Source organism: Astatotilapia calliptera, chromosome 17 (genome assembly GCF_964374335.1).
Source record: "Astatotilapia calliptera chromosome 17, fAstCal68.1, whole genome shotgun sequence".
NCBI lineage: Eukaryota > Metazoa > Chordata > Actinopteri > Cichliformes > Cichlidae > Astatotilapia > Astatotilapia calliptera.
The window spans coordinates 30870783-31129250 of NC_137438.1; the positions used below are offsets into that span (position 1 = coordinate 30870783).

Sequence of the window (258468 nt, forward strand, 5' to 3'; positions counted from 1 at the left end):
GTATCACAGAGTTCTGACACAGCAGTGATGTGACAAGTCTTCCCTCTGCAATTATCCCACTAGACAGGAAAGCCGGGCTTGAGAATGTAACATCAGAAAGAAAAGAATTAGAATAGACTAAATCCAGGGATGTGTAGGCACAGCACTGGTTTATCCCTGGAGTTCGGTTTATTTTTTATGCTTGAGTTACTCGTATGTCAGTGTTAGCTTAACAAAGAAAAACAAAACACACAAAACACACACACACACACACACACACACACACAAAACCCTTCAACACAAGGACTGGACTGAAAAACATTTTAAAACTATTGCTCAAGACCACTTTTAAAAAATTCCTAAGAAAGTCTGTCTCTTTAGAAGTAAAATATAAAGAAATTAGGGGTTGTTATGCAAAAATAAATAAATAAACAATTTTCTTTAAAAAAAAACAACAACCCTATTTCCTTCGGAGACTGCGCATTAACTGATGGATGATGAAATGGGAAATGAAACTGCACGCCTAATGTGAAAAAGCTGCATTTTGTTTTAAACCTCAACGCTACATTTGGGCAGGTAAGCTTTGACATTTTTTTTATCTTGTGTAATTTCTTTTAAAACACTCCGCAAAGATAGTTGAAACGCCGACGTGATACGGTCAAAACTGGGCGAGGTACGACGGCAGAAATGTGAACCCATCCCCGGACTTTGACGTTGTTTCCGCGTAGAGCTGAGCTCTTAGACGGTCTCTGATAAAGTTAGAAATATAGATTTCTTTTATGCTCTTCTTCTTTCTTTTTTTGGCAACTAGTATAGTTAGGTCATGGTTGTGAACAAACGTCCACACAACGTCGTCTTTTCGACGTACACAGCCTCGTGTTAGCGATGTGCCAAACGCTAATCCGCAAAGTCAGTCAACTTCAACAAATCTCAGGGTTTTGTGGTTGTGCTTTATGAATGTGTGTGTGTGTGCAGTAAGTCACAAGCAGAACACTTTGCTAAAGCTAGTACGATAGGCAAAGAGCAGCAAACTTATTTTTTAAAAACTGTCTTTTAATAACATGTAACTTTGACTTTCCGGATCTCCACCATGGGATAAATTCCGTATTTTGCCAGCATAGACTAGAATAGGTTGCTACTTGCCTTGATTTTGTTCTTAAAGTTTCAGTGGAGAAATAATGAATGTGCATATAAGCATATCTTACAACTTCCAACATCTTTGTTTACTGGTTTTGACCCTATTGCTATTTATGTCTTACACATCAAGCTCTTTTTTCTTCCATGAATAACCTGTTTTAAGCAGAGATAATTCTCAAATGAAATATCAAAACAAAACAAACCACATTTACAATCTGATAATACCAGAAGTATCACTTATACATGCACTGGCCAATACATTAGTTACACATTACTGGGCTGGGTTAGCAGCAATGCTCAGGTAGGCTGTGGCGTTTAAATGATGCTCAGTTGGCATTAAGGTGCCCGAAGTGTGACAAGAAAATATCCCCCACACCATTATCCAGCCATCATCAGCCTGAGCTTGATGCAAGACAGCATGGATCCATGCCTTCATGTTGTATATACCAAGACACATCTTCCAATCTTCTGTTGTTCAATTTTGATGAGCATATGTGAATGGCAGCCCAGTTTCCCATTCTTTGTAAATGGGAGTAACGCCTAGTATGGTCTTCTGCTGCTGTAGCCCATCTGCTACAGGGTTCAAGATGCTCTTCCAAGTGCCTTGGCTGTGTAGCCACTGTATAGCATCAACAAGGAATTATCACCCAGAAAACTGGCTTCCTCAGGATATTTCGTCTTTTTCAGACCATTCTCTGTAAACCCTAGAGATGGTCGTGCAGGAAAATCTCAGCAAATCAGCTGTTTGTAAAATACTCAAACCAACCCTTCTGGTACAAACAACCATACCACATTCAAAGTCACTTAAATCACCTTTAATTTTCATTCTGATGCTCAGTTTGAACTTCAGCAGCTCATCTTGACCATGTTGATATGCTTAAATGCACTGAGCTTCCTCCATGTGATTGTCTGATCAGATATTTGCATTAATAAGCAGTTTGAATGGGTGTCCCTAATGAAGTGGCTGGTGAGTGTATGTACCATATTGTAGTAATTCAGTAAATGTCTTAATTAAATTTTTTGGTTTTGGTTTTATATAAGACGGTGCTATAATGTTTAAAGTTACTACTAAAGTGTAGAAGAGCTGACCTGTTGATTTTTGTTTTTACAAATAAGGAATTTAACAAAAAAACCCAAATAATTATATGATATCCAGAATGTTGTTTTCAGTTGTGTTTTCACTAAAGTAAAATATTAGGTCAAACAGATTAATCTCAGCGTTGCTAGCCATATATATGTATAAGTTTTACCTTGAAAGACACTTTTTTATATACAATTTAATGTTTTGTCTATTTGAAATTCTAAGTCGTCTTCATTCTTTGTTCGTTTGTTTTTTAGTCATGGCCTCAGCCAGCAGCTTGCTGTGTGAGGAACAGTTCCTCTGTTCAATCTGCCTTAACACATTTACTGATCCTGTCACTACTCCATGTGGACACAACTACTGCAAGACTTGTATCACAGAGTACTGGGACAGCAGTGATGTAACGCAATGTCCCCTCTGCAAGAAGAGGTTCCGCCGCAGACCTCAGCTTCAGGTCAACACAGAGTTCAGAGATATGATGGAGTGCTTCAACAGCATGAGAGTAAAGGATGGAGAGGTTCTTGCTAAACCGGGGGAGGTGCCCTGTGATGTCTGTATCGGACCAAAGCGAAAGGCCCACAAGACGTGCCTGGTGTGTTTGACCTCATATTGCCAGGCCGACCTGGAGCCTCATCAGAGAGTTGCAAGCCTAAAGAAGCACAAGCTGATCGACCCCGTATCAAACCTGAAGGGCAGGGTGTGTCAGAAGCATGACAAGATGTTGGAGCTCTTCTGCTGCACAGATCAGGTGTGTATTTGTTTCATGTGCTTGAAAGACGACCACGTGACACACGTAACCATCCCCTCCGAACGTGCTTTCAGAGAGGGGAAAGCCTGGCTTGAGAGCTTAACATCAGAAATGAAAGCAATGGAAAAGACCAAATCCAGTCATGTGAAGGAAGCCAAACGCTCGGCTCGGCAAAACAAGGACGAATCAGAACGAGAGGTAGCAGATATTGCTGTGGTTTTAGGAGCTCTGGTGGCCTCTCTGCTAAAAAACCAGGACGAGCTAATTAAGCTAATCCAAGAGAAGCACAAAGCAGTAGAAACACAAGCTGAAACCCACATAGCTCTGCTGGAAGAAGAAGTAGATGAGTTAAGAAGGGGGATAGCTGAACTGGAAGAGTTTTTACAGACAGAAGACCATCTCCATTTCCTGCACAGCTGCTCGTCCCTCCACTACGTTGCATTCAATAAGGACGTATTTAAACCTCTGTCCCACGGTGTGCCTCCTTTTACAGACAGCCTTTCTAAAATGAGTCAACAGATATATTTGGGGATGGTGAAGAAGTACAGTGCTCAGATAGAAAAGATACTCAGTAAAGAAGTGGGCATGCTTGTTTATGAGCTCAATTCGTCTGATGGCTGTGATGCTGCTGAACAGGCTGCTACAGCAGAACCACTAATGAGAGACAATTTTATTGAAGGAGAAGGGATATCAAGAGAATATGATTTTGAAGAGGAGTGGAGACCACCTCGGGACAAGCTAATGATGATCCAGCTGTGTAATTCGATGACTCTAACTTTTGATCCCCATGTAGCCCATCCAATACTCAAGGTGTACGAGGGTGGCAAAAAACTAACACTTAATATACGTTTACGGCCTTACTCTCCTCTTTTTGAGCGACCATTTTTAAATCAACCCTATGTCCTTGCGACTGAAGGATTCTCCTCAGGCAGATTCTACTATGAGGTTTGTGTCAGCAAGAGTAAAGTCTGGACTTTAGGAGTGGTCAAAGAGTCTGTGAACAAGCACATGGGTTTTCCTCCCACCCCCAAAGATGGAGCCTGGACATTAAGCGCACGGTACACTGGATGGGATGTGCAATATTTTGCCTGTGATTCCGAGATTCTTCTTTTGCATGTGAGACAGACACCCAAAACAGTTGGTGTGTTTGTCGATTACGAGAAAGGAGAGGTCTCGTTCTATGACGTGGATACCAGAACCCTGATGTACTCCTTCACAGGATGTACCTTCACTGAGAAACCATCAACATTAAAAGCTCTTCTGTATTATCTGCTTGGCTTTCCTTTAAGTAACAGGTGCAAGCTGTATCCTATTTTTGGAATCTTTCCGATAGGTAATAATTTTGCCAACCAAATATCCATCACAACTTAACTGTGGACCTCACAACTTAAAGTGCCACGTGTCATTAAGTTGTTATCACTGAGGAAGAGGCTACGTGCTTTTGAATACATAGTGCTAAACATGTTCTGCAGCCAAGACCTCATAACAATTTAGAAGCAGCAGACGTAGTAGTATGACATAATACAGGAGGACAGATTCATGTACAAAGTAGTTATAAACATAAATGGTTGCATTACCTGTATTTAGCCAGTAGGTAGCACCATTGTTTAGCCATTGTGCTGATGTGCTGCCTTACAAATAAAGGGCCTTGAGGGTGGCATCATGGGAAATTAACTGCATTTATAGTCAAAAATGCTTATATACATATTTTATGCACATGCTAGTTTTGGACTCATTGTCTACAATTTTGCTTTTGACATCACTGACTGTCAACATTTTTACTGTCTTGTGTAATTCAGTCAACAATTTTACTTTTCTTTCAACTTATCATCAGTGCATCCAAAGCAGAGCTGAAGGTTCTGAGTTTTCTGTACAGAGTTTACATGTTCTTCCAGTGAGTGTGTGGGTTTCCCGATGGACTGACGACCTCTCTGAAGTATAACCTCTCCCTTTACAGCTGAGAGCATTTATGAAAATGACTAGATGGATTTACAAAATGCCAAAAACCATCATCTGACGACAAGCTGGGTTTTTGGGGGGGTTTTTGTATGTTGTATTATACTGCTATTAAAAATCTATTTCTTAGAAATTTCTTCTGGACCTTTTTTTTCTGTAACTTCAGATTATATTCACCTATGCCTTGTTTATGAATGCCCAACACATGGAGAATGTTAAAAAAAAAACTTTAAAAATGCTCACAGTTGAAGTTTGCAAACACAGTTTACAAAACCGTGTTGGTCCACCTCTCTCAGGGGGAACTTTAGCCAGCAGACTATTTATACCTTAGTTGTCTGACTGACTGGCGCCGAGGGAACTGGGACACTGTAAATGTGTGTCTGTGTGCATGCGTACTTACTTAGCATCTAGTTGGAAATATTTCTTTAGGATCAGGTGTTAATAGTGCATTAGAGAGACAGATAATGCAATACACTGACTGGTCACCTTTTGCCTGCAGAACTGACTTAATTCTTGGTGGCATACATTCAAAACGGCGCTGGAAACTTTAATCGGAGGTTTTGGTCCATATTCTGACCCTAACATGTGAGTGTCAGAGCAGAAATCAAGATGCCGAGCTGACAGTAGTGGCAAACAGTGTGGCCTTCTGCTGCCTTAGCCCATCTTCTTCAAGCATTCGGAGATGCTCTTCTGCACACCTTTTTTGTAATGTTAGCCTGAAGCAATCTGGCCATTGTCATTTGACCTCCAGCATTTACAAGGCATTTTTACCTAAATGACTTCTGCTCTCTTGATATTTTCTCCTTTTTGAACCAATCTCTGAAAACCTTAAAGATTGTTGTGTTTAAAAATTTCTAGTAGATCAACAGTTTGTGAAATACTTCCACAACCATGCCACATTCAAAGTCGCTTAAATCACTTGTCTTCCTGATTCTTAGTTTGAACTTTGTCTAAAAGCCTCAATGATTTGCTGCCAATGTGATTGACTGATTAGATATTTGAATTAGCAAGCAGTTGAACTGGTGCATCTAACGAAGTGGCCAGTGAATGTAGAGCAAGAAGATGAGGATAACCTTATGGGAAATCTGCAAACATACTGTATGCATGCTGTATTCCAGTCATTTACTCATCAAGCAGCTAGCTCCAGGAGTGCCATAAATCTGAAGTATAACTTACGAGCATCACACTAAAAAGCTGACAGGCCCATTCAGTAAAAGCACAGAAATAAATTAGTAAAATTGATCTTACTACAAATCAAATGTGCTGACTGTCATATGGTATGGAATAAAGAATAACGCAAGACCGACGTAGCTACATTTTTTTGTTGAGAATTTTTGTCACGGCGTGGTGCGCCGGTGTGTTTTTTGAAACAGGACCCAAAAGCAGATGTGGACGAGGTGTTGCAGGTTTAAACAGAAAGCGATCCTTTATTTGGATGATTGCAGGGGTTAAACAAGGAACCCTAAGCAAACTAAATAACACTAAGAAACAAATACTATGAAGCTCTATGACTATGGTGGGGATAACAGACGCCCCGACAATGACATTCAGAAAACAGAGGACTTAAATACACACATGAGGTGATCAGGGGAAGTGGAGACACATGAGGAAACAGCTGACTAGGATAAACATAATGATGCACAGGCAAGAGTAAAACTAACCACATGAACACAGAACACAAGACCCTTTTCAAAATAAAACAGGAAACATGCAGACTTAGACACGACAACACAACTTAACAGGCCTAACACACATAACAGACTAGACAAGGAACCAAACATAACCACACATGACGCATGAACCAGGGAAACTTAGTACAGGGGAGATGACATAACTAAGAAACAGGACTACACAGTAATCTAGAAATTAACTAGGTGAACTAAGCTAAGGCACAAATAAATACAAAAGATACATAAACTCAAACACTGGGTCGCTCGACCCAGGACCATGACAATTTTGTTAAAACATAAAAATACTGTAGACTTTTATGATGAATCTGGCTATTACTGATCTAAAGGAACTAAGGTTTTCATCCAAATGGCCTTCTCACATTCAAGTTAAAATAGTACTCATCCTCAAATCCATCATCTGATAAAATCAATAAAGATCCATTAGTGTGGAGGAAGAAAATCACATAGCCAAAGGTTTACTTTATAAATCCTCTGTGACTGATAGGATAAAGGTTAACTTTACTGGTATTGCCTTCCTTCAGATAAATCCTTGTGCCGTCCTTTTAATGGCCGAGCTTTTTTTCTCATCTTAATATAGATTATTTATGTTTTGGGATGTTTTTTTACCTGCAGAAAAGAACATCAATACAGGGCAGCATCTAATAACATTAGTTACATTTGTGTTTTACAAGTCAGAGGGGCTATTTGTTCTGTCAACAAAAGAACAGGTGATCACCTTGAGTCAGTGTATTAGGTAGTTAACTAATCATACCACATTTATTTTTAAGTCACATTAAACACCTGTACGGACAAATAACATATACAATTTTGCTTTACTGTTTTTTAAGAGTAAGTAAGTTCACATGGACAGAAGATAAATTAAAGGACAAGCCTGAACCCTTGACCACTACAACAACAGGATCTGGTGGCTCTGTTGGCATGGTTTGCTGCCATCGAGAGAAGAGTGAGTGTAAATTAACACTGCTGATTTGTTGAGGATGATTATGATATGACTCATGCGCTACGGCCTTCACAGTCACCAGATCTCACTCCAGTTGAACACTTATATGAGATTCTGGACTAACGTGTTAGACCGCACTTTCCACCAGCATCATGAAAACATGAATCGGGGGAATATTTTTGGGAGAAACACATTTCCAAAAGGTTTGGACAGGGACATGTTTACCACTATGCAGCATCCCCCCTTTATTTTACAACAGTCTTTAAACATCTGGGAAAATCTGAGAGATCAGCTGCTGGACTGTTGGGAGAGCACCGTTGTCCCATTGTTGTCTGATATATGATTCTAAATGCTCAGCAGTCCTTCTTTGTCATATTTTTTTAATGTTTTGTTTCATGATATGTCAAATGTGTCCTACAGGCAGGCCAGCTCAGCACCCAAACTCTTCTAGCGTGAACTATTCAACCATCTATCACAAAATAGATGCAGTATGTGGTTTAGGTTTCATCACTGATGGTGTCTTTCCAAAAGTGCAAGCTGACAGTTCACCCTCCTACCATCATCCTTTTAAACGAGCTTTGGCCCGGGGAGATCCACACCACCGCTGGCTGAAAAGTGTCCCAGTCCATGATAGTAGGTCGTTTACAGGTTGCTGTAGACACTCACTGTTGCACTTCTCTCGTTACCTCCTCTGTATTTGTTGATTACAATTTGAACCAAAAAATTTAAGTTTGGATTCATCATCCCGTAATTTTCAGTCCATTTCTTGTGTATTTTGGCATACCTCATCCTTTTCTCCTTGTTTTTCCCTTTTTTAATATTTCTTAAGGAGAAATCTGCTGTAGAATTTTTATTAGGCCTGAAACTTCTTTTGTCTGCCACACAGTTTGCTTGATTTTTTTAAGGATCTCAAATTTTTGGGTAATAGCTTTTTGGGACTAGCCTTGTTGGCACAAAAATAAATAAATAAATTTTATGCAAGCTAAACAAGTGGTAGACATACCACTGGTTCGTCCCTTGAGTTAGGTGGCTTTTTTATGTTTTTATGCTTACCACTGACCTTATTAGGTCTAAAAAAGAAAGGAAAAGAAAAGAAAATTCCTGTGACTATGATTAGGTAAAGGGATTGGACTAAAAATGAGTGAAAATGGAGCCAATGTCCAAAGAAAAACTTTGACCTTCAGAAGCCTGGAGTACTATTGCTCAAGGCCACTCTTTAAGAAATAATAAAAACAATAAGTCTGGCTCCTTGGAAACAGAATATATAGAAATGAGGGGTGGCTCAAGACTTTTGCACAGCAGTGTATGGATGACAGAACTAAAGGAAACCACAATAGGTTCATAGGATCAAACCCAATTTCTATTTGTCGGCAAATTCGGGAAATATAGTATTCTCAGGTATATTTAAATGAAAAAGCAGCGATTTAAAAAAAAAAAGTGACACATCACCACGTGATAAATGGATAATAATCATGAGGTGTTTTGTCATTGCGACTTTTAATGAGGATGGTTTGACGTGCACGAGGGAGAGGGAGGGAGAGCGGGATGGAGAGGTGGAAAGGGGAGGGGGCGGGGTACGTGTCGGAGGCGCGCGCTCCACCGTCGTGACGTCACGGGAGCGCCCGAGCAGAGCGGTGGGGAAGCCACCAGTGGTAGAGCTGGCAAAGACGGAAAAGAGGGAAAGATAGAGGAGATAGACAAGAGACGGAGAGGAAACGGGAACACAGCCCGAGACAGAGCGTTTCACCGTCCGCCACCACACGCCACTTTAACCCCTGACAGCAGCAGAATAACTGAAGAGTGTATGTGACTGGCCTTTTTTTCCCCCTTCTCTTTTCTTATTTCACAACCGAGGGCAGGGACGTTAACACAGCCGCAGTGAGTACTGGAAGTTCCTTGCCACTCTTGAGTGTGTGCGTATGTACACACATGCATGCTTTATAACACAGGCCTTTGTGTATCTCTGTGTTTATTTGTTGTGTGTGTGTGTGTTGTAGTCATATTGGCCACTTATTGGGTCAACCCCACATGTGTGGTGTCTCTCTGCGTGTGTGTGTTTGTTTGGATTTGAGAAATAACAGGAACACGGGCACTAACATAATTAAATAATTAATATTTGATGGTCTCCTTTAAGCGAAGCAGCAGCAGAGGCGGCAGCAGTTTTGGGTCAGCTGTGATGGGGCTCTCCGTGCGTGCTTGACTGTCATTGTGGTACAACGACAGTGTGAGCTCCCCCCCCCGCCGCTTTTTTATTGTTCAGTAAAGCAGTTGTAGCTGTGCAGCCTGTAGACTTACAACACTACGTCTTGTATTGTACCTCCAAATGCGATTATCAGTCTGCTCGGCGTGTTGCAGGCGGCAGATGAAGCTGACAGCCCTTCTCAAATCCACGCTATGTGGCTATAATATTTCTGTAACATCACAGCGCCCATTTACTGACATTACTGTCTCGGGTTTATCTCATGTGGTATCGCTGATACGCCCTGGGGCACTTGAAGTGTAGGAAGTCGATCGCTTGAGTTAGTGTTTCGTCTCTTCCCCATAATAATCCCGTGGAGACTTTTTTTTTAGTTGTGTTGCAATATTTCCAACAGGATGCTTCAGCTCTTTGTCAGCTGACAGATTGCACGCACTGATTTTGCAAAACCAGTGACAACAGCGTCTTTGCAAACTTTAGCAAAAACATAGATTTGATATGATCGTGTTGATAAAGACAGGACGGTGGGTGGTGGTGGGGAGTGGGGGACGCTCACAGCTCCATTTCTTTGCACCGCCCCTCCTCCGGGAACATCCACTCAGGGAACTGAGCTGCTTCCTTCCATTGAGTTTATTGTAAACACTGGACATTTTTAAAAGCCCAGGCTCCACACACCTTAGTCTGACGAGGCCTTGATGTCATTCTAGCACTCCCTTCTTAGAGTTAGGTTTAGTAGCAATACTAATATGTTTTCTTTTAGCTTAGCATGGCCTGGCTGCAAACTTTTGACACCGACTGAACAATTTCCACACCCCTTAACAGTGTCTCGGTCTCCCTACATCAAAGGTAAAAAAAAAGGGTTTGTCTTGAGGGCCTGAGGCTTTGCAGCAACACCAGCATGTGACACAGAAAGCAGCTCTTCTTATCACAGACTTTGCTTTTACCTTAAGACCGTATAATCTTTGGTGGTTTGTTTGTTTTTTTAATCACTCTGGCAGGGTGAGGCTGTTCCTAGATGGGAAGATGGGTCACCCTCTCCTCTCGCTTTTACTCTTGTTTAGCCTGGCAAGCTGATGATCACATTCTTCTTTAAAGGAGAGCCTGGGGGAGTTGCACGCTCACTTTCTCTTCCATTACACACTCCCAAATTAGTTTTGTTCTTCCCTGGCTTGCGTTAATTGTCTCAACGGTACATTTTCCATATTTGTTATGTAGGCAGAAGCCAAGATTAGATAAGCGCGGTGTGTTGCTGCGTCCGTATGACATCAGTGTATATTTTTTGTGCACGATGTGGATGTGTGTGCTTGTGTACGAGTTATAGTGCATGTATGCATGTATGTTTGCCCAGCCCGCATCTTAGATTAATTTCCTGTGGTACACAATAGCCTGGAGCTGATTGTATCTGTCCCTTATCAGTTTTGGGCTTTCCAGTGACTAAGCCATATTATATGTGTTACAAATAGGACCAGTGGCACGGACCAAAGTTGCAAATTTTATATCTGTATCATGCCAAGATATCTACTGCCTAACACTGAATTCACTGTTTACATAAAGGCCTCTTTCAAGGCATTTCAGAAAATAATCTATAGCTGATCCTAAATAGACTGTCTGAAGTGATAAAGGTGGGCTTTTTTTTTTTTTACTAAAATCACACAGAAAAGTGTTACAGGTGTTAAAAATATGTTTAAATGCATTAATCAGTATGGATGATGGTTTCTTTTTGTGGCATCAAGTCAGATATCCCTAATAATGCATTGCTTAAATACAAACAGCATCATGGGATTAGCTATGAAGTGCACAGTTGTCATAAATGAACCCCAGTAATCTTAAATACATTGTGATGTAGTGAGCAACAATACTGGGAGTGACCTTTGGCCTAAATCTATCAAGCTGCTCAAATAGAAAATGGACTTGTGTGAAAGATAAAAGCTATTATCCTTCACCTGGGTTAGGGTTAGGGTTAACCCTTACCTGCAAACCATTTAAAAAAAGCTTTTAGTCTGACTTGCGTGAGTCCTAGGTGCCTTCTTGGTAAGGTGTTTCAAGTTTGTTCAACTGTGATGCACACCAGAGGGAAGACCCTCTGGTGTGCATAGACTGGCACTGTCATAACCTGGATGGACCCAGATAAGCAGCAGAAAATGTATGTATGGATGGATAAATTAGAGCTATAGTGTCATTACAGCACTTGTAGCTTAAAAATGAGAGTAACCACTAAGCCACAAAGGTTGGATAAATGTTGGATAAATCAAAATGTGAGTCAAAATGTGCGCAAACGTAACTACTCTTGAAAAAGAGCAGTCGGCTTTTCAAAGGAGTAATCCTGTTGCAGGTTTAAAAAAACCCTAGTGAACAGCCGGCATCTCTTTAAATCTTGCGTTCGGAAACGAGTACGTCTCTCCCCTTCAGCGGGGCTGTCGAGATGACTTTCAGTGTGATGTGTAACCCCGGACAGCACCAGTGAGTCCTTTCCAGCCACATCAAATCACAACGAGCCTGACAGGAACAGAGAGTAATGGAGAAATAGTAATATTCAACATGAACATAATGTGTTTTTATGAGCCCCAGTCCTCAGGCGGGAGTCGAACTTTGTCAAAATTGTCTCCCACACTGAAATACCAGCCGGCTAAGTATAGGTTGAGTGGTGTGTGTGTTTTTGTGTCGCACTGTGCGGTGTGACGGACGGATGTGTGGTTGCCACATAAATAGAACATGCTGAACACCTTCAGGAATGCTGATGGTAAAAGAGAGAGGCAGTGAGAGGAAGCGAAAGCATCAGGGAGACAAGGGAGAGTCAGAGAGGGAAAGGAGGCATTATAGGAATGAGTGTGATGAGAGAAAACAAGACATTCAAGTCTAGGTATTCTAACCAAGCACCATCTGCCGCTCATATTAGGTAACAAAATCAAACAAGCCTTCTTTCTCGACCAGATTTTCTGTTTGAGCCATCTAGGATGTCTGCCTGGTCCTATCACAAACTCTGCATTTGTATCTGCATCATTAGAGCTAATTAAAACTACTATAATCAATAGTCTTTTTTTTATCTTGGCTGAAGATTACATGACTGCTTCTATGTGTTTAAGATAATCAGCTGAGCTGCAGAGCTTTGTATCACATTATAGGTAGTTTTGATTTTACAGCATACATTTTTATCCACTCATAGCACTGTTTTCAGCTGCAGCAGGGAGCTGTTTATTAGCATAAAATCTCTAAAAACCCAGCTCAACACTACTTACCAGTCACTAACTGCTAGACAGCAATGCTAGTAATTATATGGTAAATACCCTGGAGCCTTTAGCATCTAAAAACCCTTCTGTTTCCATCAGAAACTGGTGTAAAACAGCCAGAAATAGTGAGGATTGGATATGTATTTATTAGCTAGGGAAAAGTAAAATTTTGATATGAAGTATAACATTGTTCTGTAGGTCCTACATATCTTGTTGTCTCCTAACAAGTTAACTTTAGTGAAGTGTAGTTATACTGTTATTGTATAGAAAGCTTCTTTTTTTTTTTTTTTTTACTGAAAATGCCCAAAAGTTATTTATTTGTCTGGGATTAGATTTTGACTTACACATTGATCTGTGGTTATTTTGTAATACAAAAATAACTGGGGTTTTTCCACTCTCAATGTACATAATGGATGTCTACACTCAAAATTTAAGTGCTTGCCGTTCAACCATAAATACTTCTATGATTGTTATAGTTTCAGCATCTAAGGGTGCACGAAATTGTTACCGGATTATCAGGTCAGAGCAAATCTTTGGGGAGCCTTTCCATTTTTGTTAAAGGCCTGAAAATCTCTCAGTGAGCTCCTGACAACCAAGGTCACTGGTTGGCAAGTGGTCACCGGGAGCTGCTTTGGTTGCTATCAAATTGCCATACTCATTCGTAGTATCGTGTATGGAAGACATCTTTTTTGGATGTACAATTTTGGTCCACTGAAGGGGTTGTTTTGTTTCTTTTTTTCTACGTCTAATGAACGTCTAGTGTTGATGTCCGTAGGAACTCTAAGTACGGGTTATTTATAATCCAAATGCGCTCATTGTGGACGTCTTTTCAATGTCAAACCTAGACTCATTTTAGATGTAGTTTTTATGATGCTTCTATAGGCTCTGTTGTCCAATATTTCCAGAAGGTGGAGGACACATTTTCTTTACAGAAACAGATATCTCAGTGGCGGCGCAGGCTCTTGACGCTAAAACAAAAGTGAGCAGCTGCACGGTGGATTTTGAGCAGAAATGTCCCCAGCTTCTCGTAGGTAGTTTGCATAATGTGCGTATCAACAAAGACCGTCGAGCAGATAGTCCCGTTCATACACACACACTTGCACAAACTTCTTGTACTTTCTGTCGCAACTTCTCTACGTCCTGCTGAAACACTGTTGAACCATGTGTGAAATAAATAAAGAAATGAAATGAATCACAACCACATTTACAACCGCATTAGCTGGGGAATACACAGATTGCTAGGAAGTCGCTAACTGGTGTTTAGACCTGCGTGACTGAAGCCTTAATCCCATTGTACTCAGATTGTCTATAATTCACTTAAAGGGCACTCACATAACAGCTAAATTGTCAAAATAGTTTTTTTTTAGACCTGTTATAGACAAAATGATCAGTTTTAATAGTCACAAAAACATTACTGATGATATGTATGGAATAATAATAACCTTTTCTCACAAAGAAGCTTGCCCATAAGACATCCTGGTAATCCATGTTGATTGGACAGTTGAAAATTTATGACATGGCATGCTCCAAACAATAGATGAAAGGTGCATAGTTACATCAAACTTCTATCAGAAAAAGAAAAAAGAAAAGGGAAACTGGAAGTTCCAAGAGTGGGAGACTGTCTCTTCTTGCACCTTCTGATTCGTTGCTATTATGTTACCAATCCTTGGTAGTTTAGTTGGGTATTTTAGAGGTTCAAGAAAACATTAACAAAGCAAGTGTTGCAACTTGCAGCCATCTTTGATGCCCGTATCTAATGAACAGACAGAATCAGTCACCTTATTTCAGTGATCACTGGTAAAGGTATAGTATAGTCAGATCCAGTAAAAGTTTCTAAAAGGTTTATCATTTTTTCCCAAAAAAATAATGTTCAGAAAGCTTCCCCCCCCACGAGCCTTACTTCTATTACACTTGAGCACAGTGCACAACATTAGCGATCAGTGTGTCAAAGTTCCAACTTGAACAGCAGCTCCAGTTGAAATGGCCGTGAACCTCAGTTATATGGATGTGTCAGTAGAACAGCATAATAAGCTAAAATGTTTCCCGTGTTGCGTGTCATTGTTCTAGAATTCTCTGGATTTTCAAAAGACATTGTGGCTTTAGCAGAGCACCACAGAGAGCTACATCAGCACCAATACTGAAAACTGCTCAAACAATATTTCTAATCGAATAAGGCAAAAAAATAAAAATAAATTTACTGTTTAATCGTTCACACTGATTTTCCCAGTGTCTTCAAGTGCAGCAAACTCCAGCTGCTGATGAATACTGAAAGACGGAAAAGCTCTGATCTGATTTAAGCCAGTGAATAGACCTTAGGTGTAGTTTTACTGTTTCCAAGGTCAAGAATGACCTCATTGAACTTTCAGTGTAGCATTGTTTAATAGATGTTTCTTAAGGCTGAGCAATATTGCCCTTTTTACATTTGTGAGAAATGGCGTGAGGAAGGGCAAGCCTCTTGACAGATGGGTCTTTGAGAGTCATATGCTAGTGCTCATTTGATCTCATGATACCAGCTGCATCATAGGTGGGTTTGTGTGAGTTGTTGTTGGTGTTTTTGTTGTGTATTTTTGGACCTCTGGCTCTGGCTATCAAACCAACACAAGCCTCAACCTGTGAGATACACTGGTGGTTTATTCATGTGACCCCCAGACTTGAACATCAGAAAACACAACACAGGCAGTGCTGTGTTTTCCATGAGGTCCTCAAGGAAATAAAAGTAAAGAGAGTCTGTGTGTGTGATAGATTCTGACTGTACGTTGTGTACCCTGCCTCTTGTCCAATATCTTATTGCCACAACCACTCAGTGCCCAATGTAGTTTGTCAGTCATAGCAATTTGAAAATCAGCCTTGTATGTGCCCACAAATGCTTAAATAAAACCTAAAAAAGACTTTGACTCTGTAGATTTTTCTATTAAAGCAAGAATTGGGACGTGAACACTTGGATTATCTACAGGTCATCAGATCTTTAGGGAAGGAGGAAGAAAGCCCCCAATCCACCCTTTCTGTCTCCATCTCCACAGACTCATGTTCAAATCAAGCGTTAGATGTATCTGTGTTTTTAATGACACGATCACTCACTGCGGAAACTTGAAATGTTTCTATTTGGATTTTTTTCTGTATGGATGGATTCAGCTCTCCGTATATATTCATTTTACTCAGTTTTGATCTGTGTGAATGTGCATGTCCATACTGTATGCCAGTGTGTGCATGTGTGGGTGTGTGCCTGTGCTAGAGGGAGGTCTTTGGCCTGTTTCTATCCAGGTGTGTGTTTTTGGCCCGTGGGGGGATAGAGCAGATGGTCCCTGTTTTTGTTTCAGAGTGTATGAGTGTGTGTGGCTGTAACTGACTGGCTGTCAGTAACGTTTCCCTGGCCAAAGATCTGTGCCTAGCAGAGCATCACTGGGGAGTATACGCCTGTTTAAAGCCAGGCTCGGGTGAAGGGAAATTCAGATTGTTTGACTGAGGGGCTGCACAACTCACATACTCAGGGAAACTAATTAAATAATAAAACTAAGGAATGGACTTTTTTTTGTTTACATCTAACTTTTATTGCTAATATTATTCTTTTTATTTTGAATTGATGCCCCAAAGTAAATGCAACAATTTAGATATGACCTTGCAGATAAACATCAGCTTCAAGATAAAACAGCTATATGTAAGTAGAGGGTAAATATTTCTGCATTTTCTGTAAGTATTATTGTTTAATAGTGAAAAGGCAAGGCGCAAGAAAAACAAGTTTCCATTCTTGTGTGCGCTGACTGTATCTGAAGCTGCACTTCTTGTAAGAGATATGGATCGGATGACCAGTGTGGGTGTCCATTGGGTCCACTGACCTGAAGATAACATCACTGGCTTAAAGAGTAGCCAAACAATGAGAAATTCTGAAATTCTATACCGACGAGTATACAGACCAAATTGTTTTAGAGTTTGAAATATACTCTGTATACTAAAGATGGGTGTCAGCACAGGAAAATAACTAAGTCGCTCTAAATAAAAGACTAATAAGATATGGAAACATCCTCCAGACTGAAGCACTGATTTGTTGGATGGTGTGAAAGAGAAAGTTTTCACAGGTCTCTGCAGAGTCCTGTGAAAAATCCACTCCATGATTCAGTAGCTTGTGGAATAACCTTTAGGAACAGTAACTTGAAGTAATCGTTTTCTGCATGACTTCATCATTCTCTGTTGTGGAGGAATTTCGGCCCGTTCTTTACACCAGAAACAGCGTTTCAGTTGCTTTTTGGGCGATTGCAACACCTTAATTCTTTTCTTTTTTTCATCTTCGGATCTCACATTTTTTTCTCTTTTCATCAGCCACAGTGTTGTAGATTCGCAGCTGTTTCTAGGATCGTCACCAACATCGCCAAAAAACATATTCGAGGGCTCTTTTGTAGTGAAAAAAACTTATAGAAGCTGTGAACATGCTGTTAAGTTGGGAATTTTAACACAAGAGTCTGCATTTACTCACTTTTACCATTTTCCACCCCTAGACATTGGTGCTCAGTCTGTAACTTAGTCCACTCGATTCATAATTAGTGGGTTTCACATACTACATACAGTTTTGAAACCCTGGAAGCTTATAGCCTTCATGAAAGGAAGTTTGAAATTTCAGAAACCTGAAAGACATTTATCACAAACATGTGAGCCCAGGCTCATAAATCATGTTCAAAATATTTGGGATTACTCCTTTAAATTGATTACACAGGCGAGCGCAGCCGGGATGGCGTGTTTCATTTTTAGCACCACAATAAAAAAATTTAAAAGAACTGTTTGATGTGACTGACTGATCAATTTTAGTAAGTTATTTTTTATCCAACACACACTCGCACGCACAATTACCACTGTAACTGATCTCTTTATTGAGGCTTTAATAGAAATACAGACTGCTGGAAATTTATTCATCATCTTTTTTAAACACGATTTTTTTCTTGGCATCTTATTGCATAATTAAATTGAATTAAATGAAACAAACAAGCAAACAAACAAAAAAAATGTAACTGACTGAAATGAACAGAGGCAAAGCAAAGCTTGTTCCAAATATGAAGTCAGCTGATTGAATGTTATCTGATGCTGCACAGCTCTAGGACACAGTGTTTGATATGGTGCACGGTGTGATTAAGAACAAGGCATAACGGGTGGTGGAGAGACAAAGCAGCCTTTGTAGAAAAAGAAATCAGCCTTAATTTTTTTTGCTGTGAGTGTGCATATACTGTAGCTCAGTGTAATACTCTTGCCAGTAAGGTCGTCCTTTAACCTGCTGTTAATTTATGCTGACATCTGTGGCAGCTTTACGCCTGGCTGCTAAGTGTGCCTTAAGTGTCTTTGTGGACACAGTTTTGTGGCCACTGCTGCAGTGCAAATGCTGCAGCAATGACTGTCTGAAATAGTCAAGCTTCCATCTAGAAACTCAAGAGGCATTTTCAGTCACATTTTGTCTTGTTAGCAGATTAACATAAAAAAAAGTCATTCAAAATAAAAACAAGTAACGAAACCTTTGCTATGACCGGCAAATGTTGTGCAATTTATTTCACATCAGATTGCTTTTGTATTTGCTAGCTACACTCAGAGATGTGATTACCCAGCTACTGTGCTGAACCAAACCACAGCCTAGTAAAAATCGTATTCCTTTGTGCCTTAAGTGCAGCTTGTCTTTGTCCAGTAATCAAGTCTCTTCATCTCTTTTCTTTTTAGGTGATCCCATCATCCAAGCCCTTGTTGACTGCCTCGCTTGCTTTATCCAGAGGGATGCCCTATTGATTCCTACTTTCTAACAAAGCCCATGGATTACAGCAAGGGTGTTGAAAAGGCCTTGATCACAGCTGCATCACCACTATGACATATTTCAAGTCAAAAAGAGCCCAAGTTGAAGACTGACTGATTTTCTTTTTGTGGGGGACATCCATCTAACTTTTTTTTTTTTTTTTTAAATTTTGAGCATGTTTTTCTTTGATTAAGTTGATTTACTTGTTCGATCACACACATCTCTGTAGTGCACGCCACTCTTCCTGTCACCATGTACGGCAGTTCCCGTTCCGTCTCAAAGCTGGATGTTGTTGGATCCAATGGGAACGGGTCAGCATCTGGGAGTCCCGGTCGCTCCCCACGCCTGTCTCGCTCCCCACGTTTAGGACACCGGCGAAACAGCAGCAGCAGCTCCACTGGAGGACTTACAGGCACTGGTAAAACCTTATCCATGGAGAATATTCAGTCTATTAATGCTGCCTATGCAACTGGTGCCATGTACTTCACTGACACAGCTGAAGACCCGGTCGGCGTTGGGAGTCTGAGCAGTGGGTTGAATCCCTCGCTGCCCAAAAGCACCATGACCCTGGGGAGGGCTGGGGCCAGGGTCCCCTATGGGGTTAGAGCGGCTGTAATGGGGAGTAGTCCTAATATAAACTCTGGAGGAGGAGGAGGAGGAGGTGGAAGTGGAGCGCTTGTACCCAGTGATGCAATAGCGTTTGGTGGGGAAATGCAAAACCAGTCTCCACAGGCGGCTACTGTGCCTCACTCTATGAGACAGGTAAAGTGCTGAATTTTCTTATTTTCAGGACAGAATTTTGTATATAGCATATATGACATACCTAAAGTGTGGTAGAAGGGAAAACATTTTCAAAAGGTGCTGTATTATGTAAATACCCAATGGTGATTTTTCTAGTTCAGCTTTTTGGTTTTGAGATGTCAAAATTCACTTTTCTCTCAATTTAAGCAAAATACAGAAATCTGAAACAAGCATTAAAAAAGAGAGAAGTGTCGGTGATAAATCTCAAACTCATTTTACATCATGAGCCACATGGGACCACTTTGGTCTTAACTGACCAGTTAGACTCCTTTTTCTGTCAGAGTAAAGAAGTATAGAAAAATTTTAATATCAAAAAGAAATTTCAGCAATAAATGTCAGTTTTTCTGCATAGAAAAGAAACGCTGCTTTGAGCTTAAATTGTAAAATTATAGAAAAAGTTGTGCTAACTCACTGTGCTGACTGTCCTGCAATTATAAAATGGATAATTTTTGTTAATTGATAGAATGCCCTCTTTTTTTTTTGCGATCCTACTGCAGTAATCATGGATTTCATTAGTAAATAGTGAATAAACAGGACCCTCCTGTCATTTAATTGTTTATCTGTTACTTATTTACTTTGGTGTAGTATGAAGTGCCATGAGGAAGGTCCGTATCAGTAAGAAAAGCTGTAAAACTAATGAAAATACAGTTAAAAAGTCTAAAATTTATGCGCTTCTTCAAAAGCATTTTCCAAAGCAATCCAGTTGGGCACTTTGGAGTTTTAGGCTGATCAATTATGGCCCTGTGCCTCATGTTTAACACCCGTGGTCTAGATGCAGCATGTGGGATTTTTGAGTTGAATGGTTAATTTTTCCTCTTAAGTCCGCCCTACACCAAATGAAACAACAAAAGTGTGGGCATTCACACAGTGTGTTTAAATAGACTAAGGTCTGCCGTCCTACTCCCTCTGCACTATTAGTCATAACCTGCTAGCTCATCTCTGAAGAGTTAGCTCGCCTCCTCCACTTGTTTCTTATTTCTTTAAAAAAGCAGCAAAAATAAAATTTATCTCTTCAGCTGTAATTACTGTTACAGGGTTTTCTATTCTGCATTTCACACGCATGTTTTCCTTAACCTGGTCTACTTTTGCACTTGCAAAACTGGCTCTGCGCACAGCCTAGAAACCTCAAATAAGTTTTTCAAAGCCAAAGCAGAGTCTGTTTGTTAAAAATGAATCTGAGTTCTGTTTAATTCTTAATAGAGTCGTTCTGGTGGTATCATGAATGAAACATTGATATTTTAAACATTTTCTCATTCCTGGTGAAATGTTTTATGTAGTATATGAAGGGAATTTAAGCAGTTATTCATGACCTGCTAAAATACACTCAGTGGCCTCTGTATTAGGTACACCTCGCCAGCACTAGGTATTTCCTTCATAATTGCCTTAACTCTTCATGGCATAGATTCAACAAAGTGCTAAAACTATTCTTCAGAAATTTTGGTCTATACTGATGTGATGGCATCACACAGTTGCTGCAGATCGATCAGGTGTACATCCACGATGCACCTGTTCTACCAGACTGTGCTATATTGAATTGAAATCTGGTGACTGTGGAAGCCATCTGAGTGCAGTGAACTAATTGTCATGTTCAAGAATCTGTTTGAAGTGATTTTAGCTTTGTAACATGGTGTGATATCCTGCTGGAAACAGTGTCCTCATCAGGAGATGGGTACACTTTGGTCATAAAGGGATGGATATCGTCAGCAACAGTGCTCAAATCGGCTGTGCACATTGTGAACTATGGGGCCCAACCCCTGGCAAGGAAATATGTTCCATACTATTACACCATCACCATCATCCTGAACCATTGATACAAAGCATGTCCACATACCTAAATGCAAAGTCGCTGCCATATGATTGGCTGATTAGATATACAAGCAGTTAAACACATGCACCTAATGAAGGGGCTGATGGGTGTATATCTCGAATACCCTGTTCTGATCTTCTAGCGATTAATTATTTGCCTTGTTAGACTTTAAAGGCAGTAACTCTCCCAAATGGCTGCGCATGTTTGTTTTTTCAGATTTGTGTGGAATTTCAGCGTCAGCTGTTGCTTTTGCACAGAGTGCTTCATGTTCAGTGTTGTCGTCCAAGATCACTTCACAAACTGCGAGCAGTGGCAGCTTCAAACAGAAAAAATGAAAATGATGCGGATGAGCAGAAACTTTTAACATTAATGGTGAAAAACATAGTGGACTAATACTGTTTGTGTGTGTGTGTGTTCTCAGGTGAGAGAAGGTGCAATGTCAGACCTTCAGACTCAGTTGAGAGAAGTGCTGAGGGAGAACGAACTGCTGCGCAGAGACGTAAGAACACTTGTACTCGTACACCCACGGCTATGAAGATAAATTCATTTATAATGCAACATATGATATCTTCTGTTTGTTTCATTGTGACCTCCTGTGGGAATTGCTGTTGTAAGATTATAGCTATAAGGAGAATTTACTTATGCAAACAAATAAACACATTTATTAACATGAAGTCACTGTGCTTGATTTTGTATTCCAACAGCTAGAGGCCAAAGAGTCCAAGTTGAGTTCTTCTATGAACTCCATTAAGACGTTCTGGAGTCCAGAGCTGAAGAAAGAGAGAGCGCTGAGGAAGGATGAGGCCACAAAGATGGCTGTCTGGAAGGAACAGTACAGAGTCGTACAGGAAGAGACACAGGTAGGGAAATGATGTGTGCGTCTGTGTGTGCTTGTTTATGTCTCTGTGTGTTTCTGTGTTGCAAAATCTAATACAGTGATTCATTGTTTATATCCCTGGACTGTCTTAGCTCACTGCTCAGCTGAAGAACAAATTAAGACATGGACAGAGCAGTATGTCAACTTTAATATCCTGTTTAGACTTCAGTTATTTCCCCCATCATTTCAGCTCATCCTGGATTTGTAGAAAGTCTTTATAGCTGTTGCTTTAGACAGCTTTTAGCCTCAACTAGCTCTGGCATAGCTCTTCCTCTCAATTTAGCCCCATTTTTTAAATGCAAAAATGCTAAAGAAATGATATCCTGATAATTTTTCTGGACTGTTCTGGTGGATTTGTCTTGCTGCTGCAAGGCATCAGCAAAGATGAGTAAACAGATGAAATAGGCTGCTTGGTTGGGGACTCCCAGCTGTCTGTTGTTGCTGAAGCCATCTGGATAAGAAAGCGATGCAGCAGGCTGAAATATTACACAAGTGATGACACGCAGACATGTGCACTTGCAGTCACTCACACTAAGTAACACAGCATGGAAGATGCTAGCAGCAAAGGGCCAGCAGTTTAGAGGTACTTCACAACGTGACTAACTGAGAAGATACGAAGACGCAGTTTCCCCTGTTGCCTTCTCCCTTTCTCGCTCTCTCACTTTCTTAAGCTTTGGAAGCGTTTGTTGCACTTAAGGGAACACAATGTGTTGTTGTCAACTCACTTAATATTTTTACTTTACCTATCTCTGTCGGCTTTACTCCACAGGAAGAGGAGGTGAACTCAAAGGGAAAGGAGAAACTAGCACAAGCATAAATGACAACGCTAAGCAATGACTCTAAACTGAACTGAAAACAGAGTAGTGAAAATAAATAGGACAAATAATGCAAAATTGATTTTTTTTTCTTTTGTTGTTTATTTATCTTGATACTCTTGTCCAATTCAGTGCATTTATAGACTTGCATGTCCAAGCCCAGTGTAAAAAAAATAAAAATATGTAAATAAAAAATAAAAACAGAATGGAATGATTTTCAAATCTTATAACAGAAGCTGTCAGCTGATTTTAATTCGATGGGAGCAACATGTGTCAAAGATATGAGAGATGGAACAAAAAAAAATATGGCAAAAGAAGCAGCGGTAAGAACATTTTGAAACTAATTATGTTAAATGGCAATAGATAGAATGCAATTATCTGGAATAAAATGCATCTGTAATTTCAGAATAATGTTCCTCATCTTAGAATTGCCACGACTATGAATAATTGAAAATCTAGAGAAATCTCTGTGCGCAGGGACGGAGGACAATACTTAATTTTGTATGCCTGTGGCATTCAGGCCCTCAGATAGCACTGGATGAAATAACAGCCATGATTCTGATGGGGAGACCACTGCACAGGGTCAGGAAGACTTTTAGAAATCACCGTAAGTGAACATAGTTCACCGTGCCATCTACAAATATAGGTCATGCAAACAAAGTAGCAGCCAAGTGTGGATGTGACGGAAACACTGCTCTCTGGGTCAAAGCTCATTTAAAATGGACTGAGGCAAAGTGGTCAGACAAATCAAAATGTGAAATACATTTAGGAAAAAATGGACATTGCATCCTATGAGGTAAAAAGGAGCGACACCATCTGGCTTCTTATACGATACAATTTTATTTATATATCACGTTTAAAGCCAGGGGGTACACCAAAGTGCTTCACAGTAAAAATAACAGTAAATGATTACACTAAACAGTAAGTCATTAAAACAAGGTAAAATAGAGAAAGTAGAGAACACAAACAAACAGCATTAGTAAGTAGAGATAGGGAGAGATCATGATTATCCAGAGAAATGAGTAGCGATACAGCAATTAATGAGCGGTGAGAATTAGTTGGAAAAGCCAAGTTTTCAAGCTTTTCAAGGATTGAATGGAGTCAGAGGCACAAATGGTAGCAGGAAGACTATTCCAGAGGTTTGGTGCTATAGAGGCAAAAGCACGATCACTCCTAGTCTTCAGGCAGTGCCTGGGCTGGGCCAGAAGTAACTGACCGGAAGATCGTAAAGAACGGCTGGGAGTATAGAGACTGAGGAGGTCGGTGAGATAGTCAGAGGCAAGGTTGTTTAGGCATTTGAAAGTAAGCAACAGAACTTTAAAATCAATACGAAATGTAATAGGCAGCCAATGTAAGTCAGAGAGCACTGGAGTAATAGAGACAAACTTTCTAGTTCCGGTTAGGAGACGAGCTGCAGTATTCTGAACGAGCTGTAATCTTTGGAGGTGAGCAAGTTGGAGTCCAGAGTAGAGCGAGTTACAATAATCGAATCTGGAATTCACAAAGGCCTGTATCACTTTTTCAAGATCAGATATTAAGTGTTTGACCTTTGAAATTTGGCGCAATTGGAAGAAGCCAGATTTAACCACTGAGGAAACCTGTTTATCCAGCTTAAATGAACTATCCAGACAAACACTTAGATTACTTACAGTATCTGTAAGAAAGCCAGCAAAGGGACCAAATCGGGCAGCTAGCTGGTCTCGTGGAGTGTGACTATCAAACACCATAATCTCAGTTTTCTTCTCATTTAAAATGAGAGAAAGGGCTGACAGCCGCTCTGTAACCTCTTTCAAGCAGTCAGACAAACGATTCAATGAAGCTGGCAGGTCATTAGACAATTGGAAATAGATTTGAATGTTGTCAGCGTTATAGCACTCGTTTCTCTAATGGTATGGGGGGCTATGGGTGCTGAAGAGAATATACACATTTTAGAGCAACATGTGCCATCCAGATGATGTCTTTTAACTGAAATCCTTGCAAATTTCAGTAAGACAACGCTAAACTGCGTACTGTATCCAATACAACGATATGGCTTTGTAGTAGAAGAGTCCGAGTGCTGAACTGGCCTGCCTTCATCCCAGACCTTTCACCAGATGAAAACATTTGGCCTATCATGAAACGAAACACAGGTTAAAGAAGACGAAGGACTGTTGAGCAGCTAGAATCAAGAATAGGACAACATTCCCAAATGTCCAGCAACTCTGTCCAGCACCTGGAGCCCATTCTTCGTACGTCGCTTACTACATCCAAGATCAAATGACACATCCAAGACCAAATCATCGCGCTAACCGTGAGCTCGCTAATCCGGTTCTCCGAACACACCTGCTGTTGACGATTAGTACAGCTGGATGAAGTAATGTGAGATCACTGGGTGTCGTAACAGGGGCTACGCATCGATAGTAGAAACATTGATCGGCAACCCTTTGATTGGTCGGCGAAAATGTCGAAGGAGCGCGTTCGGTATTTTTCGGCAGCAGAGCAAGAACTCTTGAGTGAGGGATTTCAGGAGTTTCAGAGTTTAATCAGAACGCAAGGGAACACTGCAAAGGCTGCAAAAGCAAGGAGAGAGGGCTGGCAGAAAGTTGCTGACAAATTAAACTCGTAAGTAATTTCATATCACACTATATTATCCAATATTATATTACATTATATTATATTATAATATGTTATATTATATCCCCTTTCACATTAGAGCCCCAACAGGACCCACTAGAACATGGGAACAAGTAAAAGTGCAATATAAGAATATTCTACAGAATGGTAATATTTATCACTTATATTGCTTTTCGTCTCTTGGAAAGAGACCCTGGAATACTCTGTTTGTTTGTTCATAACAGCAACCAAGAAAAGGGCAGAGCAGAAGAAGACAGGTGGTGGTCCTGCACCCCCTCGTCAACAAGTTGGTTAAGTAAATAATACCCTCACGGGAAAATCAATATCTCTCAATGAGCACACTGTCGCGCTGAGCTAAAGGATCCTGTCTATCCCGCAATATACGCTGAATTCTGAGGACTCTCCTTATCAATCTTGCACCTTCCGCAATGGGCTGCTCGCGTAAACGGACAGGACATGACTGCGACAGACTTCCCAAATCCACCTTCGCTTTTATAGCCGTGGTCTCCCATCTTGATTACACGAAGTAATTTACAATTACTACTCTGAAATATGAATTACATCTGTAATAATCACATACATGTAATAGAATGTTAATAGTACATTTCCCTTTTTTAGGAAATGACCTGTATGTATCTGTGTGACATCAATAAAAGGATCAAGTGCTGCATTATCTTTAGTTACATTGATGTTATTTATTTATGGTGAAACAGTGGTGGAATATCGCTGTTGCTTTCGTATAAATGAAGCGGACATACCTGCGTGGCCGCGATCTAATCCTGTTTACATAAAGTAAACCTGCTCCCGAGCAGGTTTACGCTTACGGCTCTGTTGCTACGACAGCAAGTCCCGGATGAGCTTCGGGGAACCGAACGATCCAGGATCACGCGAAATCGTCAACAATCAAATCCAGCTAACTTACTTAGCGAGGTACGAAGAACAGGCCCCTGGTCTCCTCAGTTTTCAGATGTTTGCAGACTGTTACAAACTTTTTGAGATGTGCTGCTTCAATAACGTTGCTTCAAGATGATCTTATTTGTTCCTTATAATGGTACATTTTCCAGGTTATATATGTTTTTGTGTTCAATTATTAACAGATTAAGGGGTTATGAGATTTATAAATTGTTGCATTCTGTTGTTTGTTTACATTTTATGTAGAATCCAATGTTTTGGAATTGGGGTTGTATTTGTTGGAAGAAGGTGATGGTATGTCTAGGTGGAGTTAAACGGTGTCTTATGATGTTTTTAAGTGTAAATGAGTCATTCCAGGATTTGGTGGTGGCAGCAGACACCTAAAGCTTCTAAAGATCGTTGCAGCCGTACTTAATGTGAAGACAAGGCTTTATGCTTGATTGGCGAGCTAACAGATGATGTCACATTTCTGTCAGAGTGGTGTCACCAGTTCCTATAACATTTTACACATAAACCTGAACTGATCGTGTCATCCACTTTTGCTGATACAACCATGTCACTGGCCCATGTACTAGTTTGTCACATTGGCAATTTAACACCTGCTCTGATCTCTGCATGCGTGTGTGTTTGTGTGTGTGTGTGTGACAGGCTTTGATGTTTAAATGCGGAAAAAAAGTGGGAAAGGATTTCAGGTTGTGAAATTACATCACCAAATATTAAATCAGTGTAAGAGAAATTGCAGCCAGTTTCACAGGTGTTGGAACATGCGCGGTGTCTGCGTGGCTCCTGATATGCTGAGTTCAGATGTGTGTTTTGCGTGTCCGCATTAATTCAAAGTGGTTCAGTGTGTGAGAATAGATCAAACAAAGGAGCACATGATAAGTTGATTAATCTATCATGTACCTGGCCAGCTGCCAGCCATACACTAATCCTCAGCTGCCTTCACACACACACACACATGCACACACTGCTTTGTGCGTGTGCATGTGTGTGACTGTGCTGTGCCATAACAGTGAGTGAATGCACATGCCAAGGCATGATCTCTCTTATTGGAAAATATGTTCTGTACGCTCACCCCCCCTCTCCTTTCACTTTCATTCCCATTCTTTCCTCCAGATAAATCACACCCATTTAACACAATCCGTTTCACTGCCTGCTCTCGCCGTCCTGCCACTTTCTCTTTTTCTGTCTAATTCTTTCAGTGTTTTCTGGCTTTTTGTTTTCCTCCCACTCCCATTTTTCTCCCCTCTTAGTCATTCTCCTTCTCTTCTATGTCTGTCATCACATGCTAAGTCAGCTTTCACATTCTCTTTCCACCCTCCCTCCTGCCGCTCTCTGTCTTCGCCATCATCTTCGTGTTAGAAATCAAATTAAGTTACCTCCCAGTAATTTTGGGATATGTGAGTTCGGAGACGCACGCACACACATGCACAGTGGCTCACGCCCCTGCTGAGGAATGCTCATCTCTTCTCCACCCTCTGTCTTTCCTTTCCCTCCTTTCCTCCTTACTTATTCACCTCCTCCTACATGCTCAGCCTACTATCTTTACCTCTGTTCCACCAGTTTCTTTCTTTATCTTTTCCTCTTTTTTTCTCTCCGGACTTCCTTGTGTCTTTCCTTTCCTCACAAGTACATTCAGTGTCTCATTGTAAAAGCCAGGAAGACAGGCAGCCTTGATCTCATATGTATAGAGGCAAGATCCAATTAATAATATAGCTTGAACATATATATTTTGAACATGTGTACTTTATTTAGTCTTAAATCATGCAAAACTTCACATCTCATTTAATTCGATGAGTGTTTTTACTGCTTTCTTAAATTAAATTGACTTATGATTGGAAAAAAATAGAGCAAAAATACAAAAAAATAAGCAAAAATCTTTTTAATAGTCTTCACTGAGGCTTTTTGTGTGATGATGGACTTAAAGGGGTTCGTTTAGTGTGGCATTCTTAAAGATTGTTGAAGTTAGGATTTTATTAGTATAATATGAATACCGATGCTCTTGGTACTAGGGCTGTCGAGATGCCAATAACAGTAGAAATACACGATTCTTGGTAGTCAGTTCAATACCAGAACAAAATGCTTATCCTGTGTTCTTAAGCATAAACCCTGCTATTATGCCTAGCACCTGTGGCTAAGCTAGCAATGGCTACTCAGCAAAAAGTGCTTAAACCAGCATGACTCTCCTGTAATGAGGTAAATCTTTCAAAGACTGTTTTCCTGTCTAGCGATTGAGAAACACACAGCAATGTTAAACAAACTCGCCTAAAACCGGAAGTCAACGATGTTATAGGAGGGATAAAACTTTGTTTGTCCTGGCTTCTATCTGTACCTTGGTTCTGGTACAGGTACCAATTTAGTACGGGTTCTCAACACCAATCCCTAGTCGCTCCAGAGCTCTGACAAACTCACAGAGGTTTTATGTGTCTTTCAGATGAAAACAAAAACAAATAATTTGGGCAAATACAGGAAATTTGCCAGGTTCTCAGTTGAATCAAATGAGAGGCTTTTGTAAATGGCCTGTATTTATATAGCGCTTTACTAGTCCCTAAGGACCCCAAAGCGCTTTACATATCCAGTCATCCACCCATTCACACACACATTCACACACTGACATGACACATTTTGTGTCATGTCCATGCTGAGGTTTAGATTATTATTCTCCTGCTGTACTCTCATTTGCTTTATATTGTTTAATTTTCTTCTACTTGTTATCAAGTTATTCCTCCGCCTGCTTATTGCCGACTCCCTCTCCATCTCTTCTTTGATAGCCTCACCATTTCACTCCTAGTATGGGACTCCTCTTCTCACTCTTCACCCGTGGAAAAGAATAGACACACCATAGTCTCACAAATCTATTGATCTGCATACACACGTCCACTCTGTTCAGTGTTGTCTGTCTTACTTCTCACGTTTAGTGCACGGCCTTGCTTCACTTTCTAAAATGTGTTTGAGTGTGCGTGTTTGAGTGCGCTCACCCGATTTGTTCCACCCCTTTGATCACAGTAGGTAAGTACAATGTTTCGTGCAGGAGGAGGGGAGGGTGGGGGAAAAAAAATGATGAAGGAATGTTTGGAACGCACAAGGGAAGCATCACTTTCCCTACTTTCTCCCCATCCTTTCCCTCTCTTTGTTAATTTGTTTCATAAACAAAGCAGTTTTATCTTTTTGTATCTCCTCTCTCCGTCACGCTTCCTTCAGTTTCCTTTAAAAAATATGTGACTTCACACACTCACAATAGCAGTTAGTATTTATGGCGTCCAGCAACTCAGCATCATAGTTTCCATTTGTTGGTGTTCTCTCCCAAAAATAAATCCGTGCACGACAGAAGAAGTAAAAAAAAACAGAGCATGCTGCTATTTGGTCTGCAATCCAACCTAAATAATCAGATTAAAGTGTAATGCGATATGCAGGTTGTGCTACACGTTGTAATTGTTAACAGGTTTTCCTCATTTTAAGTATAGGAGTCTTACTGCCTGTTCTACGCAGTTTGTCCCAGCGTTGAATCACCCCGTCTGAACAATGACCGCTCTGTCTGCCCATTTCTGGAGCTGCTAGATGCAATCTGTCATGTACTGTACTCGCGGCGAGTCATGTGACGTCAGAAGCAACATGTGTGAGAATGTGTGTGAAAGACACTCAGAGAGAGAGAGCGACAGTGTGTCTGTATGAAATAGGAGTTTTCGACCTGCTTGTTTTCTGATAGCAGCCTCATGCATGTGTCAGGAGTGGTTGTGATTATGTAAATGTGTGCGTGCATGTATGTGCTGTGCTCTCTATATTTATGCGGGGTGTGTTTGTGTGCATTGTCATTTGAATGTATGCATCTTTTGTTGTGTTTGTTTGCTGGATGTGAAAGAGAGTACCATGAGGGAATCTGTGTCCTTGTTGGCAGGCTTATGTGCACGCCAGTACAATTGGGCTTTTGTGTGCACATGTGTGTGTGTGTCTGTATTTGTGTGTCTGCGGGGGCACAAAATGTGTATTGTTGTGTATTTGTATTTGCATATGGGTTAAGCGTGTATACAAATCACGCACATAGACACAGACTTGCAGGTGCATATCTTGCAGAGAACGTCTACGTACTCTGTACTTACTATTTTTATTTTGTGCATATGTCTCTACTTGCATGCAAAAATTTGTGGATTTTAAAGAATTGGAAGGCACATGTCAGTGTTGTGATGTTTGTGGGATTGTGGGAGTGTGCATGCACGCTCACCCATGCGTGTCCTTTTGTTTTGGCTGCCAATCGCTTTTGTACTGCTGCACTGTTTTCATTCTTTTCAGTTATTTAGCTTCATAGTTAAGGTGCTGATGGGAAATAAAACTCTGTGTGTGTGTGTGTGTGTGTGTGTGTGTGTGTGTGTGTGTGTGTGTGTGTGTGTGTGTGTGTGAGTGTCACTGTAGAGAGGCAGAAAGTGTTTTTCTCCCATCATAATATATGAATTTGTTGGCATTCCTCTTCTTACAATTCATTTAAAGTTGTCTACGCATTGCATGTATTGCATATTGGTCTAACTTGAAGCCATAGGTGCTGTTTTCTGTTTATTTTTGGAGAAATGAATCTGTGAAAGTGTGAATGAGGCTGGATAAGTAAGAGGGTAATTCAAACAGGCAGTTGTGCACAGTTCCCGACACACCTGGGTGACATTTTCCCTTCAGGTGGAGGAATAGAGGAGATAAACACAGAGGAGAAACAGAGAAGATAGTCTTTCTTTCGTGTTTCTTCTGTCATTTTTCCTTTTCTCTTTTGCCCTGAGCAGCAAAGTTGGATAGATAGAAACACAAACTGGCACTTGAGTGTATTTTCCACTTCATGAACATGGCAGTAAATCAGGCCTTCAGGTTAATGTGTAAATGGATGGTGCCACCAGAGCCGAGGTCTCTTCCCTCACTGCGGTGGAAATGTTTTTCTGAATCATCAATAAAATACATTTATGAATTGAGAGATCACTAAATAGAGAACAAAGCACAGTTTGAATTAAAGGTAAAACATCAAACTAAGAGAAATCCTTTGGACTTTAGCTTCTGTGCTGACTGATTCAAAACTTATGTTGTAATCATTCCTCAGCACTTAATGTTATTACACCTAGATTTAAGTTTTAATTTCATTACGCCGAGCTGGCACTAAGATTGTCCTCATAAGCTCAAATGAGTTCAAATCCAATAGAATCTGACGTCGTCAATTGTTTCCTGTGTTAGATTTCCATTCACTGCACAGAAAAGAAAAATGTTTCCAGTAAGAGTTTCTGTGCCAGCTGGCTGTGAAAATGCTTCGCCTGGCAATCTGTATGCTGCCGTAGATTTAAAAAAAGACGGGGGTGGATAGTGAAGAATAGATCAGGAAGAGTGGATTGAGTAAAGATGTATAAAATGTAGCGAGTCAGAGGGAGGAAATCACGAGAATGGAGGATAGATCAGCGTGGAAGCAGGGGGGTGAGTGGTGAAAGGAGAGATGAATAGCACAGACAAATTGGGCTTAAGATTGCAGATGAAATGTAGAGAAAGACTGATGGGTGTCGATGTGACAGGAGAGAAAGAAAGACCGGACTTAAAAGTAGGTGATGAAAAAGAACGTCGGGATGTGGAAAAATGAAGGGAAATACATGTGCATGAATAAAAAGTAAAATAAGATGCTATAGAAATAGTTGCACTGTACTACATTCCTGTCATTACTGGCCCTTGATAAATATTTCTCAATAAACTAGACACCTGAGTCTTAACCACATGTAGCTCTCTGAGATGGGGGGGCAGATAAAACAGAAGAAGAGGAGAAATTACGGAATTATGGAAAGAGTCAAAGAGAAAAAGCAGAGCTTGAAGACAGATTTACTCTGTAAAGATTTTGTCCAGGAGTCCCACCTGCAGCCCTTCAGCCCTGTAATCTCCGGTGTCTCTTTTTCTGTTCGCTGATTCAGTCAGTCAGCTGAGTACAATGGGTAATTCTGTTTGGTTAGAAATAAAAACAGAATTACTTGTTGATAAGCCGATGAAATTTCTTCCTCCTATAATTAGCTTATGGGGCGATTGTGGCTCAAGAGTTGGCAGTTTATCTTGTAATCGGAAGGTTGCCGGTTCGAGCCCCGGCTCCGACAATTTTTGTCGTTGTATCCTTGGGCAAGACACTTCACCCATTGTCTACTGGTGGTGGTGAGAGGGTCTGGTGGCGCCAGTGTCCGGCAGCCTCGCCTCTGTCAGTGCGTCCCAGGGCAGCTGTGGCTACAATGTAGCTTGCTATTACCAGTGTGTGAATGTGTGTGTGAACGGGTAAATGACTGAATGTAGTGTAAAACTTTGGGGTCCATAGGGACTAAGTAAAGCGCTATACAAATACAGGCCATTTATTATTTGGTTACTTTTGGTTTCAGCTCTATTTGTTATGGTAACATTGAACTATAAAGGCAATTTCTGTGATCTGGAAATATCAATACAGCAAAATCGGATGATTGAAGAGGTTATAATGAAGCCAGGGCTTTAACCAGATTAAATCGAGCGTAGCGTTTGTTCAAGCATGACATCAGGTCAAGCTCAGTTGCAATCCCAGAAGATCATCTCAACTCAGTGCTAGCTGATTTCAGCGGATGGCTCAGCTGCTACCCTTCTACACATGCTATTGGTAAACCTCACATAAATCATGGTTTTGGTCATGTTGTGCCCAAATAATAATGTCACCCACGACTCACGCGCATTTATACTCGTATTCGCCTGCATAGTAGGTTTTGCCACTCGTCCAAAATCTCTGCAGTAGTGCTGGTAACGAAATTGAACCGTGATCTGGGAATCTTTGAGCTTCTGCACTGATATGTCATTGAAAAGCCAGTAAAAGCTGCCGGAGTCATATACCCCTGTCTTCAGCCATGCCACCCACATGAGGTTATAAAAATTTATAGGGACACAATCGGCCAAAATTACACCAAAGCATGATTTGTGCCTCTTCTGAGGACATAGTATAAATGTCTCTTTAGCCTGCCAACAGATGTTGTGCATCTGTGAGCTGCTTTGCAACCCACCTCTAGCCCCACTTTTCCTTCCCTGCTGTCTCACAGTCAGTGGCATATCTGATTGGATCCAAAATGCCACAGGGAGAGTGCTACCATGAACTACAAAGAGAGATTATATTTCTACAGTATTAACTACTCTTCACTGGCAATCTATTAAATCCAGAATTAAATTTATAATCCTTCTCCTCACATACAAAGACTTGAATGATCAGACCCATCGTATCTTAAAGACCTTTTAGTACAGTCTTACTTGCAGTCCCTAGAGTTTCTAAAAGCACATTGTGTGGCAGAGCCTTGAGCTGTCAGGCCCGATCAGGCAACCCTGAACCATCCCATAATTATTCTGTTATTGGCTCACGCTGCGGGGGAGACTTCACATGATGCACTAAATTTTTCTTCTCCACTCCTCACTCCCCCATGTGTTTATTTGCCACTACTGCATGTCATTAACTTTTGTGTTCTCTCATCTATAGTTTGTGTTTTGTCCTCGTCTCTCTGCAATCTCCTTTTTTTTCTCTCTTCCCCCTCACCTCCCAACCGGTCATGGCAGAGGGCTGCCCCTCCTTGAGCCTTTTTCCTTTGTTTGGAGGGCTTTTCCTGTTAAAAGGGAATTCTTCCTTTTCATAATCTCCAGGAGAATGCTCAGAGTAGATTGTTGAACTTTTTTTTCTAACATTGCAAAATAAAGCTCCATAACTGTTGTTTTGATTTGGTGCTTTATGAATAAAACTGAATTGAACTGATCATCTGTTCTGCTCCGTTCTCACTGCCTTACGCTTGCCATTTATAGACATAGAAGGGGACATGTGTTGCAGATGGAAATATCAATCTCTTTTTCACTATAGTGGTTGATATTGAAAGCTGTTCATTTGGAAATAAGCACAGCTAGTGTAAATGCAGTAGAATTTCATAATAAAAGCAGTATGTTAAATTGGGTTTCATAGCTGATCTCATAGTTTTCCTTTGGTTTATATTCCAAATAGTTTTGTGCAGTTTAAGGGACTGCATTTAACCACATGTCTGATTTTTTGGGGCGATCGTGGCTCAAGAGTTGGGTGTTCGTCTTGTAATCGGAAGGTTGCCAGTTCGAGCTCCGACACTCTCGGTCGTTGTGTCCTTGGGCAAGATACTTCACCTGTTGCCCACTGGTGGTGGTCAGAGGGCCCGGTGGCGCCAGTGTCCGGCAGCCTCGTCTCTGTCAGTGCGCCCCAGGGTGGCTGTGGCTACACTGTAGCTTGCCATCACCAGTGTGTGGATGATTGTGTATAGTGTAAAGCGCTTTGGGGTCCTTAGGACCAAGTAAAGCGCTATACAAATACAGACCATTTACTATTTTTTGTGTCTTTAATTTAACAAGTACAATATACATTTTGCAGTTTCAAGAACATTATTACAGATGGTCAAAAACTAAGACGTTGCTTCTGGAAGATTTTCTTTAAACACAGTGGGGAGATTGATGCTTGACTGAGACTGAGAGGATCTGTGATACAGGGTCCTTGTGGAGAAGATAGCAGGCAGGGCCAGTAAAGTTTTAAAAAGTCACTTCTCCACATGCAGTGATGATGATATCTTTGTTCTCTATCCTCTCTCCTTCTGTTGTTTGCAGTCTGTGCCTTTTTCCATCCTCTGCATGTGGACTCATGACTCATTATTACTGTTTTTTTTTCTATGTGTGTGTGTGTCTGTGTATGCATGCTGTCATTTTGCATGTGCAGGTTTATGTACTTGTGTCAGACGGTCGCACCTTCTACCTTTTGAAGTCAAATAAATAAAACACTATTGCTGCAGTTATCCCAGCATTTGTGTGTCCTCCAATTATTGTGGTGGGAGAATTTTGTGTGTGTGTGTTTTCACACACAAATGCTCATCAGTAACAGATGGTCCCCAAACCTGTGTGTTTATTTAGTGAGGATGGAGAGATAGGTGAGAGAGAGGGATGAAAGGAAGAGGGAATAAAGTAAATACAGAGAGTGATAGCAGGGCACCAAAAAACAGATGGACAGAGAAGAGGACGACAAAGGTGACAAAGTGTGGGCTAGAAAGCACAAGAAGGGTTTATATGCATGTAGAGAGTAAACTGTAACTGAAAAGAGAGCAAGACAAGCGAGAGAGAAAAGGGAGGAGACTTGTACACGCAGGAGTGTTATAAAACTTTAACTTCAACGCAGAGACATGGTGAAACAGCACTCTTTCCCCATGGTTTTCTTTTCAGAAAGACCCAGTGTTCGTTTTACAGTGGAAAGACAGAACGATCTGAAACTGAAAAGAAGCACAGGGTCAGTTTTCGCTGCTTTCACACAAGGCTGTTATTTTGCGAATTTTCCCTCTCACTTACTCTCTCTGCGTTTTTGTGTATGTGTGTCCCTGCGGTAGCCATGGCTTTCCTTATAAGGAGTGAGTTTGGGAGAAGTTGATGGGGGAATGGACAGAATTACAGTACAGTCACTCCCCCCCATGTTTTCTTCTGCTGCTTGTCTTTTTTCCCTTCAGTCTGCCTCTAAAGTCCTATATGATTGAGCTTCTCTTCTCTTCTCTTCTCTTCTCTTCTCTTCTCTTCTCTTCTCTTCTCTTCTCTTCTCTTCTCTTCTCTTCTCTTCTCTTCTCTTCTCTTCTCTTCTCTTCTCAGAAGCTACTGATTAGGGTCAACATATAACACATATATATACTCCTGCCTTTTCTGTCTTTTCTGTCACATACACTTATTTCCGTCCTCATTTTTTCCTTTTTCTTTTTTTAATAGATGCATGTAATAATGCTGTTTTTGCATTCTCGTGTGTCTTCCAGCCATTCTTCTTCTTTGCATTTTATTTCATCCTCTTCATTATGTTCCACCACCTTTATCCTCAGAGAAAGAAGAGAGGGAGTGTGTTAATCTGCCTGTTGTCTAATGCCTGAGTGGGCGATTCTTTCAAACTGCTCACGGTCATTACACACACACGCATGCACACAAACACACACACATACACACAGCATGACCGCTGCCTCCAACATTATGTTGTCTCCTGCATATGTGTGTATCTCTGCGTGTGGGCATTATCATGCGTCCATCCTAATGTGTGTGTGTGTGTGTCGTGTATACATGTTTCTGTCACAGTGTGTCTTTTTGTTAAGGGGGAAGCATGACTCACCCAATGAGTGCAAAATAAGCGAGGGATGAGACGGAGGAGTAATAACGAAGGGATGGTTAATATTGAACGACAGATGAGCGGTGGCCGGAGGGAGGGATGACGTTGGATGGAAAAATTGTGACTATGCGCACAAATGGATTTTCTTTTCTCCTCTAACCATGAATAGGAATTATGTAGACTGCTCATTAGATTACAAGACATCGTTAATTTATTTGTCTATGATTTTTTTTAATCGACTCATTCATGTTCTGTTTTAAGCAATAAATGATATTTCAGTATGCAAACATACAGCAGCAGTGTATCCTACTAAATTTTACTTTCTTTTGCAAAAATTTGGTTCCAGTAATTTTTCTAGTGTTTGGAAATTTGGTCTCTACCTTGCTACAAGTGCCCTCTGTCATTTGTGTCATGGGAGGGGTCACCCTCACCAGTTATGCTAGTGGTCCCATGCAATCTTGAAGACCTCATATTACCATATCCCCCTCATAGAGTATTTGAAAGTAAAATGGGAAGCAGAGTCTTCAGCTTTCAGGACCAGCTCCCAGTTTGGATTCAGGAGACAGAAATCCTCTGCTTTTAAAATTGGGTTAAAACTTCCTTTTTCGACAAATCTTATAATTTGGGCTGGATCAGGTGACCCTGAACCACTCTAGCAGGCCTAGGTTGCTGGGGGCTTTGGACGATGAACTGAGTGTTTCTTCTTCACTTACCTCTTTTCAGTTCTCTATGCCTTTACACACCACTTTGGATTTAATCATTTTTCCTGTCTCTTTCTCCTCAACCCCAACTGGTCGCAGCAGATGGGTGGCACTCACCTAGTCTGGTGCTTTCTTCCTGTTAAAATGAATTTTTCTTTCCCACTGTTACCAAGTGCTTGCTCATAGGGGGGCTTGTCTGATATATGTTATTTTATGGTCTTTACCTTACAATATAAGGCACCTTGAGGCGACTGTTGTGATTTGGTGTTATACAAATAAATTCAAATAGAATAGAATTGAACATTTTGATATTTTTGCAAAAAAAAATACATAATCTGACATCCTTGGATCTGGTAAAAGAGCAAATGAAAATCACAGGTGATAGTCTATGTTCTGCTTAGAACATACCCTGTGTGTTTAATCTATGCCGTTATATTTTTTAGAGGTTGTGATTTTATGTAAATTTGGCTTTTTGAGTAACAGGTGCTGATGTGCATGTAAATGCAGTCATGACAGCCTCTATAGATAATATTTACAGTAATCATGACATTTAAGGAGTTGACTACTCTCACACTAAACATTTCAAACCACTGTCCTCCAATGTAGGGCTGTGCGATATGACCAAAATCTCATATCCCGATATAAGAATTCTATCGTAGATAACGATATAAATCACAAAAACGTAACATTTCCTGTAAAGTCTGTGAATCTCGGGCAGCTCGTCTTGCGGGAAGTGTTTCCAGCTGCGTCATGTAGCTGGAGTCGAGTGTTTTAACCGATGCATGAAACGATACATTTTTAGACACAAGTTGTAACGGCCGCCGTTTTCTTTGTATTTATTACACGGCGAGCTGCGGGGAAAAGCCTGTTCTAACGTTTGACTCTAAGGTTTATTTTTTAGCACCTGGCGGCTCTTTTTTACTTCTCCGTAAATAATCTGCTCTTTCACGTGATTCTGTTTATTTTGAAAAGTCTCAACAGGATCTTGAGCTTTATTGTGAAAGGTTTATGTGGAACATAAACAAGCGGACACGCGATGCTGTTACCGTCATTGTTGCTAACGACAACGCATAAAAACAGGCGCTTGTCCGTCCATAGTGTGGTTATATTAAATATAAGAGAAAGAGAGAACTTTAAGAAATGAATATAGCCACTACAGTGACCATCAAAACGATGAAAAAATATTGTCGTAAACAGTTTACTTTGCGACACCACGAAACAAACGATAGCATAAAATGAAACGATAGACGTTTTTATATCGTCATCCGAGATATATCGTTATATCGAACAGCCCTACTCCAATGTGTTCACATAAGTGGATTCTATCTGATTCATACATTTCATATGCAGCTTCAGCTCCTCTGAGGTAGAGATTTATCATCTTGATTTGTCATCTCATGTTTTTTGTCCCCGTTTAGATTTTCTTCTTTTCTTCGCTCTTAGGTGAGGTGTTTTTGCAAAGAAGAAAGAAAGAAAACTGATGCAAAGTGAAAGTAAAAAATTTCCTTATTTTCAGTAGCCATGCCGTGTTGCTTTGAGTAAAGTTTCTTTTACTTCGTGATTCTGACCATACGCTCAAACCGAGTCGGTGTACATGTATGCATGTTTGGTGCATACGCCCCCATTCCCATGAGAAATCAGGAAATATTTGACAGGGTCAAAGGTGATAGCCACAGATGACTCAGCAGAAACTGAGAAGAAAAACAGAACTTTCTCTCTCTCCTCCTTCTGTTTCTAACACAGACAGTTAACACTGTTTTCTCCCTTTTCCCTTTCTCCTTATCTCCCACTCTGCTTGCTTTATTTTCTTCTTGCTTCCTATAATATTTTCCTCCTTTCTCCCTTTTTTCCTGTTCTGGCATTTCTCAGCACTACATTCCAGCTGTGTGTGCGTTAGGGGGAAGGCAGTAACACAAACTCTGCGCGCATGTGTGTGAGTGTGTGCGCGCTCTGTTTCTGAATTGTTTGTGTGTAAACTTTGTGCTTCTGTATGTTCATGCTGCATATGGTTGACTTTGATGGAGAGGCACATGGATTCGCATTTGCGTGAGGATGACTGTTTCCATGACTCTGACATGCTTCTGGGTGCTTGATGTGAGTGTGTGTATGTGTGTGTACGTGTGTGTGAATGTGATGCATGGGTTCGTTTTATTAATGCGTGAATAGCACATGAAACACAGTACATACTATTCAGTATTATAATAATGAGCATAGTTATTTGTGTTTCTCTCTTTTATTCCTTTTGGCATGCCAGCTTTCCCCTGTATTCTTAATGTTGCCCCCAAGTAGTTATCCTGTCATAAGATACACTCAAATGGATTTATTAGGAACACTGTGGCCCTTTTTCCTTCTGAACTGCCATAATTCTGAATGACATAGATTTTTCTCTGTATTGATACAGTAGCATCACACAGTTGCTGCAGATTTGTTGGTTGCATATCTATAATGCAAGTCAGCTGTTCCACCACATCCCAGAGGCACTCTCTGGGTCTGAGACCTGGTGACAGTGGGGGCCATTTGAGTACAGTGAACTCAATGATATGAGTTTGGAGGCGTGGGACATTATCCTGCTGGAAGCAATCATCAGAAGATGGGTACACTGTGGTGATAAAGGAGTGGACATGGTTAACAACGATATTGCAGCCTGACTTGCTGATGCAAGGCAGGATGGTGGTGTAGATGTTTACTCTAAATTCTGACCTTACCATCTGAATCTCGCAAGAGTAATCAAGACTCATCACACCAGGCAGTGTTCCTCCAGTCTCCAGCATGTGCAAAAAGCCACCGTTTCCTGTTCTTAGCTGATAGAAATGGCACTCAGTGTGGTCTTCTGCAGCTGTAGCCATGCTTCAAGGTTGTGTTGCATACCTTGGCTGCATTTAGTAGTTATTTAAGTTACTGTTAACTTCCTATTAGCTGGAAGCAGTCTGGCCATTCTCCTCTTACCTCTGACGTCAACAAGGTATTTTTACCCAGAGGACCACCGCTCACCGCTCTTTTTCTGATCCCCGTAAACCCTAAAGATGGCTGTATGGAAATTTGTGTTAACATGCAGCTGAACAGGTGTACCTAATGAAGTGACCAGTGAGTGTATATATCAGTTAATTTGTAGGTTACCATCAGTGTTGGGAAGGTTACTTTTAAAATGTATTCCATTACAGAATACAGAATACATGCCCCAAAATGTATTCTGTAAAGTATTCCGTTACGTTACTCAATGACAGTAACGTATTCTGAATACTTTGGATTACTTAATATATTATCATGCTTTTTACAACAACGTGAATGTACTATTGCTGTGTGATTTATTACTATTACTGAAGGTCCGCGACTCCGAACTGTAGTAAAGGGACCTCTGACTAATACGGCGGGGTCCCTGTCGGCTCATAGCCGAAAACTAGCTCTACTTTGTTGTGTGGGTCAACTTTTCTTGCGAGAGACAGAGAGAGGCGTTGAAAGGCTGCTCCAACGGAACTTATTGTTTCGGAGGAAAACACGAACACGGTGTACAGTCGAGTCTTAATAGCTTACTTACAACTGGGCTCGTCAGGCACTCTTCTTGGCTGAAGTGGTTATTATTATATTTACATGCTTCCAGCTCCCGTTTTTCCTTGATGACAACACGTACCTTTCCACTCCCCTTTTTCTCCCTCCTCGCGTCCATTCTCCCTGCAACACGGACTACACTGCCCATGATGCTACATTCTTTAGAGCTATGCTTGTAGCATTCTGCCTGTTAGCTTAGCACAACAACAACAACGAAAAGGCGCTCTCTCACCCAGGAAACACACAGTCGCAGAGAGAGAGAGAGAGCGTCGCCCTGTAACCATGGCAACCGTAACGCTGCCGCCTGGAACAACAGATCGTAGCTGTCAAACAAAACCCAAACAGTCCTGACCCGCGACAAAATGAAACAGGAAAGTACCGCAGTGTAATCCATTTATTTCAACAAAGTAACTGTATTCTGAATACCACCTTTTTAAACGGTAACTGTAACGGAATACAGTTACTCATATTTTGTATTTTAAATACGTAACGGCGGTACATGTATTCCGTTACTCCCCAACACTGGTTACCATTATTTGCCAAAGCAATTTATATGGCAGAATTAAATCACTAAGGTGTTTAAGATATGATAATTAAAAATTGTTATGTGTCTTTTGAGCAACTAATCAATCAGTTAACTTAGTGTGAACCCTTTATTTAAAGCAGTTGAAGCTACGGTGCATTTTTATTGGATATGGGTGGGTCATTGTTTGCATGTCAGAGGTAGGAATTAGAGTTGGGTTGGAGGAAGGAGGATTAAACCAGAGAAAGAATATTTGAGTGAGGAAAGGGATGCTTTCTGTCACTCTCTGTCTGGCTCTAAATCTTCAGGGGAGTCCTAGAAATGTCAGCCTCAGCCGTCAGATTTGTGTGCATGTGAGGAGCTTTTGTATGAGTCAGCAAACCGACCCACACATGGCGATACAATAAAGATGTTCACCATCTTTAATTTGGTTCAATACAAATGCATAAATTTGAAACAAACCAGAAGAGATGCTGCGCTGGCTCTCGTGTGACATAAAGCAGAGTACAGACAGTTGCTACAGTATTATCTCATTACCTTTTATCCAATTTTTTGTGTCTGTTTATACGAGCATACACTATGTTTGTGATCACTATCAGCTCCTATTTCCTTTTCCTTTCTTCTTTCTCATCTTTTATATCTAAGGATTGTTTCTTTTTGTCTCCTCACTAATCATTTTTTCCTTTTTGCTTGAATCGTTTCCCTTTTCTTCGTCAGTGTTCAGCAATCATAGCTGCAGGGGAGCGATAGCATCTCATCTTTTCTTCTTTTTTAATAACCTCTCCTGTTTACTTCTGCTCTCACTCATGTGCATCTCTCTCAGCGCTTTGATACCTGTATTATTTTTATCTCTGGAAATACTCCATGACTAGTGTTGCGATGACCTGGCCGCTGTTCAGGTTGTTTGTGACGCATTTTAAAACAGCCTGGGGACATCAGTGTGACATCACACACACACACACACGCGTACACACACACACACACACACACACACACACACACACACACACACACACACACACACACACACTTTTATAATGTGCTGCTTTTGTGTGACTAAGAGGTAGCCATGTCACATCATCTCCTGTCATGATGGCTGTGATACTTACCTGACGGGAAACTTTTAGAACACATTACAGAGATGACACACATATGCTACCTCAGTTGGTCTGTCAGCTACTCACATGTTGGATAAGCTCGATCTTGACCTATTTTGTGCATGATTTTGAATAAAATCTAATGATTTACTTTGGGATTTCTTCATTTGACTCTCTGCAGTTTATTAATTACAGATACATTTTTGAAGATGTTAAAGGTCCACCCACACTTTTAGCATGAAGAACTTATTATTTCATTGATGCATTTCAGCCCATGGCCTCCATCAGAGACACTAATAAAGTCGATCCTTACACTACAAGTGCTGCTGACGCTTTAAGCTCGTCAGACTTTATGCTCTTCTCTTTGAAGAAGGTGAAGTGTTGCTAGAAGCCTCTTCTCTGTTTCTAAGATACACTTTTTCAAACCTTCTATGCTCCTCCGAAAACTGTAAACACACAATTTTCAGAGTACATCTGCAAAACATTGGACTCTTTTGGTAAAACTTAACAATCAAATTATAACTTGGTTGATTTATCCTCAAAGGATCACACACAGCCTGTAAAAGCAATAAACTACTGAGCATTCATTACACAAAATACCAGAAAAATGTAAAAACAGCACCACAGAAAAAACGCTCACACACACACATATCCATCCATCCATCCACCTATCCCTCTTGTTCTCCTTATCAGTTGGGTTGCTGTGACAGCAGGCTTAGCAGGTTATTCTACCTGCCCTTCTACCCAGCCACACTTTCCAGTTTCTCCTAGGGGATCCTGAATTATTTCCAGAGATAATCAGTATAATCTGCAGGTTGTGTCTTCTCCCAGCTAAGTGCACCTGGAAGACTACCAAAGGAAGGTGACCAGTAAACGTCCTTGTCAAGAGACCTGAATCACCTCAAATGCTCATTTTGACATGTAGGAGCAGTGGGCATTCAGACATCTCTCTGGATGTCCGAGCTCCACCTCATCGCATCTCTAAGGCTGAGCACAGCCATCCTACAGAGGAAGCTCTGCTGATATTCACAACCTGATTTTTTGCAGTCATTTTTAGATTTAATAACCACAAGACAGGCTTGGGACACATATGAACTGGTAAATTGAAAGCTTTCCCTCTCAGCTCAGTGCTCCCTTAGACGCGACAATCTTGCAATCTAATCTTGCAATTCTACAAAAATAACATACACATGCACGCAGGATACACAAAATATTCAAGACTGTGGTAAATCTGCTGAGACTGGGTCTTATTATTTGTCCTGCTTTACTCATACTCATGGAAAAATATAAAATGAAATAGTCCATATTCAGGTTTCACATGCATTTTAGGGCTCATAAGACCCATCCATGTCTATTATTGTGAATGAATGAATGTGTTTGTTTTGACATTTTTCTCACACAGCATAATTTTGCATAAAGAATTCAATGAATGCTGTAAACATTACAGAATGTTGCATGAGAAAGATGTGAAAGTAGCTTCTGCTATGAGTAAGAAGAAGCTACTTTCAGCTGCTCCTTTATTCACGAGGGGTTTTCACAGCCAGTAGCTCTGCATCTTTTATTTGGCAGATTTTTAAACCAGATGCCCTTCCTGACACAACCCCAAAGGGATTCATGTCTCCTCTCAGGGCTGTAAACCACTACACTGTGGAGCCACACCACAATCACAATATGTCATCCATCGCCATTCCAAGAACAGGAACACAGCCTGTCACCGCGGCTCAAATGTTAGCTCCTCTGCTTCTCAGATTATTTCCAGCCATTCTTGTTATAGATTCTTATCTCACCTTGCTGACTGTGCACAGGCACATAATTGGTAAGTGACATCACAAGTAAGAAGGAATAGTGTGAGGTAGTTGTGTTTAAGAAATGAAATCACTGTGCAAAATCTTTTTAACTGAGTTTAGAGTTTTGCAGTAAGTGTGAAAATGATGTGATTATTTAATATATTTATTAAGTTATTTAACTGCACAAGGAATGGTGCATTTCAGTTCCAGTTCAGAGAATTATACTTTTGGGTTGTTTTATTAACAGTTTAGAAAACTTGTAATATGCCTTTAAAAATGAGCAATCCCATTAGGGATTCATTAATTCAGCTTTTCTTTACCTTTTAATTCCTAATCCCTCACTGATTACATTGAGTTAAACAAAACACGAAGCAACATTTTACTATAGGACTACTGCTTGTGCATTTCTGATTGGTGTATTCCTGCTGACGATCTTGACGCAAACAACTAAAAACTTTAGCAAACAGCAAAGGTCCACAGTCTGGTTAAAACTGCCTGCTCTGTTGCATTTTTTTTATCCTTATCAGACTTGCAATGACAACAGGATGAGCACAGCAGGCCAAAGGTCTTTGCTTTGCACTGGTGAGCCCCAAGAGCTCCTGGGTCACCCTGGAGATACTGTATAATCCCTTCCAGCATGTTTAAGGCATGAGGTCAGACTTCTTAAAAAGGAGGTGGAAAAACAACACTGAGCTGCTGATAAAAAAATCAGTGTTACAGCAGCAGATGTCCCACACTGAAAAAAATATGTTGTTGGATTTACTTAATTCAATGGTGGACATTTGTTGCACACAGATGTTTTGCTTTGGCAGCAACTTAAACAATTGAGTTAAATTAACACAATTTATTCATGTTCAATAAACCTGTGCAATTTGTGTTGATAAAATGTGACTTAAACATGTTTTGATGAAGTAATTTGAGCTCTTGGAATATTTTAATCCTTCACAATTTTCTCACGTTATCCCAACACGATTCAATAACTTTTACCCAATACTACTTGGTCACTTAAATACTACATGTTATCTTCAAATTACATTTTGCTATTATATTCTAGTATCAAATACACAATTTTCAAATGGAGGCCTTATAACAGATTGTATTGTTCTCTTCCAAGATGGTTGCTGGCATCCACCAGTAACCTTTCAAAACAAAATGTCTAATTTCACTGCATTGACAGTAGGTAAAGAATTAAACTGACATTACTCCTCTACTGAATCTATATAAATCAACAGTTAAATAATGTCAGTTCTTCCGTGTTCTCTGGAATCAATCACAGCAAAGAAATTGGACTGTTTCTTTTGAAAAATGTTGGGAAAGAACAATACAAAACATTCTATTTAAGGCCTCTAACGTCAAGATTCAGTTAAACAACAATTATGACTAAACAATTTGAGGTAATGTTAGTTTCCATTAACATTAAATTAGGTTACTGAATTGGCAAACACCTTCCTATTAACACTACCCATTTTACCCCAATAACTAAAGAAATTAGCACTTGCAGGTCAAAACCTTTATTCAAGAGACGCAAAAATAACATTGATACAGTGACTGTCAAAAATTACAGCACTGATCATACTGTGACATCTTGGTTCAAAACAGCACACTTAAAAATATTCAACGTTCTTTACTTCAACTGAATGAAACTGAAAATACCATTTCACACGACCCATATGGGATATTTAGACTGTATAACTGTTCACGCTACATCTCTTCACTAGTAAAAGAAAGAAAAAATACAAAGAGAAATTTAAAAATGCTGCCAAACAGACAAACAGAACTTGTACAGAGCAAAAGGAAAAACAAACAACAAAAAACGGCTCGTCCTCATGGCAGTTGCAGTGTATATAAAAATGAACCCTGCGATCCGTTCCTGGAATTGAGCTTCAAAAATGCAGCAGAACAAGTGTGAGATTTAAATGTCCTCTCACCTAGAGCTGGTCACCTCACATGCATAACAGTGAGCTTCGTTGCAGGAGCAGTTTTGTCTTAGTTGTGAGCTTTTCTTGAGAGCTGAGTTGCATCCAACTCCATTACCACCCATTGAATCACCTCAAAAGTGTAGCAGAGTTGTGATGGGTAGCTCATGTTGAAGGAATAAAAAAGGTCCAAACAGCATGGCTACTGCAAAGGTCACGTTATCCAGATCTTGAAGAACAACATCAGAAAAGTCATTGCCTGCCGCATCCTCTGGAGACAGATGTTCATTGTGGTTTTCTCAATCTGTGCAGTGGCCTCAGTCAAGTCCTGGTTAAACACAAAACATTTCTTTAAGATTCCTTTTTAAACTCATCTCTTTTGAATCTACCAGTTCTAATGTTAGAGTAATTTAAACCAATGCAAGCAACATAGTAAATAGCTATAGCCAAAGAGTGGCCTGCCATGCTGCCATTCATGGTCTAACAGAGTTTCTAAGAGAGGGTGAAAAACATAATAATTAGTGTGAATGCTTGAAAAGCATTCACAGTATTGTTATTCGAATCTTTATTATTATTAGTGTGAATGCTTGAAAAGCATTCACAGTATTGTTATTCGAATCTTTATTATTAGTGTGAATGCTTGAAAAGCATTCACAGTATTGTTATTCGAATCTTTATTATTAGTGTGAATGCTTGAAAAGCATTCACAGTATTGTTATTCTAATCTTTATTATTATTATTATATTTTATTATTTTTCCGTACGTTTTTTGAAAGCCTACTCCTTCAAAACCGTTCAACTTAGAAAAACCATTCAAACATCGTTAGATTCCTATTCTTTTGGACAACACTGCTTCTATTTTTCATATTTTTAACATTTATATTTTTAATTTTATTCAACTTTATTCAACAAAAATTCAACAAAAATTTCCCATGTATTTCAATGGGGAGACCCTTCAAATCCTCATTCAACTTACTCATTTTTAAACTCTTACTACTTCCACATACATTGACATAGAGCCACCATTCAAACTTTAAAACGAAGACAAGACATTCAACTATTCAACTTGTATTTATCTTTTCAATATCTATTATACTTTTTCTTCAGTTCCAGTTTAAGTTTCATGATGTTTTTTCACCCGTTTCAGAGTTTATAATGGGTGTGTATGGGACGGAATGTTGGGGCTAGAGTGAGGCAGCTCAACTGCTAGAGTGAGAGGAGCAAAAAAATTAATCTTAAAATCTTTTTTAAAACTGCTGCTGTGTCCACAGCGTTTGCTCTACAGGTATGATTTTACCCTCAAAACGTAGCCATGGCTGTCCTCTTTCATCCAATGTGTTTACTATTGTACTAGGTGTTATGGTTCTTTCATAAATGTCACCAATGCACAGCCTCCTCCCTCCAACTCTTCCATAGACTCTAATGTTAAAATGGCTCAGAAGGTTCGTTTGAAAATCAGAAGAGCATGGTGTCTTTCCACTGTCACCACGTCCATATAATAAACTCCACAGACATGAAAACTGAGAATTTGGTAGACTAGAAGCTGCTGTCGCTCACGGTGAAAGAATTTCGTCAATACGACTTTTACTTTTCATTTGGGAACGATTTGTTTCGGCCTGACTTTTCTGTTCATTTTAAGGAGCAAAAGTGAGGTGCATGTCTGTGTCGTGTGTATGGAGCCATTGGGTGCAGTCACTATAGCAACCAGGCTCACACCTGCCTGCTTAACGAGCTCTGCCTGCCACTGTGCCAAGATTCATCTTAAGCACTTCTCTTTCAACTGCTGCTGTGTCCACAGTGTTACAGCCATCATTTTACCCTCAAATTGTCGCCATTATTGTTCTCTTTCCAACACCGTGTCTTTCAAAGCTCAGGCATTTAAACTTTTTAAACTGTGTGGATCAAAGTGGAGGGATCACATTTGAGTCATTCAGTGATTCAAAGAATATGACCTTTTAATATTCATTCAGATGTTTTCTGACTCTAAATGTTCTTTTCTCATTTCTTAGGGTTTTCTAATTTACATTTAAAACATTTTCAGTTTTTTTCCAACTCCTTCTTCTGTGTAACCTTCAGCTTTTAGCAGTTCAGCACCTTTGTTTTCAGGTTAAATTCGTTTTTTTTTTTTGTTTTTTTTTAATCTCATTCAATATTTTTAACTCAAAATTCAGCAATTAATTCATTTCAGTGCATACATTCAGATTCAAGCATTCACACTGCAGTTTCTTCAGAAAATGCACTTTCTAGTCTTTATTAGTGTGAATGCTTGAAAAGCATTCACAGTATTGTTATTCGAATCTTTATTATTATTATTATATTTTATTATTCTTCCGTACGTTTTTTGTAAGCCTACTCCTTCAAAACCGTTCAACTTAGAAAAACCATTCAAACACCGTTAGATTCCTATTCTTTTGGACAACACTGCTTCTATTTTTCATATTTTTAACATTTATATTTTTAATTTTATTCAACTTTATTCAAGAAAAATTTATAATGTATTTCAATGGGGAGACCCTTCAAATCCTCATTCAACTTACTCATTTTTAAACTCTTACTACTTCCACATACATTGACATAGAGCCACCATTCAAACTTTAAAACGAAGACAAGACATTCAACTATTCAACTTGTATTTATCTTTTCAATATCTATTATACTTTTTCTTCAGTTCCAGTTTAAGTTTCATGATGTTTTTTCACCCGTTTCAGAGTTTATAATGGGTGTGTATGGGACGGAATGTTGGGGCTAGAGTGAGGCAGCTCAACTGCTAGAGTGAGAGGAGCAAAAAAATTAATCTTAAAATATTTTTTAAAACTGCTGCTGTGTCCACAGCGTTTGCTCTACAGGTATGATTTTACCCTCAAAACGTAGCCATGGCTGTCCTCTTTCATCCAATGTGTTTACTATTGTACTAGGTGTTATGGTTCTTTCATAAATGTCACCAATGCACAGCCTCCTCCCTCCAACTCTTCCATAGACTCTAATGTTAAAATGGCTCAGAAGGTTCGTTTGAAAATCAGAAGAGCATGGTGTCTTTCCACTGTCACCACGTCCATATAATAAGCTCCACAGGCATGAAAACTGAGAATTAGGTAGACTAGACATTGCTGTCGCTCACGGTGAAAGAATTTTGTCAATACGACTTTTACTTTTCATTTGGGAGCGATTTGTTTCGGCCTGACTTTTCTGTTCATTTTAAGCAGCAAAAGTGAGGCGCATGTCTGTGTACGTGTGTATGGAGCCATTGGGTGCGGTCACTATAGCAACCAGGCTCACACCTGCCTGCTTAACGAGCTCTGCCTGCCACTGTACCAAGATTCATCTTAAGCACTTCTCTTTCAACTGCTGCTGTGTCCACAGTGTTACAGCCATCATTTTACCCTCAAATTGTCGCCATTATTGTTCTCTTTCCAACACCGTATCTTTGAAAGCTCAGGCATTTAAACTTTTTAAACTGTGTGGATCAAAGTGGAGGGATCACATTTTAGTCATTCAGTGATTCAAAGAATATGACCTTTTAATATTCATTCAGATGTTTTCTGACTCTAAATGTTCTTTTCTCATTTCTTAGGGTTTTCTAATTTACATTTAAAACATTTTCAGTTTTTTTCCAACTTCTTCTTCTGTGTAACCTTCAGCTTTTAGCAGTTCAGCACCTTTGTTTTCAGGTTAAATTCGGTTTTTTTTTTGTTTTGTTTTTTATCTCATTCAATATTTTTAACTCAAAATTCAGCAATTAATTCATTTCAGTGCATACATTCAGATTCAAGCATTCACACTGCAGTTTCTTCAGAAAATGCACTTTCTAGTTATTATTATATTTTATTATTTTTCCGTACGTTTTTTGAAAGCCTACTCCTTCAAAACCGTTCAACTTAGAAAAACCATTCAAACACCGTTAGATTCCTATTCTTTTGGACAACACTGCTTCTATTTTTCATATTTTTAACATTTATATTTTTAATTTTATTCAACTTTATTCAACAAAAATTTATAATGTATTTCAATGGGGAGACCCTTCAAATCCTCATTCAACTTACTCATTTTTAAACTCTTACTACTTCCACATACATTGACATAGAGCCACCATTCAAACTTTAAAACGAAGACAAGACATTCAACTATTCAACTTGTATTTATCTTTTCAATATCTATTATACTTTTTCTTCAGTTCCAGTTTAAGTTTCATGATGTTTTTTCACCCGTTTCAGAGTTTATAATGGGTGTGTATGGGACGGAATGTTGGGGCTAGAGTGAGACAGCTCAACTGCTAGAGTGAGAGGAGCAAAAAAATTAATCTTAAAATCTTTTTTAAAACTGCTGCTGTGTCCACAGCGTTTGCTCTACAGGTATGATTTTACCCTCAAAACGTAGCCATGGCTGTCCTCTTTCATCCAATGTGTTTACTATTGTCCTAGGTGTTATGGTTCTTTCATAAATGTCACCAATGCACAGCCTCCTCCCTCCAACTCTTCCATAGACTCTAATGTTAAAATGGCTCAGAAGGTTCGTTTGAAAATCAGAAGAGCATGGTGTCTTTCCACTGTCACCACGTCCATATAATAAGCTCCACAGGCATGAAAACTGAGAATTAGGTAGACTAGACATTGCTGTCGCTCACGGTGAAAGAATTTTGTCAATACGACTTTTACTTTTCATTTGGGAACGATTTGTTTCGGCCAGACTTTTCTGTTCATTTTAAGCAGCAAAAGTGAGGCGCATGTCTGTGTACGTGTGTATGGAGCCATTGGGTGCGGTCACTATAGCAACCAGGCTCACACCTGCCTGCTTAACGAGCTCTGCCTGCCACTGTACCAAGATTCATCTTAAACACTTCTCTTTCAACTGCTGCTGTGTCCACAGTGTTAAAGCCATCATTTTACCCTCAAAACGTCGCCATCGTTGTTCTTTTTCCAACATCTTGTCTTTCAAAGCTCAGAGATGTAAACTTTTTAAACTGTGTGGATCCAAGTGGAGGGATCACATTTTAGTCATTCAGTGATTCAAAGAATATGACCTTTTAATATTCTTTCAGATGTTTTCTGACTCTAAATGTTCTTTTCTCATTTCTTAGGTTTTTCTAATTTACAATTAAAACATTTTCAGCTTTTTTCCAACTTCTTCTTCTGTGTAACCTTCAGCTTTTAGCAGTTCAGCACTTTTGTTTTCAGGTTAAATTCGGGGTTTTTTTTTTTTTATCTCATTCAAGATTTTTAACTTAAATTCAGTAATTAATTCATTTCAGTGCATACATTCAGATTCAAGCATTCACACTGCAGTTTCTTCAGAAAATGCACTTTCTAGTTATTATTATTATTATATTTTATCTATTCCGTACGTTTTTTGTAATCCTATAACTTCAAAACCGTTCAACTTAGAAAAACCATTCAAACACCGTTAGATTCCTATTCTTTTGGACAACACTGCTTCTATTTTTCATATTTTTAACATTTATATTTTTAATTTTATTCAACTTTATTCAACAAAAATTTATAATGTATTTCAATGGGGAGACCCTTCAAATCCTCATTCAACTTACTCATTTTTAAACTCTTACTACTTCCACATACATTGACATAGAGCCACCATTCAAACTTTAAAACGAAGACAAGACATTCAACTATTCAACTTGTATTTATCTTTTCAATATCTATTATACTTTTTCTTCAGTTCCAGTTTAAGTTTCATGATGTTTTTTCACCCGTTTCAGAGTTTATAATGGGTGTGTATGGGACGGAATGTTGGGGCTAGAGTGAGACAGCTCAACTGCTAGAGTGAGAGGAGCAAAAAAATTAATCTTAAAATCTTTTTTAAAACTGCTGCTGTGTCCGCAGCGTTTGCTCTACAGGTATGATTTTACCCTCAAAACGTAGCCATCGCTGTCCTCTTTCATCCAATGTGTTTACTATTGTCCTAGGTGTTATGGTTCTTTCGTAAATGTCACCAATGCACAGCCTCCTCCCTCCAACTCTTCCATAGACTCTAATGTTAAAATGGCTCAGAAGGTTCGTTTGAAAATCAGAAGAGCATGGTGTCTTTCCACTGTCACCACGTCTATATAATAAACTCCACAGGCATGAAAACTGAGAATTCAGTAGACTAGACATTGCTGTCACTCACGGTGAAAGAATTTTGTCAATACGACCTATACTTTTCATTTGGGAACGATTTGTTTCGGCCTGACTTTTCTGTTCATTTTAAGCAGCAAAAGTGAGGCGCATGTCTGTGTACGTGTGTATGGAGCCATTGGGTGCGGTCACTATAGCAACCAGGCTCACACATGCCTGCTTAACGAGCTCTCTCTCTGCCACTGTACCAAGATTCATCTTAAGCACTTCTCTTTCAACTGCTGCTGTGTCCACAGTGTTACAGCCATCATTTTACCCTCAAATTGTCGCCATTATTGTTCTCTTTCCAACACCGTATCTTTCAAAGCTCAGGCATTTAAACTTTTTAAACTGTGTGGATCAAAGTGGAGGGATCACATTTGAGTCATTCAGTGATTCAAAGAATATGACCTTTTAATATTCATTCAGATGTTTTCTGACTCTAAATGTTCTTTTCTCATTTCTTAGGGTTTTCTAATTTACATTTAAAACATTTTCAGTTTTTTTCCAACTCCTTCTTCTGTGTAACCTTCAGCTTTTAGCAGTTCAGCACCTTTGTTTTCAGGTTAAATTTGTTTTTTTTTTTTGTTTTTTTTTAATCTCATTCAATATTTTTAACTCAAAATTCAGCAATTAATTCATTTCAGTGCATACATTCAGATTCAAGCATTCACACTGCAGTTTCTTCAGAAAATGCACTTTCTAGTTATTATATTTTATTCTGTATTCCGTACGTTTTTTGTAAGCCTACTCCTTCAAAACCGTTCAACTTAGAAAAACCATTCAAACACCGTTAGATTCCTATTCTTTTGGACAACACTGCTTCTATTTTTCATATTTTTAACATTTATATTTTTAATTTTATTCAACTTTATTCAACAAAAATTTATAATGTATTTCAATGGGGAGACCCTTCAAATCCTCATTCAACTTACTCATTTTTAAACTCTTACTACTTCCACATACATTGACATAGAGCCACCATTCAAACTTTAAAACGAAGACAAGACATTCAACTATTCAACTTGTATTTATCTTTTCAATATCTATTATACTTTTTCTTCAGTTCCAGTTTAAGTTTCATGATGTTTTTTCACCCGTTTCAGAGTTTATAATGGGTGTGTATGGGACGGAATGTTGGGGCTAGAGTGAGGCAGCTCAACTGCTAGAGTGAGAGGAGCAAAAAAATTAATCTTAAAATATTTTTTAAAACTGCTGCTGTGTCCACAGCGTTTGCTCTACAGGTATGATTTTACCCTCAAAACGTAGCCATGGCTGTCCTCTTTCATCCAATGTGTTTACTATTGTACTAGGTGTTATGGTTCTTTCATAAATGTCACCAATGCACAGCCTCCTCCCTCCAACTCTTCCATAGACTCTAATGTTAAAATGGCTCAGAAGGTTCGTTTGAAAATTAGAAGAGCATGGTGTCTTTACACTGTCACCACGTCCATATAATAAACTCCACAGGCATGAAAACTGAGAATTAGGTAGACTAGACATGGCTGTCGCTCACGGTGAAAGAATTTTGTCAATACGACTTTTACTTTTCATTTGGGAACGATTTGTTTCGGCCTGACTTTTCTGTTCATTTTAAGCAGCAAAAGTGAGGCGCATGTCTGTGTACGTGTGTATGGAGCCATTGGGTGCGGTCACTATAGCAACCAGGCTCACACCTGCCTGCTTAACGAGCTCTCTCTGCCACTCTGCCAAGATTCATCTTAAACACTTCTCTTTCAACTGCTGCTGTGTCCACAGTGTTAAAGCCATCATTTTACCCTCAAAACGTCGCCATCGTTGTTCTCTTTCCAACATCTTGTCTTTCAAAGCTCAGACATTTAAACTTTTTAAACTGTGTGGATCCAAGTGGAGGGATCACATTTTAGTCATTCAGTGATTCAAAGAATATGACCTTTTAATATTCTTTCAGATGTTTTCTGACTCTAAATGTTCTTTTCTCATTTCTTAGGTTTTTCTAATTTGCAATTAAAACATTTTCAGCTTTTTTCCAACTTCTTCTTCTGTGTAACCTTCAGCTTTTAGCAGTTCAGCACTTTTGTTTTCAGGTTAAATTCGGGTTTTTTTTTTAAATCTCATTCAAAATTTTTAACTTAAATTCAGTAATTATTTCATTTCAATGCATACATTCAGATTCAAGCATTCACACTGCAGTTTCTTCAGAAAATGCACTTTCTAGTTATTATTATATATTCCGTACGTTTTTTGGCATCTCACTCCTTCAAAACCATTCAACTTAGAAAAACCATTCAAACACCGTTAGATTCCTATTCTTTTGGACAACACTGCTTCTATTTTTCATATTTTTAACATTTAAATTTTTAATTTTATTCAACTTTATTCAACAAAAATTTATAATGTATTTCAATGGGGAGACCCTTCAAATCCTCATTCAACTTACTCATTTTTAAACTCTTACTACTTCCACATACATTGACATAGAGCCACCATTCAAACTTTAAAACGAAGACAAGACATTCAACTATTCAACTTGTATTTATCTTTTCAATATCTATTATACTTTTTCTTCAGTTCCAGTTTAAGTTTCATGATGTTTTTTCACCCGTTTCAGAGTTTATAATGGGTGTGTATGGGACGGAATGTTGGGGCTAGAGTGAGACAGCTCAACTGCTAGAGTGAGAGGAGCAAAAAAATTAATCTTAAAATCTTTTTCTAAAACTGCTGCTGTGTCCGCAGCGTTTGCTCTACAGGTATGATTTTACCCTCAAAACGTAGCCATGGCTGTCCTCTTTCATCCAATGTGTTTACTATTGTCCTAGGTGTTATGGTTCTTTCGTAAATGTCACCAATGCACAGCCTCCTCCCTCCAACTCTTCCATAGACTCTAATGTTAAAATGGCTCAGAAGGTTCGTTTGAAAATCAGAAGAGCATGGTGTCTTTCCACTGTCACCACGTCCATATAATAAGCTCCACAGGCATGAAAACTGAGAATTAGGTAGACTAGACATTGCTGTCGCTCACGGTGAAAGAATTTTGTCAATACGACTTTTACTTTTCATTTGGGAACGATTTGTTTGGGCCTGACTTTTCTGTTCATTTTAAGCAGCAAAAGTGAGGCGCATGTCTGTGTACGTGTGTATGGAGCCATTGGGTGCGGTCACTATAGCAACCAGGCTCACACCTGCCTGCTTAACGAGCTCTGCCTGCCACTGTACCAAGATTCATCTTAAACACTTCTCTTTCAACTGCTGCTGTGTCCACAGTGTTACAGCCATCATTTTACCCTCAAATTGTCGCCATTATTGTTCTCTTTCCAACACCGTATCTTTCAAAGCTCAGGCATTTAAACTTTTTAAACTGTGTGGATCCAAGTGGAGGGATCACATTTTAGTCATTCAGTGATTCAAAGAATATGAACTTTTAATATTCATTCAGATGTTTTCTGACTCTAAATTTTCTTTTCTCATTTCTTAGGTTTTTCTAATTTACAATTAAAACATTTTCAGCTTTTTTCCAACTTCTTCTTCTGTGTAACCTTCAGCTTTTAGCAGTTCAGCACTTTTGTTTTCAGGTTAAATTCAGGTTGTTTTTTTTTTTTTATCTCATTCAAAATTTTTAACTCAAAATTCAGCAATTAATTCATTTCAGTCCATACATTCAGATTCAAGCATTCACACTGCAGTTTCTTCAGAAAATGCACTTTCTAGTTAGTGTGAATGCTTGAAAAGCATTCACAGTATTGTTATTCGAATCTTTATTATTAGTGTGAATGCTTGAAAAGCATTCACAGTATTGTTCTTCTAATCTTTATTCTATTTTATTCTGTATTCCGTACGTTTTTTGTACTCCTACTCCTTCAAAACCGTTCAACTTAGAAAAACCATTCAAACACCATTAGATTCCTCTTCTTTTGGACATGACTGCTTCTATTTTTCTCATTTTTAACATTTATATTTTTAATTTTATTCAACTTTATTCAACAAAAATTTCCCAAAATTTCCCATGTATTTCAATGGGGAGACCCTTCAAATCCTCATTCAACTTACTCATTTTTAAACTCTTACTACTTCCACAAACATTGACATAGAGCCACCATTCAAACTTTAAAACGAAGACAAGACATTCAACTATTCAACTTGTATTTATCTTTTCAATATCTATTATACTTTTTCTTCAGTTCCAGTTTAAGTTTCATGATGTTTTTTCACCCGTTTCAGAGTTTATAATGGGTGTGTATGGGACGGAATGTTGGGGCTAGAGTGAGACAGCTCAACTGCTAGAGTGAGAGGAGCAAAAAAATTAATCTTAAAATCTTTTTTAAAACTGCTGCTGTGTCCACAGCGTTTGCTCTACAGGTATGATTTTACCCTCAAAACGTAGCCATGGCTGTCCTCTTTCATCCAATGTGTTTACTATTATCCTAGGTGTTACGGTTCTTTCATAAATGTCACCAATGCACAGCCTCCTCCTTCCAACTCTTCCATAGACTCTAATGTTAAAATGGCTCAGAAGGTTCGTTTGAAAATCAGAAGAGCATGGTGTCTTTCCACTGTCACCACGTCCATATAATAAGCTCCACAGGCATGAAAACTGAGAATTAGGTAGACTAGACATTGCTGTCGCTCACGGTGAAAGAATTTTGTCAATACGACTTTTACTTTTCATTTGGGAGCGATTTGTTTCGGCCTGACTTTTCTGTTCATTTTAAGCAGCAAAAGTGAGGCGCATGTCTGTGTACGTGTGTATGGAGCCATTGGGTGCGGTCACTATAGCAACCAGGCTCACACCTGCCTGCTTAACGAGCTCTGCCTGCCACTGTACCAAGATTCATCTTAAGCACTTCTCTTTCAACTGCTGCTGTGTCCACAGTGTTACAGCCATCATTTTACCCTCAAATTGTCGCCATTATTGTTCTCTTTCCAACACCGTATCTTTGAAAGCTCAGGCATTTAAACTTTTTAAACTGTGTGGATCAAAGTGGAGGGATCACATTTTAGTCATTCAGTGATTCAAAGAATATGACCTTTTAATATTCATTCAGATGTTTTCTGACTCTAAATGTTCTTTTCTCATTTCTTAGGGTTTTCTAATTTACATTTAAAACATTTTCAGTTTTTTTCCAACTTCTTCTTCTGTGTAACCTTCAGCTTTTAGCAGTTCAGCACCTTTGTTTTCAGGTTAAATTCGGTTTTTTTTTTTTGTTTTGTTTTTTATCTCATTCAATATTTTTAACTCAAAATTCAGCAATTAATTCATTTCAGTGCATACATTCAGATTCAAGCATTCACACTGCAGTTTCTTCAGAAAATGCACTTTCTAGTTATTAGTGTGAATGCTTGAAAAGCATTCACAGTATTGTTCTTCTAATTGTGTGGATGCTTTAAGCATCCACACTATTGAGTTCCTGTTTCTCTTTATTCTTTATACTTTATTATTATTATTATTCCAGTTGCTTCCGTACACTTTTTGGCACTTAACTACTTCCACAATTTTCAGCCGATTTTCACCGTTCAAATTTTAAACTATTCTGCTATTTTTGCTCTTTCTAGCTATGATTTTTGCTATTTTTAACTATTATACTTTTTAAAATATTCCACTTTTTTCCTTTAATTTGTCCCATTGAAATGAATGGGAAACTTCTGCAATTCTGCTAAAATTTGCTTGTTTTTGAAACTTAACTACTTCCTCATATTTTCACCTAGAACAACCATTCAAACTTTAAAATGTTCATAAATTATTGGGCTATTCAGGTATGATTCAGCTTTTTGAAATCTTTTACTGTTTTACTTTTATGCCTCTTAAAGTTTTGAGTTGCAAAATTGTGATTTTTCACAAAATACATGCGTTGTTATGGTTGCTATGCTCTTGGCTTCCAGTGTGTCACTGAAGGTTTTGCAATTTTCACTTCATGTCCGAACAACTTCTTGCTACTTGCTCAATTTTCACTCAACTTCCACAAATTATACATCAAAACGTAGGTATTTTTGCTGGCTTTCAGAAAATGTCACCATCATTGTTGTGGGATTTATAGAATTTTTGCAAATCTCCTCAGACTAACACAATGTCAGAAAACTCTCCATATAAAGTGAATGGAGAGCTTGTTCAAAATCATCGCTGCATTTCTGTAATGAGAGGCATATTCGAATCGTCATATCTCCTTAACGAAGCAAAGTTAAGACATGAGGCTTGTCCCGGTATATCTTCAGACACTCCTGACGCTCACAATTCAAGAATTTCTTTCTCACCTATTACCGTTCTGAAATGAGTTGGACTTGTTTGAGGGTAGGAAATTTGTCCTTCGCTCAGATTTCTTCAGATTTCAAACTGTGGAAATGAACCACTTTTTTCTCTCGTCATAACTTTTTGTTGGATTTCCACAGAGACCTGAAAATTTCTCTGACTGTTCACCAAAGCCTGCTGTCTCTTACGGTGAAAGAATGATATCGATACTCCAAATAGATTTAGAGTTAGAAAGCGTTGTTTGAGGGCAAGTCAAGGCAGTTTTTGCTTCGCTCTGCTCAGTTATGGTGCATTAGAAGTCTAATATCTTTAATAATTCATATTTTAATGATAAATTGTTAACACTGGAAGATTCCCCCATCTCTTCTGAACAAAACGGTGTAAGAATGACCGCTCTAGCCCCTACGGTTAGGAAATTATGGTCATTTGTTTGAGGGAAGTCCTCACTATGAGAAATAGGCTGCAATAATCCTGTGCCTCTCTGTCCTGCGTGTGTAAAAAGATGCACCTGTTTTGGCGGGAAAACGTAAACAGCCACTCTGATTGGTGGATTTAAATTCGGCAGCTCTCTCCCTCTGTGTCTGTCTGTGTGTGTGTGTGTGTGTGTGTGTGTGTGTGTGTGTGTGTGTGTGTGTGTGTGTGTTTAGTGGGAGAGAGAGGACCCTGCCCTTATTTGGCAGCATGTCATTGTAGGATTTAAATTGAATATAGTTAGACTGGTTGACTGGATTAGAGCCTGTGTTTGTGTGTCCCTCTGTGCATTTGTGTTTCAATATGCCTTCATATTTGTAATTTTGTAAGTTATTACTATTCTGCTAAATGATACTATTTCTGCTTTTCATAAGATTTGTGCCTAATATAGTATTTCTGCTAAATTATAGTATTTATTATTTTTATAGGATTTGTGCCAAATATAGTATTTCTGTTAAATTATAGTATTTCTGCTTTTTATACTATTTGTGCCTAATATAGTATTTCTGCTTTTTATAGGATTTGTACCTAATATAGTATTTCTGCTTTTTATAGGATTTGTGCTTAATATAGTATTTCTGCTAAATTATAGTATTTCTGCTTTTTATAGTATTTGTGCTAAAACATAGTATTTCTACTAAATGTAGTATTTATGCTTAATCATAGTATTTCTATATATTTCTGCCAGGTCCCCAGGCAGCCAATCCTCTGTGAGGACTTAGACATTCAAATTTTCAAATCAGGGCCTGCACGGTTTCCCAGCCAATCATATATGTGTCCTGAGGCATTCAAATTTGCATATTGGGGCCTTCATGGCTTCTAAGCCAGCCAATCATATCTGAGGGCTGAGGAATTCAAATCCACAAATCAGGGCCTGCACAGCTTCCCAGCCAGCCAATCATGTATGTGGGCTCCAGGTATTCAAATTTGCATATTGGGGAATTCGTGGCTTCTAAGTCAACAAGTCATCCATGTCATATATCTCTAAAAATTCATATTTTAATGATAAATTGTCAACACTTGAAGATTCCCCCATCTCTTCTGAACAAAACGGTGTAAGAATGACCGCTCTAGCCCCTATGGTTAGGAAATTATGGTCATTTGTTTGAGGGGAGTCCTCACTATGAGAAATAGGCTGCAATAATCCTGTGCCTCTCTGTGCTGCGTGTGCAAAAAGAGGCACATGTTTTGGCGGGAAAAAGTACACAGGCTCTCTGATTGGTGGATTCAAATTCGGCAGCTCCCAGGCTGACCTAGAAACTCACTTCTCTCTCCCTGTGCATTTTTTTGCTGATTTTTTCATTTAACAAGTATATTTGAGGGACCCTCAGCATGTTCAGCATTTTTTCAGCTGTCCATTTTGCTTTTCCAATTTTTCTGTTTAACTTATTACTATTGTGCTAAATCATACTGTTTCTGCTATTTTATAAGATTTGTGCTTAATATAGTATTTCTGCTTTTAATAGGATTTGTGCTTAATATAGTATTTCTGCTTTTTATAGAATTTGTGCTTAATATAGTATTTCTGCTTTTTATAGAATTTGTGCTTAATATAGTATTTCTGCTTTTTATAGGATTTGTGCTTAATATAGTATTTCTGCTTTTTATATGATTTGTGCTTAATATAGTATTTCTGCTAAATTATAGTATTTCTGCTTTTTATAGGATTTGTGCTAAAACATAGTATTTCTACTAAATGTAGTATTTATGCTTAATCATAGTATTTCTATATATTTCTGCCAGGTCCCCAGGCAGCCAATCCTCTGTGAGGACTTAGACATTCAAATTTTCAAATCAGGTCCTGCACGGTTTCCCAGCCAATCATATATGTGTCCTGAGGCATTCAAATTTGCATATTGGGGACTTCATGGCTTCTAAGCCAGCCAATCATATCTGAGGGCTGAGGAATTCAAATCCACAAATCAGGGCCTGCACGGCTTCCCAGCCAGCCAATCACATATGTGGTCTCAGGCATTCAAATTTGCATATTGGGGAATTCGTGGCTTCTAAGTCAACAAGTCATCCATGTCATATATCTCTAAAAATTCATATTTTAATATTAAATTGTCAACACTTGAAGATTCCCCCACCTCTTCTGAACAAAACGGTGTAAGAATGACCGTTCTAGCCCCTACGGTTAGGAAATTACGGTCATTTGTTTGAGGGAGTCGTCACTATGAGAAATAGACTGCAAAAATCCTGTGTCTCTCTGTGCTGCTGCGTGTGTAAACAGATGCACCTGTTTTGGTGGGGAAAAGTGCACAGGCTCTCTGATTGGTGGATTCAAATTCAGCAGTTCCCAGGCTGACCTAGAAACTTAGTCCTCTCTCCCTGTGTGTGTGTGTGTGTGTGTGTGTGTGTGTGTGTGTGTGTGTCTGTGACAGAGAGAGAGAGAGAGAGAGAGAGAGAGAGAGAGAGAGAGAGGCTTTTAATGGGATGATCTCATTCTAAGATTTAAATTCAATATATTTAGACTGGTTGACTGAATTGGATCTTGTGTGTGGGTCTCTATGTGCATGTGTGTTTCCTCATGTGTACATATTTGTGATTGTGTGGCTGTAATAAATTTTTTTGCAGATTTTTGTCATTTAACAAGTATATTTGAGGGACCCTCAGCATGTTCAGCATTTTTTCAGCTGTCCATTTTGCTTTTCCAATTTTTCTGTTTAACTTATTACTATTGTGCTAAATCATAGCATTTCTGCTATTTTATAAGATTTGTGCTTAATATACTATTTCTGCTTTTCATAGTATTTGTGCTTAATATAGTATTTCTGCTAAATTTAGCATTTCTGATTAATTATAGTTTTTCTACTAAATCATAGTACAGTATTTCTGCTTTTTATGGGATTTGTGCTAAAACAAAGTATTTCTACTAAATGTAGTATTTGTGCTTAATCATGCCATTTCTGCTTTTTATAGGATTTGTGCTTAATATAGTATTTCTGCTAAATTATAGTATTTCTGCCAAATTATAATATTTGTGCTAAAACATAGTCTCAATTTAAAATTACAATATTCATAGTTCATCACAGTGTCTCTGGTAAATCACAATATTTCTGCTCTGTTGTACTATTTTTCTAAATCATAGTGTTTCTGTAATGTTTAAGTATTTTTGGCTAAATATATTCTTTCTGTTATCTTATACTATTTCTCCTAAATTCTTGTATTTTTGAGAAGTTATCATGTTTCTGGTAAGTTACAATATTTCTGCTAAATTCTGCTATGCTATTGTATTTCTGCCAAGTATTATGTTTCCTCTAAGATATTGCAGTTCTGCTAAGTTATTCCATTTTAGCAAACTTCTTTTGCTTCTGCAAAGTTTTTACAATTTCTGCAACTTTTCAGCTTTTTCAGCTACTTTTTGCATACAGCTTCAGCTTTAAGCATCCACACTGCATTTTCGCAGGAAATGCAAATTTTTCTAGTCTTTATTATTATATCATCTTCCGTACGTTTTTTGGCATCTAACTCCTTCAAAACCGTTCAACTTAGAAAAACCATTCAAACACCGTTAGATTCCTATTCTTTTGGACATGACTGCTTCTATTTTTCTCATTTTTAACATTTATATTTTTAATTTTATTCAACTTTATTCAACAAAAATTTATAATGTATTTCAATGGGGAGACCCTTCAAATCCTCATTCAACTTACTCATTTTTAAACTCTTACTACTTCCACATACGTTGACATAGAGCCACCATTCAAACTTTAAAACGAAGACAAGACATTCAACTATTCAACTTGTATTTATCTTTTCAATATCTATTATACTTTTTCTTCAGTTCCAGTTTAAGTTTCATGATGTTTTTTCAGCCGTTTCAGAGTTTATAATGGGTGTGTATGGGACGGAATGTTGGGGCTAGAGTGAGGCAGCTCAACTGCTAGAGTGAGAGGAGCAAAAAAATTAATCTTAAAATATTTTTTAAAACTGCTGCTGTGTCCACAGCGTTTGCTCTACAGCCACCATTTTACCCTCAAAACGTAGCCATCGCTGTCCTCTTTCATCCAATGTGTTTACTATTGTCCTAGGTGTTATGGTTCTTTCATAAATGTCACCAATGCACAGCCTCCTCCCTCCAACTCTTCCATAGACTCTAATGTTAAAATGGCTCAGAAGGTTCTTTTGAAAATCAGAAGAGCATGGTGTCTTTCCAATGTCACCACGTCCATATAATAAACTCCACAGGCATGAAAACTGAGAATTCAGTAGACTAGACATTGCTGTCGCTCACGGTGAAAGAATTTTGTCAATACGACTTGTACTTTTCATATGGGAACGATTTGTTTCGGCCTGACTTTTCTGTTCATTTTAAGCAGCAAAAGTGAGGCGCATGTCTGTGTACGTGTGTATGGAGCCCTTGGGTGCGGTCACTATAGCAACCAGGCTCACACCTGCCTGCTTAACGAGCTCTCTCTCTCTCTCTGCCAAGATTCATCTTAAACACTTCTCTTTCAACTGCTGCTGTGTCCACAGTGTTAAAGCCATCATTTTACCCTCAAAACGTCGCCATCGTTGTTCTTTTTCCAACTTCTTGTCTTTCAAAGCTCAGAGATGTAAACTTTTTAAACTGTGTGGGTCCAAGCGGAGGGATCACATTTTAGTCATTCAGTGATTCAAAGAATATGACCTTTTAATATTCTTTCAGATGTTTTCTGACTCTAAATGTTCTTTTCTCATTTCTTAGGTTTTTCTAATTTACAATTAAAACATTTTCAGCTTTTTTCCAACTTCTTCTTCAGCTTTTAGCACTTCAGCACTTTTGTTTTCAGGTTAAAAATTCTTTTTTTCCAGCTCATTCAACATTTTTAACTTAGAATTCAGCAATTAATTCATTTCAGTGCATACATTCAGATTCAAGCATTCACACTGCAGTTTCTTCAGAAAATGCACTTTCTAGTTATTATATTTTATTCTGTATTCCGTACGTTTTTTGTACTCCTACTCCTTCAAAACCGTTCAACTTAGAAAAACCATTCAAACACCATTAGATTCCTCTTCTTTTGGACATGACTGCTTCTATTTTTCATATTTTTAACATTTATATTTTTAATTTTATTCAACTTTATTCAAAAAAAATTTCCCAAAATTTCCCATGTATTTCAATGGGGAGACCCTTCAAATTCTCATTCAACTTATTCATTTTTAAACTCTTACTACTTCCACATACATTGACATAGAGCCACCATTCAAACTTTAAAACGAAGACAAGACATTCAACTATTCAACTTGTATTTATCTTTTCAATATCTATTATACTTTTTCTTCAGTTCCAGTTTAAGTTTCATGATGTTTTTTCACCCGTTTCAGAGTTTATAATGGGTGTGTATGGGACGGAATGTTGGGGCTAGAGTGAGAGAGCTCAACTGCTAGAGTGAGAGGAGCAAAAAAATTAATCTTAAAATCTTTTTTAAAACTGCTGCTGTGTCCACAGCGTTTGCTCTACAGCCACCATTTTACCCTCAAAACGTAGCCATCGCTGTCCTCTTTCATCCAATGTGTTTACTATTGTCCTAGGTGTTATGGTTCTTTCATAAATGTCACCAATGCACAGCCTCCTCCCTCCAACTCTTCCATAGACTCTAATGTTAAAATGGCTCAGAAGGTTCGTTTGAAAATCAGAAGAGCATGGTGTCTTTCCACTGTCACCACGTCCATATAATAAACTCCACAGGCATGAAAACTGAGAATTCAGTAGACTAGACATTGCTGTCGCTCACGGTGAAAGAATTTTGTCAATACGACTTGTACTTTTCATATGGGAACGATTTGTTTCGGCCTGACTTTTCTGTTCATTTTAAGCAGCAAAAGTGAGGTGCATGTCTGTGTCCGTGTGTATGGAGCCATTGGGTGCGGTCACTATAGCAACCAGGCTCACACCTGCCTGCTTAACGAGCTCTCTCTCTCACTCTGCCAAGATTCATCTGAAACACTTCTCTTTCAACTGCTGCTGTCTCCACAGTGTTACAGCCATCATTTTATCCTCAAAACGTCGCCATCGTTGTTCTCTTTCCAACATCTTGTCTTTCAAAGCTCAGAGATGTAAACTTTTTAAACTGTGTGGATCCAAGTGGAGGGATCACATTTTAGTCATTCAGTGATTCAAAGAATATGACCTTTTAATATTCTTTCAGATGTTTTCTGACTCTAAATGTTCTTTTCTCATTTCTTAGGGTTTTCTAATTTACAATTAAAACATTTTCAGCTTTTTTCCAACTTCTTCTTCTGTGTAACCTTCAGCAGTTCAGCACTTTTGTTTTCAGGTTAAATTCAGGTTGTTTTTTTTTTATCTCATTCAAAATTTTTAACTCAAAATTCAGCAATTAATTCATTTCAGTCCATACATTCAGATTCAAGCATTCACACTGCAGTTTCTTCAGAAAATGCACTTTCTAGTTCTATTTTATTATTATTATCTATTCCGTACGTTTTTTGAAAGCCTACTCCTTCAAAACCGTTCAACTTAGAAAAACCATTCAAACACCGTTAGATTCCTATTCTTTTGGACAACACTGCTTCTATTTTTCATATTTTTAACATTTATATTTTTAATTTTATTCAACTTTATTCAACAAAAATTTATAATGTATTTCAATGGGGAGACCCTTCAAATCCTCATTCAACTTACTCATTTTTAAACTCTTACTACTTCCACATACATTGACATAGAGCCACCATTCAAACTTTAAAACGAAGACAAGACATTCAACTATTCAACTTGTATTTATCTTTTCAATATCTATTATACTTTTTCTTCAGTTCCAGTTTAAGTTTCATGATGTTTTTTCACCCGTTTCAGAGTTTATAATGGGTGTGTATGGGACGGAATGTTGGGGCTAGAGTGAGGCAGCTCAACTGCTAGAGTGAGAGGAGCAAAAAAATTAATCTTAAAATATTTTTTAAAACTGCTGCTGTGTCCACAGCGTTTGCTCTACAGGTATGATTTTACCCTCAAAACGTAGCCATCGCTGTCCTCTTTCATCCAATGTGTTTACTATTGTACTAGGTGTTATGGTTCTTTCATAAATGTCACCAATGCACAGCCTCCTCCCTCCAACTCTTCCATAGACTCTAATGTTAAAATGGCTCAGAAGGTTCGTTTGAAAATCAGAAGAGCATGGTGTCTTTCCACTGTCACCACGTCCATATAATAAGCTCCACAGGCATGAAAACTGAGAATTAGGTAGACTAGACATTGCTGTCGCTCACGGTGAAAGAATTTTGTCAATACGACTTTTACTTTTCATTTGGGAGCGATTTGTTTCGGCCTGACTTTTCTGTTCATTTTAAGCAGCAAAAGTGAGGCGCATGTCTGTGTGCGTGTGTATGGAGCCATTGGGTGCGGTCACTATAGCAACCAGGCTCACACCTGCCTGCTTAACGAGCTCTGCCTGCCACTGTACCAAGATTCATCTTAAGCACTTCTCTTTCAACTGCTGCTGTGTCCACAGTGTTACAGCCATCATTTTACCCTCAAATTGTCGCCATTATTGTTCTCTTTCCAACACCGTATCTTTCAAAGCTCAGGCATTTAAACTTTTTAAACTGTGTGGATCAAAGTGGAGGGATCACATTTGAGTCATTCAGTGATTCAAAGAATATGACCTTTTAATATTCATTCAGATGTTTTCTGACTCTAAATGTTCTTTTCTCATTTCTTAGGGTTTTCTAATTTACATTTAAAACATTTTCAGTTTTTTTCCAACTCCTTCTTCTGTGTAACCTTCAGCTTTTAGCAGTTCAGCACCTTTGTTTTCAGGTTAAATTCGTTTTTTTTTTTTGTTTTTTTTTAATCTCATTCAATATTTTTAACTCAAAATTCAGCAATTAATTCATTTCAGTGCATACATTCAGATTCAAGCATTCACACTGCAGTTTCTTCAGAAAATGCACTTTCTAGTTATTATATTTTATCTATTCCGTACGTTTTTTGTAATCCTATAACTTCAAAACCGTTCAACTTAGAAAAACCATTCAAACACCGTTAGATTCCTATTCTTTTGGACAACACTGCTTCTATTTTTCATATTTTTAACATTTATATTTTTAATTTTATTCAACTTTATTCAACAAAAATTTATAATGTATTTCAATGGGGAGACCCTTCAAATCCTCATTCAACTTACTCATTTTTAAACTCTTACTACTTCCACATACATTGACATAGAGCCACCATTCAAACTTTAAAACGAAGACAAGACATTCAACTATTCAACTTGTATTTATCTTTTCAATATCTATTATACTTTTTCTTCAGTTCCAGTTTAAGTTTCATGATGTTTTTTCACCCGTTTCAGAGTTTATAATGGGTGTGTATGGGACGGAATGTTGGGGCTAGAGTGAGACAGCTCAACTGCTAGAGTGAGAGGAGCAAAAAAATTAATCTTAAAATCTTTTTTAAAACTGCTGCTGTGTCCGCAGCGTTTGCTCTACAGGTATGATTTTACCCTCAAAACGTAGCCATCGCTGTCCTCTTTCATCCAATGTGTTTACTATTGTCCTAGGTGTTATGGTTCTTTCGTAAATGTCACCAATGCACAGCCTCCTCCCTCCAACTCTTCCATAGACTCTAATGTTAAAATGGCTCAGAAGGTTCGTTTGAAAATCAGAAGAGCATGGTGTCTTTCCACTGTCACCACGTCTATATAATAAACTCCACAGGCATGAAAACTGAGAATTCAGTAGACTAGACATTGCTGTCACTCACGGTGAAAGAATTTTGTCAATACGACCTATACTTTTCATTTGGGAACGATTTGTTTCGGCCTGACTTTTCTGTTCATTTTAAGCAGCAAAAGTGAGGCGCATGTCTGTGTACGTGTGTATGGAGCCATTGGGTGCGGTCACTATAGCAACCAGGCTCACACATGCCTGCTTAACGAGCTCTCTCTCTGCCACTGTACCAAGATTCATCTTAAGCACTTCTCTTTCAACTGCTGCTGTGTCCACAGTGTTACAGCCATCATTTTACCCTCAAATTGTCGCCATTATTGTTCTCTTTCCAACACCGTATCTTTCAAAGCTCAGGCATTTAAACTTTTTAAACTGTGTGGATCAAAGTGGAGGGATCACATTTGAGTCATTCAGTGATTCAAAGAATATGACCTTTTAATATTCATTCAGATGTTTTCTGACTCTAAATGTTCTTTTCTCATTTCTTAGGGTTTTCTAATTTACATTTAAAACATTTTCAGTTTTTTTCCAACTCCTTCTTCTGTGTAACCTTCAGCTTTTAGCAGTTCAGCACCTTTGTTTTCAGGTTAAATTTGTTTTTTTTTTTTGTTTTTTTTTAATCTCATTCAATATTTTTAACTCAAAATTCAGCAATTAATTCATTTCAGTGCATACATTCAGATTCAAGCATTCACACTGCAGTTTCTTCAGAAAATGCACTTTCTAGTTATTATATTTTATTCTGTATTCCGTACGTTTTTTGTAAGCCTACTCCTTCAAAACCGTTCAACTTAGAAAAACCATTCAAACACCGTTAGATTCCTATTCTTTTGGACAACACTGCTTCTATTTTTCATATTTTTAACATTTATATTTTTAATTTTATTCAACTTTATTCAACAAAAATTTATAATGTATTTCAATGGGGAGACCCTTCAAATCCTCATTCAACTTACTCATTTTTAAACTCTTACTACTTCCACATACATTGACATAGAGCCACCATTCAAACTTTAAAACGAAGACAAGACATTCAACTATTCAACTTGTATTTATCTTTTCAATATCTATTATACTTTTTCTTCAGTTCCAGTTTAAGTTTCATGATGTTTTTTCACCCGTTTCAGAGTTTATAATGGGTGTGTATGGGACGGAATGTTGGGGCTAGAGTGAGACAGCTCAACTGCTAGAGTGAGAGGAGCAAAAAAATTAATCTTAAAATCTTTTTTAAAACTGCTGCTGTGTCCACAGCGTTTGCTCTACAGGTATGATTTTACCCTCAAAACGTAGCCATGGCTGTCCTCTTTCATCCAATGTGTTTACTATTGTACTAGGTGTTATGGTTCTTTCATAAATGTCACCAATGCACAGCCTCCTCCCTCCAACTCTTCCATAGACTCTAATGTTAAAATGGCTCAGAAGGTTCGTTTGAAAATTAGAAGAGCATGGTGTCTTTACACTGTCACCACGTCCATATAATAAACTCCACAGGCATGAAAACTGAGAATTAGGTAGACTAGACATGGCTGTCGCTCACGGTGAAAGAATTTTGTCAATACGACTTTTACTTTTCATTTGGGAACGATTTGTTTCGGCCTGACTTTTCTGTTCATTTTAAGCAGCAAAAGTGAGGCGCATGTCTGTGTACGTGTGTATGGAGCCATTGGGTGCGGTCACTATAGCAACCAGGCTCACACCTGCCTGCTTAACGAGCTCTCTCTGCCACTCTGCCAAGATTCATCTTAAACACTTCTCTTTCAACTGCTGCTGTGTCCACAGTGTTAAAGCCATCATTTTACCCTCAAAACGTCGCCATCGTTGTTCTCTTTCCAACATCTTGTCTTTCAAAGCTCAGACATTTAAACTTTTTAAACTGTGTGGATCCAAGTGGAGGGATCACATTTTAGTCATTCAGTGATTCAAAGAATATGACCTTTTAATATTCTTTCAGATGTTTTCTGACTCTAAATGTTCTTTTCTCATTTCTTAGGTTTTTCTAATTTGCAATTAAAACATTTTCAGCTTTTTTCCAACTTCTTCTTCTGTGTAACCTTCAGCTTTTAGCAGTTCAGCACTTTTGTTTTCAGGTTAAATTCGGGTTTTTTTTTTAAATCTCATTCAAAATTTTTAACTTAAATTCAGTAATTATTTCATTTCAATGCATACATTCAGATTCAAGCATTCACACTGCAGTTTCTTCAGAAAATGCACTTTCTAGTTATTATTATATATTCCGTACGTTTTTTGGCATCTCACTCCTTCAAAACCATTCAACTTAGAAAAACCATTCAAACACCGTTAGATTCCTATTCTTTTGGACAACACTGCTTCTATTTTTCATATTTTTAACATTTAAATTTTTAATTTTATTCAACTTTATTCAACAAAAATTTATAATGTATTTCAATGGGGAGACCCTTCAAATCCTCATTCAACTTACTCATTTTTAAACTCTTACTACTTCCACATACATTGACATAGAGCCACCATTCAAACTTTAAAACGAAGACAAGACATTCAACTATTCAACTTGTATTTATCTTTTCAATATCTATTATACTTTTTCTTCAGTTCCAGTTTAAGTTTCATGATGTTTTTTCACCCGTTTCAGAGTTTATAATGGGTGTGTATGGGACGGAATGTTGGGGCTAGAGTGAGACAGCTCAACTGCTAGAGTGAGAGGAGCAAAAAAATTAATCTTAAAATCTTTTTCTAAAACTGCTGCTGTGTCCGCAGCGTTTGCTCTACAGGTATGATTTTACCCTCAAAACGTAGCCATGGCTGTCCTCTTTCATCCAATGTGTTTACTATTGTCCTAGGTGTTATGGTTCTTTCGTAAATGTCACCAATGCACAGCCTCCTCCCTCCAACTCTTCCATAGACTCTAATGTTAAAATGGCTCAGAAGGTTCGTTTGAAAATCAGAAGAGCATGGTGTCTTTCCACTGTCACCACGTCCATATAATAAGCTCCACAGGCATGAAAACTGAGAATTAGGTAGACTAGACATTGCTGTCGCTCACGGTGAAAGAATTTTGTCAATACGACTTTTACTTTTCATTTGGGAACGATTTGTTTGGGCCTGACTTTTCTGTTCATTTTAAGCAGCAAAAGTGAGGCGCATGTCTGTGTACGTGTGTATGGAGCCATTGGGTGCGGTCACTATAGCAACCAGGCTCACACCTGCCTGCTTAACGAGCTCTGCCTGCCACTGTACCAAGATTCATCTTAAACACTTCTCTTTCAACTGCTGCTGTGTCCACAGTGTTACAGCCATCATTTTACCCTCAAATTGTCGCCATTATTGTTCTCTTTCCAACACCGTATCTTTCAAAGCTCAGGCATTTAAACTTTTTAAACTGTGTGGATCCAAGTGGAGGGATCACATTTTAGTCATTCAGTGATTCAAAGAATATGAACTTTTAATATTCATTCAGATGTTTTCTGACTCTAAATTTTCTTTTCTCATTTCTTAGGTTTTTCTAATTTACAATTAAAACATTTTCAGCTTTTTTCCAACTTCTTCTTCTGTGTAACCTTCAGCTTTTAGCAGTTCAGCACTTTTGTTTTCAGGTTAAATTCAGGTTGTTTTTTTTTTTTATCTCATTCAAAATTTTTAACTCAAAATTCAGCAATTAATTCATTTCAGTCCATACATTCAGATTCAAGCATTCACACTGCAGTTTCTTCAGAAAATGCACTTTCTAGTTAGTGTGAATGCTTGAAAAGCATTCACAGTATTGTTATTCGAATCTTTATTATTAGTGTGAATGCTTGAAAAGCATTCACAGTATTGTTCTTCTAATCTTTATTCTATTTTATTCTGTATTCCGTACGTTTTTTGTACTCCTACTCCTTCAAAACCGTTCAACTTAGAAAAACCATTCAAACACCATTAGATTCCTCTTCTTTTGGACATGACTGCTTCTATTTTTCTCATTTTTAACATTTATATTTTTAATTTTATTCAACTTTATTCAACAAAAATTTCCCAAAATTTCCCATGTATTTCAATGGGGAGACCCTTCAAATCCTCATTCAACTTACTCATTTTTAAACTCTTACTACTTCCACAAACATTGACATAGAGCCACCATTCAAACTTTAAAACGAAGACAAGACATTCAACTATTCAACTTGTATTTATCTTTTCAATATCTATTATACTTTTTCTTCAGTTCCAGTTTAAGTTTCATGATGTTTTTTCACCCGTTTCAGAGTTTATAATGGGTGTGTATGGGACGGAATGTTGGGGCTAGAGTGAGACAGCTCAACTGCTAGAGTGAGAGGAGCAAAAAAATTAATCTTAAAATCTTTTTTAAAACTGCTGCTGTGTCCACAGCGTTTGCTCTACAGGTATGATTTTACCCTCAAAACGTAGCCATGGCTGTCCTCTTTCATCCAATGTGTTTACTATTATCCTAGGTGTTACGGTTCTTTCATAAATGTCACCAATGCACAGCCTCCTCCTTCCAACTCTTCCATAGACTCTAATGTTAAAATGGCTCAGAAGGTTCGTTTGAAAATCAGAAGAGCATGGTGTCTTTCCACTGTCACCACGTCCATATAATAAGCTCCACAGGCATGAAAACTGAGAATTAGGTAGACTAGACATTGCTGTCGCTCACGGTGAAAGAATTTTGTCAATACGACTTTTACTTTTCATTTGGGAGCGATTTGTTTCGGCCTGACTTTTCTGTTCATTTTAAGCAGCAAAAGTGAGGCGCATGTCTGTGTACGTGTGTATGGAGCCATTGGGTGCGGTCACTATAGCAACCAGGCTCACACCTGCCTGCTTAACGAGCTCTGCCTGCCACTGTACCAAGATTCATCTTAAGCACTTCTCTTTCAACTGCTGCTGTGTCCACAGTGTTACAGCCATCATTTTACCCTCAAATTGTCGCCATTATTGTTCTCTTTCCAACACCGTATCTTTGAAAGCTCAGGCATTTAAACTTTTTAAACTGTGTGGATCAAAGTGGAGGGATCACATTTTAGTCATTCAGTGATTCAAAGAATATGACCTTTTAATATTCATTCAGATGTTTTCTGACTCTAAATGTTCTTTTCTCATTTCTTAGGGTTTTCTAATTTACATTTAAAACATTTTCAGTTTTTTTCCAACTTCTTCTTCTGTGTAACCTTCAGCTTTTAGCAGTTCAGCACCTTTGTTTTCAGGTTAAATTCGGTTTTTTTTTTTTGTTTTGTTTTTTATCTCATTCAATATTTTTAACTCAAAATTCAGCAATTAATTCATTTCAGTGCATACATTCAGATTCAAGCATTCACACTGCAGTTTCTTCAGAAAATGCACTTTCTAGTTATTAGTGTGAATGCTTGAAAAGCATTCACAGTATTGTTCTTCTAATCTTTATTATTATATCATCTTCCGTACGTTTTTTGGCATCTAACTCCTTCAAAACCGTTCAACTTAGAAAAACCATTCAAACACCGTTAGATTCCTATTCTTTTGGACATGACTGCTTCTATTTTTCTCATTTTTAACATTTATATTTTTAATTTTATTCAACTTTATTCAACAAAAATTTATAATGTATTTCAATGGGGAGACCCTTCAAATCCTCATTCAACTTACTCATTTTTAAACTCTTACTACTTCCACATACGTTGACATAGAGCCACCATTCAAACTTTAAAACGAAGACAAGACATTCAACTATTCAACTTGTATTTATCTTTTCAATATCTATTATACTTTTTCTTCAGTTCCAGTTTAAGTTTCATGATGTTTTTTCAGCCGTTTCAGAGTTTATAATGGGTGTGTATGGGACGGAATGTTGGGGCTAGAGTGAGGCAGCTCAACTGCTAGAGTGAGAGGAGCAAAAAAATTAATCTTAAAATATTTTTTAAAACTGCTGCTGTGTCCACAGCGTTTGCTCTACAGCCACCATTTTACCCTCAAAACGTAGCCATCGCTGTCCTCTTTCATCCAATGTGTTTACTATTGTCCTAGGTGTTATGGTTCTTTCATAAATGTCACCAATGCACAGCCTCCTCCCTCCAACTCTTCCATAGACTCTAATGTTAAAATGGCTCAGAAGGTTCTTTTGAAAATCAGAAGAGCATGGTGTCTTTCCAATGTCACCACGTCCATATAATAAACTCCACAGGCATGAAAACTGAGAATTCAGTAGACTAGACATTGCTGTCGCTCACGGTGAAAGAATTTTGTCAATACGACTTGTACTTTTCATATGGGAACGATTTGTTTCGGCCTGACTTTTCTGTTCATTTTAAGCAGCAAAAGTGAGGCGCATGTCTGTGTACGTGTGTATGGAGCCCTTGGGTGCGGTCACTATAGCAACCAGGCTCACACCTGCCTGCTTAACGAGCTCTCTCTCTCTCTCTGCCAAGATTCATCTTAAACACTTCTCTTTCAACTGCTGCTGTGTCCACAGTGTTAAAGCCATCATTTTACCCTCAAAACGTCGCCATCGTTGTTCTTTTTCCAACTTCTTGTCTTTCAAAGCTCAGAGATGTAAACTTTTTAAACTGTGTGGGTCCAAGCGGAGGGATCACATTTTAGTCATTCAGTGATTCAAAGAATATGACCTTTTAATATTCTTTCAGATGTTTTCTGACTCTAAATGTTCTTTTCTCATTTCTTAGGTTTTTCTAATTTACAATTAAAACATTTTCAGCTTTTTTCCAACTTCTTCTTCAGCTTTTAGCACTTCAGCACTTTTGTTTTCAGGTTAAAAATTCTTTTTTTCCAGCTCATTCAACATTTTTAACTTAGAATTCAGCAATTAATTCATTTCAGTGCATACATTCAGATTCAAGCATTCACACTGCAGTTTCTTCAGAAAATGCACTTTCTAGTTATTGTGTGGATGCTTTAAGCATCCACACTATTGAGTTCCTGTTTCTCTTTATTCTTTATACTTTATTATTATTGTGTGGATGCTTTAAGCATCCACACTATTGAGTTCCTGTTTCTCTTTATTCTTTATACTTTATTATTATTCCAGTTGCTTCCGTACACTTTTTGGCACTTAACTACTTCCACAATTTTTAGCCGATTTTCACCGTTCAAATTTTAAACTATTCTGCTATTTTTGCTCTTTCTTGCTATGATTTTTGCTATTTTTAACTATTATACTTTTTAAAATATTCCACTTTTTTCCTTTAATTTGTCCCATTGAAATGAATGGGAAACTTCTGCAATTCTGCTAAAATTTGCTTGTTTTTGAAACTTAACTACTTCCTCATATTTTCACCTAGAACAACCATTCAAACTTTAAAATGTTCATAAATTATTGGGCTATTCAGGTATGATTCAGCTTTTTCAAATCTTTTACTGTTTTACTTTTATGCCTCTTAAAGTTTTGAGTTGCAAAATTGTGATTTTTCACAAAATACATGCGTTGTTATGGTTGCTATGCTCTTGGCTTCCAGTGTGTCACTGAAGGTTTTGCAGTCTTCTCTTCATGTCCGAACAACTGTTTGCTACTTGCTCAATTTTCACTCAACTTCCACAAATTATACATCAAAACGTAGGTATTTTTGCTGGCTTTCAGGAAATGTCACTATCATTGTTGTGGGATTTATAGAATTTTCGCAAATCTCCTCAGACCAACACAATGTCAGAAAACTCTCCATATAAAGTCAATGGAGAGCTTGTTCAAAATCACCGCTGGATTTCTGTAATGAGAGGCATATTCGAATCGTCATATCTCCTTAACGAAGCAAAGTTAAGACATGAGGCTTGTCCCCGTATATCTTCAGACACTCCTGACGCTCACAATTCAAGAATTTCTTTCTCACCTATTACCGTTCTGAAATGAGTTGGACTTGTTTGAGGGTAGGAAATTTGTCCTTCGCTCAGATTTCTTCAGATTTCAAACTGTGGAAATGAACCACTTTTTTCTCTCGTCATAACTTTTTGTTGGATTTCCACAGAGACCTGAAAATTTCTCTGACTGTTCACCAAAGCCTGCTGTCTCTTACGGTGAAAGAATGATATCGATACTCCAAATAGATTTAGAGTTAGAAAGCGTTGTTTGAGGGCAAGTCAAGGCAGTTTTTGCTTCGCTCTGCTCAGTTATGGTGCATTAGAAGTCTAATATCTTTAATAATTCATATTTTAATGATAAATTGTTAACACTGGAAGATTCCCCCATCTCTTCTGAACAAAACGGTGTAAGAATGACCGCTCTAGCCCCTACGGTTAGGAAATTATGGTCATTTGTTTGAGGGGAGTCCTCACTATGAGAAATAGGCTGCAATAATCCTGTGCCTCTCTGTCCTGCGTGTGTAAAAAGATGCACCTGTTTTGGCGGGAAAACGTAAACAGCCACTCTGATTGGTGGATTTAAATTCGGCAGCTCTCTCCCTCTGTGTCTGTCTGTGTGTGTGTGTGTGTGTGTGTGTGTGTGTGTGTGTGTGTGTGTGTGTGTGTGTGTGTGTGTGTGTGTGTGTGTTTAGTGGGAGAGAGAGGACCCTGCCCTTATTTGGCAGCATGTCATTGTAGGATTTAAATTGAATATAGTTAGACTGGTTGACTGGATTAGAGCCTGTGTTTGTGTGTCCCTCTGTGCATTTGTGTTTCAATATGCCTCCATATTTGTAATTTTGTAAGTTATTACTATTCTGCTAAATGATACTATTTCTGCTTTTCATAAGATTTGTTCCTAATATAGTATTTCTGCTAAATTATAGTATTTATTATTTTTATAGGATTTGTGCCAAACATAGTATTTCTGCTAAATTATAGTATTTCTGCTTTTTATACTATTTGTGCCTAATATAGTATTTCTGCTTTTTATAGGATTTGTGCCTAATATAGTATTTCTGCTTTTTATAGGATTTGTGCTTAATATAGTATTTCTGCTAAATTATAGTATTTCTGCTTTTTATAGTATTTGTGCTAAAACATAGTATTTCTACTAAATGTAGTATTTATGCTTAATCATAGTATTTCTATATATTTCTGCCAGGTCCCCAGGCAGCCAATCCTCTGTGAGGACTTAGACATTCAAATTTTCAAATCAGGGCCTGCACGGTTTCCCAGCCAATCATATATGTGTCCTGAGGCATTCAAATTTGCATATTGGGGCCTTCATGGCTTCTAAGCCAGCCAATCATATCTGAGGGCTGAGGAATTCAAATCCACAAATCAGGGCCTGCACAGCTTCCCAGCCAGCCAATCATGTATGTGGGCTCCAGGTATTCAAATTTGCATATTGGGGAATTCGTGGCTTCTAAGTCAACAAGTCATCCATGTCATATATCTCTAAAAATTCATATTTTAATGATAAATTGTCAACACTTGAAGATTCCCCCATCTCTTCTGAACAAAACGGTGTAAGAATGACCGCTCTAGCCCCTATGGTTAGGAAATTATGGTCATTTGTTTGAGGGGAATCCTCACTATGTGAAATAAACTGAAAGAAGCAGGTCTAAGTCTCTGTGCTGCGTGTGTAAAAAGATGCACCTGTTTTGGCGGGAAAACGTAAACAGCCTCTCTGATTGGTGGATTTAAATTCGGCAGCTCCCAGGCTGACCTAGAAACTTAGTCCTCTCTCCCTGTGTGTGTGTGTGTGTGTGTGTGTGTGTGTGTGTGTGTGTGTGTGTGTGTGTGTGTGTGTGTGTGTGTGTGTGTGTGTGTTTAGTGGGAGAGAGAGGACCCTGCCCTTATTTGGCAGCATGTCATTGTAGGATTTAAATTGAACATAGTTAGACTGGTTGACTGGATTAGAGCCTGTGTTTGTGTGTCCCTCTGTGCATTTGTGTTTCAATAAGTTATTACTATTCTGCTAAATCATAGTATTTCTGGTACTTTTCGGTACTTGTGCTAAATACAGTATTTCTGCTAAATCATACTATTTCTGCTTTTCATAGGATTTATGCCTAATATAGTATTTCTGCTAAATTATAGTATTTCTGCTTTTTATAGGATTTGTGCCTAACATAGTATTTCTGCTAAATTATAGTATTTCTGCTTTTTATACTATTTGTTCTAAATTATAGTATTCCTGCTTTTTATAGGATTTGTGCTTAATATAGTATTTCTGCTAAATTATAGTTTTTCTTCTTTTTATAGTATTTGTGCTAAAACATAGTATTTCTACTAAATGTAGTATTTATGCTTAATAATAGTATTTCTATATATTTCTGCCAGGTCCCCAGGCAGCCAATCCTCTGTGAGGACTGAGACATTCAAATTTTCAAATCAGGGCCTGCACAGTTTCCCAGCCAATCAAATAAGTGTCCTGAGGCATTCAAATTTGCATATTGGGGCCTTCGTGGCTTCTAAGCCAGCCAATCATATCTGAGGGCTGAGGAATTCAAATCCACAAATCAGGGCCTGCACGGCTTCCCAGCCAGCCAATCACATATGTGGTCTCAGGCATTCAAATTTGCATATTGGGGAATTCGTGGCTTCTAAGTCAACAAGTCATCCATGTCATATATCTCTAAAAATTCATATTTTAATATTAAATTGTCAACACTTGAAGATTCCCCCATCTCTTCTGAACAAAACGGTGTAAGAATGACCGTTCTAGCCCCTACGGTTAGGAAATTACGGTCATTTGTTTGAGGGGAGTCCTAACTATGAGAAATAGGCTGCAATAATCCTGTGCCTCTCTCTGCTGGTGTGTAAAAAGATGCACCTGTTTTGGCGGGAAAAAGTACACAGGCTCTCTGATTGGTGGATTCAAATTCACCAGCTCCCAGGCTGACCTAGAAACTTACTTCTCTCTCCCTGTGTGTGTGTGTGTGTGTGTGTGTGTGTGTGTGTGTGTGTGTGTGTGTGTGTGTGTGTGTGTGTGTGTGTGTGTGTGACAGAGAGAGAGAGAGAGAGAGAGAGAGAGAGAGAAAGGCTTTTAATGGGATGATCTCATTCTAAGATTTAAATTCAATATATTTAGACTGGTTGACTGAATTGGATCTTGTGTGTGGGTCTCTCTGTGCATGTGTGTTTCCTCATGTGTACATATTTGTGATTGTGTGGCTGTAATAAATTTTTTTGCAGATTTTTGTCATTTAACAAGTATATTTGAGGGACCCTCAGCATGTTCAGCATTTTTTCAGCTGTCCATTTTGCTTTTCCAATTTTTCTGTTTAACTTATTACTATTGTGCTAAATCATAGCATTTCTGCTATTTTATAAGATTTGTGCTTAATATACTATTTCTGCTTTTCATAGTATTTGTGCTTAATATAGTATTTCTGCTAAATTTAGTATTTCTGATTAATTATAGTTTTTCTACTAAATCATAGTACAGTATTTCTGCTTTTTATGGGATTTGTGCTAAAACAAAGTATTTCTACTAAATGTAGTATTTGTGCTTAATCATACCATTTCTGCTTTTTATAGGATTTGTGCTTAATATAGTATTTCTGCTAAATTATAGTATTTCTGCCAAATTATAATATTTGTGCTAAAACATAGTCTCAATTTAAAATTACAATATTCATAGTTCATCACAGTGTCTCTGGTAAATCACAATATTTCTGCTCTGTTGTACTATTTTTCTAAATCATAGTGTTTCTGTAATGTTTAAGTATTTTTGGCTAAATATATTCTTTCTGTTATCTTATACTATTTCTCCTAAATTCTTGTATTTTTGAGAAGTTATCATGTTTCTGGTAAGTTACAATATTTCTGCTAAATTCTGCTATGCTATTGTATTTCTGCCAAGTATTATGTTTCCTCTAAGATATTGCAGTTCTGCTAAGTTATTCCATTTTAGCAAACTTCTTTTGCTTCTGCAAAGTTTTTACAATTTCTGCAACTTTTCAGCTTTTTCAGCTAGTTTTTGCATACAGCTTCAGCTTTAAGCATCCACACTGCATTTTCGCAGGAAATGCAAATTTTTCTAGTTATTATTATTATTCTAGTTGCTTCCGTACACTTTTCGCCGTTTAACTACTTCCACAATTTTCAGCCGATTTTCACCGTTCAAATTTTAAACTATTCAGCTATTTTTGCTCTTTCCTGCTATGATTTTTGCTATTTTTAACTATTATACTTTTTAAAATATTAAGCTTTTTTCCTTTAATTTGTCCCATTGAAATGAATGGGAAACTTCAGCAATTCTGCTAAAATTTGCTTGTTTTTGAAACTTAACTACTTCCTCATATTTTCACCTAGAACAACCATTCAAATTTTAAAATGTTCACAAATTATTGGGCTATTCAGGTATGATTCAGCTTTTTCAAATCTTCTACTGTTTTACTTTTATGCCTCTTAAAGTTTTGAGTTGCAAAATTGTGATTTTTCACAAAATACATGCGTTGTTATGGTTGCTATGCTCTTGGCTTCCAGTGTGCCACTGAAGGTTTTGCAATTTTCACTTCATGTCCGAACAACTTCCTGCTACTTGCTCAATTTTCACTCAACTTCCACAAATTATACATCAAAACGTAGGTATTTTTGCTGGCTTTCAGAAAATGTCACCATCATTGTTGTGGGATTTATAGAATTTTTGCAAATCTCCTCAGACTAACACAAGGTCAGAAAACTCTCCATATAAAGTGAATGGAGAGCTTGTTCAAAATCACCGCTGGATTTCTGTAATGAGAGGCATATTCGAATCGTCATATCTCCTTAACGAAGCAAAGTTAAGACATGAGGCTTGTCCCCGAATATCTTCAGACACCCCTGACGCTCACAATTCAAGAATTTCTTTCTCACCTATTACCGTTCTGAAATGAGTTGGACTTGTTTGAGGGTAGGAAATTCGTCCTTCGCTCAGATTTCTTCAGATTTCAAACTGTGGAAATGAACCACTTTTTTCTCTCGTCATAACTTTTTGTTGGATTTCCACAGAGACCTGAAAATTTCCATGATTGTTCACCAAAGCCTGCTGTCTCTTACGGTGAAAGAATGATATCGATACTCCAAATAGATTTCGAGTTACAAAGCGTTGTTTGAGGGCAAGTCAAGGCAGTTTTTGCTTCGCTCTACTCAGTTATGGTGCATTAGAAGTCAAATATCTTTAATAATTCATATTTTAATGATAAATTGTAAACACTGGAAGATTCCCCCATCTCTTCTGAACAAAACGGTGTAAGAATGACCGCTCTAGCCCCTACGGTTAGGAAATTATGGTCATTTGTTTGAGGGGAGTCCTCACTATGAGAAATAGGCTGCAATAATCCTGTGCCTCTCTGTGCTGCGTGTGTAAAAAGAGGCACATGTTTTGGCGGGAAAAAGTACACAGGCTCTCTGATTGGTGGATTCAAATTCAGCAGCTCCCAGGCTGACCTAGAAACTTACTTCTCTCTCCCTGTGCATTTTTTTGCTGATTTTTTCATTTAACAAGTATATTTGAGGGACCCTCAGCATGTTCAGCATTTTTTCAGCTGTCCATTTTGCTTTTGCAATTTTTCTGTTTAACTTATTACTATTGTGCTAAATAATACTATTTCTGCTATTTTATAAGATTTGTGCCTAATATAGTATTTCTGCTAAATTACAATATTTCTGCTTTTTATACTATTTGTGCTAAAACATAGTATTTCTACTAAATGTAGTATTTATGCTTAATCATACTATTTCTGCTTTTTATGGGATTTGTGCCTAATATAGTATTTCTGCTTTTTATAGGATTTTTGCTCAAACATAGTATTTCTACTAAATGTAGTGTTTATGCTTAATCATGCTATTTCTGCTTTTTATAGGATTTGTGCTTAATATAGTATTTCTGCTAAATTATAGTATTTCTTCTTTTCATAGTATTTGTGCTAAAACATAGTATTTCTACTAAATGTAGTATTTATGCTTAATCATAGTATTTCTATATATATATCTGCCAGGTCCCCAGGCAGCCAATCCTCTGTGAGGACTGAGAAATTCAAATTTTCAAATCAGGGCCTGCACGGCTTCCCAGCCAATCATATATGTGTCCTGAGGCATTCAAATTTGCATATTGGGGCCTTCATGGCTTCTAAGCCAGCCAATCATATCTGAGGGCTGAGGAATTCAAATCCACAAATCAGGGCCTGCACAGCTTCCCAGCCAGCCAATCATGTATGTGGGCTCCAGGTATTCAAATTTGCATATTGGGGAATTCGTGGCTTCTAAGTCAACAAGTCATCCATGTCATATATCTCTAAAAATTCATATTTTAATGATAAATTGTCAACACTTGAAGATTCCCCCATCTCTTCTGAACAAAACGGTGTAAGAATGACCGCTCTAGCCCCTATGGTTAGGAAATTATGGTCATTTGTTTGAGGGGAATCCTCACTATGTGAAATAAACTGAAAGAAGCAGGTCTATGTCTCTGTGCTGCGTGTGTAAAAAGATGCACCTGTTTTGGCGGGAAAACGTAAACAGCCTCTCTGATTGGTGGATTCAAATTCAGCAGCTCCCAGGCTGACCTAGAAACTTACTTCTCTCTCCCTGTGTGTGTGTGTGTGTGTGTGTGTGTGTGTGTGTGTGTGTGTGTGTGTGTGTGTGTGTGTGTGTGTGTGTGTTTAGTGGGAGAGAGAGGACCCTGCCCTTATTTGACAGCATGTCATTGTAGGATTTAAATTGAACATAGTTAGACTGGTTGACTGGATTAGAGCCTGTGTTTGTGTGTCCCTCTGTGCATTTGTGTTTCAATAAGTTATTACTATTCTGCTAAATCATAGTATTTCTGGTACTTTTCGGTACTTGTGCTAAATACAGTATTTCTGCTAAATCATACTATTTCTGCTTTTCATAGGATTTATGCCTAATATAGTATTTCTGCTAAATTATAGTATTTCTGCTTTTAATAGGATTTGTGCCTAACATAGTATTTCTGCTAAATTATAGTATTTCTGCTTTTTATACTATTTGTTCTAAATTATAGTATTTCTGCTTTTTATAGGATTTGTGCTTAATATAGTATTTCTGCTAAATTATAGTATTTCTGCTTTTTATACTATTTGTTCTAAATTATAGTATTTCTGCTTTTTATAGGATTTGTGCTTAATATAGTATTTCTGCTAAATTATAGTATTTCTGCTTTTTATACTATTTGTTCTAAATTATAGTATTTCTGCTTTTTATAGGATTTGTGCTTAATATAGTATTTCTGCTAAATTATAGTTTTTCTTCTTTTTATAATATTTGTGCTAAAACATAGTATTTCTACTAAATGTAGTATTTATGCTTAATAATAGTATTTCTATATATTTCTGCCAGGTCCCCAGGCAGCCAATCCTCTGTGAGGACTGAGACATTCAAATTTTCAAATCAGGGCCTGCACAGTTTCCCAGCCAATCAAATAAGTGTCCTGAGGCATTCAAATTTGCATATTGGGGCCTTCGTGGCTTCTAAGCCAGCCAATCATATCTGAGGGCTGAGGAATTCAAATCCACAAATCAGGGCCTGCACGGCTTCCCAGCCAGCCAATCACATATGTGGTCTCAGGCATTCAAATTTGCATATTGGGGAATTCGTGGCTTCTAAGTCAACAAGTCATCCATGTCATATATCTCTAAAAATTCATATTTTAATATTAAATTGTCAACACTTGAAGATTCCCCCATCTCTTCTGAACAAAACGGTGTAAGAATGACCGTTCTAGCCCCTACGGTTAGGAAATTACGGTCATTTGTTTGAGGGGAGTCGTCACTATGAGAAATAGACTGCAAAAATCCTGTGTCTCTCTGTGCTGCTGCGTGTGTAAACAGATGCACCTGTTTTGGTGGGGAAAAGTGCACAGCCTCTCTGATTGGTGGATTCAAATTCACCAGCTCCCAGGCTGACCTAGAAACTTACTTCTCTCTCCCTGTGTGTGTGTGTGTGTGTGTGTGTGTGTGTGTGTGTGTGTGTGTGTGTGTGTGTGTGTGTGTGTGTGTGTGTGTGTGACAGAGAGAGAGAGAGAGAGAGAAAGGCTTTTAATGGGATGATCTCATTCTAAGATTTAAATTCAATATATTTAGACTGGTTGACTGAATTGGATCTTGTGTGTGGGTCTCTCTGTGCATGTGTGTTTCCTCATGTGTACATATTTGTGATTGTGTGGCTGTAATAAATTTTTTTGCAGATTTTTGTCATTTAACAAGTATATTTGAGGGACCCTCAGCATGTTCAGCATTTTTTCAGCTGTCCATTTTGCTTTTCCAATTTTTCTGTTTAACTTATTACTATTGTGCTAAATCATACTATTTCTGCTATTTTATAAGATTTGTGCTTAATATACTATTTCTGCTTTTATAGGATTTGTGCTTAATATAGTATTTCTGCTAAATGTAGTATTTATGCTTAATTAGTTTTTCTACTAAATCATAGTACAGTATTTCTGCTTTTTATGGGATTTGTGCTAAAACAAAGTATTTCTACTAAATGTAGTATTTGTGCTTAATCATACCATTTCTGCTTTTTATAGGATTTGTGCTTAATATAGTATTTCTGCTAAATTATAGTATTTCTGCCAAATTATAATATTTGTGCTAAAACATGGTCTCAATTTAAAATTACAATATTCATAGTTCATCACAGTGTCTCTGGTAAATCACAATATTTCTGCTCTGTTGTACTATTTTTCTAAATCATAGTGTTTCTGTAATGTTTAAGTATTTTTGGCTAAATATATTCTTTCTGTTATCTTATACTATTTCTCCTAAATTCTTGTATTTTTGAGAAGTTATCATGTTTCTGGTAAGTTACAATATTTCTGCTAAATTCTGCTATGCTATTGTATTTCTGCCAAGTATTATGTTTCCTCTAAGATATTGCAGTTCTGCTAAGTTATTCCATTTTAGCAAACTTCTTTTGCTTCTGCAAAGTTTTTACAATTTCTGCAACTTTTCAGCTTTTTCAGCTACTTTTTGCATACAGCTTCAGCTTTACGCATCCACACTGCATTTTCGCAGGAAATGCAAATTTTTCTAGTTGTGTGGATGCTTTAAGCATCCACACTATTGAGTTCCTGTTTCTCTTTATTCTTTATTCTACTTTATTCTAGTTGCCACTTTTTGTGCTTTTTTGGCACTTAACTACTTCCACAATTTTCAGCCGATTTTCACCGTTCAAATTTTAAACTATTCTGCTATTTCTGCTAATGTGCGCTATGACTTTTGGTATTTTTTGCTATTATACTTTTTAAAATATTAAGCTTTTTTCCTTTAATTTGTCCCATTGAAATGAATGGGAAACTTCTGCAATTCTGCTAAAATTTGCTTGTTTTTGAAACTTAACTACTTCCTCATACTTTCACCTAGAACAACCATTCAAATTTTAAAATGTTCACAAATTATTGGGCTATTCAGGTATGATTCAGCTTTTTCAAATCTTCTACTGTTTTACTTTTATGCCTCTTAAAGTTTTGAGTTGCAAAATTGTGATTTTTCACAAAATACATGCGTTGTTATGGTTGCTATGCTCTTGGCTTCCAGTGTGTCACTGAAGGTTTTGCAGTCTTCTCTTCATGTCCGAACAACTGTTTGCTACTTGCTCAATTTTCACTCAACTTCCACAAATTATACATCAAAACGTAGGTATTTTTGCTGGCTTTCAGGAAATGTCACTATCATTGTTGTGGGATTTATAGAATTTTCGCAAATCTCCTCAGACCAACACAATGTCAGAAAACTCTCCATATAAAGTCAATGGAGAGCTTGTTCAAAATCACCGCTGGATTTCTGTAATGAGAGGCATATTCGAATCGTCATATCTCCTTAATGAAGCAAAGTTAAGACATGAGGCTTGTCCCCGAATATCTTCAGACACCCCTGACGCTCACAATTCAAGAATTTCTTTCTCACCTATTACCGTTCTGAAATGAGTTGGACTTGTTTGAGGGTAGGAAATTCGTCCTTCGCTCAGATTTCTTCAGATTTCAAACTGTGGAAATGAACCGCTTTTTTCTCTCGTCATAACTTTTTGTTGGATTTCCACAGAGACCTGAAAATTTCCATGATTGTTCACCAAAGCCTGCTGTCTCTTACGGTGAAAGAATGATATCGATACTCCAAATAGATTTCAAGTCACAAAGCGTTGTTTGAGGGCAAGTCAAGGCAGTTTTTGCTTCGCTCTACTCAGTTATGGTGCATTAGAAGTCAAATATCTTTAATAATTCATATTTTAATGATAAATTGTAAACACTGGAAGATTCCCCCATCTCTTCTGAACAAAACGGTGTAAGAATGACCGCTCTAGCCCCTACGGTTTGGAAATTATGGTCATTTGTTTGAGGGGAGTCCTCACTATGAGAAATAGGCTGCAATAATCCTGTGCCTCTCTGTGCTGCGTGTGTAAAAAGAGGCACATGTTTTGGCGGGAAAAAGTACACAGGCTCTCTGATTGGTGGATTCAAATTCAGCAGCTCCCAGGCTGACCTAGAAACTTACTTCTCTCTCCCTGTGCATTTTTTTGCTGATTTTTTCATTTAACAAGTATATTTGAGGGACCCTCAGCATGTTCAGCATTTTTTCAGCTGTCCATTTTGCTTTTCCAATTTTTCTGTTTAACTTATTACTATTGTGCTAAATAATACTATTTCTGCTATTTTATAAGATTTGTGCCTAATATAGTATTTCTGCTAAATTACAATATTTCTGCTTTTTATACTATTTGTGCTAAAACATAGTATTTCTACTAAATGTAGTATTTATGCTTAATCATACTATTTCTGCTTTTTATGGGATTTGTGCCTAATATAGTATTTCTGCTTTTTATAGGATTTTTGCTCAAACATAGTATTTCTGCTAAATGTAGTGTTTATGCTTAATCATCCTATTTCTGCTTTTTATAAGATTTGTGCTTAATATAGTATTTCTGCTAAATTATAGTATTTCTGCTTTTTATAGTATTTGTGCTAAAACATAGTATTTCTACTAAATGTAGTATTTATGCTTAATCATAGTATTTCTATATATTTCTGCCAGGTCCCCAGGCAGCCAATCCTCTGTGAGGACTGAGACATTCAAATTTTCAAATCAGGGCCTGCACGGCTTCCCAGCCAATCATATATGTGTCCTGAGGCATTCAAATTTGCATATTGGGGCCTTCATGGCTTCTAAGCCAGCCAATCATATCTGAGGGCTGAGGAATTCAAATCCACAAATCAGGGCCTGCACAGCTTCCCAGCCAGCCAATCATGTATGTGGGCTCCAGGTATTCAAATTTGCATATTGGGGAATTCGTGGCTTCTAAGTCAACAAGTCATCCATGTCATATATCTCTAAAAATTCATATTTTAATGATAAATTGTCAACACTTGAAGATTCCCCCATCTCTTCTGAACAAAACGGTGTAAGAATGACCGCTCTAGCCCCTATGGTTAGGAAATTATGGTCATTTGTTTGAGGGGAATCCTCACTATGTGAAATAAACTGAAAGAAGCAGGTCTATGTCTCTGTGCTGCGTGTGTAAAAAGATGCACCTTTTTTGGCGGGAAAACGTAAACAGCCTCTCTGATTGGTGGATTCAAATTCAGCAGCTCCCAGGCTGACCTAGAAACTTAGTCCTCTCTCCCTGTGTGTGTGTGTGTGTGTGTGTGTGTGTGTGTGTGTGTGTGTGTGTGTGTGTGTGTGTGTGTGTGTGTGTGTGTGTGTGTGTGTTTAGTGGGAGAGAGAGGACCCTGCCCTTATTTGACAGCATGTCATTGTAGGATTTAAATTGAACATAGTTAGACTGGTTGACTGGATTAGAGCCTGTGTTTGTGTGTCCCTCTGTGCATTTGTGTTTCAATAAGTTATTACTATTCTGCTAAATCATAGTATTTCTGGTACTTTTCGGTAATTGTGCTAAATACAGTATTTCTGCTAAATCATACTATTTCTGCTTTTCATAGGATTTATGCCTAATATAGTATTTCTGCTAAATTATAGTATTTCTGCTTTTTATAGGATTTGTGCCTAACATAGTATTTCTGCTAAATTATAGTATTTCTGCTTTTTATAGGATTTGTGCTTAACATAGTATTTCTGCTAAATTATAGTATTTCTGCTTTTTATACTATTTGTTCTAAATTATAGTATTTCTGCTTTTTATAGGATTTGTGCTTAATATAGTATTTCTGCTAAATTATAGTTTTTCTTCTTTTTATAATATTTGTGCTAAAACATAGTATTTGTACTAAATGTAGTATTTATGCTTAATCATACTATTTCTATATATTTCTGCCAGGTCCCCAGGCAGCCAATCCTCTGTGAGGACTGAGACATTCAAATTTTCAAATCAGGGCCTGCACAGTTTCCCAGCCAATCAAATAAGTGTCCTGAGGCATTCAAATTTGCATATTGGGGCCTTCGTGGCTTCTAAGCCAGCCAATCATATCTGAGGGCTGAGGAATTCAAACCCACAAATCAGGGCCTGCACGGCTTCCCAGCCAGCCAATCATGTATGTGGGCTCCAGGTATTCAAATTTGCATATTGGGGAATTCGTGGCTTCTAAGTCAACAAGTCATCCATGTCATATATCTCTAAAAATTCATATTTTAATGATAAATTGTCAACACTTGAAGATTCCCCCATCTCTTCTGAACAAAACGGTGTAAGAATGACCGCTCTAGCCCCTATGGTTAGGAAATTATGGTCATTTGTTTGAGGGGAATCCTCACTATGTGAAATAAACTGAAAGAAGCAGGTCTATGTCTCTGTGCTGCGTGTGTAAAAAGATGCACCTTTTTTGGCGGGAAAACGTGAACAGCCTCTCTGATTGGTGGATTCAAATTCAGCAGCTCCCAGGCTGACCTAGAAACTTAGTCCTCTCTCCCTGTGTGTGTGTGTGTGTGTGTGTGTGTGTGTGTGTGTGTGTGTGTGTGTGTGTGTGTGTGTGTGTGTGTGTGTGTGTGTGTGTGTTTAGTGGGAGAGAGAGGACCCTGCCCTTATTTGACAGCATGTCATTGTAGGATTTAAATTGAACATAGTTAGACTGGTTGACTGGATTAGAGCCTGTGTTTGTGTGTCCCTCTGTGCATTTGTGTTTCAATATGCCTCCATATTTGTAATTTTGTAAGTTATTACTATTCTGCTAAATCATAGTATTTCTGGTACTTTTCGGTACTTGTGCTAAATACAGTATTTCTGCTAAATCATACTATTTCTGCTTTTCATAAGATTTGTGCCTAATATAGTATTTCTGCTAAATTATAGTATTTCTGCTTTTTATACTATTTGTGCCTAATATAGTATTTCTGCTTTTTATAGGATTTGTGCCTTTATTCTTTCTGTTATCTTATACTATTTCTCCTAAATTCTTGTATTTTTGAGAAGTTATGTTTCTGGTAAGTTACAATATTTCTGCTAAGTTCTGCTATGCTATTATATTTTTGCCAAGTATTATGTTTCCTCTAAGATATTGCAGTTCTGCTAAATTATTACATTTTAGCAATGTTCCTTTGCTTCTGCAAAGTTTTTACAATTTCTGCAACTTTTCAGCTTTTTCAGCTACTTTTTGCATACAGCTTCAGCTTTAAGCATCCACACTGCATTTTCGCAGGAAATGCAAATTTTTCTAGTTATTATTCCAGTTGCTTCCGTACACTTTTTGGCACTTAACTACTTCCACAATTTTCAGCCGATTTTCACCGTTCAAATTTTAAACTATTCTGCTATTTTTGCTCTTTCTTGCTATGATTTTTGCTATTTTTAACTATTATACTTTTTAAAATATTAAGCTTTTTTCCTTTAATTTGTCCCATTGAAATGAATGGGAAACTTCTGCAATTCTGCTAAAATTTGCTTGTTTTTGAAACTTAACTACTTCCTCATATTTTCACCTAGAACAACCATTCAAACTTTAAAATGTTCATAAATTATTGGGCTATTCAGGTATGATTCAGCTTTTTGAAATCTTTTACTGTTTTACTTTTATGCCTCTTAAAGTTTTGAGTTGCAAAATTGTGATTTTTCACAAAATACATGCGTTGTTATGGTTGCTATGCTCTTGGCTTCCAGTGTGCCACTGAAGCTTTTGCAGTCTTCTCTTCATGTCAGAACAACTGTTTGCTACTTGCTCAATTTTCACTCAACTTCCACAAATTATACATCAAAACGTAGGTATTTTTGCTGGCTTTCAGAAAATGTCACCATCATTGTTGTGGGATTTATAGAATTTTGGCAAATCTCCTCAGACTAACACAAGGTCAGAAAACTCTCCATATAAAGTCAATGGAGAGTTTGTTCAAAATCACCGCTGCATTTCTGTAATGAGAGGCATATTCGAATTGTCATATCTCCTTAACGAAGCAAAGTTAAGACATGAGGCTTGTCCCGGTATATCTTCAGACACTCGTGACGCTCACAATTCAAGAATTTCTTTCTCACCTATTACCGTTCTGAAATGAGTTGGACTTGTTTGAGGGTAGGAAATTTGTCCTTCGCTCAGATTTCTTCAGATTTCAAACCCTGGAAATGAACCACTTTTTTCTCTCGTCATAACTTTTTGTTGGATTTCCACAGAGACCTGAAAATTTCCATGATTGTTCACCAAAGCCTGCTGTCTCTTACGGTGAAAGAATGATATCGATACTCCAAATAGATTTAGAGTTACAAAGCGTTGTTTGAGGGCAAGTCAAGGCAGTTTTTGCTTCGCTCTGCTCAGTTATGGTGCATTAGAAGTCAAATATCTTTAATAATTCATATTTTAATGATAAATTGTTAACACTGGAAGATTCCCCCATCTCTTCTGAACAAAACAGTGTAAGAATGACCGCTCTAGCCCCTACGGTTAGGAAATTATGGTCATTTGTTTGAGGGGAGTCCTCACTATGAGAAATAGGCTGCAATAATCCTGTGCCTCTCTGTCCTGCGTGTGTAAAAAGATGCACCTGTTTTGGCGGGAAAACGTAAACAGCCACTCTGATTGGTGGATTTAAATTCGGCAGCTCTCTCCCTCTGTGTGTGTGTGTGTGTGTGTGTGTGTGTTTGTTTAGTGAGAGAGAGAGGACCCTGCCCTTATTTGGCAGCATGTCATTGTAGGATTTAAATTGAATATAGTTAGACTGGTTGACTGGATTAGAGCCTGTGTTTGTGTTTCAATATGCCTCCATATTTGTAATTTTGTAAGTTATTACTATTCTGCTAAATCATACTATTTCTGCTTTTCATAAGATTTGTGCCTAATATAGTATTTCTGCTAAATTATAGTATTTATTCTTTTTATAGGATTTGTGCCTAACATAGTATTTCTGCTAAATTATAGTATTTCTGCTTTTTATACTATTTGTGCCTAATATAGTATTTCTGCTTTTTATAAGATTTGTGCCTAATATAGTATTTCTGCTTTTTATAGGATTTGTGCCTAATATAGTATTTCTGCTTTTTATAGGATTTGTGCTTAATATAGTATTTCTGCTAAATTACAGTATTTCTGCTTTTTATACTATTTGTGCTAAAACATAGTATTTCTACTAAATGTAGTATTTATGCTTAATCATACTAGTTCTGCTTTTTATGGATTTTGTGCCTAATATAGTATTTCTGCTTTTTATAGTATTTTTGCTCAAACATAGTATTTATACTAAATGTAGTGTTTATGCTTAATCATCCTATTTCTGCTTTTTATAGGATTTGTGCTTTATATAGTATTTCTGCTAAATTATAGTATTTCTGCTTTTTATAGTATTTGTGCTAAAACATAGTATTTCTACTAAATGTAGTATTTATGCTTAATCATAGTATTTCTATATATTTCTGCCAGGTCCCCAGGCAGCCAATCCTCTGTGAGGACTTAGACATTCAAATTTTCAAATCAGGGCCTGCACGGTTTCCCAGCCAATCATATATGTGTCCTGAGGCATTCAAATTTGCATATTGGGGCCTTCATGGCTTCCAAGCCAGCCAATCATATCTGAGGGCTGAGGAATTCAAATCCACAAATCAGGGCCTGCACGGCTTCCCAGGCAGCCAATCATATATGTGGCCTCAGGCATTCAAATTTGCATATTGGGGGAATTCGTGGCTTCTAAGTCAACAAGTCATCCATGTCGTATATCTCTAAAAATTCATATTTTAATGATAAATTGTCAACACTTGAAGATTCCCCCATCTCTTCTGAACAAAACGGTGTAAGAATGACCGCTCTAGCCCCTATGGTTAGGAAATTATGGTCATTTGTTTGAGGGGAATCCTCACTATGTGAAATAAACTGAAAGAAGCAGGTCTATGTCTCTGTGCTGCGTGTGTAAAAAGATGCACCTGTTTTGGCGGGAAAACGTAAACAGCCTCTCTGATTGGTGGATTCAAATTCAGCAGCTCCCAGGCTGACCTAGAAACTTAGTCCTCTCTCCCTGTGTGTGTGTGTGTGTGTGTGTGTGTGTGTGTGTGTGTGTGTGTGTGTGTGTGTGTGTGTGTGTTTAGTGGGAGAGAGAGGACCCTGCCCTTATTTGGCAGCATGTCATTGCAGGATTTAAATTGAACATAGTTAGACTGGTTGACTGGATTAGAGCCTGTGTTTGTGTGTCCCTCTGTGCATTTGTGTTTCAATAAGTTATTACTATTCTGCTAAATCATAGTATTTCTGGTACTTTTCGGTACTTGTGCTAAATACAGTATTTCTGCTAAATCATACTATTTCTGCTTTTCATAGGATTTATGCCTAACATAGTATTTCTGCTAAATTATAGTATTTCTGCTTTTTATAGGATTTGTGCCTAACATAGTATTTCTGCTAAACTATAGTATTTCTGCTTTTTATAGGATTTGTGCCTAACATAGTATTTCTGCTAAATTATAGTATTTCTGCTTTTTATACTATTTGTTCTAAATTATAGTATTTCTGCTTTTTATAGGATTTGTGCTTAATATAGTATTTCTGCTAAATTATAGTTTTTCTTCTTTTTATAGTATTTGTGCTAAAACATAGTGTTTCTACTAAATGTAGTATTTATGCTTAATAATAGTATTTCTATATATTTCTGCCAGGTCCCCAGGCAGCCAATCCTCTGTGAGGACTGAGACATTCAAATTTTCAAATCAGGGCCTGCACAGTTTCCCAGCCAATCAAATAAGTGTCCTGAGGCATTCAAATTTGCATATTGGGGCCTTCGTGGCTTCTAAGCCAGCCAATCATATCTGAGGGCTGAGGAATTCAAATCCACAAATCAGGGCCTGCACGGCTTCCCAGCCAGCCAATCACATATGTGGTCTCAGGCATTCAAATTTGCATATTGGGGAATTCGTGGCTTCTAAGTCAACAAGTCATCCATGTCATATATCTCTAAAAATTCATATTTTAATATTAAATTGTCAACACTTGAAGATTCCCCCATCTCTTCTGAACAAAACGGTGTAAGAATGACCGTTCTAGCCCCTACGGTTAGGAAATTACGGTCATTTGTTTGAGGGGAGTCGTCACTATGAGAAATAGACTGCAAAAATCCTGTGTCTCTCTGTGCTGCTGCGTGTGTAAACAGATGCACCTGTTTTGGTGGGGAAAAGTGCACAGCCTCTCTGATTGGTGGATTCAAATTCACCAGCTCCCAGGCTGACCTAGAAACTTACTTCTCTCTCCCTGTGTGTGTGTGTGTGTGTATGTGTGTGTGTGTGTGTGTGTGTGACAGAGAGAGAGAGAGAGAGAAAGCCTTTTAATGGGATGATCCCATTGTAAGATTCAAATTCAATATATTTAGACTGGTTGACTGAATTGGATCTTGTGTGTGTGTCTCTCTGTGCATGTGTGTTTCCTCATGTGTACATATTTGTAATTGTGCGGCAGTCATAAATTTTTTTGCTGATTTTTGTCATTTAACAAGTATATTTGAGGGAACCTCAGCATGTTCAGCATTTTTTCAGCTGTCCATTTTGCTTTTCCAATTTTTCTGTTTAACTTATTACCATTGTGCTAAATCACACTATTTCTGCTATTTTATAAGATTTGTGCTTAATATACTATTTCTGCTTTTATAGGATTTGTGCTTAATATAGTATTTCTGCTTTTTATAAGATTTGTGCTTAATATAGTATTTCTGCTAAATGTAGTATTTCTGCTTAATCATACTATTTCTGCTTTTCATAGGATTTGTGCTTAATATAGTATTTCTGCTAAATTTAGTATTTCTGATTAATTATAGTCTTTCTACTAAATCATAGTACAGTATTTCTGCTTTTTATGGGATTTGTGCTAAAACAAAGTATTTCCACTAAATGTAGTATTTATGCTTAATCATACCATTTCTGCTTTTTATAGGATTTGTGCTTAATATAGTATTTCTGCTAAATTATAGTATTTCTGCCAAATTATAATATTTGTGCTAAAACATAGTCTTAATTTAAAATTACAATATTCATAGTTCATCACAGTGTCTCTGGTAAATCACAATATTTCTGCTCTGTTGTACTATTTTTCTAAATCATAGTGTTTCTGTAATGTTTAAGTATTTTTGGCTAAATATATTCTTTCTGTTATCTTATACTATTTCTCCTAAATTCTTGTATTTTTGAGACGTTATCATGTTTCTGGTAAGTTACAATATTTCTGCTAAATTCTGCTATGCTATTGTATTTCTGCCAAGTATTATGTTTCCTCTAAGATATTGCAGTTCTGCTAAGTTATTCCATTTTAGCAAACTTCTTTTGCTTCTGCAAAGTTTTTACAATTTCTGCAACTTTTCAGCTTTTTCAGCTACTTTTTGCATACAGCTTCAGCTTTAAGCATCCACACTGCATTTTCGCAGGAAATGCAAATTTTTCTAGTTATATTTTATTCTGTATTCCGTACGTTTTTTGTACTCCTACTCCTTCAAAACCGTTCAACTTAGAAAAACCATTCAAACACCATTAGATTCCTCTTCTTTTGGACATGACTGCTTCTATTTTTCATATTTTTAACATTTATATTTTTAATTTTATTCAACTTTATTCAAAAAAAATTTCCCAAAATTTCCCATGTATTTCAATGGGGAGACCCTTCAAATTCTCATTCAACTTATTCATTTTTAAACTCTTACTACTTCCACATACATTGACATAGAGCCACCATTCAAACTTTAAAACGAAGACAAGACATTCAACTATTCAACTTGTATTTATCTTTTCAATATCTATTATACTTTTTCTTCAGTTCCAGTTTAAGTTTCATGATGTTTTTTCACCCGTTTCAGAGTTTATAATGGGTGTGTATGGGACGGAATGTTGGGGCTAGAGTGAGAGAGCTCAACTGCTAGAGTGAGAGGAGCAAAAAAATTAATCTTAAAATCTTTTTTAAAACTGCTGCTGTGTCCACAGCGTTTGCTCTACAGCCACCATTTTACCCTCAAAACGTAGCCATCGCTGTCCTCTTTCATCCAATGTGTTTACTATTGTCCTAGGTGTTATGGTTCTTTCATAAATGTCACCAATGCACAGCCTCCTCCCTCCAACTCTTCCATAGACTCTAATGTTAAAATGGCTCAGAAGGTTCGTTTGAAAATCAGAAGAGCATGGTGTCTTTCCACTGTCACCACGTCCATATAATAAACTCCACAGGCATGAAAACTGAGAATTCAGTAGACTAGACATTGCTGTCGCTCACGGTGAAAGAATTTTGTCAATACGACTTGTACTTTTCATATGGGAACGATTTGTTTCGGCCTGACTTTTCTGTTCATTTTAAGCAGCAAAAGTGAGGTGCATGTCTGTGTCCGTGTGTATGGAGCCATTGGGTGCGGTCACTATAGCAACCAGGCTCACACCTGCCTGCTTAACGAGCTCTCTCTCTCACTCTGCCAAGATTCATCTGAAACACTTCTCTTTCAACTGCTGCTGTCTCCACAGTGTTACAGCCATCATTTTATCCTCAAAACGTCGCCATCGTTGTTCTCTTTCCAACATCTTGTCTTTCAAAGCTCAGAGATGTAAACTTTTTAAACTGTGTGGATCCAAGTGGAGGGATCACATTTTAGTCATTCAGTGATTCAAAGAATATGACCTTTTAATATTCTTTCAGATGTTTTCTGACTCTAAATGTTCTTTTCTCATTTCTTAGGGTTTTCTAATTTACAATTAAAACATTTTCAGCTTTTTTCCAACTTCTTCTTCTGTGTAACCTTCAGCAGTTCAGCACTTTTGTTTTCAGGTTAAATTCAGGTTGTTTTTTTTTTATCTCATTCAAAATTTTTAACTCAAAATTCAGCAATTAATTCATTTCAGTCCATACATTCAGATTCAAGCATTCACACTGCAGTTTCTTCAGAAAATGCACTTTCTAGTTCTATTTTATTAGTGTGAATGCTTGAAAAGCATTCACAGTATTGTTCTTCTAATCTTTATTATTATATTTTATCTATTCCGTACGTTTTTTGAAAGCCTACTCCTTCAAAACCGTTCAACTTAGAAAAACCATTCAAACACCATTAGATTCCTATTCTTTTGGACACTGTTGCTTGTATTTTTCTCATTTTTAACATTTATATTTTTAATTTTATTCAACTTTATTCAACAAAAATTTCCCATGTATTTCAATGGGGAGACCCTTCAAATTCTCATTCAACTTACTCATTTTTAAACTCTTACTACTTCAACATACGTTCACATAGAGCCACCATTCAAACTTTAAAACGAAGACAAGACATTCAACTATTCAACTTGTATTTATCTTTTCAATATCTATTATACTTTTTCTTCAGTTCCAGTTTAAGTTTCATGATGTTTTTTCACCCGTTTCAGAGTTTATAATGGGTGTGTATGGGACGGAATGTTGGGGCTAGAGTGAGGCAGCTCAACTGCTAGAGTGAGAGGAGCAAAAAAAATAATCTTAAAATCTTTTTTAAAACTGCTGCTGTGTCCGCAGCGTTTGCTCTACAGGTATGATTTTACCCTCAAAACGTAGCCATGGCTGTCCTCTTTCATCCAATGTGTTTACTATTGTACTAGGTGTTATGGTTCTTTCATAAATGTCACCAATGCACAGCCTCCTCCCTCAAACTCTTCCATAGACTCTAATGTTAAAATGGCTCAGAAGGTTCGTTTGAAAATCAGAAGAGCATGGTGTCTTTCCACTGTCACCACGTGCATATAATAAACTCCACAGACATGAAAACTGAGAATTTGGTAGACTAGACATTGCTGTCGCTCACAGTGAAAGAATTTTGTCAATACGACTTTTACTTTTCATTTGGGAACGATTTGTTTCGGCCTGACTTTTCTGTTCATTTTAAGCAGCAAAAGTGAGGTGCATGTCTGTGTGCGTGTGTATGGAGCCATTGGGTGCGGTCACTATAGCAACCAGGCTCACACCTGCCTGCTTAACGAGCTCTCTCTCTCACTCTGCCAAAATTCATCTTAAACACTTCTCTTTCAACTGCTGCTGTGTCCACAGTGTTAAAGCCATCATTTTACCCTCAAAACGTCGCCATTGTTGTTCTCTTTCCAACATCTTGTCTTTCAAAGCTCAGAGATGTAAACTTTTTAAACTGTGTGGGTCCAAGTGGAGGGATCACATTTTAGTCATTCAGTGATTCAAAGAATATGACCTTTTAATATTCTTTCAGATGTTTTCTGACTCTAAATGTTCTTTTCTCATTTCTTAGGTTTTTCTAATTTACAATTAAAACATTTTCAGCTTTTTTCCAACTTCTTCTTCTGTGTAACCTTCAGCTTTTAGCAGTTCCGCACTTTTGTTTTCAGGTTAAATTCGTTTTTTTTTTTTAATCTCATTCAAAATTTTTAACTCAAAATTCAGCAATTAATTCATTTCAGTGCATACATTCAGATTCAAGCATTCACACTGCAGTTTCTTCAGAAAATGCACTTTCTAGTTATTATTATCTATTCCGTACGTTTTTTGAAAGCCTACTCCTTCAAAACCGTTCAACTTAGAAAAACCATTCAAACACCGTTAGATTCCTATTCTTTTGGACAACACTGCTTCTATTTTTCATATTTTTAACATTTATATTTTTAATTTTATTCAACTTTATTCAACAAAAATTTATAATGTATTTCAATGGGGAGACCCTTCAAATCCTCATTCAACTTACTCATTTTTAAACTCTTACTACTTCCACATACATTGACATAGAGCCACCATTCAAACTTTAAAACGAAGACAAGACATTCAACTATTCAACTTGTATTTATCTTTTCAATATCTATTATACTTTTTCTTCAGTTCCAGTTTAAGTTTCATGATGTTTTTTCACCCGTTTCAGAGTTTATAATGGGTGTGTATGGGACGGAATGTTGGGGCTAGAGTGAGGCAGCTCAACTGCTAGAGTGAGAGGAGCAAAAAAATTAATCTTAAAATATTTTTTAAAACTGCTGCTGTGTCCACAGCGTTTGCTCTACAGGTATGATTTTACCCTCAAAACGTAGCCATGGCTGTCCTCTTTCATCCAATGTGTTTACTATTGTCCTAGGTGTTATGGTTCTTTCATAAATGTCACCAATGCACAGCCTCCTCCCTCCAACTCTTCCATAGACTCTAATGTTAAAACGGCTCAGAAGGTTGGTTTGAAAATCAGAAGAGCATGGTGTTTTTACACTGTCACCACGTCCATATAATAAACTCCACAGGCATGAAAACTGAGAATTCAGTAGACTAGAAGCTGCTGTCGCTCACGGTGAAAGAATTTCGTCAATACGACTTTTACTTTTCATATGGGAACGATTTGTTTCGGCCTGACTTTTCTGTTCATTTTAAGCAGCAAAAGTGAGGTGCATGTCTGTGTCGTGTGTATGGAGCCATTGGGTGCGGTCACTATAGCAACCAGGCTCACACCTGCCTGCTTAACGAGCTCTGCCTGCCACTCTGCCAAGATTCATCTTAAGCACTTCTCTTTCAACTGCTGCTGTGTCCACAGTGTTAAAGCCATCATTTTACCCTCAAAACGTCGCCATCGTTGTTCTTTTTCCAACATCTTGTCTTTCAAAGCTCAGAGATGTAAACTTTTTAAACTGTGTGGGTCCAAGTGGAGGGATCACATTTTAGTCATTCAGTGATTCAAAGAATATAACCTTTTAATATTCTTTCAGATGTTTTCTGACTCTAAATGTTCTTTTCTCATTTCTTAGGTTTTTCTAATTTACAATTAAAACATTTTCAGCTTTTTTCCAACTTCTTCTTCTGTGTAACCTTCAGCTTTTAGCAGTTCAGCACTTTTGTTTTCAGGTTAAATTCGGGTTTTTTTTTTTTTTATCTCATTCAAGATTTTTAACTTAAATTCAGTAATTAATTCATTTCAGTGCATACATTCAGATTCAAGCATTCACACTGCAGTTTCTTCAGAAAATGCACTTTCTAGTTTCAAATGCTTTACATTAGTTTTTGTTAGAAAGACACCGGCCCATCAGAAATCCAGGTTATGTCACTCAGAAGATGTTAGAATTTAGACTTTCAGCCCCACAATTTGGTTAGCTGTTGGTCAGTTGGTCATTTTTTCAAACAAAAGCTAATATAAATATTGGTGGGATTTTCCTTTGTTCATTAGAATGACAAATTTAAAGTTTTTTCACACTGATGTGACCCCTAATACAGGGGTGGGGATGGGGCCTCAAGGGCCGGCGGCCGAGTTCACTACTAGGCCTCATGTGAACTTCAAATTATTAAAGAGGACTACTGGTCCTAACCAGTCCAATGAGGATCAAGTGGATAACTAAATGCATTTTTAAATGTTGCAAAGCCACAATCTACTCATAAAACACTCACCATGAACTCCTGCACCAAGATGTTGCAATTGTCTTTCACACAGATGCGGAGCACTTTGATGAGGGACTCCGAGCATTAATGTCATCCTTGACTATTATAACAAAGAAAACAGAGATTTGTGAACTTTTCAGTAGCACAGAAGAAAATGATCCCAGACAAAAACTCTTGACTTTTTAAACCAGTCAACATGCAACACCAGCATCTACAAAGCAATATCAAAAGTTCCTGTTTGACATCAACTTTATGGATATATAGTTTCCAGAACATTTATTTTTAAAAAAAGATAATTTTTTCTCAGTGGGCCAGTAAATGCATGACGAAAATTATGGCATCCTTTTAGTGGAATCATTACTCACAGGTAATAGTTGACTGTTTCAATGGATGTAGCATAAAAATCTTTTACTGACCTAATGCAATACATATACACTTTGTAGTTAAAGAATTTTAAAGTTCTTACTGTCATTATGGCAGCTACATCCTTTAGCTTTGTGCCCTGTTCCCCCGATCACTTTGCAAACACTTTCAGCAGACTGTCAGAGAAAAACTCAGCTCCGTCAGAAACCTTGACTGTAAAGGCATGGTTGGGATGCACTGGAATGCTGCATTTTATCTGAAATGACATAAAATTATTTTGAAATAACAGCAGGCACTGTGCTTGGTTAATCAGTAATGTTTTGTTGAATAAAAACTGTGTTTCCAGATCTTATGGGATTAAAAAAAATCCAAAGATGTTTGTTTCTGATTTGCAACCCAACAACCCACAAGTTACAACCTCATTTCAGTTCAAGTGTGCATTAATGTGAGTCCAGTAATCATCTTTCTGGCAATACATACAGGTATAAGTTAAACCTATGGCAGATTTTGGATCTCTCAGTTGTATTAATAGGGTGAGTATGCATGCACCTAATAATTATAAAAAACCTATTATAATTAAGTTACAGAAACGAAAATAGAATATACTTTCTTACCATAACACCTTGAACCCACAATCCATCAGCTGACTCCTGGTGAAATGCAGAATAGAGGTCATCTCTCAATGTGCAGCAAAAAAAACAAAAACAAAAGGACAGCAGGTGAGGGCAGGAGGGGTAGGGATGTAAGCTAGCATAATGCCGCTGATGATATTAGCTCAAGCTGTTCAATGTCCAAAATCTCACTAACACCACGGTGCAGTAAATACACAATGTAACTGAAGAGTCAGTTGACAAATCTATTCACACAGAAAACCAAATTATGTTATGAGTGCCTCGTAATTAGGTTTAATGTGATATTACGGCTCTTGTGCCAAAGACAAATTCAAATGAAAAAGCGCCAATTCTTTGACAACAGATAAAACAGCAAATAAGCTAACGGCTCTTTTTTAGCATGTTACATGGCGACACTCTAGACGTTTAACTACATTTGGCTGAATTATGGTAAAAATGAATTCAAAAAATCAAGACATACCAAAAACGTAGAGTTGGCTGCTCGACTTGACTGAGATGGATGCCTTTTTTAAACCACGATCCAAAGCCCGCGAGATGAAATCACGCGTGGTTTCACGAGATTTAACGTTGCTATCTTATTGACTTACGTCACCTGAACATGATATGAACAATTTAATACACCCTTTCTGCATATCATGTAGTTTTTACACTATATAGTTACATTTAACTTTAAAACATGAGGCAATTGTGTTAAATGCATGCAAGATGCTTACATAAATCCAAGAGATGGCCAGTCCCTTTTTTTCAGTGCAGTAACCTCAAATTACCACACACACCATTTGGCACACAGTGAACCAAGAGCCATTGGGAGATCTGGAGGAAAAGGACCTGCGTTGTTGTGGATTGTTTTACACTGTGTGGTGTTAAAGAAATCCCTGTTCCAAAGGTTACTGTATAGATGTGCTTATTGGTATTCTGGTGTACAGTGAGATTATAGAGACAGAGTGAGTTGGTGAAGTAAGCTGACCAAGACGTGTGACACTTACATACAAAGATGCACAAAAGGAAGGGACGGTATAGAAAATTTAGCAACTTGTAGCAATGACTTATAAAATTACCATTAGTGAAGCTAAGAAAGCAGGTACCAAGTTAAACTTATCTCAACTTTGGACTGAGCAAGCGAAGTGACTAGCAATAGGTGTAAAGGATTATAGGTGACATTAGACAGTTGCTATGATGGACATTGCACGGTCTGGAATATCCATTATAGTAATCGCTCACTCTTTCATTCGTAAGCTGAACATCCCTGTTTCCCTCCCACCAGCATCTTCAATGCACCATCCAGGCTTTGCAAGATGAGCTCAGAATCCAGCGCGATCTCAACCAGCTCTTCCAATCCGATTACTCCGGCCTCGGAAGCCAGCCCATTTCCCCTCAAGAAATGACAGAGGAGAACTTCTTGCGCCTCCATGCCGAGTATGAGAGGCAAGCCAAAGAGCTCTTCCTCCTGAGGAAGACTGTTGAAGAAATGGAGTTGAGGATAGACACACAGAAACACACACTAACTGCCAGGTAAAGATTAAAAAAAGACAGTTTAAATGTAATTTGTTAAGGTATGATTTCAGTGACCTTGTCTAAAGCATGCTATTAACTTCCTTGTTTTCTTGTTTACAGGGACGAGTCAATCAAGAAGTTACTGGAAATGTTGCAGAGTAAAGGCCTGTCATCTCGGGCAACCGAGGAGGATCATGAGCGAACGAGGCGACTCGCCGATGCTGAGATGACCATCCACCAATTGGAGGGTCTGCTTGAGCAAAAAGACAAGGAGATGCTACAACTCAGAGAGGTGCGTGTGTGTGTTTGTGTATGTGTATGTGTGTCACTGGCAAAGAAGAAACAATATGCAATCAAGTATTACCATGTGTGCAGGGGAGAGTCTTTGTGCATATCCAGATGTGAATGTGTTCACATCAGAGTGTATCATATCCAGGCAAAGCCCTTGGCTTCTTCCAGTCTTAAGTGTACACTTTATCCCAGTTTCTCCACTCACGTTTCTTTTTTCTCTCCTTCTGCTGGTTTAATGTTACATTCACTTTCTTAATACAAAAGCCCCCCCTAGTGGCAAAATGCTGTCAGTGTACTACATCCATCCTTCCAGCACATACTGCCAATTTCAGTGTGGCAAATAGTCAAAATATACTCTTGTGCATCTTTTAAGCTGCATTTTCAGGAATAATTCACAAATATTTTGACTGACCTATATGTCTTCTTGAAGATTAAGAGATCTGTGATCCACAAAATTCTGCTTTTTCTGACATTACAGATTTGCACTTGTTCATATCTGACAATAGTAATAATAATAGTTATATCAACTTGATTTATGTAGCACCTTTAAAGACAGAGATTGCACATGCTTCAACGGGTGAACAAAGGCAGAATGCTCATAAGGTAAATTAAAACAAAAAAACAGGAGAAACTTGCAAAAATGCAAACCACCAATTGTCAGTATAAATGATAACAATAAATAACAATAAAATTCTGTTTAGGTGATTCTAAATTGCACATAGGTGTGTGACTGTGAATGGCTGTCTGTCTCTCTGTTAGTCCTGCAACACAGAGGACTCAGATTGGTGACCCATCCAGGGTGTAACCTCCCTCTTGCCCTATGGTAGTTGGGATAGGCCATTCTCCCATGACTCTGATAAGGATTAGCTGAAGACAATGGTTGGATGGATAGAACAATAAAAGAAAATATAAACAGTAAAACAATAAAAAAAACAACATATGAAAGGCAACATATAAGCAAACAGGTGGTAAAAACATGGAAACATACAAATAATCAAAATATAGAAGTCAGCTAAAACATGAACAAAAAAATGCACAACAAAAACATATCAGTATACTAATGCATTAGCCAGGGTGACAAATGCACAAATGCAGCATAATGTTAGAGGGGTGATATAAAGTCATACTTCAGTAAATGAATCACAGCAAATGATAAGACCATAAGAAAGAACAACTGGGAGTCTCTGCATATTTTCTGGCTGATTTTTCATCTCACTGCATCAGTACACTGGACAGAGTTTTTGTTTCGAAGATGTTAAATACAAAGCTGGAACCAACCGAGAGAATGAGAAAAACATTTTGCAGTATCTGAAGTAAAGATTCATTATAGAGTTTAGTGAATGTTACAGTGCTAAATAATGCAAATTTCTATTGAGCAAGTCTTGCTAACTTCCTGATTCTGTGCTGACACTTCCTTTCGGGATATTGTTCATTTTGCTAATTAACAAACTAGACTGTAATGTCCTGCAGCACAATTTTCATACCCTTCAACAATGTCCCTCATGGGGATGCTGCTGTGCAGTTATTAAATAATCCTCTGCTTAAAGTACATGCAGCCTTTTAATCTAACCTCCTGGATTCTTGATTGTAAAATGCCACTTAATCACATAAAGTAATTAATCAGCAAAATCACCAAATATAGAACCTAAAAATGTTCCTCCCTTCCTTCCTTTTGTTCAGACTTTTGAAAACATGAACTAATTTTAAAGTGCTCTTTTTAGGACACAGAAAGATCTTCCCTTCATGGTTACTGAATGTCAAAGGGTTTAGGAATTTTTCTCAAAATTTGTTTATGCCATTTGCATATATCCATATTAAATGTGACGTAGTGTGCACTAGATTTTTGTTTATTGGCTCAACAGGTGTAGTGTTGGACTAGAACTGCTGGGGTCCAAGTCTGAGACACAAAAGTTGACCATTTTGTGCAAAATTTTCAGTGACTTTTTTCAGCAAACTAATGGCCATGGCTGTTTTACCAGGCTGGTTTTTTGAGTAAAAGGAAAAGGGAAAGAGATATCCATGTCTGGTACTTGGGGGGATATAACTGTGCAAAAGATAATGTGTTGTCATTATATATGCCATTTATTTATCTGTTTTTTGTTTTTAAATTAGTTTTAGCTATTGATAAAAATTACTGCTGTAGCCAGCACACTTTAAAAAGTGTAGCTTTAATGTAACCCTGGCAATTATTTCATGGTTCAGGCTTTAAGATGAGAAAAGATGGCATATAATTCAATAATTAGCTGATTGTTTGGTGTGATAAATTTAAGTTTCAGTTCAGTTCAGTTTCAGTTTTATTTGTCATATGCAGAGATGGGCAGTAACTGTAATGTGATTACTTTTTTCAGGTAACGAGTAAAGTAAGGGATTACTGTTGCAAAAACGGTAATTAGATTACCGTTACTTTCCCGTAGGAACGCTGCGTTACTGCGTTACTAAAACCGTGATTTTTTTTGCAAGAATGTCTCATGACAGTGACGTAAGCGAGTGCGACGTTGGTGACAACAGCTGTGTGCAGATCAACAGTGCATCATATATCGAGTGCGGGAGAGAGTATGAGCGTGCAGCGTTTAAAGCGTGGAAGTACTAACCTTACTTTGAGTTTGATTCCATAAAAAGTGACAAAAACATTAGTGTCCGTTGTGCGTGGGAAGAAAACTTCTTTTTAAAGCGAAACCCCCCTAAACACACCGAGTGCGCTATGACGTAATGGGAAACTCACAGAGAAACTCGCGGATTCTTCCACTGACCGCTGCGGCACACCTGCACCAAGGTAAACCTCCGCCTATGCCACTCCTGGTTTACAGGTGAAAATAGAGCAACAGAACCGCTAGTCTTTGATTTTATTTATTTTCTTCTGTGTTTTACTTGCATCTATTTGAAAGAGTGAGTGTAAACACACACAAAAAATATATTTTATGTGCTGGAATGTGCAGAAAATAGGTTTAAATGTTAAACAAATTTCTTCCAGTCAGAGAATGTTGCATATAATAAAATTTTTGCTTGATGCATAAAGTTAAAACTAATAAAACAAGTTTTAAAAAGAGACTTTTCCATTTGATTACATTTTGTATGATGGATTATGCAGAAAAGTAGAATTGGGCTGAAAGATCTATCGCTTTATCACCTATTCAGGTTGTAAATCGTGTTTTTAAAATGTAACTAGGTAACTAAGTAACTAAGTAATTAATTACTTTTGAAAATAAGTAATTAGTAAAGTAACGGGATTACTTTTTGGGGGGAGTAATCGGTAATTAGTTACTGATTACTTTTTTCAAGTAACTTGACCAACACTGGTCATATGCAAGTTACCATAGGGTCAACATTGCAATGAAATGTGTTTGACGAGCAGCAGTCACTCAGCAGCATGGTACAGTAGAAGAAAATATAATAAAATATAATAAAATAAAATAAAATAATAAAGAAATAGAAAAATAGTAAAGAGCAAAATATTAGAGAGACGTGGTAAAAGAGAAAAGATGACTAAATATATATGTATCTATAAATATAAATATATGTACACTAGTGATTAAATAAGAAAATCTTGAAAAGAAATATGACGGGAGGGCAGATGGGATATTGCACAGGAATGAGCAGCAGAAAATTTAATTGCAATGCCGTAATATGACAGGCAGTATTTAGGCAGCATTGGCTATTAAGAAACGAGTCCTCGTGTGCCAATGTACTTTTATATAATTAAAGCAACAAAAAATACCTTCGAAATGGAAAAAATAATTATATAACACGAGTGATGTCAGGTGACTTGTGCATGCAAAGACCTCGGACACAGGTTTGACAGTCAGTTAAGCTACAACTCCTCTAAATGACCCAGAAAAGAGGTGTTAGGTTAAGATGAGGGTGCTGTAATCTCTAAAGTAAATAACGATGGAGGCAATTTTTCAGCAGTGGTTACATTTTACAGTTATGTTTTCTGACATTTCATAATTAAAGCTGTAATTACGTTCTTGTTTTTGCAATTGCTGTATCAGTACTTTTTCAGTGAATACCACAGTGTGTGTGTGTGAGTGTGTGTGTGTGTGGGCATCTGTACCATCCTTGTCATCGCCTCTAGCAATGGCCTCCTACTATCCCTTTCACTCACATGTTTTTATGCTTTCTGGCTTATGCATTAGCTCTCTTTGTGTGTGTCCTTCAAAGAAAAGCAGTGATGCATACACAGCCGTGTCCTCCCCTTTGCTTTCACTCCCTCCTTTGCTCTTTCTTTCTCTATTTGTGCCCTTCCAACTGCACTCCCCCTACTTTCGTCTCACTTCATTTGACTAGAAGACTAGTGATGAAGTAACAGCTGCTAGACATTTTACTGCATTTTTCTTAGTAAATTGGAGTAGTGAGATAGCATGTTTTTGAGAATTTTGATGATTTTAGAGAAAAAACACTCTGGACTTTGGGTTAATTTGGACTTTTAAACCATTTTATATTTTTCTTAATCCATGGATACTGAAGCTTGGGAACTAATTCATTGAATTAACACAATTCCAGGCTGTCAGATTTGATCATTAAAATCTAAACACAGGCTAAACACAGTTAGCGTCGTTAGTGCTGTTTCAAGTAGTTCAAATGATGTGGGATGGCCGGATTGATCCAAGGAGGCTAAAAGCCAGTGCTTCTCCTAGAGGGAAACCTCTAGCTGAATCTCTCTCCTTTCCTGTTTCTCCCTCGATCCCTATTCCCCCTCCTTTCCATGTGTCACCCCCTTTCCAGCCCTCTCCTGCTTTCTCCCCATCACGGCATCACCTTTTGCGTTCGTCTCCCTCCTTCCCTGTCCCTTCCCCTCCTTCTCACCGGCACTACAACCATCCGGTTGCCACCCCCTCCTCTTGTCCTCCCCACTTTCCCTCTTTCTTTGTTGCCTCTTCTGTCCACCCTTCCGCTCATCCGTCCCTCCAGCACTCGCCATCCTTTCCTGCACCTGCTCCTCGTCCTACACCAACGGTTCAGCCTTCACTCCATCCCTTCCCATCAGTTGCTCTCGTCTCGCCTCCTGGCCCTCGACCTTCTCCTCTCTTGCCCCATCCCTCGCTCCATCCCGCTGTGTCTCCCTCTCTGTCATCTGCTGATCGTGCTGTTTGTGCCTCTCAGGAGCTGCACAGGAGATACGAAGCAGCTCCAGAATCAACAAAGACCAAGGCCCTGCAGACAGTCATCGAAATGAAGGTAAACAAATGCTAATGTAATTTAGAAATGTGTTTGTATATATCTATATACAGGGATTTAAATTTATGTCTACATTTATAGAGGATTATTTTGACCCCAACAATACAAATTGTTAAAAAAAATGATCTGAAATGCTGCTAATTCTGTAGTGCTGTATTTAATGTGCATATTATGTGGATATTATAGCTATTAATGACATAGGATTGCTAGAGCATGAATGAATTACACAGTCCAAATACTTGGGACTATCACTGGTCTTCATCAATGTCTAAATGCACTGAGTTGCTGCTGTATTATTTGCTGATTATTAACAGTGTTAATGAAAAGTTTAATGAGTGTACATGTGGTTGCTGGGTAAATATGATGGAAAATAAGGTAAAGAATAGACACAAATACACCATGAAGTGCAGTTTCACTAAACAAGACTTTAAATATCCCATATTAATATATTTGTTGCATTGGATAACATTTTAGACTCAAAAGAAGAAAACAAATAATTTTTCAGACTCTCAGTCGGAGGTTTATCCAACACACAGCATGAACTGGACATTAGTGTTTCTGACCTCTAAATGCGTTCTACTACCTGCTGGAAAAACATACCTAAAGCATCTTTTTTGTTACGTTCTGTTGAAAGTCTTTCTGTCTTTGCAGTTAATATTGACAAGATAAAGTTGGCCAACTGCTATGTCTGTTGGGCTTCACTGATTATTATTGAGATACAGATTCAAGTATTTTAAAAACATAATGGATTATTAGATAAAGTCTTTAAGCATTCAACAATAGTTACATTTACATTATTTTCACGTAGACTTCCTTTAATTGCATTTCCACCTGTGCTCCTATTTCACCCCATTTTATTATCACCGTATATTTGTTTATGGTCTGATTAGTTAGATGTGTTTGTCTCCTGTCAGGATGCAAAAATCAGCTCGTTGGAGCGTGGCATGAGAGAGCTGGAAGAGGAGGTGATGATGCTGAAATCCAATGGCGCTCTGAGCAGTGAAGAGAGGGAGGAGGAGATCAAACAGATGGAGGTCTACAGATCCCACTCCAAGTTCATGAAGAACAAGGTGATACATGTACAAACACATACAGTCCAGACAGTAACTGAAACATAATAATAGATACAGCATTAAACTGATTAAGAGTTGAGAATAGTTGTTAAGTTTGAGGACAAATTGCCTGTAAATAGAGTAATGAGGCCACCGTGCAAGTCTGAAAGGTAGCAGTGGGGCTCAAACAGCTGATAAAGTCTCACAACACAGGAATTCCCTGGAAGTCATAGGAACTAAAAGAGCTTCACAAAGATTTATATAGACTGATATCTCAAACTAACAGCCAAACCTCGTACAGACATTCATTCAGTTCTTTACTGCCTCAAGTGAGATTAAATTACATTTAAATTGACACACTTTTCAAACGTAAGTCAGAAATATTCAAACTTTAAAATCTTTAAAAAATGATACAAACCTTATAATAATTTAGGGAAATACGAAACCGTTTCATCTCTCAAACATGGCAGTGGTTCTGTCAGCAACAAGGTTGCAGCAGTGAAGGCAAAGCATCAAATAAACATATAAACAATAATAAGAATATATCCTTATATCTATCAAAGGACTCTAAATAGAATAGTTAGCATGTAGGATTTGTTTGACCTTGTGTATTTACTTCCTTTTAAGTCCCAGTATGATTTAAAAGGGCTACACTGCTCTATCTTGTCAAATTTTAGTCAATGTGCTGGAGACTATAAAAAAAAGTGTTTTTGCTCCATTATTGCCTGTCTGGCTGTATTTGCTTGTCTCACCATTTTTTCCCTTTGTGTTTTGAACAATATCTGGATTTTCTTGCTTAGCTGAGAATAAATTTGCTTTTTCACACTCACTACCTTGACGGATACAACTTCACTGTCAGGAATAAAAAGTGTCTGGGAGCCGTGCTCATTAAAACGGAAACTCCGTATACGTCTGTCGTGTGGGGAGGCGATCCAGTTTGGAAATTCAGCAGACTTTTTGTGTGCGCGAGCTGATATATTCTTGTTTTTCTCTGTAGTGGATTTGTGTCTCAAAACTGGAAGGAAGTAATTTACATGGTGTACCTTTTTATAGTCGGATTTCATTGCTGTTGGCATGCATATCTGTGGTAATACACTAGATGCATTCTTGTTTTGGACATTATTAGCTTTAACGTGTATTTAATCGAAGGTGTAAAGCTCTCCTCAATCAGAGCTTTTAATAATAGCAACAAAGAGCCATTTCATTTGTTAATCAAAATAAAGATAATGCACGCTTCTTCACATGTTCAGAAATGCTCCAGTAAGAAGTCTTCAAAGGACACAGTACTGTAAAACAATGTAGGGGTTATATACATTATTTAAGCATGCCAGATGCAACTGTGGCAACATACTTGTTATGGCCCGGTGTGCTCTCCATTTTGCTAATTAGATGTTTGCCCTTCTTCAAAGCTCTGCCACTCACTCCAAAATTGATTCAAGAAACACCATTATCTGGAGTTTTTAATCCTTTTAATGCATTTTTTGGAATCTAAGCTGGAAGAGCAGATGCTCCCAGCAAAAGCTTTCGGTCAACATGTGCTTATCTAGTGGTCAGCTGATCTGATGGGGCAGTAAAAGGAGCAGGCAGGCTGTTGTGGAAACAGTTCAGTATAACACGGTATTATTTATAATACTGTAGGCAAAACGCACACAACAGGAACGGAGGTACCTGCAGAGGCTGTAAAGTTACTTATGTTAATACTAGTAATGATAAGATAAACTGCAGGCTGTTGCTGCCCTCACACCTCTGACTTATTGGAAGCAGGTTAGAGGCAAGGAAGAAACACAAGTAAGGGAAGCAAGAAGCAAAGCTTGGCTAATGGGAAGCACCCATGTTGATGCCCTCCTCTCCTGCCAGGTTGAGCAGCTGAAGGAAGAGCTAACTCACAGCGAGTCAGAGAAGGAGGAACTAAGGCAACGAGCCAATGAGCTTCAGCAGGAGGTGTCGGCAGTAAGAGACACACCTCTGTGTCTGTTTGCGCATCCTTTCTTTCTTTCTTTCTTTCTTTCTTTCTTTCTTTCTTTCTTTCTTTCTTTCTTTGACTGGCTAACGTAGTTCTAGTAGATTTCCAATAGATTCCCGGTAGCATGCTGTGTGTTCAGACAGCAGTAAGCAACTATAACATTCAAATGTCAAAACTATGCACACCAACTGCATCGTGGACCGTTCACTCAATATCCACTCATGAGGTGTACTTATTTTTCTCATGTAGTTATTGCATCATATTGCCATTAACATGGTCCATTTTGCATATATCTGCATCCTATAACTGTTTTGAACCAGTTCAAGACATGAGGAATTACAGAGGTTAAGTTTAAAGCCAGTCTAAAATGAATTGAGCCATTCTTCAAAACCTGGGTTAGCAAATGTGTTTTCTACACTTTGCTAAATACACCAGGAGAAAGCATTTTCTATTCTTTTGGTGAGCTGACAAAGTTAGTCTCTATAAACAGCTCAGGAATTTCAGTTCTCTTTGTGTGTGAGATCAGTGGCTTTTGATAGTAATAGTCGTACGCAGCAGTCTGATCGATACGGCTACAGAATTCCAGCAGAGTCCAGTTGTGCTGTGCTGCAGTGTCTGTATCACTAACACACTTCTCTTTGTCCTTGCATGAGGTTTCAGTCCATTTGTAGTTTAGACCACTTTGCTCCTGGGTTTGCTTTGCTTTTATATGACTGATTTACTGTATGGTTTGGGTCCATTCTTGTACTGTGTCATGTTAAATTCACCCCTAATCACAACACCTGCAAACTGAATTTCATGTTAAAAGGAGTGAAATTGTAATACGCAACTTCTCCAAATGTGGCAGTTTACTGTATTTGATTCCTGAGCTTTGGCCAGGTGAAAGAATTGACCCTGACCCATTAGTTGAAGTGTATAGCTAAGAGCAAAATAGATTAATACTGCACTGACTTCCATGTATGTCTAACTTTTGTTTACTTTTCAGGAGAAGAACTAAAATAAATGGCCGTTCTTTTCTTCTAAGGTCCTCATTGTGTCAAGATATATTTGATCATAGTCACAGCTTTAGGAGATAAACTGACACACTAACCTTTGTAAGAGGGATGAGTTTAAAACCACGGTCTGTTCTTGTTTTTCACTTTTTATGTGGATGAGGTAGCAGTCTTGTACCTCTCTCCATCACCGCAACCATCATCTCTTTTTACTCGTAAAGGGTAGACGTGTCTGCAGGCCTTAATAAAATATCTGCAATCTTCCGTAACAAGTTCTTTCCCCTCTGAATAAAGCAGTAAAGTTGTGCATTTAAAAAAAGATTTGTATCTTAAAAGCATTATCAGTCAGCTGCGAGCACTTCTTATTATTGTACCTGTTTCTTCTTTTACAGTTGGTCTTCTGCAGAGTAATGGCTAAAACTAACATTAGGACTGAGTGCTTACTTTGCAAAGCTTGTAGTACATTTTAATGCTTATATATGATATTAGAAAGCATATCGTCCTCTCCAGTACACACCTTTACACGCTCTTTTTTATCTGTCTGTCCCTTTTATATTTTGTGTTATTCAGATGGAACAGGCCAAGCAAGAGCTGAGCCGTAAGGACAGCGAGCTGCTGGCTCTCAGGACCAAACTGGACACTCTGAACAATCAGTTTTCTGACAGCAAACAACATGTGGATGTACTCAAAGAGTCACTAACCGCCAAGGAACAGAGAGCTGCCATACTACAGACTGAGGTTTAGCTACACCCTCATTACAACCTTTCTGCTTCTTCACCGTTGATATTTGGTGTGTGAATGTTTATTTGCACTTTTGCGTACCTACTTGTGGGTTCACAGGTGGATGCCTTGCGTCTCCGACTGGAGGAAAAGGAGTCGCTCCTCTCTAAAAAGAGTCAGCAGATCTCAGAGCTGACGGAGGAGAAAAGCACTCAGCAAGGAGAGATCACTGACCTCAAAGACATGATGGACGTCAAGGAACGCAAAGTTAATGTTCTACAGAAGAAGGTGAGAACACACAAAATGCACTCCATTAATATAGACACATAAAGCAAAGTTGAAGTCCTTGTGATCCCTGTTTTAGGTCTGAGCTAACCAGTAATTGTAGAGTCCTGGGTTAATGCACTGCATCTGTTATGGTTTAAAATGTTACAGGGTGAGCATTTATGGAGTGTTATCCTTAATTTAGTACACATTTAAAGTACACTGCCTCAATAGGCAGTGTACTTTTTTTCTTTTAGCTGATTCTGGTCATGTTGCCCTCATAGTACTAGCTTACTTCCAAATAAACCAGCATCACCATTACCTCTAATATCGTCAGTTTCATCTCTTTGTGTCCAGAGGAAAACTGCGATATTCAGACTTTTTGGATAATGGATAACATGCATTAGAGCTGAAGCAGACACACCTTTACTCCTTTTCATGCTGATAGAAATTGATGTTCTGAGAATATGCCAACATTTAATACTATGACCACTAGATGGGGCTCTAACACAGCATGTAGCATGCAAGCAGACGTTGACAGACAAACAGTCAGACAGACAGGTGAGCAGAAAGACACAGCTGCACACAGACAGGCCGTTTAGGCAAAACTGAAGTCTCTGGTGTTTTCTGCATACTTTTTCCTGGTCTTCACTATGTAGTTTTTGTGAGTATCTCTGCGGTAATGCTGTCAGTTAGATGGATGGGCCAGAGTGACCCCTTGTCTTGGCTGTCTACACACACACATATACAGACACACACATTCACCCTGCTATCCTAAAAACTCTTGTGCTTGTCAGATATGTTGGTGGAACTTTTGGAATAAGACAATTTAAGCAAACTACCATAACAGCTATTGTAGTGGTTTTGAATGGGGATATCTAAAGGAGGATTCTTGCAGTCATCTAGGCCACTGCATCTAACACAGTAAGTGCAAAGCTTACAGAGAAGCCAGTGTGAGGTTGCATTCCTCCATCATCAGTCTTTTGTGTCTTTTCTGCGTCTTAATTTTCTCCCTCACCCAGTCGCAGCATTTGTGTCCTGTAGAAAAAAATGCAGAAATGGAGACTGTGTGCAGATAATTGATACAGACAATCAAGCAGACAGACATAAAGCAAGACAGGGAGGGGGAGGAGAGAGACAGAGTGTGTTTAAAATCATTAGATGCATACTAATGAGTTCCTCTTGATTAATAAATGATGACCTCTGCCATCTTCAAATGGAAAACAGTTCAGAGCCTGATAGGGAGGCAGAGATGCTGCTGATTCCTTCTTGATATCATCTGAAAAAAGTATGAATTTGGTCTCCTTTTTTCATGTGAAAACACAAAAAATACCTTCTTTCCGTTTTGTGGCCCTCCGCCTCGTGTTTTAATAGTACATAGATGATTTCTGCTGCGAGGAACATTGTGACATAGCTGATCATTGTTTTTGTATTGGGTCATTATCACAGATGACTTGGGAACTAAAATAGGACAAGAGAGAAGCAGTGAGTGAGTGTGTGTGTGTATGTCAGGTTCAGGAAATGCAGATCAAAGGCTCTCACTGCCTCTCAATGTCAAGTGTGTGTTCACATATGTGTGTATGTGCATGTGTGAGACAGGAGACAGAGAGGAGGAGGAGGTGGAGAACGTGTCAGTCAACCTGTCAGGTCAACAGTTGATTAATGAGGTGCTGGAAATGTTTTACTGTATGAACACACAAGCACACACACACATGCTCGCAATTTTTGTAGTGCTGCGTGTGTGTGTGTGTGTGTGTGTGTGTGTGTCTCACCTGCAGTGATGTCAATCTGACTCCAGTCTTTTTTTGTGAGAGTTTGCCAATCATTTGATTAACTTTCTCTCTAGCAAGGGGAAGGCAAGAGAAGCATAAAGAGGGGGAGATTGAAATTGTTCAATAATCCCACCCAAGTTCACTCATATGAAGACATTACATAAGCTTTCAAGCTCTATTTTCCTTCTGATTCTGTTATTTCTGTATGGTTCAACCTTTTGTTCCATCCATTTCTTAATGAAGACCACAAAGTTGACATAACTTCTTATCTTTGTCTGTGATCACTCTCTGTCCCGCCTTCCTTTTTCTCACACAGAGAGCTTCACATGTGCTGGCACTTCTAGCTTTGCGAGGACCCTCATTTACATAATGGTTTCCCTGTGTAGTCACATCTAAACTATCCCTAACCCCAGCCTACAGTAATTCTAACCTTCACCCTGCAGTTTAACCTGAACCCTCAAAGAGCCTCAGACTTGCCTGAAGCTCAAGTTGTTGCTTATGTAGATTGATACATGTGCACACACACATACACACACTTTGTCCACATGTTTAAGATGTGCTGCTATATTTGCATTTCTTCTGCAGAAGTTCAGTTTCCTGTGGACTTAAAAGCACCTGCTACAGTACTTCACTTTGGCTGAGTCTTAGAGCCAATAGAGCTGCCAACAAAATCTCACTGAGTGGTCAATGCGCAAATTATTCTTGAAAACCCCACAGAATTATTCTCTCCTTTTCTTTCTGCAGATAGAGAACCTCCAGGATCAACTGAGGGACAAAGAAAAACAGCTGAGTGGCTTGAAAGACAGAGTCAAGTCTCTGCAGACAGACACCTCAAACACAGACACTGCACTGGGAACGCTGGAGGAGGCTCTGGCTGAGAAGGTATACACACATGCACGTACACGCTCACCCGACCGTTTAACTCTTGAGCAAGGTTGCATTAATAAAATCTTGATGAGCAAAACTGCAGACCACCCACAGGATGACCAGATGGCTCTGGATAAATGGAAATCGACCAATAATCACACTGGCTGTTTCATTATTAAATCATCCAAAGCTTGTGTTCATAAAAGATTAGGAACTGTCCAATATGCAGCCACATGGCTCAAAGTAGTTCATTGGTCACTCTTTGGGTTTGGACATTCAGGTACTTTAGCCACAGAGCCGACTGTTTTATGACTCTGCTCTCAGTGGGGATTTAACCCTGATTCTGGGAATCTAACCAGCGACATTTAGAGCGGCAGAACACTTTAAAGTGTTTGATGAGAATATATTTTTGCGGTGTTATGCACGATTATGTTACCAACTCAATCTTCTTTGCATTTGCACGCGCACAGGAAACAGGCCTATTAATTGTCCAGTGACTAATATTGAGGGTGTCAGTTAGACGTGTGAGTGTTGGCAGGATGATGTGGCCGACGACTCCTGCTTCACTTGCACGGCTTTCACAAGCTTTTTTCCTCTCATTTTCATTCTGCTGGCGCCTTTCATTTTTAGCTTTCTTCCTTTCTGCATCCATTTTTATCTCCTTGCCCTGCTTTCGTTTCTTCTTCTGCTTCTGAGATGAATTATGTTGCATTTTAACTTTCCAGTGCTTGAGTTTTATGCACAATATTACTCATGTTTGATGGTGTTTGCAGCTATATTCTGTATTTTTTGTCTCTGTAAACGGTAGAAACAACCATGACTGAAATATTTTCATCCCTCATTCTGTTATCATAATTATTTTGAAGAATGTTGATGTTACAGTGGTATTCTTCACGAAAACCAATAAACCCAGAATTAATTAATTAATTAAAGTCTTGACTAAGGAAGACCCTCATTGGTTTGTCTTTACAAACTATTGAGTTTAACCATTAAAGTGCAAGGTGCAAAATATGAAAAAATAGAGGTGGTAGAGAATTAGATGGAAGAGAAATATAAGCGTGATGATATAGTAACTATTTAATTTTTTAATTGCTTAATTCTTCATAGCATTGCTACAATATGGCGAAAATAATATTCCAGGATCACAGAGATTTGTCAGCTGGATGTCCGTGATGTGACTCTGAAGGCTATTTGAGTACAGCGAACTCATTGTCATGTTCAGGAAACCATACGAATGTCGTGGCAGAAATTGCGACTCATCAGACCAGGCACTGTTTTTCCAATCTTCTTTTTTCTATGCAAACTATAGCCTCAGTTGCCCGTTAGCTGACAGGAGAGGCACCCCCTGTGGTCTGCTGGTGCTGTAGCTTATCTGCTTCAAGGGTCGACGTGTTGCACATTTAGACATGCTGTTCTGCATACCTTGGTTGTAACAAGTGGTTTTATAAGTATCTGTTCCCTTCCCATAAGCTTGGGGTTTTCTGGCCATTCTCCTCTGACCTCCAGGCATCAAAACGGCATTTTTATCCAGAGAAATGTCACTCTCTGGATATTTTCTCTTTTTCATACTATTTTCTATAATGATTGTGTGGCAAAATCCCAATAGATTAACAAGTGTTGAAACACACACTAGCCTGTCTGGCACCTACAACCATGCCACATTCAAAGTCACTTAGATCACATGTCTTCCCCATTCTAATGCTTGGCTTGAATTTCAACAGGTAATTGTGACCATGTCTGTATATCTAAATATATTGTGTTGCTGCCATGTGATTATCTGATTAAGTTTTTGTGTTAATGAGCAGTTGAGCAGGTGTATCTAAGATCCAAGTGGCTGCTTAGAAACCATGATAATATTCAAGCTTTGAGGATTTCAATGAGATGCTGTTGTTGTGAAATTATAAAAATGCAATGCTTTTATAGTGTTACAGATGCATAAATGATAAAAAGGGTCATGTTATCTCATTCAACAGGTCAATGTTAGGCAATATGGTGAGATCATAGTATCTGATGTACGTAAGAACATTCAAGATGTATCTGTGTGCCAGGTTTGATAGCTCAACTCCTGATAATATAGGATGAGAGTTAGAGATTGAATTTATTGCAGTAAGATTTAACACTACTTCTAAAGTCAACCCTAAACTAACCTTTAGCCAAAGTGCCACCGCTTTTATTTTGTACAAGTCAAATGAGGACCCATAATAATAATATTTTAATAAAACACACTGCAGACCCAGTATACACTTTTTGCACTGCTTTTGCACGTGTGAACTTTTGTACTTTGACTTGAACGGGCCGCTATGTTCTTCTCAAGCTATAGAGATCGGTTATTGTATTTTAGTGGTTGTGAATTTTACATCTTCTGCCAAAACATATTATGGGCCTAAAATCGCTGTTGGCTGTTAGATCCTGTCAAAGCTGCCATGTACATAAAGTTTAATATGACTGTTATTAGTATAGAAACTTGATATTGAGTGACTGTGAATGACTGTTGGAGGGTATGAGGTGATTTTTTTTCCTCTCTTATTTTCCATCACTTCTTCTACCTCGACTACCTTCTTTCACTCCAATCTCCTTCCTTCTCTCTCCCTTTCTCTCTTTTCACTCCAGGAGCGAATCATCGAGCGGTTGAAGGAGCAGCGGGAAAGGGAGGAGCGGGAAAAGGGGGAGGAAGTGGAGATCATCAAGAAGGAGCTGAAAGAGCTGAGGGAGAAAGTCTCCCAGCTGCAGGCTGAACTGGCTGACCGTGAGGTAGAAGACACACTCAGGAATTTAAAAACACACGTCCATATTTGTGCTAAAAGTCAAAAAAACACATTCTCTCTCCTTCCTCACTGTGTTCCTGTCAAGAAAATGTGATTGATCTATCACTGTAGAGCAGACCTTGAATCCTCCCAGAGTTCTTTCGCTGAAGGACAACGATGAAACAGTCATGTTTCCCTGACAACAAAATCCAAGGCCCACAACCAAAAGAAACAATGATCAGAGCTGAATTTTTCTGCCTGTGACCTTTGTGATTTGTACAAAACACCTCAGCAGAGGCAAAGACAGAGAGATGCAGAGAATGACAAAGCATTCTCAGACTCTGTTTTCTCTTTATTCACCCTGCAGCACAACAGAATAAAAGTTACTATTAGCCAATTCATGAAGTTGAGATTAGAAGGGGACCTGTTATGCCGATTTTGAGCTCTATAAACCCACCTAGATCATTTAAGCAAAACTATTCCAAGGTGATGTCAGCTTGACATGAGTCTGAAGCATAACATTTATACATATTTTATATTAAGCTTATACATCAGACATGCAAGATCTACTTTAAGGAAAATAAATATTTTAACATAGATTTTCTGTTATGAAAGCCTATCGCAGTGTAACTGACGGTCCTGCTTTAAAGCCAAAAGGCAAGAAAGCAAATTAAGAAGTAACACAACTATCAGAAGGGACACCGTCAAAACTAAACTATTGTTTACTGCAGGATTTGCAGTAAGAGCAAATTTAACTATGTGCCTTAGTTATTTCACTAAGGCATATAAGGCTCTAATCCAGTGAGCGACTGGGGCCTTTCTGGGTAGACTTTGCATGTTCTCCCTGTAACTTTCTGGGTTTTCTCTCGGTACTTCGGCTTCCTCCCACAGTCCAGAGAAATGAATGTCAAGTTAATTGTTGATTCTGAATTGAAATTTAGAGAGCAATACATGTAGAAATGCAGTTTTCTGTTGTAAAGGATTTTCTTCAATTTCAGTTCTGTTTTATTTAATGCAGAATCACAACAGGAGTCCCCTGAAGGCACTGTGTATTGTAACATAGCTACAATAATACAGAGAAAACCCCAACAATCAAATGACCCACTTTAAGCAAGCACTTGGCGACAGTAGGAAGGAAAAAAACCTTTAAAGGGAAGAAACCAATAGCAAAACAAGACTCAGGGAGGAGCAGCCATCTGCAATGATGGGTTGATGAGATTTCCTTATGCATACATGGAAAACACAAGGTGGGAATATTCCAGTACAAAAACAGTGAAGGGATCAGACATGGCATTGATAAAGTTAGATGCAGCATGAAAATGAGGAGCTGGGGTTGAGGTGGGTTGCAAAGCTGCTTGCAGAGGGAGCAAGAATTGTAAGCAGGGTAAAGCAATCACATTTGGATGTGTAGAATGATATCGGCTGTGTCACAATTAGGCTGTGTGCAGGCAGGAATTGGACCCAAACGCAAACTCACGGGAAACAGGACTGAACTCAAAATACTTTATTGCTGACAGAAGTTAAAGGCGATACAAAATAATATAAAACTAAACTGGGAGATTCTAAAGGAACTGACTCACGAGGAAACACACGGCAGGACACACAGTCATGTGGGACAACACAACACAGAACTGAGGGAGACGCGGACATAAATACGCAGATGGTTAATGAGGGAAGTGGGAGCACACGGGGAACACAGGTGACACTGATAATCGTAACGAGACACGGCAGGAGTAAACACAACAATGGCGTCCACAGACGGGAGACTATCAAAGTAAAACAGGAAGTACACAGAGACGCAGGCCAGAGAGGAAGAGAACACAGACATAGCGGACCAGGGAAAGCGTGAAATAAAACACAAGGAGGAGAAACAAGGCATGGGGACTCAGACACGTGGAGGGGGACCCTGGGGGTAAAGACACGACGGCAAATCTAGTAAACTAAACTGAACAACCTAGGAACCATGGAATGAATAAAGAACAAAATACAAAAACATAAGAAACCTAAGAACACTGGGTCAAAATGACCCAGGACCATGACAGGCTGGCTAGCATAGAGGTACTGTATTCTTGATATGAAGACTCCTATTGATCTTTTTCAACAAGAAATTGATTAGGTAAAGTTACCAAACTCGGGCTGTTCCTTTAAAAGGGCAGTTTTCTACTTGTTACTGTAAAAAGTTCTCTGTACCCTGTCTGACTGTACTGTATTCCTTAAACTAATTTTAGTGATTGTGGGGTCATAAAACCTGTCACAGTCCTATAATATAATTTCAGAAATACATGGGAAACTCTCAGAGAAAACAAGCATTCCTCTCTCTGCTGCTGAAGGCAGATGTGGGGTTTGTCTGACAACAGGAGTATATATGCGTACCTAAATATAATCAGAGTAAGGTTTCTTTGACCAAAGCCCAGTCAAACATGATGATCCGGAGTCTAGAGTTGTTATTGTCAGTCATGGGTAAAATTACATGTCTGACAGTCTCTCCTTCTGGTCTCATTGGTTTCTGTTTCACTGCGCCTACCAAAAGAGGAAATCCCAAGAAAAGAAAGAAAAAGAGAGACTTCACAGACAGACGGATTGAGCCTGAGAGTGCGAAAAGAGACAGGTCACAGGAAATGCAATGACAAACAGAGTGCATGACCGAAGGGTTTAAGAAGGGCTTGCAGATTATTATCACTTTAAATCTGTTTGTCTAATATCACATATTATGAATAAGAATTTCTTTCTGTAATATAATCAGAAGCACACAAATGTTTTTTTCCCTACCTCATAATAATTATTTTTGCTAAATATAACATTATTGTTATAGGTTGGAAAAAATAAAAAAATTTAATTAATCCATTGTTGTTTTCTAATGGGTGTGAAGAATAAGCTAAATAAGTAATAACTATTAAGGAGCTGTCTCCAATGTTTTTTCCTCCACCCAGACATCAGTGTTGGATCTCAAGGAGAAGGCTTCCTCTTTGGCCTCCTCGACTCTCAAGAAGGACAACAGGCTGAAAAGTTTGGAAATAAACCTGGAGCAGAAGAAAGAGGAGTGCATCAAGCTGGAGAACCAACTAAAGAAGGTTAGCTGAAAAGGCTGTAAATATAAAGTAAATGGCAAATTATTCATAGAGCTATGAAAGCAAAAACGCTGATGCCTTCAAAGAGAGAACGAGGGATTTTATGTCACCTGTTGTAGGCCGCATTTAGACAAAAGCAGGTGGAATTTTCTTGGCTCATTCCTGACGACTACAAAATTATCTACTGCATGAAACTCAGAGGTGAAAAGCTGTTTAGAGTAGCTACAGTTAAAGCATGGAAAACAGCAGAAAACTAAACCTAACCTCTCATTTCTTTTTGCGCCTTCCTAGGAAGGCAGAGAGTGTGTACGTGCACGTGTGTGTGTGCATATCACATACGTATTCTCTCCCACACAGCAGCCCAGAAAATGTTGTGTGTGTGACAGCTTGCTGACAGCCTTACAGTCACTTTCACAGACTGGTGAAGACAGCACACCATCACATGCCGAATGTGTATCCAGAGCTGTGTGTGTTTCTGGATGCATGTGTGTTGTTATATGTGTGTGAGAGAAAAGGGGGAATGTGTGGTGTTTTACTCATCAGACTTGATTTCAGTCTCTTCCTTTTACTGTAACGCGGATGGAAAAATTGTGAATGTGACATTGTGTGCGTGATGTTTCTTTCTTCCTTTATTTGTCTTTCTCTGTCTCTGCTCCACCCAGATCTTCTCAAACATTTCCTCTCCACATAAAGACTTATGAAAACTGTTGTACACTTCCAAAACTAATAGGGTTTATGTATTGTAGGAGCAAGGCATTCGCACATACACACACACATACTAAGTCCATCCCAAGAGCAACATTTACTTCTGGGAAATATACACAGCTGTTCTAACCTCTAAGCTGGTTATAACTTGTTGTATTTGTCTTTGTTTTTTTTCTTTCTTCTTCTCACATTTTCTGTGTCTTAAGTTTAGATGAACAGAGCAGAAGAAAGAAGAGAGCCACTAAAACTTAGATGCTTTTTAAATTTATTCACCTTTTCTCATCGTTCATACTAATAATTACCAGAAACTTAGCTTGTGGTTTTGTCTTTTTTTGTTAATGTTATATGTGTGCCAATTTGCGAGTGTGTGAAACACATATGCCTAATACTTTCATTTATATTATATTCTCCTCATCATCTCTTTCTCCTTACCATGGGGAAACAGATATTTCAGAGCAGTTAGGGCAGAGGGTGGTTTAAAAGTATCGTCTGACATGGGGGTAAAAATGAAGACACAATTCACCAAATCTAAGAAAGATGTCATCTAATAAACATCTGTTTATTAGATGACATCTTTCTTAGATTTGGTGAATTGTGTCAAACGTGGCATTCTTAAAAGTCATTACTTTAAATATTAATTTGATACAAATATAAGCTTTTAGCATCGGAACCACACCTGTCTAGTCTTGAAAATCTTACAATTGAAAATCTAAAATCTATAAAAGTTTATAAGAGGCGATCATAGATTTGTTAGAGACATGTGGACCAAAAAAAAGAAAAAATACAGTAAGCTGACTGAGAAATTAAAGTCCCCCAAACAATCAGCTAAAACTAGAATGAAGCCATTGCAATACAAATGGTTAATGAAAATTTATATTATGCCACAAAACCTGTGTTGTTTGTCCCCTGGCATCCCAGACGCCTGTTGGAAATGTTCAGAAGAAAACAGTATTGTGTTTCGCTGAGTATGAGACTGCTCAGAACTGAAGAAATACTGTTGTTCAGACTTTATCTGCTAAATTAAGGTGAAGGATGTGCACATACATTCAGCACAGGTCTTCACATTTCTCGCTAGTAATAAACAGAATTTTTTTTTTTGAGTTTTTTGGAGTGGAAAACATGGAAAAAAACACTAGGAATATTTGGAAACAATTAGAGCCCTTTAAAAAAATGTGTAACATGCTTTGTACATAATTTCTACAATACTGGGGTGTCTATTTCAACAGTTTGCTTTATATGCTACTGTAAATGCAGTATCTAAAACCTGACATATACAAATCTTGTATCTTACCGCTAAAGCCTGATGTTTAGAGCTAAATGTCATTTTATTTAAGAGGAACACTTCCACTAAAAATTTTCTAAAAGCATGCATCTTTTTGAAATCCATCCAGCTCACCCTCCACACATGTTGTTACTGGCACGTCCTTTTTTGGTTTGAGCTTATCGTTTCAATCGCGTGATGGTCACCTCATTTTGAAAGCTAACACTTGGTTTATTTTTAATAATTAAATCCTGTTCCAGGCTCAGAGTGCAGCGGCAGAGTCTCAGGCCAACGCTGAACTCTCTGAGCGGATCTCCAGCCTTGAGCAGGAAGTGACCCGGTGCAAAGAGGAGGCTGGGAAGGCCCAATCTGAGGTGGAACGACTTCTCGAGATCCTCAGGGAGATGGAGAATGAAAAGAATGACAAGGAAAAAAAGATTCATGAACTAGAGAGGTAAGAAAGGATGATAAATATGGTAGATTAAACAATTATCGACACTGAGCAGTTTTCTTTTAATACTTGTGTATCTCTTTCCTTTAACCTAAATCAATGGATAAATTGTGTTTATTGGTGAAATGATTGTTTATCTAAGGCTCAGTCACACAGGCCTAGAGATCGGTCCTGATGGAAAAATTTGTATTCCTCCACTGGCTGTAAGGGGCTACTGGAGTTTGCTGGCTGTGACTGTGAAATCAGTTGCTAAAGCCTCATTCATTCATTCAGGGTGTCACTGACCTGTCTCTAGGTTGTGTGAAAGACTGCGTCTCAGATTCCACTTTACCACCCATTATTTTTATTTTCTGACTGAATCTGAAGCCGATTAGAGTCATTGGTGATCTTTCCTGTAAGACGAACTCATTAGTTGTTGCAGGCTCATTCCTCTCCCTCTTTTTCTTCCCATTTCCTCCTACCATTTTCTCCTTTATTTCTTGCACCCTAATTCATCTCTCCATCCATTCCCCTTCTTATTCCCATGTTTATACACAAATATGTGTATATTCACATTGGTTCGCATTGGTGTGAGTGCATTTATGGTTTTTTTTGTGTGTGTTTGCGCTCATAACATCCCGTAACATCCCAGAAATCCTGCTGCCTCTCATCTGTGGCGTTCTCAGCAGTCGCGAAAACAGGCCCCTGCCCCGGCTGCCTCTCAGCAGCCAATGGGGGGGCTAGTATGGGACTACCTGGGCACGTGAGTGGCTGACAGCTCTGTCAGTCAGTTATTTGTCTGACCACTGCACGAAAGAAACTCACTTTGCTTGTCAGAAGAGCACTGTGATAATAACCCCCACCCATGTGGAAAAGGCTATGAAGCATTAGCCACAGGGTAAGAAGTTTGGATTTTAGATGAAAAACATGCAAAACAAATTCATAAATCTGGATTATTAGATAAAAAATAATGACCGACAGCATCTTACACATATACTTCATTCATCATAGGTTGTGTATAACACTGAAAAAGATCTTCTCTCGTCAGGTTTTCTTGTATTTGCCAGCCCTTTCCACATGGGACAGAGCTGAGTATGTTCACTAATAATCACCATCAAAGAGTTGCGGCATTGGATCACTACTTGCTGAGTTTCTCTGTTATGGTGTACTTGTACTGTTCTCTCTCCCACGTCCAGAAATTGGAGCTAGTTGTACTCTTACATATCTAGGCATGAGCACAAAGTCTTAGTCGCCTGTTACTGCAGTATGACAAGCCAAACAGCTCCCCAAAGTTTGTAAAATGAGGGCACAGTTTGGCACCGAAGTTGCTGTACAGCACCGAAACTCTTTGAGCCTCTGTTCCTGTCAATGATGCAACTCTTTCATTTAGTGGCTCTGTTTTCTCGCTTCACTTTTGCTTCACTTTCAGCAGAGGATGCTTGACTTGCAGAGTTTACCACAATCGTTTTCTTTTTCAGACTCTTTTTCAGATGTTTCTATCCACTTTTCCACCTTGCTGTGCAATTTTGGATTAACCTTTCTCTCAACCTTTCTTGCCTGTGTACACCATGTCTACCTCATTAGCTATTCTTATTCTGCCTTTCCTTTCTGCTTATATCTGCTTATTTCTCTGCCTGTAGCTTCTGTCTGCCTGCATGCCTCCCTAACTCTGTGTTTACCTGAATACCTGTTTGATGTTGTGCCTCTGTGTCTGTTTAGCCCCAGTACGTAAAGAAATTATATTACGGACAGCAGTTCGATATTAGTGGTTTGAGTTTTTTAAGGGTGTGTTTGGTGCATTTTTAGTTGGTGCTGTTGAATAATGGAGAATGCATTGCTCTTGTGAAATTAGAGTTCATCTTCATTGGTTAAATGGGCCAGATGGTGTCTATAGCCCGCCTGTCTTCCTCTCTCTGTATGGCTTTTTATGCCTTTGATTTCTGAACTTTCTTATGCCATCTGTCAGCGCCTACTCGCTTGCTGTCTCTTGAATCTTTTACTTCAGTTTCTTTCTTGGACAGAATCTCCACCCATCCTAACTCTAGATTCGCCTCCTTTTCTCTGTCTGTGCATTTAGCAACGTGACTGCGAGATTTATGGTTGTTAATGATTTCAGGGAGATTCACTGCATCTCTCTTTGGCCAGTAGAAATACAGGACTATTAATAATTCAGCACCGAATAACTTCAAACATGTGTGTTTTAAGTGTGTCTGTGTGATGTTTAGTCTGCCAGTAGCCACAGATGCAGATTTACAGCAGTACTAAGTTTACAGACAACATTATACAGTAACTTTATAAGCAATTAAAATTGCAGATTGGTTTTATATGGAAAGATGTTTCATTATCCCAGTAGGGTACAATAAAATAAAAGCATCTTAAAAGTGAAATTTAATATCTGGAGTTTGAAAGCTGCTCTTTGGTAAGTGGAAAAGTGTTACATTTAGACTTAGAAAAGTGTCCTTTAATACAAAATTTTAGATTAAGTATGAGTAAATTTAACTTGCTCTTAAAGTAATTGCTGTGAAGTGAAGTGTTGTACAGCAGTCATATCAGAGGATATGCAGTTCTTTGTACATCTTATCATGTAGCAGATTCATTTAGCTGTTAGGGGTGTGATGAGGGAAACTATCCATGGCTAATTTCAGTGATTATGCCATACAATCTCTTTGATAAGATGGTGCAACAGGCTTAGAGGTACATTTTCTGTAGGTTGGAGTGCACTGCTCCTTTACTGTGGCAGTGTTGTATATACAGGTTTCCGCAAATTACTAGACATAGCTCAAAAAGGTATGTCAGGATATCCTTTTTATTACTTTTGTTTCGATTAAATATCATGTGGATTGCAGTGATAGTGGTAGCGGATTTGCCTCTTAAAACGTTAATCCTTCGATTTCATATAAAATAGTTCCACTTGTCAATTCTAAAGTTGATTTTTTTCCGTCTTGGGACAGAGCTGCTTATGCTACCCTGCTCTGACGTCATCAAGTCAGATGGTGAATGCACCAACTGACTTGTTGCAGCGGTGCCATCCTATTATTGTACCACGCTCTAATTCAGCCAGCACTTTAGAATAACCAGTTCTTTTACAAATGTTTGTAAAAAGGAGACTGCATGGCTGAAAGAATAACATTTTTGTCTTCATAGTCTACTTTTCAAAATTTGACTGGAGAAGTCTGATAACTGCCATGTTAAGGATTATTATGATGTTTCTGGTTATGGCTGCTTATATCTGATAGGACATAAATCATTGAAGTTGAAGGATAGTATTGACCATATAGGTCAAGATACCAGTGAGCTGTTTTAGCATAGCTGCTGGTCTAAACAGATAGATGGTTAAAGTTAGCTTGCAGTCCCTGCTTGAGATAGCAACCTTATATTCTGTAACAAGGCTTTTGTGAAACCTTATATGTACAAATGCTGATTTTATCCTCAAGCTGCCTAAGCCTGCTGTGAATTATAAGACTTTGTCTGGAGCTAACAGGTATGTCAGAGGAGAATACATTTGCCACAGGCCAACTCTTAGCTTGGCACCGGGGCTAACCTTGGGCTACAAGTGAGCAGCGGGAGCATTACTAATGAAAAGATCAGATGTGGGTTAAACAAGGGTAAGAATCAAGCCTCTCTGTTTCCCCTGTAGTGTAAATCCAGCTGCAATGGCACCAGGTTATTTATTTCAGTAACAAGGACAGTAATTGGAGCAGACTGAGTGACTTCACACTGAGGGGAAATGGGGCTGAAAATCTGCCCTGATGGCCAAAATAAAGGATTTGGATGGAAGAGTGGAAAACGTAGAGAGGACAGAAAAAGGAAAGGGAAAGAAACGTGGTGGAAGAAGAAAAACAGCGAGAAAGAACAGAATAACGAGAGGAGACGTACAGAGAAGGGAAAGAACGGGCTGCGTCGCAGGGAGAGGGAAACAGAAAACAGAACTCACGGAAAAGACAGAAATGGGAAAAGGATAAGAGAAATATGAGAAAACGGGAGGAGGTTTGGCGAGAAGCAGAGTGTAGACCTGAGTAGTGAGAAATTAGAGAAGTTTATTGTTATATTCCTCAGTAATGGACAATTTGTCTCTGGCATGCTCAGTCAAAGTTCAGTTATGAGGAGTTATTGCATGGAAAACGTTTTGGGTATGCCAGTTTAGGAAATGAATTTTCTTTAAGATTTCATGTCTTAATGATTGCATGCTGGTTACCCTTTGCTTGAGATTTTGCAAATCCACAACCGGTGAACTGTTTAAGTGGCCCCAGTGGGAAGCAAAAGAAGTCATCCACAAAATCTGAACCATTGAAGAAATATTTCATAGAGAGCTTGCCCTCAGCTTCTGCTTTGATTGGCTAATTGCTCACTTTCCATGGTTTGTCATTGTGCCCTTAAATGTTTGTAGGGGTCATTTGAGTTGAGCGGGCCTCTCATAGCCCTCAGTGTTGTACTGAAAGGAGAAAAGCCTGAGTCTAACCTGTTTTTATGAGACTGTCTGCCTGCCTAACTGTTTGCTTGGTCATGCCTGTCTTCTTGTCTTAGTGTCCGCCTGCTGTCTCTCTTTGGGTAATTATGTCTCTCGGTCTGTTCTTTTGTCTCTTACGTCTTTCCTGTGCTTTGAAGATTGATCAAGCTGGCTAACCTAGCTCTCAACTCCTGTTTCCCCTCTCACCTTTCCCTCTCCTTCTCTCTCTTTCCCTTTCTTTTAACTTTCCAATGGAACTTTGTCTCCCGCTCTACTCAGTCTTGCCTCAAGGTTAGTACAGCATGCCTATTTTTCTTCCTTCGTCATTCTCCCTGTATTTCTCTCATCTCTCTCCTTTATTGTCATACTGCGTGTCCTTGCATCAAGACACTTACTTCACTCTGTCATAAACTCTGATTTTAATAATTCTCATCATATCTGTCTGTCTTTGAAGGAGGCACCTTGACTTTCACTTCACTCTTGCTGTCACATTGGTGCCGCTTTGAAGAGGAAACATTGTTTCTTCCTTTCACTTTCCATTATAACACCCTGCCAGAGTCTTCACCACACTAGCAGTTAAACTTTGATACCAGAGCTTCATTTAATAACTTCAGATTTGAGGCTACCACAGCAAACGAGCAAAATGTATCTCCATAATTAACTTGGACAGCTGTGAACTTTTGCTCAGAGGTCTTTTTATCTCTGTTGGATTTCTGTCTGTGTGGCTCTTCTAAACAAATTACTCCACTTTTCACATGTTCTTGACACCACTACTGAAAGTCTTAAAACTTGCCTCTAATAAGTATCACACATATAATGATAAAGAACTTAAACACTGAAACGTATAAATGTTTAACTGAAACTAAAGATTTTAAACCGTAAAAAGTAAATGGAAGTAAGCAAGTGAAACACCTTGACTCTTTTTTTTAATCCATTCTGCTGGCGTGCTTGGGATCATTGTGCTTTTGCATGATCGAGTTTCAGCAAAGCTTTAGATAGATGTCCTCAAATTAGCCTCAAAACACTTTGGCATACAGAGGAGTTTATGTCTGGACTGGACAATGACTGGACAGTGTCATGAAATGCTTACCCTCTTAATTCCTATGCACACACTAAGGATGTACTTAGCTATTTACAGGAGAACAGAGGCCTTTGAAAACTTTCTTTTTTACGTGACTATTCATGGGGATTGTTTATCCAGCACTGGCATTAACTGGGTCAGAGAAATAGAGATTTCCACATTGGTGCTTTTTTCTCCAGAATCAAGCATAGACCATACAATAGTAGCTCTCCTAAATGCTACATTTGCTACTAGGACTGTGCGATATGACCAAAATCTCATATCCCAATATAAGAATTCTATCGTCCGATAACGATATAAATCACAAAAATGTAACATTTTCTGTAAATTCTGTGAATCTCGGGCAGCTCGTCTTGCGGGAAGTGTTTCCAGCTGCGCGTCATGTACCTGGAGTCGAGTGTTTTAACCGATGCATGAAACGATACATTTTTAGACATAAGTTGTAACAGCCGCCGTTTTCTCTGTGAGTATTTATTACACGGCGTGCTGAGGGGAAAAGCCTGTTCTAACGTTTGAGTCCAAGGTTGTTGTTTTTTTTAGCTCTTTTTTACTTCTCATCCGTAAATAATCTGCTCTTTCACGTGATTCAGTTTATTTTGAAAAGTCTCAACAGGATCTTGAGCTTTATTTTGAAAGGTTTATGTGGAACATAAACAAGCGGACACGCGATGCTGTTACCGTCGTTGTTGCAAACGACAACGCATAAAAACAGGCGCTTGTCCGTCAGTAGTGTGGTTATATTAAATATAAGAGAAAGAGAGAACTTTAAGAAATGAATATAGCCACTACAGTGACCATCAAAACGATGAAAAAATATTGCCATAAACAGTTTATTTTGCGACACCACGAAACAAACGATAGCGTAAAATGAAACGATAGGCGTTTTTATGTCGTCATCCGATATATATCGTTATATCGAACTATTTGCTACCCATACATGATAAGAATGGTAATTGGACCACTATTTATATTGTGCTTTCCTGCTGTTACTTCACCTATTCGCACTCACATGCTTGAATTCGGTGTTTTAATCTATTCACTTTTAGTACATTTTTAACTGTTAAGAAAGCACTTCAATAGGATGCATTGTGAGCAGTTTAAGGAAACGTCAGGTGAACTGGAGGAGCAGAGACTGAACGACCTTTAAATGACAGAGAACCTGCTCTACCTTCCTTCCTCAGTCTCTGTGTACAACTCTCAATTCTCGTTCAACACAACAAAAAGAAGGAAGGCACCACCTTCTGGCACTATAACCGACTGAACTTTACGGAGGAGAGTCATCAAAGAGACAGTCCTTTGAAAAAGCAAAACAATAAAAAAAAGTAATGCAAAAATTGGCCAATTAAAATCAACTGCTGAGGGATTTGACTGGCATATGCATCCAGTCCTACAAGCAATACTGGGGTTTGGCAGGTGACTGGCTTAAACAAATACATGGAAAATGACCCGGTCTAACACGCATCTTTTTGATTTTCCAAAACATTTAACTATCCAATTTAGAGTTTCATTGTCCAAACTTTCCAAACTTGTTTAACTTTTAAATATTCCTGTCCCCACTCAAGACGTCATAATGTAATGAGATTCCAGCATGCAGAAACCAAAATCCTGAATTCGCCTTTTTTTTTGTAAACCGACATATCAAAGTCATATTGAGATTTGTCCGACATACGCATTGTGATCAACCACATAATAACCACTTCTTCCTTCTGTTTCCTGCATAAATCTGGTGGTCTGTTTTGTGTGCTCAGCTCTGCTGTTAAGGTCTCCCCAGTACCAGCACTTTCTTTGCTCTTTCTTTCTTTTTCAACTTCTAGAGCCACTGTTCCCCCTGCCGACTTGTCAGCTTTTTCATTGCTGTTATTTTGTTTTTTTGTGATCCAACTCTTCAGGGGGAGAAAAAAAACAAAAGAAAAGACAGTACTGCCTTGGTGTCTGGTAGACGACAGAAGACATCTTTTCGTCTTCTGTCCTTTTTTGTGCTTTTTTGTTTTGTTTTTTTCCACATATTGCCTTTTTTATTTTTTTTTCACGGGTTGTTTTCATGTGGAGCTAAGGAACTCCTCATCCACTGCCAAATGTCTGACATCAAGGTTTGTGGAGCTTAAAAAGGAATTTCTTTGGTCTGTGTGTTTGTGTGTGTATCTGTTTGAGGTCCTGAGCATTGAGGTGGTGCAGGGATTTGTCAGCTAATGGCTGACAACGCGCAGACACACACACGCACACTATCACAGACCATGCACATTTTCTTCTTTTGTTGCTGTTGTTGTTTTCTCTTTCACACACTTGCACATACGCATACACACACAAGTAGGAATTTGCCTGCTAATAGGTGACAGCGATACTGTAGGGATTGCTGCTGAGAGTTATCTAATTAAAAACCCTGCAGTCACATTGAAGCCCAATCTATAACAAAATCTGTGAATTAAAAAAAAACAAGAATTCACAGATCTGATTTTTAACTACCACTTAAATAATCCGAACTGGTCTAAGTGGCTAAAAAATATTTATTTTAATAGAATATATGGGGAGAGTAGCACATTCAGTAGCACATTGTGTTGCAAGTTTAGCCGTTTAGGAGGCAGATCTTTAAAAAAACCCTCTTCTTCAAAAATCCCCCATCTTAAAATTGCTATTCTGATTAAAATAGTAAAGAAAAAACGAGAATAGCTAAAATAGCCAAAAAGACAAAAAACTGTATAATGCAATGTGTCTACATGTCTCTCCACAGAACAGAGCAAACTGTGAAATCCTAGTAGAGAAGTAGGAGAACTCAGTGTGCAACTGTAAATACATCCTAGTGTCTAGTTTAAAAAAATACAGGTACTTGATCACATTACACCTTACCAGGAGCTGCTCAGTTATGGAAGTCCATGCCATGAAGTTCCCAGGGTGCAGTTTTCGTGCAGATGTTAATCCCCGAGGTGGTTTATTGTGTCAGCAGACCACTGGCAACTTTTAGACATGGTGCGCCTCACCAACCGTGCTCTGTGACTTTACGTGGTCTGCCACTTTGTGGCTGAGTTACTAAATGCTTCCACTTTTCAATAATACCGCTTACGGTTCAAACAGTTGGAATATCTAGGAGGAAAGACATTTTCCAGTCAGAATTTCCCATCCACTCATTCCGTCAGAAATGTTTGTAAAGGCAGACTGCTGTGGCCCGATATCTTTGTCCTATAGTGTAGCTCCTCTGGTGGATGTGAGGATAGTACCTGTCATTATAAGGTACTCATAAGATAAAGATTGTCCTACGTCATTCACAAGTATGTATAGTATAGTATGAAATCTTGCATTTTGGCTTTTTCTAAATGGAGGCACCATCACTCAACCCAAACCAAATCCTTCTCTAATCAACACAAAGGCTTTCGGCTGTGTTTTTCAGCTGGATCAATGAGCTTTTTCAATCACTTAGCTTATCAACACAACATTTAACAACAGAACAAATTTAGCTAAAAATGGCCGCTTTCATTGATGTTCCGCTTGTAATCAATCAATATTTATGAATAATTACATTGTTCAATTAATTGTTTATTGTCATTTAAATTTTGTTTAAGAGCTTGTTTGTTTAAGACTCACAAGCCTATAGTACAGTTAACAGTAGATACTCAGGTAGCACTTTATAATAATGTCATACTTTTAAGCAATAGTAATGTAAAACATTGTCAACTATTTTATTCATCATTTATATATCATTACTCCTCCTTAGTATGCCATTTATAAATACTGATGTTTATCCACCCATCCATTACACCATGTACAGCTAACACTGCTACTACATCACAACTAATAGTAATTATAATCGTAGTCATAGTAAAATATCTCTATTTATAAATGGCATACTGAGGAGGCTTAATGTGACATAAATGATGAATTTGTCACTAGTGTGACATTATCATAAAGTGCTACCGATACTCAGTGTAATGTATGTTTTTCCTCATACTGTGCTTTGTAAGGTTGTTTTAGAAAAGGAATGCAACTCTATTTCCCTTCCCTGTATGGTTATGTTTTATGCACCGAGTTAAAAGCACCGTTAAGATACAGAGCTAAATGCGAGTCGACTCATCTATAATAAAATCTCAGTTTGGATCAGTTAAGTTCATCAAAAGATGAATATGAGACTTAGAAACAGAGCGTCAGTATTTAATTCCGGGACCTCACGGTTCACCATGTTAAACAAAGACACTGCCAAGATCAACTCTGGCTCTCTGTCACATGCTTACACTGTTACTATTACCAAAACATTTTGGTTTAGATATACCCTTTAAATATGATTTATCTTCATAAGGACAGATGCGATTTCTTTCTGTTTGTATCACAGTGTTTTTACAGTTAGTTTCCAGTAACTCACACTGTGAAGGTTTGTAGACACATGCACACGGGTCTTAGCTGCCTTTACTCCTTATTTACTTCACAAATTTACTTACCTGAGGGATTTTCTAGAGTTGTTTCTCAAGTCATAAAATAACTACCTCCTTCTTTATTCCTCCAAAATGTTTTTCTACCACATCGACAGCAGGAAAGACTCAACTATTATGTTTTTGCTGTTTTTTTTTCTTCTTTTCTGTATTTTATAGTTTTTATGGGCTCAGTGAAGCAGACCAATGTTTCCTGTATTTTCAAAGGAAATACTGAATTCCAAATACTTAAAAGGAAATCCTTGATGTTAATGTTGGGCGAACTATGTGCAGTAAACATACATGAGGCCCGCGAGCATTTCTGATCAAATATTTATACAGGACTCCAAATGTAATATTAATACTACCTTAATGTGGGTCCCTGAATATCAGCAACATGCTAATGAGGGAGGTTGAAAAGTTTTTCTTTTTTTTAAGGGTTTGAGGTTTACTGAAGTTTGTGAGATTGTCTGTGTGCATGTGTGTTTTCCTTTTTCCTGCTAATTATCACCAATATTCAGTATATGATTTTTGTACAACTCTAAGGTTTAATGAAGGCTTGACTGCGTTGTACATTTGTGTTTATATGATTAGATGTGTGTGCGTGTGTATGGTCAGTGCTTGGGGATATTTTGGGTGGGGGTTGGAAGAATTAGGGAAGTTCAAAATCCTGTCAACAAGTATATCAGTGTGTGTGTATGAATGTTAACACATAATATCTATTTACCTTGTGTGTCATCGTGTTTGTTTACGTGCATTTATGTGGGAATGTTGTAAAATGGGTGCTTGTTGTTGTGTTACGCGATGCTGCGCTCACAGCTCTGTATGTACACAACTGCTTGTGGGTGCTTCAAATATTTGTGTGTGGTCCGAGCCGGAGATTTGATCTAATACAAAGCAGGTTGTGTTTGGAACACGACCCCGTGTATAACTGCGTATGTGCGTATTTTGTGTGTGTGCGGACGTGGTTTCACTGCACATTTGTATGTCGTGTTTACAGCGCTGTGGGTAGTGAGCTCTCCTGTGATTCCGCCTCCTCCTCCTTCAGCGGTTTGCAGCAGTTGTTGAAAATGATTTCAGAGGGAGGGAAAAGGAAGTATTTTACATATTAAAACAACTTGGAATGGCACTGAGCCTCCGCTGAGCCGAGGCAGAAAGTTCACCGAGCAACGAGTGAAGTGTTCTGCTTTTTACTTAAACGTGTGAAATGCAAACTACAGTTTTTTAAACAGTACATTCATATTACCCCCGGTTTGTTATTCAATACAGAGAGAGGAGAAATATAAAGAAAGAAATGAACTGACACATTTTTGTTAGATATATATACACTGGCCACTTCATTAGATACACCTTGTTTGAACTGCCTTTTGCCGTCCTTGATTTTTCATGGCATAGATTCAATAAACTGCTGACAACATTCCCCAGAGATTTTGTTTTATACTAACGTGACAGCATCACACAGTTGCTGCACATTTGTCAGCAGCACATACATGATGGTAATCTCCCAATCCACCATATCCTAAAGGTCTTCTGTTAGATTGAGATCTGATGACGGTGGAAGCCATTTGATTCTATCAACTGTATTCCCGTTTATGGTGCCTTTACCTTTAACTAACCTACCAGATAAAAGATCTACTGTACTGTGTCTGTTTTGTTTTGTTTTGTTTTGTTTTAATGAACTGCAGATTATTCAGTCAAGATTGACAGTAACTATTAGTTCCAGGCATAACTTATTTTGTTACTTTGTCTTGTCTGATAAAGAGGTTTTCAGCTGTTCTCTTATTCACAAAGGGGTCACCACAGCAGGTAGCTCCACATGGTTGATTTGGCAGATTTTTATGCTCCTGACACAACCCCAAAGACATTTGATCTTTATAAATTACATCTAAAACCATTTAGAGGGACTATAACATACAGGTGCAGCATACTTGTGAGGATGAATTTCATATTAAGTATGATTTATATTCACATGATAATCATTATAGCATAAAAGCTTGTTTTGGCTCCTTCAAGGAGTTTGGAAAGAAAGGAAAGCACTAGATATGGAAATGACAAAAGAGGGAGATTCAAGAGCTAGGGAGAGGAAGAGAATATAGAAATGGTCTATGGTCTGATGAAAGCATTTTATCCAAAGGAAAAAGTTATGTTGCATTTGGAAAGGAACCCCGAAAGGAAAGAGAAGCGGTATATTTGTTCTCCAACATTGGCTCAGTGCAAATAAATAATTGCTTTGCATGCATGTAATTATAATGCGACATGCAAAATATTGGCATGTAAGTGGGAGGAAATGGATTTTGCAAGCAAGAAAATTTCAATGAGAGAGGAGAAGAGGAGGAGGAGGATGAAGTTGGTACGGTTTGATGTGAATGTGTGATAGTTACAAATGCAAATGACCTACATGCTAAAAAGCAAGCAAAGCAAATGTTTAGCATTAGAAAAAGTGAAAAGACAGGGGACCGAGTGTTGAGTCATTAGGAAACGCCAAAAAATAAAAGTCTATTTCCACATGCGCGTACTCTCACATATGTACAGTAAATGCAGCATGAAGGTCAGAAACCTCAGAAAGCTTCCTGGAAATCCTCCAATAGGAACATTCCTGCCTGTTTATGACCTGTTACACACACATGGGCGTATAGCACAAAAAAATCATTCCCAAACATATTCATACAACTTTATCTCCCAATCATGGTGCAAAGTTAAAGGAAAAACATAGATAATGCATGCTTACTACATCTGCCTTCTGTTTAATATTTGAACCCCTAAACGCACATGAGGCACACATGCATGCTCTTTAACATACACGCACATCTTAGCACACTAATGGTTATTCAGTGAGTGCTAAACAGCCAGGTGCAGCAGCATAATGTTGGCTCTATCATTAGATTTAGTCTTTTTTATTACAACTTTACAAATTTCTCTGGACAGTTTGGAATCAGGCCTCCTGGACCTTTTAGCAAACACATAGAGGATTTTATAATACCTTCTACTGCCAATAACATTTCTCAGCCTTTCTGGCAATGATATTTGATGGATTACTCTCATTATTTTTAGCTAGTTTAAATTAGAATAGCAGCTAATTTGTAGCTTAAAGAGACATGAAAGATGAGAACGATGAAGGAAAGGTTGCAATTGAATGCAGACTATAATGTGTGTACTACTCTATATGTAAACAAATAAACCTGAACTCATTAATTCAGACAGATGTTTCTAACTAAAGTAAACTGTGGGATCGCAGCAGTGCAGATGTGCAGAGTTAAGCTTGGAGATTTGTGGTGCACAGACTAAGGTCAAAGGTCATGTGAACCTGTTTACACCTTCGGAAACAAAGTATGCAGTTTATGGCTGGTAAAAAGGATTTACAATGAGAGCAAACGCTCTGGATTCCCCTCACTGGAGGTCTTTTTTACTGGCAGCTGCAGCCACAGATATGACGATTTATCTACAAGCCTGTAAAAACTTAGAACAGGAACACACACATATGCATAAACATTTGTACAGTGAAGGCACGCCTACTGTGCAAAATGTAAACATAAAAATGAGTCAAGGACATATATAGTATGAGAACAATGACTTTTATTGAGTTTGATCACCTTCTTTTGTGCTGGTCAGCGCTTTAGTTTTGTCTTTGTTGGACGTGTGCTGGTTTCATGGAAATGTCAGTGTGTATGCGCTGGCAAATCTATGCTTACACATTCACCCTTCTTGTTTGACTTATCTTTCATCTATGTCATGATTCAGTAGACCTTGTTAAACCTTACTGGCATTAGCTTGAGTTACTCCACATCTGTGTATGTCTGCAGCATGAAAGGTATGAAAGGTCCAGATCAAGTCAAGCTGGTGTGATAGCCGATAGTTCTGTGACACAGTCACAAAGGCTTGCAGAAAGCTTAAACAGGGATTAAACTCTTCGAACCATTCTTCTCCCAGGAGGAATTACTCTCTGCTGTTTCTCCGTCTTTCACTATCGCTCTGTCTCCTTTCATTTCCCAGATGATGATTTAGACTCTGCTTCCCGACACACGGTAATCCCTCTGTGAAAAGACCCCCGTGCTTCCCACCGTGCAGAAATCAAAAATGTCATCTTGTCATTGATTCATAGCTTTTCATTGAATTTCTTTACTGATCTGATCTGTTATAGAAGCCCAAGGGAATTTTATTACTACATTGTACTGCAAAGAATCGCACAGTCTTACTGTATCACCCAGACTTCTTGCCTTTAACTGTAAACACCGGCATATTCAGGCTGTCTGTATACATGTGGGTATGATCTGGCTGAGAGAGTTTTTAAGATCTGTTAAAGTACAAAGCTGGAATTTCGTACTTTCGCCTATTTGCACCTGTTTTGAAATTACATAATTCTAAACAGCAATTTCTCAGTGTGATGCCATGAAGCTTTTCTAATTTGGGCTTTGGGTTTGTAACGACGTATGGTCAGTAATGCTACCCTTTTCAGCAAAGTATATTTTAGGTAGTCTTTATTTTAGGGGAATTAGTGCAAAAGGATGGTCTTGAACTTGTGGATCTTCAACTTACATTATCAGGATCTTAGAGACAGGTAAAGAAGTTCTTATGATTTACTACAGCCAAGCCACATTTCTGATTTTTTGTAATATCACTTAGATTTTACATTTTATTTGGACATGCTCTGGAAACTAAAGAAGCAAGCTAGCAGAACTACAGTTACACACTTGCATAAGGTTAGCTAGCTGCTATTACTAACTTTGATATGGGTGAGCACTCACTGTAGTGATCAACTGAAGCTAAGGTGGCAATAATCCTCTCTGCCTTAAGTCTTGTGACTCCCGTGTTCAGACATGTTTTTCTTAACCATGGAAATAATTGTGTCATCTCCCTCCACGGAGGAGGTTATTTGTTTTGGCAGTGTTTGCGTGCGCGTCATTTTGTCTAAAAATACGATCGTTTGCAAAGTTTTGAATGAATTCTGAGAGGACTGCGTTAAAATTCCATCTGCCTTTCTTTCAAATTGACCCCACAATGTCAATCTTTAAAGAAAGAGAGAGAAATGGCTGCCTACTGTAGTCAGTTAGAGAACTGTTGTTGATAATATGATATAATAAGCTCAAGTTATTAATTACAAATAGATACTTATTATTCATTATCTATTTCTACATAATATTCCTGTAATCAAAATAAACTTGTCATGCAGCCCTTTGCCGGTTGTTACTACACTGCAAACATCTTAAAGGACATTTAAAAAGAATAAAGAAAACAAAGTGATATACAAATATACAAAATACAATACTACTCACTTAAAAGTAAATATGGAGTTTTGCGCTCTTGAAGAGCTTCTTGTTGATTTGTCATGAAATACCAAGAACAGGCCTCATCTGACCATGAAAAGCTTGTCAGTCAATTGTCCAATTATTTTAGAGCCTCTGAAAATGGGGCACTATGAATAAAAATGCCTCTATCCATCCATCCATCCATCCATTCGCTTCCGCTTATCCTTTTCAGGGTCGTGGGGGGCGCTGGAGCCTATCCCAGCTGTCATAGGGCGAGAGGCGGGGTACACCCTGGACAGGTCGCCAGTCTGTCGCAGGGCCAACACACAGGGACAGACAACCATTCACAGTCACATTCATACCTAGTGACAATTTGGATTATCCAATTAATCTATCCCCACAAGCTGCATGTCTTTGGACGGTGGGAGGAAGCCGGAGTAGCCGGAGGGAACCCACGCAAACACGGGGAGAACATGCAAACTCCACACAGAAAGACCTCGGCCTGATGTTGGAATTGAACTCAGGACCTTCTTGCTGTGCGGCAACAGTGCTAACCACCGTGCCACCGAGCTGCAATAATGCCTCTAATTTCTAAAAATTTAATGCAGAACTTTTATAAAACCCCTTGAATTAAAGCTGAAGTTCTGTGCTTTCTGCATATTGATTGGTTGATTTAAAATCAACTGAGGTATTGTACAGAGCCCAAATTACAAATCTCATTTCTATTTTTAGCCTATTTTTTTTAGAGTGGTGACTGTGGGTTTATTTTGTATTTTTCTGTGTCTATACAGACAGATGAAGGACCAATCAAAGAAGGTGGCCAACCTGAAGCACAAGGAGCAGCTGGAAAAGAGCAGGAATGCCCAGATGATGGAAGAGGCCAAGAAGAGAGAGGACAATCTGAACGAAAGCTCGCTGCAGATAAAGGTATGCAGGGGGAGGATGAGGAAGCAGGAAGGAGGAGAAAGAGAGCTGTAGAAAGTTGGAGGGGTGAAATGAGAGGGTGAAAAAGTTTTCCCCCTTCTCGGTGTCCTTTGAATATTTTGTGCTATAACAACACTGTATCATCATAATGTGACAAGGAGCAGCCTAAGGCAATGTCAAACTTTTTCTCAAACACACACACACATGATGCAGCTTTCAGTCGGGAGTGTGTGAGAGGGATAACTGAAGAGGATAATTGACAGGGAGAGCAGATAGAAGATGGAGAGAGAAGAGGTGAGGAGATAACAAATGTGGGAAGAGGGGAAAAAGTTTGATAAAATAGGTGGAGAGGTGATTAGAGGAGGAAGAAGAGAGCTGCCAAATGAGTGCTGTGGGCTTTTAAAATGGTTCCCGGGATCTGGAAGCTACCCCACCCCCCAACTGTGCTGGGCGTGTCAGATGAACATATGTGGGGTGATTACTCTAACTTTGGTTTTCTTCATATATCTGCAGAATGTAATTTTTCTTTCAATTCACTTTTCTCTCTTTATAATTTCATCCTTTCTTCCTACCATTCCCACACTTCTCCCCCCCCCCCTCTCCTGTCCATCTTCCTCCTCCTCCTCCACTTCCAGTAATTGTTTACCTCAGTGGCCTCTCTGATTATAGGCAGATGAAAATACTCAATGCATATGCGTATGCACCCTCTAGCTATGATTGATCTTTGGTTAAAGGAGTTCAAAAGTTGTCATTCATGTGTATGCGTGTGGTTAGGAGATGAGCTGATGGTTATGTGAGTCATTCAGACATATGAGACCGCAGTGGTTACAACCATAACTGGTGTGTGTCAGTGCTAAGTCATTATGCACAGCTCAAACAGCACTGCAGACTGTAAATGGAATCTGAGAGTAATTCAGACAATAAATTTCATTTAATACAAATAAGAAGTTTTGAATTAAAGTCCATCTCAGTCTGCATAGTTAGACACCAAGTAATGTTGGAACACTGACGACTAAGATTTTCAGCACATGTGTTGGAGATGTTCTGGAGGTTTGTTCATGGCCACTGTAATGTCCCCTCCCTCTCACCCCGTTCCCACTAGTTATTCATTCAGCTTTAATTTAACCAGCAAAGTCAGTTGGCTGGCAAGAAGAAAAATAAATCTTATTTTTGGGGAATTGGTGGGAAGTTCATGTTGTCATTTTATAAGAAACAGCTTCATGTGTGATCACAATCGTCTGAGGGAGATGGAAATCAGACTTTCTTGTTTCTGAGTCTTTTATTCTGGTTCTGCAAACGTGAATGGGAGGGGGTGTCCAGGGTGTTTTAATCTAGGGGCATGCTAAGCAGCTGCTTTTACAGAAAATTCAGAGCACGTTGTAATTATATGATGGATGTCAAACAAAACCAGATGAGTTAGCCATGTCATTTACTCACACATACAAAATTACTAAAAGACATTTGTAGGTACGTTGTGATGCGAAGAAACTTCTGAGTTAAGAAAAGTTATGATGTATATTAATCGACAACCTGCCTAAAAGTGTGGTGCCCATGCAGCTCTGACCCACTGGAGAATGGATCTTTGGGTCCTGCTTGTTGTGGGGTCAGACCTCCACGGGTTCTGCTTGTTCCAATTATCCTAGGCCACATGAGCACTTCAGAGGCTTTTTTAAACCTCGCTCAAGCAATTTCTGAGCAGTTTTTGCATCATCTTTAGCCTCAGCCTCATCCCATGGGGACATGGCATTTTGACTTTTCTTGCACATCATTTAGTACGTAACAACTGCATGTTCAAAGATGAAGCTTAGCTTTTATACTTATTAGATCCAACTACTCCAAAATAGCTTGGAGAAATTAAAAACACAATCACACAGGCATCTTTGTGAGCCACAGAGATTGCTCTAAACACTCCATTTAATTTCTTTTTAATATGATTCAGTTGTTACTCTTGGCTCTGTGTGAAAGTGAGACTTTTATATGGTCATCTCGAGGCACAGTCAGAGCACTGATGCCTCATCTGCCTGCCTCTCAAATCTTGTGTTAGTGAGAAACAGCCGGTCAGAATGAAAATTAGCTTAAGGGACAGTGAAGTAGAAACAGCTTGATTTAGGCATAGGATGGCTAAAGGGTTGCACTAATTCCCAATATAAGACAAATACGATGTATTGTGAACTAATAATAATAACAAATGCAGAACATAGGTATGTGAAAATTGTGAAAATCTTAATTTTAAAGCACATATATCTGGTTTTATATATGCCCATCACTCACACATAGAATAGATTTCTATATATATATATATTCTGCATTTAACATTAAGGGTCCCCAGATGATGAATCCCACTAAGTTTAGTGACTTTATTCTCTATTCCCATCATAGCTACATTTGCAGTTTTGACTGAAAAGTTGCTGTAACTTTTTAATGGATTTGCACAAATTTGGTTCAGACGTTCACGTCTGAGGCAAGATTATTTGTTCTAACTTTTGGGATCCCTTTTTTCATCTACTAATACTCTTTTCTTCCATACGTTTGCTTTGTAGGACTCTCTCCGTCAGAAGGAGGAGCGCATTGAGGAGCTGGAGGAAGCGCTGAGAGAAAGCGTTCAGATCACAGCCGAGAGGGAGGTGGTGCTCGCCCAGGAGGAGCAGGCACGCACACAGGCCGAGAAGCAAGTACGGTCTCTCTCAGTTGCTCACGCACGCATGAAACTGCATGTATAAGGACCCAAACCTTTCCTTAAACTCAACCCCTATCAGTTATTTTCTCAAACAGACACAGATGTCCTCACTTCTGAGGGTTTTCCTCATTCATTCCTTTGCTTTGCGGCACATTTGGACATATGATGAAAAAACATATGGGCAAACATATTTAAAGCTACATAAAAACTCTTTTTGACATAGATAAACATCGCAGTGCCAAAAGTAGCTAATGGCAGTAGCTGTACACTTGCCAACTGAGCTCATTCAGGTGTGGCTCTGTGTGTGTGTGTGTGTGTGTGTGTGCGCGTTTGTCCAGTCACTCTTCATTTGCAGGGGAGGTAAATACATCTCTATTTAAAGAACAGCTTGCATTTTGTCCACTTTAGCCTGCAACACACAAACAGCTTTTTCAAATGAAGCGCAAGCTGACCACTCCAATTTGTAATGTGTTTTATCTATATTGAGGCACTAAGGAAAGCTCGTACCGGTGTTAAGGGAGGCTCAGAACGGAAGGGTTTTTGGTGAATTCAACCTCAGACCACAGGGAGTGTGCATATGTGTTGTTCCCCTGGGTACCAGTGACTTAACGAGGCCATAGAGATGGGAAATGTTCCTCAGTGCCTGGATGCGTTTTGACAAGTGGGAGAAAAAAAACTGTGTGGGCTGTACGGATGAAAACTGCCCTGAGAAAACACGGTCGGCTGTAGCTGTTGGCAATACGGCTGGACTCCATTGTTATTACTCCTGCTAAATGTTGGCTGCCTGTTCTGGCTTTTACTTACCGGACTACTTCTGGACCGACATGTAAAGACGGGCATGCAAACAGATGTTTTACTTTTGAGGTATTTTGCTGACATCCTTGCCCACAGTCAATGTTAATGAGCACCAGAGCCAAACAAGTAGCAGGCAGAGAGATGGAACAGAGCAAAGACAGATCATGGGCAAAGTCAAGCACACGATAGGTTATTATCCGGAATAGTAATTACAGGTGAAATAAGACTTAGCTCTTTCAGATCCATGTGCAAACAAGAAGTGTTGTTTTTATGTTTCAGATTCTAGTCAGGATCGGGAAGTTTTCAAAGGTGCTTAGTGCAACAGGAAAATATGTTTAAGATGATCTGCACGACAGGTTGAATTTGCCTTTTGATGTAATGATGCAACCAAGAAGAAATAGCATTCTGCATTTAGATATTTAACTCTCTGGGATTTTGTTGCAAGAAACGAACATGTGTGAATATCTGATATTCTAATTAGGAAATGTAGTTTATTGAGTTTTATTCTAAAACCATTAGCTGGAGCATGGCTCAGGTAGTTGACATTTATTTGCTTTCCCAGCAGTGTAGATGCCTTTTGTGGTGTTTGAACATTAATAAATCTTCATTTTGTATTTTACCATCATGTTATCATACTTGCCAGTCAAATACTGGCTCTTCTGTGTGTTATCCGTAAGGTCTTTTCCATTCTTTGACACACTGGCCATGGCAACATTGAATGGTAATCAACTCATCACACAAAGTAAAGAAATCTGTATTTTGTGGAACACCAGCGTGAAGTTGCCCTATGCCACGGCCCCATCCGGATCACCCGCTGTAGCAGGGTGCTAGCAGCTGCTGCTAATCAGGTGCCAATCAGCCACCTGATTAGCAGCACCAGGGGTACCAGAAGCTCAAAACAAGAGTCAATAGCAGAATAAGATGTTTGGTTTGTTTGATGGAGAAGTTTTGGGAAGTTTTCCATGACCACAACCCACAAATACATTTCCCCCCGTAGATATGGCACCAGTTAAGGGGAAATAAACAGGCTTTCCAATGGTATAAGACTTACTGCCAAGAAAATTGTTACAACAAATAAATAATCGACCAAAAACATTTCCTTAGTTTTCGTGATAAGTTTAGATACCAGCCTGCTTTTAAGGAATGTAAATGTCCACATTCAGGGGTTGGTTGGATGAATGGCGATGGGTTGAATCATCATATGTTAAAGTTTCATTGACTGCACTGATTTATTGATGTTTCTTCATTTTGGACTTGCTTTTTAGTTTTGCTTTCATTCCTTTAATCAAGATTTAAGCACTAAAAGCTGCATGGTTAGATTTAGCAAAAGATTGTGGGTTTATTATTATTATTATTATTGTTATTATTATTTTCAGGAGAGACCTAGCCTAGAGGGCGGTAGAAGTTACAGCACAAACAAAAATTAACTCTGCATGTTTAAAAAAAACTTATATGCTGTGTTTGAGTGCGTGACAGGCGGGTCTCACTGGTGAGGAAAGCTTTTTAAAATGCCAAAACAGCAATATTTAATGGCTGTTTTTAACTGTAGGAATTTTTAAAGCCCTCAGGAACCTTACATTAGTTTTAAACAAAGCTAAGAAATTTTTTTAATTTAGCTCTTTTCAGTGCAGTCTTTTCACGAACCACAAGAAAAGCCCAAAGCAAAGTTCCTTGGCTAGATTTTGCAAAGCTAATCATCACTCATTGGTCAAACACAATCCTCGCTGCTGTTATTAGTTGGCTGGACTTCGTTCACACAGTGAGGAAGCACCGAAAGCCACAAGTATTAATATTCGGTCAATGGTTTGACGTTTCATCTAAGCAGAGAGCTACAGAGAGAGATGAAGATGGTGAACAAGAAAAGCAAACACATTTTTTCTTTTTTTACAGCAGCAGCATTGCTACGTGGGAGACAGGAGTTCTTTCTTTTTAATCTTGATGTGTTTCTTTTATGATTTAATAATTCTTTTATTTAAATTTGTCTTAAAATTGAGCCCCAAAGAAAGTCCCAGAGTCCTGAGTTTAATGGTTGCCTATTTCCTGGAGCAAAAAAAAAATTTGAAAAAAAATTGCTGCTTAATGTCTTTACTGTAATTTTGCTAAGCTATCACAGTTCATTTGGCTGGAAAAACTTCAAAATGCTACAAGTGACAGCTTTAATTAGATAGAACAGAGGCCATTTAGGCCAGGACAGGGTCCTGGAGAGTGTCCTCGTGTTAAAATGCTTCAGTCGAGAAGGAAGGAGCAAAAAGCGTCAGCGTGTGGTGAATGAGTGGAGATGGCAGCCAAACACTCCTGGCAGCCCTCTCCCAACAGCACTAACTCAACCTTTCAGCACAGACATACATGCACATGTGGATGTGGCACTCGCAGACAGTGCAAGTAATATGCAAGACGCCGGACCACATACATGCATACTTATTTCTTTAAATGCACACGCACAAACACGGCAGAAAGAAGTGCTAACTGCTATTTAAACAGTACGCCGGCGCTGCACAACGTTGCATTCAGCAGGAGCCAGATGGACCCAAGTTTGGTTTTGGAACTGGAAACTCGCCTCTGTCCCCACAAGTAAATTGTAAATAAATATTTTGGTGTTTCTGTTTTTTACAACTGCGTCACTGCAATTAACCTTTCACATAATAAATTATAAAATGATGACAGAGGCAGACAATTTCCTCCCTTAATGAGGCCGGCCTGTTCAAAGGCACACACACATCACTTATTATGGGGTTGGCACAAATGCGTACACACGCATATGCAAATGCAGCCAAACCAGGGACATTTATACTCGCATCTTGACTCCATATTGGGAGCCATACACACAACTTTTATGTCCAGCTATAGAGACAACACGTGTTTGCATAGTTGTAGGTGTGTGTGTGTGTGTGTGTGTGTGTGTGTGTGTGTGTGTGTGTGTGTGTGTGTGTGTGTGTGTGTGTGTGTGTGTGTGATGAACAGGGTTTTTCCGGCATAAGCACCACATAAAAATATTGTTAACTTTTTCTGCAAGACATTAGTCACTACTGTATTTATGATCGCTGAAGGAAGCTGCGTTTTTGTGTGTGTGTTGTGTGTGTGTGTGGGTGACAGAGAAATGAGTCAACAGAATGACACACCATGTCCGTCTCTTCCGAAACCAAAGACAGACGTCCTCTTCTCCTGCTTCCCGTCTTTTATTAACCACACAATTTCAATTCTTGAACTCAGTGCACCTTCTTCTTTCATTCATACTTTCCTATGCTTAAAATAAAGGCTGAAATCACCCTTATTCACACACGGAAACACTCTCAGAACACTGAAGGGGTTGCTGTCCATTCCCAGCCAGACCTTGTCTCTCCTCGCCCCCTCCCACCATCCCCCCATCCACTAATCGTTTTTTAATGATGATCACGCTTCTCTCTCTTCCTCTCTCTTAACTCCAGGTTGGTATCATGTCCCATCTTTTCCTTCTTACCCCCAACAAACAACCCTCTTCTATTGTCCACTATCTTTCTGTCTTGTCTGAACTAGGGCTGTGCGATATGACCAAAATCTCATATCCCGATATAAGAATTCTATCGTCCTGATAACGATATAAATCACAAAAATGTAACATTTTCTGTAAATTCTTTGAGTTTGAGTCTAAGGTTTATTTTTTAGCACCTGGCGGCTCTTTTTTACTTCTCATCCGTAAATAATCTGCTCTTTCACGTGATTCAGATTATTTTAAAAACTCTCAACAGGATCTTGAGCTTTATTGTGAAAGGTTTATGTGGAACATAAACAAGCGGACACGCGATGGCGTTACCGTTGTTGTTGCTAACCACAACCCATAAAAACAGGCGCTTGTCCGTCTGTAGTGTGGTTATATTACATATAAGAGAAAGAGAGAACTTTAAGAAATGAATATAGCCACTACAGTGACCATCAAAACGATGAAAAAATATTGCCATAAACAGTTTATTTTGCGACACCACGAAACAAACGATAGCGTAAAATGAAACGATAGGCGTTTTTATATCGTCATCCGATATATATCGTTATATCGAACAGCCCTAGTCTGAACTGTATTTCATGTTGCTGTCTGTCAGTGTCTTCCTTCTTGTGCATTTTCCTCTGTCTGGTTGCTTCTCTTTCATCAGCTTAGCATTTGCTTATTTTGCATTTTTCCTCCCTTTCTTTTGACATCTCTCACCACAAACAATCACTTTTCTTTGCTTCCTTCTTTTTCTTCCTTCGGCTTCCTTGATTTGTCTTTGCGCCTATCTTTTCATTACCCTTTGTATTCTCCGCAATTCCTCTAGCAATTCCTTTTACATCCTTATGTCCGTCTCCACCTCCTTCACTGTTGTCATTCCCGCTTCTCACATCTCTTTCTCTGTTATTTTGTATGCAGCTCTCTCACATTCCAATGCATGAGTTCATCACAAGCGGATTTAGGTGGTCAAAGGTAACAAACAATCATCCCATACCTTGCTCGTCTGCTTTTTACATTTGTTCATCTTTTAATTTTAATTTTTTTTATTATATTTCCTTAATTTTTTACAGTAAGTTGTAAATAATTAAAAAAAAAAAAAAGCCATTTAACAAAAGCTTTTATTGGATCTGTTCATTTTGATCAGTTAACAGATGCAACTTTGATGGAAAGTGAAAAAAGTAGAATTGTATTGATAAGACTTTGATTTGTTAATTGGTAGAAATGTTTTGGGGCATGCATACGGTACACTATGAATTAGTTTTCTTTTTTCAGTGGCCTTATATGGGTTTGGATATAAAGAGACATATTTCAGTCAGGGCCACTTCAGTCAAAAGAAGTTTGTCATTTCCTTCTAATGTGGGGGAATTATGTTGTACTGGCATACGTGGAAAGCCATTTAGGCATAATGCAGGGAATGGATTGGGAGGGAATCTTTAAGAGTGTCAGCTGAGCCTTCAGCTGCTGAAGGTGCGTCAGCTAATGTGCTGGGACTGCAGCTGAGCTTGACTTTGTGGCCTGCCTGAACTAACACTATGCCTTTTCTTTTTTCTCTGTTTTTCTGTTTTTTTGTCTCAGTTCCCGTCTTATTTTTCCGTTCTCATTCCATCACCAGTGTGTTCTTAATTGCAAATTAAATCTTAATGTACTTATGCAAAGCTTTTCACTACAAGTCCTTCATACTACAAACCAGAAACACTATCACAAACCTGCACATCGATGACACATACAGCCTTTAAGTCTGTATCTTTCCCAAGGACAGGAATAAAACCACAGACTTTGATTACCTTTGTTTCGATCTCCTGAGCCTGACACCGGTGTACACAAATGTATCACAATATTAATGAGAAAACAACAGAGAACAACTTTTTGAACTCTGCCTTTCTGCATCACCGTCAGTGCTCTGGAGAGAGACGAAAGGAGAGAATGAGCCAGAAATTAAGATCATAGTGGTGGTGGAGAAGATGCTGAATCCCATTATAAATATCAGTCATAACACGCATTTCTTTATGGTGACTTGTTTGCAGAAATGTTTGAGACATCTTTCTTTACAAGCTAATCTGACGTTCAGAATCCATGTATGCAACCTAAACCATTCATACACATCTACAAATAAACATCTGTAGCCGAAACAGGCACGTTCATTCATCTTGTGAAAGCAACACTTTGTTTGGCTGTCTGTGTGTATGCGTGGCTCCATAGATTTAGCAAAGATATCCAAACATGTAAAGATCGGATGTGTATACATAACATGGTAATCCAAATAAAACTAAGGGGAAATAAGAAGAGAAGATCTCACTGTCTTTGTGGTTCAGGTCAGAAGAACTTCTTCCACATGGCATGTAATATTGTCTGAGCTCAGCAGTGTTTAAAGTACTACCCAGGGTGCCGTATCTGACTGTAAAGCTGTAAGTTGTGTTTTGCAAAATAAATAAATATGTTATTAAATTACAATCTCAGTATAAAGCAGGGACTGCACATTAATTTGGCTGTAAGGTCTCAGCGACAATGCTTCAAGTTCACCGTTTGTCTTTAAGCATTCAGAAAAACAGCGATGCAAGACGAATTTATGCTAATTTATAACTTTAGAGGTGTGTAGTATATAACTAGGAAAGGAAAGAAAAAGGTTTCCAAAGAGAAAATGTGTGTGCTTGTGTGTGTGTAGTGGTTATGTCGTTGAGAGAAATCCACACTGACCTCACTCACATTAAACTGACAAACTGATATATGCCCAGTGAGAGAGTGGGACACAGAATATGTATCAGAGAAGAGCGGGAGAAAGAGAAACAACTGAGACAGGGGAAGGAAAACAAGGAGGAGGAAAATCAACATACAGTAGGTCACATATGCACCGTAATAGACGACACGCTCGCAGACATAAAGACTAATATGTGCAAAAAAAAAAAAAAAAAAAAGGAAAGGCGAGGAAAAAAAAATGAGCCAAAATATTTACACTGTGTTAACTTGTATGTGTCAGGTGGAGGACCTGCTGGTTGCTATGGAGAGGGTGAAACAGGAACTGGAGGTGATGAAAGCCAAGCTGTCATCAACTCAACTCTCACTGGCTGAGAAGGAAGGTCACCTGACTTCGCTGCGGGCCGAGAGGCGGAAGCACCTGGAAGAGGTCCTGGAGATGAAGTAAGAAGAAGTCTTTCTCTCCATCTAACTGAAAAAGATTTAAGCTGTTACATTTGGTTACATTTCGTGTTTCTGTCCTTTCACGCGGCGTACGTAAACGTGCACAATGCCTCATAAAATCTATGTTCATTCAGTTTCATTCATTTACGTTTTCAGCCGTCTCATGTGGCTGCGTTATAGTTTCATCAAAACAGCAAAAAATAACAATATAATGGAAAAATAGTTAATTTCCCTCTAAAACTGTAAAAATGTGACCACAACATGAATGAATGGCGAAAATGATTGTGTGGATATTTCTCAGCTTGCACCACCTTATCACATTGTTAAAAATGTCTAAATACATTGTTGTCCCATTGAGCTTTTAAGGCATATTTTACAGTGTGCTCTCCAATCATGTCCCTGATCTTGAAAAGCGATGAAAGAGTTCGAAATATTGTCCATCCATCCATCTGCTTCCGCTTATCCTTTTCAGGAGAGAACCAATCGCACTTACATTCACTCCCACATTCACACCTATGGGCAATTTAGTGTTTCCAATTAACCTATCCCCACTAACTGCATGTCTTTGGACTGTGGGAGGAAGCCGGAGTACCTGGGGAGAACCCACGCGAACATGGGGAGAACATGGGGAGACCCCGGCCTGATGGTGGAATTGAACTCAGGACCTTCTTGCCACCGTGCTGCCCCCCCATTGGGTTCATTTAAATTTATATTAATTCTTTTACATGAACATACTCTGCATGGCTTTAGTTTCTGTGCGGGTTAGTGCTCCTATCTACTTGGTGGTGTGCCGACTGCCATCCACTGTTGGCAACACACTGACCAGAACCTCATACAAACTCTGAGTATAAATCATTTACCCAGTGAAATGTAAAGTCTTAGTATGCTTTGTGGGAAGCCAGACTGGGAAACCTGCTGCTTTTAGACATATCTCAACATTTTAAAATATTTTTTGGACTACATCGTTATTTAATAAAAGCATGGGTGATGTCTCAAATGTCCTAGAAAATATTGATTGCTGTATCATACGTCAATATCCGGTCTGAAAGTACAATTCCTAGAGATGTGATTTGTGGTACATTTTGCACACAGCCGTGCTATGTTATTCTCTTTAATGCAGAGGTTAACGTAAAAAGGCTGCATTCAGTTTTAGTTTAACAGTATAAAGTTTCCAAAGTTTCTCATTTATTCTCACTGCTTAGAATTTAAATACAGAACAATCAACTCTTGATATCTCCAGGGGTCTCTTCTGCTGCTTCAGTTTCTATGACTGGTCACATTGACATGATCTTCACCCGGCACCTCATTAACTCTCTCCTCTTATTCCTCCCCCTCTTTCTCCTTTTATCTTCTCTCTCTTTCTCTCCACACTTTAAAATGATATACTTAAGTACTGTGATAATGCAATAACCATGTACCGCTATAAAGCTCTCGTAATATGATTGATTACATTAACAGACACCTACACAGTCTAACTCAAGGTACGGTTTAATAGATGGGTTTGTAGCTTAAATGCAGCAAAGAGGAGTCCCTTCTGCTATTTTATATCCTCACTGAGACCTTACAACAAGGTCCAGTTTAGTGGAACAGTGCACTGGGCTGAAAGAGATGCCAAAGAGACTGTCAGCATGCCCTGTCTATTTAAACAGATTGTGGGACAGTCAACTGTTGGATCATGGGAAATGAGGGCTTCCATTGTGATTTAGTTTTCCTGAACTCCAAGTTTGCATTTTTATTTTTGTTCTTTTTTAGGGAGACAGTGTGTGTGTGTAAGTCTGTGCATGTCCATTCACAGTCCAGGTGAGCAGAGTTACGGACCGTTTTATTGGTGTAGCAATGACTCGTGTGATTATTGCAGGCGTCAGTGAATCAGAATGTGTGGTGTTGTGTTTGCATGAAATTGCGTCTGTGTGTGCGCGCACGTGTGCAAGCGCACTCTTGATTGATTTACCGATGTCAAGCCCTGTCTAGCATTTCTTTTATACATACAATGACTTCATGATGAATATTTACGTAACAGGCACAGACGTGAATAGACACACACACACACATGCTTCTTATATCCTGTACACAGAGTTACAAACAGAGAACACACAAACACATATTAACGTCATATAAACACACACATACATGCTGACCACCCCATAAGTATAGAGTACCAGGAGTTTTTCACGGTTCAGAATCGTACTTCTGGGCATGACTACACACAGCAGTAACAGCATGATGACTGACTGCTGAAAGTTAAAAAAAGAAGTTTCCATTTTACTTGTTCAACGGTAAAAAACAAACAAACAAAAAGAATTTCCAAAAGTTTATTCTGTTCATCTGGACGTAGCGTTTTGTGGGAGAAATGTTTCGTCACTCATCCAAGTGACTTCTTCAGTCTCAGCTGACTGCAGGTTTCCCCAATCTCATAAACAGTACATTTCCATAATGACTGAAACCAGCCCAGTGAAGGAACAATGGGCTGGGAGGTCAGTTCCTTAATCTTAATTATGCAAATTCTCATGACCATTGATCAACAACCACTGACCAAAGCCCACTGATCAATGGCCTTGAGTCCCATTCACAGAGAGTTGGGGAATGGCTGCAATCACAGCATTGTAAGATGGCGAAAGATGTACCCTTAGGCCCCCTCCTCGATTCAGAGATGGTCTTTCCCTTTTCACGTAAATGGCCTCCTTGACTCTGCGCTCAAACCAGCGTTCCTCCCTGTCCAAGATGTGTACATCCTCATCCTTGAAAGAGTGTCCACTGGCCTGTAGGTGTAAATAGACTGCAGAGCCTCGGTCTTAAAGGTGCACCCTGTTTATGTATTTTCGGTAAACCATACAGACTTGGTGTAGACTCCCCTGGGTATAGCCTGCGGTATGAGGTCCGGTCAATAGGCTTGTCTTGTTCTAACTGCTTCAGACAGTCTATCGCCCTCTTCCTGTAGCCACTTCCTGGGTCTCGTTTCAGGGGCTCATAAGTATTTTCATCACTGAGTAGTGACAAAATTTTCTCATGATAGTCTTTCTGGTTTAGCAATACTGTGCACCTCCCCTTGTCTGCCGGAAGGATGATAATGTTGTTGTCATCACTAAGTGATGTGAGTGCCTTCCTCTCCTCCATGGTGATGTTGGATGCTGGGGGCTTTGCATTGCTGAGACAGGCCGAAACTTTCGTCCGTAGTTGTTCTGCTTCCACTTCTGCAATATTGTTGTTACGAATTGCTGTTTCTGTGGCTGTGATCAGCTCCACCAAACGTCCAGATGAACAGAATCAACTTTTGGAGATTTACTTACCTGAATGACTGAGCATGCATCAAGACAACAAAAAGAATTACTGTTAATCAGAGGCTTTAAAGATAAAGATTCCTTTATTTTTGCTATAATATAGGGAAAATCCTTTCTTCCAAAATCCAATGCTCACTTTTGAAATTCACCAGGTTATTGAGACCAGGGATGTCCAACTCATTATACATCGTGAACCACATGCAACCCACTTTGATCTTAAGTGAGCCGGACCAAAGAAACTCGCCTTTCCATCACTATAAGGACGTTTAACTGCGCATTAATTACCTTTTGTGAAAAAACTGAAATTTCTATTGTAGAAAAACAGGAACTTTTCTGTCATGTTTTTTTTTTATTATTCGATTTTTATTAGTAGAAAAAGTTGGCACACATGTACCAGAAAAACATCACAGCTGAGGAGGGGGAACTTCAATACAAATTGCCAGCCAGATTTTAAAAGAAAGAGCTGGCAAGATCATAAGTAATGGCACCGTCACATTTCCCCTTTAACGTAAGTCTGACATATAACCTATGGATATATTTGTATTAAATACTGTCCAGTGTATCAGTATAGGAATTTTTTGCTGCAGCAGCCACAAGAATCCATTATCGGTCAGACTCTAATTAACAATCTCAAGCAGCCAGTTTAGTCTGTGCATCATTTAACATCCCTCTCCTACCAGCTGAATGTATGTGTGAATGCGTGTATAAATATAGCATGATTCCCATGATTAAGCTCCTGTCGCCATTTTGTTCCAGCTTGCAACCTGAACTGTGAGGTGACTGCGTGTTTCCATACACAGATCAAACCTACTCTACATTAAACCAAATATTTACTCTGCTGATAACCTCTGCTGTTTCTGGAGCAGATAAATAAAGTTCAGTGTGACGAATCAGTGAATTATACATTCATTATGTGTCTGCAAATAATGACTCCCCCCCCCTCTTTTTTTTCCCTCTTGCCCTTGACCTCAATCTTTAACACATATTCTAACTCAGCAGTGAGTTTTACTATTAATGTTTCTTTGTGTTGTTTCCACACATAAGAAACGTCAAGACAAATTTATAATTATCATCAAACTCTTCTTTTTGGTGTAGAATTTTCCTAACAATGAAACATTATGTTTGTATAACATACTGATAGATCAACAAGTCCTATTTTAATTAATAAAACGTCAGACAGACGTCTTTACATTTATCTCCTTCAAAAATACTGATTATAGTTGGCACAGTAGTATGCACTGGGCTTGTCTTTTGGCTGAGTCTACTGTTTTCAGTTGGTATCTGTTTTGGAGCAACCTTATCAAATCTCTAAAAACCCTCCATGAATTGCCTTCAGGGGCTTATGTAATTTATTTGAGTATCCAACAACGCTGGATTTTAGAGCTCTTATATTTTTCATGCCGTTGCAGGTCTCTCCACACATTTGGGATAATGCATATCTGTGTCTGTTCCTCCTTAGTGAAAAATTTAGACATTTCAGGTAGCTGGTACTTGCCTCTCAGTGAGTTATGCCCATGACGCCATTGCTCATATTTTTCACAAGACATTAGAGTACGGTCAGCAAACACGTCATTTGTTTCTAGCTTTCTCCCACACGTGAAACATGAGATGTTTAAGGTGGCGGCGTCCCTTGTGTTCATATATCTCAATGTATTGCACATGAAGCTGTCTCTGCGCACACAGGCCGCTCTAACTCTTGGGGGTTTGATGTCTGATTTGCTGCCCAGTTTTACATCGGTGTAAGGTTTAATGTTGCTGTAAGACATGATATATGATACAGCATGTTTCAGTGGTTTCTTGGGCAAACACACACAAACACTCACTCCCATGCGGCAACATATACCAAATACAGCTGAGCGAATGTACATACTGACGTTCTGTCTCGCTCTCTCACCTTCTCTTGTTTCCTCCCTCCACACACACACACACCGATGTGAAGTTGTGAGGCTTTAAGTCTATCTTTGTGCTGTAGTTCTCAGCAGCTGGTACTATATGTCTTTACAGACTTTAATGCACACACACACAAGTACAAATACACAAAAAGAGCCACGCACATCTGCCCTGCAGGGTTCCAACACGTGACTTATTTTCTTCGGGGTTTATGCACATGCTCATTTTCTTCCAGTCTCCTTTGGGTTGATGTGCATGCGCGCTGTCATGTGTTTCTATAGTTTGGCATATGCAGGTGTGTTTGTGCAACTGTGTGTCGCAGCCAGCTGCAGGAATGTGCTGACAGTGTGTGCGTAACAGCAGGGTGTCAGGTCTGAAATCTCAATCTAAATGAATTAAAACCTATTTTGCTTTCTGCTGTTCAGCTTAACTGACATTTAACACACATCCCTCGCTCTGTCTTTCCCTCATTTCTATTCATCAGTTTCATACAAAGTCAAACACACACATCCGTGTCCATCTTTTATGGTTGCTGTATGTGTTGGGACAGTTTCTAGCTCCCAGTAAGCTAGAAACCCAGTACATGTGATGTGTTTGGTAATGTTTCAGTTGATGCAGCTGTTTTCGTTGTCCAAGACGAAGAGACAGTAAATCCAGCAGAACCATAACTTTAACATCTCCATCAGGACTCGATGGATGGAAGTCATCTCAAAAAGAGGTTCTTTTCCTTAAAAGGCTTTACAGTATGGACAGCAACGCCCTTTATGCCTTTATTTTTCACAGGAAAAAGTCTGCCAAGAAAACCTTTAATGCGAGGCTGTAATTTTACGATTTTTACTGTGATGACGAGTTGCTACATATTTCACCCCTTAACTCATTCAGCATGATAAGACCAGATTCTGTCAACACAGAAACACCCAGATTACAGTTAAACATGCCAAAGCAGTTGAACTTCTCATTCATCCATGCATTTTCTTGACTGCTTATCCAATGGGAGTTGCGGTGGAGATGAAGCCTCTCTTTGTTGACACTGAGCAAGAAGCAGAATACAATGTGGACAGGTCGCAAGGGCTACCACAAAAAGATAGACAACCACATACTAACAACTGTGGTCAATTTAGAAGCAACAGTTTACCCAAGGCCCAGAGGAAGCCTACGCAGGCACAAGAAAAGCATGTAAACTCGTGCAGGTTTCAGTCATCCAGGTCATGGTAGTCCTGAGTGCTGAGAAAATAAAGCAGCTGGGCTTCTTTAAGTCCCCGAAGGTGTATTAGCCACATCCAAGAGGCTTTTTTGATGATGGAGATTGGATCATCTCTGATGGAGAATCACTGGGACTTCACCTCTTGTGGTTGTCCCCCTGGAGGTGGTCCTGAGCATCAATGACCCACTATTAATCATATAATGAACAAAAATGTGGGTCATTACCATCACTGGGGCCAAGGTGCGATACCTCTAAGCCCCACACCACCATCATGTGAGTTCTCGTCACCATCAGTTGTTTTAGAGCTCAAGAAGCCTCTTGGATGAGACGCGAAACATCTTTACAAACCTCCAGTTGCTGTCTTTTGAAGGACTCGACAAAACAATGGAAGCTGCTACAGCAAAGACTCGGCCAACCAACAGGCTCAGCCACAGAACCTTGTTGCTGTCATGTGACAGCGATAACCACCATGTTGTGCTGGAAATCTGACACGGTTTGTGTCAAATCCACTTTTTATCAGATTAAATATTCTCAAATTTAAAGATTTGGTTGACCTCAGAACTGCACAAACAATGTACAAAGCAGCAAATAAATCTTCAGAACTTGTTCCAAAAAAGACCAAATACTCATGACCTGAGAGGAATCCTTATGTTCAGCAAGCCTCTAGTAAGGACAAATGTAAATATGACAGCATTACAGTCAGAGGAGTTAGTGTGTGGAACACCTGTACAGATGAAATCAAGAAAAGTACATCAATACAAAAATTCACACAATTGTTCAAAAAGAATAAATTGCATGAATATAGGAAATCTTCCTCTCAGTGACTGAGTTGTCTCATTGTGTCCTCATTTTTTATAGATCAAGGGCAGAGTAACCCAAGCTTAAGTGTTCATTAAGGTGTTTGTCACACAAATATAAAATAAGCTCAGAGATTAAGCGGGTGTTAAACACAGCGTGATTAGTTTATGTAAAAATGTAGTTTGTTGTTGTTCTGGTTTACGTGCTGAAAATGGTTTTATTTGTGTATGTTCAACGTGTTAGACTTGTACATAGTTAAACATATATTGATCAAATAATGTTGAATCCTGGATATGGATTTGTAAGCAATGAAATTTGAAATAAGGGGGTAGAAACAGGAAAACTTCATCCTACTCCTTTTCGAGCACACACATTCTGTAGACATAGATATATACACGAAAACTTAATGATTTTTAAGTTGTTTTTTTCTCTTGTTATTTCAATTATATTTGCATGTTCAAAATAAAATTCTGTCTGTCTGTCTGTCTGTCTGTCTGTCTGTCTGTCTGTCTGTCTGTCTGTCTATCTATCTATCTATCTATCTTCAGTAGTGACCACATTTTCATATGACATTTCCATTCCAACAGAACTGGGTTTGTTGAGGTGTAAACTCTGGTTTCTTAATTCTGAGATTTTGGGTTCTAATTATGTTGCTCTCATAAAGGGCTAGAACACGATACATCATGGTATAATGATTACAGTTTTTCTCAGTCGCTTTGGTGCATTTCTCACAACAGAATTGAACTCTCCACCACTACTAAGGCACTTCTCAAAACAATTAGTGCAAACTGCAAAACATGGTGGATAACTTGCAAAAGTGAGTCACTCCATCAAAAAGAAAAGTCAGGTGTCCAAAATAAGTTGTCAATGCATCAATAACAAATCCCTTGAGCAAAACAGACAATACATTCATCAAAAGCAAGTACTGATACCAAACAAAGTGTCAGGGCTGTCACAATTACAAGTCATTAGACCAGCACCTTTGGTCACAAAATCACATGGTCTGAACATGTTCCCATTGTGACGGATGTCTTTGTAGGTGCTTCCCAATGACATGTCAAGTCCGGACCGCATGCATGGCATGTTGAAAACCATAAATTGTAAAGGACAATCAAGACACTCCATATGCACTCTTGATAATATTTAATTGAAACTGTTCACAGCATTGTGCAAACTGGGGAAATACAGTAAATCAAACATTTTACAGCAAACAAACTCACCTAGACAGTAAACCTCACTGCAGTAGTTACGACTCAAAAAAAACAAACTGAAAAACAGACACTGCTGCATATCAATCATTGATATCTAGACGCTCCCGTCTGTCTGCCCACATATTTGCATCAACATCACAGCGTATGTCAGCTCTATCGATGCATCGGGGAAAGTATCTTCTGGAGTGTCGAATCCACCCTCTGCAGGACTCTGCTGTGATGTCATCACAAGCTGCATCCATAGCTGCTAGCAGGGTCATTTGGGTATGTGGATGCCTGTCATATACCTTCCACCTCCAGGAAGAGAAAAACTCCTCAATTGGATTCAGGAATGGACTGTAAGGAGGAAGAAACTCCATAAGCATCCTGTCGTGTGCTGCAAACCACTGCCTGACTACAGCAGAGTGATGGAAGCTTACATTATCCCAAACCACTACATACATTGTCCGATTGTCACCAGGATCATCCCTTCCATTTTGTGGGATCAGGTCCCTATGAAGAGCATCCAGAAAAGCCAACAGGTGTTGTGACTTGTATGCACCAATACGAGGAATATGGGTGTGAACACCATTCTCTGAGATTGCGGCACACATTGTAATATTCCCTCCTCGTTGGCCTGGGACATCAATGGTGGCTCTTTCTCCAATGTGATTCCGTCCACGCCGTCTGCCTTTTGCGAGATTGAATCCCGCTTCGTCAAGATATACAAACATGTGCAGGGGTTCCCTGGCCTCCAACTCCAGGATATGCTTTACAAAGGATGAGAATCAGACAGGTCTGTAATGGTGCATTTGGCAGAACAGATTGTACAGTTGGAATTGTACATAGGATTACAGTAACATGCATAAATGTAGGTTGAGTACATGGCCTAAACTGTTACAGTGAACAGAGGTACATATGCGAACATGTGTTACCTGTACATACTGGTGACGGAGCTCCTTCACTCGATCACTGTTCCGTTCAAATGGCACTCTGTACAATTGCTTCATGGACATTTCATTCCGTCTGAGGACTCTGTCTATGGTGGAAATTGATATTGACTGAATATTTCCGAAGATGGTGTCATCGTTTACGACAGTTCTTTGTATTTCTCTCAGTCTCAAAGCGTTGTTTGCAGCCACCATTGCACAAATTCTTTCCTCTTGCTGCGGAGTCATAAGTGGACCTCTTCCACCTCCTCTAGGTTGTCTGGCAGTCCTTTTTGAGATGCAGATGGGAAAACACACACATGTAAGCGCAAACATGCTTACAGTGATTGTCACAGGACTATCATTCAAAACTCCTTTCTTTACAGCATTACTGTATTGTACCACAGCACACTATGCCACACCTGGGCCAAGTCTGCGCTTCAGTTACAGTACGTCTATGTGTAAGGATCTGTAAGGTCATGTCCTAATGCAAGTCTCCTGTATGACTATGAAAGTGCAGAGCAAATTAGTTTGTGCTGCATACTGTAACTAGATTACGGTGTGCTCACCTGTTTTCCCGACGAAATGTCTGGATGATAGAACTTACAGTAGTTCTCCCAACATTTGGCTGCACCCTTCGACCAGCCTCGGCCATTGTGAGGCCATGGTTTATCACATGATCCACAAGTGTTGCCCTGATTTCGTCAGGAACGTGTCTATGTGGTTGGCCTCTTCTCACCCGGTTTTGTCCTCGTCCTCCACCGATCCTCACTCCTCTTCCACGAGGCTGACGTTCCATGTTCTGCTGTTTTGTAGATTCAGTATGCACCTCATGCCAATCCTGTCTGTTGGTTTACATTACAGTATATATGTACTTGTGGAGTGGGGGATGCTGTGCCGCGGTTCACCTGTGACTGGGTAGGAGAGGCTTTTCATTGGTTGCAAGTAGGAGTGACACACACCAATTTTCATTAGTGTGAGATAAGGTTCACCTGAGACATGTAGTTTATGGAGATTTTCATGGGAACTCCTCCAAAATAGGGTTTTCAAAATGGGTGTATGAATCGTTTGACAAGCTGTTCAGCAATTTTGAGTGCACTGACACAAGCAATGCAATGAAGACTATTAGTTGTAAGGACAATGACTATTCAGCCGGTACAAGTATGAATAATTGTGACATTCATGATGAAAGAAAGGAGATAGTGATGAATAGGAAGTCAAACGTGACCATTCTTTAGATATTTGTACTCACTCAACTGCTTCATGTCCAAAGGCATTTGCCTTTGGACGCAGTGAACGTGAAACCGCCACAGGGTTGTGCCAAAACGACTACATGTTGTGGTGGTTGAACTAACTGTTGTGCAATGTTTAATTCTGTTGTGAGAAATGCACCAAAGCGACTGAGAAAAACTGTAAAGCGTACACATGTCTCCATGATTGTTTTCTCCTCCTAGACGACTGGTATCTATAAATATCATTTCTTTTCTTGAAATCAAAAGCCTTGGTTTTTTATTTAAATTATTTTATAATGTGTCAAATGTTAATTTACCTAATTAAAAAGTGATAAGAGGAGAGGAGATGTGCAGGAGAGAACGAGGGGCTCACAGAGGAAGCAGCGGAAAAGACAGTAAAGAGGTCAGGGCAGGAAGTATAAGTCGCTTTAGGGGGGAAGGAGTAAGAGGATAAATTAAATGAAAGAAAGAAAAGCAGAAAATGTCTTTTTGGCAGAGAGAAAAGGAGAAAGACAGCTGTCCTACAACAACTTACAACATATCCAACAAAACTGCATGATATCCCAAAGAAATGATATTCCCTTCATCTCTGTCTGCCTTCCATCTTCCGTTCATCCATCAATCTTTGAGATGACACTTTATGGTTAATGTCCCCTCCTTTTACTTTCATGCCCTACCTTTATGCACAACTTTATGTCAACTAATTTATTGATCATATTTTTACCAGACAAGAAAAATTCACTTAACATTTTATGAACCTCAGAAATCATCTGTTGCACCAAATGTTGTAAACAGGTCATCAGAAAAAAAAAACACTGAAGAAACTCAAAGAAGAGAAGAAATCAGGGCGACGATGCACGACGTCAAGGTTTTCAGCAACAGGCAAACAAAGTCACTGGCAGCACTGGCAGTTATTTCCTTTCTGCAGAGAAAGACGCAGAACATTTTAGTTATTTAATCTGTGTGTGGGATGCTGCCTCGGGTTGAGAAAGTAGTGATAATCTCGTATTAGGAGGTGATTCACTGAGAATTTTTTTCCTTCAAATTCCCAGCAACACCAAACTCCATCTGGATATGATAGACCTGGATCTCCTGTGCGCACAACAGACTGGACAGATTTTAACCCACTAAGATGAAGCTTTTTAGTAGATTGAGAGTCCGTTTGAGGAAAAAAAATATCACATTTGTCTTTTTCACTTGTGCACACAAAGACTAGATTTTGAGCCTCGTGTACAATTAGGCCATAAAGAAAGTCTGCAGACACACGAAGCGGCTTCGCTGTCTTCAGTCTCCTGCAGTGAGAACCTTGGCCGATGCCTCAAGGTGAATGCTATAAATTCAATTTATTTCTCCTTAGCTGCTCTGTTCTCTGTTTTATCTCCCTACCAGACTCCTTCTCCTTCCCCCTGCGCCCTTTCCGCCATCCCTCCCTTCATTCCTGTCGTCCCTCCTTTACTTCATCTTTCAACCTGAAATAACTTCTCTCAGTCCATTCCATCCTCCTTTTTTGTCTCCTCCCTTGCATCCTCCCTTCCACTTTTCTTCATCTCTTTCCATTCATCTCTCCATTGCCATCCCTTCTTTTAAGCCTACACCTGTCTGGCAAAGTCATTATTGCCTGATTTCTGTTTGGCAAGCTGTATATCTCCCACCGTCCGTGTCTTCACCGTTGTCACTACATACTGAAACTAATCGATGACGTGTCGGGCTCTCTTTTTGCGCTTTTGCGTGTGTGTGTAGTCGAAGATCTCATTTTCGAAGGCTCTGTCAATGGAATGACATCTCTGCTTTTTACAGCTGTCACTAACAATATGGCTGCATGTGTAAGACACGCGCACACACACACACACACACACACACACACACACACACACACACACACACACACACACACACACACACAGTCGTTTACAAAAAAAAAGAAACAGACAGCAAGACTGCTGAGAAGCTTTCCCTCCCAGAGGAATGCTTGGAGATGTATACAAACACATACGCACAGACGCATAAAAATACATCCTCCCACACGAATGCATGTACACATGATGCTCGTGGCAGCACACCAAGCACAGAGATGCGCTTTGATCCCCTCAGACAGCAATGAGATTAATCCACAGTGTGCCAAAGCAAGTCTGTGTTTGTGTGTGTGTGTGTGTAACAGACATGTTCAGAGCTTAGTAGAGATGGACCGATCCGATATTACGTATCGGTATCGGTCCGATACTGACCTAAATTACTGGATCGGATATCGGAGAAAAATAAAAAATTTAATCCGATCCATTAAATATCAGAAAGCACCTCACAAAACTTGCAACATGCCGTAACTCACCTCAGAAAGTTAGCACGTCGGAGCAGTATGCATCACGTGATAGAGCAGCTGTGGCATGCGGGACCTGTCGGTGCTCTGGATAGCATTTGGAGCTTCGCTAGCAACCCGGCATTTCATCTCCGACAAAGTTATCCCCGAGAGAAGTAAAGCAAGTGTGTAAGTCCATCTCTGAATGTTTGTAAAGCATTCCTGCGTTAAGCTTAACAAACGACTGCCTCTTCTTGCTGCTACTTCAATCATGAAACTGCTTAACGATCAGCTGATCGGCTTTTCTGTCGCGAGTCCGTGTCTCTAGTTTGCTTTTGGCCCACTTTGCACCAGAAAGAGGAAACCAGCGGCTGAACAACAGCAGCACGTTTAAGCTTGATCAGCTGTTGTTAGAATGTATTTAATATTACTTTCTACTCCAGGATCTTTTTCTATGTAGCTGACGGCTGGTAACTGTGCAGGGGCGGATCTAGCAAAGTTTAGCCAGGGGGGCCGATAGGGCATTAACAGGGAAAAGGGGGCACAAAGACATACTTTTCTTTCTTATTCTCATTTAAAATGTCTAGCTTTTAATAAATAATTATCTGACACCCAAAGTTTTAATTTGATGCAAAATGAATAGAAGTCCATTATTGTATATAGTAACTATTAAGTCTAATATATATACCCTAGTAAGCTATAGTACTTTTTCCTTTGGGAAGGTACCATCTGTGCAGTCTGCAATTCTGTTGAAGAAAGATGTTGAATCTATTTAATATTTCTTGAAAAATAATTTATTTCTGTGCATTTTTTTCACACTGCATCAAATTAAGGTTGATTACGGCGATTAAGCATCATGAGGTGGAGCGTGAGGGGTGGTTCCCTATTTTTTATTTATTTATTTTTGTTGTTGCTGGGAGTTGGAACCCTATTAGTTAGGTTGCTTAATATTTATGCTAAGTACTCTTTAAAATACCAGAATAGGGAGGATGGTGTAGGTTTAAGTTTATTAGATTGATCAGTATTGCTGAACTATGAAATAATTTTTTTTGCATACAGGTATAACAGAATAGCTTTAGTGTAGTTGTTGTTTTAAACTTGAGTATGAACTTATACAAAATGCAGCAAGATATTTAAAAAACAGTTTTGTTGACTAAAAAACACTATATCGGATTCATATCGGTATCGGCAGATATCCAAATTTATGATATCGGTATCGGTATCGGACATAAAAAAGTGGTATCGTGCCATCTCTAGAGCTTAGTATGACAAAAAGGGGCACGCAGTTTTGACACTTAGTCTTACAAGCTCAAATCAGGGCGCCACGCTTTATGTCTCGCTCTCTTCTCTCCACTTTTTTGTGCGCTCTGTATTTCCCTTTTGTCTTTCGCTCTGGCTCTCTGCCTCTGTTCTGATGCTTTTTTACTTTTTGTAGGAATCTGAAACATTTGAATCGGTAAACTAGAGACAATAAAAGACACGCTTCACTCAGAAGTTGTGTTCTTTTGTTTTTGTTTTTATTTGATTTTCTAAAAACAAAAGAATCCTTGTAAACCAGTGAATGTTTACTTTCATGTCGCTGGCATCATGTACGCTTTGTTACTACATTTTTTCGGACATGTAGCCCAATTCTTTGAATTAAACTCAGTTGGGGGGGGGGGGTTATATTTATAACAGGGAGATTACAGCTAAAAGAAACAAGTGGAGAGGAAAAACAGATAAAGGAAAAAAGGATGCGGCAAAACCTAAAGTTGCCTCTTTTCCTCAGGCTGATTACAGGTTGCATGTGCCAGGCCATCAAACAGATCATTAAACAGCAATTAAAGAGAGAGAGGGAGTGATGAAGAGAGAAAACGTATCGAAAAACAGAAAACAAAACGTGGATTCTTTCAAAGCCTCTGATTGTATGTTGGAAGTGCCAGACGAATTCATTTCTATTCTGGGAATAATAAAAGTGCAGTATAAGACCGGCAGAGGAGAACCGAACAAACCAGTGACAAACCAGTCAGCTTCAGATGAAGCTAAAAATTGACCAAAATAGTTTGATGATTCAACTTTGTAATCAGGGTTAAACTATAGGTATAATGAATATTTGTAATGTAATGATAACATTTTCTTTTCAGACTTTTCCCTCCTTTTTGGCAAAGCTGGCTCGCAGTAAAGTGATTGTTAACTGAAATAAAATGATGGAAATGGGAACAATGGGTTATATTTCAAAGTGAAATAGCTTTAATCATTGTTTGAGTTTTGCCTTTTCTTAGTTTTGTGAGCAAGATTCACATTGAAAGATGATAAAAAAATTTTTTTAATTTGATTCTAATGTAAAGAAATAGCAGCTGTGTTTAGTGTTGCGCCGCATAAATCTAAAAATAGCGTTTTTGCTTCTGTAGAAAGTAAAGTTCAGTCACAAATATGAAGTATTAGCCTCTACATGTTATATATACTGTTGTCAAACTAAATAGACACATTAATTCACTGTAGTTCACTGTAATGAGCACAGTTTTTTGTCTACTAAACCAAAACATCAGCAATGTTGTAGCTGAGAAACAAAGTGATGCATTCTTGTCACTGGCTGGCTTTTTTTGCACAAATTAATGAGAATTGAAATCCACTGAGAAATCATGGAGGCTCTTAAACAGTCATAACCAGGAAAACAGTCAGTCTCCTTTCACTAACCAATGCTCTAAAACAGGGGTCTGAAAATTGAATGAGCTGTGGGCGCTGTCATCTCATTGGAGGGCCACTTTAGTGTTCAAGTAGTACAAAAAACAAACAAACAAGAAAACACCCACAAATATTTCTGAAAATGTAGTAGGTAGTAGTAGTTTTTTTTTTTTTCCAATTTCAAATATTGTATAATAAGAAAAAGCTGCAAATGTATAATTATAATTTTATATAGTGCTATCATTTTTTCGTATTTAACAAATTAAAGAATGCAGACATAAGTGTGCACATTTTTCACTGCTAGTTAAAATAGTTTTCTTTACAAAGAATTCTCACTGCATTAATTATCTTATGGCCCTGAGTGAGCTGTTTAGGAAAAGGGACTTCACTAAAACAGGGATGACAGTGTAGTAACCATCATGTGATGTTGATTAGGCAGCATGGATGCTATCTTTAGAAAATGAAGATCAATATCAAAATCAATAAAATTGCCCATAATCGTGCTGATGAATGAAGATAGGCACCATGAAATGAAGGGCAAAGGTTTGATGCAAAACAAAAAAAGAACAGCCATGTGTGTGTTTTTGTGCACGGTGCGCCACAAGAGAGTTTAATGTGCCACACGGCCAGCGTTCAAGCTCTACAGCCAGTGATGGAGTTTAACTGAATGCTTGTTACGCTCTAATTACAACATGGGTTGTCTGCTGAAGGGCAGGCTCCCTCTGTGTGCAGCAGGTGTCAGCTCAGTCGTCACTTGTCTGTAAATATCTATGAATGTCGGCGTGATTTGAAGATCAGGGTATTTTGGTTTTTAAGGTGTTATTAGAAGATGAGTATTCTAAGTGTGGTCTATTGGCCAATGACCACCTCTGATAGCACATTATGTTGCCCATAAAGTACTGTAATATATTTAGCCCAAGCATAGTTGATGTAGTGAAATGGCAAAGAAAAAGTGCACAGACAATTACATCAAGGGTCAGGAAATGTATCAGTCTTCTCACTAACGATTCAAAATCTTCAAACCAGTCCAAAGAGGACAATTAGCAACATTAACCACCCGCCTCTGAACAATAAAGTGTTCGACATGCACATTTTTCCTGTAAAGCCCTCCATCACAAGCTAGCTTCCAGAAGTGGTAGTCATTCATCAAACCTTCGAGAGCCATGGATTAGAAGATGTGAAAGTTGCATCCAACCTCCGTCTACTTCCCCTTAATCCACTGACACGCAGTAGCGTTGTATGACGGCGATAAAGATCAGCCGAAAGATTTCAGTTACTCTTACGTAGTCATAAGATAAATTGCACTTCAGTGAACATGTGGGACTCACAGGTGTCCATTACTTTCACTGGTTAATATGGCAGGAGTGAGTTTGTGCTGACAGATTGTAAGCAGATGTCTTGGTCTCAGTAGCTAAGCATAGAAATGGATTTACTGTAAAGAACCACAGTGAGCACAAAGCTGCAGCTTTGTCACACTTCTTTGTGTGTTTCTGTGTGTGTGTGTGTGTGTGTGTGTGTGTGTGTGTGTGTGTGTGTGTGTGTGTGGTCTCATGGGAAGAGCAAACTCCCGCACACCATAGATAATGCATTTTTACACTTTTCTTATTAGTCACAGTGTGTGTTTTTAAGTGTGTGTGTGCGAGCGTCTGAGCGACAGACAAAGAGAAAGAGAGGTGAGGGAGCGGGAGAAGTTTTTTTAGAGGGAAAAAAGGGAGCGAGAAAAAGGGGGGAATATGTCAAGAACAGATCCTCATTCTGTCATGCAGTAGTCCCACCTGCCCTTCTCTCCGTCTTGCTCTCTCTTCCCCTCTTACTTCCTTTGTCTCTCTACCTCCCTTTCCTGTGTCTGCTTCCCTGCCTCTCCTTCTTCACGTCTCTTTGATTTGTTTTCCCTCCAAATCCTCCAGTTATTTTATTCCCTTCCCTGTCAATGCTGTGTATGTGTGTGTGTGTGTGTGTGTGTGAGTGTGTTTGCCGTCTCGCTGTCTTTTTTTTTAAGCCTCTCTGATGTACAACAGCTCCTTGAGGGGAGCTTTTCTCTCCCTCTCAAACACTCAAGCACACACACACACACAGATATCCTATGCACCAGCTTTAACCTATTTCCCTAACACTTGCCTCAGATGGTCTCTCATCCCGTCTTCTCTCTCCATGCTAAATTATTCATGTCCAGCATCTCTGACCCACTTCCATTATAGTTTAAGACACAGACTCTGCTCTCAAAAAGTTCTTGCCCAAAAAATCCTGCTGTTCTCACTGTGTTGTTATACATCGGGCTACTTTAATCTAGGCAGCGTCAGTCAAACATAAAACAAAGTCTCTACCAAATCAGGCTCTGGCTGCTGTGCTGACGGCAAGCGGATCATTTTTTCACTCATTATTATTTTTCTCAGTTTTTATAGGCTTGATAAAAACGTATGTTTTCCAGATCAGTAAACAGGATTTGGATTTTGGCATTGAATTAAAGCTTCGAGGCCATTCTCAGCTGTAATTCCCGATAATCATTTTATCATTCTTCTGCCTTTTCAGCATAGCGTTATCCCTTTGATGTGTTTATTGCAGCCCTAGAGAACTGTTTCAAAGTTTTGATCGCACATTACCACGTCGGTAGGTGTCGATAATTTTCCCTAATAACCTCAGTTGTATAATGTGGTGAAGTGAAACTTTGTGTTGGCCCTTCTGCAGGAGAGCGCTACAGTAAATAGTTTACTATAAACCAGAGATTTATTGGCTTAACTTTGATGGTCCACACATGGCAGGCCAGTAGTAACAAATGTTTCATAAAACCTGCTCCGATGTGTGCGTTCGTTGCACTGTGTTTTCTCTTGTAGGGTTATAAAGCAGAGTGTTTGTGTTTGGGAGTTTGTGTAGTGTACTGCAGTGCAGTCTAAGAGCAGAGGGCAAAGTGGAGCAAAGGCTTGCGTTACAGGAACTATTAACTCCATGTCAGATATAAATCTGGCTGTATATATTTAATGTATAGTGTGTGTGTGTGTGTGTGTGTGTGTGTGTGTGTGTGTGTGTGTGTGTGTGTGTGTGTGTGTGTGTAAGAGAGAGAGGCTGAGAAAGTGAGGGAGCTGGGCTTGAAGCAGATGAGTTGTCTACTTGCTGGTTGTCCGCCGCAGGACAGAAGTTGTCAGCTGGGAGAGAAATACTACCCACTCAGGAGACCCAGAAACTGTGTGTGTGTGTGTGTGTGTGTGTGTGTGTGTGTGTGTGTGTGTGTGTGTGTGTGTGTGTGTGTGTGTGTGTGTGTGTGTGTGTGTGTGTGTGTGTGTGTGAGAGAGACAGAGAGAGAGAGAGAAAGAGGAGAAATCTATTAATTTTACATCCTCACGTACAATTAGATTATGCACAGTCATCAGCTGCAGAACCAACCAAAGAGATGTGCTTATGCATGCGAGGATTGTCGGAAACAGAGCTAAAAGCGTATCAGCAAAGGTTTAAAAAACAAAAACGAGGAAGTCTTTTTTTTCCTTTCTCTATCGCAGATTTCTCCAATCAACATCTTAGCACTACCTCTGTTTCTGTGTGTCTGTTTGCACAATATGTGTGAGTTCACGTGTTGTTAGCCACAACTGACAGACAGCTTTATTCTTCTCATTTCTACTTTGCACTCTCCTCTTTGTAAAAAATTATCTTTTAGCTGACATTAAACAAAAATATCACAGCCAATCTTTTGCCCCTTCGCTGCTTCCCTGTTTCTTCCTCATGCACAAACAGCCCATTCTCACTCCCGAGGCGTAACATGCCGACGTTTTGTCACGTCCCGCGGTGTTCCTGAGGAACGCGAAAGGAGACCTTCGGCGTTGTATTCCAGCCCTAAACCTAACCTTATCTCTAGGCCTAACCATAACCTTTTTCCTGACCTTAACCAGGACTGTAATGATGTTAAATAGCGTGTTTCTAAGCGATTTGAAGAAAAAGAGCGAACATGTGTAGATTGAGTCCATACGGTTCTCATATTTCCTCATTTTTCCGAGGTCGTCATTTAGGAACGTGGTGGGTAGCCGAAAACGTAATATGTTGACGATTTGTCACCTAGCGTAAAATTTTACGCTTTGGGAGTGAGAACGGGTTGGCACAAAAGAGAAAAAGCAGGAAACTGGATTTTTTATCATTAGTTAATGGTATGCCTGTTCACACAATTTCCAAATTTCATGTGTCAATTTTTCTCTAAAGTCACCTTCAAGCTAAGTTGGTAAGGTCTGAAATTTTTTTAACCCTGGAGAACCAATGGGGTCGGCTCTGACCCCATTGGTTCTCCAGGGTTAATTTATGTTCTTCAGTGTGATGTGTCTAAGTGTGATCTAAGCCTATCCAATTAGTACCTTATACGTGTCTGTTAAAAACAAAATATCCATAGCACTTGATTGTCTTAATTCCTTATCCAATACAGGATCACAGGGAAGCTGGAGCCTACCCCAGTAGGATATAGCCTGTTCACGTCAGCAGTCTATTACAGGGCTAAAACAGAGAGACAGGCTACCATTCACATCTACAGCAAGTTTATAATCACCAGTCAACCTAACATGTGTTGTTGGACTGCTGGAGTACCCAGGGACAACATACAAAACTACACACAGAAAGGCGCCCCAGTCTTTTTCAGTAGCCACTGTCACCTCATAGCAAGATGGTCCCGGGTTCAAACTACCTACAAGCAGGACCTTGCTGTGAAACTACACTGTTCACCACTGCAGTGCCCTCTTTTTACAGCAGGGCTCAAAATGAGCACATTTACACATTTTATGCCCTGACACATAGACCACAATAAGGAAAATTTGAGAAAAAGAACACCTGATAAAGGTTTGATCATATATTTCTTTTTCCCCAGACAAATTTGTATCGAAGCTGAAGTAAGAAGTTGAAGTTTTATAGCAATGCTGTCGACTTTAGTTTGCCAGCTTTTGCTCTAGTTTATCTGGAGCATCTAAATTGGTTCCTTTGGCCTGATCGACTCATCTTATTGGTTGGTTAGATAAAAAACCAAAAAAAGCTCCGTTCTATGCAATGCAGTTGGATATATTTTAAGGCATCTCTTCAGCCTATAAAACAGAAACCAGCTCACAAATTTGTAATTCTCTAACTTCTTTCATCTTCTGGTGAAGCAGCTCAGAAGTGGCATGGGCAGATCTACAGGGTTAATGGAGAGCAGACACAGTCCTTTAACTGCTACATAAATTCTATAAATAATAAGAATTATCTCAGTTTGTGGAGATTGGAATGAGTTTGATTTTCTTTGTTTCGCTGTTTTCAAAACTTTCCTGTCTGCTTTTGTTTAAAGAGAACCAAAGCACTGATGGTTAACGTGATTATAGAGTGTAATTAACATATTTTTCCGAATCCCCAGTTGCCAGCTAAGTGAATTTGCTGTTTTTGCTTACCTCGAAACTCACTTATTTCTCAACACTGGTCAAGTAGGGGTCGAGCTGGTTTTGCGGGGAGTACTATGCACCAGGGGGAGAAAAAACTAAAAACTATATCAAAGTTTAAGTGCGATTAAAAAGTCTTAACAATTCATGAATATTGTTTTTTTTTTTTTAAAGAAAACGTCCCATCACAGTGCTTGACACGCACCGCGTAATACAGGGGTTAACTCGGGCGTCCCGCAAGCAGCCTCGAGGGTAACCAGAGCAGACAGTGTCACAGAAAACAATGGAGAGCTTTTTTGTTCAGTCGGAAACAGAGAACAGAGAACGGGGATTATTTCTAAAATAGCTCTGTGTTTGTCTTTGAAAGAGACTGGCCAGTATCACACTGCACTGAATCTACTTTACAGACACAGGGGCACACACACATACACACACTTCAGTCATATAGACACTAATGCAAGGAATAAGGCTTTGAATACACACAGAGAGCCTGTGAGCATGCACATACACCCTTACACAAAATACCAATGCAGTAGTATAGGCACAAACACACATATACACATGGCAGATTGCATTAAAGGGCAACAGCATGAAGAGATAATGCAGCGTACATGGGAAGCTGCTTTAGTGTGTGTGTAGAAAAATGCGAGTGATCTAAGACCAGGCATTAGGGTTTGTGATAAAGTGAGGGGCCTTAAGTGGTTTTAGAAAGGAGAGAGCCCCTGTGTGTGTTTGTGTGTGTGTTGGGGCTGGGGTCAGGTGCCTGGTGCATTTGTGTATATCTGCTTACTGTCTGCCTTGTCGCCACAGCGATGACATCATGGCACACGACCGCCAAATGACGGAAAGAATTCCTCCAGTCTTCTTTACAGACAGAGAGATAGCACGAGTGGTGAAGGATGAGGGAAAGGAAATGATGGAAACGAGAGCTGCAGTGTGGGTGGGGAGTACTGATAGAGAATAAGTGAGAGAAATTTTAGATGGAAACTTGTTAATAACTTGTAAAAAGCTTAAATGAAAACATATGGACTGTTTGTAGGACTGGAATCTTTAGTCAGCATTTCCTGGCCAATGAATTACACCGATAGTTGACAATTCCCAACAGTTTACATCCCTTTATGATAAGAAGGCTGTCCAATATAGCGAGGTGGTGGATAAGGGTGGTGGTCATTGTCACAAGCAACCTCAATCTGGTTGCAAAGCCTGCATGCCATCACGGAGCTGCAGTTGTTGGAGTAATAAATATATTTTCCTACTCCAGCCTGTCTTGCATATATCATGTATTTAATTTTTTCCCATTGTTATATGTCTCTAACTTTAACCATGATTTATTTTCCATGACCATAAATTTACACATAAAATTATATTGAAGTGACCACTGGCAAATGTTTTTTGAGAAGACAGTAAATCAGTTCCTGGACTAGACCGAAGCTCTTTGGCACTGAAAGCTACTGTCGGGATTTACAGAGTGAAAAGGTAGTGATGGAAAGGTGTGGACAGAAGTTATTTTTGTGGCTTGTGTTTGTGAGAGTTTCAGGCTAAATCTGGGGAGAGGGGATTTAGGTGAATTATACGTCATCATCTGCAGTAAGAAATATTGATAAAGTGTGTAAGTGTATGTGTGTGTGTATACAATTCCTGATGGTGTAAAAGAAAAAACAATAAGAAAACATAGAAGTAGAGCAAATGTAGGCTACCAGTCAGATTCAGGTTTATGGTATTCTATAAATGTGACATCTACTTTGTGCATCTCCTTACTGTTCATGCTGTCTTATAAATTTCGTCAATGGAATACACGTTCCCCTGTAGACTCCATTTACCTTGCCCTCACTGACCTCAGTGAATTTCAGATATTCCTTCTGTGAGCAGAATGGACATTGCAATTATGAGGTTTTTTTGTTTTTTTTTAGCAGCAGTTGCTATTTACTTCCTCCACTGACACCTGCAATTTCTACCACAGAAAACATCTCATTCTTCTGCCTCTCTGTGGTCTGCGCTGTCATGTTTTTTTCCCCCAAGAAAACATAAATACAGCTCCTACGTTATATTTGTCCGAGTACAAGTTCCAAGCTGTGTCATCATTTTGCACATTAGTAGATGAGCCCCAGAACTTTCCATTGAAATCTGTGCTTTTTTTGTTTCCAGTTACAGTCTCACCCTCATTTTTTTCTGCTTAGTAAATCTGATCCCTTGTCTGGCGATAGGATGTGGGGGGAAAAACGGGCAGGTGGACCAGTATGTGTGAATTTACGATGACAACTCAGTAAACTTATCATTGGAATAGTTTTTAGTGTTTTTCAGTGTTTCTCATGTCATGTGGAAAAGAAAGTAATCATGGGACCAGACTAACCAGACTTTACTGGTAGGAATTTAAGAATCTAAGTAACAGCCAGGTGCTCCTAATCAAATGCACTTCATTAATCAATTAACAGCAAATGCCAGCACCTCTATACAAGCATTCGTTTTGGCAATTTGCTGATCTGGAGCATTTAGGAGTATATTAATACAATTGCAGGAGTGGACGTCCCAGCAAATTCACCCCAAGGTCAGACCGTGCAATGCTCAGACAAACTGCAGAAAAAACCCAAAAGCTACATCTCAGACTTTACTGGCCTCAGTTAGCATGTGAAATGTTGAAGTTCATAACGGTACAATTAAAGAAAAGAATGAACAAATATGCTTAGAAAGTTTCCAAGAGATCTTCACTCTAAAACCCTTCACTCTAAAAAGTTTACACCAGAGAACTTCCGGAACAATGTTCTTTGGACAGATGTGACCAAAGTGCAGATGATTGGCCATAATGCACAGCATCACATTTAGCAAATACCAAACACAGTGTATCAGCACAAACACTTGATATTAAATGGGGGTGGACGGGTGATGATTTAGGCTTGTTTGGTCACCTTGCAGTCACTGAGTCAGCTATGAACTCCTCTGTATTTCAAAGTATCCTCAGTTGTGTCAAATGAGAGGCCAGCTGTCCAAAGCTTGGCCTGTTAAGGTGCTTCAGCAAGCTAATGAATTATGGGATGGAGCTTATTCCATCCAACAATAATCTTTCAGGAATCTAGCTGTGAGAATATTATTAAGTTGTCTCATCAGCATGTTATATATGATGTTATTTCAATGGCAAATCGTTAGCTTCATAGCATAATTGCCTAAGTCATTTGACTAAGTCAATGACTTAGGCACTTATGCTATGAAGCTAACGAAATCTTTTTTGGTTCACCCACTGCACCATCACAGCAGTGATATTGAAATAAATAACAAGGAATGTGTTTTTCTGATACAGTGCTTTTGTTGGCTTAACAGACAGAGAAAAGAGCTCATCAACACAAAATCCTATGACAGATACCGTGTGTATATATACACTACTGCCAACACAACGTCAAGTAGTCACTGAGACGTTTAGTGTAAAATTACCATAGGATTTAATCCAAAAGGTGTATTCCAAAATGGAAAACTTACAGTATTAAAGAACTAACCTCTTTAACAAGATATTATTCTTTGTTAGCAGACCTTCCTCCATCCTGTTGCTTCGGAAAGACTTGAAAGGGGAGTTACAGATCTAAGGCTGCACGTCCACTGGGACCCTTTCCTCCACAATGTGCTGGCTCCGTTGTCTTTGTTATTTTTAATGATAAGGACAGATTGCCAACAGTGGCAAGAGCGTACTATGTTTTAAGTGCCCCTTCACAGTAGAATCATCCAAAGATTCGGCAAAAGAGTGCTGCACTCGAAACAGTTGTCTTTAACAATTACATAGCAATAGCAGTAGCCACAACCATCAGTTGTCATAAGCATGTGCTTAGCTGGGAATGTCAAGCATAGAGAGTGTGTTTCTCTGTGTGTGTGTGTGTGTGTGTGTGTGTGTGTGTGTGTGTGTGTGTGTGTGTGTGTGTGTGTGTGTGTGTGTGTCAGACGGAGAAGAAGGGAGAGCCACAGAGAGGCCCAGAATGAGACAAGTGCATCTGGAATAAATATCATTTTATCACCAGGGGTTTATAAGCGCCTTGTGCTGGCAGGTAACCCTCAGATATGGTATAAAACTAGACGCACTGTTAGCTTTAACAAGAGTAATGTTCCATTAGCCTCTCTGCATACGTGTGAGTCAGAATCTGTGTACCGGTGTTTGTATAAAAGGAAAGGGGAAAGACTGTGAGACTGTTCCAGTGTCTCACAGTCTGGAATGAAAAAGTCCATGTGCTAATGTTTGTATAAAAAGTATTTAATTGATTGGCTCACAGACGAAGAAAAAGACCATTCTTAGTAATAGCAAGGAAAAGTATTTCATAGAGTTAAAGACGCTTATTTTTTTAATTGCATGATGCGTAGTGTGGTATAAAAACCTTAAACTCCTAGGACCTGGCATCCACATATGTGGATATCACATTTTGGGTTGTCTAGACCAAAATACTAAATATTGCTATACTTACGAGGACGTTATACTACCACTGTTCTATCGAAATTTAAAGCGAGTGTCCTCATATGTGCATCTAATTTTTCTCAGAAACAAAAATCAGGTTAAAAAAAACCAAAAAACATAATTCTTTGTTTTTACATTCATCAGGCCCCAATCAGCCCAAATAGCAAAGAGAAATTAAAAATACATGCCATGAAAGAGTGCGGGTCTTAGGAGGATAAAGAAAAGCAATACATTAATGTTTAACTGGCATAAATGGGACTAAATATCAATCTCATTAAGTTCACTGATTGCTCTTTATTTTAAATTTCATATCATAATAAGAATTTTAGTTATTTCTAATATCAGCAGGTCTTCTCATGGCTCATAAGATAAAATGAAACACTAATACATGCAAATGACATTTTTACTTACTGAGTTATCAGTAAATATGCTGCAAATAATTAAGGCATCAAACATATCCAAATGATATTTGTCCCTAGTTTGTAGTGTTTGATCTTCACCTGTAGGTCTTTGATCTCCCTCCCTCCCTCTATCACTAAAAACAAAAAAAACCCCAAAATATTCAAATAACTCATTTTATTATTAAACACTGGGATACCTGACAGCACCTAATTTGGCCAGGAAATTAATCTACCGACCCATGTCCCAGCTTCCCCTGTCAGTTTAGATGCATGATAGGACATTTGTACACTGACAGTTTGGTCCATGAGGTTGACCAAAGAATCTGTGGGTCTTCACACAGTCTAAACATGTAATCTGTCTTCATTTAGACACCCTCATCACTGCATTCCTTGTTGCACCGCTGTATCTCTCTGTGTGTATGTGACAGGGTGAGAGGGAGGGTTTAATTGCGTGTTGAGTAAAGAGAAAAAGCGCTCAGAAATGGAATCTAAAAAATGCTAATAAATTATACCTCTGTCTGCATCAGCGTGGATTTCTGTGCTTTGGCTCAAACATTATGAACATCTCTGCCAAATATGCTGTTACTTTTTCACGTGTTGCCAAAAAAGCTCTGAACTGCTAAACGATGGACTCTATAAGACCACTAAAGGTGCCCTGTGGAATCTGGAAAAAGCTGGAGCTGCCGTTTTCTAGCACATCCCTCAGAAAACCAATTACCAATTTCACTTCAAGTCTAATACAGGGAGTGCAGAATTATTAGGCAAATGAGTATTTTGTCCACTTCATCCTCTTCATGCATGTTGTCTTACTCCAAGCTGTATAGGCTCAAATGCCTACTACCAATTAAGCATATTAGGTGATGTGCATCGCTGTAATGAGAAGGGGTGTGGTCTAATGACATCAACAGCCTATATCAGGTGTGCATAATTATTAGGCAACGTCCTTTCCTTTGGCAAAATGGGTCAAAAGAAGGACTTGACAGGCTCAGAAAAGTCAAAAATAGTGAGATATCTTGCAGAGGGATGCAGCAGTCTCAAAATTGCAAAGCTTCTGAAGCGTGATCATCGAACAATCAAGCGTTTCATTCAAAATAGTCAACAGGGTCGCAAGAAGCGTGTGGAAAAACCAAGGCGCAAAATAACTGCCCATGAACTGAGAAAAGTCAAGCGTGCAGCTGCCAAGATGCCACTTGCCACCAGTTTGGCCATATTTCAGAGCTGCAACATCACTGGAGTGCCCAAAAGCACAAGGTGTGCAATACTCAGAGACATGGCCAAGGTAAGAAAGGCTGAAAGACGACCACCACTGAACAAGACACACAAGCTGAAACATCAAGACTGGGCCAAGAAATATCTCAAGACTGGTTTTTCTAAGGTTTTATGGACTGATGAAATGAGAGTGAGTCTTGATGGGCTAGATGGGTGGGCCCGTGGCTGGATTGGTAAAGGGCAGAGAGCTCCAGTCCGACTCAGACGCCAGCAAGGTGGAGGTGGAGTACTGGTTTGGGCTGGTATCATCAAAGATGAGCTTGTGGGGCCTTTTCGGGTTGGGGATGGAGTCAAGCTCAACTCCCAGTCCTACTGCCAGTTCCTGGAAGACACCTTCTTCAAACAGTGGTACAGGAAGAAGTCTGCATCCTTCAAGAAAAACATGATTTTCATGCAGGACAATGCTCCATCACACGCGTCCAAGTACTCCACAGCGTGGCTGGCAAGAAAGGGTATAAAAGAAGAAAAACTAATGACATGGCCACCTTGTTCACCTGATCTGAACCCCATTGAGAACCTGTGGTCCATCATCAAATGTGAGATTTACAAGGAGGGAAAACAGTACACCTCTCTGAACAGTGTCTGGGAGGCTGTGGTTGCTGCTGCACGCAATGTTGATGGTGAACAGATCAAAACACTGACAGAATCCATGGATGGCAGGCTTTTGAGTGTCCTTGCAAAGAAAGGTGGCTATATTGGTCGCTGATTTGTTTTTGTTTTGTTTTTGAATGTCAGAAATGTATATTTGTGAATGTGGAGATGTTATATTGGTGTCACTGGTAAAAATAAATAATTGAAATGGGTATATATTTGTTTTTTGTTAAGTTGCCTAATAATTATGCACAGTAATAGTCACCTGCACACACAGATATCCCCCTAAAATAGCTAAAACTAAAAACTACTTCCAAAAACATTCAGCTTTGATATTAATGAGTTTTTGGGTTCATTGAGAACATGGTTGTTGTTCAATAATAAAATTATTCCTCAAAAATACAACTTGCCTAATAATTCCGCACTCCCTGTATATCCAAACCCTTGACATTTTTTGCCTAATTCGTGAGTTGTTGATGCATTCTGGGTTCTTCTTTTTGAGTTTACTTTAACATTTAAATGTCTTAAAACTGTATTTGCAAAAAGACACTTTTACAAAAAGTAAAGTGAAAAGTGAATGTGTTCCACTTTTTACATGTTTTTTTTTTTTGCAACGTTGCATTTTTTTATGTGTTCATGTGCTTGTTTGATTGTGTGTGGCAAGTCTTTATAGGAGCATTATGGGATTGTGGAAAAAACAGCAGCGATTTAGACTGAAAACAGATATAATTTTGAGAATTCTTAACGTTGGGTGTCCTTGAATGTGGTTCTGTCCAATCTGTGGCTGATGGGATGAATGGGATGTGGCTTGGTGCTTCTCGACCACATGGAATGCTATCTATCTGTCAACCAGATCATCCAGGCAGGAGGGAAAGATAGACGGAGTCAAAATGGCTTGAAATGGAGACAGGGACTAGAGAATTGTATGGAAACGGAGGGAGAGAGAGGCATATAGAGACTTGAAAATACATTTTTACATAATTGCTAATTGCAGATAATATCAAATATGTGCTCTTAGCCCTTCTTGGAATACTGGGGACTTGGGAGTTTTGTGTTTACAACCAAGTTAGAAAATATGCACTTTCACGATTGTCCCTATTTTCTCCCTAGTTTTTCATCATTGTCATGTATCTTCTTATTTTAAAACTGTTTATGCAGGAAGAGCCAATCAAAAAGTGCAAAAAGTTAGATGAGTAAAATAAAGACATATCAGATAAGAACCAATGGGAAGTAGACTCACTTGGCACTTTGTAAGGAACATATTGTTTGTTAGGCACCCTTTTCCCTCCACAAGTGCCTAAAATCTTTGTGGCATAGATTCAGCAAAGTGCTGGAAACACTGATGCATCTATGAGAGTATGAATGTGTATGAATGTTAGATAGAAAGCAGTTACGTTGAAAAAGCATAGAAAAAAAGTCCTTCTATGAATTTGTAAATGAAGCTGAATGAAGTTATCGCTATACAAGAACCAGACCATTTACATCATCACACAGTTCTTCCAGGATGTAAATCTCCCATTGCACCACATCTCAAAGTGCGCTCTTCTGGTTGACACATCATGGGTTCGCCATAAAATTAAAGAGTTGCTTCACCCAAATTAGTCTACAACCACGCCGTTGGTTATAGTTGTACTGGTTCAGAGTTTAAGGTGATCTATTCCTGCAATTTCTACATTCAAACAGAAACAGGTGGAAAAGACTGGGCTTTAATCTGTGTTGACACAAAGAGGCATCTTGTGTCCAATGCTAGATTAACCACAGATAGTTTCAACTTTAAGTAATGTCATTGTAACTTTTCAGTGTCATTAACACCACAACTAGACCAGGAGCTGCACTACTGCTGAAACATTCTTAGTGAAAAATTATTTCATAATATTTTTTATGGCGAGGAGCGTTATTAAATGCTTTTAAGAATGTGTGTGAAGCAACAGTTTTCCTTTCTTTTGATGTAATTTTAATAAAAATGAATGCTTTACTAATCACAATTGGTCTCTGCGCAGGCAAGAGGCACTCCTGGCAGCGATAAGTGAGAAAGACGCCAATATCGCCCTGCTGGAGCTCTCCTCGTCCAAGAAGAAGAAAACCCAGGAAGAGGTCGCAGCTCTGAAGAGGGAGAAGGATAGTCTGGTTCAACAGCTCAAACAGCAGGTAAGACTCAAACACTGACATCCAAGGAAAAACCAGGAAAGCTTTTTGAGAGGAATGCAGGTTCCAAATCTGGAAAAAAATGTAAATAAAAGCAGGGGGAACACAGGTGAGGTGACAGTGACAAGAGTAGTAAAGAAAAACAAGACTGGCAGAGAGAAACTGAGTCCAGATGTAACCGCAGCACTCCAACCACAAAGGGTAAATTTAGGATTAACCTACCACTCCTACTCTCACCACATGCACACACAGAGTTCTGAACTTCAGCAGAGTTCTGGTGACAACATTTTCTTATGAACTGGTATTTATGTAAATGTTCTGTCCGCAGACACATGCACACTAACACACACAAAACCTTGCATGTCACCTTACTGGCACGGTTAGATGTTAATAAGTTCAAGCACACAAATGCTCACACCAATGTGTACACATTCCCTCAGGCCAAAAACAAGGATATAAACATGACCAAATGCCTCTGTGGTTCCACACAGAGGTCTATTCATACACACACACACTCCCACACACACACTCCATAATGCAGTTAAGGTTCTCGTGGGTCTTTTGAAATAACCAACTCCTTAGTGAATGAGCCTACTGGGAGTTTGGTGGATTTCTTCTTTACTGTTCTCTCCTCTGTATGTCTCATCATTTCTCTGGATGTGATATTACTTTTATTAACTTGCTCAACCAACGAAGTATACGATGAGGTGCTCTATACTTTTTAGTGGAGCTTAAGTTTAATGTCACAGTAGTAAATGTAGATAACTTTCAGTATTAAATTAATATACACCTTAACTTTTGTTTATGGTAGGCCATAAACCATAAGCCATCCTTCTACCAAGGAAGGTTGTGATAGACAGTGGCTAAGAAGCATATTTCTTATTCCACAAGGTCAGAAAACATATAAAGTCTCTTCAGGAAGTTCTGGATGTCCCCTCAGTTGGGTCTGCCTGTAAATCCTCCAAAGGTCGGTGCCCAGGAGGCACCCTAACCGGATCTCTGACGAGACAGCTGTGGCTTAGGGGTGTCTACTAATCCCCTGTGTCTACAAGATTCTTCATTTTGCCCTTGATACATTAATACATTAATTAAGAGTGTCAGAATATTAGATCAAAGTTCTGTAAAAAGCAATGTATGAATGAGTATATTTGGGTCGACAGACGGATTCGTGCTGCGGCTGCAGTGATACGGACGCTGTACTGGTCTGTTGTGGTGAAGAGAAAGCTGAGTGTAAAACCGCAGCTCTCAATTTACTTGGTCGATCTACGTCTCTACCCTGACCTATGGTCATGAGCTGTGGGTGGTGACCGAAAGAACGAGATCGCGGGTACAAGCGGCAGAAATGGGCTTCCTCCGAAGGGTGGCTAGCCTCTGCCTTAGAGATAGGGTGGAAGTTCGGCCATCTGGGAGGGGCTCAGAGTAGAGCCGCTGCTCCTCCACATTGAAAGGAGCCAGTTGAGGTGGTTCAGGCATCTGACAAGGATGCTCCCTGGGCGCCTCCTGGGTGAGCTGTTTCGGGCATTTCCCACTGGGAGGAGGCCCCGGGGCAGACCCAGGACGCGCTGGAGAGATTATATCTCTCAGCTGGCCTGGAAACGCCTTGGTGTTCCCCCGGAGAAGCTAGAGGAGGTGGCTGGGGAGAGGGAGGTCTGCTTGGGCTGCTGCCCCCGCGACCTGGCCCCGGATAAGCGGAAGAAGATGGATGGATGGATGGATGGATGGATTTTGGCTTATCTCTTTATTACCAGTCCAGTCCAACGCCTGTGCTCCTTCTAATGCCACAACAATCCACCTCATGTTCCACTTCCTGATTAAGATTCTTGATGTTTGAAAGCATTTGCTTGGGACAGTTATTCCCTCAAACCAAAGGGAGCCAGAGCACTCCACCACTTCCTGGCAAAGAACCATGGCCTCAGACTTGGAGGTGCTGTCTTTCATTCAGGCTGTTTCACACTTAGATGCAAACCACTCCATTGCATGCTGAAGATTACGCGCCAGTGAAACCAACAGAACCACATCGTCTGCAAAAAGCAAGGATACTATTCTGAGGTTTCCATAATGGACACCCGATTCACTCTGGCTAGGTCATGAGATACTGTCCATGAATATCACAAATATGAGCAGAGACCAGGGGCAACAAAGTGTGGAGTCCAAATCGATAGAAAACATGCTTCACGTTGACAAAGGAACTTGTAGCAAATAACCCCAAACAGAGAGTTATGATGCTCAAGATGAGTCTACTTCTATCATAGCCAAAGCTTGATTTTTAGCAGCTAATAAAAGCAGAGACTGTCAGGCTTAACTGTCAGGCTTGTAGCATCATTCACAAGCCCGTTCATAATTACAGCCGAACAGATGTTTTCTGTCAAGTACATTTGGGATTAGTTTTCACCAACTTTGCTGTCAGCTTTGTGGAAGAACTCAAATACTAAAGGTGTTACGTTTCATACATTATACATAATAACAACCCCAGGACTGATCTTAACAAAATTCAGCTGTTAAATTATACACGCAAGTGTGAAAAAACAGGAAAATTACTGTACAGGGAATCCCTTTCTAACTTTTCTCCTTCCCTTTCTTTTTGCACTGTTTTTCTACATTTTACTTTTTTTTTTTATTTGACCTTTGACCTTTGTTATCTGTTGCACTATCCAACCAGGCTTTCCATTTTATGTTTTGCTCAATTACTGCCAATACATCCCAGACAAAGGAACCCTACAGAAATACCATCCAAGTTTTTTTTTTTTAAATTTGATAGTTGCACGAAATGTAACTTTCACTGGTGGAACAGTCTGTTAAACTCGCTTAGATCATATAAAAATGTATTATCTAAGCATACTCTGTGTGTAATCAGCAATCTCGTGAGCACAGTGCACACCAGGCATACAGATATGATAACGACACATGGTAAATCATAACTAAGCAAAAATCGTAGAGCTTTACACTCACTTTAAAACCCCATGGTTCAGATTAACTTGTCATAAAGACCCCTAGAATACAAATGCTATCACAAGACTTTCGTGTTCAATGTTGCCAAAAGTTGACTTAATGTATGGAAGCTCCGAGGTTTCAAAAAGACAAGCATTGGCTATGCAAAAGAAAAGCAACATTTGCACGCCACAGTGTTTGAATAGATGTTTAAGAGAGAAGTGCAAGGTGTTAGAAAGTAGTGTCAAATGAAGTCAGAGTAACAGTCCTCACCCTCTCTCTTTTTTCCTTCCTCATCCCTCCATCTCATCTCCGTCTCCGCGTTCTATTTGAAGTCATTTATGACACTTCAGGGTCTCGAAGGTGGTTACTGACAACACAGAGACTCAACTGTCTGCAGCTATGAGTGTGCGCATGCATGCAAGGGTGTGTAACGTTTTGCACAGCTCCAAGTCTCTCACTCTCTCTCTCGCTCCCATTCTCTCTGTAGAGCCATAATGTTCAGTCTCCAGTGATGGATCACAGCGGAGACTTCCTCAGTATTCCTGTGTGTACACATGCATCTGTTTGCAATGTTATCAAGTAAGCTGAGGCTTATGTAGCAATTTCTTGTGTCACGGATCGACTTTTAGATGCTTATAAATTAACTGACAAGTGGACAGAGGCAGAGTGATAGCATAAAATTAAAACTGAGTTTTTTGATGAAGAGTAAACTCTGTTTGTCGTAAGGCCTCATGTGGCAGGTAGTGTTTCAGTTAGCAAGCTAACTTTGGGTTAATACTCTGGGTTTGCAGTTTTATGAATGCTGTTCACTTATGCGTGTGTTAGAAAAGTTGTTTGAAAAGTTTTTGAAGTTTGTTTTTTGACGACGACCACTCTTCAGTGAGTCACAGGTCAGAGTTGGGGTGTTTTTTGATGGAGTGCTTAAATACTGTTTCCAGTCTGGTCTGAATTTGGGTTTCACACAGCACAGTAACCTATGCCGCAGAGCTGTCAGACCCCACTACAGAGCAGGTTAAATTCAGAGAATTACATTTCTCGTGCCATGGAGCTGTTTGTGTAGTAACAGGCATGTAGAATTGATCGTACCCTATCTATTATGAGATTTATTATGAATTGAAACTATTTCAGTTAATCCATTGCAAGGTATTAATGCTGTGTACTAATGATATGGCGATTGTAAGCACATTTAGTCAGAACAGACTAATAAACCAGTGAATACAAGCAAAGAAGATTTGTATTTGTTGCGCTTATGCTGCATACGTTAAAACGCACCTGTGTCCCTGAAAGCTTTTCCTGCATGTTAACCTTTGACCCCCAGCTGCAGGAGGCTGTAGATCAAGGTAACTTCAGCTCTCTTCACTCTCCTGTGTATCCCACAGTCTCCTTCCTCTTCCCTCTAAAGCAGTTTTCACACATCTGCTGAAGCCCTAAACATTTCTCAACATACCTGCCGTAAGTGCATGTGACAACCCAAATATATGATACAACTGGATTGGTCTTGCCTGCCTAGCACAAAATCCACCTGTGCCAATGTGAGAAATCCAATGCAATGGTAAATTTCTGATGAATTTACAGCAAATCACTGGTATTCATGGATCCTGGACTGTGCAGTGTATTTCAAATATTAACAACTGATTTTTCCTGACACATATTATGTGTTAAATGCATAGAGTGTATATGAAAGATGCAGTCAGCCTTTGGTTTAACATCACATCTTTGGAGGCTCTACTTTGCATTTTACGGCTGTCACCATCTTGATTTTCCAAAGCCAGTAGTGACCACATTTATACCGTAGACTGAATCTAACATGTAAAAGTAAAAAGTTACCATGCTTCTCACCTCATTTTTGACCTCCATAGGCATTTTTCTAGCATACTTTTTTTTTTTTTATCTGGGATGGCTGTGGGTCAGAAGGTAAATCATTTCATCTGGTAATTGCAAGGTTGTTGATTTGATCCCTGATTGCTCCAGTCCATGTCCCAAAGTATCCTTGGGCAAGATACAGAATCCCACAGTACAGGAAAAGGAAGTACACAAGAAAAAAGTGCTTGTGTGAAAGAGACATGTAGTATAAAATGCTTTGGGTGCTGGAGTAGAAAGCTGTTGTATAAGAATCAGTCCATTTATCATTTATGGCTTTAGTTGCTAGTTTGAGGTCTTATCCAACACACCATAGTGTTCATTTTGTAAATTATGGTCCAGCTTGTAACAAATTAAGGAAAAAGCAGTTGGTGTGGCTACCTTGACAAGTCACTGTCATATTATCTTGCAGTGTACTTGGTTTCTTTGTGAACTCCATCTGTGCCACGCACTCAATTTCAAAAGCAAAGAAAAAATAATATTTGTAATATTTTATGAAATGTTACAATAGAAAGAAGAGGGTGGAGGTGAGGAATTAGCAGGATCTCTCCTTTAGCAGACACATGTTTAACAGTTACAGGTCAGGGATGTATGTGTGGCTATGGTCCTCGGTCCAAACCTCTATGGCTGTAATATGGACATTTTTAAGACTTTTGGCTCTTCGTGTGATGATATTGTATTTCCAGCAGACCTGAATGAGATCTGTCCGCATCCATAATGTGGTCCATAAAGGGTCAAAACATATTTAAATAAATCTTTAATCTTTAAATCTTTACATAAATTATTTTTTACACAACAAATATTTGCATTCTTAGAACATATGTCCTGACATTCTAGATTTCCTATTTTGGTTTTGCAAATTAAATTATCTCCATTTTATTTGTGAACTAAAAACATCTTTAATACTATAACGCCCCTGTTCTTCTTTTCTGAATCACAGTTCATAGTGTTCATGCTTTGTTTTCCCACTAAACTCTTCATCACTTCTTGTTTGTAGTTATGATGACCTCCCGTGTTACTGGCAAGTGAAAAAATGTGGATCTAATCAAATTTATAACACCGCCGAGACTTACTGCAATGAAATAATCTCCACAGCACTCAGCTCAAACACGATTCATTATCATTTGTATTTTTCCACTTATTAACAATTTTCTTTTCTTGATATAAAATGGGTTAAGAGTAATCTAATTTCTTATCATGATGAAATAGTTCTTGTCAAACCATGACTCAGCAACTTTTCATTGTTGATAATTGCACAGATATCTACAAAGGCGCTTCTATTGCCACCGGAGAGAAAGGCGAAACAATAATCTCATGTAATGTTCCCCAGAGCGTTATCGTAATGAAATAATTTTCTTCCAAGCGTGGCTCAGCAGCCCCCCCACCCCCTCACTTCACCTCGTTTTCATTTGTTTCTCATTCTTTCGATTGTTAGCGAGTTACAGCCGAGCTGTATGAAGGATGTGTGGGGGAGAAGCGGAGGGGAGGGAAGAAGACGTAGAGAAGCTTGAGGGAGGAGGAGTGAAATAATGGTGTGATGATTAGATTAAGTGAGAAAGAGAGTTGGCACAAGAACAAATGAGCTGAAGTCAGCATTCCTGACAGTTAGCGAAAGAGGAGAAATGTAAAGAAAGGCCAAAGTGGAAAATGAGGACACTTCTTCAGCCATACTTTCTTCTTTGTCTTTCCACCTCACCGATTTGCATCAACTTCATTTTTAGGATTTTTTTTTTCCTCTTGCATGTTGCTCTCTAGATTTTCCATCATTTAAAGACAGATTTTTACTAAAGACTAATAAAAATCTTCTTTTTAGAATTTTGGCCATAGTCATTTTTAAAAGCTTTTAGAAACAAAATTACCACAATTGGACGAGACGGCAGAACTGCACTTTTAGATTAATTAGAAAAGCTGCTTCACATAGACATGAAGACTTGCTTATGAGTATCGATGTAAATAAGTAAGGATAATCAGTAATAGGATGGGGCTGATTGTTCAATTAACCACACTGTAACTCATACTATTTGTCATATTATTGCATTAATAATGTGCCAAAAGGCACAAATATTCTCAGGTGATCCACTTCATGCCTTAAATTGCGATTAAAAAAGAACAAAGACTTTTGCTTATCTTAAAAGACCAAATTCATTTTGTAGCAACCTGTAAACATGTTTATTTCTGCAGCATTTAATATCAGTATTTAAGGTGCCAAAGTCAATCTATTGGGATTGACTTGGTTTTGGAGCCAGCCTCAAGTGGCTCTTCAAGAAATAAACAATAAATAAATAAACAAAATGAACTCGAAATAGTGGACTAGACATGAAAACAAGAAGAGAGAAAGAGGACATGTTGCAAGCAGAAGGAAGGAAACAAACAGAAGCTGGAATTGGCCACAGATAAAATCAAGTTATGGAGCTCAAAATGAGAGAATGAAGCAGGGAAAAATGAAATACTATGTTTATAGATGGGAAGAAGACACTTAAAAAAGTGAGCTTCGATAACTACAGAAAGGAGTGCGTTAGGTATTTGGGTAAAAAGACTTAATCTTCAAAAGTATTATGTATGACAGAGGTGAGCAATGAAGACAGGAAGAGTGGGAGGAACTGGGGATTATTTTGATACAGAAAGCTCTAGGATGAGGAGAAAGAGGACAGGACACAGATAAAGTGTTTTTACAGAAAGGTAGGACAGAAGATACTAAAGAGATCAGAAATCAGGCACCCTCTTGACACAGCTTATCCTCTTCTTAACTGTCTTTCCTCCTTTTTGTTTCTTGCTTTCCAGATCCCAGAGCCTTTTTTGCAAGTGTTGGAGCAAATGTTTTTAATGTATGTTTACTTACGATCTCTTAACCTTTATGAAATAAACTTTCCTAAGGACAGAGGCACATCTGTCTGTTCAGCTTTATGTTCGTGTTCCATATGAACCTGGGGTTTTGGGTTATTATTATCTATTTTCATCTTTGAGGCAAACTCCTGGCATAAGTCATGTAGGCATATTTCTAGAAATTAACCATAAGACTCCACACACGAGACCTCTTCCTCCATCTTTCAGTGTGACACAGTCCACTAAAGAGATGCTTACCTAAGATGGTCATTCAGAAGAACATAGAAACAAACAAAGACACCGGCTTTATTAATCCCACACTGGGGAAATTCACACGTTACAGCAACACAAGGGTCAGCAAGAAAAAGTGAATTAGAGATAATAATTGGAATAAATAAAAGAGAAAAACAATAGTGTACAAATAAAAAAATACACAATTTTACATATGTACATAAAGTGAAGTGGCAGTGATATATGTATTTATATATTTTTGCAGGCAACTATCACGTGTGTGTGTATTGTACAGTCTGGACCAAGTCTTACTTGCTCTTTTAATTTCATTAAATTTGCGTTTCCCAAGCCAGTGTCTGGTGCATATGAACTTTCCATATGTTACAACAACAGCATAAAGGAAAAAAAAATCTGTGTAAGGACGGTTGCGGGGGAGGGCAGGTGGAAGTTGCGGTCAGATACTAATAAAGGTGACTTTACAGCTCTGCGCGTGTTTATCTTCAAACTTGTGTGGTGTGCAGATAAACTGTCTGCTCTGCGAGTTTGCTTTATAGGTGTTTTTAAGTGCGGCATGGGCTCGTTTGTGCAGGTCCAGATACTCACCAAGTGTAACACACTGTCAGACGCGTGATCGTTTTGCTCACATGCACACTCCTAAAAGTGCAGTCTTTCATTTAGCTTTCAAACAAATGCATATAAAAAAAATTTTTTTTACTTTTTGTCAAACACACACACACACACACACATATATATATATATATATATATATATATATATATATATATATATATATATATATATATATATATATACATACATACACACACACACAAAACCTCAGTCTGTCCTGCTTAAGCTCCTGTTCCTTGCAGGGCTCAGTGTGAGGCTAAGGGGATTTAGAGTATACAAGACTTACAGATTTATACTGACTCCATCTCTTGCTTTTCATCTCTCACCCCTCACACTTTGCAGGCCTACTGTAAAACCTGAAGTATAACTATAACATGTGAAACAGATGGAGCAGCAAGACGAGGAGAGAAGACGAAAAGTGGGGGGGGGAATGTGACAGTAATCCGAGGAGCAAAAAGATGGTTGCAGAGAAAAGACAGGAGAAATGAGAATGGAGAAAAGAAAGATACGGAGGAGGAGGAGATGAAAGTGTTTTGGAGGCCTTTGTATGTGTACAGTCTAATATTTGTCTAAGTCTTTATGGATCTCCCCTCAAGTGGCAACTTAACAAGCCTGTTATTTTTCTGCGCCGGTTAACAAGCTACACAACAGGTTGCATGATGGTTGTGTGTGTTTGCAGTCTGAAATGTGCAAGATGAACCAACCCAGTTCTTGAAACTCAAATACAAATGGACAGTTGGGAAGCCCTCTGTTACTGTTTTCCTCTTGCGCACAAAAACACACACATATGCACACTTTTTCAGGCAAAGCTCATGGCACTCACTCAAAAATCTACTTCTCTCCAAATTAACTTCACGCGCACACGTACACACACTGGTTTATGCTCCGTCTAAAACACGAATGTCATAATGATGATCGTGCTAAATTCCACCTAAAAACAAAAACGTGTTTCTAATGAGATATATTATTTTTGTCTCTGCAGACGCAGAACAGGATGAAGCTGATGGCGGACAACTATGAGGATGATCATTTGAAGGTTTCATCCCCAAACTCAGAGCAGCCCAACAATCACAAACCCTCCCCAGACCAGGTAAGATAACTGCCCCGGACGGTGTGCATTGGCCAAACCAGTGAAATCTTTATTTTCTTTAATAATATTTGAATGAAAGACTTTCCAGCAAGTCATATTGCCATTTCTGGGCTATTGGATGTTAGCTTATTTCTCTTCAAATTTACTAATTAAAGTTAACCATTTTTTAGCACTATTACTTGTTCTGCACTCTCTATATCTCTGTTAAGTTTCCCGTTTTTGCTAAACTAACTTCCTGTTTCTGAACTCACGCTGCGGCTGGACTGAACTAACCGATAGGACGATGAGGAGGGCATTTGGGCCTAGCCAATCACATGCCTTCTTCCTCACCCTCAGTCCATCATTGTGTACAGAAGGGTGAGCGTCTTCTCTGTCTGGATTTGATCATGGCCATCGTTTCATTCGTCTTCCTTTTCTTTAGTTTCATCCGTGACTTTGTGATCTCATTCTGGCATCATTGTCTGTCATTTCACTTTATTTGTGGCCTCATATCGTTTTTTATTTATTCAGTTTTCCTCCATTCTTTCTAACATTGAAATCCAATCTTGAAATGCATCTTTTATTCTGTGATTCATCTTTCCTTTCCTTTTCCCTTCAGCCATCAAATCTTGAATTGTGCTTCATTTGTTCAATTTCTCATCCTTAAATATAATTTCATCCTCTCATGATAAGGATTTCTTCCAGTTGGCATTCTCTGAACTCTTTTTTATGATTTATTTTTTTCCCTGTGCATTTTTATACCCATGATTTCATTATTTCAACCTTCATTAATCTTTTGGATGATTCCCTTGTTCCCCAAGTCTACTTGGGTCTTGCCTTTGGTTTGATATTGTAAGCTTCATGTGTCAATCATATGCCAACTGAGACCATATTCTTATTCAAATCAACTGAAATGTGTGATGTAGTGTTGGAAATGTGCACCTTTGCTAAACTGCTATGTAAAAAGTATATTTCTTCTGTCAGAAATGATGAAAAGAAGGTTTTTCCTTTGACCTTGCTCCTGTGTTGTTTTTTTAATCATACAATAGGGGCTTTCCAGTATTTCAAAAGCCCAAAGGTCATTAATTGTAGATGCGTAACAAGATTCAACTCAAGAAAAAACAAAAGACACCCAACCACAATACGTCTAATGTAGAGCAGTCTTTCTTAAGAAAAAAGAAAGAAACCTGAGCATTGAGTAGTGCAAGTGTTCAGGTTTCAACGCCAAACTGGCAAAGTCACTTGTTCCCATTAAACTCTTGAAACAAGTGAATTGGAAATTTTTACACATTTTAAGCAATTAATGGTTAAAAGGCTCTTCTAAGTTTAGTGGTTATTAAAAGGCATCCAAACGGTTGGATCTACTAAGACCACAGTGCAGAGACGGCACCACATATGAGCTGCACATGCTGCTTTTAGTGCAGCTCAGCTGCTCCAGATGGATTTCCCATTGGGATGCTAAAAGCCCAAAGGTTCACCATTGGATCTAAGTTTGACCCTGGTTATTAATTAGCGGTAGCACCTCCCTGCTGAGAGAGGCAGCACACACACAGCTTATACTCTATCTCCTTTTCTTTCTGTTTCCACCTCTCTGTATTTACATAGCCACATGAAAACACACTCTCTTGGTGTGTAAGATTGGTAATTTGCCATAGCACATTTCATCCGCACAGTGAGTGATTGTGTGTATTCTGTGAGGGGATTTTGTGCTGCAGCTGGACAATGAAATGCTTCAGAGACAACTGCTGCTGCACAGAAACACAGGGGAGCACTCTTAAGACACATCAGGCATTGTCAAGGCCACTTCATGGTATTTTGCTTTTTCAAATAGCTTTCAGATTTATTAGATGCATAACTACACAAAAAATAGTAGAAAATGTACATTTTATAAATTAGCAAGTGTCTTTTTCAGAGTTTTTTAATGTGTTTTAAAATCTGTCACCATTTCTATGGAAGTGAAAGTGATATTACATTTACATTACTTATTCCTGAGATTTTTTTTGTAAGGTGGATTAAACAGTTTGACAATACAGTCTAAACATGTAATTGGTTCAGCTTGTTTGGCTGTTGGTTAACAATCTAGCATCCACAGTTTTAAAGACATCATGTTCAGATTTTGTGTGATGGTAGATACCAGAACAGCCCGAGATGATTTCATTTTGGTGAAATGGTCACGCTCTTCGGGGAGAGTTGTGCTCTGTGAGTGTTCTTGTTTTCCTTATCAAACAAAACCGTTTTTCACACGTCTTGCCATTTTTTTCCCCCATCTCACAAGCCCAAAACCCTCAAATTAATCCAGTTACAACAGCGGTCCCCAACCACTGGGCCACGGACTGGGCCACGACCCAGTCCGTGAGTCGTTTGGTACTGGGCCACGAGAGTTGAGGTTCGGGTGTGAAATTTATGGTTTTCAGGGTTTTTATTGGTTTTTAGCATTAACTCGGGTTACCTGGGTCTTTTCCCGTGTGTTATGAATAAATCTTATTTTTTTCTGGTACCGGTGCTGGTTTTATTTTGTTGTATTTATCCACAACACCTTAAAGGCCGGTCCGTGAAAATATTGTTGGAAATAAACCAGTGAAATACGAATACAGAAGATCCAAGCTCCACAATGAACACCCGCGGACGACCAGCGGATTCAAACCCAGAACCTTAATGTGAGGCAAACACTAATGCTGTGCAGCCTCTTGTATAGTGTTTGCGTATTCCCCCCTGTCTGAATGGGTTCTGTCTGGGTACTCTGGCTTCCCCCTACAGTCCAAAGACATGTAGGAGTGAATGGTTGTCGGTCTCTCTGTCTTAGCTCTGCAACAAACTGACGAGCAGTTTTACAACCGGATGATACATTTGCTTGGCAGTTTAAGAGATCATCTACTAGCCAAGACTTCATCGGTTGGGTCACTGAGATAGCACTTACAGAGCAGTGAAAGCCTACACCCACTACTGATGCTGATGCTGGACAAATATGTGCATTTTTGCTGGTGTGTATTTGTCTCAGAGGGTTCTGCGGAGGAAGAAAAGTCTTGATTTCACCATATAATGTGGCCATAGAGGGTTTTTTTTTAATACATCCCATCAGTGAGGCTAGCTGAATGTCTCTCTATGGAGTTCTTTCATAGAACAGTAAGAATCTGGTAGGCAGGCAGGGGAGTCTAATAAAGAAGCACAAACACACACACACTGACTCACAGTGCTGTATAAAGTTATTTCTCCTTTGGGATTGTTTCATACTACAGTAAGATACTGAGAAGCCCTGCGGACCCATTAACCACACACACACACACATTGCATATGTTGGCTATTGGAGGCTGTGTAATACAAGAAAAACATGTATACCTTAATGAAAGTCTTGCGAATACTTTCAGTGGTCTGTGTTCCTGTTCGTATTTTATCCCATAATTCCTCCTCCATTTTTCTTATAATAGAACTTAAAGAAAAGGAAACAACTCGTGTTATTTCTCTCCTAATGTCTTCCTCATATCGCCGTCATTCCTTCCATTCTTCGTGTCTGTTTCTCATTCGTCTTGTATTTGATCCGCAGAGCTCCACTGCAGGTCTGGAAAGTGTGGACAGTGATTTTTTTTTTTAAGCTTTCTGACAGAATAGTATGAATTACAAAGTGTGAGAGGACAGCTGTTACAAATATGTTAAGTATGTTTGTAGAGCAGTAAAGCCAAATTTGGAGAATTTTCTTCAGATATTGCCATATTACACATTAGTCTGGGAGAGATAACGGCCTCACTGCACATCTGCCATCAGCAAATATAACTCAGAGCCAAAGAAAGAGGGCTTGAAATGCCGAATGTGTAGAATCTCTTCAGCCTTTTAACTCCAAATGTTGTCGTTCCCTCTCTTTCCTTCTCGGTCTACCTCCCTTTCTCCTCCAGAGGGAAATGTTCAGTAATGTATTTTGTAATGGACTGTAACCTACTGGCAGGTCCTCCCTGGAAAATACTGTAACTGGAGCCATTTACAAAGCTGATAACCACCATGAATGAGTGTGAGTGTGTGTATGTATGTTTTTCTGTGTCGGAACCTATTTGTGTCTGCGTGTGTATGAGTGTGTTGCGCTGACTTGTGCTACCACACATTTAAAAGTGTATATTTTATGTGTTTGTGTGTGTTAGGGTTAGGTTTAGCTGCTGGTGAGTATTGGCGATTCACTGGAAAAACACAAAATTGCTGAGACTTTTTCTGTCAGTTGTTTGTGCAGCAAATCAGGGAAGACTCAAAATCACAAGTGACAGCTCCTCTGATGTACTGTCACTTTTCATTGTTGCGTCAATGCCACTAAAGAATGGAGTACAATTTTTTTTTCACAAAATCCCTCCATCCAATCTACTTTTGATGAACTTAACCTCAAAAGGATTCTCAAATGCCAGAGCAAGTGATAACCAAGTAAGTATTTTATAGTTAGAAAACATGCTAAAAGTGACTAGGACAAGTAGGCAACAGGTAAGCGACTGCTTAAAGCTGTACTCCAATGCTGACGCAAAGGTGCTCGGTAGCTCAAGCTGGAAAACATGGAGAATTTATTCCTAATAATTTTCAAAGTTTGTATTCTCTGTACATTTATTGTACTCTGCTACAACCCAGAATGTGCATTTGGCACAAACTTACAATTTAGACCCAATAGCTGGGTCAGATCAAGGGCACATTCTCACCATAAACAAACTACTCTGGAGTTCATTTGGAACCAGGCCTCCTCCAAAGGGTCTTGGTGCAGTTGATTTGGTTTTGGCCCTAGTGCGATTATCATGTTCATATCTGCACAGATGAATTGCACCAAGAGGAAAAACAAACCAGAGTTAACGGACTAAACAGGGCAGGGGTTAAAGCAACCTTGGAGGTGAACAACAAAAGGCGGGAAAGGAAACAGATTATCAATTCTACAATCAAAACCAAGATAATCTTAACTCAGACAATAATGTTGACTACTACTGGGAGATATAACCAAATGGACAATGTAGCAGATGTACTGCCTGGTACAAGATGAAGCTTTAAATGGGTGGGGGTATAGCAGTTTGAGTATACTCAATTGTACATTGCTGTAACACCAGGGTGATGGACAACTTTTCAGCAATAAAAAATGGAACAAGACACAGAGACATGGAGCACAAGTAAAGTCTAGACTTGACTAAGCCTGCATGTTGCAGAGAAAATACAGGTTTTCCTTACAGCTTGCTGCCTGGGGAATCTACAAACAGTAAAGCAACGGCAAAAGAAAATGAAGAAACCAGAACAAGATTACACTGCAATGACTCTCGCTGTACCATTACAATTAAGGCCTCAGTAAAGTTGTGCATTCCTGCTGCTGCTGCCAACGTGTTTCAAAAGGCACAACTTTTATTTTAAAGATGAATGGTCTCTGCATTCAGTTTGTGTCACACATTTTCAACTTTCATTATCGCTCAACAACTAGTTGGGGAGCGTTTGGAGATAGGTGGGCATCGTCCATGAAAACTAAGGTCGACTTCAACAATTCACAAGTGACCCAAGCAGGCACAAGGAGGTTTTTGGCGTAGCACCATGTACCTCTTTGTGACCAGTTTCACCCTAGCCAGTGATGGCTGACACCGTGTTGCCAGTTGTTTTAAGAACTTTGAGTATCTGGGATAGACACACACACACACAGACAAGCAGAGAAAAATAAAAATAAATAATATGCAAAATAAAAATTAAGTGACACAAGATCAAATTGAGAAAAATATAAAAAAAATGTAAATGAAGTGTTTGGCAACACAAAAACAATTATTATTTTTCCTGCTATATTTATCTGATGATGTCATATCATCATTTATTTATTGATGTTCACCGACTTCACCAAATAACATTCTGTGTAAAATGAATGTATATAATCAAACCCCAAACCTGAGGCAAATTCACATCGATATTTGTAGTTCTTGTGTGTAAGAAGTGAAGACGTGACGAGGTTAAAAAGTGGAGGAAGAGTTTAGAGAGAAAGATGTTACTGCGCTGAGGATCCTGTCAATGAAACACATGGGTTGTGTTTGTGTGTGGGTATGCTGAGTGACGATGAGCACAGCTCGCAGAGTGTGGACAGACGCTGCTGGGATTAAATATACTTTACCCACACACACACTAACAGCCCTCTTAAAATGCTTCCTCTGCACTTAAATCGTAGTATTCCCCAAGGAGAACAGTGTGTGTCAGCACGCCTTATCTCTGTGTGTGTGTGCGCGCGCGCGTGTGTGCGCGCGCGCCCTGGGAGGTCTCATGTCATGCGCCCAGAATGCATGTATCTGTTTTGCTCATCTGCACTTATATAGTCAGACGTTCAACAAGAAATGATGCTTTTTAAAGAGAATCGTCTTTCTACTTCTGAGTTCATAATAGCCATTACCTGTGGATTGGTGGGGATTAATATGTTCTTCCAGTATTCTGTTTACTCGTGAGCATGACAGTCTACCAACAAAATATGTTTTTATATATATGTTCACCTCTTTCCTCTGTCTATTTTTCCAATAATTAATTCGTCTTTCATTAATCTAAATGTCTGAATTAGCCAAAACTAATTTTACTTTACACCGAGGTAAACTTTGCCCTAAACATACAGTCTGTGGTGTCTGAAATCATATTTTCAATTATATTATATTAAATTATATTTTCTTGTTTGCAATTTATTTGAACTCCTACTACTTCCAAGCACTTTGCAACTTGTGTGCCTTTGAGTTTTGGTATATATTTCTCCTGTTTGCTATTCATTCCTCCTGTCTACTATTTATATTTTATTCCGGCACAGTTGTACATGTACAATGACAATAAAGGGCTATTCTAGTCTATTCTATGAAATCTGTTTGTTTTTTGACCCTGTAAAAACAATTTTCCAGTGTTAAAATTTCAGTTTTGTGAAAAAACAGCTACAAAAAATAAAAACAACTGATTTGTAGGGAAGGGATTTGAGAAGAGGTGTGCAATAAATCAAGTTCAACATAGCCAGGCTTTTTTGTGTTTTTGTGCCAGGCTCAAAAAAAACCCTTAAAACTCTTGTCAGAAAAGAGCAGCTCTCTTTTTTTACCTGGCTAAATCACCATGGTAACTATGCTGAACATGTTTTAAGCGTATTATAGGTTCTCTGCTGGGGGATTGTGTCTTATATGTGCAAATTGTTAAGCTGTACTTTACTAGAAACTGCTGAAAGAAGCACCGCATCATCAGGGGAATGTGTGTGCATTAACTTTTTGAAAGCAGTCTCAATTACACATCCATCAGTGCCTCATCAGGCAAGCTGTAAGAAGACTTTTACCAAGCTAACAAATACTTAAACTATGCATATATCACTGGTATTTTTATTTGATTTGATTACTTTTTTCAATTCATGAGATTATTTCAGTTAATTGGATTTTTTTTATGTTTAGTTTTTAGTTTTGTTTCCATAAACTACAATAACCTTGGTGCTCACAGTGGATCAGCTGCTGTAGGTGCAGTGTTTGTGGAAACTGAGCACATTGTTTTTCTTTAAATGAACTACTTTAAATGGTTTTCTCGGCTGAAAACTGCCCATGAGGGTCTTCTTTCAGTCTCAGCTACAGCTGTGACAGTATGCAATTAAAAACAGTGCACTGATCCTCATTATTAGAAGCGCTTTCTCTGGCTTTCTCTCAGTGTGCCTCTGCTTCATTTTCTTTGTCTTACTCATCTTACATTTGCCCATCACTGCATGTCCATCTGGCCTAGTATTCTTGCAAAATCGTTATTATTATCGTTCATGTTTTTTGTTTTGCTATTTTTCATACAGTAAACACATAAAAGAATACATTTTCTGTTTTCCTCCTTCAGATTCTTTCTCCTCTCCTGGATCTTAATCAGAATCGCAGTAAGCTGAAGCTGTACATCAGTCACCTGACCTCACTGTGTCAGGAGCGAGACCCAATCATATTGCAAGATTTTGCCCCGCCCCCCGCCTATCACCGCTCTGACTCCGCCTCCTGGCATACGCAGCTGCACAGCATGACGCAGGAACAGGTGAGGACTCCTGGGTGTGTTCTGAGTGAGAGATGAGAGGAAGGAAAAAATGAAATGCAACGACATCAGTCATTCCTGCGGTTCAAAAAAAGTGTTTGTGTGTGTAAGAAAAAGGGGGAAAAAAGAGCGAGAGCGTGTTCTATTTTTGAGAAGCGTGGAGGGAAAAAAAGCGATAATATTTAGTCGCTCCTCATTTATCAATTCTTTAAAACTCTCCACTGTGTGTGTGTTTGTGTGCTTGCCTTTACATGCTGTATGTGTTGACATGCACGAGGTTGCATGCTTGTTCTTGCTGTGAGTGTGCAGATGTGTGTGTGTGTGTTTGCATGTAGGAGTAGGGGCACACACTTGGGCTTGCCTGGCAGGTTTTTGGCGCTGCTTTTGACATTATTGAAAAGATTTACTCCAGCAGGTCACCTGACGACAAGCGCCTGGCTGCGGAACAAAAACCGTTTCAGACATTTTATTTTACTGGGAGTAAACTCCGTTTCAAGCTTTTGGCAGCAGGGAAAGGGTTGGTTCATATACAGTGCAGAGTAAGGAGGGTAGAGAAGTATATTTATTTCACTGTCAAAAGAGTTGTCATCTTTGAGAGGGAGGAGAGCAACGGGAAGGGAATCAAGGATAACGAAAGAAAAGGTGAGGCTTCGAGAAAGTTACAGAACCACTGGCCAACCTTGCTTGCTTAGATGTTGCTGCATTATCATGGCAACCAGCTGTGTTTTCAGATATTCAATATAAACAGTATATTATTAAATTTAAAAAATTGTGGCCCTCTGCGGCTTCCCCTGTCTCCCTCTCTGTCTTTTTCTCCATATTGAAAACGTATCAGGCAATGCATGGTCGCTACATGTGGTATGCATTGAAGAACGTAACTTTAGACACACTCGCAGAGCTACGTGACAGAGTGTGTGGTTGGGGTACAGCGGGACTAGTTTTCTACAGTCTGTATGAAAGCCCTTTTTGTGTCTTAATGCAAGGAAATGTCTCCGTTAAGCACAAAGTGTTTCAAAAACGCTGCTGCGTGGTGTCGATTTAAATAAACTTTCGATATGTAAAATTAAATTCTCATTTAATCACAGGTACATTAAATGAACAAAGAAATGGTCTGGAGGCCTTTCGTGGACATTTTTCACCATCAGCCTGCTTTCATAAAAAAAAGCAGACTGTTCTGTGGTCTAGTGGCTGAAGATCTACATTTTCAAAAGAAAAACATAGTCTATTAAAACTGATTATGTGGGCAGCTGTGAAAGCTTATCTAACGAGGCTGAATGTAGCCTGCAGTATTTTATTCCTAACTTATATTTATAAAAACATTTTCAGAATATTGAAAACATTTGTACCAAACTGCGCTCACGGCCACATCCAAGTCAAATCTACAACAGAGGAAAAAAGAGCTTAATAGACCAACCTACCCAATTCACCACAAATGACTTTTTTCCTTTTTCGCATTAACCATTTTCATGGCAGGGTGCAATGTTTTGATTTTTGTTATTTTGCTGCAGGGGCAAAATGAACTCCTAGAATAGAGTTACAAAAAAAATCGCTGTGCCTGTCTTTACTGTAGTCAAACTTATCCTTGCATTATTATAAAGTAGCTGTATATGTGGTGATTATCACATATACACGTGAGGTTACCAATCGTCATGTAACATAAAGCTGAAGAAGAAATTTAATACCTGATGTAACTGCCCTTGAAGTGGAACTTTGGTACTTATCCCTTATTTTCTGTCATACATATGTTGATGCTCAACAATGTGGCCAAAGTTTCAAATAATGGGGTCAGTATATCTTCACATAATCCACGCGAGCCACAATTTAGACTTCACTCTGCTATAAACACTCTGTTTTACACTGCTGGATGTGTAGTTGGTAAAGAGAGAGCGGATATTCTTAATATAGTCATCTCGGGCACACAGCTCTGGTTTGGCACAGAGGGCCCACACACCTGCTGCTCAAACCTTCTGTTTATGTGGATCAGCCAACCAGAACGAAGCTAAAGGAGAGGTGGAGGAGCTATATTAACTTTTTTCAGAACTAATTTAGTAACTAATAAGCTCTCCTTTAACCTGTTTGGATTTTTCCATAAAAAAACAATAAAGCCTTTACATGAATGTCTTTTAATTCCTGCACTGGGAAGTGAGGCTGGAGTTCATGAAAAGCTGAGCTAAAGGGCCCTATAGATGTTAACTCAGAGGTGGCTTAGACTAGTGACAGAGTCCTCTGTACACCACCACTGGAGATCAGTGTGTTTAGAAGTGGGTCAGCTGTTATCGCGAACATGTTTACAACTCTTTCAGAAAATACTAATGGTGACTAATGTGTGAGGTACAGATCTGTTAGAGGGACGTGGTATTTAATGCTAAAGAGTGACAGTGTTACTGTGAGCTCCTTTGAGGGTGTTTTACTCATAAAGGTGGGAAGACTGTTTTACTGTGGATGGACAATAACTGCTGTGCTTCTCCTTTGAGCCTCTTGGACACATCATTAAATTCATAGAGAAAAAGCCCTGAGTGTTTCACTCTCCTCTGTGTGTCCAGCGTGGTGAACTGTTGTGTGGTAGAGTTCATATCTGCTGTGCTTTCCATGCAGCCCCACAGATTTTTTTTATTTTATATTGGATTAAATTGCGGTTCTCTTGCTTTCCTTAGAAGTTAATTAAGTTATTTTTATGCTGTAGACAAGCCCAAAGGGTATTTATTCCTAAAAGCCTGTCTTTCTTTGACATCCTTAGTGATGTGTGGCTAACTGTTGAATAAGCAATTACACCCACTCCCAACCCTGTTTGGTCACTGGAAGCTTTAAGTTATGAATGATGCTCTGGTGTGTACTGAGGAAAGTGTTTCCACACTGAGTACAGCAGAGACCAGGGCTGGGGTTCACTGGACTTTAGTCTATATGTGAGGGTTACATGTTCTGTACAGTGGTCATCCGCTAAATGGATAGGTATAAAATTATGCACAGACTTTCGACCTTTCTCCTAGCACTGACAGCAGATTGGCAGATTTGGTTTGTGCTGTTTTAAAATAAATATGGGGTTCAAATGATTCATAAATCAGAGTCCCACTTTTTTTTTTTTAGAAATGCAGTTGTACTCATTAGTTATTTTTTATACTATTTTTAGTGGGATGTTTCCATTAACAACATCACAGTTTGAATCTTTCTTCTTCTTCTTCCTCTCTTTTTCTGCAAACCCACCCATATTCAGGCACCACTTGGCGCCATGTGTTTTTTTTTTTTATTGTTGTTTTTTTTTTTTTAAGACCCCAACCCTGCCTATGTACAATCGCACACACACACTGCCAGTCTTTCATTCAGACCCGTGTTTCTCGTTTTCCTTCATCATGTGTCAGCATCACCCTGGCTGACCCTCTTAATGCGCACACAGACTCCCTCCAGACCACCATGTTCCAGTGTGCCAGCCTCTCTTCTCTGTCTTGTGGTGAGTGTGTGTGTTTTACAAGCCTCTCCCTGGCTCTGTTAAAATGCCTGGCACTCTGTAAACCCATTAGGCTCACACTAAAATAGCATGTAAAACCCATAGATGCAGACAAAATCTCACAGGCGGAAACCTACATGTCTGGCACCCACATATGGATTAACATGAATGCACAGCAATCATGAATGACCATTGGAGGCTTGTCTATCTTGCTGTGTGCTTCTGTAATGCGGCACAAACTCAAAACTTTTACTAACACTCTGCTGTGCCGCTTATCCCCAAAAAATGCACAATACAAATATGGAAAGAACACAACGATTTATAAATCTATAAACACTATATTTAATTTAAAATTGTAAAAAAACACAAAAAAAACAGGTAAAAAGAAGGAAGTGTTTCAGCAATCATCAGCGAGGTTTAAGACAAACAATCACAGCATATAAAAGCCAGGTGAGATCCCATTACCAATCAGAACATAATGAAAAACACCGGCAGAAAAAACGTGCCAAAGGTAGCAGACGCGTGCCAACAATCGTAATCATAATACACTCCTACAGTTCTACAAAAATAGTATCAACACACAACCAGCAAACACAACAGTATTAAAACCACTGGAATAGGAAACGTAAACAGAAAAATGTGTTTCCACTAAAGTTATCAGACATCAAAAAATACATAAACAATCTGAAGAAAAGCCCGTACATGAAATATCACAAGAAAAACCAAATCACTAAAACAGCTGCACAATAGCTCTTGATTCAAGCTTTTAGGGGGTTTCTGTGTGAATCCAGTCTGCAACCCTTTGTATTAAATGTTTGTATACTTTCTATACCTTGGAATTTATGGGAACTCCAATATGTCCAGCTGCATTAAAATGCTTTCATCAACATACATCTTATATCGCTTTTGTGCTCAGAGATTCTGACTTTTAGGTCACGAGTAAATCACAAATTAGGTTCTCTAAGAAACTAGATTTTTGAGTTTCTTTTTCCTTCCAGTGTAAGTGGTGTAGAAAAGCATCCTCTTTGAACACAGCAGTGGATACAATTTAACATGGGATTCGTGATCAAGCTTTATACAGGGAGTGCAGAATTATTAGGCAAATGAGTATTTTGTCCACATCATCCTCTTCATGCATGTTGTCTTACTCCAAGCTGTATAGGCTCAAAAGCCTACTACCAATTAAGCATATTAGGTGATGTGCATCTCTGTAATGAGAAGGGGTGTGGTCTAATGACATCAACAGCCTATATCAGGTGTGCATAATTATTAGGCAACGTCCTTTCCTTTGGCAAAATGGGTCAAAAGAAGGACTTGACAGGCTCAGAAAAGTCAAAAATAGTGAGATATCTTGCAGAGGGATGCAGCAGTCTCAAAATTGCAAAGCTTCTGAAGCGTGATCATCGAACAATCAAGCGTTTCATTCAAAATAGTCAACAGGGTCGCAAGAAGCGTGTGGACAAACCAAGGCGCAAAATAACTGCCCATGAACTGAGAAAAATCAAGCGTGCAGCTGCCAAGATGCCACTTGCCACCAGTTTGGCCATATTTCAGAGCTGCAACATCACTGGAGTGCCCAAAAGCACAAGGTGTGCAATACTCAGAGACATGGCCAAGGTAAGAAAGGCTGAAAGACGACCACCACTGAACAAGACACAAGCTGAAACGTCAAGACTGGGCCAAGAAATATCTCAAAGACTGGTTTTTCTAAGGTTTTATGGACTGATGAAATGAGAGTGAGTCTTGATGGGCTAGATGGGTGGGCCCGTGGCTGGATTGGTAAAGGGCAGAGAGCTCCAGTCCGACTCAGACGCCAGCAAGGTGGAGGTGGAGTACTGGTTTGGGCTGGTATCATCAAAGATGAGCTTGTGGGGCCTTTTCGGGTTGAGGATGGAGTCAAGCTCAACTCCCAGTCCTACTGCCAGTTTCTGGAAGACACCTTCTTCAAGCAGTGGTACAGGAAGAAGTCTGCATCCTTCAAGAAAAACATGATTTTCATGCAGGACAATGCTCCATCACACGCGTCCAAGTACTCCACAGCGTGGCTGGCAAGAAAGGGTATAAAAGAAGAAAAACTAATGACATGGCCTCCTTGTTCACCTGATCTGAACCCCATTGAGAACCTGTGGTCCATCATCAAATGTGAGATTTACAAGGAGGGAAAACAGTACACCTCTCTGAACAGTGTCTGGGAGGCTGTGGTTGCTGCTGCACGCAATGTTGATGGTGAACAGATCAAAACACTGACAGAACCCATGGATGGCAGGCTTTTGAGTGTCCTTGCAAAGAAAGGTGGCTATATTGGTCGCTGATTTGTTTTTGTTTTGTTTTTGAATGTCAGAAACGTATATTTGTGAATGTGGAGATGTTATATTGGTTTCACTGGTAAAAAATAAATAATTGAAATGGGTATATATTTGTTTTTTGTTAAGTTGCCTAATAATTATGCACAGTAATAGTCACCTGCACACACAGATATCCCCCTAAAATAGCTAAAACTAAAAACAAACTAAAAACTACTTCCAAAAACATTCAGCTTTGATATTAATGAGTTTTTTGGGTTCATTGAGAACATGGTTGTTGTTCAATAATAAAATTATTCCTCAAAAATACAACTTGCCTAATAATTCTGCACTCCCTGTAGTGACCGTTACTACAATGTAGAAAATTGTTTCGGCTAATTAATTTATGCTAAAGCTGAAATGCTGGGGGAGACAACATATTCTTTTCAGTGGGCTTAGTTTCATACTTTACCAAATCCAACCAGTGGTGACAGACTTAGACATTCATAAGTCTTTCAGGCAGGATCAGTGAGTGGTAAAGCTAAAGAGCAATAAGGTCAGCATATGAGGTAAGCAGAGATGAAAGGATGAAGTGGGTAATCAAGTGTATATATTCACGCTTGTCTGGTGGAAGGAGAGAGTTGTAGAAAGAGGCTTCTTTTATTTCAAAATATGACATTTTGTGGGTTTTTTAATGTTCTGATTTTAGATGCATCTTGTGCGTTTCAGTGTGTCATCCTCTGGCATCACTGCTTTGATCAATCGACTGCATTTTTCAGATTTGACAAGTATGAAGGCTTTGTCAAAATCACTCCCTGTTTTCTACATAGTGGACTACATTTATTGTATTTATTTCAGCGTCTGTGTGAATTTTTCATTACACGGTGGCCAAAAATAATACACAGCAAGACTGAAACTTGTGTCCATGTCATAAATACTGCAGTTGCTGCCATTTAATGGACATGTAGTCGTTGGTGATGATGCAATTTCAAGATGAGAAGTGACAAACGTGTCTGAAATCTCAATTCACCTTCGAGACACAAGTTTTTATTTTGTGTCAAATAGCTCTTGTCTGACAGAAACTTACTGGACAAAAATACTTCTCAATATGTAAATACTTGATAAAAGTATTTGTCACTTTACACCTACAGGAGCTGCTTCCCTATGGAAAGAAGCTCTCAGTGCAGGCTTTATGTGCTGATGTTAATGACGGGGGACTCTTTTACCGGCGACTTTTACCCACTTAGCGCCTCAGGATTCAGAGAAAATGGTCATCCACTTTGAGGCTGAGCTGCTGTGGCTCCTAAACACTTCCACTTTGCAATGATACCACTTAAAGTTGATCATCTAGGAGGAAAGAAGTTTCAAAAACTGTCTCATTGTGACAGAAGCATTTTATTACAGTACCACACTCGAATTCAGTGAGTAAGTCTTAATCTTTCACAAATCTTTGTAAAGGCAGACAGCATGGTTAGGTGCTTGATTTTATACACTCGTGGCAATGAATGAAAACACCTGAATTCAAAGTTTAAGAGGCGTAACCCCGTACTTTTCACCATAACCTAATTTATTAAGAAGCTCAGAACAGCGAGAGATATATAGGGCATATAAATCTCATGCATGTGTTGAAGTAGTGTGGACTGATACATGTTATAAAATGAAAGAGCATTTGTTCCCTAAGATGTGCAAGTGATGTTTAAAATGGTTAAAAAATAACACACTTTAAGTTTTGTTTGTTCATTTTTAAAGCACAGCTGCTCTTTTTTTACTTCAGTTGTGTTTTTGTGAGGTGTAAAAGCAGTAGAAGTAGATCTGTCCCTTAACTTTTAATACTTTATGTTTTAAAAAAAATAAATTGTAGTGTTTTTTCTTTCTTTTAAGTGCAGGATTATGTCTTTTTGTGGCAGTTGTGCATTGTTTTTTTGTGCTTTTATATTGTTCTTTTTGTGGGCGATTTCTTCAGAACCTGTCAGTAAACCAATTTTCCCAGCAGGGACAACAAAATGACTGAACTGAACTGAACCGAAGAGCTTTTGCAAATGAGGCCATTCGTTTGAATTTGACATTTGAGTGACTGGGCCCTCTCTCGTATCCACTGTTCTGACATTTACTCAGTGAAAGTGTTAGACTAATGAAACTTAACATTATCCAGGTCAGCCTTTTACGTGTCATCTTTCAGCTAAGCTAAGCACAGTAGTGAGCTTTTAGCGAAAGGCCAGTTTCAGTAATGATGATGGATCTTCCGGAGACATTTATTTTGCTCTTCTGTTTCTATGTGTTTGTTTCCATCTCTCTCTTTAACCTCGGCTGAACTACAAAAGTAACAATGATTCCAATAGAGAGGTTTTACTAAAAGGGCTGTTTTCTGTGCCATAGTCATAATAATAACCTTTATGACTCAATGACGTCTCTAACAAGCACTGAAGAGAACTGGCGTCATATTCTTCCACACACTCGCGCGTGCACACACAGGAAGGCTTTCTCTCACGCGCTTCTCTCTGGCCTACGTCTGGCTATAAGAGTGAAGGTATAAGGATCTCTTGGCTGTGTTTGTTTATGGCTGTTCGAGTATTTGAAAGAGCCGTCAAGGTCAAGTTTGTTGTATATTTGTTGAAAACTATGAGATTGTGTAAGTGTACGAGTCTTTTTAAGCCCATACTGAAGACATTTGCGCGCGTTAGGTCCTGTAAAAAAAAAATGTATTAAGTGTTATTGGCCGAGTTGGACATTTTATCACTGCTCTTATGAATCCTGCTTGAATTGTCAGCCCATGACACTCTATCTGCTAAAACTCAAACGGCTCCCAGTGAGTGGCTGCGACTGTTTCTTAGCCAACTCAAACTAGAGAAACACCACGAAAACCGAGTCCTCATATTTACGACTCTACAACTCATTGTAATGAAAGAAAACACCGCACAATTACACACTTCAAATGTCTTTGTTGTTACAGTGTGAGCTCCAAATAATAAGCTTGTCAGAGAGAAATGAGCTTTCTCTTTGCTTGTTTTTTAAGTTATACAACAAGTAATCTGTGAGGTTTCCACAGCCTCACAGTTGTTAAATCTACTAAAGTGACTCATGGCTTTTTAACAAACTTCCACTGCAATGGAGATGTACCATTCTGCTCCTGCAGCCCGAGACATGTCGCTTTTGTAAAGAAGAGAAAACTAAAGACTCTGTAGCTGTTATGTGGAGATAAGAGCAGTGAAATTAGTAGTTCTAAATATAACTGACAGTGTTATCTCTCAAATTAGGATTAATTGGCCCTTCTAAATGACTCTAAAGCTGTGCTAGATAACTTGGCCCTCTAGTGATTCTGAATGGTATTGCAGCAGTTTTTGTCGGTAAGACGCAAGTGCTTGACTGTCTTGTTTTCGGTTAACAGCATAGCTAACTCTCAGGATTGCTACTGTGCAAAACAATACAAAATCAAAAAAAGAAGAATCTACTTTCAGAGACTCCCCTATTCACAAGGGGTTACCACAGCGAGTAGCTTCACATGTTTGTAAGCTGGATACCAACAGGGACTGAGGTCTCTTCCTGCGATCAAACCAAGGTTTGCTTGTTAGGAGGAATTAGTGGTACAGAAATGCAATACTGAATCTGTGTAGCATGTACTGACATTGCTTGGGAAGTTCACGTCAGGTTTCGCGGTAGGTTTTCAGAGGGGTTTGCGGTTATGACATAGAAGATGTTCGCTGGAGCAAACATCTGGTAAGAACTTTTACATATTGCTTATACTATTAGACTCTTGTGGAGAAAGCCGTGTTCAGCACATTGGATTTACAAGTATTTGACTCCTTGGATAACAAGAAAAGGTTTGAAACTACAGTTTTGAGGGGTGTGCAATCTCATAAATTAAGAAAATGTGAGAAAATTACTGTGGCATTGCCTTCTGAAGATATGCTAATAGACTTACAGCTAACCTGGGTTTGTTTGTGCAGTTGCTGACATACTTCCCCTTTAGCATGGGAAAATTCCAGCACGGTGGCAGCACTAAAAGAAAGATTTATAGGCAACCAATCTAAACACTGATATTTCAGTGGAGATTTCATAATAACAAGTTAAAGAAAAAATGCTCTTTAACTAAAACTTTGAAGTCTGTTCAGAGGTACAAATTAGGTTTCAAATGCACACTATCATGTTTTTTCAGTTCTACACCCTGATGCCCTGTAGCAAATTGATGCCCTCTTCACAGACCACATGTGTCTGCTTTAGGACCCATCGTGGTTTTAAGGTCACTGATTGGAAGACTTTTGATGGACAGGACATAGAAAAACAGGACAGGGTTGAGCTGGAACTTTAACATCACAACTGATAATGCAGAGCGTGACTACAGTACAACAATGGCAGTGATAGCCCAGTTGTGAGAATGTGTATCTGTTTATGCTGAATTTGAACATCCACTGTGAGTTTTTTTTAAAAGTGTACTTTGTAGACTGTAGGTGTGGTGATAGTTTTCCAGTGTAACTACTTTTCCTGTCTGCTTGTCGTTCTGTTTTGTGGCTTTGTCTTTCATAATAGTTTAGTGTGAATGTGCAGCCCCCAGCGAACAGTCACGGCTGGAGATTTTTTAAGCTGTTGTTTTCATGAATTCTCTTAAAAGCCCAGAGGTGGATTCTTTAAATTTTGCTCACTCAGCCTAAAGAATAAACCCGTTACTGTCACTGTAAACCTGGCCATTGTTTGTTTCAATCATATAAACTTTTACATACGCTATTATTCAAGTCTGGGTGGATAGGGTGTAAACTGCAACTTGATTCTATATATGGTGGAAGGATAGAAGCTGAACTTTGAGAGTTTCACAACTCAGAATTGTTATTTAGATTGCTGCAAGATTAGATTAGATTAGATTGAAGTAGATGGTTTAAATCTCCATTTACTTGGGAAGTTGTTTTGCTTGCGCCTTCATCTGAGCTTTTTGATTAATTAGCTATAAATCAAAGTGCATCTGTCTGTGTTTAAATGAAGTTGTAAGACGGGAGTTGAGTAGTAGATGAGAGAGAGGAGGAAGGGGTGGAGAGTAGGGCTGCCACGATTTGTCGACTAGTCACGATTACGTCGACTATCAAAATCGTCGACGACTGATTTAATAGTCGACGCGTCGTTTGAAGCTTTGTAAGATCCCAAAAGACGCAGGAATAAGTAGCAGGATTTAAGAGTGTAATAACGGACTGAAACAGAAGATGGCAGCACTGCATGTACAAGGATGCCAGCTACCGTTAAACCCCGAAGAAGAAGAAGAAGCAGCTGTTTCCCAGAATTCATAGCGCGGCCCAGCGCAGTTTCCAACAATGGCGGCAGCTAGTTAGTTTTAATGTTACTCTTATTATTCTTTCTGGGTCACAAAATAAACGTTTAACATATTTTCAGGCGAGAATGTAGCTGTGTAAACCTCAAATATCTGCTCAGTTTATCAGGACACCACATATTTTCAAAAGCGCTCCGACGTTTTCGGAGACATCTGTTACCCACTAGCTCGTTAGCGAGCCGGGGGCTAGGCTCACTAGCACCGTGAGAACACCGGACTCCCCGCGAATCGTTTTCAAACCCACCGCTGTCTTTCGCTACTCAGGTTAAATATATATGAGTCACTTAGATAACTTAAAATGTTATTGTTTGGCTTTTTTTTTAGTATTTTATTTGTTCCTGAGTAAATCGGTTTGTCTGAGATTAAAGTTATAGTTTTTGCACAGCTGAATAAACGTCAAGCAGACAGCTGATTATCAGAAGTGTGAGATGCTCCAGAATATACTCCAGTGTCCTGTTATATTTTAGATAGCAAGGAGTTTATTAAACTTCACCGAAACAATTGCAAATTTCATTAAAATTTAATAAACTATCATCTTGTCTTTATTTTTAGTTAGCACAGACCTTAAACACTTAAAGCTGTAAGCTAATGATAGTTATATAAGAGCAGATGCTGCTGGTGCAATAAGCTGTAGTTTTACGTCTAATGGATGATGATCTGATTAGTCGACTAATCGCAAAAATAATCGGTGACTAGTCGACTATCAAAATAATCGTTTGTGGCAGCCCTAGTGGAGAGGAGACGTTTGGGAGCTGAGCAGACATTAAGGCTCATCTATTTGTGTCGCATTGTGGTCTGGGGTCTCTCTAAGCTTTCATTAGGCAGCTCTGCTTCCTGCTCGAGGATGATTGTTTTTTCTCTAAACACGACACTGAGGTCCTCAGCAATCATTACACACACACACACACACACACACGAAGCTGTGTATGCATGACTTCAGAGGACAATGCATCACATTAACTTCATGCTAAATTACCATAACCATTACTTGACTTAAACCAAGTTTTCATACCAGGGAAGTTCCACAGTGTAACAGTATACACACTTTGATGTCCTCACAGTGTAAGTAAAGTGCACAGTATATACTTAGAAATACAGCTAAAAAGAGGCGCAGTGAGACATGCACATGTCCTCTGCACCTTTTTCACAGTCACACACACACATTGGCCTTCGTCGGTCATTACAGACAAGCTGCTGGTTTTTATGCAGATTTATTGAATGCAGTCTTAATGGCTTTACCAGTCATTCTCTTTTTACATGCATTTGTCATTTCCTGTCTTTCACTTCTTTTACCCTTGATCTCCGCCTGTCTTTGGTTATCACTTTCTCCTCCCTCTTCTGTCTTTTTACTCTCCTCTCTTGCTTTTCACTGTTCTTTGAAATATTTTTTCCCACTCCACACTCTGCTATTGTCACTCACCCTTGCTGAGTCTCCACCACCTTTGTCTTTCTCTCTCTTACACCATTTTAGCTCTGCCTTCGATCTCTACCTCTTTTCCACTTTTATCTTTTTCTTTCTTCTCCCTTTTTCTTGATAAGAAGCAGCAGGTGAAGGTCAAAGATGTCAATTCAAACACAACAAGATATGCAAAGAAAACGCTTTCTACTCTAAGATTTTTTTATTTCTATTTGAAGCATTTTGGGGTTTTTTTATTTACTTTTTTTTTTACAGTGGCTGCTATTGTCGAAGTGCAGCTTAATGTATTTGTGCTGCTATTCCTTCACCAGCTTCCTTTTGATGCTCTATAGCCATGCTGCAGGAATTTATTTAAGTACAGCCATAAAAACATTTTACACAGATTTCTGTGGAACAATTAATTTTGTGCAGATGTCATACTTTCACTGCTTTATGCAAGCAGAGAAATATGTGTGTTTGTGTGTGTGTGTGTTTTTTTAAGGAAGAATTGTAAATGAAGTCTTGTACAGTGGAATATGATTGATGATTTTCCGGCATGGCATTGAGTGCCAAGATAGAATTTGTTGATAAAATTCAAAACTGATAGCTATGCAGTTTTTTTTAATCATTCAAGACACACACCTCCTCTTACTTCAGTTCTTACTTGTTCTCATTCAAAATGATATGTGGCTTTATATTTTTCCTTGTGTATTACTACAGATACATGTTGACATCATAAATAAAAAAACTTGACTTCCTAGGAGTTTTTAAGTGTTTGATGTAAGTTTGATGAGTCAGTCAGTATGCCATGCTATGAGCTGTAACACTAATTTAAAACTAAAGTAATATATTTAAAAAATTGCGCACCTATAGGTTTAAAAACAGCGAGTGTGAGTACCACACAGGTTCTTCACGTCTTTTTCTCAGCTCTGTTTTAAGATTTTTGCCTGGCCGCAGTCCTAGTGAGGGAAACTGCTCAATATAAAGCTTTTAGATATATTAATATAAATTGTCCAGCTTTTGAAAAGTGCTTTGGACCCTCCTTAGCTTGCTTGGTGTCTTTCTTCTTTAAAAGCATATTCATTTTTTTAAAACATCTAGGCTTATTTTTGTTGCACCTTTGCATTGCATGTAAAGTAGCACTTTCATTTTAACAAGAAAACTAAATCAAACCAAAGAATAAATAAATAAATAAATTCTTGTACAACCTTAGAACTGTGGATTATTTTATATTAAACTGCCATCTTTTCAGATTGGCCTTCTGGGAGGTTACACCTACAGTATATACAGTTAATGCTGCAGTCTGTTTCTGCTGCTTTTTTCTGCAGCCATTAGTGTTGTAAGTCCAGCCACATATAGTCACTCCTCTAGGGCCGATTAAGGTTTTAGGTCTCGCTCTGCAAGTTTGGTTCCCTTTAAAAGTATCCCACTGTTACAGTTACCACACATATATTCAAAAGCACCTTTAGCGGAAGGTTTGAGGGCTCCCAGATTTGAGTGTCCCTCCCAAGAAACTCCTCCCACACTCTGGGCTTGTAAATATGAATATGTTCCTGTAGTCAGTTTGGCTGATTATATAACCTAATAAAATAAAATTACCAAGTGATGCTGAATTGCCTGAAAAACACTTCCCATGATTTTTTTTCTTAAGAAAACTGCGGTGCTTGAACGGTGCAGTGTTTTAGTCCTCAAGGAACAGTTTAAGGCACAAGTCCTCAAGCTCTATTCCCACTGCAGCTTGTTAGCTCGTGTTATTAGCTGAGCTGCCTGGGCAGGAAAGCACACACACACTTTGGTGCTTTTGGGCTTGGTGCAGTAAAGGCAGCCAACTTCTAAAGCAGTCTACATACAGTATAAGCCGGTTAGAGTATAATGGTTTAAATAGAGACGGGCAGAGCAACAGGGATTATGACCGTCTGTGTAGGCCTGTTATACTTTATCCCTTTGCTGTTCTTCATAAAGGAGTTTCTGTAGCACCACTCAGAGAAGCTCCATAAACCTTCTGTGATTGCATCTTTACTTCCTGCATTTATGCTCTTGCGGGATATCATTAGGCAAAAATTTGCTCACTAGCCTTTTTCTGTATCCCGACATCACCGATCACTCTCCAGTGTTGTTTCAAGCAGATTATATCATTAATGCAAAAACAACCGTTTCACCTTTTACCCTAAACATTTCCTGCTTTTTTGCAGCTGTACTTTTTTCTGTCAGTTGTAACATGTTAATGTTCTTGCAGTTTGTGTGTTTTATTGTTACACTTTATCAGCAAACTGTTAAGAATGAACTTTCTACTTTTGTTTTATAGCTCTAAATGTCCTGCCAGTCCTAGACATCCAATATCTGTAAAAAAAAGAAAGAAATATACAACACGATATAAAAACATAAAAAATATACAGAGGTTAACACATTTGTTAGATCAGCTGTTATAAAAACAAGAAAACTCAAATATTTTAGAAATCTGTCATAAACTAATTTAAAACTATAAAAATAATATTATTATTTATTATTTTAAAAAGCTACATTTACATTTTTATACCCAGATTTGAGCTGGCACACTGGACGTCTCTGAGAAGTCAGAAATTATTTAAATTAAATTAAATTCAATTAAATTAATCAAGCATAACAATCAACAGCTAAACCACAGAAAAAAATAAAATTTACAATTTTTTTCAGCTTTTTGTGTATAAAAATTAATGAAAATTGATGGAAAACAACAATAATTATATTTTAGCATTAAAATATGATGGATTAACCATTACAAAAACATTAAAAATAGGTTTTGGTAATCACCAATGCTGTTAATTTAAGACAGCTGTGGCATATGCCTTAGACTGTGTGGAGATCTAATAAATGTGTTAAGCACGGTATTTTTCTTTTTGTTTTAACTGCTCTGTTTGTTGTTGTTTTTTACTATATTAAGCACTAATTGGATTGTACATCGGCCTTTCTCTACCCTCGATTTTTCAACTGATTTTTATGTGAAGGATCTGTGTTGAATTTACCCAGAAATTCAATGAAAAGAAATTGAATAGTTTTTGCTTTCTCCATCTTAGCCCCTCTATTATGAAATTAAGACTGTTGATCACTAATGTCAGTAAACTACCAGTTCCTGACACAATAACGTCAAAAAAAGGCAACAAATAACAAAAACTGGCTCTAGATACGATTGTACTATATGTATAGTTCTTTTGAACTCCCCGGAATGAAGTGGAGTTCTTAATTGAGACGATCTAGTTAGAAGTTATCGGGTAACACCAAGTCGAGCTTAGTTAACAAGCTGCATCCATAGACTTCTGGCCTCATAATCATCTCTAACTTAAAAACTGTAGTAACAAAGCAGAAGATGCTGGTGTGTCTGCAGCAGGCAGTTGTTCTGCTTACAGATACTAATGCATTCTAGTTATATATTTGTTCTTCTGTCTTTTTGCCTTTTGCTGTTTGATCGTTTCTCTCTCTCCGTTAATCTCAGCACGCTATCTCTACGGTTCCTTTAGAAAATATAAGCATTCCTTTGCAGTGTGTGTCAAAGGGTCAGTGTGCACACACCGTACCTCACTCTGATTCTCATGCTGATAACCAGCGTCTGCGCTTCTGTGTGTGTGCGTGTGCATGATAGATAGTAATCCATCACCATAATGGAGCTTTAATGGCTGCAGTAAAAATCATCTTCGTCAAACTCTCTCTCTATTACACAAACACACAACTTACGTGTACCTCTGTCTACCTTGTCTACCTCTCTGTTTCCCACAATCCTCTCTGCCACTCCATAAATCAGACCTCAAGCTTACAGCGTTTGCTTTAGCCTCACGCTGTGCACTCACACACACACCTGGCATGTCAAAACCCAAACCACTGGATCACACACCAATTCACCAACACCTACACTTATAAACACACATACATGCATGTGCATACACACACTCACACACAAACACGCACGCAGTTACAAGAGTCATGAATCTGGCAAATTTTTCCCACTTTCATTATTTCGTCTGCATTTCTCTCTGACCACACACTGTGATTGCATGAGACACGATCCATGGGAGCTTACAACCAAAACATCCAAGCTAGTACCTCATACCTGGAAACTGTTTATATTTAATTTCTTTGGGTCATTAACGACTTTTGGATTATGTGTAGCAAGAGAGGAAGTCTATTGCTTGGCAACAAAGAGACTTTTTCTTCCCCTACCGAGTATTAAATTTTGATCATTTTCTAAAGAAAGCTGTGTTTTGTTTTTCTAGTTCTGGCCATCATTCATCATATCAGTCATGATATCAGTTATGAGAATATTTTTCTCCCTGGGTTAATTGTAACAATTTAAGAATGTTGCAACTCAGCTTTTTAATGGAGACCATTATACTTGCAGGCATGAAAAAAGGGGGGAAGCAAGAGGGGAATCAAGGTCATCACATTGGTTTTTGTTTTCATTACTGAAAAAGGGGATCATATTAGAGATTTCCTTACAGTCGGTCACGAAATAATTTCAGTCAGGGCCACTTTGGTCTAAAAGATGATTGTTATTCCATGTGCAGCAATTTACATTTGGCAGTACAGTTGTTTTGTTCTATGCAGAGAAAAGCGGTTAGACCTTTGGTACTGAACAGAGCAGACATCACAAAAATCTGAACATGATTGAGACACAATGAAAAGAAGAAACATGCAGACGTAGGTTGCAAAGCAGCTTGCGGAGGAAGCAGCAACTCTAGACAGGCTAAAGTGACTTAAATAACCTATCCTATATGACTTTTGCCAATAGGCACCGTGGGTTATCAATGACATCAACCCTATTAGCTAGTGTACGAGGGACCTTAATTATAAATCTGTTAATATAATTAAACTTAGTAGCTATATCCTCAATCATCCATCTCACGATAGTGCTTGACTCAAAGGCAACTGGATTTCTTTTAGGTTCTTTAAGATGACCTCTTAAAGAACCTCTTTAAGACCTCTTGAAAGCCTTCTATAGTTTTAAAAGCTGGCGAGGAGTCCCAGGTATTTAACCTCTAGTGGGACATGTCAGGACATCTTTGTGAATCATTGCCCACCCTATAGCCATGTAAGTTGTTAAAGTCAAATGGCTGAGGGTGGACTGGCAGTTGGAGGCTCTCTTGGTGTCGTAGGCCATCACCTCTCTCCAGTCATCTGTTTTCTCTGCTTCACGGCACAGCATGCACAACACTGCACAACTTGCAGTGAGGTTTGCCAGGACCTATAATAAGAGGACCAAACAATCACTCCACAGGTCTTATGGTATATCATAGGAGAAACTGCTCTTACATTGTAGATCACAGGTGTCGAACTCCAGGCGTCGAGGGTCGATGTCCTCCAGGTTTTAGATGTGTCCTTGATCCAACACCGCTGACTTAAATGGCTAAATTACCTCCTCAACATATCTTGAAGTTCTCCAGAGGCCTGGTAATGAACTACTCATGTGATTCAGGTGTGTTGACTCAGGGTGAGATCTAAAACCTGCAGGACACCGGCCCTCAAGGCCTGGAGTTTGACACCCCTGTTGTAGATGTTCACATCTTGGACAGGGAAGACAGATATTTTGACAGAGCTGTGCCTAACCGGATCAACCAATGTTGCGCAGAAGAGGTAGCCTCGTAGAGGTAGGTTGATCCGGTTAGGCACAGCTCTGTCAAAATATTTGTCTTCCCTGTCCAAGATGTGAACATCTTCAACAGGGGTGTCAAACTCCAGGCCTTGAGGGCCGGTGTCCTGCAGGTTTTAGATCTCACCAAAAAATGTATGCCCTTGTAAAAATTGTGCATACAATTTCAGATAGAGTGTAAGAAGACGCTGGTTATTGTAATTCGTCACAAACCCAAAAATTAAGGAACAGCCGATTTTCTAAACTTAGGGGGAACAAATGTTGCAGCATTGTAATGTTTTCTGTTAAATCACCAGTCCAATAATGACAGACTAAATTTTAAAAACAAGCTCCAGACTGCACACATCAAAATTTTCCTAAAGCTGGTTTTAAATAAAAGCTGCCAATGACCACAGAGTCGACTGTTCTGCATGATGTGATATGTTCTTATGGACACAAGAGGCATTGAATTTATAAAACTAAATGTGCAAATTATTACAGCGGTTCTGGTGTTCGTTAAGTAAGATGATTGAGGTGGTAGCCAACATGCTTTTTTTATTTCCTCAAGACATTACTGATCAATTTTATGCCTAAAAACACATGAGGATTGTGCTATAACGTAATCTCATAATAGCATGGCTCTTGTTTTTTTTTTAATCGTCATCCTGTTTTTAAGTTGTGTTTAACACATTAATTTCAGATTTTTAGGCACTTTTTGAAGTCTTTTTCCTCCGGTGTAGGTCAAGGTTGCCTGAGTCAGAAAGCAGATGCAGCAGACAGATACTAAACTATTTATCTCTTCTCAGTTGTCTTACACTCTTATCTTTACTGCTGTGTTTTTCTGGGTGATTGCAACTAAAATGCAAGGCCGTTAAGCTAAATCACCTGCAAACACCACCAGTGTAGAAAAGTGTAGCGGGGCTTTCTGATTCTTCCAACACGAGTGTGCAAGGACATTGGCCAGAGTAAGAATGAGGACAGCAAATCAGTGGAAATGATAAAAAAAAATCAAGGTGCAGATAATGAGGGCAGATAGAACAGAAAGAGAGATAAGTGATAAAAGTTGGACTATGTGCTCAAAAATCATCACTCTGTTTGACAGCTCATCACTTCCACGCAACCGTGATTCATCAGAGGCCTAAACGAACGTGTCAAAATTATTCCATAGACCTCCAAAGTTGTTGTTTTGCAAAGCATCTGTTTTCTGCTTACATCACCTGGAAAGACTGAATAAGTCATTAATTTTTTTGTTGTTGTTTTTGCTGTGGGGGGTTGTTCCCTGCTGTCTGAAACTAATGGGGCTTTCCGAATATGCCAATTTGAGCCAAACTTGCTCAGTCTCTCCAGTTCTGTCCCATTCTCTTCTTGCATATTACTTTGATTATCTTCTCCTATTATATTAATTCTTTGCCTGTCAGCATTTCTTTTTGGCTCTACAAAATCGTATGTTTTAGTTTAGGTAGCTTGGTTTCCTCTCAGCTTCTGGTTTCCAACTTGGAGTTTTGCATGTTCTCCTTGTGTCTGTGTGGTTTTTTTTCCATTCACTGCAGTTAAGTGAAAGTAGATAAGATGCAGTGATAGTAGGGAACAGGTAGAAGACAGCCTGGACAAATGAGGAATGAAATTCAGTAGAAGCGAGAGAAGAATACATGTGTGTGAATGAAAGAGAGGCAGGTGCAACAGTAAAGATGCAAGGAGTAGAGGTAGTGAAGGCAGGTGAGTGTAAATATATGAAGTCAGCCATACAAAGCAACAGACAGTGCACAAAAGAGCTAAAGAAGAGAGTGCAGACAGAGTGGAGTGGGTGGAGACAAGTGTCAGGGGTGATTTGTGACAGATGGATAGCAGCAGGACTGAAAGGCAAGGTTTACAAGATGGTGGTGAGACCTGCTGTGATGTATGGTTTGAAGCAAAAAGCCAGGAGGCAGAGCTGGTGGCAGAGTTGAAGATACTAGGTTTTTTTATTGAGTGACAAAGAGGGACAGGATGAGAAATAAGCATATCAAAGGGACAACTCAGGTTGAGAGGCAAGGCTGAGATGGTTTGGACAACAGCAGAGGTGGGATAGTGGCTATATCGTATAAAGGATGTTAAAGCTGGGGTTGCCAGGCAAGAGGAAAACTACAGAGAGGGTTCGTGATTATAGCGAAGAAGCACATGCAGAGGAGGGTTGGTGTGACAAACAAGGATACTGGGGAAAGGATGTGATGATGACAGATTATCTTCTGTGGTGACCCCTAAAAACAGAAGCAAAGGAATAAGATGATGAGCTATAGTTTCATTGCTGGCATGAATGGTTTTCTGTTTCTGTGACTGAGAAGTAACCACTAATATCATAGGCTCCACCAGGGAAAATGGATGGATCTACAGCTAATAAGATTCAATACAAACTTGGATTCATATTAAAAGAGGGTTGTTTTTTTTTTAACATCCTCGATGACATTTCAGCAGTTTACATTTTAACTTCCTGAAAGTTGGGGACTTGCATGCTAAACAAAAGGAGTTTCAAAACTGTGGTAAAGCGTTCAGCTCGTTGTCTTTCTGGTCCAAGTATTTAAACAAAATTCCCTGATGCACATCTTGCATTTTCCAAAATGCAACTTGATAGTGTCTTTGATTAGCACTTTCATTGTGCCTTTATACACAACTGTGGCCTATTTCCAATAATTAATATAACAGCATGATATATGGATAATGACTTCCTTTTCCAAGTAATTTATTAGATAGATTATCATTAATCATTAATAGTGTTATTACTTGCATCAGTTTTACACATAAAGAATAAAGCCACTGTGATATAAAATACCACTGAGATTTTCTGGATAACAGATGAGAGCAGAGGGAAGAGGTTAAGACTTAACAAGGGAATATTAGCCAATATTTGACCCAGGCCTCACACACACATATACTCACACACAGACAAACATAAATGTGGGCTTGTGTTACATGGCCGTTTCAGCGGCTCTCGTATTGATACAGATGTATTGGTCATTAAGTCAGTTAGGTTTGACGTCTCAGCCCAACTGCAGCCAAAGATAATAATATCAGCGCTCTCTCAGAGAAATTTTCCACTCTGTCCGAACAGAAAGAACTACAATTTGGTGTTTAAGATTGAAGTCTGATGCGTGTGTGTGTGTGTGTGTGTGTGTGTGTGTGTGTGTGTGTGTGTGTTTGTTTGTGTGTCCTAAACCCTGCTCAGTGATCATCCATTGGACTGTTTTTTTTCTTCTCATCAGTCAAAATACTAACAGAATAGTTGGTGTTCTTCTTAGACATAACCACCTGCTAGTTAGCTTAGCAAGATATAGGTGTAAACAGCTACCCTGATTCTTGTTCAGTTTAGTAGTTTATCAGCATATCACATTTGTGTTATCTCTGGAAATGTCAAATCATTATAACCAACCAAGAAGTCAGATGTTATTGATTGTTTAGAAATAATACATCTAATGGAAAATAAATTTGTTGCTCTCATTTAAAGCTAGCTGTTTGTTTTTGGTAAAAAGTAGATATAGCAAGCATAAAAACTTCACCCAGTGCTTTGTAATTCCCATTTTTATTCTTTTTTGTTTGTTTGTTTGTTTGTTTGTGGGGGGCATTTTGACTGTCTGGGAGCTAATTTATTTATTTATTTACACGAGAAGGTGAAATGCTAAGCTAGCATTTTATGCTAGCAAGTTCTGTTTATAGGTTGTATAGTTGTGCACTTTAAGATGTTTTTTAGTGCTGAATTAGAAATAAAATATCACAATTTGACTCAAAAGCTCAACAGACTGTTAGGACAACTATCTACAGAGCCAGCTGTATTATTGGTCAGATAACAAGATACTAACTTCACACCTTTTCAGTTCAGTGAATAACATTAGCTGAGGTGAAGCTCAGCTAACAGATGCTAACAGATTGTCATGGACAAACCTTTAGCTATGTTCACATGACGTCAGTGTGTTTTGGACACAACTTCTAGTGGATATTTGTGGAACTGCAGTTTTTGGCACTTAGCCTTGTTTTGATTTTTCAATCCAGGAAGTGGCACCCTGTTAGTTTTTACTCTGAGCTAAACGAACTGGCTGCATATTTATCCTACAGACCTGAACACCATCAGAGAGAAAGTTAATATGAACGTTTTTTCATGAAAGTATTTCTTTTTTTGGCTTTTAAAAAAAAGTCTAAATTTTCTCCTCTCTCTTTCCGGCCTTTTTTTCCTCAGTTGGAGGCGGAGTTAGCACTGTGCGAGAGGGAGGGGGCGGAGCTCCAGGAGTACGCCAATCAAGTCCTGCAGCAGATCGCCGACCGATGCCCTGACATTTTAGAGCAAGTTGTCAACGCCTTGGAGGACAGCTGCTGACACACTAATGCACACACTGGCAGAAAATGATTTTTTTTAAAAAAAAGCTTACATTCAAACATTTAGTCGTATTTAAAGTCAGAAGGCAAACATTTAACACAGCTTGGCCCCATAATTCCCCGATGCACAAATAAAATTAGTGCTGCACATGAATAGGAATACGTTCCCAGCCTTCAAAGAAAAGGGGAACTAAGACAAAAAATCAAATTATTACTGAAAACTGGGCTTTAGTTGCTTTAATTTTCTGTTTAGAGCACTATATCAGCATGCAAGTCAGCTAGAAATAATTGATAATCTACATTTATTTACATTACTACCCCAACACAGAAAGAGCCCTTACTGCACTGGCCATACGCGACACCTTATAGTGAGCTTCCCATGTCCTGGGATTCAACGGGAGGATTTGTATTTGTGACTTGGGGCAAAAAGTATTTTCAAACCTTAACAAAAAGTTGAACATAAGCTGAGCTTGCCAGGTTCTTACACGCTGTTGCCACATTATTGTATTAGTTCAGATTCAAAAATATGTTTATTTCAACTGCCTTTGGCTCTTTACATCATTTGCTGCTATCTTTGTAATTTTTAGGTTCCTTTTTTTTCCACTTTCTTTGTTTTTGTCTGATGAAATGTCCTAACATGCAGTTTCTTTCAGCAGTATTCTCTAGATAGTTGTGTAAATTGTAAAGGGAGCGGTTTAATTAACACATACACAACTTTCGTCAGGGGTAACATGACACTTTAATCTATTGTTTCCCATTATTGATGAAAGGTACAAACTACAGTAAATAACTCGCAAAACTCCCTTTATGAAGACACACTGGCATGGATGGTCTGACTTTCTGTTTCACCACAGAAAATCACACGTCTCCTTCATTTATGGCGCCCATGCCAAAATTAGGTTCAGATAAGAAAACCCCTTTTTATGACAATCCCTTTAGCGTTAACATGAGGTGTCAAGTCTGAACTTTACTCATTTACCTTTAGTCAAACGTCTTTTTTTCTTTGTTTTGGGAGGGGAGAAAATATAAAGTAAATGTTATATATATTTTTTTGCTTTTGGTAATATATATTAAACACTAATCTTGTTTAACTGAAAGTGTCGTCATCTGTTGGTTGGTATGCTAGCATATGGTAATGCGTCAAAGTCTTTTCTTTTTTTTCCTTGGACACTGTTATTGGGAACGTGTATTGCACCTACAGAAGGCTTTGTGTCCACCGGGAATGTTTTCTCAGACTCAGTTTCTTGTTCTTGTTGTCTACAGTGGAAATGACACTGCATGTCTCCCACAGCGCTGACAGCCTTAGCATGATTTAAACTTTTACGGCAGTGAGCACTAGAGGTTCAAATTGTTTCAGCTTGAAGCAAAATTTCCTTCTTTCCCCCCCCCATCCCTTATACTGTATTGAGTGATGAGGCCATGACGGGAACTGTTTAGCGCTGCTTCCTGGTAAGAAACACCTGGTGGACACAAAATCTAAAGACACAGATTCACATTACGCTCTCAAATCTGACTGGGGACGCTCATGAGAAAAAAGGAAAAAACAGTTTTTGTTTGTTGGCACCTGAGCAGCGTTTTAAAAAGCTTAAAGTCACAGGGGTGCAAACGAGAAGCTTCATTTCAAAGATACCTGAAATCTCACGCTGCTTTGGGTTGAAGGTTCCTCAGATGTCTTTTTTTTTGTGGTTGTGTTTTAAGAGGGGACCCCAGCAGATCTGAGTGTGTTGTAAGTTCAGTATTTGTTGTCTGTTTTATACTGATAATGTTTGTCACTGGGGGTGATGATGACTGGGACTCACTTTAAATTTCTTGTGGATTAAAAATCAGATTGAGAGAGAATGTAATAAAATATGGATTTATCTTTATTTCTCATGTCATGCCTGTTATTTTCTCTGGTTTGTTCGCTGTCAGATTCTCTGGGATATGTGACAAGTGAAACGAAGAAAACGCTGCTTGATTGTGCCCCCTGATCAATTTTAATCAAATGTAAAAAGTATCCTGTGTTCTAGGGCTGTTCGATATAATGATATATATCGGATGACGATATAAAAACGTCTATCGTTTCATTTTACGCTATCGTTTGTTTCGTGGTGTCGCAAAATAAACCGTTTACGGCAATATTTTTCATCGTTTTGGTGGTCACTGTAGTGGCTATATTAATTTCTTAAAGTTCTCTCTTTCTCTTATATTTAATATAACCACACTACAGACAGACAAGCGCATGTTTTTATGCGTTGTGGTTAGCAACAACGACGGTAACAGCATCGGGTGTCCGCATGTTTATGTTCCACATAAACCTTTCACAATAAAGTTCAAGATCCTGTTGAGACTTTTCAAAATAAACTGGATCACGTGAAAGAGCAGATTATTTACGGACGAGAAGTAAAAAAGAGCCGCCAGGTGCTAAAAAATAAACCTTAGACTCAAACGTTAGAACAGGCTTTTCCCCGCAGCACGCCGTGTAATAAATACTCACAACTTATGTCTAAAAATGTATAGTTTCATGCATCGGTTAAAACACTCGACTCCAGCTACATGACGCGCAGCTGGAAACACTTCCCGCAAGTCGAGCTGCCTGAGATTCACAGAATTTACAGAAAATGTTACATTTTTGTGATTTATATCGTTATCAGGACGATAGAATTCTTATATCGGGATATGAGATTTTGGTCATATCACACAGCCCTACTGTGTTCCACTACTATAAAAAACTCATAAAAGCTAACTTTCTTTCACAGCAGCTAGCGAGCATACTTAGGTAGATCTGTCCTTTTTTTCTGACTTCAGCTTTCCATTCCCTTTGCCTCCTTCATTCTGCCGTGTTTTTCATATGTACACTGAACTATTTCTCTTATCTTGTGAAATAAACTAAATTTTGATTTGATTTGTTTGAACTACATTTTCATACTAGAAGAGAATGGTTAGTCTGCTAATAGGAAGGCAACAGTAACTCAAATAACCACTTCTTAAAACCAAGGTATGCAGAGGAGCTTCTCTGACCACACAACACATTGAACGTTGAAGCAGATGGGCTACAGCAGCAGAAGACCACACTGGGTGTCAGAACAGGAAATTGAGGCTATAAATTTATACAGACTCACCAAAAGTTGGACAGTAGAAGATTAAAAATAACATTGACTCGCTTGATGAGTCTCCATTTCTGCTGCAACGTTTGGAAGGTGGGGGTCCGAATTTGGAATTCTGCCTTGTATCAACGGCTCAGGCTCGTGTTGATGGTGTATTAATCTGTAACTTTTGGCCTCTAAATAGCAACTGAGTACAGTATAAATGTCAAAGCTTACCTGAGTATTACTGCTGACCATGTCCGTCCCTTCGTGACCACGTTACATCCATCTTCTGATGGTTAATGCTACATATCACAAAGCTCAAATCATCAACTGGTTTCTTGAACTTGACAGTTCGTTGTACTCAAATGACCTCCACAGTCACCAGATTACCAAGAATATTTCCAGCACCTTGTTGAATCTGCGCCATAAAGAAACAAAGCAGTTCTGAATTAGGACTGTGCGATATGACCAAAATCTCATATCACGATATAGGACATTTCTCATCCCGATAATGATATATATCACAAAATAGTGCTTTTTCTGTAAATTCTGTGAATCTTGGGAAACTCTACTTGTGTGAGGTGTTTTCAGCTGGGCGTCATGTACCTAGAGTCCGATGCATGAAACTATATAACTCTTTCCATACTCTTTCACGTGATTCTTGCGTAGGTGGTAGAAGAGGTTTGTCATGTTTGAGTCTGTGGTGGGGACCGGTTTGCAGCATAATTTGCATAGTACAGTTTTCTGGTTTGTGACACATTTTTTATAACCAAACCAAGTCCATGCTACAAAGGTAGCCCCTCGTTTAGGAATAAGGCCCTTGATTTGTTTTGACTGGTCCTTCTGTTTGCAGCTACCTGATTCTTCCTCATCTTCACTGGCTATGCTGGTATTCTCTGTGCCCTGATGCAAAAATATTGCTGTAAACAGTGTATTTTGCAACACCACGAAACAAACCATAGCGTATAATTTGAAACGATGTTTTCATTTTGTCATCGGATATATTTCGTCATATCGCACAGCCCTATTCTGAATGTAAAGGGAGATCCAACCTAGTACTACTAAGGTATACCTAATAAAGTGTCCGGTAAGTGTATATGAGTAATTGTAGCTAATTTTCTGAAAATGACACAGTAGTTAAATTTAAACTAACACAAAAAGATGACTCAGATGTTTAAAGGAGTTGTTAGACTCATTCGGCTGGAAAATTTGGTTTAACAGACCTGCCCAGCTCGCCTGACCTTGAACCTCGACCCTCACCTGACATTTGCCCTCACTTGTGAAGAATTTCTATTTAGGGATCAAAGCGCCATCCTGTTATTATGGCCATTCTGGTTTTCACACAACATTCAGAGAACCAACTCCTGGCAGTCTGTAAATGTAGCATACATGCTGGTGCTTAGCTTCACATAAGGCAACGCTTTGTACGTGTGTTAGTGTGTGTCGAGGATCTGCTCTGCTTTCTCTATCTACTGTCCCAATAAAAGCCAGTGAAGGGAGACAGGAGGGATGGACAGAGCGAGAAAGAGGAGGAGAAAGAGATACGCCTTAGTGACTCCCTGATTTATGTGATGGAGAAAAAGAGGAAGGGGGAGGGAGGTAGAAATGAGTGGAAACATGGCCCATTGAACACTTCATCCCATCTCTTCTACAGCTCTAACTTTGCACAATGTACTTCTACCTGCCCTGTACACAAAAGTGCATGTCTAAACATCAGAAATATGCACTAAAGAAGGATATATTTTTATATTAAAGTTGTCTAAATGTTCACTTTTCAAATATAGATATTAAGATTATTTTCAAAAGGCTTGCATGTGATATTCCTCACTTGAGGAAAAAGAAAAGCTGCAATCATTATGATTCCACATCATTTTACTTTTAAGGAACAATTACAGCTACATTCACCTGCAAGTTCGCATAAGTCTAAATCTGTGCTCCAGTCCAACAAATCTGTGCTCTTTAAATATGCGCATGTGTGCATTCAGGCTGGAAAACTGAGGCTGTGCGCGACAGAAAGCACAAGCATCACAGGAAACACAATGCTCCAAGTACTTCAACACTAAATGCTAAATCCCCTTGATTCTTGACTGCTGCTCATGTGCAGTATTGTCCCACATCGCCACGGACAAAGGAATCTGGAGAGCTGTTAAAGCTGGCAAAGAAAGAAAAACAAACTGTGAAACAGCTCCAGAGAAGCAGAGCACAGGGCCAATCCCACACAACCAGGGGTGAACCCTTCAGAGGCCTAAAGACAAATCATAGAAATGGAGTTGCATTCATTAACTACAGTTACTCTGGCAGCATCATTCTCTACAGACCTCACAGTGTACTTTCACATGACAGGTATGCTTATGTGTGCAAGTGATAAGACCGACTAACCATAAACAGTTGATGATTTGTCCTTCAGCAATTTAAAAATGTTAACATTTTGTTTCTGTGCCACTGCAATGATGTTAATGGTCTCAGTCTGGCCAACTCTGTAACAAAACAGGTTTTGCCAGTCCATACGTCAAGTTATATAAGGAAAAAATAATAATCACAACATTCTAGTTCAAAATCTGTATAAAGTGGCGGTAAATTGTATTTGATATTCAATCCTATGAAAAACTAAGTTCACTCTTACTGCTTCCATAGGACTTAAGATAGTAAGCAGCAGCCTGGTATCGTTTGCAAGTGTGAGCACCTCTATAAAAGCAGAAGTGTTGTTCTGGATCATTCACTCAACATAATGGCTCAATATTCGCCAGGAGTGGATATTCCAGCAAATTCATCCCAATGATCAGAGAAAGTACAAAAACCCTAAGAGCTACTTCTCAGACTCTACAGGCCTCAGTTAGCATGTTAGTTAAAAGTTAGAAAAAGGCTGGACAAGTTTTGCTTGTTTGGAGGGTTGCCAGAAAAAGCATCCTCTCTCTGAAAACTACATGTGGCACAGCTTAACTTTGCAAAGTGGCATTTGAAAACACTTCTGGAACAATGTGGTTCATTTGTCAGAGACCAAAGTGGAGCTGTTTGGTTATGGTACACAGCTTCACATTTGGTGGAAACCAAACACAGCATACCAACTCATCACTTCATACCAACTGTTAAGCACGGTGGTGGAGGGGTGATGATTTGGGCTTGTTCTGCAGCCTCTGAGTCAGCCATCGGTGCACCTGTGAGGACATCTCTCTGACAGCTAAAGCTTGGCTGACACTGGGTCATGAAACAGGACATTGGCCCAAACTGTGCATATGGACTATGGTCTATATAGATTTGAGCAGATGAAGCTCAATGACCAACCACAAATTTTGTCACAAGGGTAACTCTGCATGTTTTACACCCGCTGCTTTTCCTGATGCAATCCTAAAGTTCTGTCCAGCTGGAATCAAACGACCGACCTTTCACCTCACCAAGCAAATGTTGTAACCATGGAAACACCAGCAGAACAAAAGGCTGAAAAAGAAAAGAATTAAGGTACTGTAATGGGCCAAAGTCAAGACCTCTGCCCAACTTGAAGTCCTGTGGTGGGACCCTAAGAGTGCTGTGCAATCGATTGCTTGCAAACCTCAATGAACTAAAGAAAACCTTGTAAAGAAGAGTGGACCAAAATTCCTCCGTGACCATGTGAGAGACTGATAAAGTCATACAGAAAATAAATACTGGAAGTTAATGCTGCTGAATGTGTTCTACAAGCTACTGAATCGTGGGGTGTGCTTGGTTTTTCACATGACTGCACAGAGTCCTGTGAAAACCTTCTTTTTCACATGACTGTAGAGAGTCAGCGGGACACAGAAGTTGTGTTTGTTTTATCCTGCTGGGAGCACCAGAGGGGAGGAGCTTGCCACACAAGAGTCCGACAGCTCAAAATTACTGTGCTTTGGAAACTTCTTTCTTCTTCTTCTTTTTTTTTTTATTGCTCTGATGCAGTTATAAAAACGGAGTAATCGGTTTGTGTTTGGGATTTGCAGCGATCCTTTATCTCTTCTCCTGTTTGGATTTGTTTCTCTATCTTTTGTCACTCTCACGCGCCGCACCTTTCTTTACAGAGATTATGTGTGGATAAGATGCTGCTGATACTGGTGGTTCACAGCACCCCAAAAAAAACAACCCAGATGTCCTTGAGATAACACGCGAACACGTGTAATCCACGCAGCGCTCCCGCCTTTCCACATACGAGATAGACGAGGGAGGAAGGAGGCACACGAGGAAAGTAGGAGGAGAAATAAGAAGTGAGTGACTGCAGAGGAAATGAGGAGGGCTTGCACTGGCTTCGGGACAATGTGGTTTCAATCATCACACATCATATCGCACATGACTGAGAAGAAAATGATTGAAAGGGTGACTGAGAGAAGGAGAAAGCAGAGAGGAGAGAAAGGGTTGACACCAAAACAAACAGCAGCCCAACTTCAAACACACTCAGGATATATATTTTAGGTTTTCATGCTCAATAATTAATGTTCTCACTTGTGGTTTGCTTGTTGCTTCAGTCTTTTGTTCATTTTTTTGTGCTCCTTGCAGATGTGGTATTGTTGTCTCTAATAAATGGTTTGTAAAGTAAATAAGCAGTAGGTGAAATGAATGGAGAAAAGAAGGAAGGGAGGAGTAGATGGAGAGAGCTGGCTCGGCATAAGGGACAGGAGGAGGTAGTGAGTGGTAGGAAAAACCTTGGAAAGGAAATAAAAACAATGTGAGCGGAGTGTAGCTCCTAAAATAAGCTGTTAGCCGCTGACAGCCCAAACATACTCCAACACCGATGACATTTTCCTTCTCTCCTCTTTTCCTTCCCTGCCTGTCCACTTGTGTTTCTTTTCATTTGTCCGGGTTCTTGGTTTCACGTGACTACCTCTGCCACCTCTTTAACAGAGCTCTGTTTCACTTTGTTCACCTTTAAACCATCTGCTGTCAGGCTGGCAACCTGTTCAAGATGTACTATGCCTCTCGCCCTACGACAGCTGGTTTAGGCTTCAGACCCCCACCCACCCACGAGCCCGAATTGGATAAGTGGACGAAAATGGACGGATGGTTGGATGGATGGATTTCTCTGTATTATTGTAGGCTCTTCGCATTTCAATATAAAGTGCTTTGAGGTGACTATTGATGTGACTTGGCGCCAAATAAATAAAATTAAATGGATGGATGGATCTTTTTTTAATCACACCCACAGAAACAATGAAGGGAAAATGTGATAATCTTAGATAACTGAAGCATTATACTGATTAAAATGCCCGGTTCATGCTGCGGTTTGATATACTGCATCTGTGTTCCATGCCTTTTTTATATGCTGAAGGTAAAAACACTTCTGTAAAGGATACATACAGTGCATCTGGAAAGTATTCACAGCGCTTCAGTTGTTCCACATTTCTTCACATTACAGCCTTATTCCAAAATGGATTAAATCACTGGGTCAAAGACCCAAAATGTTGAGTTTTGTTCTGGATTTATTTATGATTTATTTGTTATTTTTTCTTTGAAAGTATAAGATAAATTATGTTCTAGTTCCTGAGTATTCTATTTTCTACTTTTAGTTCCTTGTTCCAGTCTGTCTTAGTCTTGTCTCCATGTCTTATCTTCAGTGTTTCAGTATTTGTCATCCTTTCTATCTCCCTGGTCCTGTCCTATGTGTGTGTGTGGTCTCTCTGGTTCTGTCTAGTTCCCATGTTTGTCCTGCTCCCTATATTTATCCCTTCTTGTTTTTGTTTTTCATCCTTTTGTGTCCCCCTGTGGTCTGTCATGTCTCCATATTTTTGTCTTGGTCAGATTTGCGTCGTAGTCTGGATGTCAGTGTGTGTTTTAGTTTCTGTTTTATCTTAACAGTCCCTCATTTTGTGTTCTTAATGTTCAGCTTTGCTTCCACTGTCTCTTCAGTTAGATTTGGTTCAGCTGTGTCCCCCAGTTGTGTCCACCCTTCCCTGGTCTCGTCCTGTGCATATACCGTTCGTCTGTCCTTCTTGCCAGTGTAAATAAATCTGTGATTTTAAGTTTACTCTGCCTGCCACACGCCCGAACATGAAAAAATTCATTTTACGCACAGTCTCCCAAAACGATAAACTGAAAAAAGGTAAGTTGCCAGTTCATGGTCTTCCGTTTAATGACTGTTGATATGCACATGTACACCAATCACAATGACCATGATTATCACTCACAGAGAATTAAGCAATGGCTGCAACCACAAAGCAATAAAAGATGGTAAATTCACTCCCTTTTTACATAAATGGCCAGTAAAATGACCTTACAAACACTGTCTCATAATTACCATCTAACAATAAGAACCCTGGACTACAGTCTCACACAACAACAATTTCTCTTGTGGGATCAGTAAAGTATCTGTAAACAACCACTGTTGAACAGAGGTGGTGGCTTCAACACCAGCCATCAGTCACCCTTCTCAATCTCCACTCACATCTTATAGCTGGTGAATATGATAGGCTGGGGCAGGTTCCCCAGTGGCTTTACCAGAATACCCACACGCAGTAAACTGTTGTAATGCGGAAATGCTGTTATACAGTAAGAAGAGATGAGTAACGCTCTCGGATTGGCTACTTTCAAACCTTCCCCCTCTGAGTACAGGGCTATTTCACTACTTGTGTCTTACTTCTCACCTTTGTATTCTCCAGGCTGACTCTGTAGCCTTCCCAGGTGTCCGTTGTCAGGATGGGCGAGCGGTCTAAGTTGCGGCCACTCAAGGTCCAACTCCCGGGTGGAGGCGTGGGTTCAAATCCCGCTCCTGACTTGACACTTTACATTTATTTATACTACAGGTCATGGTGGATAATAACACGATAGCCCGGCAAATATCTTGATTATAGTTGAAGAGTTCGAATAGGTTTTCCAAAGCCATGTTTTGTATATAAATCTGAAATGAAAAATACAAAACACAGAAATCCCAACATTTTTTTCCCGTCTTTCCTCCTTTTTTAGAGCGAAGTTTTCAGCCAATTCGCATTCACGCAGCACATAGCGTCATGGCTTCCGAGCTGCTTATTACCCAGCATACAGTTGGGCAGTGTCAGTGTGTGCATGTTTCACAGATTGTGGTGCAGGGTGTTTTGGTTCCACATAAAAATTTGGGTGATGGTGTCTGTCCTGTTGAAAACAGTTAGTTGTTGTTGATTATTGTCTTGACGGTGACTAGACTTTTGATTTGAACCGTGAGTGAGAATAGCATGTGTGTTTCTTTAGTGTAGTGGTTACCGCGCCGCGACGGCCAGTGGAATTAAGCTCATTCTTATTGTTAATTGCAAACGCAAGGTCACGTGAAAGTTAATCTGAGGTTAACTCATTCACTGCCATTGACGTCTATAGCCGTCAATGGCAGTGAATGAGTCAATGGGTTTAAGTCATTCACTGCCAATGGCTGGCAGTGAATGAGTTAAATCATACGCAAATCTCTACACAAGTCTTGTAAGAAGGGGTTTAGTTGTGTGAATGCTTCATGTAGACCAGGGGTGCCCAATCCCGGTCCTCGAGAGCTACCGTCCTGCAGCTTTTAGATGCATCCTTGTTCCCACACACCCGAATCAAATGAATGGCTTGTTATCAGGCCTTTGCCAAACACGATGGCATGCTGAAGAGGTAATCAAACCATTTGATTCAGCTGTGTTGGAGTAGGGATGCATCTAAAAGCTGCAGGATAGTAGCTCTCGAGGACCGGGATTGGGCAGCCCTGATGTAGACACAAAGCAATCACTGTCATCTGCATAGAATCAAATAAAACCATACGCTAGATAAAGGTTGCTTGTAGGTATGTGTAATTTGCCTAACCAAAGGTTTCATGCCCAAGAATGGATTTATTCTTTATTCTTTTATTGTGTATATTTCCAGTTTTTGTGTTTTTATCTGTTGTACAGTGTCCTTGGGTGCTTTGAAAGGCGCTATTTTTAAATAAAATGTATTATTATTATTATTATTAAGAATGGATTTACTCAGTTAAATGCAGTGCATGTCTGGATACTATAAAGATTGTTTCTATTGTGAAGATTGGAACCAAAGGTGAATCCAGTGTTTTGATGGTGATTTGCAACATGTGTAATGCCTTTAAAGAAAACTTCAGAAAAAGTAAAAAGGCATAAAAATGAATTTGTTTACCGACGTTTGACTTCAAATGCATTGCACGGCCTGACATAGCTTTACCTGCCAGGTTGAATTTGGAAGAATTTTGCTTGCATGTTTGCAGGATGGGTGAGTAGATTAAGATGTGCTGCACAAATCCCAGTGACTAGGTGTGAGGTATTAGTCCAAAGCCTTCTCCTGACAGCAACTTTTACCTACAGCCCTTTAGGTAAGCAACAGTCACACACTCTGTCGGCGACTCTTATAATGTCTCGCCACATTATGTCAATTTTATTATTAGATGGCGACCATGAGGGTCTGTTCAAGTGTCTGCCTGTGCACCTTTTTTGTGAACATGGAAACTTGTCCCTGGAGAATTTACATTACAATGCACTAGCTGTGCAGGTGCCTTAGGCGATGGACTTCAAAGACGTATAAGAGGAGTGACTACTTGGCTGTCGGGTCTCCAGCCATCCATGTCTGTGTCACCAAGGGAGCATAATCAAGACCCAACTCCCTCTGTCTATCAGGCAAGTTTCCTCATCGCTTCCAAGCCACCATTGTTCAGCATGCTGTTGGGCAGTGTCATTTTCTTAATCACAAATAAATTATGATTAGATTATTAAAAATATATATATATATATTTCAACAAATACCTGGATAATGATGGAAGAGTTTGAATCAGTGGTATAAATTCTTGTATTACCTATGATGTGTGGGTTTTTTTAAAAAAAATATGTAATAGTAAAGGTTCTTAAAATATACTCTGACGTCTTGTTTTCAGAATTTTGAGTTTAATTTTAGTGTTTTATTGGTCTACCGGGGTTGTCGGTTAAATAAAATAATTTGTGCTCTCCTTGATCTAAAAGCTGGAGCTGGTGACCTCCTCTTAGGTCTTTACTACAAAGCAATATTTAACGGGTTAGGGAGCAATCATAAGCTTAAAGTCAGATATTTCTGTTTCGTGAAAATGTTTTGAATGATGTCCAGCTATAAAGTTACAGCAAACTCTGCTCAAATTGTCACTAAATTTGTGTTTCTTCAGCTGGTGATATGGAAAATGTCTAAGCATTTTCTTGTCTTTCTATGTTTTTAGTCATCCAGGTCAAGGTACTCGTAAGCTTGATGAAAATAGGCGACTTGACTTCTTTAAGTCTTTCAAGATGTTTCATAACACTCATACTTTACAAAGCACAGTTGGCACAGTACATGAAAGGCAAAGAAAGACAACTTTGGAAATTACAAACACTGCAAATAAAAGCTAAAGACAGACAGGATCGAACGGACTTCACTAAACGTGGAAAGGACGTGCTCGCCAAAGAGCTAATATCTCCACAACAGCTGCCCATAATGGATCTCATCACAGTGATAAGAAATAATAAGCTAACACAAACGGAAGCAGAGCAAATCAGAATGAAAGTCCAATAAAAGTGCAAAAGTCCAACCTCACCATTCAAGAAAAGGAGCCTATTACATCCCCAAATAAAGACCAGAGCATCACCAGACTACCAGTCAGTGGGGAGGTGCACCATAGTTACTTGTGGGGTCTTCATATGGGAAGACCCCACAAGTAACTACAACTACAGCTACAACTTAAAAGGGAACAACCTTAGTACGGCTCTTACCCTGGCAATACCACACCCTGTATATATGGACTTCCGAAGACACATCATCCGCTGACTTCACCAACAAAGTCCACAAACTTATGCTGACTCCATACAAAGCCATAGTGTCCTTTGATGTTGCCTCACTTTTCACTTGTATACCTACAACCGAAGCAGTCAGAAAAACAACTACAGTAAGGCAGGTCCTTACACAGCAGAACCAGGTTCGAGTTAATACATTGTAATGTTGCTCTTTTATTCTAACATAACTGCTGCTCTGAATCATTAAACCTACTTACTTACTGTCTCATAGCCTAGTATAGGTCAGTAATCCATGCTAAAAAAAAATAGTTGATGCATTCATTACCACTAAGCTGCATTATTATAATTCATTATTGTCAGGTTGTTTTAAAATTCCCTGAAAAGTCTTCAGTTAATCCAAAATGCTGCAGTGGGCATACTAACAGGGACAAGAAATAGCTCATATTTCTCTTATACTGACCTCTCTTTATTGGACCCCTGCTAAATCTGTAATTCAATTTAAAATCTTTCTCCTGACATACAAGGTCCTAAATAATCAGTCCCATCATATCTTAAAGACCCCATAGTACTATATTACCCTAATAGAGCACTTCACTCTCACTTTCTTGCGATTCCTAGAGTTTCTAAAAGCAGAATGGGATGCGGAGCCTTCAGATATCAGGCCCCTCTGCTGTGGAACCAGCTTCCAGTTTGGATTTGTTACACAGACACCCTCTCTACTTTAAAGATTAGACTGTTTCCTCTTTGATAGACGATATAATTAACTCTCCTTTTGCTTTTCTTCAGAGAAAGTCACAGCAGATGGCCGGCCCTCCCTGAGCCCGACACTGCTGAAAGTTTCTTCCTGTTAAAAGGGAGTTTTTCCTTCCTGCCTTCAAAGTGAAATTAATTTGATTGACTGAATAGTTATATATGTGATATACATCCTGATCCAGTTTCTAATCTGTGCTCTACTATTCCAGCAGTATAAGAGACCCTTAGCAGCAGATTAGATCCAACATTTATATATTTATATTTTTTTTTATATATTTGTATAAAATTAACATTTTGTTAATAAACATTAATAAACCTTCCCCCAGTCGACAATGCACACTTAAAACAGGCTGTAAATAAAAGAATCAGTGAAAATGTGGCGCTCTAAACTGAAACATAACCTGCTCCCGAGCAGGTTGAGTATGAGTAACCATGGTGATTTACCTCGGTAATAAGAGAACCACTTTCCTGACACAGACAACTCTGACTTTAAGTTAAAGATTGCTCACTAACCCCTCTGGTTTCACACGTTGCTTTGGGCTATGAATCTGTTTCGAATGTTGATTAGAACCATGAGTTAGAGGGACACACACACATCTTCTTGTAGCATGCTTTTTAGGTGGCGTATGTTAATGCACAGCTATATAATGGACTGTTGACCTGTCGAGGGGCTATCCTAGCTTTTGCTCTGTGACATTCTGTTATCTGCTAAAATAAAAGACCTGTTTTGTCTCTGGTACATTTGACCTTGGACGTCCTGGGCTCTGTACTGGGTAGCAAGTTCTTCTGTTAACTCGTTTTACTTACCCTAATGCTGGCAGTCAGGCCGACTGGTCACATGAACGTGGTTATTACCTGAATAAGTTAACCCAGGGTTTATCAGTTTAGTTGCAAGTCCATTCAGACGAATAGGGCAGTGTTGCAGCGGCTGACTAGTCACAGACATGGATAAGTCGACTGGCAGCAGAGCGGCTGATTTTACAAAAAAAGACTGAAGTTTATACTGTTTGAAGCAGGGAGACAAGGCCGCATGAAATGCTGACCGTGTGAGTTAAGGTTATATCTGGATGTGCATGATAAAGTTTGCATTCTTATTCTTTCATCTGCAACCCCAGTGGTGTTTAATGGTCTGAGAGCAAGTAAAGAATAAGTAGAACAAAATTAAAACATGGAATTATGCGCTTGAAAAATTTGATAGAAGGTCCACCGGCATAAGCCACGTTTTAGGATTATATATTGAGGCATATAGAATAATAGAGAGTTGTAAAATTGTTTGCAGGTACCAGGAGGAAAAATCAAGAAATAAAGCTGATAGTCTAAGAATTTACCCTTACCCCTACTTACCCTCTTACTAGATGTCTGACTAATCTTCCAGTAATTACGATGCAATTTTCCAGAGAACTGATTGGTCATCTCCAGACTTAACCTTCTCCAGAGCAGATTAGGTCTGCAGTATAAATGGGATAATCATGACAATGTATCCAGAGTGCCGTGCCAAAAAGTGTTTGCCTGTATTTAAACTGTTGTAAATGACTTGTTGGCCTATAATCTGTGAAGCATGTGTCAAACATATCTTTCATGATTGATATCGGGTCATTTTGAGCCACAAATAACATTCCTGTAGGAGCTGCCATCAGTTTGTTAAAAGCGACTTTTGTATAACCTTTATTTATCTTCTTCTTGGGCTTCCTCCGAAGGGTGGCTGGCCTCTCCCTTCTTCTCACCCAATTAGAGATGGGTGAGAAGTTCGGGCATTCAGGAGGGGCTCGGAGTAGAGCCGCTGCTCCTCCACAGTGCCTCTTGGGCACCTCATGGGTGAGGTTTTCCGGGCATGTCCCACTGGGAGGAGGCCCCGGGGCAGACCCAGGACATGCTGGAGAGATTATATCTCTCGGCTGGCCTGGGAACGCCTGGACAAGCTGGAGGAGGTGGCTGGGGAGAAGGAGGTCTGGGCTTCTCTGCTTGGGCTGCTGCCCCCCGCAACCCAGCCCCGGATAAGCGGAAGAAAATGGATGGATGGATTTATTTACCCAGGTAAAGAGTGTAATTGAAAGGTTAAAAATATCAAATTTTTAAAGAAAGATCTGACCAAGAGGGCAGCAGAAACTGTACAAACATAACAGTTCTAGAAAAATATTTCAAGTAGCCAAAAATTGACTTTTTAATTGTATTATAAAGCAGGTATAATAACTTTTATATATAGCTGTTTGTTGATAATAATCTATTTACCGTTATAAGCAGAGACATTACACAAAGAACACACAGATAAACATCGGCACAACACCTTTTATGCTATTAAATGTATTTTCCCGTAAGATAAAGCTGGATTTGGCGTGCTGCTATGTTTTCTACTTGTAGAAGTGCTTTCTTTATTCCTGCCTCTTAGTAAATAAAAATTATTTAAGATCGAAAATTACCAGAGTCCTGTGCCATCAAAAAATGACTTCATTAACAACCTGCGGTACTGCAAAAACTCTTGAGTCCGCTGCACAGATCGGGAGCTGATTTTCACTCAACTCTGTCGGGAGTTTGAAAAGCCGGGTGTTTTACATTGATTGATCAATCATTTTTTATTTGAAGTGACGTTAATGTTGTGCACACAGTCTGATAAAACACAGTCCTTTAAAATTGAAACGCAATCAGATAGCTGACCCAACAACAGTTTTCGCCCTATAAACTCACTGCAGTGAAGTTTATTTGTAAGAATATAGCGAGAGGGGCCAGACTCAGGGGTAAAAGCCCTGTTTTAAAGGCTATGAGTTTAATGGACTCCAAATGGAGACCATTGGTTAAAAACACTCTCAAAGAGGCGAATCTTTCCTTCTCATTCTGTGTAAAACGACCTCCTTTCCCTCTTTTACGCCTCTGTCTCCTTTTCTCCTCCGGTGGCCAGGCGGGCAGTTTTCACATAAGCGCAGTTGTTGAGGAGGGAGAGAGAGCGCGCTCTCTGGGCTCTATTGTTTCATTCCACTTCTCCTTCTGTTTCTCGACGCGTAAAAACTTTGCGGAGCACCCTCCCCTCTGCTTCCCTCCTCCCCACCACCACCTTCTCCTCCTCCTCCTCCTCCTCCCCCTTTCCCTGCGTGCGTAATTAGTTGGAGAGTGTTTGGAAACTTGTGATGGCCGTGAAAAAAATCTCACTTTATTTCTGACACCTGTTGCTGAGAGCACAGCTCACAGTGCAGCGAGTGCCACTCTTTTCTGTCGGGACTTCTGGATACTGTCAGTCGCAAACCTCTGTACATTCCCACAAATCAACTTTTTTCCTTTGTTCTTTTGCTCTTTCTTTACTCAAACAACGACTTTCGTGTGACATCGAGGAGTGAAAGTCAGACTGTAAAGCGTGCTGCTGTGGGATCTTCCCGAACGGGATATCTCCTTCCATTGAAAACAGCGATCTGTCTGCACTTTCTCAACCGGACAGAGAGTAACAATTTTCGGTCGTTAGGCTTCTGATGGTGGGTGGAGAAAGTTTTCTTGGACAACCGATCAACGACGTTAATCCAGCACAACACACCAGGTAAGAGCATTCGTTTTAAATACTTTACGAGGTGATAACACAAAGTACACAATGGGAATGTTAGCGGTGGATTTGAGGTGTGTGATTTAACTTTTCAGTGATTGTGCCATGACTTCTGATAGTTTTACAGTGTCATGTTTCTTTTCTGACTTTGATCTTTGTCCCACAAGATGAGGAAACTTTAAAACTCAAACTTTGCAAGAGTGGATGTGGTTTTCAAATCATAGATCTGAACTTGAAATTTCGCCGTTCCTGCGCTCTCTGAACAGGACATCTGAAGTCAGTGTGAAAACATTTGGGACTTTGTTCCATTTGAACTTTTTGTCCCCTCGATGTTTCCGTTGTCACAGTCTACTTGCAGAATGGGCTTATTTCATTGAATTTGGCTTGCACATGACAGTGGTGAAATGCAGAGTGTGTCTGTTTCTGCGTTTGTGCGTGTGCCAACCCCATCGGCCCAAATGAAGGCAGCCCTCTCGCTTTGCGGTGCAGACCAGAACTATTTTGGTCGAAATGTTGCACAAATGTTTCTCTCAGTTTAGAGAAATTGCTCTGCCTTCATCTGGACCAGAGGACTGGATGGCATCTAAGTCCGACTGTAACTGTGAGGGAATGTTGGTTCACCATTTAATTTTGCTGCCCAGCGTAAAACTCATTGAACCAGGAGTCTCTCCCTATTTTGCGCGAAAGTCTTGGATGTAGCAGCTGGAATGTTATTTTTTTCTTTTTCTTTTTTGACTGAATATCTACCTTATGATACAGTTTGTGGCCTCTGAATTTAGTGTCACAGCTGTATTTTCGAGACCAGCTGTGCAATCAGCAGGTAAAAATGCATGGAAATGGGAAACCATAGCAGACTATCCAAGTTTTGAATAAAAAATTATCTTTTTTGTGTCTATAAAGGGTGGATTGTTCATTAGTGAGATCTAAATGTTCCGTAGCACTATGAAAGTGTATTTAAATGTCTTGATAATATAGATTATTGTGTCCTTATGTAGAAGTTTCTGTGTGTGTTCATGTTAATGAGACACTCACTGACCTATGCACTTTCAAGTTTTTATGGTGACTGTTGACCACTAACAGTGGGAAAAGTAAACCATTTAACATAAAGAATAGCATCTGGGTTAACCTTATTGTCTAGTTCTTCACATACACTTTCATCCCAAATTCATGGATAACTTTAATATCCATTAAGTGTTCTCTCATAATAAACTCCTTAAACTTTAGCTGTATAGTCTAGCAGTGTTATTGAGGCTGATGTGTCTTTTTCATTCCTTACAAAACAGAAATAAATTCATACTCATATTTCAGCAGAATCAATTGTGGCACATTTCTGTTTAAAGGAAAAAGAGAGAGGATAAATCCTCAAACTCTCACATGTCCACCTTTGGGGTTGTGTCACGAAGGACATCCAGCCTAAAAAAATCTGCCAAATCAGACACATCCATCCGCTGTGGCGACCCCTTGTGAATAATGGAGCAGCCAAAAGCAGTTTATTATCATTTATAAAGACAAGTTAGATTAACTGGTGACAAATGCAGCTTGGTGTTGTAACCGAGACATGTTTGCAAGAAGGTGACCTAGCAGAGGATGATGAGGTTTTTTTTAACCGTCTGCCTGGGATCTGAAAGCGGGATCAGATCAGATTCATGTTCGACGATGTTATGGCTGCAGACGAGCTGAGAGAATGTCGAGGTCGTCTCTGGCAGTGACGTCTCCGGCTCACTTTGTGTTTCTCATGGTTTTAAAATCCGAAACCCACATGAAATGTGGCCCGAGCCGACAGCCGGGCTGATAAACCTTGCAAGAGGAGAGGGTGTGTGTGTGTGTGTGTGTGTGTGTGTGTGTGTGTGTGTGTGTGTGTGTGTGTGTGTGTGTGTGTGTGTGTGTGTGTGTTTTTCAGGATAGATAGTAACATTAGATGTGTAGATAGGGGTGCTGAAAAGTGTTGCTGTCAACAAGTTAGCCATTAGAGAGAGATAATCTCTCTTCCTCCGCCCTCCCGTCTCAGTCAACTTCTGTTCTTTCTCTTCCATCCCCCTCACTGTTTCACTCAGGACCTTCATTTTTCACGTGCCTCATCTATTCTTACTTTTCTTCATGTTCTCCACTTGGGTTTGGTTTGGGTTTGGTGAGCAGTGAACCAGACTTTTAGACTCACCCGATTTTATGCAACAGTAACATGTGGAAACTGTGGAGCAGTTAAAATATACTTGGGTGCCAGCAAATCTGTATTCTGAACATCTTCTCATTCATTTACCTCTCTCCGCCTGTCTGCCCTCTAACTGGTGAGAAAGACCTTTTTTTTAACTGAAGCGCCTCTTGAGTGTCTCATCCCCTGGGACTCGGTAATTAGGGAAGGGGAGTAAGTGAGTATGTGTATTTGTCTCCGCACTAGACATTTGAGAAGATGGCTTGTCTGCAAGCACAAATGGGTCCTCAAGGTCATTCAAGAAGGTCTGTGTGTGTTTGTGTGTGTCCCACGTGCTCAGAAGCAGTAGATTTGGGAATGAGTAATAGGAATTGGGAATATTTCATTAAAGTGGCTGTTCAAACATGTGATTCATGTAAAGTGAAAATAATCAAATTTAAGTTTTTGAATGGATTGTCTGCACTCAGTGTGTTATGTGACACACGTGTGTGTATTTCAGCCTTCCAGGAGCCATAATGACTAAGTTGGACTCTCTCTCACACACAGATGGTGGTCAGTTTGAAGAGGATGGCCTCTTCGGCTCTCTAGCTGAAGAGCTGCTGTTTTAAACTCTTATTTCTGATTGGCTGTATTGAATCTTTGGAATTCTTCTCAGTGTGTAACCCTCCAGTCCTCCCCTGATGTATTTTTGATTTCAGTGAAGAGGTTTGCAACTTACTCTTTTAAAATTTAAAAACGAATTGTGTCACGAACCGAGCGACACATTTTTTTTTTAACAAAGTTGCTTTGTTTTGTAAAATAAATGCCCTATAAAATATTAGCAAAAACTATTTTGTCATCCCAAAATTCCTCATTTATGAGAGGTGTGAAATGCAGATTAGCATGATTTGCCACATTAGCTGTGTGCACATGATCTCACGGAAGTACATGTTTTTCCATTGACTTGAGAAAAATCTTACGCCCAACGTGGGGCTCGAACCCACGACCCTGAGATTAAGAGTCTCATGCTCTACCGACTGAGCTAGCCGGGCTGCATGGACGATGCACAGACATGCTGTGACTGATTGTAATATGACATTACAGTGCTATTATTCACGAGCACATCGCATGATATCGGTCATGCGATGTGCTCAGGTATGGTTAAAAAAAAAATCAATAAGCATAAAAGACGCGCAACTTCTAGGTCTGTTTAGTGAAGCCTACATTCTGTTTATTGGACACCAGGGGGCGACTCTTGTGCTTGCAAAAAGACCATTGAAAAACAGCCATTTATCTGTGACCTCAGTGAGTAATTTCCTGATGTATTTGCGCCCCCAGGCACTAGTTTCAGGTCATATCGTGCAGAAAATTCAAATGGTGACGGTGAGAAAACTTTAAAAACAGGACAGGAGGACCTTACCGTGGCTACATGCATCGTTTGCACTGCGGTACAGTGTTTTAAAAATTACTTATTAATGCTGTAGTTTTTAATAAGGCTGATGCTCCAAAAAGTTCTGTACTACAAGGTGAAGGCAGTGCGTGTGTGTGTGTGTATGTGTGTGTGTGTTTGGCCCTTCTGAGTCGACGGTTCAGGATATGACATGATGTCATTCGGGGCAACAGGGTGGAGTGAGATGGGGTTAGAGCTTGGCTCAGATCCCGACTCCAGCAGCCCTAAAAATGTGTCTGACCAGCAAGTATGTGACTGGCCCCGCTTGTCTGTGCGCTCGTACGTGTGTGAGCATGTCAGCCTCAGTGTGTCAGCGTATGCGGATGTGTATGGTCAGTGGTCAGCAGCTGTATGCTAGCTGTGTCCTACACTAATAGTAAAAGTGGTTTATTGGGCACTTGACAGGGTCTGAAACCATTTTATAAATCCGGCGGCTGGTACAACGGAGAGAGACGCACACCATGCCGCCACAAGACACACAACACCAGAGGAGCTGCAGCTACTGAGCACTGTTGTGTCTTAACTAACTAGGAAAAGGAGAAAATGTCTCTCCTCACCATAGATTCACATGCTTTCAACCCATGACAATAGAATTTATGATGAGCCAACTATGAGTATAGACTATAACTCTTAGTATTAATTATCAGTTTATTTCACTTTTGAAGAGACTTCAACTTGCGGTCGAAAAATGAAAGCAACTCAGATGTGGCACAAACTGCAGTTCCTCTTATAGCCACTTGAGGCAGGCTCCAAAAGTGAACCAATGCCCATAAACTCAACAGTTAACATGAACACCTTGTGAAAATAGCATGTTTACAGCCTAGTACAAAGAATTAGCTAATTCCCCCCTTCATAATAACCGTGTGATTTGTTTAAAATTCACCTATTTTGATGATGCAGCTTAAAATCAGGGCGTGGGTGCTTTGATCGATTGATGTACTGTTACAAGCAGCTGTAGCGGACGGCTGTCTGCTAACTGTCACCTTTTGCTGGGTTGTGTGTAAATGTTTGCTTCAGTTTCGGTTGGTGAAACTAGTATTTACAAAACCAACAAGGCCAAAATGTTAACATGAAACCTTCAAAATGTAGAAACCATGGAGCCTCATCTCATTTAGAAGCCTTTCATTAAAATCCTCTATCATCAAAAGTATCATTTGTCAGTGTTGTGGTGCATAGTGTGTAAAAGTTGCCAACACTGTGCTGACTCAATAACTGCAGAGCTCCAAACCTCCTCTGGCATTAACATCAGCGCAAAACAGTGCGCTCGTAACTTCATGATGTGGGTTTCTGTGGCTGAACACCTCCTGCAAGTGTAATGTACACGAGCACTTCTTTCTGTACGGCATTTCATCATATCGACAATGTTTTATGTAATTATCTGGTAGGTGTTCATATTGTAATATTGTTCTTTGGGACACTCAAATGTCTAAGTCCGGTTGATGATGTTTAATGCCTGTGTATGGTTGTCGTGACTGGTTGCTGTACTGGAAACAGGAAACCAGAAGTTGTCTCCTTTATCTTCACTTTAAATTGACCAATTTCACCTTCATATATTTGTAGTTTTTTCATATGCAAATTAAATGCAAAAAAGTTTAAACTGACTGTGAAACTGTGTATTTTATAGTTCTGTGTAACTGAGAATTATCAGTGTTAGTTTACTTGAAAATACATCAAGACATCAGTGTTGGAAACATTACCCTGCCCTCAGTTTGGACCTGCAGTCTGCACACCTGAGAAAGTTTCTTGAAATAAAACTGTGTTACCGCACATACAGTAAATCTAAACAACACATTTTTCATTTTCCCTTCTCCTCAGTTGCCCTGATCCAGCACTGATAAAACTATCAGCAACAAACCTGCACTGAGGTTGAAAGCCAGTCACACACATATGCGCAGGATATAGACAATACACAAACAAAAACTCAAACAAGCATTTTATTTAGCACATGCTCACTACAGTAGGTCTGTTCTCATTTCGTTTTAACTCTGTCCCGCTTTCCTAGTTTCCTCTTTGTTTGTTCTCTTCGTCTCCGTGTGCCTCGGTACTTCTTTGACTGAATAGTGATTCAGTACTATTTTGGCTGAAACCCTAATGAAGGCGTTTTCTATTTTTGTCAAAAAATGTACAACGAAGATTAAGACTGTCACACTCATGAGGCAGAGCAGTTTCCCTATTCCCATTTTTAATTAAAAAATATGTCAATGTACTGTTAAAAAAAATGTCCGTCAGCATGTGTGGATAGTGATAGGACTGAGCATTAACCATAGGACTCTATCCAAGACCAGTTTGACATAGTAATAGTTGTTTGAACTCTTTCACCTCTTAATTGATTTATATTAACTTTTGTTTATAAAAGGGCATTGCAGTTAGTTCTGCTCTTTATTATTATGGCAGTCTTCTACTGTAATACATCATTACTGCTGGACTCGGTGTACGGAGAGGTGCTCTGCATTCTTAGAACCAAATGTCTGTTGTGCGGACGGCCCATCATTCTCACTTAATACTGTTTTTCAATTATTTGAAGTCTACTCTAAAAAGATTCTCGCCCAACATGGGGCTCGAACCCACAACCCTGAGATTAAGAGTCTCATGCTCTACCGACTGAGCTAGCCGGGCTGTAGCACCAGCTAATAGTAGGGAGTAGGGAGTTTTTCCTTGCCGCTGTCACCAAAGTGCTTGCTCTTAGGGAGTCATCTGATTGTTGTCATTTTCTCTGTATTATTGTAGGGTCTTTACCTTACATAAAATGACCTTACATTACAATATAAAGCCCCCGGGGTGTGTTGTTTTTGTGATTTGGTGCTAGATCATTAAAACTGAATTGAATAGAAGGATAGCAGCAAGAGTGATAGTGAAGAAAATGCTTTGTCAAGAGACTGCATGCCACCGATTGGTTAGTCAGTGGCGTCACTCGATGAGTCATAAGAGATGCTCCTTCAAAAAAGTCAAAACCACCATTTTTGAAGCACAGCAATGGCAAAATGGCCACATAAAAACAAGCACCATGGTCCCTAAGTCTGACAAAAAGCCGCAGGAATACCATCGTTGCGACGTCTTCCATTGTTGTGTGTCTGTGGCATACATATGACATCACTTTTGGCCACGGCGCTATAACCATGCACATCAGGTGGTACCCAATTGAATGGAAAACGTTTGAAACTGAGTGAAAGCACAAGTGGAAAAGGCCTATTAGTTAGAGGGTTAGATGGCGTGGACATGTGCAGGGGGTGTTGTGTTCTAAAATCTTGCGCCCAACTTGGGGCTCGAACCCACGACCCTTGTTGTTGTTGTTTAATGATAAGTTTTGTTTGACCAGTTTCTGAAAAGGTATAAATCGCCCTGTCCTTAATCGGCTTGGAACTTTTTATTCTGATGGAAGTGTTTAATAAACTCTCTTAGAATAAACTTGCTTAGAGGTTTGATATGCCCCTTGTTGTGTCATTAAGATGTTTAAAAAAATCAAGTTTTTCACACTGATCTATTTTTTTGGCCATGTTACCTTAGATGACCAGACACAGTTCGTGTGTGTGTGTGTGTGTGTGTGTGTGTGTGTCTGGTGGGTCGCTTGTTTGTTGACCCTTTTTGGTCATCTCACTCTGGCTGCTGTCAGCCTGTCAAAACACAGCAATGAATGCATCTGTTCACATCAGCAGGGTTTTCCTTTGCACACACACAAACACGCACACCCCCCAACTTGACTCCCATTTGGAGGATGCGAGCTGGTTTACAGCAAATGCAAAACATTTTCATAAAATTGATAATGAGCACTGTTTCTGATGGATGTAAAGGGAGATGGATGAAAGAAAGGGCAGAGGAAAGCACAAGTCCAGATGAAGAGAAAGAAAGAGTGATGGTAATGAGTGAGGTTTAGTCAGTCAGATGAGAGGAAACTCTGCCTCTTACTGGTGAAGATCTGCTACTGCAGCACATCAAAGGAAACATGAAGGGAATAAAAACGAGAACACAAGAGTGTTGTATGACTTAATAATTGCAGCGCTGTGTTTTATGCATCACGGATTTGGATCACTTTGCAGTCACTGCGGTTTTCTTTGTGCTTTGCAGAATTGTAAAAAATATATAAACCACGTGGAATAAAGAAAGTCAGCTAGAGAAATGGCAACAGATGAATTCAAATGATCCCTTCACCATCGCCGGGTTTCGCTTGTTTGTGAGTTTTACCGCATAATAAAACGCCGGCGTATGATCCACAAAGTCTCACAACAGTGAGTTTCAAGCTCTTACAACTAGAAAGGCTCCTCACTCTCCGTGTATGTAGGTGTTTTTTGAATTCTTGCTATTTTTCATCTTGTCTTTTGATTTTCTGTTTTATGCAAAAAATCATCCTTTATTTTCTGGTCTCTTTTTACTCTGTTGTGTATTTTCTTCCGTGTGTGTGTGTGTGTTGGAGGAGTGGTTACAATATAATGAGATTCCCAGTGCCCAGGTGTTCTTTCTAGATAATTACTGAGTGTGTTTTTCTGTAGCCAATCTCTGAACTGAGGCAATACCAAATCTGTCAACACACCCACACACACTCATGGGACGAGGGCGAGGGGCGGGGGATTAAATCAGAAATTTATTCCCACTATCTTGTTTCTGATGGCAAAACAAAAAAGAAAAAAAGAAAAAAGAAAGAAATGTCATTTTAGTCGTGAATCTTTGTTTTGTTCCCTCTTTCTACCTTTTTCTTCAAGAATTCCTTTATTTTCTTTTTTCCCAGTCTCTCTCCTCTGAGCATCCTCCTTGTGTTTATCGTACACTCTTGCCTGCAGTGTGTGTGTGTGTGTGCAGAAGGATCAACAAAACATTAGTGCATTGTCTGGTGGGAGGGGGAAAAATCACAGAGCGAGCACACGACATTGATTTACACACAAATACGTGCGCAATTTTTGTTTTTCAAAAACACATCCATCACTGATTGGCTGAAGTGATTTATTAGGAAGTGATTGTTGCTGAGGTTTTGTAGACTGGACAGACAGGAGCAGAGCACTGCATTGCGTTATAAAAAAAAAAAAAGAAAAAAGAAAGAGGACACTGACTCTTTGCCAAATGAGCTTTCTGGATAACGAGGAGACTGTTTCACCTATGTTTGTCCACTTTCTTTGAGGTTTTATGACTCCGGGCTGCTTTATACCCCGCACTGAACATCAACAGAGGCCAGGGCCTGCAGTTAATTGAGTAAATTGTTCACCAACATCATTTCACAATGCTAAAATTAAAACACTGTCACTGTTTAATCCATTTCTTTAATGAGATTGTTAATGAAAAGAGGAAAAAAAAGAGTTTGAATTATCCTTTAAACGAAAATCAAGACAAAGCAATCTCTGCAAACGCTTTGTTAAAAAAGACAATTTAGTGACTGTACTTTGGAGTGCATTAACAAACTGCAGTGAAACAGTAATGATATCCTAGCACTGCTTCATAAAGCTGTTGGCAGTGGCTGTTTTGGGCAGCAGCTCACAAACCTTTTAAACCCTGCTAATCTTCGGGCATAAAGGGTTAAAACACTTAGCCCCTGAATTTTTTTTATCCTGCATATTTTAACACATCCGGCAGCATATATTTCACATCAGCGTCTGCCACTGCTGAGCTGCCGCATTGTCTGTCAGGCGCACATGCTGCCTGAATCGAGATCAGAATTGTGTTTGTCATCACCTTCAGTTAATGTTCAGGGGTCTGTCGTGTCGTGGTGCAGTGACAGCAGGACCTCGGCTTAAAAAATGCCTTTATATGAAGCAGCCTCTTGCTAAACGGTCATTCATCACGTTTTACACTGTCACAAGTTGCTTTCTTGTCTGTAACATCTGAAGTTTATCACAATTTTATGGCGCTGTTTCGCTTTATAATTGTTTTTTATGTGGCTTTACGAGCCACAGCTGCCATAAATCACAACGCTCTAAAGCTACAGCACTGAAATGTTCACCGTCAGAGGACTTTCTGCTGGTTTACAGAGGCTGAAGTTTTCAAACGAGCTGCTGCTGCAGTAACGGTGAACGCAGACAGAGGGCACTGCATCACTGGGGCTCCTCTGTGATATACTGGACACCTAACAGAGCAGAAGAGAGGGAGGCTCGGGCAGGGGTGAGAGGTTAAAGGGGGAGATGAAAGGATACAGCAGGAGGGAAACTGAGGGAGATAGGAATGCGAGGACAGGAGATGGAGGAGATAATCAGTGCTACGAAGAGATGGCAGTTGAAGGCGGCATTTAAGCGCTGGTGTGAATCCTCCCCCACTCGCTTGCCCATCGTCCTTTGTGGATTTCCTTTTTGTCCTGGTCACTTTGATCAAATAAAAATCGCAAATCGCAGCTATTCTTCATACAACCTTTCTTTACTACATCTTCCTCTCTTTCACTCTACCACTGCCTGACCAGTATCCTCCTCCCCTTCTTCATTCCCATCATGCGTGGTTGGGTCCAGGCCATTTGCTTCCACTCCAGCAGGGCCGTACCATTAGTGACCAGCAGGGGAATTGCATTTCTCTGCATGCAGCTGGTTACAGGTGTGGTGATGCTCTCTCTGTCATTCAGTCTCTCTCCATTAGCATCAATTTAAGTGCAGTCGCCCGTACAGAATGCACATCAAACAGGAAATAAGATCAGTCAAGTTTAAGGAGCCCAAAACAAAGGTAGAAGGTGTTTCTGGCCGATGTTCAGCCTGTAAGTTTGGTTACTGTTTATCAAAGCCTTTCCTTATTATGTAATGTCACTGTGGACATTTAAATCTGATGTAGTGTAGTCATCAGGAGCGCTACATTTACAATCAAACATCAAAACAATTAAATTATTGGTTATATCTGTAGAAGGGAGGTTAAACACAGAGGTCCAGAGCCCTTGGATGAAACAAAAAATTTCCTTCTCTCATATGATTTCTTTTTTACTTCATCCACCTGCGGTCTGCCTGCCAGTTCCTCTGAATTGTCTTCAAATTTTCATGGTCCTGTTTTTTTAAATCTCATGAGTTATGGCTTGTTTTGATTTTGTTGTTGTTCTATTGAACTACAAACATTGGAAAAAACAAACAAACCACATATTCAGTACGAAAAGCGAAGACTGGCTGCAGTGAACCCTTTCTATTGTTTTTAACACTGAATTTCACTTCAGCTCTACTTAACTCTTCTCTGACAGAAAGGGCTCACAGACTGGTGGTGCCACACCTTTCTCTGCAGGTAGCTTGGCCATCTTGGATGACAAAGGGCTTTTATGAGAATGTAAGGGAAAGAGGGATAAAGAGCGATGACAGTGAGCTCTAACTTTTTTGGGCTTAAAATAGCTCCGCCCAACGTGGGGCTCGAACCCACGACCCTGAGATTAAGAGTCTCATGCTCTACCGACTGAGCTAGCCGGGCTGTGTGCTTGATCTGTGTCTGAACATGAACATGGACAACTAAACTGGAGCAGTTACAAATTCAATCGCCTTTTATCCCCAGTGTTTCTCTGTCTCTATCATTGCAGTTTTTTGCTCCTTGTCTTCCCTCCTGTTTTCTTCACAGTTTCCACCTTTGCATTGTTTTCCCCACCTACTCATAGCTCATCCCTAATCAGAGAGATCCCCTGCTGTGCTGTCCACTCTGTGAGTTTCTGTGTTTTTCCAGTGTGGATTCTTTGTTTTTCCCTCTTTCTTCCTTTATGTGTTTTGGGAAATTTCTTCAGCCACAATAAAGGTTTGCTTTTGTTCAGTATTCAGTCTCCCCTTGTCCTCCATTTGGGTCCTCCGCAGCACATCCTGACAGAATGCCCATTATCAGTTGTTATCAGTCCCATACACATTGCCAGCTCAGTTGGAACAGCAGTGCTTATGTAGGAGATGGTAAATGTTGTAAGCCTGCTTGCATGCTTCACGTGGTAAAGGCATTTATTTTAACACTAAAAGCCGCTATTTCTTCATCTTAATAGCATCTGAAAACAAAAGTAAACAACTTAATGTGATAAAATATAATGTGAATAAAATGGATCTTGAACCAATGTGTGATTGTCCAGCATCCAAAAATTAGAATTGTGTTGCTATTTTAACCTGGAAGTACCTATTTTATCCACAGAACAACCACCGCTGAGTGAGGTGATAACTACTTATTTGCAAGTGGAGGAGCCATCTACAGACTATATGAATGGGACTGATAGCAGCTGATAGCAACTGGTTATTCAGCACGCTGATAACATTCCAAATGTGTGCAATAGAAGTTAAATTAACAGCACTGCATGTTTCCCCCACTTTAATTTGGTAGCAGTTATTTCAGCCCACTCTCATTGCCAGAGCATGAAATACTGCAGTGTTGTCAGAGTTGCTGGAGTCTCACAAATACCTAAAAGGTGTTGGGATCCAAACTTAACAAGCAAGTAAAAGCAGAAGTAGAAGGTAAGTAAAAAAGTCAAACTTCATGTCTAGCAGGAGTTTGTTAAAGTAGAAAACCCAGAAATGGTAAATGCTGGATTGAAATTGACAGTCTGATGGGTTTAGGGCATGGCCTCAAGAGGATTTTTTTTTTTGTATATCTCAGGATGTTACATGTGTGTACCAAATGTCATATATCGGCATCAAACACAGCAGTTGGTTTCCTCCATAGCAATTTGCCCATTTTGCTCCCCCCCATGTATGAAATCCATAAAACCTGTACATTTTCTGTATATTTTCCTGATACGTGTGTAAAATCTCCTGACTTTTCCTTTTGTAAACAATATTAAATTGAGCAGTAATTGTTTTTGGTATCTGTACAATCGTTGCCTGGCTGTTGGAGGGTTCCAGGGCTACCCTTTGTCACCAATTCTGTTCATAATCTTTACATTTCTAGGCAAAGCCAAAGGTGGCAGAAACCTCAGGATTTTATCTCTGCTCTTTGCAGATGATGTGGTTCTGTTGGCTTCATCACAAACCCACACCTATGGTTACACGGTCGGGAGTGAGAGACAGAACAAAATCTCAGATGCAAGTGGCAGAAATGAGCTTTCCCCAAAGGGTGGCTGCCCTCTCCCTTAGAGACAGGGTGAGGACTAATCGGCCTCTATATCGCCACATCGATAGGAACCAACTGATGAAAGCGGTAGTGCCGCCCCCACAGCATCAAAATGAGAAGAGGCAAAGCTGAGATAGCTTGGACATGATTGGCTAGTGATATATTAGCAAAGGGCATTAATGCCAATGACAGGGGGTTGTTGTGAGGATACAAGGGATGGGGGGTGATAGTGGTGATATGGTCCAACTCAAATTAATTTTGTTCTAAAACAGATGCGCCCAACGTGGGGCTCGAACCCACGACCCTGAGATTAAGAGTCTCATGCTCTACCGACTGAGCTAGCCGGGCTGTACAAGGCGCAACTCTAGGTAGTTCAGGCCTCAGACCGGGATGTCTCCGGGGGCTTCTAGGGTAAGGTGTTCCTGGCATGCCCTTCTGGGGAGCAGGTCTTGGGGCAGACCCAGGACACGATGGTGAGATTATATCTCTAAGCTACTTTGGGAACCCCTTGGTGTTTCTCTGGACAAGCTGGAGGAGGTGGCTGGGGAGAGGGAGGTCTGGGCTTCTCTGCTTAGGCTGCTAGCCTCCCAGTATGGACTTCATATCTCTTTAAAAGTGGACCGTCCTTTCTAGGTGTGCAATATTGCAGTAGCAAGTGAATCATGGCCGCATCTGACAGAACAGCAGCATGTGACTCCTTGGGATTGGAATATTTTGCTCATTTATGAGTTTTTTTCAAGTAATAGTCACTCCAAAAAATTTGACAATACCCACAAACTGTAATTGCAGCAGTTCTGAGACAGTTAACGGAATCGCCTCGCTTACATCACTAGATTTTCTTGGTGTTTGCTGAATTTGCTGCAGAAATCAAAGTATTTCTGACTAAATTAACCAATTAACAAAAAAAGACTGTAGATACAAATTTGAGATGTGTTGTAATAAATGCAGAGTGATTCTTTTGAAATATAGTTAAAACTTTTACTGTCGTTTGAAAAACACACACACACACACACTCACATTTTTCTGTTGAACACACGCCGAGTGCTGCACAGTAAACTCCAGCTAGCAAAGTGTGACTCATCAAAAATCATTTCTTCTTTCTCTGTCGTTGCCTCTTTTTTCTCTGCCTGTCAACAACTCCCCTCCTCCTTTCTTTTCAATCTTTCTTCCCTATCCACTTTCTCTGTCCCACCCCTCCCCCTATCCACATCATTCGATACATACAAACGCACACATGCGCACCCCTCCAGCTCTTCTTCAGTCCTGCCTAACTATTCTGTGGGCACGGTGCCCAGGAAGCAGCACGAGCAGGGCAGAGAGCTCCGGGCTGAGCCCCGCAGCCACACTGGCACCCTGTAAGCCTAGAAAGCAATAGGAGCAGAGAATGTGTAAAGCAGAAGCATTGCGAGAAAAGAGACGCAAGGAGCGGATTTTAAAGGAGGAGAGGGTGAAAAAGGGGTAGAAAAGTAGAAGTGCAGAATCGGGCTGAGAAAGGATAAAGAGATAAGAGGATGCAATAGCAGGGGAGACATGCAACAGAGGAGAGGATTAGAGATGGGGAAGACAAAAGGAGATTAGAAAAACAGATAGATCAATAGACAGAGAGACACAGAGAGAGGAGGAGGAAAGATGCAGGGAGGGAGAATGTGTGAAGCAAGAGAGAAAAAAGAGAGCCGGGCAGACAGCCAGCACTCCCAGGAGAGATAGGTCAGAGCAACGGACATGTCTCCAGAGACTATGTGTGTGTGTGTGTGAGTGTGTGGTTTGTGTGAAAGACAGTGGCAAGAGATGGAGGGAGGAGGAGAGAAGAATGCAGAAGAGGAGGAAGAGGAGAGCAGCGGAGCGCATAGAGAAAGAGTATAAGATACTGTCGTGAATGTCTGAAATGCGACCTTGGAAATCTATATCTTTGCATTTGTGTCTGTGAGTTACAACTCGTTGCTGGCACTAGATCTCTAGTTACTGCTGGGTATTATTAGACAAAGGAAGCTATCTGAAGCACAGATTTTGCATACATTAGTACATTTTAACACATGTGTTTATTGATTGATTGACCTGTCGTTTGCATATCACAGTGCATTTGAGTCTGATGCTAGACGCTGGGCTGTACCACCCTGTAGTTTGCCTGTGAACGAGAAAATAAAGCACCCTGATCCACGTCTGGGTCGAAGCACAATATTTGAGTTGCAATATGAGAGAAGCTTCAAAATTTTAATTCATGTGTGTGACACAGAGAGACGGTTAGGGATGCTCAAGCTCATCTTTCTCGACCAGTTTGGGGGGAAAAGGCAATAGTTATATGAAACTGTAGAAAAAGGGAACAGAGGAGAGAGGCTCAGTGCATCATGGGAGCGCCCACAGCAACCCTGGACAACTCAAATCTAATGGAAAAATAATAAATCAGTGACCACAGCCAAAGGGATTCAAACTGAATTTTGGCAAATGTGTTTGCTGCAAGCAGCCTGCTCAAATGTGATTGGTCAGTAGTTCTCTTAGTAGTAGGATTTATTAATAAGATAATAGGTTACTCAAAAAAAAAGAAAAAAAAGAAAGGAGGCATCCCACCTGATGTGCTGAGTTGCTAACGTTGCACCCAGGTACAGATACAGATGCAAAAGGACCCCTTCTGTGTGTCTGGTATGCCAGTGGCTTTAGCTTATTAATTACACAGGCAGGTTTTTAAATGTTTTAACTACCAATAAGCAGAATATCCAATATCACCAGATAAAGAATTATTGTGTATGTATAAGTTGTCAACTACGCACAAAGTATCAGTATGAATGTTTTTAATGTCTAAAGATTGTGTATGCATGCAAGGCCAGTCCAGGTCATAGAATGTGCTGTATGTGTCAATAACAGTGAAGGCCGTGGGATTACATGACCTTGAATTCCACATGTATCTTACACACACACACACACACACACACACACACACACACACACACACACACACACACACACACACACACACACACACACACACACAGTGTCAAACACAAAGCCCCATGAAATCCTCAAACTCCTAGGGGTCTTTATGAGGCTCTTGCTTTGGTCACGGAAGGACAGGAGGAAATAGGCTGATGGTCTGTGGTTTTAAAAAGAGCAAATATATCTTCAGCACAATACATTTACATGCTGCTATTATTGCTTGTTTCAAATAATATCCAAATTTCTGTCTGAATAACAGCCAAAGGGGAAGTGTGATTATTAAAAGTGTGTTTCCGGACACGTATCGAGAGAAAGTCTGCGTACATGAAAAGGAATAATAGAAGAAAGGTATTAATGAGTCTGAAAAAGCCTGGACATGTGTTTTGTAGACTCGCGTATTTACATTATCGTGCTTTTCCCCCCAGCAATTTTCAAAGCGAGATTCGGCCTTAGAGCGAGCTTCCCTTTGCTTCCTTTAGTTTCTGTAACTTTCAGGGGAAATGGGGTAAACACTGGCTCCTGCCACCCACCATGCTAATAGACCTTTTTTCCTAGCAGTCATTTTGACATGTAAACACAGGTGATACTAATGATGCTAACTGAGGCTCTGCACCTAACGAACAGAACCTTCATTAATGTCATTGGCAACACCTGTGTTTTCATGTTACTTTATGTCAAAGTCTAGATGAGCTTTCCTAATTACAGCAATGTCCAGTGTGGCTGCGTCAGACATTTGCATTTGCACCTGCACCTCTGTCGGGAAAGTCCTGGAAAGTTTAGGCCTGCAGTGCGCGCGTGTGTGTGTGAAATTAGCTTACGATTACGACTACTTAATATATGAAAATCATGAAGTTTTTGTAAAAATTTGTATATGTATTTTTAGAAGATCAGCCTAAGAGACGGGTGAGCAGTACAGAGATGTGAACCGGTAAAGAGGAGGGAAGAATTTAGGTGGTGGTTGGGCCCTGAGATCTCAGTTTCAACTGCTCCGTGTGTGTGTATGTGTGTGTGTGTTTGTGTGATATCCTGCATATCAGCTTGTTTTTTGGACACTGGAGTTTGTGCAAAAACTGTATGTTTGTGTCACATTAAAAAAGGAAGTGTTTGTGTGTGTGTATTTTTTATTGTAATCAGTATAGCCTATACACTTGCAGCGCATGTGTGTTATCTGCATAATACTGGTCTATATGTATATTCTTGCATTTGAGCTTGTGTATGTGTAGGCTGCTATCCCTTTTATGTGTGTGTGTTCGTGCGTGCATGTGTGTGTGCATGTGCCATGAGCCCCAGTGAGATGCAGCAAGCATGACGGAGAATGACAGCTTGATTTATGGCGAGGCTATAAGTAGAATGACTACTGGTAGAGGAAGAGAGTGTGAGTGTGTGAGGGGGGGAAACATGATAGAGAGAGGGGGAAAAGGGAAGATTGGAAAGGATAGATTGTGGATGGAAAGAAGGGGAGATGGGGGGGTGACAGGAGGCAAAGGGATGCAGGGACAGGGAGCGAGAGAAAGAGAGATGGTCTGAGCGACAAAGCTAAAAAGGCATTGGACGAGAGAGAAGATGAGTGATGGCGGGTTGCCTTTAAAAAAAAAAAAAAAGAAGGGAAAAACGGAAAAGGGTCAGAAAGGGACTGATTGGGATTTTGTGAGAGGCTCTGAGTTTCTATTTGCATATTGCTTAAGTATGGCAGAAAAAAAACTGAAAAAACATGACCCAATCTGCAAGCTGCATGAAAAGACACGTAGAAGAGAAGGAGAAACAGGAGGAGGGAAAGTTTAGCTCTTGTTTGCGAAGGGTTAGTACGTGTTGGTTTAATGACACAGTGCAGTTCACGCAGTGCAGCATGCTCGATAGCAAAAATACATTATCTTCACAATTACATTTACATCTTTAGACGTTTAGGGGATTTTGTTATGCAGAACGGCATATGCAGAGTGCAAATGAGCCTCAGTTCCCTGATCAATAACACTGCAAAGCGAACAATATCCAGGAGAATATTCAAGCGCGCCGATGATTACTGTGAATGTCATTGCAAGCTGTGAAATAAAAGATGTTATTATGTTACATTTTAGAGCTTTAATGCTTCATTATTAGTTTTGAAGATCCTCTGCTTGGCTGATGATTTTAAAAACCACGTTTTCTAATAGCATGGGAGTCGTTTCTGCAAGGGCTTTGAACGGATCTCATACAATTTAACCTATAAAATGTGTTCATTAAGCCACCGCAGGTTGGATAAGGGGGAAAAATGTGGCATGAAACTGAGTTGCATGAATGCCGGTGCCCTGATATTTGTATCACTCATAATTAACCTCTTAGCAACAACCAGGTGTCTGGTGACCCATCTAGAGTTGGGTTAAGGTTTGAGTGTGGTTCATGTCAAGATCTTTTTATAAAAATGTCACCTATTTAGAACTCCTAAATGTAAAGGTTTTTAACAAGAAAAAGGAAGGATGGAACTTCTTTTGAAATTAAACATCTTCTGGTGTCTGAAGATTAGCCAATTTTACACATGACTAAAACAAAACCCTAAAATTAGATGGGTCGTCAGTAAGATTATCTGCATCCTGATTTATTGTTAACGCTTGATAAAATTGTGGGAAAATATAAAGTGGGGCATGCCAGAAAAGGTTTGAAGACCCCTTTCCTAGCCATAATCCCTACAAACTAAGATGTTTTTATTTAAAAACTTTGGCACTCTCCACCCAGACAAGTATTCGGCACAGCTGCAAAAATATTCATGGTTGATGTAAACAAGATAGCACAGCATTAGTTGCACATAGAAAATGCTTGAGAAGACGAACATCAAGTACTGTGAGTAAGGAAAAGGTAACACCAGACATGTCTTTAAATGTAATTTCATTAAATCATTAGTTATTACATGACCAACCGGTCATGGCAGCTGGCCACCCCTCCCTGAGCATGGTTCTTCTAGAGGATTCTTCCTGTTAAAAGGGAGTTTTTCCTTTCCACTGTTGCCAAGTTCTCGCTCATTGAGGGTTGATTCGATTCTGGGGGTTTTCTCTGTATTATCATAGGGTCTTTATCTTTTGTTTTGATTTGGCGCTATGCTTAGGCAGAAGATGAAGTTGGACTTTTACAAAAAACGAAAACACGTGTACGTGTCCCAACACTCTTTTGATCAAACTTTGATGACACTGCTACAGAGGAGGATTGGGGTCACTGACAAAAATCTCTTTATGGGTTGTCATTCAAAAAAAGTACTTGTAACATTTTATTATGTAATGGATTATGTTACTTTCTGAAGAAAGTCATTTGTTACACTATTTGTTACATTGCTTTCCCCTGGCGCCATATCAAGGGCTGGAACTGCGCCATGATTACTAGTTAGAAAACCTTAGGTTACCGTCCCACAAGCTGACACAAATCCCTACTCTAATGATGACACACGTTCGGTTAGTGTGAAAATAAAGCAATCCCCACTATGTGTCTACTGCAGAAACATGTTCAGGTCCAAATACAGGCTACAATGCTAAAAGCCTGACTGCTCATCACTGCCTTTGTTGCTACTTTAAAATCAGTATCTGGCCTCTGGGCTGGGGTCAGCATACACTCAGCTTTGCAATCAATCTGTGTTCGTGGCTAGCTGTTAGCATCTGTTTGTGCAGATGTTGTTTTTTGTGCAATAAAAAAATAATGTCTACACCTCCACTCCTCAAAAGTTTCAGACTGCTCCACCATTTACCTCCTCCCTGCACACAAACCGAATTCAAGTAAGGCCATAATTGTAACTGTAAGGTAATTACTGAATTTAGTACAGCAATGCACTGTATTACTACACTACTGAAAAATGGACAGTGTTGGGTGTAACGTTTTCCAAAGCAATCCTGTGCTAGATTTAACCTCAACAGAAGAAGCCATGGGAATCGGAAAGGAGTACATACACAAATAGGAGGACATCACTGTGTGAGCCTTGCCTTAATTTTTGTGGCTGCCAAGATCGAATCAGGGAGTTTACAAGGGTGTCCCCGTAATTTCTTTCTAACAGCCTCAGCTTGTGCCCAAAGGCTAAAACCCAATCTGTGAGTTTTTTCAAACCAAAACTGGGTCAGCAGCATTTCTAGAAGTTTCTGTCTTATGTCTCCAAAAGATTTCTGGAGTAGTGCAGATGTTAGGTGTGAACAGAAGAAATTAGAAGAGCAGAAATTAAGACCTTAAAACAAAAACAAAAAAAGTCAGTGTTAATGTGTTCAAACTTTTAACCCTTTGATAACCTCAACTCCAAAACCAGGTGAAAAAAGTGAGGATTTTTGTGCGATTTCCCTTTTCTTTCTTTGTCTTCACATTGCACTTTATTGCTTTGGTCTTTTCATTGCTGTACTTTCTTTTTCTCTTTTTCCAGAGGAAAAGTTGTAATTTTCTACCCTCTGGTATAAAATAGAGGAGTGTTTTCAGGGCACAGAGCAGGGACGGGGAAGAAACGACTGTGAGAAATATGAGCAGGAGAGACAGATAGAGACAGAAAGAAAGAGAGAGCGCAGTCTTTGATCTATCTCTTGGTAGGAGCTGGTCTTGGCATGCAGCCAGAAAACCCCACAGCGCACATATACAGACACACACACACATATATGCACACACATTTAGGGCTCCAGGGCTTTGCTGATTATTTCTACTGGGAGGATCAAACACGCCTGCCCCCCCCTCCCCTAACCACCCTCCCTTCTCCATCCTCCATCCATCTATCCATCCATCCTTCACCTATCTGTCTTTTTACGAGACCATCTGTCCAGGCATTCATCAGGCACCCCATCCATTCTTCTATCAGATGGAAAGATCTGATCTAAAAAAGCTAAAACACGTCACTTTCCTTACAGTGACTAATTATAACAGACTGCGAAACATATTAAGGGTCTCTGAGCTTTAAATCATCAGTGACTTTGCTGAGCCGTCAGCAGTGTGGGCGTCAGGATGGCCGAGTGGTCTAAGGCGCCAGATACAAGGATGCAGTCCTTCCTCACTCATGAGATTTTTGGTCTCCAAATGGAGGCGTGGGTTCAAATCCTGCTCCTGACAGTATTTTTGGCACTGAAGTTTTTTAACACATGTTGTTTATTGGAAAAAAAAAAACTCATCCAACAAGTCTGCCACTCTGTTGCTTTGTATTCAGTTGATGACATGTAAAGCTTATTTATTCTTGTGAACTTTAAAGGTAAGAAAGCCTAAGTGATAAGCAGAGCCGATACTTGGATTTTTAAAAAATCTTTATCTATTTGATTTTCCAGCAGTGCTACATTTTTTAAGGTTTTATAGGGAACATCTTCGCGATACTCAGTATTCATGACAAATTCATATGAAATCACAGTAATTTTAATCCAATTAAATTCTGTTCAGTTTTATTCAGTTTTATTTATACAGCACTAAATCACAACAACACTCACCTCAAGGCGCTTTAAGGTAGACACTACAATAATACATACAGAGAAGTTGCTATAATCGTCGATTTTGGTTTGTGTGCAGGGAGGAGGTAAATGGTGGAGCAGTCTCAAACTTTTGAGGAGTGGAGATGTAGACATTTTTTTTTATTGCACAAAAAACAACATCTGCACAAACAGATGCTAACAGCTAGCCACGAACACAGATTGATTGCAAAGCAGAGTGTATGCTGACCCCAGCCCAGAGGCCAGATACTGATTTTAAAGTAGCAACAAAGGCAGTGATGAGCAGTCAGGCTTTTAGCATTGTAGCCTGTATTTGGTGGGGGGGGTTTGGTTTTTTTGGACCTGGAAGATACTTTATGTGACCTGTCCAGGTCGCCAGTCTGTCAAAGGGCTAACACATCGGAGTAAGGAGGAGTCAAACACAAATGTCGTACAAATGCAACAATGTGCAAAGCAAGCACGCAAGCCATGTAGCAGTCACGTATATTTGTGTAACCTATAAATCCCATCATAAAGACCATGAGCAGCAAAACGAAGAAAGCAGAGCAATATGCAGATTTGAAAGAAAGCGACAAAGGTGAAATTTTGGCTGTGTTCACTAAACATAATAATAGAAACATGCTTAAAAATGATAATTCAGTCAATAATTTGTTTTGATAAAAATGCCACCATAGTCTGTGTCACTATTCACGTTAGCTGTGAATGTGTGGGCTGAGTTTAAGAGTATGAGGCTCTTAACCTCATTGTGTTCAAGCCCCACGTTGGGTAAAATTACTTGACTTGAAGTTGGCAAAGTATGAACTAGCTAGAAAATCTGCAGTATGTGGAAACTTAGAGACATAAGGCCTTCTCAAATAGAGAATCGTTTTAAAGATGTCTTCTGTGGATTATTGTGTGCACACACTGAGGGGGAATTTGTAGTTCTGGACTGTGCACGGAGAGTGCTGTCGACAGCTGCCATCAACAAGGTCAGGGCCCTGTGAGTGTGTGTTTGTACGAGAGACAGTCTGGAGACACAGTAACATCTTCAGCTGTTGCTTAAGTTGTAAAAGAGTTATTGTCAGTCTCTCAGTTCTTTCTGCCTTTCCTTCATTCCACTAAAGTACCAATTGCTTTGTGCCACCATCTGCCTTAAATTTTCATTTTGTTCCTCTAGAAATTATCTATATAACTGGAAGATTTCCTCTTGTTTGTCCCCTCTGGTCTACAATAATCACACCAGTCAGTTCCATGCTGAATCAGCTGCTATGAATTCTCTCCGTGTTTCTCTCTCTTGTTGAGCTGTGGAGCCTGAAGGTCTAACCTCCAGTTGAACTCACACACACGTTTACTTCAGTGTGTGTGTGTGTGTGTGTGCATTTGTTTGTCATGACTATGAACTCTCAACTCTGACCTTCAGTGCATATCTATCTATCTATGTATCTATCTAGCTGTTTTCTCTCATAGTGCCTACAGGCAGATGTAGGGGTCATTAAAACAGGAGCTGTGTGTGGTGCGCATGTGCATGAGTGAGGGCACTGGCCCTTCCTCCACTGTCTAAAAAGGAAATACCAAATTATGGAGGTTCTCTCTCTCTCTCTCTCTCTCTCTCACACACTCACACACACACACACACACACACACACACACACACACACACACACAATGGGTGCGCGCACTCACTCGCTCATTATCTGCTTCATCTTTGTAACACTTCTGTTCTGCCACACTCAAAGAACGAGTGAAAAGCGGGCATAGAAAGTGGGCAGATTTAATTGATTTAGCTTGTTTGCAAACACAAAATGGACCGCAATAGTCCACACTTGCTCACATCCACACATCTGGTCACTCATTACCAGAAATAGGA

The 258468-nt window shown here is 39.2% G+C and overlaps 4 protein-coding genes, 1 long non-coding RNA gene and 4 other non-coding genes across 31 annotated transcripts in view; 3 read left to right on the forward strand and 6 right to left on the reverse strand.

Annotated features, from left to right (window-relative positions):
- The first annotated feature begins 454 nt into the window (after positions 1 to 454).
- LOC113009071 (E3 ubiquitin-protein ligase TRIM39-like) lies at positions 455 to 5034 on the forward strand. Its single transcript, XM_026147143.2, has 2 exons — positions 455 to 555; positions 2455 to 5034. Exon 2 carries the CDS (start codon positions 2457 to 2459, stop codon positions 4314 to 4316), a length of 1860 nt encoding a protein of 619 aa, XP_026002928.2. The 5' UTR covers positions 455 to 555; positions 2455 to 2456; the 3' UTR covers positions 4317 to 5034.
- Positions 5035 to 9136: 4102 nt separating this feature from the next.
- On the forward strand, positions 9137 to 219105 carry LOC113008901 (ELKS/Rab6-interacting/CAST family member 1-like). 16 transcript variants are annotated; one of them, XR_013902734.1, is made up of 24 exons: positions 9137 to 9410; positions 18648 to 19479; positions 21747 to 21824; positions 22030 to 22185; positions 101481 to 101728; positions 101831 to 102002; positions 107102 to 107176; positions 108091 to 108246; positions 110086 to 110178; positions 111754 to 111921; positions 112024 to 112191; positions 114684 to 114821; positions 117417 to 117557; positions 120481 to 120621; positions 122845 to 123038; positions 127741 to 127752; positions 138971 to 139106; positions 141644 to 141775; positions 146954 to 147007; positions 149010 to 149170; positions 178708 to 178855; positions 188310 to 188417; positions 188697 to 188774; positions 196197 to 196337. XR_013902734.1 is itself a non-coding variant. In XM_026146816.2 (24 exons), the coding sequence occupies exons 2-24, from the start codon at positions 18970 to 18972 to the stop codon at positions 218746 to 218748; spliced, it is 3513 nt and encodes a 1170-aa protein (XP_026002601.2). In that variant the 5' UTR covers positions 9137 to 9410; positions 18648 to 18969; the 3' UTR covers positions 218749 to 219105. The 16 variants fall into 16 exon arrangements, 11 of the variants coding, with proteins under 11 accessions (XP_026002601.2, XP_080147781.1, XP_026002604.2 ...); XR_013902736.1 differs by having other exon boundaries at positions 110086 to 110169; XM_026146816.2 differs by lacking the exon at positions 188697 to 188774 and adding an exon at positions 218611 to 219105 and having other exon boundaries at positions 196197 to 196382.
- Positions 99184 to 100817, reverse strand: LOC145421392 (uncharacterized). Of its 2 annotated transcripts, XR_013902738.1 has the most exons (4): positions 100677 to 100817; positions 100199 to 100262; positions 99688 to 99840; positions 99184 to 99321 (listed from the first exon to the last, which is right to left on the reverse strand). It is a non-coding gene; the product is annotated as an uncharacterized LOC145421392 (long non-coding RNA). The 2 variants fall into 2 exon arrangements; XR_013902737.1 differs by lacking the exon at positions 100677 to 100817 and having other exon boundaries at positions 100199 to 100338.
- LOC145421496 (uncharacterized) lies at positions 157467 to 160575 on the reverse strand. Of its 2 annotated transcripts, XM_080291917.1 has the most exons (4): positions 159029 to 160575; positions 158466 to 158748; positions 157993 to 158300; positions 157467 to 157887 (listed from the first exon to the last, which is right to left on the reverse strand). In XM_080291917.1, exons 1-4 carry the CDS (start codon positions 159256 to 159258, stop codon positions 157632 to 157634), a joined length of 1077 nt encoding a protein of 358 aa, XP_080148043.1. In that variant the 5' UTR covers positions 159259 to 160575; the 3' UTR covers positions 157467 to 157631. The 2 variants fall into 2 exon arrangements, with proteins under 2 accessions (XP_080148043.1, XP_080148042.1); XM_080291916.1 differs by having other exon boundaries at positions 157467 to 158300; positions 159029 to 160572.
- A 16040-nt stretch (positions 219106 to 235145) lies between the features above and the next one.
- The window catches only part of wnt5b (wingless-type MMTV integration site family, member 5b), a 92266-nt gene continuing 68943 nt past the window's right edge, over positions 235146 to 258468 (forward strand). For 2 of the 6 annotated variants that reach the window (XM_026148319.2, XM_080291659.1), the window contains exon 1: positions 235321 to 235765. The gene's annotated coding sequence lies outside the window, so the exon portion shown is untranslated. Of the gene's footprint in view, positions 235766 to 258468 lie in introns of all 6 variants that reach the window. The other 4 variants (XM_026148316.2, XM_026148320.2, XM_080291663.1 and 1 more) reach the window with 3 other exon arrangements.
- Positions 238876 to 238948, reverse strand: trnak-cuu (transfer RNA lysine (anticodon CUU)). Its single transcript has one exon. It is a non-coding gene; the product is annotated as a tRNA-Lys (tRNA).
- Positions 241890 to 241962, reverse strand: trnak-cuu (transfer RNA lysine (anticodon CUU)). The gene has a single exon. It is a non-coding gene; the product is annotated as a tRNA-Lys (tRNA).
- Positions 246621 to 246693, reverse strand: trnak-cuu (transfer RNA lysine (anticodon CUU)). The gene has a single exon. It is a non-coding gene; the product is annotated as a tRNA-Lys (tRNA).
- On the reverse strand, positions 248571 to 248643 carry trnak-cuu (transfer RNA lysine (anticodon CUU)). The gene has a single exon. It is a non-coding gene; the product is annotated as a tRNA-Lys (tRNA).

What these genes read in the sequence shown, in the direction of transcription:
- LOC113009071 (XM_026147143.2), top strand. Translation starts at nt 2,457, where the DNA reads ATGGCCTCAGCCAGCAGCTTGCTGTGTGAGGAACAGTTCCTCTGTTCA.
- LOC113008901 (XM_026146816.2), top strand. Translation starts at nt 18,970, where the DNA reads ATGTACGGCAGTTCCCGTTCCGTCTCAAAGCTGGATGTTGTTGGATCC. An exon ending in TCGTACAGGAAGAGACACAG is followed by an intron (nt 22,186 to 101,480) that starts GTAGGGAAATGA and finishes CCCTCCCACCAG; the next exon opens with CATCTTCAATGCACCATCCA. An exon ending in AAACACACACTAACTGCCAG is followed by an intron (nt 101,729 to 101,830) that starts GTAAAGATTAAA and finishes TCTTGTTTACAG; the next exon opens with GGACGAGTCAATCAAGAAGT.
- LOC145421496 (XM_080291916.1), bottom strand. Translation starts at nt 159,258, where the DNA reads ATGGAACGTCAGCCTCGTGGAAGAGGAGTGAGGATCGGTGGAGGACGA. An exon ending in ACATTTCGTCGGGAAAACAG is followed by an intron (nt 158,749 to 159,028) that starts GTGAGCACACCG and finishes CATCTCAAAAAG; the next exon opens with GACTGCCAGACAACCTAGAG. An exon ending in TCCGTCACCAGTATGTACAG is followed by an intron (nt 158,301 to 158,465) that starts GTAACACATGTT and finishes TCCTTTGTAAAG; the next exon opens with CATATCCTGGAGTTGGAGGC.